This window comes from Halichoeres trimaculatus, unplaced genomic scaffold (genome assembly GCF_033239565.1).
Source record: "Halichoeres trimaculatus isolate MK-OKI-2021-1 unplaced genomic scaffold, fHalTri1.1 fHalTri1_scaffold_24, whole genome shotgun sequence".
In the NCBI taxonomy this organism is placed as follows: Eukaryota; Metazoa; Chordata; class Actinopteri; order Labriformes; family Labridae; genus Halichoeres; species Halichoeres trimaculatus.
In genome coordinates this window covers 6241278-6512186 of record NW_027437202.1, presented here as the reverse complement: position 1 = coordinate 6512186, position 270909 = coordinate 6241278, and the positions used below count along the sequence as shown (strand labels likewise).

The 270909-nt window shown below is 44.6% G+C and overlaps 12 protein-coding genes and 1 long non-coding RNA gene across 28 annotated transcripts; 9 read left to right on the top strand and 4 right to left on the bottom strand.

Annotated features, from left to right (window-relative positions):
• Window positions 1-41199: 41199 nt before the first annotated feature.
• On the top strand, window positions 41200-52187 carry rp1l1a (rp1 like 1a). The gene is made up of 8 exons (XM_074664154.1): window positions 41200-41278; window positions 42973-43225; window positions 43309-43701; window positions 43776-44040; window positions 44123-48333; window positions 48419-49315; window positions 49390-50268; window positions 50767-52187. Exons 2-8 carry the CDS (start codon window positions 43013-43015, stop codon window positions 51172-51174), a joined length of 7266 nt encoding a protein of 2421 aa, XP_074520255.1. The 5' UTR covers window positions 41200-41278; window positions 42973-43012; the 3' UTR covers window positions 51175-52187.
• A 366-nt stretch (window positions 52188-52553) lies between these two features.
• gckr (glucokinase (hexokinase 4) regulator) lies at window positions 52554-77181 on the bottom strand. Its single transcript, XM_074664523.1, has 20 exons — window positions 77032-77181; window positions 58110-58166; window positions 57895-58041; window positions 57758-57826; window positions 57615-57683; window positions 57446-57519; window positions 57296-57362; window positions 57170-57223; window positions 57008-57102; window positions 56833-56938; window positions 56640-56758; window positions 55470-55568; window positions 55027-55124; window positions 54882-54958; window positions 54469-54565; window positions 54295-54404; window positions 54146-54226; window positions 53889-54032; window positions 53026-53160; window positions 52554-52924 (listed from the first exon to the last, which is right to left on the bottom strand). Exons 1-20 carry the CDS (start codon window positions 77179-77181, stop codon window positions 52808-52810), a joined length of 1965 nt encoding a protein of 654 aa, XP_074520624.1. The 3' UTR covers window positions 52554-52807.
• On the top strand, window positions 60402-72836 carry LOC141786019 (XK-related protein 6-like). Of its 2 annotated transcripts, XR_012597602.1 has the most exons (5): window positions 60402-61871; window positions 64605-64801; window positions 65245-65662; window positions 66449-70389; window positions 70443-72836. XR_012597602.1 is itself a non-coding variant. In XM_074664711.1 (4 exons), the coding sequence occupies exons 1-4, from the start codon at window positions 61285-61287 to the stop codon at window positions 66951-66953; spliced, it is 1707 nt and encodes a 568-aa protein (XP_074520812.1). In that variant the 5' UTR covers window positions 60402-61284; the 3' UTR covers window positions 66954-72836. The 2 variants fall into 2 exon arrangements, 1 of the variants encoding a protein (XP_074520812.1); XM_074664711.1 differs by having other exon boundaries at window positions 66449-72836.
• On the bottom strand, window positions 72998-76532 carry enpp4 (ectonucleotide pyrophosphatase/phosphodiesterase 4). 3 transcript variants are annotated; one of them, XM_074664517.1, is made up of 8 exons: window positions 75954-76532; window positions 75414-75627; window positions 75031-75324; window positions 74847-74951; window positions 74566-74764; window positions 74298-74471; window positions 73947-74216; window positions 72998-73860 (listed from the first exon to the last, which is right to left on the bottom strand). In XM_074664517.1, the coding sequence occupies exons 2-8, from the start codon at window positions 75624-75626 to the stop codon at window positions 73742-73744; spliced, it is 1374 nt and encodes a 457-aa protein (XP_074520618.1). In that variant the 5' UTR covers window position 75627; window positions 75954-76532; the 3' UTR covers window positions 72998-73741. The 3 variants fall into 3 exon arrangements, with proteins under 3 accessions (XP_074520618.1, XP_074520620.1, XP_074520619.1); XM_074664519.1 differs by having other exon boundaries at window positions 75414-75583; window positions 75954-76479; XM_074664518.1 differs by lacking the exon at window positions 75954-76532 and adding an exon at window positions 75840-75857.
• A 36-nt stretch (window positions 77182-77217) lies between the features above and the next one.
• LOC141785910 (chloride intracellular channel protein 5-like) lies at window positions 77218-81962 on the top strand. 2 transcript variants are annotated; one of them, XM_074664520.1, is made up of 7 exons: window positions 77218-77268; window positions 77672-78321; window positions 80363-80472; window positions 80795-80920; window positions 80996-81102; window positions 81188-81369; window positions 81450-81962. In XM_074664520.1, exons 2-7 carry the CDS (start codon window positions 77830-77832, stop codon window positions 81612-81614), a joined length of 1182 nt encoding a protein of 393 aa, XP_074520621.1. In that variant the 5' UTR covers window positions 77218-77268; window positions 77672-77829; the 3' UTR covers window positions 81615-81962. The 2 variants fall into 2 exon arrangements, with proteins under 2 accessions (XP_074520621.1, XP_074520622.1); XM_074664521.1 differs by lacking the exons at window positions 77218-77268; window positions 77672-78321 and adding an exon at window positions 79235-79602.
• Window positions 81963-82870: 908 nt separating this feature from the next.
• mgat5 (alpha-1,6-mannosylglycoprotein 6-beta-N-acetylglucosaminyltransferase) lies at window positions 82871-117677 on the top strand. The gene is made up of 17 exons (XM_074664515.1): window positions 82871-83037; window positions 89985-90445; window positions 92744-92908; window positions 99528-99604; window positions 100160-100249; window positions 101086-101157; window positions 101619-101780; window positions 102514-102683; window positions 103421-103555; window positions 105517-105650; window positions 108247-108380; window positions 113686-113835; window positions 115630-115776; window positions 115860-115976; window positions 116414-116488; window positions 116574-116731; window positions 116964-117677. Exons 2-17 carry the CDS (start codon window positions 90205-90207, stop codon window positions 117160-117162), a joined length of 2226 nt encoding a protein of 741 aa, XP_074520616.1. The 5' UTR covers window positions 82871-83037; window positions 89985-90204; the 3' UTR covers window positions 117163-117677.
• Window positions 117678-119144: 1467 nt separating this feature from the next.
• On the bottom strand, window positions 119145-129130 carry LOC141785912 (transmembrane protein 163a). Its single transcript, XM_074664522.1, has 8 exons — window positions 128781-129130; window positions 127735-127854; window positions 123503-123546; window positions 123332-123423; window positions 122067-122163; window positions 120780-120891; window positions 120558-120699; window positions 119145-120437 (listed from the first exon to the last, which is right to left on the bottom strand). The coding sequence occupies exons 1-8, from the start codon at window positions 128971-128973 to the stop codon at window positions 120377-120379; spliced, it is 861 nt and encodes a 286-aa protein (XP_074520623.1). The 5' UTR covers window positions 128974-129130; the 3' UTR covers window positions 119145-120376.
• A 1372-nt stretch (window positions 129131-130502) lies between these two features.
• On the top strand, window positions 130503-136211 carry ccnt2b (cyclin T2b). Its single transcript, XM_074664516.1, has 9 exons — window positions 130503-130744; window positions 131269-131350; window positions 131441-131569; window positions 131970-132030; window positions 132261-132323; window positions 132412-132457; window positions 133743-133906; window positions 134035-134105; window positions 134190-136211. Exons 1-9 carry the CDS (start codon window positions 130587-130589, stop codon window positions 135249-135251), a joined length of 1836 nt encoding a protein of 611 aa, XP_074520617.1. The 5' UTR covers window positions 130503-130586; the 3' UTR covers window positions 135252-136211.
• Window positions 136212-150014: 13803 nt separating this feature from the next.
• On the bottom strand, window positions 150015-196809 carry zranb3 (zinc finger, RAN-binding domain containing 3). Of its 2 annotated transcripts, none has more exons than XM_074664604.1 (21): window positions 196524-196734; window positions 195822-196026; window positions 191104-191122; window positions 190657-190835; window positions 188800-189031; window positions 186311-186396; window positions 185059-185230; window positions 180748-180882; window positions 178190-178309; window positions 175765-175884; window positions 175214-175393; window positions 174703-174858; window positions 173435-173864; window positions 167414-167701; window positions 163116-163270; window positions 160193-160297; window positions 158202-158344; window positions 154143-154265; window positions 152631-152786; window positions 151545-151737; window positions 150015-150284 (listed from the first exon to the last, which is right to left on the bottom strand). In XM_074664604.1, exons 1-21 carry the CDS (start codon window positions 196555-196557, stop codon window positions 150126-150128), a joined length of 3390 nt encoding a protein of 1129 aa, XP_074520705.1. In that variant the 5' UTR covers window positions 196558-196734; the 3' UTR covers window positions 150015-150125. The 2 variants fall into 2 exon arrangements, with proteins under 2 accessions (XP_074520705.1, XP_074520706.1); XM_074664605.1 differs by lacking the exon at window positions 196524-196734 and adding an exon at window positions 196751-196809 and having other exon boundaries at window positions 150016-150284.
• LOC141785952 (uncharacterized) lies at window positions 180361-190816 on the top strand. The gene is made up of 3 exons (XR_012597597.1): window positions 180361-180578; window positions 180701-180911; window positions 190683-190816. It is a non-coding gene; the product is annotated as an uncharacterized LOC141785952 (long non-coding RNA).
• Window positions 196810-197043: 234 nt separating the features above from the next.
• Window positions 197044-231297, top strand: LOC141785950 (R3H domain-containing protein 1-like). Of its 10 annotated transcripts, none has more exons than XM_074664597.1 (27): window positions 197044-197179; window positions 204043-204202; window positions 207242-207440; window positions 211095-211112; window positions 211502-211591; window positions 214053-214176; window positions 215374-215452; window positions 215555-215614; window positions 216145-216285; window positions 216493-216601; window positions 216737-216832; window positions 217097-217122; window positions 217309-217362; window positions 218136-218368; window positions 219330-219599; window positions 220065-220219; window positions 220465-220593; window positions 221392-221745; window positions 221928-222069; window positions 224394-224551; window positions 224639-224772; window positions 226356-226459; window positions 227741-227919; window positions 228570-228729; window positions 229000-229097; window positions 229246-229330; window positions 230151-231297. In XM_074664597.1, the coding sequence occupies exons 3-27, from the start codon at window positions 207282-207284 to the stop codon at window positions 230450-230452; spliced, it is 3459 nt and encodes a 1152-aa protein (XP_074520698.1). In that variant the 5' UTR covers window positions 197044-197179; window positions 204043-204202; window positions 207242-207281; the 3' UTR covers window positions 230453-231297. The 10 variants fall into 10 exon arrangements, 7 of the variants coding, with proteins under 7 accessions (XP_074520698.1, XP_074520699.1, XP_074520697.1 ...); XM_074664598.1 differs by lacking the exon at window positions 197044-197179 and adding an exon at window positions 200266-200422 and having other exon boundaries at window positions 224642-224772; XM_074664596.1 differs by lacking the exon at window positions 197044-197179 and adding an exon at window positions 200266-200422.
• Window positions 231298-231630: 333 nt separating this feature from the next.
• On the top strand, window positions 231631-234733 carry LOC141786057 (uncharacterized). Of its 2 annotated transcripts, none has more exons than XM_074664758.1 (3): window positions 231631-231987; window positions 233225-233319; window positions 233404-234733. In XM_074664758.1, exons 1-3 carry the CDS (start codon window positions 231789-231791, stop codon window positions 234526-234528), a joined length of 1419 nt encoding a protein of 472 aa, XP_074520859.1. In that variant the 5' UTR covers window positions 231631-231788; the 3' UTR covers window positions 234529-234733. The 2 variants fall into 2 exon arrangements, with proteins under 2 accessions (XP_074520859.1, XP_074520860.1); XM_074664759.1 differs by lacking the exon at window positions 231631-231987 and adding an exon at window positions 232946-233053 and having other exon boundaries at window positions 233404-234732.
• A 12552-nt stretch (window positions 234734-247285) lies between these two features.
• Window positions 247286-255065, top strand: rnd3a (Rho family GTPase 3a). The gene is made up of 5 exons (XM_074664796.1): window positions 247286-247587; window positions 247757-247844; window positions 252369-252478; window positions 253265-253399; window positions 253596-255065. The coding sequence occupies exons 1-5, from the start codon at window positions 247438-247440 to the stop codon at window positions 253842-253844; spliced, it is 732 nt and encodes a 243-aa protein (XP_074520897.1). The 5' UTR covers window positions 247286-247437; the 3' UTR covers window positions 253845-255065.
• Window positions 255066-270909: the final 15844 nt, after the last annotated feature.

Below are 270909 nucleotides of genomic sequence, written 5' to 3'. Positions count from 1 at the left end.
CCGCATGTGGCAGGTTTGTCGTCGTTTCACATCCAAAAGGATATTTTTGTCGCTCCGCTGACGCAGCCCCCGGAGAGCTTGAGCAGCACGCAGAAGCATTTACCCTCTCCCCAAAAACCCTGAGAAACTTCTCTAAAGTAAGAAAAGATGCCTTCGCTATCTGCTTTCATGAGACGCCCGACCTCTCAGCCTCCACATCTGCAGCCAGTCCCTCAGGTCTGATCAGAAAAGACAGGATATGACCTCATCGGTGACCCTCTGTCCTGAGGAAGTGCTTCAAAAAGATTGGGGAGTTCATCTTTTGCACGAAAGATGAGGTTACACTCTAACCTTTTATGGAGAGGATGCTCTGGTTGTTTTTTTGCTTTTATGACCAACACATGTCAAGTCGGTGCGTAAAGTGCTTTCTATCTTTATTCTGTGCAGCTGTTTGACCAAAAACCAAACATCCATTCCTCGGCTCATCTTCTGTTCTGAAGCATCCTCTTTAAAATTCCTTTAATCCATCCTTTCCTCTCCCTCCCTGAGACTATTCAAGCCTTGCTATTTATTAAACTTTGAATCCTTTAATCCTAAATGCACGGCCTTATCCCTGGGAGCAGTGAGGAAATAAATCAGCATGTTTTCTTTTTTTTTCTGCCTTTTCTCCGTCAGCGAGGGGCTCACGTATGGAGCAGCAGCGCCTGTTTACTCGTAGCAGCATGTGGCTAACAAAGGCTCCAAGTGACAACCAAGGTTAATCCTATATGTCGCCATTATGCGGGGTCAAGCTCCCTTGCCATATATTTAGTGTGTCATTAATTTCCAACCTGCTACTGCGGCGGGAGGACTAAGCTCAGGTCCCTCTCTGCACACACACACACACACACGCACACACTCAGAGTCGCACAATGACTTGCTACATTAGCTAAATGGTCTCCTCTCCTCTCCTGTCTCTAATGAGTCGGGTCTCTGGATCATGTAGTCTATTCATCATTCTGCTTGTTCCAATCTATCTCTCCTTTTATCAGGGTTTCATTCGAGGGCCAAAGTCGTCAGAGGCGACATAAATCACCTGTCAGGACTGGTCCCTGGTCGCTCATAACGCTCTGTTAACGCTTGTAGCGCTGTTATTGAGAAAACAGTGGCAAACCATCCAGTTGTTCGTTAATTTGGTTTTAAAAATCAGGATATAAGCTATAGATAAGCTTTGGTGCAAGATTTCATCCGCAAAATTATCTAATTAAAGACTTTAAAGTTTGTCACTTAACTGTTTGGTAGAGCATTTTTTAAAATCTGATAATGTTGTCCCTACAGCTTGAAATATTTTTTTTTTATTTTTTATTTTGCATTGTTTCAGATCTTAAAGCTACACCAATAAAAAAAAATAAATAAATACATTTATTTTTTTCTTTTAAATTTTTTTTTAGTTATTTTTTTTATTTTATTTTATTTTATTTATTTATTTTTTGCATGAACGTGACAAATTAATTACACTTTATATCCCTTGCATTTAAAAAGTAAAAAGTTAGAGGGATTTTTTTAAATCTTATTGTTTCATTGTATCTTTTTAATTTTAATCTGCTTTTAAATTGAATTTCAGCTGTTTTCTTTTAATTTTTTCTGTCTGTAAAGCACTTTGCTGAAATGTGCTATATAAATAAACCTGCCTTGCCTAAAAATTTATCCTCTGTAACAATATGAGATATTCTACACTGCAAAAACCTGAAATCTTATCAAGTGATTTTCTCTTATTTGAAGTAAAAATTGTCTTGTAACACTTGATATGAAGAAAAATGTCTTATTTCAAGTTGTTTGATGACTAAAATAAGGTCTGAATTGTTTGAATTGCTTGTAACAAGTAAAAAAAAAAATCTACCAATGGAACAAGAAAAATTGCAAAAAAAAATTAAATAACTTGGAATTAGACATTTTTCTGGACTGAGCAGATAATTGTGGCTCATATTAAGTCTAAAAAGGCATTTTATACTGAAAATAAAACAAAAACACTTGATAAGATTCCAGTTTTTGCAGTGTAACCAGAAGTTGGATCCATAAAACCGTGCACAAACCTCCCTGAGCTCCTGCTTTTACAGCCCTGATGGATTCCCCATTTAGCTTGACCCTATATTCATTAAAAGAGGATTTAAGCCCGTTAGAAAGCCAGAGCAGAGGGGCCCCTTGGGGTCTGTGTTTGCTGTGCTAGGACCCCTGCCTGAGACACACACTTTCTCTTTCACACACACACACACACTGTCCGCCCCCCGTGGCCTATAACTCTCCTCAGACAGGGCTTGTTAGGTGTGGAGGGCTGCGGAGGAGGGTCCAGGTTTTATTAGAGGCAGCAGCTGCACTCCTCTCCGGCTCTATAAAAGGTAATTACTGCTGGTGGTAACAAGCTAATTGATTGCTAATTAGCTGAATCAGTTCTCTAAATGCTGCCCCGTTTATTGACAGATGGCAGCAGAGTGTGAGCAGAAGAACCAAGCTGGAGGATTGTTTTTAGATTATTTGTTGATTTGAAGAAAAGAAGACTGTCAGGGTTCAGGCTCAGATAGAGGAACGTCATTGGTCGGTTGTGGTCAAATGTTATTGGCCGGCGCCAAAAAGCAAAACCATGATTGATTTGGCGAGGGCTCGCCGTCGGGGAGGAAGTGAACGCTGAATGAGGGCGGCGCACGGTCTGTCGGCGCACTCTGGGGACAACCGGGCCCCCGTATACACTTTCATATGGAAATGAGGGGCCACGCTGACACAGAGGGAGAGAAGGAGAGGGTGCATGTGAAGGGGAGAATGAAACGGGAGAAAGAGCCAGAGAGGAAGAGGGTCAGCTCATCAGCAGGCATGACAGCAGGAAAACAGAGAGGAGGAGGAGGAGGAGGAGGAGGAGGAGGGAGCTGCTGAGTGGAAGGTAAACGAGGAGGAGAAATATTCTGGTGAGGAGGACACCTGAAGAAAGGAGCAGGGGGTGATGTTTGGGTTTCTCTCACCTCAGACTTCATAAAAAAAAACACTTAACCTTTAATAATCCTAACCCTAAATTACCGTAATGCCTGTAGTAGCTTTTCCCGAAAAGTCTTTTTTTATACAACTGAAAACAGCAAAGGATTATGGGTAGAAAATACAATAATGAAAATCAATTAGGCTGCATACATCCAACTTTCTATTTTGCTTTTATTTATTGTGTCTTTTTACCAGTCTGCTGCTTTAAATTATTTTTATTAACTATTTGTTTTTATTGATTGTGTTTTTATTGACTTGACTTGATCTGAATGTCCAAAAACTAAATCTTATCACGTTATTGATGTATTTTTTTTTCCAGTAGAAATGTCTTCTTAGACTTAACATGAGCCACATTCACCTGACAAGTCCAGAAAATGTTTTATTATAATTATTTAAAACCAAAAATGAGGTCTGAATTAATTGTAACAAATAAAGAAAATAAGATAAGATTTTTTAAATATTTTTTTACTTGTTACAAGCAACTCAGAGCTCATTTTTCTCTCCAAATAACATGAAATAAATCGTTTTTCAGGACTGATCAGGTGAATGTGGCTCATATTGCGTCTAAAAAGACAACTTTACTAAAAAATGAGACAAAAACACTTGATACGATTTCAGATATTTGCAGTGAAAAATCTGTTTCCACCTCTAGATTTTATTTTGAAGGCCTTATTTTTTACTTCTGAAGATATTTTCCATTTATCTCAAATCAACTTGATGAAATGTGATGAAATGAGGAATGATGTGAGAACAGACTTTAAGTATTATATATATATATTATGATAAATATTTTGCTCCACCTCTGTTCGTCGACCGTCCTGGCCCCTCTGCTCCCCCCTGAGAAGAGGAAACGCAGCCGGCGGGCCTCTAGAGTTTCCTCTCTGATGGCATTTGACATGCCCGCTTTACGCCAGCTGCTGGTGGGTCACAGTGGGTGGCAGGGCCAACCACACCAGTTGTTTGGTGATTTACTGCCCTCAGGGTGAAAGGTTTATTGAAGCGGACTGGTTGGTACAGGGCTAAAATAAGGATTGGGGAAGGCTGGGGGGTCTGTACTGTACATCCGTACGTGTGAGTCGTCTTCTGCGCCTGATATCCCTCGTTTTATTCATCAGTCTAATATTTCTGACCTCCTCCTCCACATCCTCTCTTTTCACCCTCCGTCTTCTCCTTTTCTTCGCCGTCTAGACGTGATGGTGAAAGGAGAGGAGCCGTGAGCGCCCGCTCGATGCTCATTGTCCGCCGACCCCCAGCTCCTCCTGTCTGCCCTCCACTGTGGGAGAACAATAGGGTGTCACTGCCTCTTCCTAAACATGTTGGGGTATTAAAATCACCCTCAGTACGAGCCGCGGGGGGAGCGCTGTGGTGCCAACACACACACACACACATTCACACATTATGACCTATGGTGGGGGCTGTCCAGAAACCATTTGTGTCAATCAGGAGGAGTTCAAAAGCCAGGAAGTATTCCCTCACACCCACCCACACACACACACACACAGAGGATACCTAAACTTGGCTGCACACACATCGTGAAAGACGTGTCAGTCAAAACACATGGCAACCAGGGGCCTTTTAGGGTGTGTGTTTTTGTGTGTGTGTCTGAGGGTCAAGTTCCTGTGAAAACACTGATTCTGCTCAGGGACCCCCAACATGCCCAGCGCCCGCCCCCGCCCGCCTGACAACTGCGACTCATCCGCACACGGAGCTCGGCTTCTCTTTCTTTTCCTTCACTGAGTCTGTGCGTCAGAAAATTTGCCAAATCTCCTCTGCCGATGCCGAACATCAACTCTGGTCTTTGTGGCTCCTGATGTTTCTGCACAAAAATGCCTACACACTCACTCTAACACTTCCCTGCTTATCATTCTCCAAAGACACACACACACACACACACACATGCACACTCTGCAGAAATAATTTATTCATTCGCTCTGGAAGCCTCCTCTGCAGTGACCCAAGCAGACAATAAAGCATCTGCACAATGGAAATGTTAATTTCCTCATTATCAGCCCTCTTAATTATTTGTTGTGACAGATAATTGCATGCAGAGTGTTTGATATCAGCAATAACCTTCTGCCTGCTTTGTCAAGGGGGCCTTGTCGCCTCTCACGCCCCCGAGCGTCTCTTTTCACCCAGACAAAGAACGAGGAGCAAGCACACATAACCTTTTCTGAGCTCTGTGCCTCCTCTCCCCTCGCCATAATAGGAATAAATATTATAGATTAATTAATCCGAGCTGATTATAATTTAATCACTTTGCCTCCTGGGGTCACTGTATTATTATCCCACTTAGTGCGTGGCTTGTACACACACACACACTTAGACACACATATAGAGAAAAGGATGGCGTTATTCCAAACGCTGGGTGATGTGTCGATGTGTTTGGTGCCGTTTTACTGACTTATTAATTAACCAGGAGCGCTGTACTACAAGGCTGAGGGCATTTTTACTGAACGCTCACATTCACAGACACACACCTACACAAAACAGAAAATTATCTGTGTTTTTAATGTTTTAAATCTTATTAAAAAGTATTTTCCAGGCTGTGTTGATAGCTATGTGCATGGATTATTGGATGTATAAGGATTGTTCTGGTGATAAATTGAGTAACGCTTCAAACTTATGAAATCTATTTTTCTGCTTCACATTTCCTTGTTGCTTTTATGACCATTTGTGTTCTCTTTTGTGTATGTATTTACTTTGGAATGGCCAATCTGGTTAATGTTTCACTTCTTATCCAAATGTAATGTACAGCTGTAAAAAGAAAAAGAAGAAAAAAGAAGAAAAAAAACAAATGTTTATATATATATATATATATATATATATATATATATATATATATATATATATATATATATATATATATATATATATATATATATATATATATATATAGCTGTTGATGAGAAAAATGAATAAAAACTAAGTAAAAAAGAAAAGAAAATGCCTTTTACGACTTAATACGAGCCTGACCAGTTCAGAAAAATGTCTGATTGTGTTGTCCCTACAGCTTGAAATTATTTTTCTAATTTTATTTTAATTTTTTTCTGATCTTAAAGCTACACAAATGAAAAAAGAAATAATAGAACTTTACTCATTAATACAACAAAATTAATAAAAATACAAATAAATAAATAAAAATATAAATATAAATAAATTTAAATAAATATAAATATATAAATATCAATTATAATAAATACAAACTTTACAAATTTATAACTTTTTTTTAATAGATGGAATGTTAAAAAAATAGACTTCATATCCCTTGCATTTAAAAAGTGAAATTTAAAGGGACAAGCCTTTTTTTGTTGTTCTTTCAGATTAAAAAAATAGAACTTATCCTCTGTAACAACATGATATTCTACACTGCAAAAAAATGGAATCTTATCAAGTGATTTTCTCTTGTTTCAATTAAAAATTGTCTTGTTACTCTTGATATGAGCCACTGGTTGGTCTAGAAAAATTTCTTTTTTGAAAGTTATTCCAAGACAAAATGAGGTCTGAATTGCTTGTTACAAGTTAAAAAAAACTGCTTAAAATAAGACAAAAACACTTGATGAGATTTCAGTTTTTTGCAGTGAATCGATCAAGAAATGCAAAGTTAATTGTATAATTTCATAAATATGTTTCCACCATACTCAACAATGTCATGTAATCTGTATTAACCTTGGAAATTAGCAAACCTGCTCTCAAATTACTTGGGAGAAACTGAAAAACATATCATTAAAAGTAAAGTTAACTATGCCCCCTCTTTAATTTGTCAGGCTGTTCTTTTCTGTATCAGCTGCATATCTCTTTAAGACTTCCAGCTCTCGTTCAAAAAGTCATCATTATCATTTTAATTCCTCTCATTTACAAACACACAAGAGCCAAAGCCCTCTCCTTAGTCGTCCAATTTCGGCGCTGCAGATTTGGCAAACGCCACGTGGCACTCGATCCAAGTCCTTTCTGGATGTCGAGGAAAAAAGGAGCAAAAAAAAACTGCTTGACTGGATAAACAAATCTACAGGAGCTGTTACAAAGCAGCTTCGCCGTCACAGGAAGACGCCTCTGGCCGACGTGATGAATCTCCCAGTCAAAACAACAATTTCATGTCTTGTCGAGTCTAATTCTGTGTGTACAAACTGTGGGGAATTTAAGACGCGCTTGGAAATAGAAAACTTCTGTTTTCATCCAGATTTGGCTCGTCTTTCACAGGCTCCACCCACATGCTCAGCTCGATCGCTGTTATTCCTATAACCTGCACTTCGTCTGTTAATTACTGAAGAACAAAGTGTGTGTAGCCAAACACATGAGGGTAAACTGAGCCCTGCATACAGGTGCACCGTGTAAGGTGTAAACACACACACACACAGGCTACCACACACTGATTTGACACGGTCCAAAGTGATTTCAAACCCCCTTACATTCTACAGATGCCTTCCTTCCTTTTTTTTCCTTTCCCACTAAAGTGTTCACACACACTCACACACTAACACACACACTCACACACAGATGCAGGCTGACAGCTTATCCTACCTCCCACATGTATGACAGGTGTCAGGCCCAGTGGGAGCATTTACAGCCCCTAAACCCTTGACATTTGACCCATGACCTTCCTGACTCGTTTAACCCTGAGACACCTGCAGTGGCCGACGTGGAACCTGTCGTCCGTGAAGGAAAATACTCGCAGGGATGAAATTATTAAAGTGCTATAAGACTCAGAAATTTTATTTCTTTATTTTTTACATGTGTTCTAACTTAGGTTTAATTTCCCTCCAGCTGACTTTTAGATATTAGATTTAAAAACAATAAAAAAGAGTGAAAGTTTGCTCATACCGGTGATAAGATCCCTCCTCCTCCTGCTGGGATGCTGTCAGCGCCTTCATCCAATCACACAAGGGGTTGCAGGTACCACTTCCTTATCAGGTGCTAGCGTAAACAAAGCAGAAGTAGAGCTAATTAGAGTTAAGCAGTCATTTGTGAACAGCTACAAAATCGTAAATCCCTGAATCAGTTTGGAAATGGCACAAAGTGGAACGTTCTAAAAGTAGCACGAGATCTTAACGAGATTTTAACGAGAGTTAGTGAAACCATGAGGTCATCGCATGAGGATCGAGCCTTCCGTGGCCTCAAACAGTGTGAGGCTTTTATGCTTTTTAACACCTCGCATGGCATCCGTTGGTGTCCCTTCCCAAACTGTAGGGGGCAGTGTATCACAAATGTACGTCTACCAGAGTACTAAACAAGAGTCGAACTGATTCCTGCAGAGAGTGGCTGCAATTTCACACCATGAATTAATTACCACTTAGTTATCTCAGTAGTGATCTCTGTGCGAAAAGTCATACAGATGCCTGTAATTCTGCACTCCAACCACTAGGAGGTCTTAACGAGATCTTAACAAGATTTCAACGGGACTTAGTGAAACGATGAGGTCATCACATAAAGATCAAGTCATCCCGTGGTTCTGCTCCTTATTCTGCTCTTAATAAGCCTACAGATTGGCTAACCAATCAGAGGGAAGACGGTTTATGGAGCAGGGAGTCTTAAAGAGACAGTAGCCCATAAGACAAGAGCTGAAATAAAGGGTTTCCAAAACATTTGACTTTACATAGACATTTAAATCCTGCAAAGCTGCTACGGTGGCACCAGAAGGACAAAAATATCCCCACTTCCACCTCTACGGTTTTCATCTTTAAATCAGACGTTTTAATGAAAATATCTAAATCGAGCAGCTGTTTGCAGGATGTAAAGAAGCAAAACTACTGTATGTGTTTCCTGTTTGATTGCAATACGGGTGAAGCTTAATTAAAATTCAGTGATTAGCATATCCTTTGTATCTGTGTGTGTTTGTGTGTTGGTGTGTGTGTGTGCGTGTGTGTATGGGGTATCAGACACAGAGTGACCCCCCCTCCTGCTCTGCGCTCCCCACTGTGTTGGCAGTGAAGTGAGTTTAAAGAGGATAAACACCCCCTTTAACTCTCCCCTCATTTCCTCCTTTACCTCCTTAAATTAAGCTCCACACACACACACACACACACACACACACACACAGGCGTATACGCACATGGCTGCCTGGAAGTCGACCCTTGACCCGGACAGATTTCACGGATTATCTCTTTTTTTGTCCCTCTGCTGCTTTCCTGATCCACTACTTTGCCTTTATGTTAAAAAGCTCCTCAGTCTTCAGCTGAATTCATTTGAGACAAACGCCGCTGACTTTTAAGACGGATGCAAAGAGAAAATGATGGAAATGGGTGTAAATTAGGCTAATTTAACCAAACGCAGCAGAAAAATTGAAGAAATTCTTGTCTGATTGATCATTTCTTTGCTTCAGAGAGCTCCTCACAGGAGGGCGGCGGAGTTAAACGCCGCACCCCCTCCTTTCCCTTTCACCTTTGAAGTGAACAGATTGCTTCCAGGGCAAAAGGCGAAAGCCCTTTAGCCTCCATATTATTCATGTCCCCTGGTTTAACAGTGGACTTAAGCACAAGAAAAGAGATTAGCTGCACTCTCAGCATCTTATTACATCCTAAAGGAAGCCATTCAGAGAAGGCTTTAACATCTGTTTGGCACAATTTCTCTTTCAACGCATAAAAGACGCTCTCTCAAATCCTCATCATGAATAATAAATTAAAAAAAAACTCCAAATGATATTTTTGGGACAATTTAGCGCATGATACGACAACAAAGTGACAAGAAAATATAACAGCAGCAGTGTGAGTGACAGAGAAGCTAATAGGAGCTTGTTACCTGTCAATCAAAGAAAAAACATACAACCCGTCCCTCTTTGACCCTCCCCTTACGCTTTGAGTGACACTTTGATTGGACATGGCACCTACAATGTTGCGTCTAATAGGGACTTGTATCTTGTTCGTCACAGGAACAGAGGCTGTCTGTCCGGCTTTACTGCCTCCTCCTCATGCGGCGACGCCGTGTTCGAGGAGAGGAGAGGAGAAATGACCCACGAAGGGTTGGAGTTGAAATCCTGGCTCGTAGAGTGGAGACTAAGTGGGTCAAAGAAAAAGCTACAGATGTTAAAAAAGAGAAGGGGATAGAAAACAGTGCATTTAAAGAAAATGCAAAACAGACCGGAACACATCATCAAACTACTGCCGGGCTCTTAAATGATAAACGTGTTCTTTGTTGCTTAATCTAAAGTGAACTCAAAGCTGCAGCCCGTGCACAGCTGCAAAGTCCCCTCTGCTTTGACAAGAGGTTAGCAGCACTAAAATAAACCTCAAGCAAACAGTTTGTCTGATTTTCCCATCAAAATAATGAAACGTGATCAGGTTTCGCTGCGCTCTGCCAGGGAGCGTCCAGGGTCCACAACTGTCAAAGAGGACTTCAAAGACCCGGGTCCCTCGTGCACTTCGCCTGCCCTGGCCCTGCTGGCTGCCTGACATTCCTGGGTTGTATTTGCTGTGTTCTTTCTAGCGTACTGCGATAGCCGGCTTGTTGCTCTCATTGCTAAGTTACAACAGATCTGCAGACAACAAAAACCAGTCTTACAATCTCATGGCTCAAAATTTGGCAAATTTCACCACACAGACTCTCATGGATGCAAAGCTCTCTGGTGTCAGAGGACGGACAGACTCGCTAGGACGTACCGCCGGGTATTTATTTGCAGCGCTGGGTGGCCTGCGGCCTGTGGGATCTCCACTGTCCCTCTCATTTGAAGTGCCTGGAATGGTGTGGGTGGTTGCGAGTGCATCTCTTTATATCTTTATGAACTCGTGTGTGCGTGTGAGTGTGTGTGTGGTGAACGGCGCAGAAAGCAAAATAAAAAGAAGTCACAGTAATAGGAATTGACACACGCAGACTTCTCTGAGGAGATAGAGGACAAAGATACGGGCCTGGACCTGATTGTCAGCTTCTTGTAATCACTTTAAGAGAAGACAAAGAGACGAGGAGAGCTCGCAGCGGGATGACTGACGCACATACAAATCGCAAAAGGCAGGATGTGTAGCCGAGGCAAGTGAAGTCTCTTTTCCAAATCTGGTAGTGATATGAAGATGCATATCGCTTTACATTCTTTGGGTCATCAAACGCAGCAGCCTGCAATCACCGGCTGGAAGGAGAGACGGCTGGATGGCTGCATGGTTAACACAACCGTCATCCAACCAGAGAGTGTGGTTTTCAGCTCAATTTATCGACCGTGGGTGAAAACCCTGCTGAGATCTCCTGCAGCAACACAAAGAAACACAAATATAACAACAGACGCTTCAAGAAGTGACTGGACGTCCACATGACTCAGTCCTCCCACCTCGAACCATCTCTCCACGCCATCACAAAACCAACATTTTTATTCCACAAAGACAAATCTGTTTGTTCATACACCCTAAGATGACTCATCCACCAAATGAATCTCAGAGGCTTCCTGTTTTCACACTGCTCCATCAGTAATGCCTCGTGTTGTTGTCTTCAGTGACACAGCTGATCACAATAGAAGTGAATAACAGTGATCCTCAAGTCTTCCCGTGGTTTCTTCTTTTAAACGCTGGATTAAAATTATCGTTTTGACGCTGAAGTATGATTTTGTCGCCACTTAAATCCCAAATGTTTCGAACAAGGCCAGAATTCAACGATAAATTCGAGCCTGTTGCTGATCTTCTCTCTTATTCTCTCCAACTTTTCAACACTTTCAATCACTGCCTCTCGAAGCCACAGGTCATGAACAGGCCGTCTTATTCCAGCCTGACACTTTTTTTAAAGATTGGTTGAAAGAAGCAGAAGAAGAACTTTCTTTTCGTTTGTGAATTGGCGTCACGAATAGGAATGGGTTTCACATTTTAAACAATATGGTACCAATGCCCGGTACCTGGCAACTGGTACCGGTACTCAATGGTACCGATTTCTGGTACTTTTGTGTGTGTTTATTTGATAAATGTTAATTAGTTTAATAATAAAATCTCAACATTTGTCAATTTAACATAATTATTTCTAAATATATTAACTTGCAATGTTGTGTTCATGTCCAGCACGGAAAATCGTCTACCCTTCCTGTTTTACTTCTTCGATGGACACTGTATCACGCTGCAAAATTGCTAAATTGCAAGTCTTTGATATACCCAGATATTTTTTGCGACTTTAAGTTCTCTTTTTTTCCACCAGACCATGTCAAGGTTAAACGATGATGTCTACAGGCTGTATCATATTTCCCTAAAAATGCACATCACATGTGAGTTAGTTTTCAGGATTTGTTTAGGGGATCTGAAATCTCAACTTTTTTCCTTCCCAGCTTATAAAGACCAAAATAAAGGATTAAAATTTGAAAAAAGAAAAACAAACAAAAGAAAAACTATCATTAAAATCGTCTCCCACGCCTAGTAACTGATGCCGCTATTGGCGTCGGCTTACACTCCACCTACCAAGAAGGACATGGTCGGCTTTACTAATCCGACCTGTACCAAACTGTACTGATCCAAACCGAACCACTGGGCTGAATTAAAAACTGTGATGAAATAATCTGGTTGAGATATCTCATCACGTGCCTTGGTAAGATCTTCTCTAATCTGTAAAGAGACTTTATGGACACACTCTCTTCTGTATCCTCATTTGAACCTCCGAGTCCTTCTGTGGTTTGAGCTCCTCTGTTGTTTTTCAGAGCGCAGCTACGCCTGGCAGCCACTGATGCAATGTTGTTAAGACCATGTCAGAGATAAAGATGGATTCATTAGAGTTCAGATTTCTCTTTTAAACAATGTAAGGAGCGTGCATCTTCAGTCTGCGATTCAGAAATAACGACTCCTATAATCAACGTGTACATCAACGCAGTGAGTGTCTCACTGTGGATGGACTGTACAAGAGATGAAGGAGATAAAAACGATGGAAGCAGGAGGAAGAGGAGGAGGGGGGGTGTTGGTGACAGTTGAAACCTCAGTCGTGTCACAACTGCCAATTTGCGGCCTGTTTGAGATGTTGACATCTGCATTCTTTCACGTTTGCTATAACTCTCCGCGCTGAGCACAGAGCCCAGCTTTGGATTGCTTTATTTATCCCGACGCTCCTGTGGTCAAACGCATGCTCCGTGCTCGACGGGGCGAAGAATCTGAGGTACGATCGCTTTGTTAGCGCTCAGTAGCGCTGATGCTCTTCTGGATCTATTTCTAGCTCCACTCGGAGGCGGTTTACCACTAACTGCAATCAAGCTGTTTTATTTTATCATCCGACATGTCTGAGTGTCACCGTGCAGAGTGGCTGGCGACATCTGACGGTTTACAGCACACCTTCACTGCCAAGAGTGATGTAAACAACACGGTTTATCATCCTGCGAACCAGAGTATCTTCTTTAACGAGGTGGATCGGTAACTCGATCCATCCTTCAGGATATTTACTACGTTTAAAAAATCATCTTAAAGCCTTTAAGACAAGAATCATCCAGCAGGTATATAGACATAATTTATAGTCTCGTCTGCAAACAGGAACACGCTCACAAACGTGAGGCGCGAACTCTAAACAGTTGACTGATGACTAAATTAGTTTCACAAGTGGGAGAGACGGGAACGAGGATTCTAAAATACGAGCCGGCATTAATTCTATCAATATGCTCAGAGGGGTCTGACTCGAAACACACACACACACACACACACACAGCTTTAACCAGGGAGACATGGGAAGCAGAGTGAGTGAGATGATGGCTGTAATGTCAGAGACAGTCTGTCCCACATGGTTCCCATAACACAGTGTGTGTCTGTGTGTGTGTTGGCGTCACAGTATCTACCACACTGGCACCCCCTGTTGCTCCTTCGACCCCCAAACTTTATCCATTGATGGTGATTTAAAGTCAAATCCTGCTTTTGCAACAGAAACACACACACACACTCACACACAGCAGGCGACTACATCTTGATCTCACTGTCAGCGATCAGCGCCAGCACCCTCCTCTCTTTATCCAAGTCTATATTTCACTCACACACACATGTATTTATATATAAACATTCACACACACAGCTCATTTCTGCATAGGCCACATGTTAAAGTGATCACAGCGAGCACACACGTCATTAATAAGGAGATAAACAGGAATGAAAGCAAACATGGTGGCGCTGGATGTAGACGAGTATTCGAATAAATGAAGTGTGGGAGCGATAGATCTTCATCGATAGCATCCTTTACCAAAAACATGAGTGGAAAGTTGTTCAACAAGTTGAGAGCTGCAGAAAACACACACACAGTTTGAAAGGTGGGCACACACATCCAGCGTCCTGTACCCGTAAACACACTCATCAGCGCGGAGGCTGTCCCCTGAGAAGGAGAGCATGTTTGACATCATTAATTGGCTTTTTCAGCGGAAGGAGTCAGGGAGATGAAAAGCTTTATCAAGCTGAAATAATTAATTTCGCCCTCGCCACCCCAAATTCGCTGACACTTCTCTTCTCACAGAAAATGAAGAAGGGGGAGAAAAAATGACTGCTTCTTTTTTTTTTTCCATTCCTCTCCCATTACTCGGTTCAATCCCTCTATTAGCTTTTTATTTTTTTTGCCGAAGCTTGAGGAGACATATAAATGGAGCTAATATACGTTTTGAATTAAATACAATTAAAAAGGATATTTAATTAACTTGGACCTGTGTGAAGAGGGGAAGAGGTTAGCTTTATCTCTTCCACTTACAAAAGCCATAGATTAGTGGGCAAAACTATGTGCCCTGCGCGGCGTACATATTATTTTCAATTAATTCTGAATTACTGAGAAAATCAGGAGGTGGGTGGTGATAATACACGAAGGGCGAGAGCTTTAATCACTCTGCCTATCTGACACAGCTCTGGTCAGATAATTAGTTTAATTAAGCTCTTTGAAAAGCAGTGAGTGAAAGTTTCAGCTTCACCTGAGCTTAGCCTCGAAGTTAAGAGAAGTGAACAGAAGTTTGAAGCAGATCAGCGACGATCAGGTTGATTATAGTTGTTTTTATCTGCCGTGCTGCCTCCATCTACTGCACTTTCTAATAACAACAACAATAATCATAAAAAGTGGCTCGCAGTCCGCAGAGACCCTCCAGTAGTTTCCGTCTAGAAGCAATTTGAGGAATATGAAGAAGCTGAATAATAGAGTCAAATCTTGGCTCACACACACACATACACACACACGGAGGGTATTCTCCTCTGGTGGGAGAACAGCGAGGGTTCTGCTTCACTTCCCATGTGGAGAAGCTACATATTAAACCAAATGTGCCCCTCTCCTTTTCAGCACAATTCTGGGCTTTGCCTCAGCAGTTCTCAGACAGACACAATATTTTTCCCCGGCTTCATTTGTCACATGCCTGTGCTGTTATTGTGTTTGGTGCTCTGCGGCCTTAGTCCCCCACACTGTAAGAAATATATATTCCTCTGAGATGAAAAATAAATTATTGACGTTCTTTGCCTCAGCGGCTCCTGTTCGGCTCAGGGAAAAATAAAAAATACACACATATGCCAATATTTAGAGCTCAGACTGTCAGGATTTCAATATTGGGTGGGCCTTAGATTACAAAACGCAGTAAATAACAATCACTATACGGGTTTAGACATAGATATGGTTCTGTTCTATGTTTATTTTAAAGGACCAATGGGCTGCACCACCTCAACTCTCCATATATTATAGGCCGTAAATCGCTCTCTTGGCTAATTTTATCAAGACAGGGTATCTAAAAATAACAAAAAGAGCATTAAGTGACAAAATTTTAAAATACTCCTCTTTAAACTGACTTTTTAAAAAACAAATTAAGAAAAATATCTTTTTTAAAGAAAAGTTTGAGGTGGGCCTGGGGATGCTGTGCCCACCCTTGACGCCGCCCCTGTCACGAACAACAACTGTCAATTTGCAGACAAATTGTGCAGAAGTCAGAAAATATGCTCAAACCTTTATAAAAATGTCAAATAAAATTGCAGCTTTTAGGTGGTAGTTAGAAATTTTGTATCATCCACCAAATTTCAGAGGACCCAACATCCATCCCTGTGGGACACCGCTCTTAACTCTCAGTCATCAGCAGCAGTTTTCGAGTCATTCTCTATAATTTTTTTTTTCCTTTCTGAGGAAATAATCCAGCTTTCAAGAAGAAGCATTGTCACAACAAATAAATAATCCACCAAACACAAGTTTATTAAGATGGTGTGCTGGTGAGTTCCCGATAGAAAATGTAAAGCTACAGCTTAATGAAACGACTGCAAATTATTTATTTATGCTCAGGATGTGTGCTGTGGTTTATTACTTTGAAACCACACGACGGCATGCAGAGACTTTAATTAAGACTAATTGTTTTTTATAGACACGCTAGGGGAAGCTAATTAAATACAATGCTGGCGACATTCCCCATAAGAGCACAGAACAGTGTTTTATCCACAGTGGGATGGTATCTCTGAGTTATGGTTCGTCATGCATTAAAGTTTATTAGAAGTTGGGCTCCAACACCTGAAGAAATACAACAAACAAATGTTTTATTCATTTCAGGCTGGACATTTTTTGTTTCATCGTCTCATTGCTAACGAATTCGTCCATAGGGGAAATGAAGGAAGCTAACTGTTGCAAAGAAATTAAGCCACAAAAATATATATGCTCTTCAAAGAAGTTAGGAAACTTCTGCAGTTATCCATGTGGTTCAGATTCCCATTGTAGTCCATGTTGTAGAGTGTTTAGACTTTGTATTCAGATTCAAACCATGTGTTTTTTTCTTACTGCAGCTGGACACAGATGTCTGACTGAAGCTCAACCTCTCGACACTCCTTGAAGTTCTGTGTCCTTATCTTTAATGATGAAGAAATGGAAACTGAAAACATAAAAAAGATGTACTCCAGTTACATAATCTCTTAAAACAACTTGTTTTCATTTCGTGTCAGGGGCGGCCATTGTTCTGTGCCGTGTTTGCAATTCACTTTGTTCGCTGACAACAAAGTTTCTTTTCAATTTAATCCAACTGAGCCAGAAACAAATGAATAAATGTGGCTGTAACAAAGGAAATGTCATCCAGATGTCGCTGGGACGGCATGTTCATAAGAAATTTCTGCAAATTAGAATACATTAATACTTATTTCCTTTACACACAAAAGGGTAGAGAAGAGGTTCCCAAACTTTTCACTGCGCAACTGGGTGTCAGTTTGTGCTCGTGTCTGTTGTTGCTCAAACTGTGCAGAATAATAAACTGTTGTCAAGGGGATTGGACCAATCAGATTGAGTGATTAGAAGAAAAAGATGTGAAATAACCTTGGTAAGACGTCAAGACACTGACATGAGGACACATCTGCACCAAGACATATGGACGCCATGACAAATCAACCCCTCACAGGAAACTGGTCAAGGCGGACACACCTTGGTGGACACATGGAGGACAAAACACACAAACATAACACATCAACACCAAGAGATACTGACCATCAGACACCAAGACAACTCTAAGGAAGATGCGTCAATTTGGACACACCTAGGTGGACATACGAAGCAGAAAAGACACGCCAACAAGACACATCAACACTAAGACATATCAACCATTAGAGACCAGGACAAATCAACCCTTGCTGGGACGCGTCAATTTGGACACACCTAGATTGACATGCCAAGAGGACAAAACACGTAGACATGAACAATCAACACCAAGACATGTTGATCATAAGACACCAAGACAAATCAACCCCTAAGAGGACAGGTCAAGGTGGACGACACCTAGGTGGACATACCAAGGTTGAGATACCAAGAGGACAAAACACATAGACATGAACTATCAATACCAAGACATGTTGACTGTAAGACACCACGAGAACTCTAAGAAAGACTTGTCAAGGTGGAAACATCTAGGTGGACACACTAAGTGGAGAAGACACACCAACACGACACATCAACACCAAGACATATTGACCATAACACACTAAGACAGCTCATTGGAGGACATGTCAGGGTGGACACATCTAGATTGACACATTAAGAGGACAATGCAGACCTGAAACTTTAACATCAAGATATGTTGACCATAAGACTCCAAGACAAATCAACCCTCAAGAAGATAGGTCAAGGTGGACACACCTAGGTAGACATACCAAGCAGATAGGACATGCCAAAACGACACATCGACACCAAGCCACCAAGACGTATCAGCAGACGTCAAGACAAAACAACCCCTAGGACCTATCCAGGTGGACACCTCTAGGTGGACACACCAAGGGGACAGCCAGACCAAGACATATCAAGCCCTCAAGGTAGACCTCTTAAGGTGGACAACTTTGATTGGCTTCAAAACTCAAAGGCTGCACATGCTCAAAAGCTTTTGCAATTTTTTAACTGATGAAATGTGGATTTAAGATTTAATTTTAAAAAGTATGAATGTTTTTTTTTAGTACACTAAAAACAAACAAAAGGATTTCAGGGTAGATTTTATTAGCTCATAATTTGCTCTTAAAGAGGATAATGGGACAAATTTAGGTTTCCAGCTTTGCAGGAAATAAGCACATCCTCTGTGGGCCCTGTGTCCACGCCGGGTGACGGCTGCTAATTGAAAACGAAAAATAATTACTGTCTTAAGAGTGATGGAGGACACACGGGGGACTTTAGTATTTACGGGACTCCTCTGGGACGGAGGAGACTCAGTGGGAGTCAGCGGGCCTCCTGGGAATTCCTCTTTGTCATCAAGTCAGCACCCAGTGGAATCACACAGGTTAATTTCACATTGGGTGATTCTGATAAAGATTAGGTGAGTGTTTTATTTCGTTAGTCTTTCCTGTATATCCTGACACAGACACGCTGCGGTCCTGGGGGAGCAGGAGCTTAATCCCAGCAGGTTGGGATGTGTGTATGAGCGGCGATAACAAATGGTGGATTCATGGCGCTGTCGGGGGAACAGTTGGTGCTTTGACTGTACTCAGTTAGCATATTTGCTTGTTTAATGCCCTTTTTTTTAAGTAAAGTTAAAACATTTCAGAAATTCATGGATGTTGAATTCCTCTTTTTTTATTTACAGACTGCAACAAAGTAGATCAACCGCCTTTCCCTTTCAGCGCTCAGACAGAAGGAGCGCAGAGTGTGTGTACGGCATGGGAATGTGTGTGTTAAACAGAAGTATCAACCATGACTGGCTGAGTAATGTATAATCTGCAGAAGAGCACGTTCTAGTGGCGTGTTCAGAGCACAGCAGTATCGGCTCAGTGGGAGCAGACTGCCTCCCAGTCTGTTGTCTGTCGCCGCTTCACCCGAGCAGCCGGCCTTTTTCTCACACTCCAACACACACAAACACACACAAACATCGAAAGGGAGCAGGGTGTTTTTTTCACAGCAACAACAAACACTCTCTGCGCGACATGCCGCTACATTGGAGAGGACAGAAATAGCTGCTTGCTTTTGAAGAAAACATGTTTGGATCACGGGACATTTTTAAGACGCGGTTTCCTGGATGTAAACATGGCAGGGCGCTCTTATTTAACCTCTCTAAAGAGGCGTTTAGTACCCATTACACCGTCATCAAACCTCATTGACCTCAGCCAGAAGGGCAGGGTCAATCATCACAAAGGCCGCTCTAACAATAGGACCAAATGGCCTGTCTGTTCGAGTCCAAAACAACAGACCACCAGCATCCACCACCCATCATAGTCAGGGCTCTGTTTGTGACAGCGTGCTATTTTTACAGCTGTATACGTTAGCGCTAATTATGTGCATGGAAGAGTAGCTGCTTTGTTTTGTCCGTGTATGTAAATTTGTAAGACTTCTTTGATTTCTATTTTCTTTGTCCTTTTTAATTAATTCACATAATATTTAAACAAAAATAGCGGTAACACAATAGGTAAATGCACATTTTATATTGTTTAATTGATTAAAACACTTCTCACACATGCCTCCTGCTCTGATCAGACACACTGCAACACACAAAGCCCCTTCCTTCATATCCTCCCGGTGCAGCAGTCGAGGCCTCAGCCAATCTGTAGGACCGCCGGACCCGAGGGACCCAGCAGCCACCAGCTGACCGACCAAGCGGCTTGCTCAAAGGCGCAATTAGAGGGCCTTTGTCTCACCCAGTGTCCCTTTGTGCCGTGATGTTGCACGGCCCTGAAGGGGAACGTCATCAGTCACCGAGTGAATGGCCCCGACCGTGCGCGCACACATGAACAGGTTCTACCGAAGCGAGGGATCTGACGGCACCCTGTGGTGCTCCAATAAGCAGCTCTTCACACCTCCTGTATGAGTGGGCGCTGGTGTCATGTGGATGATGGTTCATCAATCTTCTACTCTTGGAAGAAGCTAAAATCATGCTAGCGACACCTCGTTGATCCGATTGTATGTTGCCTTCGAAAGTACGCGATCACCACCTTCCAAAAACCTGAGAGCAAGACATCAGACGTGGGCTGTAACAGGGAAACAGAGATAACAACATTGTCTTCAAGGCTCGAGGGTGTAATTGAATCTCTGCGGGTTGTGTTTGCATTTCATGTGATGAGGAAATGAGGAAATGAGGGTGAGCCTCAGCCGAGACGATCTGAGCTTCACTTCAAGCTGACGTGAGTCATAATTTGGTTTTATGTCCCAGTTAACTCTCTGGGAGGAGGTCAGAGTTAATGGCCAGGCTGTCAGATTTCAGTGATCTCTCCAGTCATGTACATCAGACGTTACAGATCAGAGAAGTCATGATAAGTCTGAGCCTCGCCCTCCTATAGGCCGGGATTATGACATGGTTGATTTGACTCGTCCTCCTCCCAGGAGTTCTGAAAGTGCTCCATTAGAGTTATTGCAGCTGGGGCGGGATGCCAGTCCGAGCAGCCTGTCCCTGTTACTCCTAGACTCACCTGCTGAGTCTAATCTGTCCTGTTAAGATTACGCCAGGTTTAAGCCCACTCTGGAGTCTTTGCACCTCCAGTGTTTCTGAAACTCTACGTGGAAATGTCGAAGTCAGCCCATCTCCACCACCTGTTAACCAGCGAACAAACAACACGACAATCTTCCCCACATCTTCCCAGACCATGTTGTTTTCCTCAAGATGGAGGCGCAGAAACCACACAGAGGATGAGAGCGATGGCTGTGTGTGCGGAGGAGTCGGAGGGTTGATTGGGGTGGGGGTTGAGGGCAGGCGCGCAAGCAGGACAGTGACATTCACGCGTTACGACGTGGCGACACTGACAAGGTGTCTTCCCCGCCGCTCGGCCAAGCTGTTATCACAGTCGGCCCCCGTTTCCAGGTCGCAACCCTCAGCGGCACCGGCATTATTGGGTCGCGGCTTGGTGCCACAACACAACCCCGGTGTGGGCCGAGAGAGCCATTGTCCGACGGTGAAGCGTGGCTGTGAGATACTGAACACACACTCTCACACACGAGGGCGCACACACATGATCCGCCCTGGCAACCTCCAGTCCCTAGCAACCATCTGTCCTGCTTTGCCATGCTCGGGTTGGGCACAGCTAGCAATGGGCATGCCTTGACACGTCTGAGTTAATGGGACAAAGCAGAAGCAGAGGAGGACAAAGGATTCAGGGATAAAAGAGGGGAGCCGTGAGGAGAGGAAGAGGGAGGAAGACTTTTTTAAACTCCACATTTTGACTTTATTTTTTATCCCAAATGTTCTGCCCTATAATATAATCCCTCTTGTTTCCCAGGATTGTCTTTCAAGCTGTTGAAATCACAATCTGAACAGGCAACGTGACTGTGACCTGCTGAAAGTCAAAGTTCAAATCCAACAACCACGATTTTGCAGTTGAGCTAACTTCTGTTGAGTTTTATCTTAAAGAACACATCGATTGTGATTTCGTTTCCAACGTTGACGCCCCTGGAGGTCACCATCTGATTGGTAAATTGGGAGCTTGACAGATTGCGTCCTAATGCCACAAATGCGAGGTAGGAGAAAGGCGGGGCGGAGGCGGGGCAGCGTTGGGTGTGACGCTACATCACAAGCAGATACATCTTCTTCTGTCGAATGTATGGCTTGTGTTGCCTTATCAGGGCTTCGCCAAAAGGGCGTCGGAATCTTCCTCTTTGGACGAAAGTCTTCTTTTACATGCAAAAACGCCGCCTTTGTGCTGCTGTACACACTGATCAGTTCCCCGCCCCCCTTCAGCGCCCAGAACCCCAAAGCCTATCCAAGGAGCAGAGGGGAGCCTCCGACAACTCATGATGGAGCTTCTTTTGATTGCAACTGACTTTCCAAGCAGTGGTTGTGTTCACGTGTGCTGACGACGAAACATGCTCCAACATTTTAAAAAATCTCTACAAATAAAGACTTTAAAATATCAGTTTCAAACACAAAAATAGATCAGATATTTACTCTGCAAGGCTTCAACTTTAGGCCTTTTTTGACGACTTCTGAGACCTCAAACTCCCAAAAAAGTTCAACTCAAGAGGAGCCGACTGACCCGAGGATATGATGAATGTAGCAGATGAAAATGAGGGAAATTTTGTGCCATGCCAACTCTCCAAACCCCCCCAACCCCCTTCCTTCTCTTTTTCTTTCACCATCTTGTGTTTTCAAAGGGCCGAGAGGCCGCAGCGAAAGTGAATGAACCATGACCACGGGCAGATGCTTCCCACATCCCTCTGTGGTGGTGCCCTCCAAATCCCAAACTTAACGCTCCTGTTTCAACTTGGCACATGGCGGACACTTATTTTAAAAACTTTCGACGTGATTAGCCGCCAATTTAATTAGCAGACTTTTTATTTTACTTTGACAAACTTCAGCTGAAACATTTTCTGTCTTACGGTGTGTTTTTTTTAATTCTCTTTGTCGAAATGCCATTTGTTAATTTCCCCTAATTCCCTCTGGGCACCTGAAAGCCAAATGAGCACAGATGGGACATTTTCAGTCTTTGGAACAGTTCATTTGACTGATTTGGATTCAATACTATTATTTCACACTCTACATATCACAGTTAGCCAACACTGAATTCAGCGTTTGAAGCACGTCTATGAAAGCACAACTTTTTAAAACGTATTTTTCCTTTTTTAATCGACACCACACCAAAAATCACCTTTTATCAATTTTTTAAATTATTTCTTATGAGTTTTAAATTAACTATTAATATTAGGGGATAAAAGATTATTTAGGTAATTTTTTTTAATTAATCCAAATTATAGGATATTTTTTTGTATTGTAAAATTTGATAGAAAACTCCTTCCTGCTCCAGAATTCAAATAACACAAATATATTTTTCTCTTGGAGCAACAACAGCTGTACTGTTTTTGACTGGCTTAAGAAAATCTTTTGAAATATTGTTTTTGAGGCTTTTTTCTCCGTTTTGGGGGAAATTACATTATCTCTTTGTTACATAAAGTAAAATAGTAAAATAATTCCAAGGACTTTAATTCAGAGTATTTCTCTGTGCCGATCACACCAGCACATCTAAAAGCAGGACCCCGTCCAATCATTGGCAAGCAGCGGCTCAGTGAAGCCGCCCAAAATCCTCGTTCCTGACTCTCAATAGGTTTTCAGCAAAGGGCCAAAAACTCTGCCTCATCAGCTGCGCGCTGCCAAAAACAATGTTTGAGTGTTTGTCTGAAGACTTTCCATTCCAAGATGCTGTTTGGAATGAGGAGCGCTGCCCGAGCTGATAAAAATATTAGAGGTTTGACAAGGAGGGGCTCAGATTAGACTTTAGATGTTTTTTATCCCTTATTTAATATTCTATTATTTGGCGTTGATTGCAGTAACAACTTGTGTTTGTCTGGGGTGAAAACTCCATTTCCCATGAGCACCATCACCCACTATCACAAAGACATGACTGTTGTGGAAGCGTGCATTTGTTTTGGAAAGCGTGTCTTCATTTTAATACTCCTTCTCTTTGTCTTAGTCCAATTTTCCCAGGATAGTAGTAGATAGAAGTATAATATGATATATAAGTGCCTTTAGATGTAAAAATACAGCATTAACGACTCAACTTCTCTATTTTTTTTGTGAGTATTAACCGTGATATGTTTGGCGTGTTATTTCTCGAGACAACTTCTCCGTTTGGAGACAGGCAGGATGTCCCCTCCTCACTTTCTCCCTCGATAAAAGCCTGGAGAGCAGACATGAAGTGATACGGTGGCACAGAGAAATTTCATTTCCTGCCTTGTACAGAGAAAAGAGTATCAGCTGGGAAAACCTGGGCCTGAGATGAGAGATTTTCCCTCAGAACATTGATAACCATTTGTTCATTTCCTGACAACACCAGGAAAGAAAAATTCATGAGTTTTCCTTTTCCTCTTTTTTGTTTTGTTCTGCAAAAGGACGGGAGCCTATTTCATTGCAAACATGCAGCAGAGCTCCTAATCACAGGATCAGTTATTATTATGGGGGGGGATTTTGCTGCTGCATCAGCTGCATAGCTGAGCAACGAAGAAGAAGGGGTCCGCGGTCAAATTCTCCCACTTTTGTGTCGCTTAGCTTCTCTCCGCCAGGTCGGATTTGCATTTTAATGGAAGGCTTTTATAGACTTCTCGGTGGCGTTCGTGGCACCACAAGTGGCATCATTAAGTGAACTAAGCCGGATTAAAGGAGATGCTGAGGTCAGATACCCGTACGCCATAACAGAACCGAAGCTTTCTCCTCCAGGATTAGACAGACACCGGGGGAGGACGGGTGAGGGAAGGAGTGAGGGGAGAAAAAAAAAAAGAGACGTAAGAGGAAAGAGGAGAGACAGGCCTCAGCAAGGTGATGAATTGCTTGTAAAGTGGCTCCACTTCAGCTCGAGGGCCTGTCGGCTCCTTGTTTTGGCTTCGCACCAAGCGATAAAAAGAAAAAAAAAAAGCACCAAGATTTTTTTTCTCCCACAAAAATTTGCATTAACTCTCAGCGTTTTGGTGGAAAACACCAAAAATGACAAATCTCTGCAGCACATGTGGTCCAGGGTTTGATTTTAAAGTTGCAAAAAGTCAAATCTGAGACGTTGTGATTGATTGAAAGGGCGCACAGGTCGACGTCAACTCTCAAACACATTTAACCAACAAACTTTTAGCTTAGCATGACTGCAACTCGCCGCTACGCCCTCTCCTCTCCAATTAACCTTTGCATGGTCCAACCTTTGCATGGAAAGACATGGATCAATGCCCGCGGTGATAATCATCAGCAAAGCACCTATAAAGTGGTTTTGTAAACGCTGTGTTTGCAAAGCCACTTAGGCGTGTTTGCTGTCAGTTCACAGGTGATGCGTGGCGCCGGCTGATAGGGACAGGAAGTTAGCGAAGCAGCTGAAAAGTAGCGTGAAAGTCGAGGAGGGGTAAGGTGGATACTGTATGACGTCTGCAGACACTGCAGGCAGTCTGTGTGTACACTTACACCTCAATGAGAGGTCACTTCAGGTCAGTTTCACCAGAAAATGAAATAACTAGATGTTCAATCTATGCATGTGCTTGTGCTCCTAACACGGCGTGCTCTGCAGAGATGAGCGGCCCGTCACTCAGCAGGCATCAGGCCGTGGAGGTCACACCCCGACAGTTGCAGGAAGAAGAGATTACGCCTGTGTGTGTGTGTGTGTTAAAAAGCAGAGATTATGCATTGTGATATCAAACCGGGTTAACATCGCAGACTTTGTTTGCATACAGGGGTGCCTCGGCCTCGCGGGTATCAGCTTTAATCCTCACACATACTGAATCCTCACCGGCTGATTTGGCGCTTTTTCAGAGTATTAGGCCACCAGGCGAGGAAGCTTTGTTTACCTGACAGACGAGTCATCATGTTTCATAAAATCCTGACTCCTTTTTTTCCTCCTGAAATGAAAATACTCAGTTGCACAGTTTAAACTTAGCCGAATCTTCTCTGCTGATGCCAAACATGAAACCCTCTCAGCCCCAGCTGTAAATAAACTCTAAAAGTTGTGAGGAAATTAACTAAAGGCTTTAAATAATGGATCAAAATCGATACAGCAAACATCACTTGATTAATGCTCCTTCCTGGAGTGATAAATTAAAGATGAGAACTTTCTGAACACCTTATTAACCCCCCGTTTTCTAACTCATTGAGAAAGCTGCGGGCTTATTTCCCATTATGTTCCTAATACGGGTACGGTTTTCCAAAACTCTGTGCTAATTGTGTGTTGGTTCAAAAAAAAAAGCCATTTTCTCTTAGAGTGCACAAATCCATTACGGCCTCCTTCTTAGCTCAGATAATGGGGATTGAATTAATGCAGGGCTAAAAGATTGTGGCCCAGGACTCCTTAAGATATGATTGATCATCTTATTGCTGGGTATTCAACCGGGGTTGGCGGTGTTAATCGATGCCTCCTTGGGATTTAACAACAGTTTGTTAAAAACACAAAGATAGAAATGTGGGAAACTGTATTCTTTGAGTTTGTGCTCTAAGAGAGCTCAGTTTTACGTGTTAATGCGAATCATCACATGCATTTTGTGCAAAAAAAGCCGAATCTTCTCCTCCAATGCCGAACAGCTGTGCAGGAGTTTTCCAAAGTGAGGTGCAGAGAAAAAACGCACGTGTTGCAGAATTTCAGCTCTGCAGGATTACGCTGAGGAACGCTGATAAGGAAGCTGCAGAGAGGTGTGTGTAAGCGCTATCTACGAGCCTGCAGCATTTGTGTATTCCTCCTATGCGCGTGGATCGAAACCCTCAAACGGCGTCTGCATGTGCACCTCCTATCATTGCTTCATAATGGACGAGCGTCTGGGGAGTTTTATCTCCGAGCCGGGCTGTTCGGGGGACTTCGGAGGCCCGAGGGCCGACTCAAAGGGCTGCGTGGTTCTGAAAAGGTGGCTGAATTGAAAAGAGGGTTGGGAGATTCAACTTGTCTTTATATAAATATATATAAGTGTGTGTGTGTGTGTGTGTGTGTGTGTGTGAGACGGAGGGGCTCAAGGGCAGGACACAGGAGAGAAGAAGAAGAGAATTGTCTTCCCAGCATGCCACAGGGCTTCCCTTATTCCCTGCAAAGGTGTGTAGCAACATAATTAGAGAGATAAAAAGCAGTAGTGAATGTGTACGCCAGGATAAGGTCTGATGAGAAGGAGACAGGACACAGAGGAGGGAAAGGAAAGGAAGAAGGAGAGATTCACAGCAGATTAGGATTATTAGAAGGACAGGAGACATCTGAGGAGGAGAGGAAAGATTTTTTCCTCTTAAATGTCTTTATTCTGATTTAAAATGTTGAATTTCTAATGTTAGAAACTCGTCTTTAAATTAAAAAAATCTCCAGGATGTGAAGTTTGAAAAACCAAAGGTTTCAGGGCGACACATCCCGGGGCAGAAGTCAACCTTGTCGGGGTCAAAACGCTGCAAATGGCCCTCCCTTATCTCACCTCCTCATCCTTGCACACACACATAAATCCACACACACACACACACACCACGGTGCGTACAATATGTGATTTTAATGAACCTAATCTCCAGGATCACCAGGTCTCTGAGCCGGGAAATTAACGAGAGCAGGTTAAACACACGCGGCAGGTTCAGTGAAACCTCTTTCAAATGATACATGTGTGTGTGCCTGTGTGTGTGTGTGTGTGTGTGTGTAGGGGTGAAATTGGTTTTCCTCAGGATTAAAGGATTAAAAAGGCTGTTAGTTCCTCAAAGTACTCCAAATGCCCCCCTCAGTATTCATTACAGCAGATACAAAAGGCAGAGAGTAGCTCATAATGGCTGCGACCTTCTAATCATTTCAAGCAGGGACGCTCTTGATCTCACACACACACACACACACACACACACACACACACACACACACACACACACACACACACACACACATACATGTGTACAAAAATCTCTTTTATTATCATTATCCACACTATTAGCATGAGATAAGCACTGTCTGGCTGCTTTTTGGTTATTGAGGAAATTGTGATTTTCTTTTAATATTTGTTAAATAAAAAAATCTCCCGCTGCTCCCAGAGCCCGATCCTCTCCTAATGACTCCCTGATGCTAACAGGTCTGCACCTCCTCACAGAGGATAATAAATCAATATCTGTGTGCCATTACAGTCAGAGAGCCCCCTTCAAACACACCCCGTGGAAAAACTGTCCCTTCAAGAGAGCAGGAGCAGGAGCAGGAGGAGGAGGAGGAGGTCGGGGGTTTAATGGAAAGTGATTGAGAGCGTTTCTCACCGTGCCCTTTTTTCACCCAGCGGGTGGCCACTTGTTCGCTGACAGCAATAGAAGGATTGGTTTACATTGTCTGCTGTGTGTGTTGCAGTAAAAAGCCAGGAGGCCTAACTGGATGGAGCTGATGCTGTTTCAGGGTGTGGTGACATTCAGCGTCAGGAATTACAGCACAGGATGTGGAAAAAGGTCAAAGACAAAGAGAGAAAAAGGGTCAAAACGAGATTTTTTTTTTTTAAATATGAAGAATCTTTGTAAGAATTTGCATCCTTACATCCATCCTTGCATCTCGAAAAATAAAAAGTTAGGTAATATAATCAAAATATGTTATCAAATTGAAGTATTCTCAAATTAATTTTGCAAATTTTAGAAATTTCAGTAAAGAAATTTTTTGCGATATTTTTCAATGTAGAATTTTTTGGAATTTTTGCATTTTTAAATTATTTTTTTGGAAATTTATTGAATGTCAAAATATTTCAAATTTGCACATTTTTTAAACCTCAATAAATTGGGGTTTTATTGGCAAATTTATAACATGTCTAAACTTTTTAAAATTATTGCAAATTTTTTAAATTCCAAAGTTTATAATAATTTTGCAAATTCTTTTAATTGTTTTTTTTTTTTTTTGCAAATTTATGTAATGTCAAAATATTTCAAATTTGCAGATTAAGTTTTTTGGGGAAAATTTTCAACATATTGGAGCTTTATAAATTTATTGCAAAATGTTTCAATTGCATAATTTTAAATAAGTTGTAATTTTTTATTACTTTAGACACAAGTATAAAATGTTTTAATTTTTTTTTTTTGCAAATTTACTAAATTATTTTAAATTTGCAGATTTTTAAACTTCCAAAAGTTTATTTTTCTTTGGCAAATGATTTGAAATGATTGCAATTTTTTTTAATTTAAAAAAAAAATAAAAATTTTTGCAAATTTATTAAAAACAAAAAATAAAGACATTACATGTACAATTTGTATTTTATTTTATTATTTTTTTTATTCTTGTTTCTATAATTATTTGCTAAACTTTAACAATTATAGAATATTCTCCACTTAATAGTTTTTATTGTGAAGATAAAGTAGAGTTTGCGGCTCAGAAATGACTTCAATCCAGGTGAGCTGATGCAAAATTGCTCCCATGAAAGTAAAGGTTGCAGAGCCCTGATCTAATGTGGGGATAAATCCTGAGGAGTATCCATGCTTTCAGCCTGAGCTTGTGCACTCTCCACGATGAGCAGTCCCGTCAGCTGCGAACATATGGGAATGCCATCAAACTGTGATTTGCTGTGTCGACATCCTCATAACCTCTGGGATGCTTCAGCCATGGAGGTCTGGGATCCTGTGCCTCCCCTGACCCTCCAAATCCACAGACAGACCAGTGGAGATAATGCAAAACATGGACACGGAGGAGGCTGAGGAGATGGAGCAATAACTGGAATCTAGAAGATTCTTCATAGTCTGCTTGGACTAATCTAGAGCATCCCCAGAGAAAGTCCACCTGGGTATCTACGGGCCGAACAGGAAATCAATAGAGATCAGAGCGGCGCACAAACGCGTTGAGAGGCTGGGTGAATAAAACAAACACTAATCACACCTTATTAGCAGAGCTCCAGCCAAGGGTTTAGGAATCGATCCCTGGATCCGTTAATGGGAGTCATTAGTGTTTTAATGAAGCCAAGTTCGGCAGAAAATGGAGCAAAGTGACGAACGCTGCAGAGAGAAGAAAGATGGGTTGAATAATTGGAAAGAGGGGTGAGGATGGAGGATCTTTAGAGCGGAAACTGAAGTGTTTTGTGGCGTAAATGTATATTTCACACACTTCTAGGTGTAAACTCAGCGCCGGTATCACGGCTCTGTCTCCTTTAATTGCTTCAGAAGCTGCTGAGAGAAGAGTTTCCTCTCCCTACTTTCTTTGTTTGATGTTATCTCTGCTCCTCTTTACAGACGGGGCCTCCAAGGACTCCCCTCTGAAGGCTGCGGATGAGATTGTTCTCCGCGGTTTGCATCTGCCGGTTTGATAATCCAGGGATTTTACCGTCAGAGGGGATTCCAGGGGCGCAAACACGCAACAGCACACAAACTCCTGGACTGTGACGGCAGCCATTGTTCCTCCCAAACAATGTCTTCACTTTGATGTCTGTGATGCTTGGCCGGTCGAGGGAAGTTTTGTCAATCTGTGCTTTAGTACCCAATCCCTCCTTTCTCACACCTTTTGGAAAGTGGTGAACAAAAAGAGTGAAACAAGTCGAATTCCCTGAATGTTCTTTTTTATAAACTTTAAAATCAAATCAAACAGAGGTAACGGCTTTCTCTACTTAGTTAAAGTCTGAGGATTTAATGAGGGCGGCCAAAAGCAGAGTTTAAAACTTGAAACAGTCACAAAATGAATCAAACTCATAAAGATCTACAAAACATCTTTTGAGGGATGCGTCTGAACCCTCGTTCGACACGTCATGATGTGTTTTGCTCCTCCAAAGGCGGAGTGTCACTTTCTGTCGCTCTAAAACGCTCCTGAAAGGCCCTTCAAAGGCTCCAGCCCGAGGAGGAGGGGGCTGTTTGTCATTGTCTTGCTGCAGGGGCAACATGCTGGTTTGAGTCTTGACTGACAGGTTCAGTCCTCCAATGTGCTTTGGCACAAAGGGTGACACGCAGAAAGGAAATTGGCTTTTGTCCCTGCCTCTGAGCTACTTAACCTGCTCCTGATTTCTCATTTATTAAATTTGTTTTCTGCCACGAAAACACACGAGAGAAGAGACACAGGAAGACGGCTGCTTGGGTTAAGAATATTATTATTAGTATCATTATTTTTCTTATTATTATTATTTTTAAATCACACTGTAAAAACCCAAACATGAAGCTTCTGCTCGCACAAAAGTCAAACCCACTCAGCCGCCCAGAGATGAGGCCTTGACGCTCGTCTCCGTCCGGCCTTGGGAGACTCTAAGTCAGGATCTTTGTGCCCCCTTCTGGTAGATTTGGCCTGAAAGGAGTCTGACCAAATGTGACGGACAGAAAGAGAAATGACTCCCATGAAAGACGTGATTTTGTGTTAAGCTGAAACGCCGTCCTAAGAGCTTACACATGGTGTCTTTTAAGTGTCTTTAAATTTTAAAAAAGTATTACAAATGTGAATTGAGCAACAAATATGTGGAAACTGTTACAAAAGGCTGACAAATAAAGTTTGGTGTGATGTCCAAATCAAAAACAGGCTTTAAATTTGTTAAATAAACATGTTAGGAGTATTTTATATGACATTTCTGCCATTTTTAACCAATTAAAAAATCAGTCCCAAGCACAAAAACATTACCAGTATAACTTGAATATTTTATTTCTGTTGATGTCTTTTCTTTATTTTTGGGTCAGTTGGTTTAAAACCATTTTAAACTTCATATTTTACAGTGTAGTAAACTGAAAAATCAAAATCAGAGAAAGTTTGCTTAAGCTCAGTTTTGCTAAGTCTGTGATTTTGTTTCCATAAACCGTGACACACATTGTGCCTTTTCTTGAGGAGCAGATTTTTTAGGGGTTTGGTTTATTTTATTTCACTTTTAAATTGTAAAAAAAAAAAAAAACTTAATGGACAACCTGTAAGAGAAAGTTAAAAAAAATAATAAAGAGCAGGAAAAGAGCTAAAAGTTGCATCTCAACCAGCTCTATTCTTCCTTTTCTACATCCTCCTTCCTTCTTTCCTTTCTGTCACTCCTTATTCCCTCCCCCCTGCTCCCCTCGACCTCCATTCCTCGTCACACTCCCCATTAATTTCCACAGGAAGATGCTGACTTTGCAGCCTGAGTGGGATGAGTTTATAAGCGCGGATTGTACACGTACACGCAGGAAGACGACGGCGGTGTTGGAATTGTGTCTTTTAACACGGTTTTAACTGGTGTCAGCAGGCGAGGAGACTGGAGGGCTCAACTTTTATTGTAATTGATGGTTTTCTATTAAAGGGGGCAGTGTTTATGAGCTGGGAGGAAGGACTGGTGCAGAAATACTGGCACCTTGCTCCTTACAGAAACCTTTTCACAGCGTAAAATAAGCTCAGCACCAAATTCAGACTGACCTCTGTGTTTGTTTCTCTCTGTTCGTCCTCTTACATTTCCCCGCCGTCACAATGACTGATAGCGTCCAGCAGGACGGGGAGTCCAGCACTGTACCGCCAACAAATGGCTGCGGCCTGCTCGGCCAGGCCTTGGCCTGACAGAAATCAATATTTCAACAATTTAAAATCTATCAGAAGAGTTTTTTTTGAGAGTGTTTCTGCTGCCTAACATCCCCTTCCACCCCCCTTTCCAACACACCGCGCCGCAAACACTGAATCAGACACTCTGTAGTTACAACCAGCAATCAATAAGCCGGCACCTTCACAGATCTTAACCGTGGGTGCCTCGGATCAGTGATGGATGGCGAGGAAGGCCGCGATTCGTTTTGTCAGGCCATTACGCCCCGGCAAATTCTGTCCACTTCATCCTGCAGACGATCATTTTTCACACTTCATGAGGAGCAGAAATGGGTTGGAAGGAGGGAGGAGTGGTAGACGGGAAGGGACGGCAGATTGAGAAAAAGGGTTAACCAAATGGGAAGAAATTAAGGATGTAGGAAAGAGGACGCAGGGAGGGAGGAGGTGGAAAAAAAGAAGACAAAAATGTGACATCGAGCCCATTTTTTTGACTTAAAAGATTACGTTTACCCTCACGGGCTGTGACAACAAGCCTTTAATCCATCAAACTCTACACAATTAGCCACAGGAACAACAAAAACAGCCATGTTTGTTAGCTTAAAACAGACAACACACAGCTTCAGTGTGTGTATGCAGTGTGTATCCAAATCACTCAGGGGGGAAATTGATTTTTTTCTCTCCCCTCGCTGAAAGCATTTTTATCGCTATAAAGCACACAAGGGCAAAGTAACCATGAACAAGTCCCACTAGTCAAACATACGATGTTTACAAAACAGCAAAGTGGTGAATTAGTCGAGCTAAAACTTCCACGCAGGAAAATACTGTGCCATTACAAACCCTCCGTGTTCAGCTGGTGAGGAAGGAAGGAAGGAAGGAAGAGACGACCCTCCTTCTCTGCCTTCACCTTCTGTCGTTGTTACATCTCCCCCTCCTCTCCTACCTTTCCCTTCCCCCCTCTTTTGGCGTGGCTCCCCGAGACCCAAGGTGTTCTTGTTGGAACGGTCCTGCCTCGCAAAAACAAGCGACAGCTGCTGTGTGTGTTCGTGGTGCCGTTCTTCGTGGTCTCGCCCCATATGCTGGCCCTCACCTGCTGGCGGCGGAGGATTATGAGCTACAAGGGCTTATTAAAACTGGATTTGTTTACCCTCCTGCTTTATAACAGGCGACAACAAAAACAATGTGGCCCGTCCAGGCACAGGCCATCAATTCACCAGAAGAAACATCTCAGGAGGCCGAGAGCAGAGATAAAGGTAAAGGATGAGACTGAGCATGAGCAAGAGTCTCCTTGTAGCTTTGAAAAAAAATATTGAAATAAAGATTTTTTTTTTTCTTACAAAGGGTATTGATGATTCAAAACACTATAAATGAAATCATACATTAACATTTTGTTGAACTAAATCTTCATCCCATCTGTCAATAAAGCCTGCCACCGCTCTACTTCACCTCCTACAACATCAACAGCCCACCAACTTTCCATGCACCTGTGGCTAACCTCAAGTTTTACAGCCCTGGGAAGATAACTACATCTACAAAAAGACTAATATGGAAGACAATACAGATTGTAATTCTGTGTGGATGGATTCATTTCACTGCAAGCGTGCCGGCTTGGTGTACATGCATTAACATGTGGCTAAGTATTAGCAAACAACAAAAACAAAATAGTTGATGATTTTTATCAATATGTTATTAAATTCAAGTTTTCTTTCAAAACTGCAGAAAGTTTTGCATTTAAATAAATAAAACTTTTGCAATTCTTTTCAATGCATATTGCTTTTTTTCTTACATTTTTCTAAAAAAAATAAAAATTCAAAATGTTTTGGAGCTTTTGCTTTTTTTCTTTTTTTGCAAATTTGTGAAGTGTCAAAGTTTTTGGAATTTGTTTATATTACTAAATTGAATTTTTGCAACTTTTTTCAATGTAGAAAATTATTTAAAATTTTTGCTAATGTATTACTTCTCAAAATATTTAATAAGTTGCAGATTTTTACAATTTAAACTTTTTTTTTTTCGTTAATGTATAAAATGTCAGGGTTTTTTTGGGGGATATTTTGCCAATGTATTTAATATCTATTTTTTTCTGTTTAAAAAGTTTTTGCATTTTTTAAATTCACAATATTTGCTTTTTTTAATCTTAAATTTTTTGCAATTTTTTTATTTGATATCAAAATTTTTAATTTTTTTTTACAAATTCATTCAAATTAAAAATTCTAGACATTTTAACTTTGTATAGAATTTTATACACTTTAAAGTCTTTATTATGAAGATAATGTAAATTTTTTGGCTCCTAAATGACTTCAATCCAGGTGAGCTGAAGCAAAATGGCTCCTTTGATAGTAAAGGTTGTAGAGCCCTAAGTATGAATCATCTGGATTATATCCGTTTATATTCAGCGAAACCCTGGATTATGGGTAATTATGTGTTATGAATAAAGAAAATCATCTTTTTCTCCTGAAGCAGGTGAAAAACAACCAAGTACAGAAGAAATCCTGAGAAAAACTGAAATTGGGGATGAGAGCAGGTGGTGACCACCACCCACGTGTCCTCCACATGTAACGCTCACACACACACATAGGCGCACTTGCAGCACAGAGGAAGCTCAGTCCTGGTGGGAGGTCTGAGGTCTCCACATTCCACAGACAAGTGTCTAGCACCTGCTAGGCCTCAGTCAGCCTTTACTGGACAACAGATTAGGAGCGGTGGACACACTCCAAATCCGTTTACTTTACAGTCTGTGTATTTGCATGTGTGTGTGTGTGTGTGTGTGTCTGAGAGAGAGGGAGAGAAAGAATTTGAATCCACTTCCTGAGGGAATTTATTGTGCCACAAACTGGAATATTTAGTCACAGTGTCAGTGAAAAAAAGAAACTATCCTGAAGGTTTGAAAGAGGCTGAAAACTCCTCTCAGGGAGCGTGGACTCACCTCGCCTGGGTGTAGCAAGCGCTCAGTGCACACACTAAACAGTTCGTACAAAGAAATGCAAACATACCTTCAGCAGCCCATGTCTGACAGGTGCACATGTCAGTAGTTAGTTCAACCTGGATCAGAGCATTTGGTCTCGCTCTGTAGCAGCCAGGCCCCTAGGGTGTGTGTGTGTGTGTGTGTGTGTGTGAGTGTGTGTGTGTAACTAAAGGACCCGATGCTCAGTACCCAGACACTACCCATATTGTTTTCTTCAGTGGAGCTAAAAAAAGGGGAGCTGATTTACAGAGCTGTCTGGCACTGGAGCATACGGATGCATGACTGACTCAGCCTAATGGAGTTTTCAGCTTTGGATTTACACTTCTCTCCGCCGCTCTGCGTGGAGCGAAGCTGGCGGATAAGTCCGAGCTGAGTGCTGCACGTCTCTGAGGGAGAAGGGGCTTGTGTTCGCTTCTCTGCAAACACCTCAACCCTATCTCTGAGGGCGGCACGGGTCGAGTATTAAAAGACAGGAAGCAGAGGGAAGACGGCGAAGACGGTAAAAGGAGCGGATAAATGAAAAATGTAAAATAAGCAATACACACACACACTCATTAAAGAGGCTAGAAAGCTCGCAGCTGCTCTTGAATTTTTGGAGCATCCAAAAAATGCTGAAAATGTTGCAGATACATCTTTTTAAAATGAATTAACAGACGTGAGAATAAACACGAGTGAAATTAATAAAAAGTTTCAAAGGTCACTTTCCTCTCGTGTCCTCGGCGGCGCCCTCTCCCTTTCTTTGCCTTGGAGCCCAGAGAACCAGAATTGATTACGCTGGGAATCCAACATTAGCGTGTTAACTGGACCTAAATCAGTTTTGTGTGTGTCGGATTGCTGGACTGCCATCAGGGCAGCGCTGTGTAACTGCGTGCAGCTGCCCACAAACGCTGGCTTCAACAAATTACCCATTTCACAGCTCACAAAGCATTTAGCCGCCAAACTATGTGAATGAATCCATTCCTGGGCTTTTTGGAAGGACACTCGTGTGAATGCTCCACAACCACCAGTGGATCTAAAAACTGAGTCTTTAAAATTTAAAATCTCAAATATTATAAGTTAGTACGCAGACGGACAGATAGGTGAAATCTACAGTTTGACAAAAATCTGACTGATGCAGAAAAATTTCTCAGTATGCAACAGACCAGTCTACCTAGGATACTGCTTCCCATAATGCACGGCTCTAACCCTGTTTTTCAATGCGGGTAGAAGGTTTTGGTGAATTACCACCATCTACTGGAATGAGTCGGCATTACAACTACAATACAACAACACTAACGCTAGATAGGATGTACTACATGTTAAACAAACTCTGGATAGATCTTGACATTTAAGTTATTTTGTTAATCACACCACAGCAGAAACATCATTTTTAAATTTTTAATCTTACACTAAAAGTTATATCATTTATTTTAAAAAACCCCCGAAAGGGATTGACTTTTTATTCTTACAGCTGATGGAAAAACTACTTCCTTATAATCCACGTATGGTTTACAAAAAGTGAATTAGTGGTTTGTATGGGCTCTAATGAATTTGTAGAAGGAAACACCTCTTCTAAAGCTAACGTTAGTGTTGTCGTATTGTAGTTGTAATGCCAACTCATTCCAGTAGATGGTGGTAATTCACCAAAACCTGCCACCTGCATAGACAAATAAGTAAATTTTGTCATTTCCAGGTATGAAAGAGGGGTTCACTTCTAAACTACTAATTCACTTTTTTAAACGATAAAAATAGGTAGACCAATTCAAAACTTTGTGACAATGACCTACGAACCCTGCAGTGTGAGCAACCTTGTGGGCCTTTATGCACATTTACATCAAACTTAACTCCTCTATCAGGGTTTCCTGACCTGCTCTGGAAACCACTGGACTAAAAAGACCATGAGCAACCATTTGGATCCAGTTATCCTTTACAATTCCTTCGTTTTACAGCGATCGTCAGGCGACATTGGAAGCTCAACTCAAATGAAAGCTATACGACCCTGAAAACTGATTTCTTTAATCCACTTACTTTTCTTCAGAGGTGTGGCAGAAGAGGAGCAACTTTAGCACAAATCTCCTGAAACTAGCCCTCATACGTGACAGAAAAACTACAGTAAACATGATTTCTTCATCACCTGTAGCAAGAAGCTTCAGAGCATCCCAGTGGTTATTTGGATGGAGGGTAAAAGCAGAAGGAAAAAAGACAGAGGCATGAAGGTCTCTCCCTATAATTACAGAGATAGCTCAGCCGCTCTGTCCCCAGTGGAAGCTCCGAGGCGTCACTCCCATCCCTTCATATTGTATAAAGACTGTTCTATCAGCCCGCGAATGGCATCATTGCTTGTAAATTAATTTGGGGTTCCTGTCAGTCGGGGCCTTTTCCTCTCTTATCTGGCGGTGTAATATAGGAAGCTGAGAGGCTCGGGAGATACTGTTGAGAGGGGAGGAGGAGAGGAGGAGGAGAGGGGCTGCAGGGGGATGGAGGTGAGTATTAAAGAGGAGAAAGATAGATAAAAGAGAAGAGAGATGCAAGGACAAAACAAGAGAGAAGCCAATGGGATCCGGCTGGATGTCAAGAGCGCGTTCGAGGAAGGGGCCTGACTCAGTGATAAGTGAATATGGCTCGTCGTCCTATTTTCCACGCAGGCACACACAAGCTATTTGTCATCCAGAGTGGACTCGGCGCCAAGAGGCCTTCACCTATCAGCACTATTTGTCCCCGTGTCACAGCCAGCGGATAAATCTTCTCCTTTAAATCCACCCTCTATTACCAGAGGTCCAGCCCTTTCATGGCCATATGTGCTCGACACACGCAGACATATACACACCTCTGACCCCATCAGTTGTTTCTAATTAACCCCTCACCCGCTGGATGTACCCGCAATTCCCTAATGGCGATAAATAGGCCTGACTAAAATCCCATTAGTGGCTGGAGTCATGATGGAGAATTAGTGGAGCATTGACTAAATGATGGGACGGGCTGAGACGGGGTGTTATAGGTTATTTAAGTTAGCCTAAAGCTACATGAAAAAGAAAAACAAAGGGTTTGAAAGCTTATAATTAACTCCCTGTGATCCTTTTTAAAGTGTTTGAAACAACAGCATCTCTCCTTGTGTTACCACGAGATGATGACGAGCTAGTACAGGCTAATTGCATCCATGTTTGTGTGTGTAAACAGTAATTATTTATACTCTTCATTTCCACATTGAAGTGAAAAAAGCTTCTTTTTCATGTGGCGTACCAAGACTGTCACAGCAGGGGGAAAAAAATCCTTTTATGTTCCAAACAATAAAGCAAAACAAGCCTGGAATCTGCGTGTACATATATTTGGCAGACCTCCAATATGGCAGACACAGCAGAGGCTATTTCAGCAAACAAACAATGAGACATGCATCATCCAGTGTGGCCCATTCTGCAAGAACGACTGGTTCACATCCAAGAAGCTCCAAACATGGAGGTTAAGTCTGTTTACTCCCTTCAAATGATTCAAAAAGCTGTGAAATATGTGGGCGCATTTAAAGGGGGGTATGAGATGTTTTTAAAGAGGGGTACGAGTTTGAAAAATGTCACAAACAGCAGAAAAAAATCTGATATAAAAAATAAAACAACTGATGATTCTTCTTTTGTCACCAGCCTCAGTTTATTTCTTCTATTCCTTTTGATCTGCTGCCACCTGGTGGCTCTGACACAGAAGTGCAGATGAGCAAAATGTGCACAAATTGATAAAGTAAGGAGGATTTTGAGTGGAGGATGTTCACAACAAGAAGTAGGTGGAAACTTGATATTTTGCAGGATGCATGTAGAGGTTTTCACAAAATGTTTGCAACTTTGTGCTCATCATTTTATGGCATGTTTGCAAACCTGCAAGGGCCACAAGTCCAGCTTAAGACATAATGATACAAAAAGACATAAATACCTTATCTTTCGTGGTGGATCTTGTTTTGGCACGGCACTTTTTGTGACTGATGGAGTTGCAGAAACACTCATGAGTCTTCATTTTTGCACAGGTCTCCAGCTTTCCTGAGAATTCAAATAAAAATAAAAAGAAAGAATTGTAATTTTGATGCAATATTCTCCTCATTAGCTGCCAAGTTATTGCCAAAAAAACTTATCATAATAACACAAAGCTGACTGCAATTATTAAAGAAAACATTTAAAGTCACAAGATACATAAAATAATATAAATAAACCTCACACTTAATGTAAACAAGCATGCAGACATAATTATTGCTGCAAAAATGATCAAAATTCATGAACAAAATCATAAATAGCTTTAACTAATGTTTTGGCTTGATTTTATGTGCTTTAATAAATGTATTATATTTGTTTATCACGGTAGGCAATAGGAAAGTGTCTCACTTGCTGCCTCTTCCACTGCACAGCTACATCATTAGCAGAAATGCAACGTCCCCGTTACGTCATGAAGTTGGTGGCTGTGAACACAGGCACGTACTTCACACAGAAAGGTGTCAGGATGTATCGTTTCTTTGCGTCGTTTCGCTCTTTCCAGAAACTTATATCGGATTATTTTTGCTGTGTAGTGTTTTGAAAACACCACGTGTTTCGCTGCCATGCGTAGGAACCTGTGACATCACGTCTCTTGGCGCGTGCAGGGAGGGGTCTGTCTGCAGCGCTGTCAACGCGATGGCGTCACAGGGGCACGCTGCTTATGGATGATGAAGAGTCTGAAAGCAAAACAAATAAAGAGGCCTTATTACAAATTAAAGCTCATTTAAATATTTAGAAAAAGTGAGTTCATCCTAAAAACAGAGTGTGAAAAGTTTCTGTGCCAATTTTATTTTTGTTTTCAGTTTATCAGAAAGACTCTGAGTTAATTTGTGTTGTCTGTGGGACTTTAACTGATCACATCATGTAGACTTAATGAGGCTTATCTGTCCGGAGCAACATATGGAGGAGCTTTAATCCTCTTTTACATGAATCCCACTCTTTATTCCAGCTTTCCTTCTGTTTTCTTTGGTGCTCTGCTATCCTTGTACAAACCTTTAATATTTTATTACGTTAATTAAAATAAAATGACACTCGAGTGACTTCATGTTACCTTAATAAAATAAATAAAATAATTTATTTTTGGAAAAAAAAAAAAAAAAGATCTGATTATTTTTATTTTTTGGGCCATCCATCTTTGTTTTTATTTTGTTTTGTTTATTTTCTATCTTACTATATAAACTTTTTGAAGTCTGGGCTCCTCTAGTGGACACTAAAAGTACTGATTTAGCCCATTAACCAAATTTATAAGTGTAAATAAAGAGATTTCGTACACAACTGTAGCGCCATTTCATGAGCTAATGGCAAGTAAATAAAAAATAAAGATATAATTTTTCATCCAAGTGAAAACAAGACCATAGCTTCAGTTTTTAGACATTTTTTTCTTTCCTTTTTGATTTTTCCTCATTGCTCTTGCATTACTTTGGAAGGCTAAATCACTGCGCTTCCGGTTCCAAAGCCGTCGCCTTTACGCACGTATACGCACGTCTCATTCCCTCGAGGGAGATACCAATCCGCGCAGTGCTCGTGCTGATGTTACGCTGCACCTCTGCAGGTAACTGAACCCCAACATCTCACCACCTGACGTCTCTTAGTTTCTCACTTTATGGATCTATAACCCGCCGGATTGATCCATCCCACCTGACATGCGTCCATCTCGGTAAGATGATCCTCCTTTGAGTCAAACTCCTGTTGCTTTAACACCTCTGTGCGTCTTTTAACTCTAACCCTCCCTGCTGATGTGAGCTCTTTGGTATCAGTGTTATCTGAAAGGATTCTTGGATTTTTCATGGATCATGTAAACTGTGCTGAGGGAAAACGTGAAGAGGGGATTTAGCAGGGACAGAGGGAGTTAGTGGACCACTGGATTCAGGTGACACATGATATAATCTCCTTATTGCTGTCCTTTGTTAAGGTCCTGATGGCTAAACCAGAATATGAGCTATAAATAAAAAGAAAAGCATCATTTATCAACTGTTATTAACTATTTGAGCAGTGGTGCATACATTTTTTTCTCAGAAGATGGTGATGTTTTGTTGAAGTAAGAAATAATCTTTTGCCTTCATTCTTCCTAAAGCATGAAAGGAGAGTGTCCCTGAACAGGATGAGGAGGAGCTGAATCAAAAAGTGACTTCAAATCCTGTAAAATGTTGATTTCAGGTGGAGGAGAGGAAAACAGAGGTAAAAGGGGTCTGCATACTGGAACTGTCTTCACCAGGAAGCTTGAGATGCTGCAGGTGTAGGTAGGAAACAGTTTCACTACATCCTCTTGTAAATCTTTGTTAAGGAAGCATGTTCAGGACTCTTTGCTGCTTCCAAGTGGACGAAAAGTTAATGCTTGGACTTCCCTCAGCCATCATTTATTCAAACACTGTATGGTTAACTCCACAAGGCCTGACCCTGTGAAACACCAATAATAAAAAACAATAACATCATAACCTCTGATCTTAAATTAGTCTAAATTCAAATGTCTCTTTTCCTGCACACACTTCTTTTTCTTTCCTTCATGCAACTCAAACTTCAAGACATCAAAACTAAAAATCAGCGAACCCTTCCTCTCCAGCTCAGGTGTACCGTGCATAAGAACACTTGTCCTACCGCCATCTTGGCCTCACCATAGCAACCCCACACTCACACAGGTTCTTAAGCAGGCTTTTGCTTCTATCCTTAGCCTCCCCGCTCCCCGCCCTCTCCTCTCTCCTCATTTCTCCTCTCTCAGTCCATCCCCTCCCTCCTTCCCTCCCTCCTGCGTCTGATTACTGACTGCCATTTTACCTTGAGAGCTGTGGGACTCGGCTGGACATCCTGGTGTTTGACTCCAGATTTAAACGCACAGAGAAAGAAATATTTAGACACAAAGTCTGACTTGAGTGGTCAGACTTTACACGGATTAGTCCACGGCGGTGTTTTCCAAGTCTCTTTGGACCATGTTTCCTGAACATGTGAGTACAGAGAAGTAAAATAAAGGTATTGGTGTGATTTGTGCTCAGGTTAGATGAAGAAGTTCCCATGCAAGGGTTTAAAAAGTTGGAAATTGTCTTAAAGAGATTTCTGTTATGGGTAAAAAAAGAGCAATGCTGTGTTTTTTTTATGATTTGATGTGTCCAGAGTTCATGCTGTGTCATGCTGCTTGTGAAATCCTAGTTTTGCAGCTTGAATCACTCTTTTGAAAATGCTCCATGACCTCTTTCACCATCTCCTTATGCAAACCACGTAACTTAGCTCAGTTTATTTTAAGCCAGTCAGAAAGAGCGCCACACTCCATTTTTTCCCTCAACCTTGGACACCAATAGTAAGAGCCACTTGTTGGAATAATAAGTGCGCTAACTTTTGTTGCCTTTAAATGGAAGGTAAAATACTGGAGACAGACAGAGATAAAGGGATTAGGAGGCAGAGCGTCATGTTGGGGGTGTCTGCAGCTAACAGCAGCGACTTGGCCTCTGCTGTGCACTCATATGGGACTTAAAAGTCTGCTAAGCCTGCTGAGCATTCACCTTTTTCTAACTCATGTATCGTCTGCATAACAAGCATTCATGATGCTGAAAATATCTGGAGTCAGTGCTGCACATTTGTTCAGAGATGCATTTTTAGGTCTTTGGTCTGAAATCAGGACAAAAGCTTTTGAAGAACATGCAGCTTTAGGAGAAATGTGTCGAGTTTGTTCTGGTTGTGATTGTGCAGAATGCTTCCCCTGCAGAGTGACATTTGCAACACGCTTACGTGTGAAGTATAAGTCCTGTTAGTGAATGTCCTGTCCTGAATCCTCGGTCAAACACCCTGATTAGGAGTTGTGACCTTGAGAGTGTGATTAGAGTGCCTGAATAGAAAAGGAAAAGGAATTTAACCCGTTAGACGACAGGACAGCGTTTCCAGTTCATCAAACTGGGAGGAAGGTGCAAGATCTCTGCTGTGACCGCTTCCTTTGTCTGTGCCTCAGGTTTGTGTGAGACCGCAGCAAACTTTCAGTCCATGCAGGGATGTGGGATCCCCAGCTCCAGTCTAAACATGCCTCACCCCTCACCCCACAACCGCCCTCCAACCTACACCGCCCCCATGTGATCACCGACACCCCGGCCAAGCGGATCACCTTCTACAAAAGCGGGGACAGCCAGTTTGGGGGCGTCAGGATGGCAGTCCACAAGCGGAGCTTCAAATGCTTCGACGCCCTGCTGGATGACCTTTCCCAAAAGGTCGGTCTGACTGCGCAAAGCCAGATGAAGTCCCCTTTCATTCCTTCTCTTTCCTGATTTTTGATGTTTGTGTTCACACTCAGGTGCCTCTTCCATTCGGGGTGCGGACCGTGACCACGCCACAGGGCACTCACACCATCAAACACCTCGAGCAGCTCCAGGATGGCGGCTGCTACCTCTGCTCCGACCGGCGTCAGGCTAAGCCAATCAACATGGACCTGGCCAGGAAACACCCCGGCGTCTGGTACAGCGATAACCGAAGGCCACATCGCCCAGAAACCTCCTCCTCGACTCAAACTGGACACACGCCTTACAGGCAGCGCCGGATCTTACTTGTGAAAAATAGCGAGCCAGGGATCAGGAGGAGCATCGTGCTGAACAGGAGGTCAACGAGGAGCCTGAGGTCCTTTCTGGAGGAGGTGTCAGAGGTCATGCAGTTTCATGTCCGCAAGCTCTACACTGCAGAGGGACGCCGGGTAAGACATCATGATTTATAAGCCTGTGTCTCTTTTGGTGTTGGGAAATCCTAACACGACTCATCTGCTCCCAGATCGAGAGCGTGCAGAGCCTGATGACGTGTTCAGGGGTGTTGGTGTGTGTCGGTCGTGAAGCCTTCAGCCCCATGCTGGTCAACTTCATCAGGAAGAGCTCGGAAGAGAGACTGCCAGGTTTGAACAGCAGGTCTCCCGGACTTGGCCCGAGGACCCCCGGTAATGGAGCCCGGTCTCCTGGTACTCAGGGAGTCAGATCCCCGCCTCATGGAGCTCAATCCAGAGCAAGCGAGTACAGCGAAGTGTATGAGAGCAGGAAAAATGGTGAGTCACACTGAAATGGATGAAAGTTGAAATTAAAAGAAGGATAACCTCACAGCGTTTGGTTTTCTTTCCCCCTCTTTAGTGAACTTCGGACTGGAGACTAAGAAGAGCATCATCCATCCTCGTTCGGATTCCTCAAACCGCTCTGCACGTTTCTCCCTCTCCTCAGAGAAGTCATACGGCAATGGCGTCAGCGCCTACTCCCAGGCCAAACCGGCGATCATGAACGAAGACATCGAAAAGCGCGTCCTGGTCAACAAAGACGGGAGCCTCTCGGTGGAAATGAGAGTGCGGTTTCGCCTGCGCCAGGATGAAACCCTGCAGTGGTCCACACAAATTAAGAAGTCTCCTTCTCTGACCAATGAATGTTGCCCGCTGAGCCGGGCGCCACCTCATTACCTGCAGCAGGGCCAATCAGAGAGCTGCTCTGACCCTGACTCCACATCCTACGAGCAAGAGGGCGTTCACTGTTCGAGCCAAACTCTGCAGCACGCACCTGAGGCGAACAGCTGCCCCTGCTGCCGTCAGAGAGCCGAACAGCAGTACGACTTCTGGGAAAACCCGGCGCACAGCTGCAAACCGCCGCCCGTCCCTCCCCCACACGCACACACCCACACCATGATGAGGCACACACACTCTTCGAGCTCCTCCTCATCGTGCAACTCCAGGAGGGTGGTGCGCTGTCGTGCCCGGCTCTCCAACTGCTCGGGCACGGAGCAGAAAGAACTTGTCCAGGAGGAAATGTGCGTGACGGAGCAGGTGGAGCGTCGAGTGGAGGTGGAGCAGGATAGAGAAACACACGTGGAGGTGTGTAGAGTGAGTCGATGCTCCAGCAGGAGCGAAGTGGTCGCCATGGAAGGGCACAGAAAGTCAGTGGAGGATGATGCCATGATGGAGGTGGGAGGGGAGCGGCCGATCTCTGCTGTGAGCAGCTCCTCACGGGTCCTGCAGCTGCTCAAAGAGGACCAGGATGAAGATCACCAAGCTGGGCATGAGGAAGGGGTGGAAAATGAAAGCCGTGGGGTGTCTGCAGCTTCATTTTGTCACTGCCGTGGAGCTGCGGTCGATTCAAAACACGAGGAAGAAGAGATGGACCAGTGTCCCAGCTCAAAGCCCAGCAGAGCGTCCTGCAGGTCCAACAAAAGCAGGACCCAAAACTCTGAGGATAACGCAGACGGTGACGATGAGGATGATGAGATCAAGAGAGTTGTGAGCAGCTTGTCTGCTCGCACAGGACTGTCAGCGGGCTCTCTACACTCGAGAGCCTCAAGCGTTTGTCCTCACTGCGGCGGATCCAAACGAGGGAGTGACTCTGTCTCCCCAAAGCCTGCCACGCCATTCTCCAGCCAAGAGATCGCCAACAACGACAGCGAGAACGATGGCTCGGATGTTTCAGTCGTTTCAACACAATCCAACAAAACCAACCTCACCAACCACGGGCGTATCTCTGCGACATCAAACAACCAAGAGGACGGAGCCGTGTCCAAAATGTCCAATCCTGAGACAGCAGGGAAAGAGGATGAGAGGGCGGGGTCAACTGCAAGCCACAGGTCAAACAAATCCAACAAGTCCAGCCTTGGAAGGGATAAGAGCCCCAGTGTCATGTCTGCAAGGTCAGGCAAGTCTCAGAAATCCAACTGCAGCTGCAAAGCTGAATCACCGGACACGAGGACCAGAGAGGGCGCAGAGGGAGAGGGCGCTGAAGACAGAGCGCAGAGCGCACTGTCGGCTAAATCTGGTGCCTCATCGAAGGCCAGCGTGAAGTTAAGTGTGAAAGCGGCTTCCCCAACCCAAGACGATAACTCTAACAGCAGAGCTCCCAGTGCCCTTTCTGTGAAGTCCAACACCTCCGCCCATCCTGATGATGGAAACAGGAGCGACAGCACTTTGTCGACGAAATCAAACCTGTCAGCAAAGTCTGGCAAGTCCAAATGCAGCCATTGCGCAAAAGCTGTCTCTTCAGGCAATAATCCTGATATCCAAGTGACCGGTCAGGAGGAAAAGGTGGAGGATGAGGAGAGAGCAGGCAGCACCATATCAGCCAAGTCCAATCTGTCTGCCAAGTCTAAGAATTCCCACAAATCCAAAGCCTCCAAAAGGTCACTCTCCCCGAGATCTCAGGCAGAAGGAGATGAAGAAGAAAGGTCTGCCAGTCAAATGTCTGGTGGATCAGTCAAATCTAACAAGTCTGCAAAGTCCTGCAGGAATGACTGCGATGATAATGATGATGCTGATAAGACTGTGGCAGAGAATGAGCAGGAGGAAACAGAGCAGAGGGCTCAAAGCGCAAGCTCTGCAAAACTGGACGTCGAGAGGTCAGCCAGTGCAATGTCCACTCAAGAAAAAGGAGATAACGAAGGAGATGCTGAAAAGGATGAAGATCGAGCAGCAAGCGCTTTATCGACTAAATCAGTGTCAGGGAAATCACACACCTCTGCAAAGTCCTCCAAGTCCCAGAAATCAAATGCTCCTAGTCCGGATAAAGTTGACGATCAGCACTCAGAACTCCAAAGTGAAACTCAAGAGCGAGGGGGAAGTGCATTGTCGGTAAAGTCAAAAACATCAGTGAGGAGCGGGGCTTCTCACAAGTCAAGATCCAGCAAGGTTTCAAAAGCAGAGTCTCCAAGTCCCAATGTTGTCACCATTCAAACGCCGGACGCTGCGGATGAGGAAGGGAATGAGAGAGCACCGAGCGCTGCGTCCAACAAATCTGGAAAATCAAATGTTTCATCAGCGTCCGCGCAGAAGTCAAACGGAACGGCTGATATCGCTGTTATTGAAACTGCAGATGAAGAAAAAGTCGCCACCCCCTCGCCTGAGCCTCCAGCATCACCCAAGAGTCATCAGTCCTCTGTGAAGCAGCTGCTGCCTGGACCCAGTAACGGAGAGATCAGAGGGCCGAGTGCCTTGTCGGTTCATTCCAAAACTTCCACCAAATCTGGCCGATCCAAATGCCAATGTGGAGCGTCGTCGGCACGGAAGAGCAATGAGGAGGTGAAAAGTGAGGGTGGGAGCTTTCTGTCCTCCTCAACCAAGAGACAGGGAGGGAAGTCAGACGGCACTGAGCAACCCCTGAGCCAACATTCAGGATCAGTCTCTCTCGGGCTGCCAGAGGATCAAGACACAGCTGACTCCGACAGCGGAAAGTCCACGATCTCTTTTCACGTCAACAGTGAGAGGAGGAGCAGAGTGAAGACGGCGACCCCGGAGGTGACGGAAAATGTGGCGGAAACAGGGTCCATGAGGTCTAGAAAGTCCACTAAAAGCAGCGTGTCTCACCAGAATCCAGCAGGGGACATCCCTACCATCGAAGCACCAGAAGGGGCTGAGGATCAGGGGAGTGTGAAGTCTGCTTCGACAACCAAAGCTAGTAATGCTGATGCTCTAAGCCATCGGACCTCAACTGCAAAGTCATCAGCAAGCGCTAAAGTTCAGAGCAAATCCCCTTCAAGTGCCAAAAGTGCAAAAAGAAGAGCTGAAGTAGAAAATCTGGAGGAGAGTAGACCAGCTAGCAAGGCTGAGGACTCCAGGAGTCCCTGCTGCCTCAGGCCTGAGTCTGCAGCTCGCTCAACGTCCAAAAAGGAGAGCAAAGGAGAGGATCCTGTTGCATCAGACTCTGGGGATGTGGTTAAAAGTCCCAAAGCTAAATCCAGTGGGAGGAAGTCTGGCCCCTGTCCCATCCACAGTCCCAGACCGTGCAGCAAAGAGGAGGCATACAGTGAGAGCACGCTGTCCCACTCACTGTCCGCCGCCGACCTCCTAAAGGAAACCATAGCTGCTGCACGTCCACACAGCCGTCAGTCAAAGGCCAGCAAGACCAGTAACAAGACCCGGAGTGAGAAGAGCCAGAATCAAGAGGACACCCCTGAACTGACCCCGGCCTGCCTCCCTAACGCCTCGCCAAATGAGGTCGTGAGCGAGTGGCTGCGGAGCATTCCCACTGACAACAACATGCTCACACTCGGGGACGAGCTGAACGGGGAAGGGGATCTCCTGGAGAAGGGGGCGGAGGAGGAGGAGCCGGGAGAGGAGGCATCAAAGGTGCAAGAGAGTCCTGAAGATGAGAAAGGGGATGTGGAGGAGAACGGGGAGACTAAAGAGGAAGAGGAGGAGAAAGAGGAGGAAGAGACAGCAGAGGAGAAGGAGCAACCTGGAGATGACGCGGTGGTGACTTCTCAACCCGACCATGAGAAGTTGGGTGGCGAGTCTGTTCCCAGGACGTGGAATTCTTCAGCGGCAGTGATGAAAGTCCTCCTGAGCTCCTCTCTTGGTCGGTGTCGCAGCATGCCCGAGGTACGCCGGCGACTTTCTGTTTTTGTAGTTACACTCACATGTACAACCACATGTGTTTAATTTTGCCCTCTGCTTTCTTCTCCAGGTGTCTCCAGTTTATGGTCGACGCCTCAGCGCATCAGCCAGAGGCCTCCTGGACTGTCTGGTCCAGCTCCAGCTCATCGAGCCTGCAGCCAACCCTGAACGGAGGAAACACCACAACCAGCAGTACGAGGACATCATTGCCATCCTTCAGTCTCTCTGGCTCACCGAACCAGACAACATCCAAGGCAAGGACCCGAACGAGGAGCAGATCACCCCGCCGAGGTCCTCATCAGGGGTTGATATGAGCAGTGGCTCTGGTGGATCAGGGAAGGAGAACGGAAACCAGTGTGAGGAGGAGACCAAAGCTGAAGAGGAGGCTGTGGATGCAGGAAACGAGGAAGCGGCGGCAGAGCCTGAGGTCACACCCACAGAGGAGTTGAAGATAGACGTAGATCCAGCAGAAGAACCGGAAAGTGAGGCAGTTCCTCCGAGTCAGGACGACGCAAAAGCTGTGGAGAACCTCTCATCGTCAGACAAAGGCTCTGCTAACAGCAGCTCAAAGTCCCGAACCGACAACGACCACGAGACACAGGAGGACTCCAGCACGAGCACGCCTCCAACCGTCATCCGTGCACCTTTGTCAAAAAGACTCTCCCAAGACCCAGATCCAGTGTGGATCCTGCACCTCCTGAAGAAGCTGGAGAAACAGTTCATGAACCACTACATCACCGCCATGACCGAGTTCAAAGTGCGCTGGGACCTGGACGACAGCCTCATCCTGGACACCATGATCTCTGAGCTCAGGGAGGAGGTGAGTCGACGCATCCAGAGCAGCATCGAGCGGGAAATGAGCAAGATCCAGAGCCGCGCTGGGAGAGGTGGGAGGACACCTCGGCCACCTTTGGCGAACCTCTCCAGGGAGTCCACTATGACGGAGAAACGGCGCCGGATGTTGAAGGTAACCACACAACAGATCTTAACCATCTCATAGCTGATTGAAAGCAGAAGCATAATGTTTGTGTCACGTTCCAGGTCATGAAGAATCAGTCGCTGAAGACCGCAGACTCACTCAGCGATGGTGAAAACACAGCTGACTTCAGCGACCAGCGAAGCGATGATGAATACTGCCCCTGTGACGCGTGTGTCCGCAAGAAAATGGCGGCCCGACCGCTCAAAATGAACCCAAACGCAGTCGAAGCTCCTGTCATGATGGAGTTTGACCTCCTCAAGATCCTGCAGCTCAAAAAGAGCCCGGCACCGGCGTCTGTGCCGAAAACTGAGGTGGTGGAAGAGGTAGAGGAGGAGGAGGAGAAGGAGGAGAATAACCTCGAGGTGGTGGAGGAGGTAGAAGAGGAAGAGGAAGAAGAGGAGGAGGGTGAGACTAAAGAAGATATCAAAGCTGATGTTGTTTTGGAGGAGACGATACCAGAGGAGGATGAGGAGGAAGAGGAGGAAGAAGAGAGGCTTGAGGTTATAGAAGAGGAGGCTGAAAAGGAGGATGGAGATGTGGAAGGAGAGGAGGAGGAGGAGGAGGAGGAGGGAGAATGCCAATGCCAGTGTGGAGTCGACAAAGAGGAAGAGGAGGATGCTGAGGAGACTTGTGACAACACGGGCGAGGATGAAAATGAAGAAGAGGAGGAGAGTGACAAGGAGACGGTGAAGGGGGAAGGAGAGGAGGAGGAGGAGGAAGAAGGAGAAACAAGTGGAGAGGGACCATCTGAGAGTGATGCAAAGGAGGCGTCAAATGAAGAATCCAAGCAAGAGGAGGAAGAGGAGGAGACTGGTGATGCATCAGCAGAGGCAGGGGATGAAGATGATGGAGACGAAGGAGATGAAGGAGAGGGGGATCAAGGAGGGGAGAGTGGAGAGCAGGAGGTGGAGGCCTCAGAGGAGGAGAGGACGTCACCACAGGTTGGAAGAATCACAGAATTTACACTTTTCTGCTTTTCTGATCTGTCCTTTCAAAATAAAAGCCCCGCTGACCTCGCGAGCCCACTTTAAATCACACAACAGCCTGTTCTTGTTTTCTAGATATGAATACGCTAAGCTCCGACTATTTTCAAACACTGCTGATCATAACTGCAGAGTTGAGTCTCCTGTGCCTTGAAGAGGAGTCTGACCTACTGTAGCCGCACCGCTAATTCTGAGCTTAGCAGATAATCCCACTATCCAATTAGAGCGACTGAACAAATGCTCCGTTTTGTTAAGCAGCAGTGATTCAACATGCAGAGAAAACCTTCATTTAACCTTTTTTAACGATAAACTCAGCTTTTTGTTGCTGTTAAAGTGGTAAAGGTTTAAAAAGCAGGCTAGCTTTTGCTTGTTAGCGATCACTTCCTGTTTCTGCTGATTCTTCCAGCAGAAGCTAATTTAGCTTAGAGATAATTTACTTTGTCGTTTAACCCTCAGGGCCAAGGGGTGACGGAGGGAGAGGAGGCCGATGCCGAGGACTCCGACACTGACGCAAAGCGACCGAGTGACACCAGCGCTGACGAATCAGGGCGCGAGGAGGCGGGAGCTACAGGAGAGGAGGAGGAGGTGGAGGAGTCTACACCTGAGGAGGAGGTGAACGTGAACAAAAAGGAGGATGGTGCTCTTCTTCAGCAGTTCACCAAGACCTCTGTGGAATCACAACCAGGCTCTTTGGAGGACATGGACGCGGACTCCCCGAGAAACCCTGTGCAGTCTATAGAAGTCCCTAAAGTGGTCGCTGAGGAATCTTCCGGTGGTGGTTCGGGAAACAGGAGGAGCCGGTCTCCAGCCAGAGTGAAACGCCGTAAACCGAAGATGAGTGATGTTGAGCTGGACGACTTTTGACTCTCAAACTTTACTGTGTACTAAAAACAAATGAACACTTGAAGCACTTTATTATCCCAAATCCTGAGTAGAGAGGGTCTTTTATATATCCACACACAGACCCCTGAAACTTGAAACCACTTTCTTCTATTTTATATATCTCTATCTGAAAAGGTCATATTCATTTTGATGTGAACTCAGTTTTCAGGCGCCCACAGGTTGGAGTATTTACTGTAGGAGTACTTAACCAAACTACTCAGTTAGAGTATTATAACATCTATTTATCTCTGTCTTTGAGTCTGTGCTGTATCTCAGGGGTTTGGACAGCCAGTTTCTTCCTCACTGCTAATCTCCTAGGTGTTACTTAACCACCTGCTTAAAGCTACAGTCAGTAAAAATGACCCTGGTTAAATCTCTTCAAGCCCGATGAGGTAACCTGCTCACCTCACAGGGGAAAAAGACATTTTAGGAGACATCCTCGTCTCTATTTTATCACATTGTTCTTAGAGTTGATGTTGACACATGTAGGTTTGGTATTTAACTCTGCTGTTATTCATGAAGTGAGAGCACTACCCCTCTTTAACCCGTCTCTAAATTCAGAGGCTGTTCCCAGACGTGCGCTTCATGCTGTGGATTCAGGAGGGGTTTGCGTAACCAGTCGTACGGAGCAACAGTGTGAAGTTTGTTACTGATGCCTTACTGTATCCATGGTAACCTGAGGGGAGACTGACAGAGGAGGGAGGGGGAGATGTTGGAATAAATCAAAGCTGCTATTTGAAACATTTTGAGAAGAATCACTAAAATATCGTCGCTGAATCAAATCGAGCTGAGCGAGCTGGGCTCCAGGCTAACCCCCCCAAGTTTCCTCAACCATGTGACTGACACAACCTGTATTTCTTATCGGAGTTATGTATGCTTCTGCTGCTGCTATTGGTCCGTTTGGCTGTCCACAAACTGTGACATCACAAAGTGAAGGTCATGAACCCGGGGCTGATCTGTATCTGAATGTATTCACGTTGATTGAAATAAAATAAATGCACAGGATGGCGCTCACTCCCTGACTCCACCTTCCCTCCTTCCTGTGTCCCTCCGCTGTGTTCGGCTCGGCTCCAGAGGTATCCTAAAGCTGCTCAAGCTCCCTCAAGATACACACACATACGTCACACTAATCCGGTACCTGTGTGTGGATGTGTGTGTGTGTACATATGTGTGAGTACATGTGTGGGTTGAGTCACAGGATTGAGGTTGACTTACATCACTCAGCACAATGTGAGCAAAAAACTGTGACACATCAAACTCTTTATTTTGAAAAAAAAAATCTAATTTTACTTTGAAAGCTGTGTGTACAACTAAAGTATTTAATTTCTGATACATCTCTTTTAAACTGTCCAATGGCTCCCTCGTGTGGACAAAAACAGGTACCGCCTCATAATTTATTTATTTAGGTCAAATTAGATCAGACAGGATGTTAATTTCTGATAAATTGTTGTTTTGATTTTTTAATTTAGAGATTCCTTATTTGCTGATTAAAATAAAAAAGAGAAGGATTAAATCTGATTTAGGACCTCTTTAAAAGAAAAAAAATCCCTCTTTTAACTCGTGGCCCTCTGTGTAAAAGTGTAGATGCTCTTTCCACTGACGTGTTTTCTCACATTTATTCTAACAGATGCGCCGCCACAGCCTCCCTCACGACTGGCTCTCGCTCCAACCGAGCCTCCGCCTCCTGCAGCGAGCATCCGGTCAGCAAACAAACCAAAGCACGAGGCACCACCTTCACAAAGACGAGACAACACACAGAACAATGCCTCTGATCACAGAGCAATAAATAAAATTAAATCCTCAGTGCTTCAGTTTGCTTCGCCACCTCCTTACTTTGTTTCTGTTTCTGGCTGTTTGTGTGTGTTTGCTGATGTCAGAGGAAGTGATGTCCGCTGTTAGTTTGTCTGTTTGGTAGAGTGACTTCAGAAGAGCTTCTTCACACTGGGATTCAGGGCGACCAGTCAGTTTCTGAAGGGGACAAAAACACAACACCCCCTCTTTAAAGTAGAATACCCATATTTATAATAATAATAATAATAATAATAATAATAATAATAATAATAATAATAACACAACTTTTTCTATACTTTTCAAAAACAAGCACTTAACACAATTTTAAAAAAAAAACATCCCCTCTTTAAATTAGAATCCCCATCTTTAAAGCAGTAGACCGCTCTTTGATGATGATAATGATAATATTAATAACAAAGTTTTCTCTATAGCACTTTTAAAAAACAATGTTACAAAGGGCTTAACACAATTTAAAAAACATAACACCCCCTCTTTAAAGTAGAATCCCCATCTTTCAAGCAGTATACCCCTCTTTCATAATAATAATAATAATAATAATAATAATCATAATAATAATAATGATAATAATAAACTTTTTTCAATAGCACTTTTCAAAACAATGTTACAAAGTGCTTTAAACAATAAAACAAATCACAACACCCCCCTCTTTAAAGCAGAGTACCCATCTTCAAAGCAGTATACCCCCTTTAATAATGATAACCATAATCATAATAGTAAACTTGATTTATGCAGCATTTTTCAAAAAACAATGTCACAAAATGCATTACATAATAATAATAAAAAAATCAGATTACCCCCTCTTTAAAGCAGAAACCCCCCCTCTTTAACCTCAAACTTCAACCACAGAGTAAATGGAGCTTGGTAAAGGCAGCAGTCTTGAATACCTGGAGTAACCTGGTGGCTCTGCGATACAGTTTGCTGTTGGTGACCTGCACATCAATCATGTAGTTCTGGTAAATCTTCCCCTTTAAGACGTGTCCTCCGGTGCTCACGGCGTTCAGCAGGAGCTTCGTGGACAGCTCCCACTGCTGAGAGAGAGAAGCAGGACTGATTTTTTTGTAAAGACGAACACAAACAGAGACAAAACTGTTTTTCCTCGTGCTCCTCTGTGTCTCTGATTCAATGTTTGTGTGGACTGTACCATGTGGAGCGAGCTCCCTGGAGAAGCTGAAGACGGCCAAGTGAATTTCAGCGAGGAGGAACACAACTCATTGATGTCATCCTGCAAAAAACAAAAACACAATGAGTAAACATGAAACAGGCTGTGAGACAGAAACAAAGCTGAGTTACTTGTTGTGCAGCAGCTGCAGCGTCTCCCTCAGTCTGATGATAAACAGCGTGAACGTTTGAGCTCTTCTCCTTCACTCTGCGCGCCAGCTTCGCCACATCGCTGACATCGTCTGCAGGGAGGAGCAGTCGAGTCAGATTTGAGTCTGACAGGACTGAGACAAAGTGCTGCCTCACCAGAGTGTGTGTAGATAAGCAGAATCATGTCCCGGTCATCGAGAGAGGGCAGGACTCGGCGCACAAAGTCCTCATGGGAGATGCAGAAGTCACAGCCCTAGAAAAAAGAAGCACAGGAAGTAGTAACCCTGACAGTTTGATGAAAGCGCTAAAGCAGATTAATTTCAGGTAAAGTGGGATGTAATTCACGCTAATCCTGTTCTGGGTCATACAAGTGTGATTCAACAGAGGCAGACGTGTCATTTCACGGGGCAGCACAGGAGCAGGATTTCATTTTAATTGGATTAACTGGGTTTCAGGCGTTTTTCACACTTTGTGAAGCTTTGTCAGGATTTTTCAGACTCAGTTGGGAGCCGTAGAGATCAGCATGTTCAGACCGAGCAGGAAGTAGGAGAGCAGCTTCCTTCACACACCAGTGAAGACAGGGTGCCCTCGTTGTTGTCCAGCTCCTCGTATCCTCCTCTGATGAAGCCTCGGACGTCTTCAAAGTCTAAAAACACAGATGGGAAACATTAAATGATGGATTTGGTGTGATTGAGGTTGTGTCGCTCCTCTTACCTGCTCCAAACGTGGGGATACACTCGCTGGCGTCAATGAGGCCCAGAATCGCCACAGAGCCCCAGCCTAAGTAGCACACACGCCTGCCATGTCGCAAACTGAAACACACATCCAACAAAATGTGAATCAAGACAATCAGATCATCCTGCATTTCTACTTTTGGTGTCTGGAGTGGGGTTTGTTTCAGGAGAGGCTCATGCTGCGTCTGTGTGGGCTGCCAGGATTGTAGATTAGAGTGTTTCCACTGCTGGGGGCTTTAGCAGCTGCTAATCCGGCGTGACAAATGCTATTATTGTGGGTTTCAGGGGGGAGTTACAGTTTCCAGCTTGCAACAACAAAACAAAACAAAAAACTACTATTTCTCAAAAACTAATAGACAAAACTACAATTTGATTAAAGACCAGCAGCTGAGGAGCAAAGATTCTTCAAAGTTATGCTTCTACCTCCGTCCAGCTGCCTCCACCAGAGCCGTTATCCCGTCAATCTGTGAGTAAGTGACGTCCAGAGTTTGCTTGTAGGTGTCCATGTGCTCTCTGATGCCCCTGTTTGAAAAGAGAGAAATCAATTCTCTGGGAAGTCCTCTAGAGGTCAGCAGCACACAATGGGAACGCTGCAGAGGAAGCAAAAGGAAGCTCTCTCAAAGAAAGTGGAATGCTGCACATGTGCTGACATCTCTAAGTGCAGCGATCAGCCGTAATGTGAAAAGCATGTCCAGCAAACTTAAAGGTGTCTGCAGGAAGTATCAGCTGCAGGCCTGAGGCTGTCGACACAAAGATGCACTCAGGAAACTCAGCATGTGGATCCTATAAGGGGACCTCAGGTCATGTTGGATGAAATAAAGTCTGGGGTACAGTGGCCCAGAGAGCTCGCAGCGCTGCAACTTAAGAAAACACATGCACTGCAAAACAATGGAAGTGTTTCCAGAGGACATGTAAAAGTGATGCACATCTCCAGACACTCATTGTTGCAGAATGATGCACAGGCCTAGGGCCCCCACATGTGCAGGGGCCCTAGGCTCCCAGAGCTTGATTTGTATCCTGTGTGATCCCCACCTGATTTTTTTTCTCAGCTTTTCAAAACAACAAGAAAAAAATTTTCATTATTTATTCAATTTATTTTTTTACCTATTTCTTTTTTATCAATTATTTTTAATAAAAAAAAATCATTTAAATTTTTTATATTGATTGTTCATTGTCAATTTGTTGTTATGTAAGCATAATAGGCATGTATTTTCTTTTGTTTAAAGTTTAAAAAATAAGTTATTCAATGTTTTCATGTTGACTGTGTTTACTGCCTTTTTATTGCAAACAAAAATATCTTATATATATTAAAAATATATAATTTGCACAATGTGGCAAGGGCTTCTTGTTGTTTTGGGCTTGTTTCCTTGGAGCTGGTCACTGGGATAGCATGAACTGTAAGAGGAGGGCCCACAAAAAGAATAGCCTAGGGGCCCGTGACTGCCTTAATCCTATTACACATATTTTAATACAATGTTCAATAAATCAAAAACACAAACTTTTCAACTCATTTTCCGTGTCTTGACATGTGCATCACTTTTAAGTGTGCAGCACTGTGAGCCCTCAGGGCCACCGTACTGCAGTCCCACTTACTGTAACGTGACGGGCGTGTTTGCAAACGCAGCGGCATGAGACGCAGAAAGAAGCACCTCCAGGAGAATCTTCGTGGCGCTGCCTCCTTTCATCCTGGAGGAGCCGCTGATGGCTTCTGGCTAAACACAGACGTTTGGAGAAAGTCAGCAAAGAAGAAAAACTGCTCTTTAGGTTTGATGAGGTTTATTTTTACCCCAACAGCCGGGTTGATGAGGAATGCCTTGTGAGTTTTGGAGAGCTCCTCCATCCTCCGGACCACACTGCGGAAGGTCAAGGTGCAGCCTTCCATGGAGTCATCCCTAAAACAACATTATTAAACTCAAACTCATGTTTTAATCCAGATTACACTCGTTTGAACAGTGGCTCACCTCGCCTGATGTGAGGGGTTGAAGCCCACCAACACTGGGGTGAACACCTCAGGGTGCTGCATGCAGAAGTCCAGCTGACCGGCCACAAACGGAGCCTGCACAAGCAGATACTTAATGTTTGTTTCCAGGGTGGTTAAAGCGCTGAACATGAGGCAGACTTACAGATAATCCACAGGAGATGCCGATGAATAAAACTCGCTTTTTCCCCTCAGAGACCTGCAGGAAAACAAAAACATAAAGTGGTTAAAGGCTCACAGAGGACTTGTCATATTCTGATGTGGGGCACACCTTCTTCAGACTGAGCATGCCCAGTTTGGGGTCATCTTCAGGAGCTTCTTGGGAGGACAGGAGAGCTCTGTTGAACACATAAAAACAGAGGAATATACTCAGTTTCTATTAAAGTATAAAGAGGATTAAATTCAGAAAGGACACACCGACCTGTCTCCTCCTGCTATGATGTACCGATACACCGGGCTCTGCTTCAGCTCCTTCAGGGCTTTGTTGAAACCTGACTGAGGACACACACAAGAAGAAACTTCTCCATAAAGAGGAGTCAGATTGGATGAAGTTATCCCAGCATGCCCCAGCTCTCGTGGACATCTTTTACCGTGATGAGGAAAGCCAGTCGACCAGAAGTCCCACAACCGCTCAGAACAACAAGGCCGTCCTGAGGATCCTGGTGAAGGAAAAAACAGGCTGCAGCTTCAACCAAACGTGAAACATGAACTCACTGAAACACGGGGAGGTTACCTTGAGGATTTGTTCCACCTTTTCAGCAACGTTCAGTAAAGTTTCCACCACTCTGTCGCTGCGGAGCCTCTGAAAACATGAAGAATGATCAGTTTAATCATTTCATTTAATCATGAGTGTGTTTTGAACAGCTGTACCTCGTATGTAGCTCCTGTATCTTCAAACATCTGGGCGTCGCAGGCTTGTAACATCCTCACGATGTGATAAGCTGAAGCCTGGTCAATGTCCCGGGTCAGTGGATTGGATTTCTCTGACACAGGGAGCAGCTGTTCATAATCTGGGGACTTGAGAGCAGTAAATGTGATTTAAACTGTAAATAAAGTCAGATTAGATCAGACTTTTGAACACTCACCTCCCAGGCATGCACAGCAGCATGACTTCCTGCCATCCTGCACACGTCTGTCCTTTTCTGCAAAACACAAGTTAAAGTTTGAGTCACAGGATTTCTCCTTTTGTGCAGTTTCCTCTTCCTCTATCTGTAAAGGCAAAGTTCACTCAAAAAGACCTTTGAGACCAGAACAAAACACACCACTCTACTGTACGCACAGGCCGCAGCCAAGCCTCATCAGTGTAACCGTAATTACACCCAGCAGATTGTGGCGTCTGAGACGCTTTTGCCACTTTCATCCAAACTGTTTGCTACAGATTGCCTCACTCCTCCGAACTCCCACCGCCGTCTCCCATAACTGCTGTCTAATTGCTGTCAGTGACACAGCAACAAGGACATTTTGCACATAAATTTGCATAAACAAAGAGGACACACAAATATTTTCTCTTGTGTGTAAAAGTTGAGGCTGAGTGATTCATTTGTAGGACTCATTTCTGGCTCACGCTGGTTGATGATGAGCTCAGATGTCTGAAGAAGAGTTTGGTGAGTCACTTTTTGGGCTGCGTGACTGGTCGAAATCAGGAGCCTGTATAGTTTGTTGACTCAATACTTTAAAAGCAAAGATGAGTCCAGTTTGGTAAAGTTTGAGAGGACTCTAAATGAGCTACTGAAAGATTCATCTCTTCTTATTTTTTACACTTACAAGTTGATTCCTGATTCTTCTCCACTGTAGCTTTATTTTTCTGTTTCTTGAGGGCTTTATTCAGGAGTTAGAGGAAGCTAGTGTCCCTGCCAAGTCCCCTTCCCTACTGGGCTCACTTCATCTTCATCTGCGTCATCTTCACTCAGAGTGAAACGAAGTTCAAGCTAACCTTTCCTTCCCCCTAAACAGTCATCCTGAAGAAGAACTTTCTCCACACATGCCGCAGCCGCTCACACCGAGGCGTGCTTATCTCATCTGGTCCTCCAACTCTTTGTGTGGCTTCCTGGTTCCTGTCAGCTCAGCGTGAGGTAATTGTTTTGATCTATTCAGGTTTAGATCCAGAAGCCGCTGCTCACTTTTGTCTCCAACAGGACGAGGAAACTGTCGGCACACAAGGAGCATTTGATCTGGAGTCCTCGGGCGTTTTTTGCTAATTCATTTGGATAAATACTGCATGGAGGGAGGAAGTGCAGCTGGAGCCAATGATTCATTCATGGGCTTTGGTTTCAGTATTTGCACAGTTTGTCCTTTTTTAATCTAATGTTTAAGAATTAAAAGAGCCCCACATTTTCTTAGAATCACGTTTCTGTTTGCTACAGCGCAGCCTCGACTTTTACAGAAGATTTCTGTGATTCATAAAAAACTGATGCTCCTGCTGCTGCTGCTGACACGTGCCGCTCTGCAGGTACTCAGGTCACATTTCTCTGCATCTCTGAAAGATTTAAACCCAGGTGTCGAGGGGATTAAAAACAGAGAGAGGCTGTGTCTGAGTAACTCTAATGTTTCTGTCACCAACTCTCATTGTTTCTCACACACACACTGAAACCAGCGCAGCTACACAAGCATCCACTCCCTCTCCCTGTCCTTCAGCTGCTGTTGTCATGACAACAGAGAGGCTAATCTCCAGTGGACAGAAAGAGGGAGAGGGAAAGTGCAAGTGCTTGCACAGAAACGTGCTCCTGAGAATGAGGAGCAAAGTGTGTGTGTGTGTGATGAAGAGATGCAATGCACGCTTGCATATTTCTGAGTGTGAATGTGTGTGTGTGCTTTGTCGACATAAATCAAAGGTGCACATGTGTCGTGTGTGTGAGCTGCTTGTGAGAGAAGTGCAAAAAGGTTGCTGTAAAAGTATTCACAGTGTCATTACTGCATTTTTCCTCCCACAATCCTTTGCTGCTCACACTTAAAACAGCTAAAAAAAACACATCACAAAATAATTTGACACAGTCACTTCTCCATTTTTCTCCTCCTCATGACCTTCACCTTATCTCCTACCCTTCCTTCTAACATCATCTCCTCCTTGCTGCAGATTCCTTTCCTCTCTCCTTCTCCCTTTCCTTCCCTGCTTCTTAAATCACCCTTTCCTCACAATCTTTTTATCCTCCAGCCAAAATCACTTCCAATTTCTCTCTTTTTCTCACATTCCTTTCATCCCTCCTCTAATTCCTTCACCATCCCTCTTTTTCTATAGGCCTTCAAGCTTTCCAGCTCCCCTAGCGCCAACCCCTCCTCTCCCTCTCTCCGCACACACACACACAAACTCACTGTCCATCCCATTTTCTCACATTCCTAAATCCTAAATGCTTGCCTAGCGTGGAGCACACGCGCGTACTTTGTTATGGCTGATTAGGCTGGCAGATCCACAGGGCAGGCAGCCCACGGGATGGAGGGATGGACAGCGTTGCAGAAAAGAAGGAGTGGCAGAGAGGATGGTTCAGTTAGAGAGTTATGAATGATGAATATAGGGGTGTATCATTGAGAAAGAGCTGCTTTAATTAATAAAAAAATAAAACAGCTTCCGCACGAGGCTGGTGCTTTGGTGCGTATTTACGCGCACGCGTGCAGATGTGAATTTGGGGTTGAAGTTGTCATCCGGTAGAGGGCGGAGTGATAGAAAAAGTGAGGAGAGGGAAGCTGGAGCTGCAGAGGGCTGGAGCTGCGGAAAGGAGCTGAGCGGACATGGCCAGGAGCGGATGCCGGGTACCTGCAGCCTGAGCGCGGGGGGGATGAGCGGCAGGTGTTGGGGGTCTTCCGGTTGACTGAGGAGGAGTGTTTGTGCACAGGTGCTTGTTGTTAGGGGACAGACTTTCTGATCAGAGCACGCGCATAATCAGGCAAACATCCACTCATTCACACGTCTTGAGAACAGCAGGAGATGCATTACGTCATAGCCTCCCATCGCCCTAGATGACCGTGCGCAGGACGGGATGATGCAGGGCTGCTGGACTACAACCGATTCCTCCGCCGCTGCTCCTCGTAAGCGCCCGGTGGCGGTGTCTAGAGCGCACGAGAAAGAAGGGGAGCCGCCGTCGCGCGGCCGCCGGCTCTGATGGCTCCGTGCGCCCCGGGCGGGAAAGAGACACAGCAGTCGCCGCGGTGCGAGAGGGAAGGGGGCAGCAGGTATCTGGGAAGTGACGTGGTATCCGCGCCCCGCCAGCCAGCAAAACGGTGCGGTTGTCGTGCGTTTCGCAGGAGGGCAGGAGCGGGAAGGGGAACATGGCCGCGCAGTCGGACGGCGGAAAAGCCGGGGTCGGGTACAGCGGCAGCGGGTTCGCCCAGCTGTACGATGTTGACGCTGAGGAGCCGCTGGACTCTGCCGCGATCCACATCTGCCAGTGCTGCCGCTCCTCAGCCTGCTACTGGGGCTGCCGCTCTGCCTGCCTCGGCTCTCTGCTCGGAGGGGGCCAGCCCACTGGAGGGGTCGGCATCCGGGAGACCCACTGCCCACCCCGGGAGCAGCTGTGGTTGGACTGCCTCTGGATCATCCTCGCCCTCCTTGTCTTCTTCTGGGACGTTGGCACAGACCTGTGCCTGGCCATGGACTACTACCAGAGGCAGGACTACCTTTGGTTTGGCCTCACTCTCTTCTTCGTGCTGGTGCCGTCAGTGCTGGTCCAGATTCTGAGTTTCCGCTGGTTCGTTCAGGACTACACCGGAGGGGGGCTCGGGGAGGTGGAGGGGCTCACTAAGAGGGGCACTGTGGCTCTGGGGTGCCTGTATCCCGGCAGAGACCGCCTGCAGCTGGCTACTATCTGGCTGTGGCAAGCCACCATTCACATCCTCCAGCTGGGACAAGTGTGGAGGTAAAGTGGGTGGGGACACAAACAACACACACCTGCCCCTCCTCCCTTTCAGTGTCCTTTCACACACACTTAATGTCGCTAATGGGTGGAGTGGGATGTCTTCTTGATGCAGCTCTGAGAAAGGAAAGCTTGCTTCACACTGACAGGCAGGAGAGGAGGACAGGAAAAGGCTCTCTGTGACCTCCTCGGCTCCTCTCTGAGAGGAGCAGGCAGAGATATTTGGAGAGACAGTGATCCTTCCTCTGCTCTCCTTACTCTGATGCAGTGTGACTGTTTTCCTCTTTACTCTTTGAGGGTTAACTCATAAAAAGTTCAACAAAATCTGCCTGAACCTGCAGCATTGAAACAGGAGCTGATATTGGGGACACTTGGGGTAACAGGGGCGCTGTCCATGGTGCTGAAACACTTTCAGGACCATGGAGAGCGACCTGTCACTGAAAACACAAAACTCAGGGCTGCATTTGTGTGTCTTCTTGTGTGTCTTCTTGTGTGTGTTTTTGTCCAAGCGTGGTCATGCGTGACCGCGTGTGTGACCAGTGGAAAAACGGTGTCATGGCTCTTCCCATGAGTGTCAGCATGCATGGAGAGTACAAAGAGGGGGAAGCATCTGCGCTTCTGGCAGCACCTCTCAGATGCTCGTATAGACACAGTTGGAGGTTTGTAGGTGCAAATTGTAGTGTGAAAAGCTCCAGTGAGGGAAAAAAATCAGAAACACACACCTCTGACTGTTCAGATTCAAGTTTTCTTTCTCCTTTTTCTCACTTTTGAATCCAAACTTAGTGTGTTTATGTTTGCAGTAGTAGCAGTAATAGTGTGAAAAGACCTCTCCTTGTAAGTTTCAGCAGATATTACATCAAAATACTGTTAAGATGACAAAAACAGTCACAGTGTAGTATCATCTTGCGCCAGCACTCGCCCCCTCCTCTCGAAGAAGATGCCTTAATGTGCTCCACTTGCCTCAGGGCGGGCAGCTGAGTGAGTAGAGTGTGTGTCCATACCCTCATTCACCCCACCCAATAATCACCCCCCTCCTTCAGCATAAAGAATGGACTCTCCCACCTGGAGGAAGTGGAAGACGAAGGAGTACGAGGAGGGAGTAATGCAGGAAATGGTTCGCCCTGATTGAGACAGATTGCCTCAGAGATGGAGAGGCTGTAGTGAGGAGGGGTGAGGTCGAGGAGGGAGGGAGGAAAGGTTGCACATTCGCAACGGGAGCGAAAAAAAAAAAACAAGGGGGGAGGGGAGGAGAAAGAGCAAGGAGTGAGAGTGGTGGGGGTTGGGTGGAGGCGTGGAAGATGCACTGTATTCGGCACATATCCCTCTGTGTAAAGGCATTAATTGGCTTCCAGGGCCTCCTGTCGAGCTTCATTCCTGAACATGAATGAAAACACAGGAAGTCCTGTTTACAGATGTTCTGAAGAGATGACGTCTGCTGACTTATCCTTCACTGTTACTGAGTCAAGGACAAATGTTTTCACCATTTCTGTATCCTACTTTAAGCTTTCTGAGCCAATGATTCAGCTTTTATCCATGCAGTAGCAATTCACTGAACATTTAAGGTGCAGATTCAGGAGTCAGAAGCTCAAACAAGGGTCAACAGCTGAGACAATTTGGCAAATTTTTCATCAATCACTAACTTTTCCTGCAGCTTTCCAGGAAGAAGAGCCTTTCTATGTCACCACAACACGCTATCTGTTTCATGCCAACATTGGAGCCTCCCAGGCGTCTCCCTGTGCCGTTAATTAGCCTGGAGTGCATCCGTGATTGGCACCCTAAGAGCCTTTGCATGCCCAGCCTCTGTATCAAGCCAGACCTGAGGTGTGTACATGAACAGCGTGCGTGCACCGGATCCCCGTGCATTATTTATGTTTCATGAATTACGCGTGTATGTTCAGACCCAGATGGCTGTAATATCCATATGTGCATGCAGAGCTATACATAATGGAGGAGCGCTTGCTCACATGCACCCAGTGACACCCATGCAGAGTACAGTTTGCACACACAGGGAGGCGGGATCGATAGGATACATTTGCCCACATGTGCATGTACACAAACCTACATCACACAAATACACACACACACACTCGTGAGTGCCTGAGGCATTTTAATTGAGATCTCTGCCCACAACCCGCCCACATGTCCTGGAGTTTCCAGATGTAGAAAACCTCTCACTTTATCAAATCTTATCAGCGCTGTTAGCTCATGAAGTGACTCTGAGGTTATCAACAGGGATGGTAACGCAATTATTTAACGTTGAAAAGAAGAAGCCACATATACACAGACACACACACACACACAGGGCCCAGTTGAGAAGTATTTCATCAGAGGAGTCTGTCACGTCTGGAGTGTGTGGGTGAGTGTAAAAAGCGGTGTAATGCTTGTGATGGATGTAACAAACCAAACAAAGGAGAAGGCTGAGGCGGATTCAGCAGGCCCAGTCCTAATCTCCACACTCACTGACTCACTTTGAAGTGCATCCCTGCAGAGTGTACCAGAGCTGTCCCACTGTCACACTATCGAGTGTGTGAGGGCTCTTCTTCCACACGGCTGACTTTTTAACGTCACATTAGGCGCTGTCGACTTTTGTGCAGAGTTTACCCTGAGACTCTGGAAAGTTGGAGATGTGAAGGATGTGATTTTCTGCTACTCTTGACTCAACAAGCTACTGTACTCCACTAACTCTGCCCAACTCTGATCTGATTTGATGAACTGACTCTTTCTGATCCTCTTCAGGTACATCAGGACGCTGTACCTCGGCGTCATGTCGCGCCGACAGAAGGAGCATCAGCGGCGCTGGTACTGGGCCATGATGTTCGAGTACGCAGACGTCAACATGCTGCGGCTGCTGGAGACCTTCCTGGAGTCGGCACCGCAGCTGGTCCTGCAGCTCTGCATCATGATCCAGGAGAACCGAGCCGAGACGCTGCAGTGTACGTGGAGCTCACACAGAAATCAGTAAAGAGCAGAAGGAGCTGGGCTTCTTTTTGTTAGGGTAGTCCCTAAAGTAAGCACAATCAGGTGTTCAGGGGGACGTGCTAGCCAAAAACCATCAGCCTCCTGTTCCTTATTCATCCAGGAAATGTATCATCTTGGCGGCCGCCCACTGGTATTATTCATCCCTATCACTCAGGAGTTTTAAGACACCTTTTACTTGAATGCAAATATGTGACTACAGTAGAGGGGGGTGGATGCACACGGCACCTGGAGGATAGAAAATAACTTTAACTCTCAGACTTTCACGCACTGCTTCTTATTTAAGAGTATGCTAATGTTACTACGCACAGCACCTCCATGAGTCATCAAAATGTGTCACCGTCCTCTTTCATCACGCAGCGTCAAACCTTGATGACAGTGATGTTTCCTCCCTCCTCAGGTATCTCCTCCCTTGGCTCCCTCCTGTCCCTCGCCTGGGTTTTGGCCTCCTACCACAAACTCCTCCGAGACTCTCGCGACGACCAGCGCAGTATGAGCTACCGCGGCGCGCTGCTGCACCTCTTCTGGCGCCTGTTCACCATCTCGTCGCGCGTCCTCTCGCTGGCCCTGTTCGCCTCCCTCTTCCACATCTACTTCGGCATCTTCGTGGTGGTGCACTGGTGCGCGATGGCTTTCTGGGTGGTGCATGGAGGCACCGATTTCTGCATGTCCAAGTGGGAGGAGGTGCTGTTCAATATGGTGGTCGGCATCGTCTACATCTTCTGCTGGTTTAACGTGAAGGAGGGGCGGACGCGCTTCAGGATGGTGACGTATTACACCGTGGTGCTAGCGGAGAACACCATCCTCACCGGGCTGTGGTGAGTCAACACAAATTTACGCCAAAATAATGAAAAATAAAGTGTGAACAGTCTCCTAGCTGGAGGGGCGGGGCTTAATTAACAAGAGCTGGCCAATCAGAGGGAAGGGGGTTTGAGGAGTGAGGCCTTAAAGAGACAGAAGCTAAAACTGTTTTGGCTGCAATACCCCTCTTTAACCCCATACCGTTAAATCCACGGTAAATAAATCTGCTCCTTCCTTCACACAGCTGAGGCAGTCAGATTAAAGTTAAATATTTTAAGTGTGGGCTTGAAAATCTCAAGGGGGACAGCTTCCCTGAGGTATCTGGGATTTAGTTCCAAAAAAAGCTGCTGTGGTGTGAAAAAATCTGTTTTCCTGAGGATGTTGGTTTAGGTGTGGAAGAGCTCTATTAATAAAAATGCCAGCGATGCAGGGAAACCTCTGAAGCTGTGCAGAACTATTTCCTCAGACATGTTAAAACTGGCTTCCACTTTATTTTCCTTCTTGTGGACAAACAAGTATTACTTGTGTATCCAAAGCCTGATATTTCCTCTTGCACTGTGCCGCAGAGCTAAAGCGTTGTTCGACAAATATTACAAAACACACCAGTGAGCAACATTATTGCACCGGGTGATATTTCATTACCTTGAACACACGCACTGCAGTTTGTTTGACTTAATCCCACATAAACCCTCCGGCTGCCCCAAGTGCTTACAAAAGCTGCGAATGTGGAGAGATACGCTGCTGAAAATAGCAAAAAATGAATTCAGAGAAATATTCAACGTTTTGTCGCTGCCGCTTTGCAGGTACGCCTACAGGGACCCGGTGCTGACAGACTCCTATGCCATCCCAGCGCTGTGCAGCGTCTACCTGACGTTCGCCTGTGGCGTCCTGGTCATGCTCCTGTACTACGGCTTCTTGCACCCGGCCACCGCCCACCTCCAGCCAAGCCCCGCCTCTTCCTGCTGCGCCCAGCTGCTCTGGGGTCTTCCCCTTCCACCATCTGCCCCCGCCACAGCGCCGCCGACCCCGGCTCATATGGCCAAATCACAGACGGAAGAGGATGTGGCTGAGACGTGCCTCCCCGTCTTCCAGGTGAGATCAGCGCCTCCCACCTCCAAACCAGAGGGCCCCTTGATAAAGATCGACATGCCCAGGAAGCGTTACCCAGCATGGGACGCCCACTACGTAGACAGGCGCCTGCGGAGGACTATAAACATCCTGCAGTACATAACGCCCGCCGCTGTGGGCATCCGTTACAGAGACGGGCCCCTGCTGTATGAACTGTTGCAGTACGAGTCCTCACTCTGACACACAAACCCGTCACAAACACTGAAGCACATATGCACCACAAGGAGACGTGTGTGTACACACGGATGGAGAAGATTTAGAAACACATTCTCACATGCACAACTTGGCACTTGATGTAAGCACACAGACACAAAGCAATCTGTCACAACCACACACACACTAACACACACACAAACACACACACATACACAGACACAGTCCTCGCGGGTACCTTCGACCCGTGAGTCCCATGGCCATGACTCAACAAGCTGCTTCAGCGCGAGTCCATCTCTGTCTCTCTTCATCCGTCTGTCTGTCTCCCTCTTTCCAATCCCTCTGATCTCTCTTCATCTGTTCTCATTAGTATCATTTAACACGTGCGCGCTCCGCTGCGCTCCAGGAAAATTGAAACACTTAAAAAATGAGACGCCGAAGTCTATGAACACCGCATGCCGTTTACATCGTGTCGCTCACACACTCACGGGGCTCAGTCGGATTAAAAGATGTGAAACTGAGAAAGAAGCGGCGTCAAATTGATCAAAAGGAGCTCGTGAACTTGTTAGTGTAGTCAGGAGGTGGTGTAGATATTTTTTATGTACAGGGGGAATGTTTTTTTATGTAACGTTACAGTGTCAACTCGCAAGGACGCTAAGTTGTTGAGATTGGGTATCAGACAGAAAGCAGTTCTCAAAATGTCAAAGTATTTCTCCACAAATGCTAACGCTTACGCATCAATGTTAAAAGGATGAAGCCTGGGGTAAGACGGAGAGGTTTTTATGTTACAGTTAGCTCGTGCCAAGACAAAAGGTCACTAAACCGTCTAGTTATTCCGTCAAGTGAAGGTCGCGTTGATTATCTGGCTTCAGGATAAAAAAACAGAAATGATTAATCATCTCCAGTTTTGTCAGAATAAAGACATAATTTCTGATCCATGTCTAGCAGCACCCACCAGCGTGTGATGTCTTAATTATGTTGTTCCCACGCTAACAGGGTGCTGCCACTGAAGCTGCTATAAAACAGTTTTGGACTTCAATCGTCAAAACCCTCTCCATGACTTGTCCTCCCCCCCTGATAAGCGTCCAACATCAACTCCTCCAAAAGCCACCCACGGCTGAGCTGTGATGTATGGCTCATTATTTATTTCTTTTTGGTTTGTTTATCCCTGTGATCCAAGCTGTTACGCTGGCAGGCGACAATAAGCGAGCAGAGTTATCAGTCACTGCTCCTGGATTCACACGCCGTCAGGGGGCTGCCTCGACACCGCATGGTGGCCGGTCGAGAGGTGGTTCGAGTGTTTTCTCGGGCCAATTTGTCAGGAGGAGAGCAGGTGAGGAGTTTGAGATGGAAAATACGGACATAAACTCATGCATGCTTCTTAATAGAGCAGTTAAAAGAGATACGTCAACATTTTTAGGGAGGGTTAACGGTGTGGGTTTTAAAAAATGATCCCTTGCGTGTAAAACAAACGGTTTAAAAGCCATCCTTTGTTCTTTCAGTTGGATATTTAATGACGCTAATCCAGCTACAAGTCGCCGGCCTTTGCCACAGGGCCAGACGCTGACGCATGTGACATTTAGAGTCTAACGCAACATGACGTGAGCTTATATTTAATTTCCGTGGTGCTAGCCAATCAAATCAAAAAACAAAGTTGGGTAATTTGCTGCCGAGAGGCGAGTCGATCCAGTCGGTGTGAATGTGCGACCGCGGCAGCAACATTGGGCGTTCATATGGTGCAACATGCTCAAGCTAACGAGTCAATTGGCTGCTAACCCCACTTCATATGGTGCAAATATGAAACACACATGTACTTATGGTGCAATAAGGGCAGATTGTCTCTTTGAATTCTATGGTGCAACTTGAGTACTGCCTTCAGTTATCGGCCAAGGCTGTGCCAAAGGCTCCGTCCAAACGGACAATTGCTCTTCCTGTCCTGCTGAAGCTATGCAAGTCTCCAACGCGAGGAGATGTGCTTAGTGTACATGCTCACAACACACAAACACACACATGCATGCACACAGGGTCCTACACCACAGCAGGGAATACAATTAGAACACACACATACACACATGATGGAAAGTAGTGTTACAACATGGGGTGTATCCCTACCTCACTGCTTTAACACACAATCTCACACACTATTCTCCAATAATCCCCTACCCCTTTATAATTTGGGAACAATATTCATATGGTGCTATTGAGTCAAGCTGGATGGTTTTTGTATAGTCGTGTTAACAGTGGTATGAAGAATCTAGCCAAATATTATGAAGTGTTTCACATTCAGATTGATTGAATATTGTAATTCGATCAGTCCGGGTTTCCTCATGTAGAGTGTACGAAAAAAAAGAGGCACACCTTCTGTCTGAAACTTGGTGACGCATTACAAGCTACATGCCTTATCAGCTAGAAGAAGAGAGGCTGAAGGTGTACGCTCAGCAGAAAAGTCAGGAAACTTGTGTTTGGTAGATTATTTCTTTGATGTAACAATTCTTGACAAATTTAACAAAACTATGTATTGGTGTTGTTTGGTGGCTCCAATAATTGAAGTGTAGAGAATTAGCAGATGAATATTCTTAACAATATGGATCCATTAACAGACTCCCAAAATCTGTGGCCGAAATTCAAAAGCGGCTTATGCTATGCCACTGATCTTACAGTGACACTCACACCTACTTATCAATTAGCGACACCTTCCAATCCATCAGTGACACCTGGGAATCCATCAATGACACCCACCAATTGCTTGATGACACCTTCCAGTTGCACAGTGGCACCTGCCAATCACTCACTGACACCTGCCAACCGATCAGTGACACGACAGATATCACTCTGTCATTAACAGTTGACAGATGTCAATGTGCATTGGTAGGCATCAGTAGCCACGTTTACATGGACCCAAATATTCCGCTTGCATTCGGTTTATTTGCTCAAACGGAAAGAATTTAACCTTTGCATACACCTCATTCTGAAAGAAAAGAGCCAATCTGAATGGACATTTAATCGGTTTTACAGGGGGGGAATATTCCTTTCCCCAAACAGATTGAGGTATCATGTATCCACTCCAACGGAAAGTTGTCAGGGTACGTTCTTTCAGCACATGCTCAGATATGACGTAAGACGCAACTAGAGACGTTCCTCAACTTTAAAAATGGCGGCGAGCCTTCAGCACTGGACTGCTGCGGGAAGTTTGTTTTTGATCTAAACTTTGAAAGAAATGAACATAATTTCAAGACTGGACATTATTCTGCGCATGCCCCATTGACTATTCTGTTTGATTATAGCGGCGCATGTAGACCAGAGATTGGAATATTCCTTTCCATGTATACTATTGTTTTCGGAAAAGTCATTCAGAAAGACGAAAAACTCCTCATGTAACCGTGGCTACTGACATTTGGCAGGTTTCAGTGAGCGATTGGCAGGTGTCACCGAGTGGTACATAGGTGTCACTGAAAATTGTCAGGTGTCATTGGGCGGGTGGCAGGTGGCACTGTTGGATTGGTGCTGGAGTGGCAGGTGTCACTAAGCAATTGGCAGGTGGCAGGTAGCATACCATAAGCCACTTTTGGATCTCTGTGTCACTTGCAGGTTTTCCGACTGAATAAGAATTTTACAACACAGAGATGATCCACCAAACACAGACCGCCTGACTTCTAGTAGTCTGCTTTAAAAAAAGAAAAAACAACCCAAGGACAGTGGTGTTACTGTTTGGTACACTCTGAACTGAACTGTGTTAGCACGTTGTTCGAAAAAAAGAAACAAAACAAACATGTGACATTTAGAAAACACACTTAGAAACCTGTTTGTTCCACAAATCGTGCTCGTGACTTTCTTGCATGAATGTTCTAGATTCGAGGGCGTTGTGCTCCGAGGAAAAATACGTACAAAGGTTAAAAGAGTCTCAGCCTGTGTGTGCTTCTGGGTGGTTGAAGGCAGGTTTTTATGTTAGCTGTCCAGCTCGCTTTTTCTCATGTACTGCTCTTTGACCTTTAACCATTAGTCCCTCTGCGCCCAGAGCTCCAGCCAATCAGAGATCAGGTTCTAGCACAGCCAAAATCAGGTCGTTCACAACCAAAAATTACAGAAGTATTCATTTGTAGCTTCCAGACTCAGATTCAAACATCGTTCTCAAAGTGCAGGTATCATTTTAACACTTCGTATCATCACAGTCGAGTCTGTGAGCTACAAATGAAAGCAACCAGAGCCTTAGCCCGGCCCGCTCAGTCAGACAGTGTTATTGTATGGCAACAAATCAAAGCTATGCAAGGTTAACAGAGAAAGTTCTGGGCTTGGATAACTTTTACAAACACACCATATCACTGTTCTCATAAAATGCTTTTTTTGCCTTTTTCTTTTGTTGCACAACCAGGAGGTGTTGTGCTATTTGTTTACATTTTTTATCTTGAAGCATTTTTGTTAGCGTGTTCTTTTGTTGACATTGGTCGGGAGAGTCAGTAGACTGTACATTTGGAAAAAAACAGGATTTGAGTGACTTCCCGACAGAGGAATGTGAAAATATTTTTTTCTCACACACATAAACGTCCCACTATCAGGGTCTGCCAAGCATATGAGGCCTGCTGTTTGAGTGTGTGTGTGAGTGTGTGAGAGTGAGTGTGTGTGTCAGTAATGCTTCATATGCTTTTTTTAGCCAAAGTTTTACATCCTTTACGTCCAGAGCTGTGAAACTGTCACCACTCAGCTTAACTGTTTCTGATCTCAGACCAGTTTCTGCCAGATCTGAGTCCAGAAACGTCACATTCTGATTCTTTTGTCACAAAAACTCAATCATGGAGGACGCGTAGTGAGCAGAGAGAGGTTTGACTCAGGTGTGGGTACTAAAAGCACAGTGCAGGGTCATAATAAACCTTAATGTGGATGTATTTTTATTTCTGTTGGGGTCATGCTTTTCTAATGTGTTCTTCAGCTTGGATAAAGTAGCTCTAGAGACTTCAATGTGCAAAGTAAGTTTTGGTTTTTCGTGGTTGGCATTTTGATTGTAAATACCTTTTTCTGGTAATTCTCATTTAGATCTATGTTCGATGACTTTGCTTAGACGGCTCTTTTAAATGTGCTGATAGTAAATGTTCTTTATAAATATCCAGAATGTACGACGAGAGGAGAAAAATAAGGCTTAACTGGAAACTGTGTTTTTGTAGGAGTCTGTGCCATCGTGTCGTCTTGAGTGTAAGCACACTGATACTAGATCTGTAGGCAGGGTGAAGTCATGGAGATGCTCAACCAGACAGGAAATCAATCTGTTATCACTCCTTTATCTGAGGCTGAATGTGAAACAGGACCCAACTGGAGGTTTGAAGAAAGGAATTTATGTTTTTAAGTTTTTGTACTCAAAGCTGCGCCTGTCTGGCGAACGCTCCCTGGCTTCACCGTAGAATCGATGGCGGCTCTTCTCCAAGGTGTTCAAACCACTCCTGCATCGGCTCATAAAAACACCCCTCAGGAATCTTCCAGTCTTTGGGGGATTCCTAAACACACATCGAATGTCTCTGACCATCCACAAACCAATCAGGAGAGAAACGAGAAAGCACATTGGTGTAACTCTTGTTTGTCTGTGTACTCCGTGTCTATGATAGTTCGATATTCTGGCAAAGAGTTGAATGATATTTTAAATGGCTCCAGGTGGCCAACATTAGAAAATGTGTTATTTTTGTTACAATACCTCCTGAAAATAAAGTCTATTTATCTGTGAAGAGACAAAGATTTACAATAAAACAGACATAGAAATTATGACAGATTTTAAATGATGTAGAGCAGTTATAAATGAAAACATGTACAGTTCATTTGGTTTTCAACACGATTAAGAAATGTATATGCGTCTGTATTGAGTTTGATTTTATATATTTAACATTTTATTACATTGTATTGTTGTGACTGCGATGGAGAAAAAAAAATATAAAGGAATATAAATTATTTTTTTTCCAAATGTGTGTCGCAGTTTCTTTCCACTTTTATTTTGGATACACAGGAGTCAAGTTTCAATCAACAGGATAAAAATTCTTTATTGAATTTGAGACAAAAACACTCACTAGACTTGTAGAAGTAATGCTTTATTCTTCATTTTTAAGATGCACAGCGGTACTTATGCATCCTGTGATCTTCACAGTGTAAATATCTGTAGTCAAACCCAGCTCAAACAGCATGGGACACCAAAAGCATACAGCTTATAAAGTTAAAAAAAATATTCAACATGTGCTACATTAAAAGAAAACACAATACAACTTGTGCCTAAGTTTCAGTACCTCAACAGCAGCATCACAGGGTACATGGGACGGATCATAAATAAACTACAATGCCCATGTTAGCTCAACAGAGCTACAGACAGGACTCATCTCTCTGATTAATTGATTTTTGGTTTGATTACTACAAAGTCCAGCTAAATTATGAGAAATAAAATGGAAGAAATTCATTGGATAAGAGTAAAATAGAAAACTGGCACCCCCTGCTGGCTCAAAAGTGACATTACATATACAAAAAAACATTAAAATAACCTCATCCTATTTTCATATTCTGTACAAATATTATTAAATACAATAACTCATAAATAATCCCACAATAAGCAATTTCAGCATCATTATTTATAAACCAAAATACTTCCTCGAGACTTATATAATTTAAAAATGCAGCTGCCCTCATCAGTAACGTCCATTTAATTTTATATCTATATCTTTAGACTCTCGTAACCCTTTAATTCACCAGACCTTTTTTTCTCTCGCCTTGGCGTAAACCGTGCGGCACTTCTTGGCTTTCCAAACCTCTATGTTCTCGATTCCCCAAGAGAGCTCGGAAAGCTGACATAGTCAAAGCGTGCCGTGCTCCAACTCCAAACCGCCCCCCTGGATCAGAGCTTCCGTCTCCATACATGTGGGTAAGATCGAGCCATCTGGTCTGCCTCTGCGGCACGTCAACCTGAACACAACTGAAGAAAGGAAAGTGTTGCTGCAAAGACTACGCCGAGCGTAAACATAGTCCTTTCAGACAGACAGATCACATTCACAGACTTACCAGCTACTGTTATGAGGAGCAGCAGGAGTCCAGTTATCAGGAGTATCGACAGACCGACATTCCAGTTGGATTCTGCAGCCAGCAGGTGCCGAGCCTGGGTCAGGGTGCCATTATTGGGCAGCGGGAGGATTGACAGGAGGTGGCACATGAGCGGGTAAACGTCGACGCTGTTCAAACTGCTGATCTGATAACCCTGACGGAAGCTGGGCCCAGTCGCTGCCAGGAAGGGGTGCATGCTGGGGAGGGCGTTGTCGTAGCCATGGTTACCCACTAAAAGAGGTACATAATTAAATTGTGGTTTAGAAATGTGAGTAAAAAGAAATTACTGACATAAGCAACCAACATACGTACAATATCCTGACTTGTTTCCATTCTTCACGATGGTCCAGCCTTCATCAGCAACAGCAATAATCGGCTGGATGCGTACGTTGTTCCTGTAGTGCAGCCTCTCAGGGATGTCTTCTTTTAAAAACGCTTTTAAATGAGGATGACACTTGTTTAGCTGTTCAACGATAGACCCTGGATCTGAAACACACATGCATAGAAAGAGGAATTTGTGTCAGAAACACCTTATAAGAAAACAGACAATCCAATTTGAAGCTGGTGCACATGTCGTTACCTTCAAGTGGGATAATGGCGGTCACAGGCGCGAGGTACACGGCTTTGTAGCTGTCAGGGCTGAGGCATTCGTCCAGCCTGATGAGACGCTCATCCGAGCACTGAGTCATCCCGTGGTCGCTGACGATCAGGATGTTGACGTGACCCCAGAGGCCTGTCTGCTTCAGCTCTGAAACCAGGAGGCCGATGTTGTCGTCAACCTGAAGTCACACGAGGAGACAGATGCAAAGTGAGGACAGGATGGTATAAAGTGCGTAACTTTCAAAAAACATCCATATTCACCTCCTTTAAAACTGGAGCCATAGCAGTGGTGTTGTCAGGGCCGTACAAGTGACCAGACTTGTCTGGTTCCTCCCAGTAGAGAGCTGCGAATTTTACTCCCCCCTCCTGTGGGGATAAAGATACAGAACATAAGTCTATTTGTTTCAGCATTGACTGTTAAACCGCAGTCAGATATGCTCTCCACCTTTCCATCTCCCAGAATCCATTTGGTCACATTCCCCACTCGTTGCTTGAATGTCACTTTATGGTCGTAGGGTAAGAAATGTGTCGGTGTACGGTCTCTTATGGCTACATCCGAGCCGGGCCACATCATCGCAGCTGTTTTGTAGCCGGAGTCTAGCGCCGTTACCCAGATGGGCTCTGCCTCGTTCCACCACCACGGATCATTTTTCCCACCGGCGCTGAAATGCTGCTGGCTGGCCGGGTCGAGCATGACATTAGCTACGATACCATGGGACTCAGGGTAAAGTCCTGTCACCTGGAGAGGAAATCAGTGACATCAGGTTGAGTTATTCATGTTAAGAGTGAAACTAAATTGGTAAAAGTAAGCTCAAGCTGCATGGTTACCAGGGTGTAGTGGTTCGGGAACGTCTTGGTGACGAAGACATTAATGAGCTCCTCCACCAGGACCCCCTCTTTGTACAGGAGCTTCAGGTTGGGCATGGGAAACCTCTTCAGGTATTCTGCCCTGAATCCATCAAATGAGACCAGCAGCACTGGAGGAGGATCTTGCTGAGCTGTGACAACACACAGGAAGCTCAGCACTATTTCCAGTAACATCCTGAGAAGGGATGAATAAAAACTGAAATCAAACTGTAATGCTACCATGGTGCATTTATATAGACAACAATTAAACCAGGCAGAAAGTAGATAAGCACAATGCGGAAGAGTTCCATTACATAAGACACAAAGCGCACACTGGCAGGACTACATTTCATCACAGGCTGTTACGCAAATGAGTCTGATCTGTCACCGCACTACAAAACAACTTACGACACTCTACAGAAACTTTTAACACAGGGTGAAGTTGGAGACGCGCAGAAGAAGCAGTGCGTAAAACGACAGGTGCCTGTCTGTGAACTCGGCGTAATAAAGTTTAATACTTACACCTGTTGCTGAGATGACAAACAGAATCCTCCGCACTTTACACTCGCCTTAATTCCCCTCTCTTTGGCTTCATCCTTCTTTTACTTCCTCTAAATGAAATGTTGTCCAGCTTGAAATGTAAATACTCGCTTCTTTCCGGTGCGTCTTTTCAGAATAAAGCACGTTGGGAAACGCACAGCACTGTCCTCTCCGGCAGCTTCAATTCTTCCTCTTCTAAAGTTCCGTTTCAGTAAAAATCAGAAAGAGCTTGCAGGTTCAGCTGCAGCACAATATAAAAACGCATTTATGCTCAACTTGTGAGAAGCTGAAACATCCGTCTCTTATTTTGGTATGCACCCTTTCTCTGAACACACGCACCTTGACGCAACAAGCCAAACCTGCTCCTGTAGTTACAGCAGCGACTTCAAGTGTGATAAGTTTTCTTGGCGTGAGGTGTGGTTCAATATAAGACCGAGTATTTGACAAAGCCTAAGGACGTGGATGTTGAGATCATCCCACGTTCAGCCCCTGTTTAGTCTAATAGAGGAAAAGTATGTCATTGTAAAGAAGTCTGGATTAAAAGTGCATGACCGTTAACAACACATCACTACTCAGACATTACAATGCAGTGTTGTGCTGCAAATTGCCAGGCAGGCAAAATGTTTATCTCCTCATGCAAGAAGAAGAAGAATTCTATGATAACACAATTACACAATCGTAGTAACCTAATTTATTGAATATAAAATGCAAAAAGGTCTAAAACTTAAATGAATCGCTGCATGATCACTGAAATAAGTAATTGTTTAAATTATGTGTATATAAGCATTTTCTGTCGAGCAGAAACCAAAATAAATCAAGTAACGCGTCACTAAACTTCATTTGAACAGTGCATGCAATGCGCATGCGCGGACCTTGTGTTTTGGCGACCAGCCTTCTAGCTAACTTTTAGCTAGTTTTACGCTACTCCTTTACGCTGCACTTTGAGGATTAGCTTGCCTTCAACTGTATCGTTTAATGTTTTTAGGGTTTTAATAACAATTTGCAATTCATTCATTTAAGAAACACACAAGGCCTACCAGGTAAACACAGCTCTAATTACCTCACCGCCTACCCCAGGTGGTTTAGCAGGTTGTGCCCACAACAAGGCTTTCACCGACAAGTTTAACCTCTCCATAGTGGTCTCATCTGGGACAGAAGAGATCAGTTTGGTGTAGAATGGCTTCACTTTACAAGATTTAGTGGTAGCCATGTTCTGTGTGTTCACCTGCAAACCTGTTCGTCACTGATTGATGTCCCCCAGATCATAGACAGTACGACTTTAGTTCCACATGTACAGGTGAGGCATTTTTTCTTCTTCTTCTTTTTACGGCAGTTTCGACGCTACTAGGTGTATTACTGCCATCCACTGGGCGGACTAGGTGTCACATTCTGGTCTCATACTCTCACACACAATCCTGTGTTACGCAGGAACTTTAAAATTGCTGCTATAATCTGGTTGTAAGACATTTGCTTTGGATTTCCAACATGATCACTGTCAGACAACTCATGGATTCAAACAAAATTGAGAGGCAAAATTGAGAAATCTAATACCCATCCCTAAACATAAAGCATCACCCTTCACCAAGAACACTGTGCATGGCAAATAATGTGTTTTGTGAACATCCAGAGTTTGAAAAAACACACACAAGAGGACACAGTTTGAGAAGAGTTTGCTGATGTTTGGTGTCACGTCTGTTCAGGTTGTATTCTCCTTTAAGGATCATCCCTTGGCATTGATGGCCTTCTTCCCCGTCCAAAGTCCACCACTCTTTTTGATAAGGAAGGCGCTGTTGGTATTACACCCACTCTCACCGAGCACCTGGAGAGCTCCACCGTCTGAAGACCCCCCCTCTGCAGGATGGATCGCTCTGAGAACGTGTACGAGGACCCGGAGGTGTACCAGAACCAGTCCTCAGGTTTATACGACCTCACCTACGAGACGCCAGACGAGGCCTCTGGCATGACGCCTCAGTATGAAAACACCGCACGAGGTTCAGGACACTCACCTCCACCTCCTCCTTCTCTGCCTCCTCCTCGACCACCAACTGAGGAGAGGCGAGGAAGCTCTTCTTCATCTTCATCCTCATCTTCATCTTCATCCTCACATGCTGGAGATGAAAAGGAAGAGAACAGGGAAGAAGAAAATGAGGAAGTGGAGGAGGAGAGGATAGACGTGCAGGAGCGGATCGATGAGCTGAATTGGGGGACGGGGTCTGTGGAGCCTGACCTGGAAAGAAGGGACTCATCCCGCAGGTCCTCATCTTCTTCATCATCTTCATCATCTTCATCTGCTTCTGAAAAAGATGAACCTGATAACAAAGAAAAGCCTGAAGTCACACTTTACACCAAGGTAGGAAGGAAGTGGATTTGATTTATCAGGTTGGATGACTCAGACATTTTATGACATGTGTCAGCCATAAAAACGGTGCTGTTTACATTATCAGACGAACAGTTCAGGCCTCTTAAATCACTCATCATGAATTTTATTATCACCACATGAGAGGTCAGAAAGTTTCTTGCTTCTGTCTTTAAATTCAAGTCTGGTGTTGGACTCTTCCTATTGTTTGTGACACCTCTCGTCGCCTCTGCTCACACTTCTATTCATAGACCCTTATGTCATTTCATGTCTGGTGTGTGTGTGAGTGAGCGTGTGGGTGTACGTGTGTGTGCCGGCTCTAAATATAACCTGAGATGAACTGACAGGAATGTTCTGACTCAGTGTTGGGATACTTTGGGAATGGTTCCTGTCACATGGCCATGTGAATTTCAGAGTGTGTGTGAGTTCTTCCTGGAAAAGTCTCCTTTGTCTTAACTCGTATCTTAATTTATAGCCGTTAATCTATGGGTACGACATCTATACGTTTCACCTTCACATCTCACACACTCACTGCATTTATGGCATCATTAGATTTCATACTAAAGTCCAGTTACTCTGGAGTGTATAGGGCTCATAAATCGGGCCCTTTGATACTATAGCTGCCATATAACGCTAAAGTCTCAAGTTGGCGCTAACTCAACTGAGAATCAATTGAGCGGCACATGTTTGAGCTTAACTGGTCAAATGATGTAAATCTTTCAGGAATGGTCACACATTTAAAGGAGGCTGTTTGATGCTAGCTCCATCAAACTACACTTCCCATGCTCCTTAGTTCCTCAGTTGGGCCAGTTGACTTCAAACATATTCCAAGAATGACTCCTGATGATTCAAAGTCAGCTGTGTGAGCTGTGTGTGATGGGTGGAGCAGGGCACCCTGGGGTGACTCTACGTGCCCTTTCCCTCCTGACTACGTGAACACCTCCCTTCCCCACCCGAGGGGGTTATTTTTGCCCAGCACTGTCACGCCCCTTTGCTGAGGCCTGGGGTACAAATTCTACCTCTCTCTCCCCCACACACACACATACACACACACTCTCACGTTGGCTTTCGTCCTCAGCTGACACTCTGACACAGCTGCTATGGGACCAAGCGGACTTCAGCTCATGGAGCAGGAGGAGGATCTGCTGTGAGCTGCTCACACAAGGACAGACACACCTGCACGTTTGGGGACAGTTGTTGTTGTTTTTTTAATTAACCATGACGGATTCTGCAGCCGAGGACGACAAGGACCCTGATATTGAACTTTTCGTCAAGGTGGGGAGTGTTACATGTGTGTTTCTCCATCCTAACAACACTTCTCATCATTTTTCTTCTTATTCCTAAATGACTCTACAAACCTCATGAAGCTGAAAAGTTAAAACTGAAGCTGGAGTGTGAAGGCATGTTAGTTCTGGCTGCTTTAAGCGCGTGCATGCTGTGTTGTTGTTGTTGTGTGCTGATTTTCCATGTGTTAACCTGACACCCACGTGCATGGACAATCTCTCTCTTTCTCTCTCCTCATGAATTATTACTGAGCTCCTTTCAAGTCTAGAGAGGAGCTGCTTTAAATTTAAATTAATACTTTTCTGGATCGATAAGCAGTTTTAGAGTGAGAGCTGGAACATTTCTTCCTTTGAACTCATGTAATAAATATGACCAGGGCGCGTTCTGTTTTTCTTGAGATTGGGAGTTTGATGACCTGAAAAATCCAGCATCAGAAGCGTCAGCATCTTTTGATGAGGAGTGTGTGTGAGTGTGTGTGTTGTGAATAAGTTTTCCATAGCTGCTGCTCTGCTGCAGTATTTTAGGAACAAGAAGTTCATACAAGCAGTGATGCGGCTAATGGAAGCAGCGTGGATTATTCATGTCGGACCAGGCATCTCATTACAGTGTCCTGTTGCAGCTTTATACACACACCCACACACACACATTGCATACTCGTTCATTTACTGTATCTCATTATGAAGAAGCTGTAAATGTGTGTGTATGAGGAGTATACTGCTTATTATGTGTGTGTTTGTGTGTGTGTGCGCAGGCTGGAATTGATGGGGAGAGCATTGGAAACTGTCCTTTCTCTCAGCGCCTTTTTATGATCCTCTGGTTGAAAGGTGTCGTCTTCAATGTCACCACTGTTGACCTCAAGAGGTAATTATGGCATTTCATAATGTACATTATCTTATCTTATTGTTTCACATGTGCTCATAGTGTTTAAAGTAACTAATCAATAACATATCTGAACAGAAAGATAAAAAGCTGTTTTCTGCAGCCTGTTTGATGAGCCGCTCATAGATTTTTGGGAATGGTAGTATTTCTTTTGGCAGAGATCTAGACAAAAAGGAAACAGCAACAATAGGTGCCACATATTACATAAAAGCTCCTGGCTTCCTAAAGTAATTTTTAGCAGGAACTTTGGGAATAATAAAGAATCTAAGATCGTTTTCCATTACGCGTTACTGATTGTGTGCAGGAAACCTGCTGACCTTCACAACCTGGCTCCTGGGACCCATCCGCCCTTCCTCACCTTCCAGGGGGAGGTTCTCACTGACGTCAACAAAATAGAGGAGTATCTGGAGGAGAGGCTGGCTCCACCAAAGTAAGACCTACAAAGACACACAGAGAGAAAAGTGAAAAGATGAGGATGTTAATGATGCTGTTTCCTGTTTCACAGATATCCTAAACTTGCAGCGAAGAACCGTGAATCCAACACAGCAGGAATTGACATATTTGCCAAGTTCTCTGCGTTTGTCAAAAACACAAGACCAGATCAGAACAGAGGTGACATTAATGTTTTGCAGCAGAATCTGCACTTTCTGGCACAACTGTTCAACTTCTAATCTTGTTTTTGTTTAATGTGTTACAGCACTAGAGAAGAGTCTAGACAAGGCCCTGGCGAAGCTGGATGATTACCTGAATAGTCCACTTCCTGATGAGGTTGATGCCAGGCACCGCGGCGGTGATGGAGTATCCAACCGCAAATATCTGGATGGAGATGAACTGACGCTGGCAGACTGCAATCTTCTGCCCAAGCTTCATGTTGTCAAGGTAACCTGCCTGTTGGATCGAATGAGAGACATAACTTCTCTGTGATAACTTTGAATTGATTTGAAAAATCTTTCTTTCAGGTGGTCGCAAAGAAGTACAGAAACTATGACATCCCATCTGAATTCAGCGGGGTGTGGCGTTACCTTGGCAACGCCTACAGCCGAGATGAGTTCACCAACACGTGTGCGGCTGATGTGGAAATCGAGCAAGCTTACAAGGACGTAGCGAAGAGGTTGGGGAAATGAAATCGTTGAGACAAAAATTTGCCTTACATCGAATCACGAACAGTCTTTCTTAAAGAGACAGTGCAGGGGTTCTTCATCTGATTTTCTTGTGTAATGCAGGTACTTTTTTTGTAAATTAACCTTTTTTTTTAAGAATCAAATGCTTTACATCTGCTCACTTACGTAACAACAGTCAGTCTTTGTCTGCATAACCACCGTCACGTCATCTTTGCATTTAAACAAAACCATCAACCCCCTCTCCTGTGTAACAGAAATGCTTTTTGATCATGTGTGCCTTAGAAAGTGTAAAAGTTAAGAACAATATAAATTCATGTTCTGTGTGATTATTAAAAATGTGAACCCACTGTGTATATGTCACTTTGAATAATAAATCTATTTTTCTCAGAGACTGGGTTGTTTTGTTGGGTTTTGTACAAACAAAAAAGTTTTGTGTTGCTATTTGTTTATGGAAATTCAGGCTAAAGAATCCAAAGTGTCAGGTTGACATCTACTTTCTGTCTCCAACCCTTTTCCTGGAACTATTATGTAACACCCCTGCATGAGTTTCTCTTATCTCTTTTATGAATATCATTACCCTCCCTTTGGATCTTATTTCCACAGTAATTATCATCTGACTCAGAGAAAGGAACGGCATGAATACTAAGAGGACTGGCAACAGAGCAGTTTATAAGACACAAATGACTGTGTCCTTGAATTATTAAGCAATACTTCACCTTCTAGCACTTTGAAGGAAAAAAAAGCTAATTTGTTTTGTAAATGATTCAGCAGCACTGCATGAAAAATACCAAGGGGCTACTAAGAAGTATAGCTGTAAGATAGCCAGCAGATGGCAGTATAGACTTAGTTGTTATTGTACTGTGAGCGGAAGGAAGAGTTAGGGATCATCCTGAATTATGTTTGCTGTTGATGTCGCAAAGGTTATTTAATATTCCTGATATCTGCGAAAGAGTCTGATTCAATTAAGTTTAAAATTTGTCTTACTATGGATAAGTTATACAAAGTGTGCAATGTGCTGTAAAGTAACAGCATACATATGTTGATGCTTTACTGGTCTTTAACTTGATGAATATTTTTTTTAATGTAAATAAATCAGTTAAAGAGCTCACATATGCAAAAGATAACCTCTAACACTTTATTACTACTACTACTGCGTTATTACTATTTATTACCTGATGCTTTAACGTTGCTCGCTAATGCATTTTTCGTTTTTCTGCTGAGGGCTAATACACAGACAGTCCCTAAGCTGTCACTCTCGTTCGGTTAGTGGGCAGAGCAAACACAGCCGCTCGTGCTCCGTGGCTGGAATGTCTTCTTTCCAGTCTCCACAGCACATCGACGTCTCCACTCGCTCATACCGTGGATTTTAACCCTCACCCACACCTCGGATCACATCCGTGAGCGATCGGTGGATAACATTTGTAAGGTAAGCGCGATCGGAGCTGGTTTGGGGCTCCATTGTTCAGCAAACAGAGCTAGAAGAAGAGGCGCAGTGTTTAGCAGTGTGTGTGTATGTGTGATCGCGGGTGGAAGACTTGTCATTGCGGCGCTGCGTGTGTTGTTGTAGGATTCTGGGGGTGATCGAGCCCTTTACGCCTCAAATCTGAGCTAAAATGTCCACGATCGCTGTGTCCTGCGTGTATGTGCTAGCTATGAGCCCGGTGGTGATCGGGCTCCGCGGCTAACGTCAGCGCTAGCTGATGTTTTATGGCCAGTTAGGGAATCGAACGTTAATCTCCGCATCGAGCAGAGGAGGGGGGTCCTATTGTTATTAAACAGCATGTATGGGTAGCGTTAACGGACAGACGCCTCTTCAATGTCACATGAACGTACAGAGGTCCCGTTAGTTTCCTCTAGTCGTGCAGGGTCATTAAGGGAACATGTTTGGAACAGGTTGTTTGAAAATAACGCCAAACTCAGTGTCCTTGAACGCGTCTTCTGTTTATTATTCTGCTATAAACACACGCTGTGTTATGATGCGCACAGATTTAGCTCTGTCTAACGGGATTTCACCTGAAATCCATGAGAAAGTGATGCTTAATAGGCTTCCAGATGATGCGTCCAGGTGACAGACAATAAGCAGTGAGAGTTCATGTTAATTCATGCCACTGAAGCCCTGAGTGTCTCACTCACAAATACAAATGCACTTATTTACTTAGCTAGACTGCCTTAAAATGAAAGTCAGGGGATTGTGATGTTTTTATAAAGTCAGGTGATCATGCAACCTGTGAGACCTGCATCTGAATATTTTATATTTTGATCCAAACTTGATTCCCATTTTCTCCTAACCAGTTCCTAACAACTATAAAGGGCCAGTGCCAAGTGTTTTCTGCTCTCTTACACATTAGGTCACCATCCTCTTTGCAGAAACTCTCATCTCACCAGTAATTTTCAGTCCACACCATGAGCAGCCTCATGTAATCAGGTTATGACATGCTAATTTAATTATACCAGATCCATCCCATGTCATTACAATGCAGCCTGCACTTGCAGTAATGTATTCCTTTAACTGGGAGCTAGTCAAATCATCTTTATGCTGTTTAAAGATGATTCCACACACAGGTCAGGGGTGTAAATATATATTATCTTACTCAATGTGACCCAGATGAACACAGCTAACGCTGAGCGAGCATACTGACCATCCTGGGGTGAGCCGCCAACTGCCCCTGGCTTTATAAAGAGCTCTTTCAGCCACCTTTTTGCTGGAGCCCTCGGGATTATAAATCCTGAGGAAAAGGAGCTTTGCTTCGGTGGCATGCTCCACTGGCAAGAAATCGTTGGAGGGTGTGTGTATGTATGTGAGGAGGGTGCATGGGGGGCTGAGGGGAAGGGGATTGAGTATGAAGGCATTGAGAACTGGGCTGTTGTGATGGATGCCATGCAGGGAAGTGGAACACTCGGCCTTTCTGTGATTAAAGGCCTCCTGTTCTCGCAGCACAAACACTCTCACACACACACATTTCTTCTCTTACTTGAGGTCAAGCTCAGGTTTGGAATCGGCTTTTTCGACGCTGACTGTACCGTGTGCATTGCACTTAAGCTTGAAACCCCACTCCACCTCGTCACTTCAGTCTTAAGAGGCCCCTCCATCACACAGCACACGCGCTTCATTACAGTCGGTCTGCTGTTTGGATCTGTGTGGACGATCAGAGGATACACAAAACTTACAGAAGATCTTCTTGAAAAGCAGGTTTCATATCCAGAGCGTGACTCAAAAAGGTGTGAAACAGGTGTGGACCAAAAGATACAGCGCTGTTTTATGCTGCCTATTCAGTCATCACAACTATTTTTAGCCCATTAATGAGGCTCAGGCATAGAAATTATTATTTGAGGACTTGTTCATTCAGATTAGTTTGTTCTTATTAAGTTAATTCAAAGTCTGATTTAGACCTAGAATTTGTTGCTGCCTCAAGATGAAAAATGAAGTGTCAAAGCAGGAGTTTGTGCCATCACAGGATAAAAAAGTGGACATTTTGCCACTCCTGACTTCTTTAAGGGGTTTTAAAGGATTTGGGTTGCATTAGGAGTGGAAAACAGAATTAGGATTAGTTTTACGTTAGGGGAAGTGTTATAAGTTAGGCTGGCAGAAAGGGTTTGGGGTTTAATGTTATCACTGAAAGCTCTCACAGAGATGGTTGTATTTGTGAGTGTATATATGGATTTATGCCACACCGGTTTGTTGCTGTCCTGGTATTAAAGTGATGTCACTCCAGACGACTTAATGTTTGTTTTATTGCTTGTTCATCGTCATCCTGTACATCCTGTCACCACAGAGACGAGCGTCAGTGTCGTGGTGACAGGAAAAAGGAAGCACCCCATCGACAATTCTTCACCACACTTGTCACCAGGCTTGTTTTTCGACATGCAGGTCATGTTCGGGGTGTTCTCGTCTGCTCCCTCTCATTCACGACATGTTGTGGCAGGTTAAAGCTGTCAGCGCTCGTTGGAGGAGAGGGGTTATTTGACTTTATGGAGTGTGCAAGCATTTGGATTACGTTTAATAAGCTTGATTCAGTGTTGCACTTCCTGAGAATTTACTGCACGGTGTTTGGGATTATTGCCTCGCAGAAATGTCAGGTTGTGTTCAGTTAATTGAGAAAAATCTGGTATTAAGCAGGACAGCTGTTTTGTTTTGTGAGTACAGTCAAAGGTTCACAGATTGTCGCCAGGGTTGGAGTAACGCCAGCTTTACAGTCACTGCGGTGCTTAGGCCTCAGGGAATCTCCTCGATCAGATCAACTTGTTCCTAAATGGTCTCAAGCGGTCACACTTGATTGGATTTGGACTTCAGGTGAGAAGCTGGACTTCCTTCCTCCTGTAGAGGTCAAGGTTGTCAGGTAGTAGGTTTTACAGTCAGGTGTTCCCTGTAAAATGTCTTGGTTGAAAAGTGTGAAAGCCTGTTCACACCTGCTCCTCACTCCTGCACAAGGTTGAATCTTTACATTGACTGTATAATATGCTAATTTCATGCTCGTTTAGTGGACCTTGGAGTCCTTAACTTTGTTATGCAATCACTTAATTGGCTTCATCCTGTCTCATAAGCACGAAATTGTTGAAGAACATCGAACACAAACTGTTCCAAAACTGGATGCCTTGGGGACAGGCCGGTGTTAGAGGAAGATGTGTTTCCTTTTTGTTGCTGTTAGATCAAGGCTGAAGTGCATTTTTAAAAACAATATTTGGCTGTAGAACATTTATATTAAATTTGTTGTTGAGCTGTGTTTTACAAAGCAGCAAAAAATATTGACTTAACTGCTTTAAAGCCAGGCAGGAGATTTACTTGTTCAATACAAACACCAATAAATAAATCAAGCAGCTCATGTATGACGCGTAACACGTTTTTGACTTCTCAAGGTCTCTGGGTGTGGACAAGCTGTCCTCAGATAAAGTAATCACTGTGCAGCTAATCAAAATTTATTGACTTAGACTTTAAACAGATTCTGAAGGAGTTGTTAGACCAGAATTGAAATCTTTGTTTCTCTCTTGAGCTTGTTTTTAATTCAGGATTAAAAACTCACTCTTGTTGTTTAACGGATCTCAGCAGGAGCAAAGGGAACTCCAGCTGAAGCACACAGCAGGTCACTGATTAAACTGTTTTTGGAGACATCTTGGTTCTGAACGTACAAAGGTTGTGTCTTGATAAATCCTCCACAATCTCTGAATTTTTCTGTGTTAGGACCTTGACATGTGGCCCTGAAAAAAAAAGAACAGAGCCCATCAGAGACTCAATAAAAAACACATTAACATTGATTTTGGTGCCACTCGCATTTTGAATCAACTCCCCGCTCTTTGATATCTGGTTACAGGCCGGAGTCACACCAGTAAAGCTTTTTGAAGCTGCAGCAGCAAAGGTCTTTTTCTGTGCAAAGGGCCCAATGAATAATTGAGAGGCGGAGCCTATGTGAAGAAGTCCATTAAGATGCAGAGTCACACTGGTCTCCATGGCAGCCAGGCTATGTTATTATCACATCAACTTGGCCGGGCATGGGGGCACCAGCACAGTCTACGTCAAGGAAGAGGATTGAGTGGAATGGGAAATTTCACTGAGCTGGATGAGATTTTGTTCCTTAAATTAAAGAGGGGGTACTGTACTTTTTTTCAGTCTTTACTTTACCCTTCTGGGACCCTTAGAGTAGCATAGCATGATTCACATCACCAAAATAAATCTCTATTTTTGTGTTTTGGTGTTGTAGAAAACAAGATTTGTTTCAGCTGCTGTCTCTTTAAGGCTCCCTGCCCCACAAACCCCCTTCCTTTTGATTGGCCGGCGATTCCGAGGACAACGTTGGTGTTTGAGGTCCACACCTCAAACATGTCATAAGATCTTCTCTATCACTGTTGCTTGTCTAAACATGATAGCTCAGCATACCCCCTCTTTAAACAGAACACCACAGAAAGTAAAATAATAAATAGTTGCAGCATGTTTACGCCAAGAACAGATCTGTGTGAGCTGGAGTGAACCCTGCTGTCTGTTTAAACAGTTTCTATTTCAGCTGCTTAGTGACTCAGCGGCTGTACGAGAGGTGTGACTTCATTGTTTGTTTGGGGAGGAGAGGCCTGAAGTATGTGACCGGTTGACTGTGTGACTGCAATTGCAGCATGAAATCAGTGGAAAATTACTGCTGTCTAAATTCACCGTCAGTGAAAATCATAGTTTGTTGAAACTCTTTGGGAAGTTTGTCCGCGCGCTGTCATCACAAGAAGAGATACCTGAGTGAGATCTCCAGCTCCATGAAAAGCCTTTTTATATTCAGGAGTTAAATGGATACTTTCTTAGTGTTGATTCATAATTGATGCTCAAAGCTACATCTGGAGCATATTTCTCTGCTTTATTGGGTTATGCAACCAGCTCTTAGTGTATGTTATTTCAGTTCCGTAGAATGCTCCCTCTTTTAGACCTGAAGTAATGCACTGGAATTAATCCAGACCTCTGGAATACCCACTCTGCTGCACTTTGACAGGGGGTTATTTTCAGCGGCAAAGGAAATGGACAGAGTCGTTACCATCTGGCCTGGTCTTAACAATGCAATGCATGACAGATCGAGGGCAAAGGTTGTGTGATTAGATCTCCTGGACAGATATTAAAGCTGTAGATGATATAATTTCACTGTTTACTCTAAATCCTTTAGACTTTAAACCACTTACAGGGAGCAGGGGGAATAAAACCAAGTGCCTCTGGTAGATTTAACAAAGCTCACTGTTGCTGTCACTTTAAAACTCCCTTCTCTTCAAACCCCCTTCCTTCTGATTGGCTGAAACCCTTCGTGTAAGTCCTCTTCCTTTTGGCCTTGTTCCAGCTCCGCTCCCAGACTGAAATATCAGCTGTGTGGCCCTCACAGGACAAAGTCCTTTGTTGCACATTTGTTAGGACAGTAATGTCTCCCAGGCTTCAGAGCGTTAAGTATTTCCATCCTCAGGACTTCAGAAAACCATTCAGCAAGTTGTTACGTTATCATCTCAGGTTGCATAGGATCATATATTTTGCAGCCGGCATGTCAACACAAAGAGTTTCTGCGGGTTGTTGCTGCTGAGAGCCAGAGGGCTCCCTGCCAGACAAATTAAGATCCTGAATTAGAAACCAGAAGGTAACAGGGAGACGATATGCTGCAGGGTGAGCGCCCCTTTCTGTCCAAATAATAGGACACATGCTCTGATTGGACGGTGTCCGAACAAAGGGAGGATGATGAGTTTCAGTCTTATAAAAAGACGGATGGATGCAGAAAATCAGGCCAGAAGACAGAGCCAGCTCTGGCGGAGAATGTGTGTATTCAGAAGCGGTTGAGTCAATTTTCTGTGTAGGTTTTGGCCCGAGCTTCTTATAGTGATGTACCACAGGGCACACGTTCCTCTTTGATAAACAGCCCTGAAGCCTCCCATGTCGGCGCCCAACCGGCGAAGGCTGCCAGCCTTTTCCTGCTCCACTCTGAGCAAGTGAATCTCAAGCAATGAGAGACATCGGATGTTATCAGGCCTGCAGATTGCACTGTGCTACTGCCAGGGGCTTGAGTTTCACCTCCACCAAGACGCGCTTGCTTTGCACACATCAGATCAGAGTAAAACAGAATTAGCATTTCCCTCATCTTCTTCGCAGATGAATCACTATTTACCCCTGCTTTGTCAAGATATCTCTGCTTCGAACACAATCACGAGGCTTTTGTCTTTAACGACTGAACAATTATGGTGTGTGATAACCGGCAGTGAGATTCTGCTCGCAGCTGTCTCTGACCCATTTCTGCAGCCGATGGATGGAAGGTGAAGAGAGCCTTTGTGCGGCTGCCTTTTGTGTTTCTCAGATGGTGCAGATGATGTTCTGCAGATAGTTTACCGCTGAGATAGCCGTCTTCGTTCTGAGTATCGACCACCAAGATCAGGAGACGCAGACTTCAGCGTGTTTCTGAGGGTTTGGGGTTTGGTCCTGACCTGGATGTGCTTTGAAAGACGGCTGCAGAATTCCCCTCCCCGTGTTTTTCTTCATTTACAGTAACAGCAGTTAAATGAAATGACATCCAACATGTTCCTGCTTCAAAGATACGTTTCAAGTTGTTGCTTGAGATTTATCAGCACAAAGTTATCACAGAGACTTGTTGATCTTCATAAAAGCTGCAGAGTTGCACGTTCAGCCTCACTCCCTTCACTGAATGTCTCTTTTCAGGCTCTCCCGTCAAGTGTAATGAGCACAGTTTGGTGTGTCACCATCCTGCGTGCAGCTTCCAAACACAGTGATCTGCAGTTCACATACAGTACGTCTCTGTTCCTCGTGGTCAGCTGTGGTTATAGACTAGCTTCGATGACGGATCTCTGGACTCAGTTTGTGTCTGATGCTTTCTTTTTCTTGTAAATGTGTCTCCATGATGTTTTCTTTGTCTGTTGCAGGATGCAGAAAGTTGGACTTGCCCCTCTGACATGTTCCTGAGCGATGAAGATGAGTCAGAGAAGGAAATCCCGCTGGTGAGGCTCACTCGCTGTACGCCAACCCTTCACACCCTGCAGCAGCTCCACTGACTGATCCAGCCATGCCCTCCTGATTCCCCTGGCTCCTGACCTCTGCACCCTGACTCTCAGCACCCAGGCGACTCCTTGACGTGACGTCAGCATGGCTACGCCCTTCCTGTGGAAGCTGTCGTCCCAGAAGCTGGGCTTCTTCCTGGTCAGCTTCGGGTTCATCTGGGGGATGATGCTGCTGCATTTCACCATCCAGCAGCGAGCCAGCCACGAGAACAGCGCGGTGCTGCGGCAGCAGATCCTGGACCTCAGTAAGCGCTACATCAAGGCTCTGGCTGAGGAGAACCAGAGCGTCATGGACGGGCCGTACGTGGGGACGATGACGGCGTATGGTGAGTGGGAACTGTTTTTGTGTCTGCTAAAGTTTGCTCAACTCCACACACACCATGGAGCAGCTGCAGCGAGGCATTAATACAGTAATTGCAAAGGTCCAGAAGTCCCATCGATAAGTTATTCATGCCATTAATAGACCTGTGAGGCTCGATAGGCGGCTTCATTAGAAACCTGAGATTGGAATTGATTGTTCTGTAATACCCAGAGAAACAACAGGATACACCAAAGCTCCTGAAGATTAAAGCTCCCAGAGAATGTAAAGAAGAGGCAGGACTGCAGGGAAGAAACGAGTGCGTACGTTCTCAGGATTAAAGCTGAACTTATGAGCTCTGTTGTAAAAGCACAAAACCTGTTGTGTCGTTATTAATCAATAAAAGTGAATCAGTTTCTGTGCAGCATGATCTGAAGTGTACAGGAAACAGGATCCAGGTAGCTCTGTTCCCTCTTTATGATGGATTGATTCTCATACTGCCGTCAGAGCTGCAGCGCCGGCCCCTGACCTCCGCCCAGCGTCCCATCAGAATCCATCTCATGTCCTTGATTAGATCTGGAGGCAGCAGGGCACTTGATGCTCCCTGCGTTCACTCACTTGTGCGATGATTTGGTCTGATTTCATTTGTAATGAGTTTAAAGGAAGAGGGTTTCCTCCTCTGGTGCCCATGAATGACCCATAAAATCTGGATGGATATTAATTTGATCTCAGTCTTACAGCCAGGATTGTCGTGAATACAGCAGATTATTTTGAATAAAACAATCTCTGCCAATGCTGAAGAGCTTACCAGCTGACTTCTCTCTGTTTTGTTGGCTAATATTTGGACTACACACGCCCCTTTCCTGAGCCAGTCTCCAGGTTATGACATATCTTCTTCCTTGACGCAGACGAGGATCTGATCTTTCCCATCCCGCCCCTCCTGAAACTGAGCACCGCAGCCAGCCACCTGACACCGTGTCCCTTTCTGCACCTATTGTGTGTTTCTTTGTGGCCACGCTTGTTCTCTGTGCTGGAGTCAGTCTGCTGCACAGGGCTAATATCAGAAATCAGGGTAACACAGCCGCCCTTGGGGAGATCTGGGTGTGGTGTAAGCTTATATCGCCGGGCTAATCCTATCCGTCCTCCTGAGGGTGAAGGGTCACTGGGTGCTCTTTCTGCTTCTGCCTCATCTTCTCATCAGCTTTATATCACAGAGACTTCTGCTGCGGAGGAAGTAAACAAAAGGGATCACAGACGGATGCCTCGGGTTTATGTTCCCCTTTAATTACTTCCCTTTAATCATAGGCATAATAAAAAATCCCAAGCTAATGTGCGATATTCAGATTACCATCTTATGTGACACTCTTATTAATAGCAACGTTAAATTTAGCGCAGTAGCTGCTCAAGGGTTTGTTTTGGACTTGCAACGAAATCCAGAGACAGGCAGAAATGTGTCCCTAGGTGTGCTGTTACTCATCAGGTTACCTGGCAGCCGTGTTAGTGAGCAGAGGGACAAGTTGGAGCGTTATTCACCGTGCTGTGGATGCTTTTGTAACACACTATCGAGTGAAGGCCTCTGACTCACAGCCCATGTTCAGGTAATGATGAAAACTCTGAGTATTTCTCAGCTTCCAGCTTCGGGTGAATGTGGGAAAATGAAGTTTTATATCATGTGAAGCTGGTATGGGTGCCCCAGAGGGACAGTTAGAAGACAAACATTCGCTGGGAACACACGGTACATGTGTGGAACCAGACTTCTGGGATTAAAAACTGATGAATCTCCAGAGTCAGTGGTCACAAAGTGGAGTTGAATCAGGCGTGATCGTTTCTATGAGCTTCCTGTTTTGTTTCCTCCAAACGCCCTGGCGAAGCAGCCTGGTGCGCCTCTGCCAGGTCTCGTTGCGTCCTTGCCAATCTCCGTTGACGTGATCGAAAGTGGCGTGTCAAATGCATTGCGGTTGAGGGGGAAAATGTGGCGCCTGCGTGTGATAGACAAGCTGCAATTATGATCGCTGGAGGAGAGGAGTGTGGATCGCTTCAGTGGAGCTCTTTGTTGAACGTTTCTGATTGTAAAATATTTGTTATGAAGCGGTTTTTGTTTGAGTTTACGTTAAAACGAGCCTGCAGCGGGACATGTGTTGATGTTTGAAAAGCTCTGATTCAGTAGTCGATGGCTCTGTCAGGCTTTTTGACAGCCTTATCGATTCTTCTTTCTCTGAATTTCAAGCAGAATTTAGGTCACATTTGAAAAAGCTGGATTATTTTTGTACATCGAGCAATCTGTTGATTCTTTTTCTCATCCCCTGATTTAACTTTCCGCTCACAGACTTGAAGAAGACTCTCGCGGTGCTGCTGGACAACATCATGCTGAGGCTGGGCAAGCTGGAGTCCAAGGTGGAGAACATCTACAACGGCACAGGAGGCAACCTCACCAACGGCACCAGCACGGCCACGCCGAGCGCAACCAACCCTGAGAAAGTGAACGTAGCAGGTATGTGTTTGGATCAAGAGAATTAAAAAACCTTCCTGAGGCAAACAAGCTGCACTGCACGCTGCACTCCAGGCGCTTTAATGCTTCCCGACCGCATCCTTGGACATAATTCAAATCAGGCCTTGTTCACGCTGCATGACCCTTTTATTAGTTTTCATTGATTTCCCTGCCAGCTTTCAGATGATGAATTCAGGCCAGTTGAGAGCGAGGTGTTGTTTTTCCTGGTTCTTGCTCTCTGCAGCATTAAACAGGAGGAATGTGGAGCCTGATGAGTTCAGCAGAATTGGATTAGACTGATTGAGTTATACCGAGTAACATTTGAACGCATCTAATCCTTACGAGAGGTGCTGCTTTGCCACGTATTCGTCCAAACTGCTCAGGCTTTGGGAACTCTTATACGGCACTAAGTTATTGATTGACGAACGCAACATGTGAGTGTGACTGTTCATTAACAAAACCTCAGCGTGGACACTTCCTTGTTTCTATTCTTATCCTGTTTCTGCAGTAAACCACAAACTCCACTTCCTCTGGCAGAATCTTCTACACCTGCTGTTTCAGATTTCGTCATTTTTGGATTCTGTGTAGTTGTTTTAAAGACACTAAAGCATTCTGCTGGAACAAACTAACGACTGGAAACAAGTTGGGTCTGTCAGTACAGCTCAGACACTAAGTCGATTAAGTACAAGTGTGTTGGCAAGCATTCCCCTAATCCTTTAATCACTGGAGCCATTATTTAACAAAAATGCTGCAGGTTTGAAATGATCTGTGTGGAAAAATTAGCCGAATCTTCTCTGTCGATGCCAAACAGACGCTTCCTGACTCGACGTAGTCTGACTGTTTATCTGTCACGGTGTGAACACCACCTCTTAGCACTCCTGGCCCCAGCTCCTGTGTTCTGCAGCGATAATACATGAACCCCTGACACGTCAATAAACCTCCACTGCCCCCCCTGGTAGGAGCATCCACCAGTACCCTGGAAATCCAACATTTGGATCCTGAGTGCAGGTCAAGCTGACAAAGCGGCACCCACATCTCTCTTGGCAGCGAGCTAAAGCGCCCAACACTCCAGAGTCTCCATTGGAGCATGTCTCCTGTCTTTGAGTGGGTGGCAGGCCGGCAGTGGCGTTGCCAGCTCCGCTAGTGCTCCTCCCTGACTGGAAGGCAATTACAGAGATAAGGATCTGGACAGTGAGGGGAACACGCCTGGCTTTCAGAGGGGCTGCTATCAAGATGGAGCAGAGCAGCAGCCCGGGGACTGCACTGTTTCCAACGTCAGCCAAGGACTTGGGCATGTTGGAACCAAAACTGATGGTTTTCTTCCTATAGCCTGAAAAATTTAGCCTCATGTACATCACACTTCTCTAAAAGAAACAGTGGCGTCTTATTTCAACCGGATCTCCACAACAAAGCCTCCATTCTCCTGACATGTGATATTTACAACATCCCAGCTTCCATAATCCCAACTCTTCCCCTGCTATTTACAGCTGCCGATGTGAACCAACAGCTGCGCTCACACTGTTAAACGCAGCTTCCTTCTTCTCATTGGTCATCTCACAAAAATGTGTCCCACTGTAAAATCTAACAAGCCGCGTTCCCTCCGCTCCCCCTCAGGGCTCGCTGTGTCTATACACGGCGAATGTTTCCAGCCGCGTGTGCTGCTGCATTAAGCAAAGAACAACGGGCACAGAAGCTCTTTATCGGATCAAAACAAGTCGATCTGGCCTCGGTTGACGCTTAGCAGGAGGCAGATTGGCCTGGGTCCAGACAGCGGTGTGTGACGCCGTGCTTTGCTGCGTCTTGCTGATGTGGCTAATCAACCTCTGCAGCAGTGTTTCATCTGTGGGCTGGCCCGTGGCACGGGGAATGTAATCTCTACACGCCCACACACATGCACACACACTAACAGGCGTGGTGACAGATGCCGGGGATGGTTAGGTGGTGATTTGCAGCAGAAAACTCGCACCTTCCACTTCAGCTGCCATGCCAAGGACGTTCAGCTGAGTATTCACGCCCCGTCTTTCTGACAAAGATACATTTTTGGTAAACAGAGACATCGTCTTTCACAGCTCACGGCTTCTTCAGTGCTTTGTCTCTTCAGGCTATTGATCCACTCGCGTCTCTGTTTGCCACTCACAGTGAAAGATGAGATTCAAGGTCTTATTGTCAACAAAGACAAGGACATGGATCCTATAGGGGTTCACTGCTGACCTCATGCTTTTATTGGTCGCTGCCCATCACATTCCAGCCTCAGCGTCAGTCACAGCTTTCATCTCCTTTATATCCTGGAAAGTCTGTTTACATCCTCATTGTACAGATCAATACTAATAAAGTCCAAACACACACACACACAAACCCACTCAGCGCTAATCAGCTGCTGAAAGATGCTGTCTGCTCCCACACGCTCTCAAACAGCCGCGTGAATCCTGACATTCATCAGCCTGCAGGAGAATCATTCTTTCAGTTTGTGAAAATAATGTGAGTCACGTTGGAGTTGATTCGTATCAATCATTTACGTCAAACTTGGTTGAATGTTAACGCTTCATGTGCTCACCTGCCTCCTTAAAGCGTCTCCTGGACTTCCCCTGCACAAACACGCACCAACACGCTCAGAATGTGTGCATATGTTAACCATCACAGAATGCTAACTCTGCAGAAACAAAGTGAGGATTTTGTGCCAGTTTCTGCTGTTGTGCTGCAGGGATGCTTCACATATGGAAAGCATTATTCTTATAGCAGTGTTGTACTGTGTTGTTTTGTCTCCTTCCTCTCTGCAGCCACAACTTAATACCACTCAATGTATACGCAAACACTCCCATGTGCTCTTAATATCTACATCTAAAGCAGTGCAGATCAGTTTCCTCCTGGCAGAGCCGTGCTGGATCTGGATCTGCAGATACAGCCTTATCGCACACATTTGTGCACAGATGTGTTATAAGCTCAAAGTTGTAAATTCACATTTTGGAAGCAGCCAGAGTTTTTTCTGCAGCTCTATGATAACAGAATATTTTCAGCTTCACTGCAGCGCCTGGAAGTCAAACTGCAGCAGGCGCAGCATTTACATATTTAACTTTGCATATGTCAGGCAGGTGCCGAGAAGCACTCCTTAATTTTGACCTTCCAGAGAGAGCAGGACGCTTCCATATGGAGCTGTTTTTTGGTTTGAGTCATGTTTGTGATTCTCAGATTAGCCTGGATCATCACGACATGTTCCCTGGCTCGCCGAGCACATCTCGCAGCCTCAACCTGCAGCTTTCCAACATGTGCCCAGATAAGCAGCGACGGCGCGTTCGTCATAACTCTGTGCTGATTATCCAAGGCTGTCTGGCCTTTCCGTGTCCTTTTGTCGCTCTTGGTGCAAAATTCAAATGATATTTTCAGAGAACAGTGCGCCGGTCTGATTCTGGAGCACAAAGGACGGATTGATTAGAGCCAGGCGTTTTGCTTTTTTTTTTGCAGCAGAGGAAAGAACGAAAAGAGGAAACTCTGGGGTGCAGGAGTACATAGGGGGATGAGGATTCTGCCTGCAGGAGTTTACTGTGGAATACTTGAGTGGACCAGAGGCGATGTAAGACATGTGCTGTGAGCAGCCCCAAACACGTGCCCCTCATGCTGGGAAGCCCCTTCTCTTCTCTGAAACAGACGAGTTTCCAGTGGGTTTTTGCTTATGTAAGAGATGTATACAAGAAGTTTCACCACACTTGCACTGAATCGAGAACAAAAAGAGTCCGGCTCAAGTTTCAGTCCTGAATAGAAAACCACACAAGTTCCTCATATATGAGATGATTATTTCCTCTCATCGTCACCTGAGAGAAACAGAAAGTCTGCGATAGCATCAAACACCAACTTCATTTCCCCACGTTAAGGTCTGTGCATGCATGAAGATATCAGAGGAAGTGGGCTTTGAGATGCTGAAACCGCGTGACGAACAAACCAACACGAAAATACGACAGTTGAATGAAACTAGGTGTAGAAAAACAAACCTAAAATGACAAATCTGCTTCAAACAGGATTAAAATAATAATAATAATAAAAAAACCTCAGGGAAATTTACGAAAAGATTTGAAATGTGCACAAAACCAGAGGCATCAAAGCGATGAGCTCATTTAGCGTTGCATAAGCTCTCACTGTGAGCCAGTTCTCATCTGATAGCCTTTAAATAGCTCGAACAATAAGCGATATTACACTTTATTATTTTCCTTTCCAACTCCATGAAGTCATCTGACATCGGACTTCTCGAAGACATCTGCTTTGTGTTACTCCTCCCTCCTTCTCCTCCTTCCCTCCATCTCTGTTGTGCTCATGATTTAATTCTCAGACACGCTCAACTAAAAACCTTCCCTCAAATATGTCGAATCTGTCAAGGCGAAGCTGTTATGTCTCAGTTTGGTCAGTGGAAACCAAATAGGTGTGAAGTGATGGATTTACAGGGTGATAATAAGACGTTCACAGACACATTGATGGTAGATATGTCTGATTTGAGGTTTGTGTTAGTGGATGGGATGAAGGAAGCACGTGTGCAGAAATGAATCTGCTCATCCTGGAACAGCACCACCTCGCCTGTCTTTGATTATAGAGCGAGCTATATTTAGCAGCTCCTTGGCAGCAGCTTCTTCTGCTTGATTAAAGCTGGGAGAAGATTTGCCTGGTGGCTCTGGCGCACGCCGGCTCGCTGGCTGAACGACAGCGTGAATGACAGGCCGCGCGGATGCTTGTTTGGTTGGTTGGTTCGCTGAGCGACGGGATGACTGGCCGTCTGAAGGATGGGCAGGACATAGGACGGCCACTTTCGCAAACAACAAATCAAGAGTCAGGTTCCTGAGGGGGGAACTTTCAATAAACACTACGGAGTGACTCACTGAACAAACAAGATGGAAAAACAGACACAGAGAAGGGAGTGTGATATGACCCATCTCTGAATGTTACCTTGTTTTGTTCTCGGATCTGACAGCTCAAGAGTTTTTGTCAAACAAAACCAAGTGCATGAACCATCAAACTATTCCGTCTGCAATGTGAACAGACCAGTTTAGACTCTGATACTCAGCCAAATGTTTCCTCTCAGTGAGGACACCCTGCTCGGATCAACCAAGTTTATCAGCTGTAGGATCAACCAGAGACATCTCCAGAAGAAAGACTTTAATCCTCTGGTGTGTTGCTTAAAGAACAAGGCGGTATTGTGTACATCTTGTGACAAGCTTACTCCGGCAGGAATGCGACCTCTTGAGCACAAGTCCGAAAGGGTTACTCAGCAACAGCACTCTGAAGAAACAGTGTCCTGGAAGTGTCCTGGAAGTAAACTTCTTGAAAACTGTGCGTGTGGCCAGATAGCACTGGTTTCTTGTCTGATGAGGAAGTGCGCGTTGTCCCACAGTTTAAAATATCAAAACAATTCATCTGAGATAAGAAACCAGCTTTGGTGCAAAGTGTACTAGCTTGCGATGTGTTTGCCAGATAACACTTTTACAGAAGACGACAGAAGGTGAAATCTAAAAACGAGAACAGACAAAAGATGGACACTCGCGCCAGAAGCCTTCTTGAAATGTGTTTAGTTACAGTGCTCCATAACTTGTCACCACCTCCTTTTTATCTCATTCTTCCTGCTGAAGAAATGAGCCGGGGAGCGTCACTGAAATATGTTTTCACACTAATCTCAGAGATGGAGCAGAACAGAAAGAGACACACAGAGAAGAAGACCTGGTTCTGGAGCTGATTTGACACAAACATACCACCCCCAAACTCATTACCCGAGTCTGCTTCTGTGCTTTTATCTAGTTGCTGCACAGCCCGTCATGATGCATTATTTATATCCTGGCTGTAAAGGTCAGCGGCGATTCACGTCTGAGGAAAATTCACTTTCTGAGTCCAGTTCTGCCGCCATAATCTGAGAAAGCCTCATGCCACTCGGGTTAACCAGGGTTTCCTTTCTGTCTTCTTGCATGATATTTCACAAGATGTCACGAGGAAGTGTGCGACACAAATCAAAGCCAGGACAAAAAAACATATTCAGCAAACCGTGCCACCTTCCTCTTATGCACGCAGAGCACAGCTGCTCTTTTTGCATGTCAGTTTGTCTCTGTTAAAAGTTTAACAACGGTCAACTTTGGCTTCAGGGCACGGTTTCAGAGCAGTGGTGTTGAAATAATCTGAGAGAGCCAACGAGAAAATGAAAAGATAAGCAGATTATTGTTGTTATTGTTATGAAGCTAATCCGTTTAGGGTTTTAAAAAACAATGGAAAGATTTGGAATCAATTCTGATTGACTGGATGAAAAGTTAGAGTTTGCCAGGATGGAGAATTAGAGGGGTTAAGGTTTGTGTGTGGGTGACATCTGGACTAGCACTGATTCAGCACGGAGCCGAGGGAACATGTGTAATGAGAATAGAACGCAGAGGAAACGTTAGAAACAGGAACAGAGAGATCCAGAAACATGGTCAGGGCTTGAAGGATCAATGTGGGACACAGCTGTATTGGCGGAGCTTCAGCTCAGGACATTTTTCATCCATTGTGCGTGATTCATGCTAACAATGGAGCTCTATCTGTAGCGCCTCAGAGACTTTTCACTACAGACGCCTAAAGAGTTCTGGAGCCTGTATTGATTCTTCTCCTCTTTCTTTCCCTGTAGACCTCCTAAACGGAGCCCAGGAGAAGTGCGAGCTCCCGCCCATGGATGGTTTCCCCCACTGCGAGGGCAAAGTCAAGGTGAATCCCTCAAATTAAAAAAAACAAAGCACAAACACTGATGTATGTTAGGTTTTATGTTCCTGTTTTCATCGCTGTGTGGGTCTCCCTGGAGCTGATAGGGCCCTATCATTCACACCATCTGCTCGGCCAGGTCCCAATCCTCCGCTGATACTGTCAGCACTTCCAACTGGGCGCCACGCGCTGCCAAAGCTCTCAGCGTACACGATACACACACACACACACATGCACCTGCAGTACATGGAGCCGGCTGATTTCAGGAACATTATCCTCATCGAGAAGCTTCAGATTTGTTTATTTCCACATGTTCTCATGATTGCAACCCAGAACGCCCTCACTCTGGATGATCTGCACATGTGTTCGATTAAAGAGAACTCGTCTCTTTAATTCTGAAACCCCAGATTTTCCGTTTGATTCCAGCCAAAGACTTACAAATCACGGCACAGCTCCTCCAACGTCTGATCAGCCAAACATTCCCGTCAAAGCTCATATTGAAGCTCATTTTTCATCATATTAAACCGTCATAAACCCTAATAAAAGTCTCCTGTCTCTCAGTGGATGAAGGAGATGTGGCGCTCAGACTCCTGCTACTCCAACTACGGCGTGGATGGATCGACCTGCTCTTTCTTCATCTACCTCAGCGAGGTGAGTTCTCATGTAAAATTGAGAGGATGCTCCTGACAGCATCCCTGTAACCTGACAAAGATCACAGGCGAACGAAACGCTAAAAATACAACCAAAGCAGAAAGGTAGAGAGGATACATTTTTAATGAGAGCAAATTAAAGTGTTGCTGAGGAGGAGGAAGTAGAGAAGGTGCTGCGAGGGGCTCCAAGGAAAGACTTTTAATGACTTTGTTACCCCGCCTCTTTGTTTCTCTCTTTACAAAACTCCAGAAATGGCACAAAAATAACAGCTCTGAAATGGTCAGTGGCTCGTTATGAATATTGTATACAAGCTGAAAGCATCTCGCCGCGCGAACACAGAAAGCTTTGCTCCCTCTTTATAGAAACAGAAGTGAGACAGACAACAGCAGATCCATTAAGAGGAGACAAACCTGAAAACAAACACCATCACCAAAATTCAACCAACAGCTCCTCCTCCTCCTTCTGTGGTCATGTGAAGCAGTTGCCATGACAATAAGCATGCCTCTCATCTGTCCAGCGTTCACTCAAACACACACACACACACACACACACACACACACTCCTGCCATGTTTAATTCATACTTGTCAGCCATCGCATTAACCTCGCTAAGAGGCCAAACCACAGAGGTCAACGTATCATGATGGATGTCGGCCGCAGAAGGTCGACTGAACACACTCCACGGTTGAAAAACACCACGCACTTCTCCGTCAGCCTCTGTAGCCAAAACATGAATCATGTTTTTAAAAGAGGAAGTAGAAACAAAGGAAGGAGGAAGTCAGATAGGTGAAAAGAGGAATTCCCTGAAAGATTTAAATTTGTGGTTTTGATCCCACAGGTGGAGAACTGGTGTCCTCGCCTGCCCTGGAGGACAAAAACCATGACGCATGAAATCGACCGAAGGGGCCAGGTGAGACGACGTTAAGTTTAACATGTACACACACACACACACAGCTGGAGTGACGGGACGAATCTGGAGTGATGATCTCCCCTCTCGAAAAACACAAACCCCCTTTCCCTCTGCTGCTGCGGGTGAATCAATATTAAGCACTCTTCATCCTCGCTCTGGATGCATCAGCAGCGCTGAGCCCTCCGTGGTGGGGAGATGCCATTTGACAGGCTTTGGAGATTTTAATTCAGGCGCAGATTTTAATAGGTTCAGTCGGCGGGAGTGATTTCCTGTCGTGGTGAGGGATGCTAATGCCCTGCAACAGGCTTGTTTCAGCCACCTTAGCAGCTGGTGATGGCGCTGTGGTTTCTCTGCGCTCGCTCTGTCGTCCTCTGGCCAAGTCAGAGCTCCAAAGCTTCCCACATTTCCAGATCAGGAGTAAATATTTCACAGGAGATTAAAGATGTTTCCTTTCTGTGCAGGCGGAGATCAGGACCAGCTTCGACGAGCTCTACCGCGTGATGTCACAGCGCGAGGAGTTCCGCTGGATGATGCTGCGAATCAAACGGATGGCCGAGCCGTGGGTCAGCGCCATCCGTTCGCTGGCCGCTAAGCAGGACCTGGCCAGGCGCCGCAGGAAGAAGGTGGAGAAAACCTCTCAGGCTTGAATTTTAATGTTACTGTCATAAACTTCTCCAAAACACCTCTCCTTACCCTGCAGAATGTAACGCCTCAGGTCCACACACAAACGCACACACTCCTCACACTTGTAGAGCGCCCTATTTTAGCTCCGGGGAGAGCTGCTGCTGCTGCTGCTGCTGCTGGGAACGCACCGACATGGATATTCAATTGTGTCCCAACCTGGCAGCAGCTCCCAGCTCTGAATAATGTACTCCACACTTTCCGCTGCCCCCGTGAATAATTCACATCACATTCCCATGATACCTTGGTGCTGATGCAAAGCAGCAACCCCTGTAGCAACACGGAGGATGCGAGAAACCAGAACCCTGATCTATCCATCTGTTTATCTATCTCTGCTCCCGCTTTTCTGTTTCTCGCTTTAATTAAACAAAGAGTTTTTCCTCCTTTCTTCGTCCAGTTACAGCCAAAGCCGTGTCTTTATTTCAGCCGGTAATCTCTTTTGGATATTAATCCGCGCATATTAATCCTCCACTGGTGTGCTGTGGGACTGAGGCTGGCTGTCAGCGATGAAAAATGTGTCGGTCACTTCAAACAAAGCCTGCGATTACTTCCTGCAGAACAGCGTGTTCTCCTTCACAGCTGGGAATCCTCTGTTTTGTGTGTGTGTTGTTCATTTTTGGGCAAACAATAAAAGAAATGGAGATTTTAACAGCACAATCTTTCCTTTTCCTTCAGGTTCTCGTGCATTTGGGACTTCTGACCAAGGAGTCGGGCTTCAAAATCGCAGAAAACGCCTTCAGCGGCGGCCCGTTGGGAGAGCTGGTCCAGTGGAGCGACCTCATAACCACGCTGTACCTGCTGGGGCATGATGTCCGCATCTCAGCGTCTCTGGCGGAGCTTAAAGAGTCAGTTCCTCTCATGTCACTTTAACATGATGTAGAAACAGGAATTCTTCCTTCTTGAGAACACAAAGGTGGCTCAGGAAGTGGAGTCAAAGTTGCTCAGAAAACAGGAAATACATCAAATACAAACCTTGCTCACACATGCAGTCAAAGGAGACTGCTTTGCATCATTTTTAAAGTTTCCAAACCGTCTTTACTTTCTCTTCATGTTGTGCAACGTTCAAACAGCTAAGTCCACCTCAAGGCCAAACAGTTAAAAACCAATGTTCATGCATCCAGATGTGCTTCTGTACAACAGATGTTTAAAGCCAGAAATAGAAAACGTCGTCAGTGGAGGAACGTGCTACCTCTCTGAAATGTTTTGCACGATATTTGCTGCGAGAGCCTGAAATTTGCATGTTTGCTGGCGCATGACTTAAAACGTCGCGTGTTAGTCTTAGTATTTGTTTGTGGGGCTTAGATTGACATCATGCCACTCCAGGTGGAAACTATTCCCTTCACTCTTTGCTGTATCTCTCCCTCTTAAAGCTTTATGTATTTGCTGTTCTTTATTCGCAAACATTAAGCAGAGACAGAATGTTCCCCTATCATCCAAAAGCTCCTGAAGGTTTAATTTAAACACGGTTGATAAATGCTCTATCCTGTTCCGTGAGAGTATTTGCTCGCATTAATTGCTGGTTAACAGCAGAAGCAAACAGGAACTCTTATTTGATTATAACTGAAAACTCCTCCACCTGCAGGATCATGAGGAAGGTCATGGGGAACAAGTCGAGTTGCCCCACCCAGGGAGACAAAATCGTGGAGCTCATCTACATCGACATCGTGGGACTCACACAGTTTAAGAAGACACTGGGGCCTGCTTGGGTCCACTACCAGTAAGTACAAAGACGTGATGTCCCAAATGTTGTTTTTAGTCTTAACCTCCCAAATTTAAACCGATGCCTCTTTGTGACCAGCACAAGCAAATGACACAATTCATGACCTCTATTGTCTGGTTTGACGTCTGCTTCTGCTGCTGGAAAGGTGTCAGACAAGAGGATTAACAGCGTGCTGCAGAGTCCTCCTTTGTTTACATTCTGTATGGAAGGGATTACAGCGAGTGTGCATTTGGAAGTGTTTGCAGAAAGCAGGAGATGTTACATCAGAAAACGCTGCCGACACGTGTACAGAACAAGACAGATGAAAAATCCCTTACTGGTGCTTTAACCGCTTTGGAAAACAGTCACAGAAAGGCTTGAAATCGAGGTTTCTGAGGAGTTCGTGTGTCTTTTGGCTGCATGAGGAAGTGTAAACACTCCTGTTGGGCTAAAATGAAAGTACAGGAAGTTATCTGGAAAGGGAAATAGCTCTATTGTTTCTGACGTCTGGTGAACTCATCAAGGTCTGCACCAGTTAAAGGTTAACATATGAAGTGTTTAAACCACAGCAGGCACAGAAGTGATGTCTAAAAATAGAATTAGTCGCTAATTTCTTCATCCTGCCTCTGCTCTGGTGTGCTACAGGTTGAAACTTGCCCGGCGCTCACTCTGAGTCTATTCTCTCCTCATACATCACCTCCAAGTCCCAAAAGGCAGCAGTAATGTGCTCCGCTCGTGATATTTTCAGCTGCCAAGTCTATTCTGCCTCTGATTGCTCCGCCGAGGCCTGTGGATGAGATGAGAGCCTCCCGGTTTTGTTTTCGATAATACTCTCATCATCGCCCCCCCGTCGACTGGCAGGAAAGAGAAGGAACAATACGTCTGCAGGCGCTTGTGGCCCTGCGGGTTCCTCGTGTTTGTCACCAGGTTTTGTTCGTCTGAGACGTAGCTCCTGGTTCAGCATCCTGAGGAAGCTGATTTAATGTAAAGTCCAAGCTACCCAGTCCTCCTCTGGTGTGTTTTCTGTGTTTAGTTACAAAGCAAACTCCGTCGGCTCTGTTTGTGAGTAATGCGTTCTGTTATTTCCCCAGTCTTCTGGCGAACCGTCTTTCAGCACTATATCACTCCGTTTCATGCGCTCAGGAGGAGAGGGAATACTCCCAGCTATTGTTTTCCGAGTATAAACTTGAGCCAATGATTCCCTGTTGTTCTATTTCATTTAATCCCTTCATCCAATAACCTAATCTCAGCTGTGCAATGTCATCAGCGTCAGCGAGGAAGCCGAGAGTCTGCCGTTGTTTAACCGCTTCTGCTTTTTTGACAGAGAATGCAGAAATGAAACAGGACGAGCTGCGTCTTTTTGTCTTTTTGTGCTCTCTCTGAAACAGCTGAAAGTCATCAGGCTTTACGAGCTGCACGACAATCGCTGTAAACCAATCAAAAACACACCAGGATGACGGCGGATGGGAGCTGGTTTTTATTTGTTTGAATCAAACAAAGATGTTGGAAAGTGATTGGGAGTAATGGCTTTATAAGATAGCTCGTTAAGTCAGGATGAGTTTATGATCAAGCTGTTGTGTTGCTGCTTCAGGGACATGAACGTCTCCCATGTGGTTTCACAGATTCTGTATTTATTGCTCATTTTAATTTACTTTAGAGGTCTGCAAATTTCATCGCACCAAGGTAACTAACACGTGGCTGTTGTTGTTGTTGTCGTTGTGGGTGTGTTTCACTAGCTTCACTTCAGGAAGTCGTCACATAAAACAGACTAGACATCAGCAAAGCGAAGGAAACAGCTTCATTTTCCATCCCCTTGTGGAGAGATGATCTAATTAATTTCAGCGCTGACCTATGAGTCATTCATCGTCTTCGTTTACAGTCTCGCACCTTAACGAGACATGTCTGAGTCTGAGTGTGGAGGAATTATGTTTTGGTCTCAGTATAAATTCAGCAGCTCTTTCTTCCACTCTGCGTCACAGGTGCATGCTGCGGGTGTTGGATTCGTTCGGGACGGAGCCGGAGTTCAACCACGCTCACTACGCTCAGTCCAAGGGTCACAAGACGCCGTGGGGGAAGTGGAACCTCAACCCACAACAGTTCAACACCATGTTCCGTAAGTCAGAAACAAAGACTGTGTCACACGTCTGTTCCTGAAGCAGCGGAGGCCGCCATATTGGATATGATGCAGCTTAGCTTTTGATTTAAGGATGAAAGAAGAGCTCTCATTGGTTGAGCTGTGATGTACTGATCTGTGGGGATTACAAACAGTCCCTCTTCCCCTCAACACTCAGATTTCATCAGAGCCTGTTGTGTAAACATTGCGCCTGTTTCTTTGCCGTTGTTACGCCACAGTTTTGTCTCACTTCCTTTGGAAAAAGAGACGTTAAAGACAGAAAATCCAGCACGTTGCTGTACAAATGGAGAAGCAAGGTGACTTCGCTGTGATTAGGGGGGTTACAGCTCCACGTGTGTGTGAGCATCACTCCCATCCCACTGTGAGGTCACTCTGCAACTGGAGTCAACCGCATCCGCCCGGTTGGATGAGTAGAGAGGGGAGCCAGCCCCCCCTGGGGTGCTGACCTTTTCCCCGTGGCTAAGAGAAAGTGAAATGTTACCCCGTTGGTGAGGTGAGGCCTGGAGTTCTCCAGAAAGCGGCGCTCCTGAAAGGGCCCTTTGTGCTCTGATAGGGTATGTCTTTCTCATAGCACTCTGGGGCTTTACGAGAGGAACAGTCAGGAGCTGCTGGGTTAGATGATATCGCTGGAGAAACAAGTCCACATCCTCGTCATGGCAACACTTCAAGGCCTCCCTACACGCTGTTAATCCAAATAATTTACACGTAGAGTGAGCAGCGTGTATTCCTGTTATACAGATGTAACGTGGTAAAAATCAGGTGCTGCTCGGTAATTCATCCTGGATTTGGATTGGCCCATTTGTTACTATTAGTCAGCGCTCCATAAATCATTGGTTGAGGGAATTGGGAGCGTGTGGCCTCCAGCCAATAAGACAAGACAAGGCCAAATTGACCTCATTAATCTATTTCAGACTCAGAACAGAAGTGTTTTCTGGTGTACTCTATGTGTTTCAATGAGCTGTGAGTGTTATTCCAGTTGGCTCTGCTTCCCAGTACAAGTCATTTATAATCAGAAGAGCCGTAAACTGGAGGATAAAACAGAATTAACCTTTTCTTTAAGTTGGAATGTCATGTAAGGGTTCAAGTCTTACTTACTGTACACTTCATCACTTTAAATCAGCTTTGAAGGAGTTTTTAGAGTCAGAGATGAAGCATGATAACCCATCAGCAGCATCAGAATCACACGCTAGCAGATGTCTCTAAATCTTCTTATACTCACTCTCTGTTAGCGCCCTCGCCGCTGAATGCTTAATCCAGAAATTATGAGTAATACCGTCCAGTGTTTATCTCTGAAGCGCAGCCAGCCACGTACCTGACCCTGGATCAGCCCAGCTGGCACATCCTGATTGATAACGCTGGCACACCCTCTCTGTAAAGGTTGTCTCTGCTTCCCATCCGGGTGAGATCAATAGATGTGTGTACTCGAACATACAGTACACAAACACACCTTTAGATATCTGATGATATCACACGGTTAACCCCGTCTGAGTGTTGGAGCTGCTCCTCTGCTCAACAAAACAGCTGCTTCTGCTGCTTCTGCCTCATTTCTGTCTTCCCGGGCTGTTTGTAAGCTAATAGCGGTGAAGTCGAGGCGAGATGAGTGACTCTTTGAGTGGCAGCTCTACAGGGAGAGGAGGCATCTGTTGCCAAAAGCATCAAGAGGGCTGAACTCTAATTAACAGGCTGTCCTGTTAACACGGTGAGTTTGGTTCAGGAGTGCCTCCCCCCAGCGCTTAGGACCTTCTTCTTCTTCTGCCATGTGGTTGCATTTCACCACCCAGCTTTTGGAAAGACAGTGCAGATAATTTAGGAGCAGTTGTTGCATTCAGCTCCAGCCCACGCTCAAGCCTCCACTGATCTTCATAACAACTCCCACGTCCCACTGCGCCCACTCGAGCGCTCAGTGCAGGAGCTGTGCACCAACAACCACAACCACCATCAAAACTGTGAAGCCGAATCTTCTCTGCTAATGCCAAACAGCGACATCTGAAAAATCGCAGCTGCAAATGCACAATTCAGTCCACCCATGACAGGCTGACCTTAATTTACCTCTGTGCTATTAGTGTAAAAGAAAAAAGAAAAAAAGAAAGAGCTCCGACCGCCGGAGTGTCCCTGAGGCTCCTCAACAAACCACAACAGCTCACCACAACACCTCCCTCGCATCCTGCTTCATCTCTGCAGAGCTCCACGTCTCACTCTCTGTTTCTTCTCCTCTAACGAGTAAATTTAATCGTCCGAATAATTCCTGATCACACTCCAAACCCTCGTCTTCACGTTTCATGGCAGATGGTAGCGAGGTAGAGTACTGCCAACTCCGGCGCCACACATGACCTCCTCATCACTGGTTCCCATAGCGACGAGTCATCACCAAGCGATGAGGAGGGGGAAGTGGAAGTTACTCTTTATTTGTTTTCCTGAAAGCAGTTCGCAGAAAAGTGGAAGTGATACCCCGCCTCTGAGAGGATGTTACTCACTCGCCTTAATCCCTCTGAGGGAGGCACTGATGCTGACCTGACTCATGTGTTTCCACGTCCGTAAATTAAATGTTTTATGTTTATGTCTTATTCTGCTGCAGCTCACACTCCTGACAACAGTTTCCTGGGCTTCGTGGTGGAGCAGCACCTCAACGCCAGCGATATCAGGCACATTGATGACATCAAGAGGCAGAATCAGTCGCTGGTCTACGGGAAGGTCGACAACTTCTGGAAGGTACTAAACCATGTGAAATAAATATCCTTGCTGTGGAGCTTCTGCTGTGTTCATATGTAGCTCAAAACAGCTGAAACGTGCGCCCCTGGGTGCATATTGAGCTAAAAACAGCTTCACTCTGAAGTACTCGTGCTCCCAGCATCCCACTGGGTTTCTCTGTCAGAGCAGATGGGAGTGAAGTGTTTGAATGGAGAGTACTCGAACATGATGTTTCAAGAGTTCGATCATATCCTGCTCTCCATGCTACACCTGGCACGATCCTACTCGACATGTAGGCTCTTCACCTTCCAGCTACGCGAGAAAACTCAGAGGGAGCCGCGTCGAACGCAGTCCAATCTGAAAAGTATTCATTTCTTTTTGAGGCTGGTGTTTTTGGATCCAGAGGCCGTGCTGCTGTGCTTTGTGGTTTCTGAGTCAGAACTATTCAGTGTAGCTATAAAAGGGCAGCCCATCAGCTCACAGTGAGGGGCATTAGCTACTAATCAGACTCCCAAGCGTGTTCATTACCTCCTGCTTTTAATTAAAGGGCCATTTTGGAGCTGGCTGATAACAAGCTGGCTGGCTCACTCCATTCACCTCCTTCTCCTGCTTGAATCAGCTGTCCTGTCGCTGGTTTATTATTTAAAAACAGGAAGCACCACTTCCTGTAAGCCATACTTTAAAGTTTGAATTTCTCCAGGAGAGGATGTGTCGACTGTCTGACACTTATTTGACACAACTCAGAGCCGCGCCGGTCTGCTTCATCAAAAATTGATGCTGGATAAGGTCAGCGTCGCTCAAGTGATGCAGTTTTAACCGACCATGAGCTAATTATCAGAATCACTCAGAGACTTTCCCTCCTGCTCCCTGCTCCAGATTAATCCCCTCGACTTTACTCAGCAAACTAAACCCGGATTCTTGGCTCGGCTCTTGTGGATCCGTATTATTTATTCATTGATATGCTTTCGCTGGAGCCGTATATTCAAAGTATGGTCGGCAGCGTGTAGGCTCCTGATTGCACAAGCTACTTTTTTTTTTCACAGCACATTGTTGATGGTGAGATCTAAAGTAAAACAGCCAGACCATCTCTCAGGGAGGCGTTTCTATAGCAACCCAGTTGGAGGAAGGCAGAGCCAGGGAGCTGAGAGTGACTCGCTGTCTTTTCTGTCTCATCTGTTGGTTCGCGCTCTGTTAAGATAAACTTCATCCGTGGTATCGTTGGCTGTATCGCGTGTTTTAATCGGCGTCATCTCGCCGTATTAAAGCGCCGCAGCGCCGCTTTTGATGATGAAGATGGGAGCGTGCAGAAAGGTCAGACTGGGGATGTGCAGGGAGGCGAAGCTGCAGCCTGTGGCAGCAGATCAAAGCAGACGGAGAAGAAAGGCAAATCATGCTAAGCTGACAGCAACACACACACACACACACACATCCAGCACTGGCATATGCAAATGAGAAAGTGCAACCATCCCACACACTCAACCCCGCAACAGAGACAATGTGTTTTACTCCTCAAAGCAGTGATGGAGGTATGATGTCTGATGAAGATGATGACTGTGGAAGGTGTGTCTGATAACAACGGCTGAGCAGTGTGAGCAGCACAGTTGGAGAAATGTAACAGGGAGATGAGCGGCTGTTGACTACAGAGTGGTCGTGCGTGGGAGGAGCGGATGAGAAGTGAACAATAGAGCTGCAGTGCAGAGTGGAGTGAACTTTAACGTGAACTCCATTAAAATCTCAGCTGATATAAAAAGGATAAACACAAGGCGAGTCGTCTTTGAGGAATAATCGAAAGAGGGAGCATCCTGCGTGGTTACCCGTGGATGATTGTGCACATAAACACACCAGGGGCTCTGTTTAACGGCGATCAAAGCGCAGCGTCTGTGGTGTGTGATGTTCAGAAATATGACCAGCTAAAGAAACTCTAAAAGGTAACACGCTGTTCTGGGTAATGGAGCGTGGCGCTGGAGTAAATAACACCTTTTTACTGCACTCCAGGCACTCCTGGGTACAGTTTACCACCCGTGCTCCATCAAAGCGGAGTGGAAGTGGGTCCTAAAGCTTGTTTTTCCATCCACATTAGCGTGGGTATCTTTTTATCTGTGGTGGTGCAGCAGCTTTAAATCCATTGGTGCAACTTTTGCTGCTGCAAAACAGATGAAAGAGTCGCTTTAAGTACTTTTTTCATTGCATGTCTTCCTCTGAAGAGTGTTTCTATATTAAGGGGCACATTTTAAGTCCATGGGTAGACTTATCAGTTTAACACTGGGTCATTTGGGTGATATTTCTTTTATTTAATACAGAAGGTTAACAGGTTCCATCATTTATTTATCTAATTTATTATTTATTTATTTTAATTTTATTGTTTATTTAATTTTTTATTTATTCATTTTCATTTTATTTATTTGTTTAAATTTTATTTATTTTTTTGTTTAAATTGTATTTATTTGTTTTAATTTTATTTATTTGTTTTAATTTTATTTATTTGTTTTAATTTTATTTATTTGTTTTAATTTTAATTTTTCATTTTATTTATTTATTTATTTTTGTGTGTGTTTTTTTGCGGCAGTGGACCCTTCATACCCTCTTTAACTGCATGGATAATAGTTTGTGAACTGCTCACAACCATCCTCTAAATGAAGAATTTAAAAAAATAAAAAAAGGGAAAAAAAAGGGAAAAAAAAGCATTGGAGCTTAAGCTTGCTAATACATTGCAAACAAATAGAATCTGAAGCTAAAAAAGCACAGATTTTTTCACTTTTTGTGTACCTGAAATGTTCCCCTGATTATAGAATTACTGTTACGATGAGAATAAGTATGTCAGAGTCGAGTGGGAGCTCATCCCGTGAGTGAATTTCTGTCTTGACTGACGTGCTCCCAGATCAGAGGGGGAGGAGGGGGGCGTCTGGAGACTGGCAGCTGGAAACGCTATCAGATGGGGAGATGATCACAGGTGCGTTTGATGTTTAATGTGGTAGGCAGTTTGACGGTTGAGTAAGCCGAACCTGGGCGCACCTGTCTGAATCCTGATGAGGCAGAAGCTTCGCCTCGCTTCCTGACGTTACTGCAGTGGAGTTTTCATCCAAGCACTGAGCACGCTCACAGACGAAACATGAACCATGAGTAAAACACGTTATGTGTCCATCTGTGCATCTGTTTTTGAAGCTGAGGAAGTTGCTGATTTGTCATCTCAGTCGGCTAAAAGTAGAAAACACCCATTTCCTTTTAAATGATGCAAATTGTTGCCTAACTAGTTTAACTCCCTGAGTGATGTAACACCAGGGATCATCGTTAGCAACCTGGCTGTGTCTCCTCCCTCCTTGGACGCTCATCCCTCAACCCTCCCTGCTGCTGACAGGGAGCAGCCGCCTCCTCTCCCGTTTCCTCCCCGAGCCAGGCTTTACAAATTCCCTCTGATTTACAAGGTCATAAAACTCTCCTCCTCCTCCTCCTTCTCTCCTGCTTCAATCAGGCTCTCCAGCTGAAGCAGTTATTTTATAACTCCCCCAGCACATGCTCCTGTACAAGGCTGCTGCAATTGATCTGCTTCCTGGTTTCAGATGGAGAGCTGCGCCCACGTACGGTGCATACGAATGCAGCTTCTGCAGGAGCCCTGTGCAGACGTGTTGGTAGTTATTGCATCCTTCAACCTTCAAGTGAGTCTTTTTCGAAGTGGAGGGGAGGATTCAGCCACGCTCCATGGAGCATTTGGCGAGCGATGTCTTCTGACCGTGAAGCTTTGTGTGACGTCGTCTCAAAGGGTCACAGCAATGTCTCTCTGCTGCTGCTGCTGCTGCTGCTGCTGCATCCATGTGCTCTCATCTTTAATGTACGACCATTTATGATTCTCTCTATAAGCCTGACCCACAGTGATCACAGTCCTCCTTTCTACGCCTGCGTAAAACAGAAGTTTCAGAAATGTGTTTTTGTGTTCATCTCCAGGTGCCCACACTAAATAAATCCCCTCATATACACTCACACAATAAATCCCAGCCCTCCTGAGTGAAAAGATTACAGGATAGAGATTCCACCCTCTAATTAGGACTTCATCTGTCTCTTTCTCACACACACTCACACACACACACACACAAACACAGCAGGCTGCTTTAGTTACAGCAGGCTGGCTGGAGGCATCTGATAGCCGCGCCTCCAGGGACTCTGACGAGCGGCTACCTGAAATATAAACCCGAGAAGGAAGCTCTGAGGTGGACACACACACACTCACACACACACACACACACACACACACACACACACACATTCAAAGCGAGGGCAGCAAAATGTCCTGGAGGCAGAGCCGGAGCTCAAAGGCCGGCTTGTTTATACGAGTGAAGTGTAAATTGGAAACAGGCAGCTGTAACAATAATGAGCTGTTCCTGCCTCATGAGTGCTGAAAGTTGGTGTAATCAATAATATTATGGTGTGTATCAGCATGTGTGTGTGTGTGTGTGTGGACGTGGAGGGGAAAATGACCAGTTTCATCCAGAAGGGTTCAGGAAAAATTGCGGCCTTGTCCTCATTTTTGGGAATCAAAGAGCAGCTTCAGAAGAGTTTTATTTTTTTGCGTCTCGGTCCAAAGCGATTAACACTTTTAAAGAAATTAACTTAACGTCTTCTTTGACTTCACAGCGACTGCCAAGAAACTCTGAAGACTCCCAAACCAACTCACGGCTCAGTCCAAAAAAAACCTCCTGACCTAATTCTGCGACTTTTACTCCTGTGAGATTTTAACTTTGACGCTCTCCTTAAACAAAGTTTACCCTCCTGTTCTGAAACATCTGAACACACTGTGTAATCTGCTCCGAGGTGCAATCACCACAGTGAATTCAGAGAACCTTAACAGCGCCCTTGAAGATGAAAGCTCACTTGAAGGCGGCGAAAAAGGAATATTAAAACCATCTTTTATTGGGAGCTGCATATAAATGTGTTCCAAGGGGGTAAAACAGATGTATGACACCTTTAAGGCTGAAACAAACAGGAAGTAAACAGAGGAGAAAGTTCGTGACGTGACTTTTGCTCTTTGTCGTTGTGTTTTCAAAGCTTCATTGTGTCAGAACAAGGACATCAAGGCTCAGGTAGACTCAGGAACAAAAGCTGGGTTTTGTGTGCGCTGATGCTCTTCATGCTGGGTTATTTTTAGCTCTGCTTGCTATTGTAGCCAGATGGTCAGCCAGGTAGCTCGAACAAAAGTTCAGCGGGCCACAGAACAGAGTAATGATCCTGATCCTTTCAGAAAAATGTAATTCAGGATGAGGAAGGAGCTTAACCTCAATAATCCAAACACAACGTTAAATTTTAACAACCGACTGTGTCTTTGTGTTTGTTCCAGGACAAAAAGAAATACCTGGACATCATCCACAGCTACATGGAGGTCCATGGCACTGTACACGGCACCAGCACCGTGCACCTTCCAAGCTACGTCAAGAACCACGGCATCCTCAGCGGACGAGACCTGCAGTTCCTCCTCCGAGAAACCAAGGTGAGCCAGACAACATTCAGCTTCCAACAAAATCCTGCCGACAATGCCAAGTGAAGGTGAAACCCATCGTTAGCGCGGAGATCCAAAGATCTGTTCGATTTCTTCACCTCTGAAATCTGATGCTGAGGCAGACGGAGAGGAAAGAGCGAGACATCAGACGACAGAGGCGCGCGTCGAGTTCAGACGGCTATAGAAGCAGATGGATCGCTGCAGCCAAGAGAAAATCTTTGTGCTGCGAGCCTTAAGAGAGCTTATTGTGTTGTCGGAGGAAGATGAAGGCGCCTGAAAATTGGCGCTGGAGAGCCTGGGATGGTGGAAACTTCTGGCGGTGTGATAAAACTTTAATATCAGAGTGAAAAACTCCACATTTTGGTTCTGATGTTGTCAGAAAAAGCAGAGCAGCAGGAGTAGATTCCTCCATCCTACCCTATCATTACTCAGCGTGAGCTAATTGGCCTCTGGGGATTATTTTTCACAGAGTATGAAGTCAGATTACACACTGTGTGACTTATTTTCTCCTCCTCACCCACAGGTTTAAGCACATCCTTTGTCTTCTGCACTGTATTGTTTTATATTCTGCGTGGTAGAGAAGAAAAACATCCCATGGCAGGTGCTGGAAATAGAAAATCAGACAGCCTAATTAGCCCTGCGGCTCATTAAACTCAGCGTGCTTTTTGTTTTAGGTGATGTGGCGCAGCCTTCGTGAGCACAGTAACGCAGGAGCTTCCTGATTTGCATGACGCCTCTCTGTCCGTTCGGGTCATTCACTTGGATTTGCGTAAAAGTAGAGATAGCAGATGTAGTTTTCATCTCCTCACGAACGATTAAAGACCTGGGCGCCGGAGGAGTCTGCAGGAATGAAGATGATAGGATCAAACTTGCAAACACAGCTCGTGGCGTTGTCGCTGCAGCATCTGGAATCAGGATTGAAATGCAGATGCAGAAATCAATAGAGCATCAGCTTCGATGTGTTACATTGCAGACTTCATGCAGGATGTCCTTGACGTGCCGTGCTAAGCCGTGCATGAAAACGAACGCATCAAACCGCCGAAAGGCATCCTCACAGAGCCTTTGGCGAAACGCCACGACTCCTCCTGACTCCTCATTTCCAATCCTTCACAGTCACGTAAAAGACGCAGGCGTCATTCATGTGTTTCTACCTCTGAGCCTCTCTGTCACTACACATTTGCTGCTTCTCCTCTCAACCATAGCAGCTCCCCCTCCCTTCCTCCTCCTCCTCCTCCTCCCTATAAATAGTGGGTGACTGTTTCCCAGCGTTGGAGAGCTTTTGCATGCATGCACAACACTCACAGGAGGAAAGGGTGTGATGTGCTGCCTCCTGTTGGCAGAAGTCTGCGCTGACAGACTGAGACTCCTCTTGGTGTGATTCTTTAAGAATACACAAACACTTCATTGTACAGTGAGTCATGTATCAAACTATCTGTTCTCATACCAAGCAGACAATACATCCACACACACACTGAGTGAAGCAGCTCTGCAGTAAATGAGCTCGTCTCTCGGTGTCTCCATAACTGTCACATGCTCACACTGAAACACACTCCTCCAGGAGCAACAAGCAGGCCGCTGCCTCCGTCGGCCTCTGCTTGTTTTCCTCCCTCAAAAAAGTGCTGCCTCAGCTGTAATTTGTGCTGATAACACAGGAGGCTAACTGCTGCTATCAGCAGTCAACAGGGACTCCTCAAACAGGCGGTGAACTCCTTACCTCTCCTAACCCTGTCTCTCCTCAGCTGTTTTATGGTTATTGTTTTACGCCTCTGTTTCTCCTCCACTCAGTTATTCGTCGGCCTGTCCTTCCCCTATGAGGGTCCAGCCCCCTTAGAGGCCATCGCCAACGGCTGCGCCTTCCTCAACCCGAAATTCACTCCACCCAAAAGCAGCAAGAACACCGACTTCTTCAAAGGGAAGCCCACGCTGAGAGAGGTAAGGAGGAGTAGGGTGACTGAAGGCCTCACTGTGACCTCTGGGTGCTCTTTGTGTCTGTCTAACCTCTGCTCTCCCTGCAGCTCACCTCTCAGCACCCGTACGCCGAGGTTTATATCGGACAACCGCACGTCTGGACGGTGGATATCGAGAACCCGGCGGAGGTGGAGAGAGCAATCCGCTCCATCCTGAGCCAGAAGGTGAGACAGCAGAAAGACTCGTCCCTCCAAACATCCAGGAGCTCGGGAACCCGCTCTGCTGCACCGCTCAGAACAATAGCTTTGTTCACGCCAGTGGAGCCTCATATGCTTTGTGATCCGTGGCCGAGCTGCAGCCTACCAGGCTCCAGCTTGGCTTGCTCTCCCTCCCTCTCCTCTTTCTCATCTTCCTCCCCACACACACACACACACACTCTCTCACACAAAGACACGGAGAGCACAGCGAGCGACTTCGTGCTCCAACAAAGGCTTCAGTTGTTGGTGCTCACCGCTTGAATTTTCCTGCGTTAATGAGAGGGCGACGGGACTCCAGAGGGAGCACAAATACAGGACGGCAGGCTGTTGAGGGAATCCAGGGCACAGCTGTGGGTTTGGTCAGAAAGCTGTTGACTGACGTATGTTTCTGTTTGTGTGATCAGATCGAGCCCTACCTGCCCTATGAGTTCACCTGTGAGGGGATGCTGCAGAGAGTCAACGCCTTCATCGAGAACCAGGTACTGTCTGCAGATTGTTTGGCTGCAAACGCTGCAAACTTTGGATTTCATCCCTGTTAACACAAATCCAATCATGTGTCATCAGGACTTCTGCCACGGTCAGGTGATGTGGCCTCCGCTCAGCGCTCTGCAGGTGAAGCTGGCTGAGCCGGGGCGGACCTGTAAGCAGGTGTGTCAGGAGGAGCAGCTCATCTGTGAGCCGTCTTTCTTCCAGCACCTCAACAAGGACAAGGACCTGGCCAGGTGAGACACAGCATGATTCTGAGCTCCAGTTGTTGTTGTTAGAGTGTCCTTAAGGTGGCAGCACACCTCAGGTTTGATTCATATGCTGTCATAAAATGCAGTGGCTTTGAAACAGCTGCAGTATCATGTTATTACCACTAGATGTCCTCATGTGTTCACTGTCAGAAATGGGTCAAGGCTGATGCAGAGAAACTTCAACTCTCCCTCCTCCTCCTGGTTTTCTCTCCTCCAGGTTTGGTGTGGACTGTCAGACGGTGGAGTCCAGCTCAGACACGGTGGTCCCGGCCTACAGCCCGACCCGCCACCACTGCATCTTCCAGTCTGACCTCCTCCTCTTCAGCTGCGCCGGCGCCCACTCATCGCTGCAGCGCATCTGCCCCTGCCGCGACTACATGAAGGGCCAGGTGGCGCTGTGCAAAGACTGCCTATAGCAGCAGCACACGGGCTGACAGGAGAGGAGTGGGCGGGGTTTGGGCCGGCGTGGATGATGGAGGACGCACACTCCAGGGCATCATGTCAATCAAACACTCACCAGACTTTATTTTTGAAGATGTCCAGAAGAAAACATTCGTCATATTTATTTTCAGCCCTGCAGCCAAACTCGAGCATCCGTCACCCCTCTGACTCACCAGCAGGGGGCGCTGCAGGAACATTACTTGAATTAACAAAGGGAGTCGCCTTAGACGATAAACTGCAGCTAATCCGCTCTCTGCTGCCCCTGTGTGGACACACATCAGTACAGCTCACAGGGGCGGCAGGAGAGGTGTATGAACCACACTTCCTGTCAGCCTCCAAGCCCCGCCCCCTCCTTTTTCCTTCTTTTCATGCACCTGTTCATTCTTAAGGTAGGTTTACACTGGACTGGCACAAATCCTTACAACCATATCGACACACACACACACACACACACACACACACACACACACACACACAAATACAAGAAGAACCCAGTTTTACACTGTAAGAACTGCGGAGCGATGAACGTGTAGATGTTTTTACTCCAGAAGTCTGATCACTTCTCGACACACACCCTGACGTGAAGGAGTGGTCTCATCCCCCTCTTTAAAGACGGACAGACACGGTCAGTCCTTGACTTCAACACTTGATGTTCGTTTGAAGCGATGAAGAAGTTTGTGTTTTTCTTAAAGAGGCCAGTGACGACCCTATAAATATCCCCTTTGTCTGATTCAACGTTTGGTACGACACACCGGGGTTGTCGGGGTCGTTCTCCGTAGCTGAAGTCACCTGGGTGAAGTAAGTTGTGATGTTTTGTCGTAGATCATTTCCAGAGGCCTGCGGGGAACGCTTTGAGGAAACACTCATTCACCCTCCAGCTGTCATTTTTTACATCTCAAGCTAACTGTAAACATGCCAACAAAGTTTCATTTCTTTAATCCTTAATTTCCCAGAGATGAAAGATTATAATATTCGTAGTCCTTGTGGTGAATGGGGGAAAAATGCACTACTTTAATCGACTTGCAGAGGTTTAACATGATATTAGTAACACTGTATATTGTTCATATGGGTTTAAAGTTTTTTTTAATTTATTTTGTATACAAATCTTTATCTCTGTGTTTGCTGGAATTTTTTTATTTATAGGAAAGGTGAATTTCTTTTTTTTCCTTTTATAGATTTTTATTTATGGGTAGTAATTTAAAAAGAATAAAAACAATAATAAAAAGGCTCATGTGAAAAGTGTTTGAGACAAACAGAGGGTTTGTTTGCTGGTGTTTGGCAGAGAAAATGTGGAGATATCAGCAAACAGACCTCGTGTTTTCGTACACTTTGTGCTTTGATTACGTCACCGTTTAGCGACAGCATCTCTCACTGTGTCAGTTTTCTCGTCTCTTTTTTTTAAATTGCTTTTTGTTAACAGGTCAGTGATCTGTCGCCAACTTCTTGTTTTTAACGACATGATGTGCCTTTTTCATGCTTGAGTTCAGTTCCACTTCTGCTTCACACCTGACAGTGTCGTTGTTGATCGGAGCTAAAGTTAAAACCACATCAGACGCCTGAGAATCTAAAGATGAACTTGTATCAACGCAGACTCTGCTTTTTATCCCTGTCACTTCTCTGTTTTTATCGCCTTAAACTGATCAATTGCAGCATTTCATCTTTATTTATGCTCCTCCTGCAGAGATGCAGGGAGATGAGAGTTTCTTTAAGGGATCCTGAGAGCCGTCCAACGTTTAATTCTTATTTCTGTTGCCTTATGTTTTCTGTTCTGGTCGGAGCATGCTGTCCTCATCATCAACTCTTCTTCTTCCGTCACCATATCTGTCTTTGTTTAACCTCAGCATCGAATGTCTGCACTGTAAAAAAACTGAACACACCAACATGTATCAATCTTTGTTTTTCAATCTCTGAATGAATCGGTCCGAGCGGCGAATGATGAATAACACAATGACAGCTGTTTCTTCTTTTTGTTTCACAGTCTTTGACGAGTAAGAGGGATATAACTTTATTTTTAAATAAACCTTTTTTCTGTGACAAAGGCTCCGACTCTGGTTTCATGTGTTTTTTTACATCACAGCGATACAGATTGTGTATTTACACCAGCACAGAAAGTCCCGCAGCGCTTTGAGCAAAGAGTTATGGAGTTTGAGATGATTTCTCTTCACAGTAACACATTTCTGCACCGTGTACATTCTGCTGAGGAAACTACTGACGTCTACATTCACAGTCACCAAATACTGAAGAGACGGTTTAAGGCCTTGGAGTGAGGATGGAGTATTTGAGGGATGGCGAGGAGGTCGGACGGCCAGAAAATGCTGGAAAGTCGAATCCTTCACAGTATCACATAAAAATATTTCACAGATTTCCACGTTCACAGCTTGTAGACGGATGTGTGGCCTGTGTAACCCGAGCTGTAGCGATACCTCATCTGGTCAGCAGATGGCGCAAAGTGTTCACAAAGCATAAACGATGCAAGTTTTTTTTTCATTCCACTGAAAACAAACAGTTTTAGCTGCTTCCTGTTTGGATCCTGACCGTCTCATGTGACTGAAAACCAAAGATAATATTTTTACTATCCCTCCTCCCAACGTTAGAGACCAGGTGAAATATTTCCCATGTTACCAAGCCTCCAAACGGGACGTGTATTGATACATCCTCTCTAGCTATAATAATAAAAAAGGTATAACGGCGACTACACTCCACTGCTACATCAGCTACATCAATCATAAGAGCTGACACACTGCAACGTTTTATAGCACAGCTGAGCAAAGGCCTCAAGGAACCATGGGAAAATAAACGGCTGTGTTTTGACAGGGCAGTGAGGGATAACTGAGGTATTGTACATCAGATAGCTGTACAGAAAACAGAGTTATGGACGCTCAGAGTGCCAATCCCTTTTGTCTGAATATGAAGGCATGAGCCTCACTCAAAGTCCAAAGACAGATAAAGATATTTATGTACATCAAACTGTAAAACACTTAAAAGGTACCGAGTTTCCTCCGTGCCAGGTCAGATCTAAAAACTGGAGGTTGTGTAAACACAAAGGCGTCTGCCAGACGACTTATTGTGATTGTCCGTAAAGAGAGTGTCGGGTCTGTCCTCCCGTCCCTCCGTCAGTAAGTCAGTCAGCCCGTGTCCGTCCCTCCGAAAGTCCCATCTACTCCCTTTTTGCTCCCATTCTGCGTCCCGTCACTCAAAGCGCTCGTAGTTCCTGGTTTGTCGGACACGCGGGATCATGTCCACTAGCAGTCTGTGGTGACAGAAAAGAGAGCAAGGTCACACCAACAGGAAGTCAACAGGTGGTCTGAGGTGAGGGGTGTCAGGGGGAAGCAAAAGCCTGCTCTAAAGTCCACAGTCAGTCCACACTTACTTGACTCCATAGGCGAGGATGACGAGGCCGATGAGGATGCCTATTGTCCCATCCAGGTACCACACGTTGGGCTCGTGCTTGAACACCTCAGCGCTGATCAGGATGGAGAATCCCATGATGCCTCCGACCAAGGAGTTAAACGCTGCAAAGAAAGAAGGAACAGTGAGTTTCTCCTGTTTTCTTACGAGCTCCATGAGCAGGAACTCTCTCTGCTGCGCTTACCGTCAGTGATGAGGGCTCGGCTCGTCAGGACTTTGCCCAACATGAACTTGATCACGGCGAGGATGAGGCAGACCAGGCCGCTGATGATGGACACGCTGAAGAGGAAACCATCCTGAAGGAGACAGACACACACACGAGGAGTCAAGTTTATCACCTGTTGTTTCTGACGCAGGTTAAGCCTTGAATGCAAAGTCAGTCCAGCTGCATGACGTGGAGGAACGGAGAGACGAAGGAGCTGCAGAGCACTCAGCGCCTCTGCAGCAACATTAATATTGCACCACGGCCTTGGAGCCATGAAAAGCTGCTTTGGTGAGTTCACAGACATCAAAGAGGAGATGGGAAGAATCTCAGCATGCTGGGAAAAACCTGAGTCAGTCAGTGTGACTCAGCTGTGGAAATTAAAACTAAACTGCACATTATCTGAATCTTTCAAACAGACTCTGACTTCAGCGTCAGCTCATCTCTGCCAAGACGAATGCAACTAAAAACCCACTAGGTCCAGTAAATCAACGGAGGATTTAGGATTTTATTGAATTTTAAGCCCTGGTGAGTTACAGACGCTGCTGAAACTCTGAATCAGAGGAAGAGTTTTTTGTTATGCAGCGTCTTTTAGGACGCCGCCAATCAAACGGCGCCCACACAGCCTGGGTGACGCATGATGTTTTTCACATATAACTAAAAACCTCATTGTTTGGACGCCGTCAATCAAGCAGCTCCCACACAGTCTTCATACATGGTGATGTTTTTTGTATATAACTAATTCTATTGTTCGGTCTCTGTCAATGCAACAAAAAGAGTTTTGATGAAGACTGATGTTTTTTGTTTGCGATGACGAATTTGATTGAGCGGGTTTGGAGACAATTTAAGCAAATAAAAAATAATCTTCTTGTTGTTTTGTTCAAACCCTCCTTTAATAACTTGACCACAGCGCAGCCTGACCCACTGACCCTCCGATAACCAGCACCCTGAGAAGGCCGTCGCTGAAAATGCCCTGAGATAAACAGAGCTGCTGTGAAATCCTCGTCTTTGGCAGATTGGTGCTATTACAGTTATAAAAGCAGATAATTCCCCGGCTGGATGAGGCGCTCTCGCTATGTGGTAAAGCTTTCAAAACAACCACCAAATCCACCGAAAAATCAAACATACACCCGTGTTTTGGCTTAAATCTGCACCCTGAGAGCATAACCTGATGTGGCCCCGCTTGAGAAACATCTGTCCCAGAATGCTAAGTGCTAAATGGATAATCTGACCCATATGGTGGCTGCTTTAAACGCAGATTTCACTCACCACTTCAGGTAGCAGCTTTGTAGCCAGATCATGGATGGCCTTACCCATGATGCACAGGGAGGAGAGGATGAAAACGACGCCCAGGATGACACAGGCTCTGCAGAGAGACACAGAGGAAACATATGAATGTAAAGCTTTTTTAAAATCTGAGTGAGTAACCCTGAGCAGAGTCTATCTGCGCCGTGGGGCTCAGCGTTTTTGGAGGCAGCAGATGTCCTGAAACCACCTCCTCCCAATTAACAAAGTCCAGAGAGGGAGAGAAACAACAGGAGCATATGCCCCGGTCATGCACGGCTACCAGTCTGCGCTAAATTCTGAAGGCTGCTCCCGAACCACGCTCGGTGTCATGGGTTTTGACTGGATGAGGTAACCAAGGCAACCCCCAGCATCACGCTAAGAAGTCTGCAGGAGGGGACACACACATTCGCAGACACACACACACTGGAGGAGCTCTCAATCCACTCTAACCAGCCTCCTGTTGTTTTGTGCACACAGCGGGTGAAAACATGACACCGAGGAAACAGATGCTCACATCTTACACGTTAGCATCTCTTTTCTTTGTGTGTTTTTGTTTCTCAATAAGAGACTGCACAATAATTTATCTTCTCCTGACATAACTTGTGCTTGTTACCTTGGTAACAAGCATCACTATTCAGCCACATCTCTGTTAGACACAGCGATGTGGTCATACATGGTGATAACTCGTGCTCACATCTGTGTTGAAGCCAATTACAGCTTCCTGAACTTTGTCCAGATTTCCCAATTAGCTGCTGCTGTTAAAAACCGACTTCATGTGGAAAAAGATTTAACACCCTCATAGCTGTTAATGACTCGCCCTGCGGACAGGAGGAAAATTAACTGGATGAAGTGAGCTCTTTAGGCTTTAACAGTGAGTTTGAGACTTCCTCCCCGGCTCGCTTTCAGGCGCCTGCTGCTCGCTGCCAACACTCGCGCCATTCAGCGCGGCTCTGAAAAGCCCACCTGACCTCGACAAACACACGCGCATGCTCCGCATTCTCAGCCAGGTGAAGATAAGACGTGAGGCACTTGTCTGTGATCGGTCCCAGCGGGCCGAGGCTGACAGAGCTGAAGAGACCCTCTGTGTGACACACTCAGAGCAGACCACACAGAACACACACACACACAGCGCTGGTGTGTGGGTAACACACTTGATTTGAGCTTTAAAGCTTTGTCACTTTATATCCACGTTCAAATAACAGAAAGCACAATCCTGCTCTTTAAGGAGACCAAAAACTGGTTCTTACATGTACTCCCGGTGCGCCGAATGGACGGCTGCGGCGTTGCTGTACCTCCACACGACAATGACAGAAGACAAGACGTCCAGCGTGGCATCAAACTGTTAGAAAAGACACTTTAGATCATTCTTCAGCAGCAAAAAAAGTGGTTTATCTGTGAGAACTTGAAGGGTAACTTACTGCAAATCCAAAAGCTGAAGCACTGTGACGCATGATGGAAACAGCTGCAAGGAAAACAGACACAAGATGTCAGTGCAAGAGAAACTCCTTCATCTTATTTACATTTAAAGTTTGGAGCTTTAATACAGCAGGGCTCATTCTCCTCCTCCTCCTTGTGTTTGCTCACAGGAGATTTGGTGTGCTAGAACAATGAAATGAAGAAGATTTCTGTGCACAAACGAATGAAGATGCCAGTCAGAGGTAGGGTGCCACTTTCAGCGTTGTGATAGATGTGTTAATAAACATAGATTGCACAACAACCCCCGGTGTGTTTCCTCTGCACACACCTGCAATGGGAGGGTGTCAGGAGAGACACAAAGGAGCCAGAGATGCAGAAAGATAGAGGGGAGGAATCCTCCCAACTCCTCCCTGGTTTATTTTTAGCGTGAATCACTGGGGGCCAGCTCCTCGCCTCAGCCCCTGCATGCAGAAACACAGCAGCTCGCTCCGTGCTCACCAGTCAAGCCCCTCGTATTATTCTTCCTGCTGCAAACCCTCCTCATTTCATCATCTACTCTCAGTCTCTCTGCAGGCTGAAGGTTTAATCTCATTCTTCTCCAGACAAAAATGAAAACAGAGAAATGATGCAGCCTTCCCAAGCTTTGGAGGGCAAACTCTGAATACCAATGAGGAGGAGGGAACTTTGATCACGTCCTGCAGGGTGCAGCTAAACCCGGTGTTTCACATCCTATTTTCCTCCTCTTGTATTTGTTTTCTTCACTTTACTGCATCGTCTCAGACTTTAGAGAGGTGTGTGTTGTTTCTATGTGTTGCAGTTGCATGTAGCTGCTTGGTGGAGGTAGCTGGAGTTGTATGCATGGTGTTACATTCAACACCTGTGTGGAAAGAGCAGGTCTTAAGTCTTTACAATGAGTTTTCTTTCACCTCCTCTGGCTCCTAAACCCGTCACACTTCGACACTCTTATACTAGAAAAACTGGCTCCAGCAGCAGCTGTGCCCCTGCTTTATTTTTATTTAATGTATACGTTAATGTACCTGACATGACACGCTTCATGTCCTCTTTTATCACACAGGGTGGAGCTTTCTGTTTGAGTAAATAAATAAGTCGAACCCTATGTCCTAGTTGTGAGTGCGGTAACACACGGCAAACAGATCTGACAGCAGAGCAGGTGAAAGTAAACAGAAGAGGGAGGAACCGTGTCCACACTGGAGTCTCACGCTTCGCCTGGAGTTGACAGAGCTCAGAGAAGAAAGAGAAGCAGCTCATGAGGTGAGTCAGGAACATATATGTCTATAAGCATGAACTGGTGCCCTACATCTCCTCCTTCCTTCCCTTCCCTCCTCCCTCCCTCATTAGGAGCACAAAGAAGAAGCTGCGTGTAAATGAATCTGCTGCGGCTCTGCGGTTGTCAAAGCCGAGCCCGGCAACTGCTAATTGGCTCCCAAGAAAGCTGGTAGGATGTCAGCGGGGATGGGGGGGGGGGGGGGTCCAGCATCACACTCTCCACAGTCTCCCCCATCCTCCATCGAGAGACGCAGGAAAGAAAAAGGATGTTTGCAGATTGTTTCTGCAGATCAGAGGACGACTTTGTTGTGAAGGTTGTTGTTACAGCTTCTCTGCTCAATGCACGGGCTGTGTTTTAAAGAAACAGCAAGAAGCTCCGTTAAATATTCACTCACACACATCCACACGACAGATCATCAGATCGGCGAGTTAAAGGTTATAAACTCAAAGCTGCACCTGTAACTGTAACAGAAGTTCCCACCTCACTCTGTGGAGTCATACATGACGGAGTAATGTTTTACAGGGGATGTTGCCCAGCAGCTATCACTCTGTCAACATATAGAGCTGACAGGGAACAGCAGCAGGTGGTCCAGACTGGACTGGCACCCTGCAGGCCATGAAGTGCATCAAAAATAACTCCCAGTCTAGATCCTCTCCTCGTGTCAGTGAGGAGTTATGAGATCAACTATTTGCTTAATGCTTAAAAAGTTACATAATAAGATAATTAACGATTATATCAATAATACTTGAGGCTTTGGTAAGCAGCCTGTTACATGCTGGAGGTTTTAACACCAAGTCAGGGGTCGAATCTGACTGATTCATTTTCTGTGGCTGAGTTTATGACGAAGGAGCTCATCATAAAAACTGACACGTCATCAGACTGTTACAGCACACAGCCAACACAACCGTGCAGACTAGTTTCAAAGCCTACGGTGGCCCTGAGAGCTCACAGTGCTGCAAGCTAAGAAAACACATGCAAAATGACAAAACACAAGCAAATTGAGAAAATATCTTCGACAATTTGACAACATGTGCGCAGCATTTAGAAAACACGCTGCAATTCAGGGTCTGCAGCCTACGAAGACTAAATTTGAAGATGAATCCAGCCGCCTTTCTGGATGTCATGAAGGATGGATTCAGTGAATCCTTCGTAGCCACACATATCCCAAGATGCATTGCGCATAAACGCTGAAGATAATGCACCTGACAGAAATCCAGAAGGAGTCCTGTTTTTATCCAGATGTGAAGGATTTCTAAAACATTAAAGATTTTGTTTTGCTGTAGAAAAATGTGTTGTTTGGGCTCTTTTTGAGTAATATACTGAGGAAAACAGTTCTTCATAAATCTTCTCATTACTAAAAAAAAATTGTTGATAAATGTTAATTCTCTGGGTTAGGAGCCTAACCCTAATATCTGAATTGTGCGGTCAAGATGTTAAATAAATCAAAAACACTTACTCTTATCTCATTTTCCAACATAACTAATGGAAAGAAAACCATAACAGAGCTGCGACTGAAAATCTGCAGCAACAACAAGCCTCTCGGGACATGTGCATCACTTTTAAGTGTCCTCTGGAAACACTTCTGTTGTGTTGTCTTTGCAGCGCGTTTTCTCAATGCGGCACATGTGTAAGGCTGTTTTCTTAATTTCTTAATCTTAATTGTGAGCTCTCAAGGCCACCGTATTAACCCGTCTCAGGGTGGAATGTAAAGCTTGAGTAACGTTACGAACACACCACAGAAGAGGAAGCTGTGAGACAGGCTGGTCCTCTGTTAAGTTTCCTTATCAAACCAGGAAGTGGGCAAGATGTTTAAAAACACAGTCTGAGCTCAGGAAGAGGCTCTGATTTCCAGAACAAAATGTTTCCCTCTTCTTGCAGGGTCCTTTAAGAGGGTCGAGGATCTGATCCTCTGTTTCTCACATAAACAAGGCTCTAATTAAATATCGAACCATTCCTTTAATTTCCAGGAGAAGAAAGCGTCTAAGTCTGATGACGCCGTGAAGAAAGGCAGGTCGGTGATTAGTGACGGCCTCATTCATCTACAGCGTCAGATTTGCATGCAGGGCCATGTTTCATTTATGAGTGGAAGTAGGCGAGATGTGACAGGCGAGGCGTGCCTACAGAGATGTGATCAAACTGACTAATGAAGATATTTGCATGGAAAGATGCTCAGAGAGGAGAAATGTGGTGAAAATGCAGTTTTTCCTCAAAATGATCTCAAAACAAGAGTGGAGAATCAGAAAAACAGGCTTCACTGACAGGAAACCACAGCTACACTGCAGCAAAGCTTGTTCTCCTCACTTACGCATCTGTCACACACTAATCTGCTGTTTCTGCAGAGGAGGAAGTTTTACAGCACGTAGCGATGACAGATCTTTAAAAATCTCCACCTTTTGAGCACCGTGTTGATTTTTACTTCCTGCTTTGAAGGATTCTGACATATCGTTGTCTCTAAAGTCCAAATAGTCCAATATTTTTGAGGATTTTCTTCTCTTTTTTCTGAAATTAGATTAAAAGAGATAAACCTTTGCCCTGCTGTGAGAGAAAATGAAAAAGACTTGATTTGAAAATCTTACAGAAACTAATCTTTCAGCCTTTTTCCTCATCTCACACCGCCGAGTGACTCATCTCATCCACTCAGGGGTCTCATCCTTGAGCACCAGGCGAGCTCAAACTTCTGCTGCCTCGTAAAGAAAGAGTACTTCAGCCACTGATGAAAGCCTCAAGGTTTAATTCTTCAAACTGCCATCAAAGCTAACATCAACCGTCGTCCTTCATGATGTGGAGTGTGTGGTGTAATCAGGCTGCTGGATGCTGCTGTAATTAACAAACCTGACTCCAAGGCCGACCAGCAAGCATCAGTATGGTTTTTTTTTCATTCAAACCACAAAGACAGAACCAAAGCATCACTTTCTGTGTGTCAGGAGGGAGAGGAGGGAGACTCACTGAACGCTACGATGGCCAGGATGATCGTGATGGCGATGGAAAACCAGGACACCCACAGGGTTTTCTTGCGGTAGCTTTGAGCTTCGTGGGGCTTCAGACGCATGCTGCTCTCCAGAAGACCTGCAGACAGCACAAGTATCAGCAGGGTGTAAAAGTGTCTGAAAATTAAAAATCCTGAATTTTTCATGCTTCTGATTACACTTTGTGAAAAAAGCAAATCCCCATGGATTAGTTTTCATTTAGGAGTTCTTTCAGGTCTTCACTCTCACCGTCAGTTGGGCTTTACTGCACACAGAGAGTCTGAGATGTTAAGTAAATATCAGTGTAAGGGAAGCTCAAAGAAACTGGTGGGACTGCCAACAAGTTGACATCTGACATGTGAGAGGGGCACCTCTTAATCCGTAACCAGGATGTAGGGTTGCTCCTTCAATCTTTGACGTCATGTGAAGCCGTGTAAAGCCCCCTCAGAGCTCACTACTGCTGTTTATCAGCCCAGGAAGTCACAGAAGGTTGATGCTCGAGTTAGAGGAACATTATGTCCACTTGGTCGGTCTCAGGTTTGTTTGGATAAATGTTAAACTTAGCTACTCCTATCTTACATTTTTACAGTCTTAGGTTGAATAAAACATGTTTTTACTGTGAAAATAAAAGAATACAAGGAAATCAAGACAGAAATGCCAAAAATGCAAGCACAGGAGCAAAGAGATAAGAAGTGCCAACTTCATTTTGAGTCCCTGCTCTTGCTGTGCCACAGGCTGCCTGTGTGTACCTGTCCCCAAGGCAAGCTGCTAATTTATTCACAAAGCCTGTAATCACAGCTGAGCTTTGAGCCAAATGCTGACATGAATCTCATACAGCAGCGTTAAGGTGTCTACACTCAGGTATCGATGCAGTGAGATTAGAATATTAGCTTTCAGGCTCCCTGAATGAGGCTAAACGGAGGCAGAGCAGAATAACAATATGAGGATACTCTCCATGGAATTACGCGCAATGCGCGCCTTGGCGACGGGGCGCCCTCAACTTTCATAATATTCCACCTCGCTTACCTCCGTCCTCCAGGCTGTCTGTTATCTTCATCTCCTGGTCCATCTTCAGAGCCTCTCCCTGACTTTCTGTTTCGGGCTGCTGCTGCTGGTCCCGGGGTTCCGCCTGCTCGCACTGCCCGTTCGCCACCTTGGGGTCCACGACTGTAACCGGGTCCGGGACGGCGGTGGGGTCTGGCGGTGTGGAGTCAGTCATTTTCTCGGCAGGTTGCGGTTCCAGTGAGGAACTCCAAAAATGTCACACCTGGGCGAGAAGTGCGGTCTTTCGACTGGGGAGAGACCCAGAGAAGAGAGGGAGGGAGGGGGGACTCCTCTCTGTGCAGGGCTGCAGGTCCAGATGCGCTTGACGCACACTGTAAGGTAAACCAGCACCGGAAATTAGGAGATGTGCACTTCAAAACAAACGCACTGAAACGAGCTGCAAAGCCTATTGGATAATAATGAAAAAATAATTACACACCCTTTTCAGAAACGGCTGTTATTTTTCAACACAAAATGTACTAACCCAACAAACTCAAATTAGGATTATTTACTTCACAGACACAGTTTGAGATATTTTTCCTCAAATAGTTTATTTTGCTGGATTATTATGTAAGGGTACATAACAAAAACATTATAAGGAACCTTAAAATATAAATAAACATCCTGTCCTTGGTGATATAACGTCGCCTTTTATATTATCTCAAGCTAATTTCAAAGAATAACATTAGCTAGTTTAACCAAGTAAACGCCATGTGTGTTCTTATTGCGTGCCCATGTCAATAACTAAATATAAACTCGTAAACTTTACAGGTATGAATCATGAACTACTTATTTATTTTGAAGGGAGTCACCGGTTTTAGTTGCTAAGTTCAGGAGACGTGCCAACAAACATGATACTCCGACTTTACAAGTCGAAGAGAAAACACCGAAGCAGGTTCCAGTTCGCGATAACGCGCAACATCCACACCTGGACGCTAATTAAGCACCTGCATCACTGCGCGTGCTTGGAACTGCAGCTGTCTCATGGGAAATGTTACTGCACACGTTACTAACATATAACTTTCTAAGAAAACCGAGTTTATGAAATAGTAAACTGGCTGCTGGTGTTTTTGATTCCTCTCCATGTTACCTAAATAGGGTTGCTAAGATACAAGGATACCTGACAGGCACCTGTTATGCTGTTTTTCTTGCTCAGTAAACAGCTGTATGTGTTTTTGGGTTAGTTTTATTCAACAGGTTTAACAAAAGATACACGTCACATGAATCTTTTTGGACGATGCATCAGGTTTTAAGGACTTCTTGCGCATGGTCCACTTTTAGACTCTTAGTCTCTGCTTCCATCTTGTGGTAGAAAAGAAGAATTGCAGGCTGAAAATGTTTTGTGATGAAGCCTTTTAAATAAATGAGCTTAATTGGAAATAACGATGTAACGTTTTTATTTGTTTATAATTATTACTATTATTTTTCATTATTATTTATTTGACGTTTAATTTTGTATTGTTTTTCTGATAGTCGGGGGTTACAAACAATAGCTGAAAAAAATAGTAGTTTCCTCTTATATGCTAATTACGGTATATATCTTTTAAATCTTTTATAAAGTCACAGTTGTGGTACATTAAAGTGTTTTTTTCACCTACTTTTTAAAGAGTAATAAATGCAGCACAGTGACGGGAATGACTATTCGCACCACCGACCACTAGAGGCGCTGTTCAGAAACTACCTGACCGGTTCTGCCCCAGCTTTTGTTGCTGGTCTCGTCCTCCCGGTGCCCCCATAGCCCCGCTCCCTCCCGATGCTAGCACCGTCGGGCTTGGCTGTGGGAGCGTAATGGCGGTGCACCGGGGACCCTCTACGAAATGGCTCTTCTCCCGGGAGCAGCTGGAAAACACGCCGTCTCGACGCTGCGGAATCGAGGCTGACAGGGAGCTTTCGTACCGGCAGCAGGCGGCCAACTTAATCCAGGATATAGGCCAGAGACTCAACGTGTATCCTTACGAAACACCGAGGCACCCGGCCCACTGACGGGTTAGCTCGGGCTAGTGTTAGCCTGCAGAAGCCGGAATGAAATAACTTGTAATCGCTTTTACCATACGCTTCTAAATCCACCTGAAAACGTTTATCTTATTCTCCTTTATCTTTATTTTGTCCTAATCTGAATACTACCCTCATTATATTTACATTTAACTGGCAGGGAGTGTTGAGGCCTGTATGTTAGCATAGCCATTGTTTTGTCTATTGTTAGCTTTTGTCTTAAGATATCAGAGATAAACATCAGTCCTAACAGTCTGGCGTGTTTGTTTACACAAATCTTGTGATTTTGATGTTTTTATTTTGTAATCAGAAGCTGATTTCTGTGAATTCATTTAGCTTTGATGAGATCTTACTGAGGGCACGTTTTCTAGCTGTCCACTTAACGCTAGCTCGATGCTAATTTGATGTACACACTGCTTAAGTCTTATAGCAATACCTTTCGTTTAAATCACATATTGTACCTTAACTTTTTCCCCAGCTCTCAACTTATTATTAACACTGCTATAGTATATATGCATAGGTTTTATATGATCCACTCCTTCTCAAAATTCCATAGAAATGTAAGTACAGCTCTCCAGTGTTTACACATATTACAATTATGTGTGTTTTAAACCCTGAGAACTGAAATGTCTTTTGTTTTCCCACCACAGATTATTTCCCAGACTACGTTGTTCCTGGCAGCTAAAGTTGAGGAGCAGCCAAGGAAGCTGGAACATGTCATTAAAATAGCCCATGCCTGCGTTAACCCACAAGAGCCTGCCCTAGACACGAAGAGCAATGTAAGTTAACTCTGACTAAAAGAAGAGGTTCAGATCTTTTGAGCTGCTCATCTACGGCTGACCTCAAACACACTTCTGGATAACAGATGTTCTGTAACTGCCTAATATGGCTCTTTGTGACTTTGGTGAGAAAAGACAAAGCCAGGTAGAGACTGAGTCAGAGAGAAATCGTACAATTAGTCAGTCTTTAAATCTGAGTCAGTCTTATTTTTATAACAGAGTCCCCACAAGTTGTGAAACCTGAGTTACTGAGAAACTACTCAAATTTGTTTCCATGTGTTAGTCATCACAAATCAACTTGCCCTGCTTATTTCTTCTTTTATTCCTTCTTCTCCTCCTGTATTGTTATTTTTTATAATTTGGCTGCAGGTCTAAAACTGTATTGATTTGTCGTTTTCAGGCATTCCAGCAGCAGGCACAAGAGCTTGTAGCACTGGAAACAATAGTGCTGCAGACACTGGGTGAGTCCTGTTAAACTCTGATCCTTCTGTGTTGTCTTTCCTGCAGCATGTGATTACAGGACGGGAAAGTTGACTGATTTTGAACTCTCTTTTCAAAAATGCTGCAGAGCTTTTCTTCCTTTACCTTTTTTATTTTAATTATACACCCCAGTGTCATCCTGCAGGGCTGTTTCATTGTTTCTACGCCTGCACTTTCAGCTGATGATCTCTATTCTTCCTCTTGATTGCAGGTTTTGAAATTACAGTTGATCATCCACACACAGATGTTGTGAGATGTTCCCAGCTAGTGCGAGGTAAAACCTTCTCTCACGCTTTTCCCCTCTCTGTTTCACACTCAAAGACTCAACTCAAGTCTAAAACCTACTTTCTCTTTCTTTACAGCAAGCAAGGATTTGGCACAGACTTCCTATTTCATGGCTACCAACAGGTTATTATCCTGTTCCCATTATTGCACTGTAATGGCACACTATAGCTTCCTGTCCTGCAGGGCCCCCCTTCCTGTGTCCAACGCCCTGTTTGCGCCCGGGTCCTGGGAACCCCCAGATTGGGGAAGTACCAGTCGGGCTGCTTTGTGCGGTGTATTGTACACGGGCTCTGTGTTGGCACAAAGGGGTTGAATGCACTATGTGGAGTGTAGTGATGCTGTTTACCTCTCAAGGTTGTTTGGTACGGAGTGCACATGTCTCAGAAAAACAAACTCAAACGGTAGCCTGAATATAGATTGCCACTAAAGATTCTTAAACTTATAGAGTGCTTTGGTAAGTATAGTTTACAGTTCTTTTTTAACTGTTATTATTTTGCACAATTCTTTTTTTTTTTTACCCCAGAAGAGCTAACAATCAAACACAAACTCTGCTGCAAACTGAATTCCATTCTCTGTGTGGTAAACGTAGAAATCCCAACATCATAAATCAGTCATAAAGTAGAAATTTTCTGACAAAGTAAATGCAATGCACTGAAAAGTATTGAGATGTTCCTTTATCCTGTACTTTTGGTACCATTGTGGTTTTCTAACATGTGTTAATGCATAACAAATAAACATAGTCGTGGAAATATAATACCATCAATGATGAAATTAGAGACACAAACATTGAAAGAGTCATCAACTTATTTCTTACTGCTGTACTGCTAAAATATAGAGTCTTTGCATGGCTTTTAATTTCCCCCTTCAGCTTATTTTTAGACAGGTTTCTTTTTCTGTGTTGCTTTTCCTTTTGTTCTAGCTTCAGCTCACTGGATCCAGTTTGCAGTGCAGTTTGGGATTTACAGTGCCTAGACCATTAACCCTTGAAAACGCGACACCTGATTGTCAGTGTTTCTCAGTCTGAAAATCCCTTTTTTAACAACATAACAGGATCTTTTATGTGTAACTAAATGATTGAAGATATTCCAAAAGATGCTTTCCCCCCTTTAGGAGATTGAGAAACACTGGTTTCACTGCTTAAGAAATCCCCTCTTTTCTTGAAATCAGCTCACAACATGACCCTGAGATTATGATTATGCACCAAACTGTTATAGGAACACATTCTAACAATTTAGGTTGTCGTAAATGTTCCAGTTCCTCGAGGTAAGGCTGTGCGTATGTGATGTGGTTTTTAATATCGTAAATATCGACTGAACTTTCACGAGTTCCTTATAAATGTGTACCAGCACAGAAGCCCGTCTGCTAACGGTTCCTTCTGTCTCCTGTGCTTCTTGTTTTCCCCATGCAGTTTGCACCTCACCACCTTCTGCCTCCAGTACCGGCCCACAGTGGTCGCATGTGTCTGCATCCATCTGGCCTGCAAGTGGTCCAACTGGGAGATCCCCGTGTCCACAGATGGCAAACACTGGTGGGAGTACGTGGACCGTACTGTCACGTTACAGCTGCTGGATGGTGAGACTGGTTTATTGTCCCTTCGCCTTGTTTTTCTACATGTGTGAAGTTGGTAAACCGATAAATCCTTTTCTTGATGCAACAGTTCCTCTACTTGTTGTCAAAGTTGTATTTTGTGTACTTTCCAGAATTAACACACGAGTTCCTTCAGATCCTGGAGAAGACGCCCAGCAGGCTAAAAAGGATAAGAAACTGGAGGGTACGTCAGTTATTCGTTCCTGCTTCCATTTGAGGTTGATTCATGGTGACGTGTGGTTTCTGATTGGATGTTTTGTCTCCATAGGCCATTCAAGCTGCTAAGAAGCCAAAGACAGAGGGCTCATCCGTGGACAGTGCCTTCCAGGGGACGTCCCTCGACGGCCTTCCCGGTGTCACCAACTCCTTCTTCCCCTCCACCTCCGGATCCGACTCTTCAGACATGCCCTCCCTGAACTCCATCACAGCCTCCTACGCCTCCTACCAGCCGCTCAGCGACCACTCCAAGTCCTGTGGCTACGACCAGTTCCCTGAACCCCACCCTTCAGACTTCACTCTGGTGAAACACGAACACAAAGCCGCAGGCGCTTCGAGCAGTAAACACCAGCAGCTTGCGACAAACGCCGCGGCCTTTTCACGGCCACAGAAAGTCTTGACTCTTGAAAAGTACAGAGAGAAACACGCAGCGGCAGACTTGGCTTTGCAGAACGGTATAAAGGACGAGCCGGGTGCTGACATGTATGTACCGCCGCCTCCTCTCACCTCGCATCACCACAAGAAACGCTCGCAACAGCTGGCGAGCCAGTCAGGAGAGGGCAGGAGGGAAAAGTCCAGCTCGAAAAAGAGTCGGATGGCTCCTGCTTTTACAGAAAACGGCTCGGCTACGAGCGAGGAGCTCAAAATGCGAATCAAAGTTTCATCAGATCGTCATGGAGGCTCAGAGCAAGGCAGCACGGGGAAAGACAAACACAAAGAGCACAGCAGCCACCGCCACTCAAAACACGGCCACTCACACGCTTATTCAATTAGCGGGAACGGCCGAGGGACAATAGACAACGCTTCCCTGTCTTTACGAGCTCCCAGCAGCCACTGCAACGACGTGGGCTCGTCTGGCTCTTCACGAAAGAGGCAACACTCTGACGCTGGAAACCACAACCACAACCACCACCACTCGTCCAAGAGCGGCAGGAGCTCCAAAGGAGGCCTCGGCTCGTCCCACTACGCATCGGAGAGCAGCTCGAGGATGGCGGAGCACCACGGCCACGACGGAACCAACGGCATGCTGACCACTAACGGCCAACACACTGACTACAAAGATACTTTCGACATGCTGGAGTCTTTACTAAGTGCCCAAGGAATGAACTTGTAACCCTCTGAGAGTCCCGCGGTGTCTAGATTAAGGTATTACCATGTTTAATAGAATTTTAAAAATGATTTTATTCGTCTTAAGTTATGAGTTCTGCATCGCCCTCAGTCGTGTCCTCACACTGATCAATGATGAATCATGAGCTGTCAAAATGTAAAATTATATGCATAGAGCTGTGTACAACTAGCTTGCAACAAAAGAAAAAGAAACCATGAGACGTTTTAAAGAATGTGGCTGAAAAACTGAGATTTAAACATTATTTTAACAAGCGCATGTTTTCAGTCACGAAAGGGAAGGCAGAGCTAGTGATCGCAGCCGTTGTGACAGTTTACGGACAGTTCTTTTCTCTTTTTTTATGTTAGGACGTTTTGTTCCACTAAAAATCTCAGGTCTTGAACTTTTTTGATATAAGAACGACTCTTCCTCTGTTTGGGTTTGCTACCTGTATTCGTGGAGATGTGTCACCTCGTCCGAGGGCGGGACTGTGTCATAGGAAAACTCGGTCTGCTCGTTTTTCTTTCAAAGAATGCATCAACAGTTCCAAAAACGAAACAAATGTGAGGCTCGCTCCATTTGCTGTCTATTAGCTGTTTATCGGGACTTCCAAGGCCGAACCTGAACTCAACGTGCAGACTCATTCTAGAGCTACAAATGAAGTTTACGTTACATCTGCTGTGAAAGTGCATTCAGATTTATATATCAGCTAAAAATTGCAAAACGGCCTTGTGATTGTTCCTTGTCAATCGCTATCAGTATGATTAATGTTAATACTACAGATCTCTAAAATAAGATTGTGTATATAGGACTGTAGATCAGATTTACAACTGTTTACGGTTTATTGCATCAGTCCAGACCTTCCTCCATTCAATGTATCATGAGATCTACAGCAGACTGTATTGATGAACATATCCTCGATTTGTGTATTGGGAGCCCAAATAAAGGTGTCAAAGTGACTTTTTTTCCTGGAGTTGTCTTGAAGCAGGAAAATGGTTTGGAAGCTTTTCATGTGGAGCAATGTTTCTACGATGCTGTATAATTTATCTGAAACTTTTGAAGATGTTTAAGCTGTACGGCACCAACTGACAACAATGAGGCTCATTTATCCTCCCTTACGTACATTTTTTTTCCAATGCATTATTAGTAAAATATTAGCAGCGGTTGTTGGAAACAAAAACTTAAACGGTGTTAGCAGAAGAATAATTAAGCTATGTGCATAAAACATTTACAAAAACTAAAGTAATAGTAGTTAATAGACAGGGAGACAAATAATAAATATTTTAAATTTGGAATATAGGGTCAAACTTTTTCAAAACGTCAAAGTCACTGCTCACGTACCTTCTAGCGTACTTTACGTTTGCATTGCTGTTAACCAATACATCCACTAGATGGCGCCGCTCGTTAATAACAAGTCCAAAAACAAACATGGCGACTGTGGAGGAGGTATTGCTAATGTACCGCTTGCATTAAAGACAAGTCGGATGCAGTGTCGTAGGCAGCGGTGGTCAATGAGGCCATAGACTGTAAATGTAATTTAAAAATAAAATAAAAAATACAGTTTATTCCCTAAATACAGTCTGTAGGTGAGTCCATTAAGCACACCGCTGTTGTCTTTTCTTCCTCGTTCCCCTCTAGAGCCACATATCGAGTAGTTATAGCAATACTGCCCCCATGGTTATCGGTGGTACTGCACCGTTTGACCGTTTAACTTCATAGAAACGTTCAGAAATATGGACGAATGCAGAGCACATAATAAGTATCTGGATCTGTTTTTAATATTTAACGTTGAGCATAAATGGGACGTTAAGCTGTAAAAAGAGGAGGAAAGGAGTCTGCAGCTTAAATAAGCCTGGGTTCAAACTTGGGGCAACTGCTCAAGATCTAGGAAGAATATTCCAACTGGTGTGTCCTGATTTATAAAAATCAAACACCAAACTGTCAAGAAATAAAATGCTGGTTTATAAAAAAAATGCAGTTCTTAGTGAAAAAATGAAGCTCCCTTTTTTGGCTTGGAACCCACATAGCATGTGAAAATGAAAAACAGCCAAATCATGCAGATGGTTAATCCCAGCTTCATAACACTGGATTTATTCCTCTTTGAATCTCAGCCTGTGCTGCATTTGAAGATAAAAATGAGTCAAAAGCTGCACAGCCTCTCTCTGCAGACCATATGGTGAGTTAATTTATTGATTGTGCCACCATGAGAGAACTTGTAATCACTGCACATTAAAATGACCACTCAGATTTTGGTGAAGCAGCTTTAATTCAGGAGGACGAGTCTTTTTGTTGCTGCTGCAGTTTGTATTTAAAGCAATGATGCAGGATTGAATTCCACTGCACGAGCAGCAAAGCTTCACTTTTAGATTTTTGCACACAAGCAGGATTTTGTGTCTTAATAATTGTGGAAACTGTGCAAGGAAATTGTCGTCTTCTTTCAAATTAGCTTAAGGGCATTTCTTCTTTCGTCTTCCCACAGGAAAGACTGTTTGACAGCGAAACCTGTCATTTGCTCCCATCAGCAACCCTCCAGGGGGTTTCAAGCTTCAGGATTTTTTTTTCTTACACTCTCACACATACAGAGCTGATGGTTCATTTGTGGGTGGAACATAAATCCAGTTCCTGATAATTAACTAGCACCCTCAGAGCAGACGCAGCGTTTTTCACCAAGTATTACCTTCTAATTTTAGCGAGGAAGACAATGGGGAAATTCAGCGGGAGGACGTCAGTGAAAATTCAACCATCTGGACTTTTCTCGCGTACTGGTGGGAGGGTGATGATTTATTTTCAGCAACCTCTCGAGCTGAATAAGAGACGCCTACTGCTCGAAAATCCGCAGAGAGGAAGAGATGAGAGCGGCTTTTGTGAGCAACAAATCCCAGAATTAAGAGCCATCTGAAAGGAAAACATGGTCCAAGCTCTAATTACAACTCAAAGGAAAGGGACAGATATAGATGTGTGCAGGCAGAGATCCAAGATTAACAAATTAGTCTGAGTGTGATTGTTTGAGACGCACAGGTAGGTTTTTAAAAAGTTGCATTTTAGGACTTCCATCTTTGTTTTCTTCAGGACAGTGATGGTAAAAGCACCTGCAGTGATTTCCAGGAGATGACGTTCAGCAGAAGTCTCATAATGTCCCTCTGATCCTCGCCTGAAATACCGCAACATCACCTCTAGATGGCAGTGTTACCTTTGGCCTTTAGTCCTGGTCTCAACACAAACATCCAGCATCATTTTCTGCCTTCAGAGGAATGTTTTAACAGCAAACAAGACGCAGTGTTGAATAACCTTGAAAAGGGTGCAGCTTCTCCCGCCACGAACCCAAGGTGCCTCCCTGCACACCTCGTGATCCTCACACACACACACACACACGTGTCGCCACAAACTTTGGACCTGATCCATCTAATTAACAGATTCAGATAACTGTCGGACGGCGGAGGCTCACAGGCATTCCAGGAAATGTCACGGCACCTTGTAATTTTCGGCGGTTTGAGCTGATCAAAAGGCCTTCGCCGCGCGGCATACGGCGCACTCACGCCTGTATCAGCCGTAATGCAAATGATGCCCAGGAAAGTGGCATAATTATAAGCCATTGAAAGTCCATTGTCATTCCTGTCTGAGAGGTCTCTCTTGAAAAATCAGGAGCTGATGGGAACCCCTCTAAGTACCTGAGATAGAGCCTGAGGGGGAAAATGGCTCGGCCTGGGCTGCCATTATGCCACGGTGGCGCAATTATACCCAGTGATTGGCAGGAGCATAAATTAGCCTCCGTCTTCATGATGTCGTTTACTTTTCTTCCCAGCTCACTTACGAAGGTATCCCTTCTTTCACATGCTTGCCTGAGACAGCTGTTCCCCCAGAAAAGACGACACCATTCCACAATATTCTGTGTAATTACTCCTTTTACTACCCCGGTTTATTCCTCCGTGCATCCTCTGGCGGCCTGAACACCAGAGATTCATGTTTGGGGTGGGATTCACAGAGCACCAGCTGTCCTTTAAAAAGAAACAGCTCGAAAAAACACAGTTGATGTGAAATGTCTTCCTCCCTGCTCGTCCCCAATCATCAATAATTCACCAGCTTCGACATTTGAACTAATTATGGTGCACCAATGGCCTATTTGAGCTGGGTCCTGTCACATGAAAGCTGCCAGGTCTTTCCTGTCAGTGGTGACGGCTGCAGAGCGAAGGGACAGCGGCGGAGGTGTAGCCATTAAAACGAATGGAGGCACCTCTAACAATGGCTCCCTGACATAAACACACAAACAGGAAGTGGAGCCAGGCATAGGTTACACACACATGAGGGGGGAATGAAAAAAACGTGCTGTCTCATACACACCCACACGGATACATACATAAACATGATGCGCTACAGAAGCAAACACACACAAACACACACTCTGTGACGCGCCCGCCACCTGTGTGGGTTGTTTGGCCTCCTCATCCAGACCTCTCTGGTTTTAATTAGCCGGCTGCTGAAGTGTTTTCCTTTTTATACTCTCTGAAGGGCGATGATAACGGCTACAGTCGAGATGGAGGCTCTCCGCTGGTTTGTTTCATTAGGGAGAGCATAATGACCCTGCAATCACAACACCAAGAAAATACCTTCCCTAATAATTATTTCCCTCCTAATGGTTCGCTTTATACTCTCCTATGGCTTTTGTGAATGAACAACTGAAGGGACTTATAATTGTAAAGGGAGATCATTAACACTTTGAAGGAAGCTAAAGCTAAAGCTTGAAGCTACCGTTGGAAAATCGCCAACCAACCCCCATTTCAAAAATGTCAAATCCTTAAAAACTCAAGACGACAAACTCACTGCGCCATCAACAGTCGATGACAGGATTGTCATCTTGTTGTACTCCATTTCCATCTTAAGGCTGACATCGCTGCCAGTCTGAACAATTCCTGCGGGGGACGCGGATTGTTCTTCCTAACAATTGCTTCATAGTCGGAAAAAAAGAGTCAAACATTTGATGAATAGAACAAAGGAATCAAAAAGTCAGGTGGTAATAAGACGACTTTACATGTCGTGGCTAACTTGTACTCCAGGAGCTTTTTGGTTCATCAGGTTTCCGTGGGAGATACAGCTGGGTGTCATCAGCATAGCGGCGAAACAAAACGTTATGGATTATGCGCCCGAGTGGGAGTATGAGGAGGAGGATGAGTTGGTTATTGAGGAAGCTGAATTGGAAAGGTAGGAGTTGAGGCTTTCCAGAGCTGGATTTGGGTTGACAGAGCATAGAAATCTGGTTTTCTGTGTTCACAGCAGCGGCGGGGTGAAGCAACAAGGGGGGAGCTGCCAAGGGTTTATTGATATTTTAAGGTGAAGCAGCGTGGATGAAAATAGCGATTCTCGTTTCAGTTTGAGGTTTCTTGCTTTTGTAACTCCTGCAGCGCGATGAGATATTACACAATAAAGCAGACGAGCAGAGAAGCAGTTTTCATAAAAAGGTCTGTGTCCACATTCAACCGTGCAGGTATTACAACACCGACATGGAGATAATGTTGTGGAGAGATTGCTGCTGTAATCTTCTATTAATATGTCTTCAAAAGCAAAGGTGCCTGTGTGTGAGGCAGCGATTCATGCTTTTGTGTGGGCGTAACAAAGCTAATCCTCTGTGTGTGAAGATGCACCTGCTGCTGGGTAATTCCTCTGGTGTGCGTTCCTGCCCTCCTCCTCCTCCTTCGTCGTCCTTTCCTTTCTTTGAATTAGCTTCTCATTAATTTGACAAACACTCAATCACAAGCCGCACATTGCAGCAGCACGCTGAACGGTTGAAGAGGAGTGTTCAGGAGCTTTCCACTCCTGGCAGTGTTAGCTGAGTTTATCTGATATGAATCTGGGACAAAATGTGTCCAGAAAAAAAAAAAAGTTGAGGTATCCGTTTCTGCAGACTTGTTTAAACACTGGCACCGTGTTGACTCCACTTTCCACACTCTCGGGGTGAACACTGATGCTTCTCTCACTTCTCCAGGTATTTCTGAACACACCGCTCCTTTCATCACGGCTGGCACAACCTGCACGCTCGCACATAATTAAACACGATTTAAATCATCACATAGAATAATTCTGTGTGGGCTGATGGCGACTGTTGCTAAGGCCAACTTTCCCCCCTTATTTTTTTTTTTTGCACCAGCCCACTCACACAGTAATTGAGATACTGGCATAAATGAATACACAAAAAAGAAAAAAAAAGAAGAAGTGGTGTGGGTGTGAAGATGTCCGCGGTTGAGTGTCCAAAAGCAACCCACTCAAACAGCCGAGAGTGCTTATCGATAAATTTGAACGGACGTTTCTGACACAGGTATCATCGCCTCAGAGTGGAGTCAGATTTACATTTATGATGAAAGATTGATGACACATGTGATGCTTTTCAATCACTGTTGCATTTTTGGCACTGGGGCCTCACAGTTTTAAAACTGAACACTTTAACCACACTTAGGTTCAGTGGCGTGCATAGACTTTTTGGAGGGCAGGGGCGAAACGAAACAAAGGGCACCAAGGGCACTTGATTTAACCACCCAAGACAGCAGGGAACTATGGCACGCAAAAAACACTGTATCTGACTTTATAATAAGAAAAATCCAGGTTTAAGACGCCAGGGGGCTTTTAATTTGAACTTCTACAAACAGGAAGTGGCAGCTAATGATGGTAAATGAAGCTTTCTGAAGCTCTCCAGCGAAACAGTTCACAAAAAGGTTCATTTCGAGAGTCTTCATGAGCTCACAAGCCCCCCTGCTGGTTTAACCACTTCCTAAGCATACACCCACTGCATAAAACATAGACGTAGTCTCCCCAACATCACTCGTCTGTTTCTGAAACGGAAAACGAAGCATATTGGCCATCGCGGCCATATTGGTGGTGGCAAGGGCTCCGGGTACAGCTATAGGGTGCCTGTCGGTCACCAGGCTGTAAATAGTTTAATTTCTGTTTTGTATACTGCTTTTTTGGCTTGGTGTGTATGTGACTTCCTGTACTTCCGGAGCCAGCCTCAAGGGGACACTCAAAAAATAGCAGATTTTAGCACTTCCTCAATGTCACATATTCTTTGACTGGAGGTTGCCGCTTGTGTCCACGCAAGTTTTTTTAGACTAGAAAACAGGGCAAAAGTGAAAAATGACATGCAGGAAAGAGGCCACAGGCTGGATTTGAACTTGGGCCACCCACTAGAGGGCAAATCTTACAGGGCACGACCTCGACTGGTAGGCCATCTGCACCCTGTACTCCAGATTTCTATAAATCACTTGGTAACTTGTGAGTTTTTCCCTCTAGGACCAAGGGTCATGTGACACCACAAAAAGCCTCAGTGTTGCTTGTTGCTCTTTGGGTTTGCAGTTGCGCTGTACAACGATCGTCTCCCACCATCTTGGAATGAACTCTCCTCGTTGTCAGCTGAGAAAAGTCTCGGTAGATTCAGGTGAAAACTGTCGCTGTTTGTGCTCACACACGCTGCCCACCCTGTGAATCCTCAGACACATTTAGGACTTCATAGCATGTGTTAATACAGCTTCCCATGAACAAAAGGCCTCCTTGAAACTTACCTTAAAAAGCCTCTCCTGAAGTGTTAATTCAACTGCAAATATAACACAGCTGAATGTGAATAAATGTGTTTGCAGCTCAGAAAAGGTGTTTCCACCCTCCCTGGTTTGATTGGACTAATTAGGTAACAATAGCAGGCTTGAAAACTCCTCCGCCAACGCTGAATAACTCTCCGACTTACACCCAAAGAAATTACTCCTAACACTTCAGACTGGAGCTAAACTTGTTACTGGCCTTTGTAAACTTATTCCAAACTTTTGGAAGCAAGTCTGTTGTTGGTGGGTACGTTTCTGTTGTTGTGAGTTTTATAATATCGGCTACATGGTGATAATCATCTCATGGCAGACGTCCCAGATCCCTGGATTGCCAACACAGGAGAATCAATTGTTGCGGAGTCCAAAGCCAATCTGTCCACGGATATCCACTGAAGGTTCTTCATAGGAGATGATGAAAATGTGACCTTTAAATGAGGATTTGGTGGCTAATTTTGCAGTTGAGATGAGGTGAGATATATTATTAGAGCAGCAAACTTGTAGCTCCTTTGTAGCTGCCTAATGACTTGCAAGGAGGTCAGCTGGAGTGCAAGTACACTGGGCTGAGGTTCGCGTCTGGCATTTAAAAAGCATTGCACTCACCTTTATTTTAAAATGCTACGAGATCAGACGCAGTAAGAGGAAGTTTGAAGAGTTTGACATGCCAGGAATTCACAAAATGTTTGACTGGGAACTTCAAAAGACTGCTTTAGTAGATGGAGTCCAAGCATGTTTTGCCAGTTGGATACAAGCAGCACAGGGTGCTAAAATTTCCAGCAATGGCTGAAAAGTGCTGGATTATTTCCACACAGTTCCTCCAGACTCAGTCACATGATCTGATTCAATGTGTAGCAGTGAGGTGGGAACGTAAAGGATCTGAGTCACACTGTTTCCAGCTCTGAGCTGACACTGATGTGCGACAAGTCATCCAGCGCTGTTCGGTCGCTCATGCCGCAGTGTTCAAGGCATTATGGGATGTTGTTCTGACAGAGCAGAGGGCTGATGGAAGACGGTCGCAATCGCCCTCTTCTCATTAGACTCAGGGCTGTGTGTGCTCATTAGGCCGGCAGCAGCGCAGTGGGGATCTATTCTCCTGAGGTGACCAAAGGTGCTTACACAGACCTTCCAAGTCCCAGTAATGATGCCCTAGACCTGTCACTCTTGTCACACGACTGACATGACCTTTTTCTGGCTTATGCGCTGAAAGGATAAAAAAAAATACCCTAGATGAGGCAAGAGGGGATCTATTTCGCCCCCTGAATTCGAGAATCAGCCCAGTTTTGCATCAGAAACTTTCCAAGCGTGTTGATCCACTTTTCTGAAGCCAACAGTCTCGTTTGGACGGAGCAATTTAAGTGATTGTGCCGCAGGTTTTTTAATGTAAGCACAAAAGCGAGACCTTGCCATTAAGACCTATGAAACGCAGTCATGCTGTGCGGCTGAATAGATGTCTGGAAGCAATCTGTGAAAGATGGCTGATCAATGGCTGGAGAATGAAATGGGAGATGAAAAGATGTCTCATGAAAAGGGGGACTTGTCGGAGGGCGGTTTGTTCGTATTTTTTTTTTCTTCCTGTTTTTAACCTCAATCATCTGAGCTCAGTGTACATGAAAGGAGAAAACGGTTAATGCTGTAACCTGCTGCGGCTTTCTTCCTCTGATGTCAAGTGTCGCCAGGACTGAACATTTCAGGGACTGTATGTTAGGTTAATGCTGCAAACATCTTCGTCCTCAGCACGGTTCACTGGGCTTTGATTGTCTATGCTGCTGTAAAGGAAGCTAATGCTAATAAAAAGAACATTTGCGCTTGGTAGATTATTGCAGTCCATCAAGTACATGATGCATGTTCTTTCTGTGGTACGGTACGGATCAGTACAGTTTGGTACGGTACAGCCTGATCCTGTTTGTGTTTCCAAAGTCGGATGCTGATAGCAGCGTCAGCTATGTGATAGCGTGACACAGTAACGAAGAAGGAAAATGTGACAGTTTTCGTTTCAACAGGTGAGTGAATTTCCAGACAAAAGTAAATTATCTAATGTGTTGTTCTTTATCACCTCTGTTGCACGGGGAGTGATAATTCTTTTGGCCAATCAATGGACTGCAGGGTTTCTAGCTCCACCTTCTGGGGTCGGATCTGTATGCCTGAAACCCCAACAGAAGGGTACAAAAAAGTGGTATGGTACAGGTCAAAAAGTGGGACGTTACAGGTCAAAAAGTGGGACGGTACAGGTCAAAAAGTGGGACGGTCAAAAAGTGGGACGGTACAGGTCAAAAAGTGGGACGGCACAGGTCAAAAAGTGGGACGGCACAGGTTGGTAATTTAGGGACCACAAAATGTGTGCCGTACCGAGACGAACCAAACTGAACAACTTGGAGGAAATAGGGAATAAGAAACTGTATGACTTATTTCCAAGAAGCGCTTTTACAACAAACACATGATCCACCAATTGTTCATTCCCTTACTTCCTGTGCTAAGTTAAACTGCATCAGATGTGGTCACATCCAGTCCTCGCAGGCCCTCTCTAAACAAAGCCTGATTGTAATGGGCCACATGAAGCGCCAATTTAGCCCCACATGAGCTCCACCATACAAATGACAGCGAGCTACAGTGAAGACGTACATAAATCCCGGCCAGATTGGGGACTGTATGAATTATGCTAAGAACCTTATCTGTTATTTCCCCTGATCTCCTGCTGGGTGAATTGATTGCGTTTTTGGTCTTAATCCGCAGCATGCCATGCATCTTGGGAGACAACCAGGGAGCCATCTTGAATAAATAGAATTTGGACTTGACAAAAGCCACCTCCAGCTGAGCAATGAGAAAGCATCCTTTTACCGCTGCACATCCCCTACCACGCAGAATGACATTAGGAAATCGCCAAGCCTTGCTTTGTATGGAATTGTTGCATTGATTTTCTGTTACTCCCTCCACTTCCTCTTGGAATATGATTTGCGTGTATGACACTCATCAGGATGGATCAGCTCATTTTGGAAAGCTGCATCTGCAATGGCGGTCCCACAGAAACACCTCACTGCAACCAGAGACGGAGTTTTAATGAGATTAATGTGATCGCTTATGAGTGATGGTCCTCCACCAATTACCTGGGCAGTAATGCCGTTTTCTTCCACCCAGGGCGTCAGGCTCAGTCGAGCGATGCCAGCGTTCTGCAAGCACGGGGCTGCAGCAGGAAATGATTAATCATCTCATCACCATCCAGAGAGATAATATGACAATAAAGACAAAAGCCTCCCATCAGCTGCGAGGCTTTAAAGCCAAGAAATGCTGCCTAAACGCCGACTCCAGAGTTCAATTAGACAATGGGTGCAGCCTTTTAGGAAACAAGCTTTCTGGATGTTGTTACACAAAACCACAGAGGTCCGACTGGAGGTCCATTCTTTTTCTATAATGAGTTCACATTCCAGCAGAATATCAGAGGGGCTTCAGCGTGACAGAGACTGCCGCTCCTGTTTTTCACTCCTGAAGGAGAGCAGCGGGGTTTCGGCCTCCCTCGTGTCTATTTCCTTTCCCTCGCTGAAGGGCAGGGAGGGTCACAAACACAGAGGGATCACAGCGGAGAGTGTGGCAGCTAGGAATCAAACCGCAGCAGGGCTCAGCCACGGATTGGAGAGCCGGCGGCTGCACGCGGCGCACTGTGCAGGCTTTTATTGGCCCTTTTCCATCACACCTGTCACACAAGATTGGGTTTGTAGAAGCGCTTCCTTCAGCTGAAAAGGCCAAAGTAGATTATGGGGGCAGGAGAGGTTGAAATGGAATAACCGGTGGAATGGCGCCAAATATAACGCCTTGCTGTCTGAATGCAAATCATCATTGAATTATGAATGATTTGTGTAGTTTAGTGTCAAGATCCTCCTGCTTCGAAGTCCCCCCCTCCTCTAGAAGAAGACACATTTTATCACAGATCCTACAGGGAGAAAGGGGAAATGACACCGCCTGTAATGATCATCACTCTCGTACAAAACGCCTGTAATTAGAGAAATTCCTATGGAATTGAGTTGCAGTGATATTAATCTCTTTCTCAATTTGCTTTGGACCCCCATGAGCTCTGCGAAGGGCCCCTGGAGGGACCTGACCCACATTGAGAAACAGTATCGCAACAGAGGTGATGTTTTGCTCTCAGCAGTGTCCTCTCTCTTCGCGTTCTCCTTTCTGCTTCTCGATGTTTGTGGCGACCGTTGAAGCCAGAAATCGCATCACAGATCAGGGACTACTTTCAGTTGCGGAGTGATACACTTTGGATAACTTCTGCTTTTACTTCCAGCACATCTTCACCCAGCTAATTCCGTCCATGTGACGTTCAGAGGGCGCCGTGTTGCTATGTAACCTGTTGAAGCCTCTGCAGAAGCGGCACGGCGGCAGATGTTGGTTCGTACATCAGTGTTCGAGTACGTCTTTATTACTGGAGGTGGTGTTTCTCTTTTGAGCTGAAAGGTTGTCCAGTGCAAACAGTGTCACGTGCACGCTGCTCTTTACCCAGCAGCCTCTCTGGGAAGCACATGAGACGTCTTCATCTCATTATGGCTCCATCTGACAAACACACACCCCTCCACTTTGCTTTTATTTGCACAGAAACACACTCAGGTACAGTTTTAGTTACCTCTCCCGCACACACACTTGCACCTTTTGGGTGTAATAAAACAGCAGATCAGAGTCATTGGCTGCTGACAGGGACTGACACTGAAACCTGCTGTTGTTGGAAGGCTGCCTGGGAGATGTTCATTACTCACAAAGCTTGTCGGTTTGGACAGGAGAGGAACAACGGTCTTATTAAGTGGAGACCTGGAGCAGCCGTAGGGGAAATACACACACACCCACGCTCGCACCCACATGGGCTCGGAGAAAGTTTCAAACCGTGGCTCCGACGAAGCGCCGTGATAGGCTGGGAGTAGTTGGGGGCTGCCAGGAAAATTTAAAAACTTTGCAAGCGACGGCGAAAATGTGCTGAGCTCGGAGTTTGACACGGCTGACAGACAAATCGTGACATGACGACATCTCAGCGAGAGAGGGGAGGTAAAAGTCTGCAGCGGAGGAATGTGACGGCCTGGTTTTCACTGCCTGCTGGTATTGATTGGAGTTTCTGATGTCTGTCTGGCTCATTGTATAACTCTCACAAGAACAGATTCAATATTCCCGACATTGCTGAACCTGAAGCCTTGTTTCCATAGTAACTCTGCTCTCCGGCTCTCTAAACATAGCCCTCCTGACTGACTTTAGCCCTGTTCAGATCATCAAGCACAGCTGAAGAGGAGGTATGAGCGTGGATGTGGACAATAATGTTCCTGACTCCAGGCGATGAAACGATTTGCTGGCTTGTCAGAACAGCCAACGTCTTGGTGTATTTACAGTCCAAGCTGAGCTGGAAGCCGCGGAGGGAAAGGAGACAACATGAAACAAAGCAAAAATAGTTTTTATTTCATACCAGTGTTCATCCATCTTCAGAGGAGGAAGATTTACAATTCACAACTTGATAACCTCGTTGAGAACACTTTTAATCACAAAGCCCTTAATTCATCTTCCACCTGCTGTTTCTCCAAGTTTGCAAAATCTTAAAATAGGCGCGACTCTCTAAACAACCTGCTCCAGTTCAGCCTCCAGGAAAAAAAACGGGGGGGTCATAAATCAAATCTATCACACTTGCGACATTTCGGGGACGAGGCTGAATTTGCATTTGGCGCATCCGTTGGTAAAGTGAATCGCTAAGGATGTGGGTGATGTCAAGGAGAGAAGGAGGACGCGAGGATCCCGATCATGATTTTGTGTCTAGGAAATCAAAACTTTGGATTCAAGAACCTACTTCCTGACGAAGAACCTGCTGATGTCTGACGCAACCTTGGACGCCGCAGCGCTCTTCCTCGCCTGGCTCCGCTCCCTGGCTTGCTGGACTGTCCTCTGGGGAGAAAACATGATGCAAAGAGTTAAATCTGCAGCAGGACGAAAAAAAAGTCAGATCAATATATCGAGCATCTGTGGATTGAAGTGTCGGAGCGGTGGCATAGACAGCGTAAGGTTCCTCTTATCAGGTAGCACAGTTCCTCACATCATGTCAGCGATGAAGGGTGTCCATCCACAGTGACACCGGCGTGAAAGCTGTGCACATTTCAGCTCTAAAATCAGGCGTGAGCTTTGTTTTGATGATGAAATATGAACTGAAGTGAAGATTTACAAACCCTATATATCAATATGTCAACAGCACACACACCGTGATGTTATTACAGCCAATATAAGGCTCTGTGAGAGATGGTGTGACTTATGATCAATGTGTTTGACCATGTATCACATTACTGCCACACCATGTGATCCTCAACATGACTGATGAGCTCTGCTCTTTATGTGGGAATAAAGGAGAGCTCTGTGCACCGTGTCTTTAAATGTTGAGCCAAGGGTCTTCAACCAGTGGCCCTTTGACTCCTTTGCAGTGGCTGCTTGTAGCTTCAAATTTTTTTTACTGAACTAAAGAACTTTTATTTGTCTTACAGAGGGTGTTGGTGATCAAAGATACTGACAGTAAATAAAATCCTGCGTTAACATTTAGTTGAACTAAATCTTCATCCCATCTGTCAATAGAGCCTGCCACCGCTCTACTTCACCTCCTACAACATCAACAGCCCACCAACTTTCCATGCACCTGTGGCTAACCTCAAGTTTACAGCCCTGGGAAGATAACTACATCTACAAAAAGACTAATCTGGAAGAAAATACAAATTTTAATTCTGCGTGGATGGATTCATTTGAATTTTTGCAAAATTTGTATTTTTTTTGGCAATATGTATATTTATATATATACATATACATATATATATATTTAGATTTCAAAACATTTTAAATTTTTGTTAATTTATTTTTTAATAATATTTTTGAATTTTCTTTGCAAATTTTAAAATGTAAATATTTTGTAATTGTTTCGATTTTTCAATAAAAAAAAAAATTTTTTTGAAATTTCACAAATTTAGAAAATATCATTTAAGTAAATTTTCTATTTAAAAAAAAAACATTTTTTTTTTTAAATTTCAGAGAATGTTGAAATGTTTGCATTTTTTATTTTGAAAGTAAACAATAAAAAATTAGACATCCCAGGTACGATTTCAAAATCCTTAAAAAAAAATTCTGGTTTAGATAATTATTTCTCACTTTTTAATTATGTTTATAATTTCATACACCTTATTGTCTGTATTGTGAAGGTATAGTAGATTTTGTGGCTCCAGAATGACTTAAATCCAGGGGATCTGAGGCAAATGGCTCCTATGACAGTAAATGCTGTAGACCCCTGTGTTGGACAAATTGCTTCAACCTCTTACACACCCCAGGAACACGAACATACCTCCTTGTGGCAGACGGTGCAGAGCGTCTGCAGGTTGTCCAGCGAGCACTGTCCTCCTCCTTGGTACACCGGGCGGATGTGGTCCACTTGCCAGAAATCGCCTTCGACCGGAGCGCGGATCATCTCGTTGAGCTGGAAACACACAGAATGAGAAAGCTGCTAACCACCAACAGGTTCAATTTTCTCATTAACCGTGCCCACCTTTGAATAAATCAGGATGTAGGGAATGATTCACTGACTCCTAAGCTTTGAGCTCAACTGAAATAACTTTATAAACTAATCAGTTGGTGGTTGGACCCTCCATCGAGGTGCTGGAGCAGAAAAGAAAACACTAAAACCCAAATGGTCTGGAAAGAAAAGCAGTGTGCTGTTTGTTGGAGTGAATGTTAAGTTGTCCTGAGGAGGAGTTGAAAGAAAGTGAATAGAGGAAGAAGAAAGAAAGACAGCGAGTTAAAGAGGAGGAGATAATTGAATGAATCAGAACCAGAGAAAGAGGATTCTGAGTTTGAGAGCTCCTCTGTAGACGCTCAGGCAGCTAGCGCCGATTGATCCCAGCAGATTTAAAGAACAGGCCTGCTCACAGGGGCAGAGTTCACCGCCTCTTACACACACACACTCACACACACACACACACTCTCCAGTCAATTTAACCTGCTTTTGTGCCAAAACTGTGCACCTTGCCCCGCCAGAGCCACACTGACGCACACCGAAACTCTCCTCACAGGCACAGAAGAATACCAACACACATGCCAAAAATTCTGTAACACACACACACACTCTCACAAAGACCCCAAGGTAGAAATACAGACTCATGTACACACACACACACACACACACACACATACACAAGAACCCCCAGTATGAACCGAAGAATGAGCCTATAATCTCGAGGCTCCTCCACCGCTGCGGCGTCTTATCATGTGGCTGAGTTTGTTTCCTCTAAAGCTCGGTGCATCGATCGGCGCTGATGCTGCTGCCGGCGGCGCTGGTAAAGGGGGTGATATGTGTGTGTGTGTGTGTGTGTGTGTGAATGTGAGGAGGGGCTGGCTTTGCAGGATAACAGCCAACCAAATCAAACAGGCTTACTGGTCGAGGCCTGGCACTGGGAGGAAAAATCAATGGGCCCAGCAATCCATTTACTGGGAGCTGGCCCCCTGGAGTGCAGATCAACCTGTGTGTGTGTGTGTGTGTCTGAGTGTGTGTGTGTGTGTGTAGGTGGGTGGGAAGGAAGCAAACAGAGTGCACTTACACAAAAACACAGAGAGAAAAGAGCTTTCCTCGTCAGTGATTTCTCTCACATCAGGAGACTCGTGTCGAGAAGTATTTTTAGCTTCTTTTTTTTTTTTTAATCGCTTCGTTCTTAAAACCTGACGACGGCTTTTCGTTTCCCACCTGTTTAATCGTCAGCTGAGCCAGGCAGGTGTTCTCCAGCATCTCCTTACGCTGAGAAAGCTGGGCGTCCCGCACTTTCAGGAAGAGCTCGTGGGCTTGTAGGCCGCAGCTCTGACAGACGCCCTTCTCCACCTCGAACACCCTGGTTCGCATGTAGGGCTGGCTGGTTCGCATCTGGAACTCCTCCTGACACCTTCGGGTGGAGAAACTGGAGCATTAATGTGTACAAAACAGGAGGAGGAGTGCAAGAATCTGGTGAAAGAAGCTCAGATGTTTATCAGAGATCACATTGTGCTGAATTTGAATCCAAAGACGAAACCTCCAGACACGGGGAGGGATGTTACCTTGACTGAATGACCTGAATTTGGCACTTGAAAAGCCACTTAAAGGGATTGAATTCCTGCTTTGAGTGGGAGGGAATTCTTAAAGCAACTCGCAGATATGACACATTTATTTCTCAGCTGAAAGAATTAATCGGCGATCTCTTTCAGAGTGACCGTGTGGGTGAGAAGAAAAGGAAGCAGCATCTCATTCAGGGACAGGAAGACTGCTGCGTTTTATTTTCCTTTAGAAACATCCTCATTGGTGTTACCTTCACTTGAATGTTGAAAAATGTGAAGAAGAAGAAGAAGAAGAGCTGTTATAACTTTGGGAGTTTAACTCCTCTCTGAGGACGCTTATTTATTTTGCTCATAACACTTCTCTCCCTTCAATCCCCAGCCAGTCAAGCAACAAGGTGAAGTCACTATTTATACTGTCGCCTTTTTCGAGTTTGTTTTGCACAAAAACTCTCAAATCTCCGAGTATGATTGAAATTTTAAGGTGCCAGATGGGTGGGCTTTGGCGGGGGAAAACAATCAGAGCTGAAAGTTGAAGAAATCCACAAGCACGACGTATTTGAAGTTCATTTAATATGCTTTTCTTTGAATGCCGTCTTATCAAAGGCTGCCTGGATTGTCCAATCGCAGACGCCCATCTGGCGCTCGAAGCTTTCAACGCTCATGACCTGAAGATGGGTTTATAAATCCTCGCCATGGCGATGAATATGCATCTCAAGCTGCAGCAGAGAGGAGTGTGTGTGGTTACCTGTGGCTGCAGAAGCGGGTGTCCCAGGCCTCGCCGGTGGTGGAGCAGGGCTTCTGGCAGGACAGGCACAGGGGGACGCCATCGCTGTCAACAGCCTGGAGGTAGCCGGGCTCTAATGATGGCGGATCCTCCACTTCGCCTGAGTCCTCGTCCTGGCTGCACACACAAACACGCACACAAACATTGAGATATTTACTCTTATTATTTATGTTTAAGCTTCATGTGTTTACGATTTTAAACAGCTTTAATAGTTTGCTAAGTTGTTAGCGTCTATTTCTAGGTTAATTTCGTCCCCAATTTCACCACACTCTCTTCAGGCGTACCAATAAAAAGTCTATTTCTGTTTCTTTCATCCGCTCCATGTTGCTGGCACAGCCTTTGTCCCTTTGTCCCAACACTTCCAATTTTGGTATCTTCTCAACTTTGAAGCGGCGAGCCTTTTTTCTCTTCTCCATTTCAATGATTAAATCTCTCTCTGTAGTCTTCTATCTCTTTGGCTCTTTGTTCCTCTCTCTGTCGGGCTGAATTGTAAACCACAGGGAAAGAAAATTTAGTCCATCTGTCCTCTCCACCGTGGCTCGAGCACCCTGCTGGGACAACATGGCAGAGGCCCAAAGCTGGCGCTCGTCTGCCAAAAGGATGGGCCCTGCACGTACACATACTGGAAACGATCTGTGGATGTACACAGAATGTACACATTTCACACACACACCAGCCATATGTCCGTCCTCTCTGCTTCTCTCTCTGCAGCGCACAAAGAGGCGACAGATCTGCTGAAATCACTGACTCCTACACTGAATGCGAAGCTTTCAGACTCGTGTCTTCACTTTGGTCAAGGTAACTTCTCTTTGAGGCTTCACGCACAAAAGACACAGGTTGAAATCAATTTATTTTGAGGTCTTAGCTGAGTTCTACAAGAACGATTCACATTCAAATACATCGAGGCCTTGGATGGAGATGCTTACATCCGTCGCCTAAAATCACCAAAATATTTTTCTTCATTGGAAAATAATTACTGACTCCATGTTTGTGTGTTTACAGCCTTTTGGCACCACAGTAGCACAAATTCTGAAATGCACCTTTAAGACACTTTATCGACCAACACCAGTTGCTTTGTACGTGTGAGAAAGAGTCTGAATTCGCCTCCCGTTTCCATAGCGATATCCCCTCCTGGGGTGAGCCGGCCGTTGCATCTTACCCAGAAGATTGTATTATGGGCTATATTTACTGTACTAACACACTCAGCGGGCCTTTGTGCCTCTCCCACAAGGCAAATACTGATCTCCATGGAGACTGCAAAAGGGATGAGGAATGAAAATTCACGGCGAGAGGAAGCCACGTGACGATACAAACGATCTTTGTGTGCAGAGAGGATGAAGCATCATGTGTGAAAACACGTCTGGACATGTTTCAGACACCGTATCGTCTCCTAATCTTCAGGTTTCAGCCTGGAATACATCATCAAAGACTCCTCAAGTCTTGAGGACAGGTGTGTGTGTCCCCTTAACTCACCTCTTTGAAGCACCTGACGTCCTCTTTGCAAAGAAGTTCTTCTTGGCGACCCGTCGCACGCTGCCCCCCTCCTCCTGAGCCTTGTTCAAGGAGGCCTGGGCCACCTCGTCCTTACCGAGGTACCTGAAAATGAAAATGGGATGAAAGTGGCTGTGAAAGGAGCGGAGGACTCGGGGAAAACATTATATAACCAGAGAGCTCCATGAGGAGATCACTTCACATGTAGAGCACGGGGGAGTAGGTGCAAAAAAAGGAGAGACTCTCTGGACATTAGCAGGAGGTAACATGGGAAATTTGATGTTGCTGGAGCAGAACTGTAATCTTAGTCATCCTGAGAGGAATGCCAAATGGGTGTTCTTATATTTCACTGGAAGCACACTGCGCTTAAATGCACAAATTATGACTTCTGAAGCCTGTTTTTACTATTCTACATGTGTACTCTGTTTGTCCTCCTCCTGCTCTGATGAATCTCACTTCTATCGCTGCAGCAGCAATCTAATTTCCCCACAGGGATCGTCAATCACGTAATCTAATCCATCTGCCCTGCCATCACTTTTATGGCCACTGTCGTACAGATGCTAGGTGTGCTAGTCAGGGGGAATTGCATGAAACAGAACATGTCAATCTGGTTGGGATTAAAATGACCTCGGGATGTACAGGAGAGGAGAGGATGCGGGTGTTAGCTGTGGTCTTGGGAGAAAAGGTGGCCTTAGGTTCCCAAAGTGCACTCTACTTCACCTCCAGCCCACCAACTTTCCATGCACCTGTGGCTAATCTCAAGTTTTACAGCCCTGGGAAGAAAACTAAAACTACAAAAAGACAAATCTGGAAGAAAACACAGATTTAAATTCTGTGTGGATGGATTCATGTAACTGCCAATGTGCCAGATTAATTTACATGTTTGATGTGTGGAAAGACATTAGCAAAAAAAGAAAAAAAAGGGGAGAGAAAATTTTATAAATTCATGTACTCAAATCAAGTATTCGTCAAATTTTTTGAATTTTTTTGCTAATTTATTTTATGTTTTTAATATGAAATAAGTTTGCAACTTTTTTGGAATTTCCAAAATTTTTTAATTTTTGTAAATTTAAAAAATTTGAAAATTTTGAGTTTACTGGATTTTTTTTGCTAATTTTAAAATAAAAACAAATACAAAAATGTCTAACCATTAAAAATAAATTGAATTAAATGAATAAAACGTATAATACAATTTGTAACAATAATACAATAATAATAATAATAATAATTTTAGTAGTATATTATTTTTTTGGCCTTTTTTGGGATTTTTAAAAATTCTATATCATTAATATATTATTATTCATTTTTTTAAAATTGAAAAAAAAATAACAAAATGTAAAAAAATTTGTTATAATTTTAAAAACTAAGACAACACAGGTACAGTCTAATAATTTAATAAAAAAACCCCTCTGGTTTAGATAATTCTTCCTCTGCTTTGAACTATGTATAGAGTTTCATACAGCTTATCGCCTATATTGTGAAGATAAATTTGATTTTGTGGCTCCAGAGTGACTTTAATCTAGGTGATCTGAGGCACAATGGCTCCTATGAAAGTAAAGGTTGCAGACCCCAGACACAGAGGGATGCTCTAATAGCCCCCATGGAGCAATTATTTCTTTTTCTCATCCTCTGTTGGAGGTCAGAGGTCAAACACCAGAGCTGCTTCTGGAAGGGGCTGTGTTGTGTTGTGTTTTGTGACCTTTCTGCTCATTACAACGCCTTTAAATGTGCAGCAACTATCAGAGATGATCTCCAAATTAGTTCCTCGAAACACAACGAAAAAAACGAGAGGGTGATATTAATCAGTGTCCTGAGAAAACACGGACAAAGCCTCACTCCTCTAAGAGCAGAGGGTTTCAGTGTGATGGAAAGATGGATGGAGAGACAGGAGGCAGCCATGAGGGGGCATAACCGTTTCACAGACAATCAACCCGGCTGATGAAGCCGTTCACAGATTGTTATGTAGATCGATAATTAACGCTGCATTTTGCAAAACATTCCCTCCGACAGCTCTGTCAATTCTTGAAGTTAGTTTGATGAAACTTTATTGCTGGCGGACTAACAGTGGCGCTGGCGGCATTGAAAGGAAATCAATAGCTGGAATGGCTCCTGGACTTATGAGACATGCAAGGAAATACATTTAATTCTGTTTAACTACAGAGAAAGCGACAGAGAGGGAGGCTGTGTTGATGCTTTTTGTGTCACAATGCACAAATTAGATACAGCAGCCAAATATGTGCACCTATACTTTCTGTGAATGAGCAATCCAGAGCTTATAGGAGTCTATCAGGAGGAATTTAAATATGAATCAGTTTAATTCTGCTTCTTTTATTAATAGTAGCCTCCAAGAGACACCCTGCTATTTAAACAGGAAGCTGTAGCCTCTGTTAAACTGTGCATTTACCTCACCCCGCAGGCTACGCAGGGACATTTTTATTCATTCCCACCACCTCCATCTGGACAGAATACTTTCTTTTGGGGAGCGAGATGGAAGGAAAGGTAGAAAAGATGGATGACAGGAGGCAGAACGTCGAGGAGGAGGAGGAGGAGGAAGGCACATCAAAGAGCAGAAGTTTCTGTGGAGGCTGAGGGGGAGATGAGGAAGAAGGTAAGTCTCCATCAAACACACACCAGCTTCCTTTTGGCTTCAAACGGTCCCAGCGCTGAGGCAGGATGAAACACGGTTCCTTACACTAAACTGGAGTCCAACTGCGCTTCTGGGAGAGTAAGCGTCTGTGTTTGCATGTTGTTATGTGGCAGGATGCTCAGACGGCAAAGTCGAGCTCCTGACATCACCCTTTGCTTCCTGATTGAACAATCCAGAGGTGGATTTAAGGGGCCTCATGTGACAGCTGATTGCTTCACAGGTTGAATGTTGCAGCATCAGGAACAAGTCGCTGACAGCGTACCAGCCAGTCTGTGCCCAGACCGGCCTGCGGTTCAGCTCCAGGGCCAGACCCTGCTCAGCTGTGGGATCCAGTTAACGAGCTTCTGCTGAAGCTGACTTGATTGATTGCTGCTATTCTCGACCTTCCTCTGAGAAGCAGTCGATGCTGGGCGGTCAGAGTTCTCATGATTTCTGCAAGAGCGCTGGCACCGCGATGAGAAGACGTCAAGTAACAACGCCGGACGTGTTTTCAGTCATTCACGCAATGAAGCACACTTCTGCAGGATGCAAACCAGATTAAAACCCTCTTAACTCCTCTGAAATCACCACGAGTGGCTTCTGACAGACACACCAACGGAGCTGGAATCCCTACAAAGTACATTAAGTTTGAAGCAGTTGAAAACCGAGCGCCTTGGAGCCGGGAAGGTGAGCCGTGATCGCCCCGCTGAGCCGACGCTGGAGCTTGATTGGTTCTGATTAGTGAATAAATCAAACAGGTATCAAATCAAGCCGGGCCAATTGCCTCCTACTCACACCTTGATTAGGTTCATGCACCCAAACACGTTCCCCGGATGAGAAACACTCTCCTTCTCTCACACACGCACGCACACGAGTCTACCCTGTAATTGGCAAACTCTCCCTGCCTCCGTACACGCCAGCTGTAATTAGTGTGCCAGCAACAATGCTTGTTTGTCAAAAAAACACACATGTACACACACACAGCACACATTCCATCCTCTTTTATGCCTCAGCTGACACGCTTTGATACACCCACACACACATGCACTCACACAAATACTATTCAGCCTTCCACGGAGCCTGGGGCAGTTAGTGTTTACAAATCTGCTTGTTTCTCTGTGAAATCTCCCACGTTGCTTCTCAGTTTCTGACATAATGTTGGGAACTTATTCATCTCTGTATTTCCAGCTTAAAAATATACACTAACTGGCACAACAGGGGCGCTGGGTCAGATTATTCCTGCAGCTCACAGGGAAAGTCATCTCTGCTCTTTTGTGCTGCAAAATGTTCTGTACTTTCTGATTTCAGGCTCAGAAACCGAGGTGTTTCTTTCTCCGTGAATGGACAGCCAGAATCACTAATCACAGCTTTGCTTTTGGAAGTCTTTAAGAACATTTCTCCAGCCAGTCTCTGACCTCTTGGTGCTGGAGTGTGGGCGCTTGGTGTCGGCCAGCTGCTGCAGAGCACGAGCTGGGCTTTTGAAGCAGAGGCCGCTGCGTCGGAGCATCTTCTGCTTCATGGCGGTTAAAGCGCTCCACTCCCGGACGAAACTCTGGACCTGCGGGGAAAAGAAACGTCACTTTGCTTTCGTATTCAAGCTGTCCGAGCTGTCCTCTCTTTTGCTAAATTGATAGTTTGGGCGTCGAAAGCCTCTTTTTAAGAGCAGAAACATTTTTTAAGCTTTTCAATTTGGAGGTAAAAACAAACAATTCAAACCTACAGAGCAAACACACACACACACACACACACACACACACTGCTTCCCTGATGGCTGAAAAAAACCCATCAAACCCAGAGAGAGCTTTCGATGCTTTCAGCCAAGTCAAGGATTCAAAGAGAATCTTCTGGCGAAATAACAGATAGCACAGCGAGCATCAAGGCCTAATGGGCAATTTACCTGCGTATATTACACCGGAGGAGTGTTTTTCTTCCTATGGATGATAACTGCTCTCACAGAAAGATTGTTTTTTTGTAGATAAAACCCAACATGGAGCGTTCTCACACACAGGCTTCAAATTCTGAATCACTAACTCAGTTTTTGGTTTATTATTTGGGTAACCAGAGGCTGCTTTGCCTATAAAAATGAGCAGAGGTTTGTTTTTCAGCCCAGAGAGAGGTCGAAGGTCAAGAATCTGCAGAGAGGATGTACATAACACCACGATACAGAGAGGAAACCCTGCATTTTATATTTCCTCAACAAGCTTCAGAAATGTCTGGAGGTTACTGTGCCACAAAAGTTAGTCAAGAGTCAAATCAGATGTCAAAACTCAGGACAGCTCGCTGTGAGAGTGGGAGGGCGACTCGGGCGTCTCTACAGGTCAGACGGGTTGATGCAGAAGTGTGTAGGTGGACACTGGAGGGGTTAAGCTGGACAACATGGATGAAACATCTTAGCTAATCTGATGTTTCATAAACAGGGTAAAATTTGATCCCCCTCCTGATAAATACGCGAGCAGCTAGTCTCAGGTTGTACCGACCGCCTCAGGTTCCCCGGCGCAAAGCAGCCCACATTAAAGCGCTTGTTTAGTATCGATTTTGATGGACAATTGCTGTGTAACAGGGCGTGAATGATGGGTCAGAGGACGGATGCAGCTCACGCCTTCGCTTTACACAGCAACATAAACAAGGTGACAGGTGGGGTGTCTGTCAGCGGCTGGGTCGCTGCCGCGCGGCAGATTGCAGGATTTAATATTAGCTGCTTGGCGTGCGGGGTCGTTTGAGGCGATGATCCGTCTGCTTTAATGACCCTCATAAAATGACACTTTCTCTTTCCTGGTCTCCTCTCGCTGCCCAAACCCCCAGAACCACCTCCTCTCTTATTTCTTCTCTCAATCACCCCCCTCCCTCTTCCCTCGTCCTCTCCCTCCTCTCGCCTTCAGGCTCTGTCTACATCCAGACTATCCTTCATGCCGCGCTGCTTCTCCACAATCAGCAGTGTCATTACTTTCACATGGCATTCGCACATGCCTCTTTAATAACCCCACACAGCCTCATCATACCGGGTCAGTGGAATTGAGGAGATAGCCCTTCTGACTGTCCTATCACACTAAACGATCTGAGCTGAAAATTAAAGCAGCCGATGGGCTAACTAAGTGAAAACTTTCAATTAAACTCTTGAGTTTAAGTTTGACTCGTCTTGGAAATTATGCAAAACCACATGGTGGAGTTTTTCTTGTCTTTCTAATCAATCAGAGGAAGGAGATATTGGTAGCAGCTAGGAGTAAACTCCAGTGGAATTCCCCTCCAAGGCGTTCTCGCTGTAATGACTCATTAAGTAGGGACGTCTCCCTGGTGTAAACACTCAAATCCACATGCACACCCACACATATTCACAAATATCAATTGTAGGAGGCACACAGGGGCACACACACACACACACACACACAGCCTAGCGGGAAGGGCAGACCTGTTTTCGATTTTCCTGGCATCGGCTGAAGGCCTCGGGCAGGTCGTCCCAGTTGGTTAGCTTGATGTCCTGAGGGATGAAGCTGAAGTTGAGCGGAGTGGAGTCCTAACAGAGGAGGAGACAGAGAGGAGGTGGTTACATTGAGATTTTATGTTAGTTTGTGCAAACCTGTGTTGATTAAGAGTCATTTTTGGATTTAGTGGCAGGTTTTTTCAGACACAGCTCAGTGGCAGCACCACTCTACTCTCTGTCCCTTACATGGCTCTTCCTCGCTCCTCGCTGGCTCCTTGTGTTTTTCTGCCCAAACAGTTGGTGAGACGTGGGATTTTGCTGCTGAGTCACCGGTGTAACCGGAGCAAACAAATACAAACCCCGCTCGTTTACTTGCTCAGTTTACTTCGACGCAGCGGAGTGATTGTTTCACTTGCCTGACGAGAATAAATGTCAGGGTAATATTGTAGTTATATAACTTAGATAGGAGGAGGGGATGGCAAACAAGCCTCACTGATGCCATCAAATGGATGTTACCTTTATGTGTCAGAGGAGGGGGCGGCGTTCTGTTTTCTTATTTGTTGCTACAGAAAAATTTGCTTGGAGGCTTCTGTTGCTTTCTCAGATATCAAAGATGATGCTGTGATTGTGCGAGCTAACGAGATGAAGCCAAACAGGTGACGGTGCGGATATTAGATCTCTGAACACGGGACAAAAAGAAACATCTTAAAGTCGTTGAGACATTACCCACTTCCTCCTCTGGCAGATCTTCTGGAAACCAAAGGAGCTTGTTAATGCTCTCCATTGTTTCTCCCCTTTATTGTAATCTACGTACTCCACTTGAAGCTAATGCTTCTCCTGTGACAGTACACGTGCGCTAGCAGCAAAATAATGAGGGATACAGAAGAGTTAAAAGAAAAGCGCTGCATATACCCAGAAGAATGCACCTCACTGTGATTATGGGTAATCATACTGCCACAGCTTGGAGGTAACGGCATAATCACTGTAAAAAATATGCACAATAAAAAGCATTTTCCCAGTTATTACTGCTTCATTAGCGCTAACTACTGCCAATTTGAAGCCTGGGAAGCCACTTATGCTTGCAGCTGATGGTGAAGACGGTGATTGTGCAGGAAGGCTTCACCAAAAATGAGTGACCGGTGAGTGCTGCAATGCCAAGTTCAGGGATCAGGTTGGAAGATGAACCCTTTAATAAAACAACACCTTGAAGTGCAGTAAATAGACATAAAATTCCTAATACTCTCGACAAATCTTCCTCCTGATTGTGCACCAAGCAGCCCCTGGTGCGAATTCAACGCCTGGCCCCAGGATTATCCCGATGTGACAGCATTGAAGCCAAATTCCTACAGTTTATCATTTAAACGACAGCGGGGGACATTTATCTCCACGGCTTATCGTCCTCAGCAGTGCGTACATGACACTTGTCTATTGCCATCAGGGTAATATTCCATTGGTGATTCAGTTCAGCGCTTTGGACCTCTCTATGTGAAACCCTCGCGTCTCTTATCTGGCGGAGAAGGAACCTGATCCCTCATGAATGAAACAAAAGGCCGTTAAGTGTCACAATCCGATCGATACGGAGGTCTGTTGGCAAGTGGCCCTCAAGAGGAGAGGAATCAGAGTCAGAGCGGGGTTCAGCTACACTTTATCTCAGTCGGAGGAAAGTTCGATGACAAAAGCAGCGGGTGTTTGTTTCCAACTCTTGGTCAGCTGTTGCTCATCACTGTTCTAAACAGAGTCGCAAGATGTGGATTGTTTCCTGTTTACAACAACTTTTTATTTCAGATTCTTCCACCACAGAGAGCAAGCACGCTGCGCTCAACCTCCTGCATCAGTTGATCACAGCTGCTCCACATCACACATGTAACTGAGCTAATTCCAGCGTCTTCAATCATCATCATCTCAGAAAATGTTTCATCCCTCATCTTTGACTTTCTTAATTCTGTCTGTAACCGTTTCCTCACATCTCCCCCGTTTGCTAATTAACGAGACGTGAAAGAACTGCAGGTCTCTTACTTTTCTCACGCTACGCGTTGTTGTTTGCGGCTTTATCTTGATAAAGACATCTTGATCTCAATTAGACTTCACACTCAGGGAAAAAAAAGGAATAAATTATGTTTTTTCACTCTCCAGGTGAATGTGACAGGAACAAAACATCAAGTGGTTATAAAAACTCTACATGCCCTTTCAGTCTCAGTTATTCCATTAAAATGAGATCAGGAATTAAATATATTATAGCAGACACTTTAGACTTTCATTAAGACAGTTTCTGTTTTTCTGACAGTTTTCTTGCGGCTGTGTCTTTGAAAACCAGAGGATTACATGTTTGAAATACAGGAGGCAAATATTCAGCAGGAAATCGACCATTGTGAGATGTTTTATTCACAAAAGGCACCAAAACATTGGTGAGGGAAGTTTTTAAATTCAGCACTTTTGAAGCTGCAAGGTCAAATTTGGCCAAACTTTTCGGTTAAAACATGAAAAAAATGTGTTTTTGAATAAAAGAGCTCCATGAAGTTTGCTCAACTTTTGGGATCAGCCTCAAGTGGCCACTCGAGGTACTGCAGTGTTGTTGTTTTTTTACCTCATTTTTCAACAAAGAGGCTCCCAGCTGCCCTGTTGATAAGGGGAACATGTAAGTGGGTTAGAGACGTGAGCAGGTGAGGCAGACCGCACAATACGAAGACTTTGAAATGAAAGCAGGAAATGGAATGATTAGCTTCTTGTTTACACCTGTGCTTCATCGGCGGCGATACGTCAAAATGTCGGACTTTGTGACAGAAATATCTTTCAAACTATCGTCTGTAAACAACGCTCAGAGTAACAGGTTCAAGACTATCTGGCCCCAAAAGGTCTGCCACACACACACACACACACGTGTCCAATCAAGCACTCACACAGCCTGCATTACCTTCGAGTACAGATATATTCGGTCTGTGTACTGGCTGGCACAGAACTGCAGGCTCGGGTAGATGGGATGGGCGGCACCAGCGTCTTCTCCATCATTGCCCTCATCATCATCATTTGCATCAGCAGCGGTCGACACACACGCCGCAGCTCCCCAGTCTGCAGGGAGAGAAGGAGAGGCTGGCTAATATCTCACTGAGTATTTTATTATTGACTTGTTATTGGCTTTCGCAGCTTTATTGGTACCTCTGCCTGCTCCTCTGGTGATGCAACGACCAGCAGAGGCATTAAGCAGCGGCAGCTTTTGAGCCTTATTATACACACGCACAATAGTGAGGAGATGTATTTGTGGCTAATATTCAAATGGGGAAGTCGTAAACAGAACACCTCTGAATAAATTACCTTATACTTCAAATTATTGCCTTTAAAGACTGTTTCAGGGGCTGGGATGAAAATAATTATCCCTGACATTTTCATGTAAATAAGAATAAGGTGATTCTGCCGGTGTAACAAGCAGAAATAACAAGCAGCCTACATCGTCCTAATACTCTGGCTGCTCTCCTGTTTCTATAGAGAACAAGAGAGGGTTGTTCAGAGGGAAAGACTTCCAACACCTGGTTTTAAAGTGGTGACAATGAGGAGATTTTACAGTCAGTTGTACAAATGGAGGGATAATTTGGAATCAAGTCCAGAGAATATTTAAGTCCAAATACCGAAGATTTTAGCGCCCAGATGTTTTGGCATCCCTTTTGTACACTGGATAGAGGTTGGAGCACACCATCCAGCTTTACATATGGGTAATTTAGCCAAAGAGTTTACACCATTTCAAACCTGGGGTCCGTTTCCACCAAGCAGTCCGGTTGGGATCAGTACAGTTTGGTACGGGTCGGATCACTAAAGCCTGATTCTGCCAACTGTGCCATCTTTAGTAGGAGGAGTCTAAGCTAGATGCTAATAGTTGCGTCAGATATGTGATAGCCTGAAGGCATAGCAGCGATAGGGGACCAAAAAGGGGGACTGTACAGGTTGGTGGAAAGGGCCCTTTAACCCTTGATTGAACGCAAAATGCTCTGGCTCCCATGCTAATTAGCCCCAAAGCTAACTGGGCCAAAACTTAGAAACATATTCAAGAGAGAAACTCTTATGTAACTTGTCAACAACTTATCTGTAGAGTCTCTGACAGGAATCAGAGCAACTGGATTGCGCTTCACGGCTAATAAGCTATGATAGCTTTCCCTGTTTTGTTCTCTCATTCATGACAGCTTGCTATTCTTCATCCAAGTTCACCAAAGTTCAATCCATCAGCTGCTCTGATTCTGCTGAGATGAACTGGTTTCATTCAGAACGCTGTTGTTTTAGATGCTAATGTGACGAGGCTATTAAACGTGTCAGGATTGGCTCGTAACGCTGTGTTTTGATTATTATTTCCGGCGACAGGGACAAACACGCTGTAATCAGGCTTTAATAAGATTCTGAGCCGGGCTGTACTCACAGAAACGCAAACACAGGATTGATTTCAATCTCATCCAATGCTTCTCATAAGGTTATTCTTTACATGTCGCGCAGCAGGTCCCTGGCTTCAGAGAGCAATTTATTTTTCGCAATTTAAGTCAAGAATTCACCAGATGGAAAGAAGTGAAGGAGAATGAAAGAGAGGAAGAGATAAAATAACAGTCGCCGAAGGAAAAGAGAGGAAAAGAAGAGATGGAGCGGGTCATTAATGTCGGCGATGTAGCTCGCTCATCCTGCCAGCATCCAGCAAGAAAAGGTCAGCCGGTGGAAATGAGACCGCCGCTGCTCGACCACGCTTCATTTAGACAATGACCTATAACACTCTGATAATACTCGCCTTAAATCACTCCGCGTGGCCAGTTGTCTGCCGTGTTTTTGTGTGTTTGCAGGAGTGTGTGTGTGTGTCACTCTGGCTTGTTAATGGGAGGAAATACTGACACAGGCTGATGTCTGTGACAAGAAGTGTTTCCGTCTAACAAGTGTGGCCGTGACCTTGCGGCAGGTCTCGGCTGGTTGCGGGTCAGAAGCGGCTTCTGTGCTCGTACGCTGAGAAGATTGAGTGACGGATGAACAAAGCGGAACAAAGGCGTCTTTCCCATCGTGCTTGGGGAGGTGAGGTCGCGATCAATCCTGGGGTTGTCAAAGAGGGCAGGAAACGGAAAGCGAGGATAGAGATTTTCATAAACAAAGTTATGAAATCGTAGATGAATTTCTTGGTGAGAGTCTCCATCCTCCACTTTGTTTCTGCAAATACAAAAGCTGCAAACTCTGCACCAAAAACACTCTTAGGACACCAGCATTTCACAGCGATGTGCACCCTGTATTTGTTGTAAGCAGTTTTTCCCCCTTCCCCTGTTTGCAGTGGCGGAACGCGCCAGCTGCATTAAGTGGGCCATTTATACGATGGGGGCAATTCATCTTACAAAGCCGTCTTATTAGACTGTCACTTACACAGTATGAACAGTGCCTTCAAAACACCCCGAGGGATTTATCTGTTATTTTACTGCGAGAGAAAGAAAACAACGCCTAATTGGACTGAGTCATCTCATCTTCTGCTGGATCGAAACAAAAAAGATATAGATGGAGAAAATATTTCTGTGCTGTGAGTGTGAGATTTGGTGCAGCTGATCCCAAAGAATGTGTTTCAAGGCTTAAATGTTTGTGGTCATGCAGATAGATAAAAGAGCAGACAGTACAGAGAAGGAGGGAGAGGGGAGAAGTGATTGCCTGTCCGTGCGGTGAGGAAAGTAATCTCAGAGCAATCAAGAGGTGTGGGCGTCCGGCAGCTCTGCGGTTTGCCTTCTAAAACCACGGGCAGGTAGAGGAAAATCATTAGGCATCGCTCCTGACCCCATAGGTCACTTTTATTGGACAACCGCGGTGTTTCATACTAAACCCACGCTGACAGAGACAGACAGCAAAGGCATGTAACTAACAAACTGACTAACAGCCGAGGGGATGGATGAGAGTGGAGACAAAGATGACGACACAGCTGCACCGATGGAAGAACAGATAATGTGATAAATACAAAGACGGAGGAAAACTAGTTGCAATGTGAGCCGGATATTTATAAGTTGTCTTCAGGGAGAAGCACATGTCCAAAGAGAAGGTGGGGGGCCAAGCTAGCATCCAGCAGTGTCTCCTCAGTGCTGCCATTTCTGATCGACATCAAAGCTTTTATCTCTCCCCTTGAGTCTGCCTCGTCGGGGTTTTTTCAAGAAAGCAAAGAGCCATTTCTTCACCCGGGGACGCAGAGTGCAGAAGGGCCTGCTGGGGGGGCAGCGGGAGTGGGATTGAATTGCCGACTGTTCGGGAGGGGGCACAGGTACGGGAGACGGAAAATTAACCACTTGAAAATCCGCGGCCACTAATAGATGTCAGAGCAGGAGAGTACGGGGGTGGCTCTGACAGGAGCGGAGTCGTCCGAGTTGTTGCGCCGCTGATCTTGAGATGTTAAAGGGTAATAGGGGTTGATAGCTCGCCTGTTAAAACCTAAACGGCTTGTGTTCCCTTCTATGTTAAGTACTCCACAAAAAAAAGCTGCCAGCTCTGTTTGGTTCTTCAATAAATCTGCTGCTCGGGTTTAGAGGCAACGCTCAGGTCATGGACTTTTTTTTAACTCTGCTAGTCTGGCAGTTTTTATAGAGCTCTTCATATTGCACACAGTGTAATTAGTTCTTTGTAATTAGCGCAATTTATTGCTTTGCATATCCCTTTGAGACACGAGTGCTTTAACACAGAGGTCTTAATTTGCAATATTACACAGTGTGTAATTGGGAAGTTGTTTTTTTCACGTCCCTCAGAGACTCGCAGACATGTGCACGTATAACCAGAGAGGACAGGGGGAGCAGGTTGTGTTTCAAGGATGAGTCGGTGTCTGGAGAAGAAGGGGGGGCTTGTGCCTTTTTATGTAATTAGACCTCAGACCACTTTATTAAAAACGAAGAATCCAATCAGACGCTCATCATTTTCCTTCTGGACAGTAACCCAAGCGTAGATTTGGGTGTTTTAGAGCCCCCAAAAAAGAAGTCTCCTGTTTCAACAAGCTGCACTCTGGAGATTAGTTCAGTTTGACTCAATATCTGTCGGCTCTGAGCGCAGGAGGAGGCAATATCCCCAACTAGATGCTAATAATAGTAAGAATAATAATGCCCAGCCACATATGGAATGAGATATAGTCCCTTATTGGTTTGAAGTGATGATATTAAACAGCATTATATGTGCAGGTGACAATGTGGCACCAGACAATTTCCCTAGATATGAAAAGAAGAAGATTGCAGGTGGGATTACCCCGTGTGTGGTCAGGGGGGAGGCAGCCGCCAGCATCGGCGCCATTGTCGCCTCGCCCTCCCGCTGATTGTTTGCCTTTGAGCTGCCGCCGCTCCTCCTCCTCCTCCTCCTCTGCTTCTCCTAGTCTCTGTTTGCCTTTCCAAGGCTCATCCTCCTCCTCCTGTTTGTCTTCGCGCGGCTTCGGAGGCTGGGCTTTTCCCCGGCTGAGCTCTGGCTCGGAGAGGACGACGCATGCCTGGTCCGGCTTGTTTGAGGGGGGCTGCTGAGGCCTGCGTGGCTCTGGGCCAGCTGAGAGAGGAGGATAGAGAGAAAGAGGGAGATTAGTTTATTGGCCGAGCTGCAGAGTGTAATCAGACTTTGAAGAGTTTCAGTCCCTGGCGAGATATCCATCATCTGAAGAGTGTGACAAAATGACTCCTGACATGAAAGTAAAACTCAATATGGCTCATTAGTGCTGTTATTAGCTATCATAAGTCCTTTACTGACATTTTGAGGAGATGTGATGGTGGAAAAGAGGGAGACGTAAGCAGAGATGTGGTGAAATTCATCAAAATTTACACTGATACCCAACCCCATGAGGCTCATCCTGCAGATCACTTCACCTTCCAAACTTTCTTGTCGACTAACTGTCCTGTCCTCTCTAGATAAAAGCAGAAAAAAAGTTAAAAAAAAAAGGGAAGATATCTCAAAGTGCAACCAATGCAGTTCCTCAAATGTCCACTAGAGGCAAAAACGAAGGAAACCCCTTCGTGCTTTCATCCTCAGAGTTGCAGATGTAACACCTGCTGCAACCCCCTTCTTCTCTGATATTAAATATAATTTGCTGGAAGAATAAATAATGCTAACCTCACAGTGATTTGTTAATTGCTCGCTGCGTCGTGTGCAATCAAACTTAAACAAAATAATTATCGGCAATTGCTGCATCTGCCGGGCTCCAGCCGGGTGCAGCGAGTGATATTTGGTGAGTCAGCTTTTCCTGCGAGTCTTAAACCATTCCTGTGATTCTTCCTCGTATCAAAATGTTGTAATTTTGTGAAGGTCAAGAAGGAATCTAAGCCCCCCCAAAATGTTAATGGATGCAAGGATTAGGCGCCCGGCTTTCCACATGATTCAAAGTTGGAGATCTGAGGCGTCGCTGCTCATAAACAGAGGGTTTGATGGCGCTGATGTTAAGCTAACAGACGGATTACACCAGTCTGAGGAGAAGTGTGATGCAGTTTCTTCTTTCGCGAGGTTTAAATCACATTCCTTTACGTTATTTGTTGAACTCGAGGTGTGAAATCTAACAAGACACTAAGTTGTGAGACTCAGGGACGCAGAGGGCTAATTAGTGATCCTGCCTCTCTGTGGCTTGTTTCTCCAAAAGGCCAGCCTCTATACCGCTTCCTTAAATGTCATCGGAGTCTCCGAGCTCCTGGCCCCTACCGCCGCCCCCCCTCATTCTCTAACAAGCCGAGCGAGACCACGGAGAGACGGCTCAATTTGTGTTAAGCTGTCCCCGCCGAGGAAGATGTTAACTGGGGAATCCTACAGGGCCGTGCCTAGCCTCTTGTTTCCCCCCTGCCTCAATCAGCGCCCCATTATGTCTGCGGTGGCTTGATTGGGATCCAAAATTGAATCTGACATGGGAAGATATTCAAAACTCTCTTTTGAGGATTCATGAAAAGCAACAGACTCCAGTCGTTGAGCGAAAGAGGAAAGCTTTTATTACAGTCCACAGGGAGCAAAACAGCTGCAGCCTGTGACACAGAAAGTGAAATAAAAGGAAAGCCTCTGATACCGCCGGATTCCTACATGAGACTTAACTAGACGTGGTTGTTACTGCCGAATATGTGGGAATAAAAATGCAGAAAAACCAAGAATAGAGGTGTGGAGAGCCAGGAGATAAACAAATTGCCCTCTCCCTGTATACATCTTCCACAGTAGGTGCTGAGAGACAAATTGCTGGTCTACCAGTGAAAAAGCAGAAGAAGTGAACCGTGCCCACGCTCCCGGCCTTCAAAAAAAGCTGCCAACGCGGGAACTCGACACCACAGCTTCCAGAAGCTGTGTGGTTGTTTACTGGTGCTAAATCAACTCCAGGAAACTGCTCAGACTAATCCACGCGAGATGCCAGACCCTGTCTTCTGGAGGTTATACTCCATGACAGTTTGATTAAAAAACAGCCACGCAGCCTCTTGAAACAGCTGTGATTTAATTTTTGTCAAATTAATGAAAGCTGCTGTTGTTGGGATAATATCACAACGAGGGAACGGCCACTTCTGCACACTTCAGGACGATTAAAACCACAAACTGCAACGTGCGATTCAAACGGCTTCACATCATAGCAACAGTCGCTAGGTCAGGGAGGTTTTAAAGGTGGCAGCTTGACATTTGGTCGCTTTTAATCTGTCATTTTTCTCCTTCACCTCAATTCCATCAAGCTTTCCTCTAAAGGGAAGAAAAATCTTTCTTAACACTTTGTTCATTTCATTCCTGAGCATTCTGGTACCTCATGGTACAACAGACTAATATCCTTCTGTGTGATGACTGTTCTTCCTCTACAGCTGCTGTCTTGCTGTATTTTGCCACGCAGCTCAGATCCACAGACAGCGAGCCAAATGCTTACGAAACTTCTGCTTTGCTTCTACTTTTTCTTTGAAGTCCTCGTGTCCGTGCTTCATCTGCTGAGATTCCTCTGACAAAACTTGCGATACCGCGTCACATCTTCATGTTTCGCTCTTGAGGGGATAGCATCTCTCGTGTCACACTCAGATTTTCTCTAAGCTGAGGACTGCAGCGCCAAGTTGAGAGATATCGGCATAAATATGGTTGTTATTTCCCCAGCACAGTCTGTCATTTACAAATTTAGCAGGTTGTTAAATTCCCCCCATCTCGCGAGCTGACACAGCCTGCTGCTGTGAATGCAGAGTGGCGCTTGTGACAAAGAAGAGAGTGTGATTGCTGAATAGTTATCAAGCATCTGCTGCGGCATGAAATGGGGGGTGAATTTTTTGTTGAAGAAAAAAAAAAAAAACGTGTGTGTGTGGGTGAGTGTGTGGGTGTGTTTTTTGTGCTGCTCCAAAAGCTGAGGTACTGTGTGTGTGTGTTTTAAGTGCACCCTCAACGCTTCCAATGGACTGAGCTGCAAACAGACCTGCAGCACTGCCAGAACGCTCTCTGTTCTTACACTAAATATAAACCCCGCGCCGAGGACAATCGACTGATACATGCAGACTTGGGAGGACTGGTTTTGGATACAGAGCACTGTTTATAACTTTGCTTTGGAAGGTGTGCGTTCTTCACCATCTGAAATAATGCGTAGGTTCTCAAAACTGAGCAGAGTGTGAGGTTGAGAAGAAAATTAAAGCTGGTTCATCCTGTTTGAACCATATTCTTCATCCATAAAGCTTGGATACAAAGAGTTTGAGGCTCTGTTTGTCATTGTAGGCCAGGGGTCAGCGACCTGCCGCTCTCCCTGTGGACGTTGACGATGTTAGCTGTGTTTCCATGACACTTTTTCGCAAAATAAAAGCAATATTTCTGCAATTGCTGGTGTTTCCATTACGACTAGAATAGCACACAACTTGAGCAAAATCTCGTCCAGTTAAATTCAATTTGTGGAAGAAGGAAGGAGGACTGTAACCAACGGTAACCATGGATACCCCAAATATTTAAGAGCTGAACTGAAAAGGCAGAGGGCGTTGAAATATTGTGACATTCGTCCAGACACTGCAATAGTGGCGATGGTGATCCGGCCGTGACAACGCCAGCTCAAAGCAAGTAGGAACAAAACAATAGGGATGGGCAAGTACTGGTATCGGGTCTATACCGGCCTTTTTTCAAGGTATCAGCAGCTGTTACTCAAGGCAGAAAATCTTACATCTAGCAAGTCCTCCTTGCCACTAGTTGGTGCTACTTGCTGCGGTTTGACATTATGAATGAAACAGGGAGAGTTAACACTTAAACTGTTTTATTTTGCACTTTAATGTATTTTAAAAATACTCTGACAGTTGTTAGACTGTGTTGTCTCTGTTAATTGAAATTTTATGGATCAAAAGTACTAGTATCGGTATACAGTATCGGGAGTACTAATACTGTTATTAGTCTGAAAAAAAGTGGCACTCAACATCCCTACCAAACACTGAATACAAATCATCTCCAGCTCAACTGCTCTCTCACACACACACACCTTCATCCCTCCCTCCTGCTGGACTCTGACCTGCTCACAGCCTTCTTGATGCCTTCACTGACGCTCAGAAACACCAACTTCATCACTGCGTGGCCCAAGAGGTGAGTTGTTATTCACGCCTGGTACTTTTGTAATGAACTAATATCCAAACTTCTGAAAACCACCTCATGACTGGAGATGAAAACCTTTTTAAGAGTCTTTTTATAGGTTTTGCGCAATTCTAGGTGTAATGGAAACGCAACTACCGACACTAAATGAAATCAGGATTTAAAAACTTTGTTGAGCTAAAAATGCTTCACATCCTGCAATAAAGCCTGCCACCGCTCCACTTCACCTCCTACAACATCAACAGCCCACCAACTTTCCATGCACCTGTGGCTAACCTCAAGTTTTACAGCCCTGGGAAGATAACTAAATCTATACTGTCTTGTCTTTATTGTGAAGGTAAAGTCAAATTTTAGGCCCTGGAATGACGTTAAAGGATTAAGACGCCACAAACACAACTTCACTAATCCTTACCAGAATAAGGAAGTGTTCGATTCTTTTCTCGTCACACTTTGTCTTTAAAAACTTTGATTTGCAGAAGCCGGCAATTAGTCAGACAAGAAGAAAATCGGTCCTCAGTGTTTCCTTCAAGCTCGCCAAGCTGCCAGCGTGAGAGCCAGAGGTCATTTGACATGAGTCATCTCAGCATCTCTGCATTATGATGCCTTCAGTACACTTTTAGTGCGGCTGTTAATTACACTAGATTTCTTTTAGCTGAAAGGTCTGTGTATCTTTCACAGCCACAGCAGCAGAGACCCGGTTCACCTGAGGATCCCTTTGGAGCGTAATCTTGAGACGTAGCTGTTCTGACAGGATGGGATTGTTATTTAATGAGCCTCTCCCAAAAGTCGTGACCTTGTATGTTCTTTTTGGGAAGCAGCTCTGTTGTTAAGCAGTCATGATGTGATTTTATTCAAGGGTGAATTTACAGTAAATTAAGAGGAAGTCTGTATTTATAGGGCAAACAAACATTTCATTGTTCCATTACACAGACTCCAAGTCTGTCGTTGCTTTGTGCTCACTGAGTCATCTTCGCCACCTGTTTGGTGTCTTTTCTGAGGCTGTGCTGAAACAAGGATGATGCTGCAACTTTGACTGAAGTGTGTGTATAAATGTGTGTCTTCATGAAATCCTGCAGCAGAGGAAAAAAACGAGAAAGCTTGTATGACTGCTGCTGTTACAGGATCAAATTTGTGGATATTTTTGCGAAGTCGTTTCGGAGCCAATCTGCTGCATCTCAGACATTTAGAGCGCGTGGACCTGCAGCCTGCCAGGTCATAACGACTTCCCCTCTACTCTCTTTCGCCGAGATACAATCATAGGCTGTCAGAGATATCAGCCAGAGCCTGCTCAACTTTTTCCACAACTTTGTGTGAGACGTTTGCAGCAACAGTAGGCGCCTGTTCACTCTTTCCCTCTTTCTCTCTCAGCTTGACAGGTGAGAATTATACTGTGTCCTTGTCATCTGGAAAGAGAGGGAGACAGACAATATTCTCCGAGCTATTTCCGACACCGGCAAGCCTGCCTCCATCTTTCGCTATCACGCATCTCCATCTGGTGAAATCTGTAATGCTGTTCAAAAGTATTATGTCAACAGACTGCTCCGATTGATATTGACGGGAAGGAAAATAAAGCAATGAATGGATTTCAGCTTCAGGTGCTTCATTTCCAGCAACAGATGATGGATTTATTGTCTTTTTCTGAAAGGAATCGAGTTTGTTTTCAGTGGAATAAAAGTTTGAAGAGCAGTGTAACGTCCACAGTGAGGCGGTGATGATTTGTTACAGCTTGTGTCGTAATCCTACCTGACGTAGAAGAAGAAGAAGAAGAAGGAGAGGAGCGTGGGAACTCGCACATCTCGCAGTAAGGCAGCAGGCCGCTGTTGGAGAAGGTGCAGGCCTCGCAGCTCCACGTCTCAGCGGAAAGGTCGGGCTCACACAGCTTCCTCGGGGTCAGGAGAGAGACGGCGCCGAGGCTCCTGGGTGTCATCGACTTCCTGGATCTAGGGGTCAGACTCGGCTGTGGTGTCCGCAGTTTCTTCACCTGAGGGGAAAAGTCCACGTCTTGTGTCTCAAAAACCAAATTCTCTTTACGCTTCTCTGAGTCTTTTCCGCTGCTGGTTGTCTCGGAGGAAATGGAAGGAGACGCGTCTTCATCTTCTGTTCTTTTTCTCTTGTTTTTGCCGCCGCTCGGGGAGAAGAAGGCGCGGATGTCGTGCTGCTTCTTCTTTTCAGACTAGAGAGGAAAAAAAAAGTGAAGTTAGTTCTTGCTGCTGGAACACATGGTTTACATCTGATACATGCATAATAGATCCAACACGTCTGCAAAGGTGCAAAACAACGACACAGTTCCACAAATCAAACGCTGATCCAATAACCCTTTAAATAAAAGGGATCAGGCAATCTAAGCTTTTATATTAAAAGCTCATGTGAGGAACTTTAGGTTTGAGTTGATTCTGGCGCCCCCTGTGGTCAAAGCGAGTGAAACACACCAAAAAAATCAGAATAAAATGATATAATGCATGCAGCTCAGCAGAAACTTTCAGATAAACTTGTTTCAGCTGCTTTAACTTAATATTAGTGGAAGAAAAAAGGACTTCAACGCTTTTTTATCTCACAAACATCAGACGCACTTCTCATTTCTTCAACTTAACGAGCTCTTGTGTTCTTTCTTGTTTACCGGATTCAGCTTCATTCATTAAAACAAAGCTAATACAGAGACTCTAAACATGAATAAAGTTTAAAAATGAAATATTTATCAGTACGTTTGGTCTTTCACCATCTGTCCTCTTTCACTTTGAGGGACTCCATTAAGCTCCACTTAAGAGCGAGGAGAAGCTTTGTTTTATTCTGAGTGACGCCGTTCGCTTCTCTGTACAACAACCCCTCCTTTCTTTGAGTTAAACTTCTGTAGATACTGAACACAAACACTCGAGGATGTCATGAATATAAAGTGAGGATTACAGAGATTATATTTATTTATCTTGAAGTCTAACTTTTCATACTTCTTGTTAGTGTGTTTAAATGCTGGATTTGTCAGAGTGGTGCGTTCAGGGACATCCTGTCTGACTCACGGGAGAAAAGAACATGTCCTCATCGATGTTCTCAGAGTTCCCCTCCCGCGGTGTCCACGCCTCTGCGAAGTTAAGGAACTCCCACTTGTCCCGTTCGTCCTCGTCTGCGTTCAGATACTGCTTCTGCCCGTTCAACGTGCTGCACGTCACTGTTTCCTAAAAGACACAACACGTACATGTTTGATTTTCCAAGCAGATCATGTTTTCTTCAGCCTCACAGACGAGCAGAGAAACACATCCAAATACTTCAGTTTTAATTACATATCTTGACATCTGTGAATATTAATGTAAATCCCCAAAGCCTGTTCTCGATGCTAATCTCCTTCACTAAGAGTCTGAGTTTATTCATGCATCCAAACAGCAACAAAGCCAAGTGGTTTGATGATACGTTTTGAGCTGATCTCCTCAGTCTAGCTGCTCCACATGACAGAATCGCACCATCATTTATTGTTACATCAGTAAAAAAACGACTAAATGAATCTCCACTTTAGCTTCTTTAACCCCCTCGTACTTTTCTGTCCAGCATGGACCACATGAACGTGTCAAAGGTGCCTTTGGCGATGAGGTAATGCACGTTGACCGAGGACGTCTGTCCGATCCGGTGGGCTCGATCCTCAGCCTGCTTCATGTGTCCCGGGTTCCAGCAGAGCTCGGCAAATACGACGTGGCTGGCAGCGGTGAAGGTCAGACCCTGCAGAGGACACACACACACACACACACACACATACATAGAAGCACATATGAAAGCCTACTTCAGTCCACATGTAATGAAATTTCCATCAGTGAACCTCATTTAATAACTGGATATTAGCTGCTAATTGCAACATGAGAGCTTCAAGCACCCACTTAGTTTAATTGGAACGAATAACAACTCTCTCACTCGGCATCGTCTGTGTCAACAAGTTCATTAACTTTTTTCACCGAGAGGAAAACACATTTTAATGTTTGTTTTAAAAAACCTCAATCATGACTTACAACTTTGCTTGTTTATCGTCATGTTGAAGCAGTTTCTGGATGCTTATGTTAATAAAGTTTTCTGTGTCTGCGTTGGTGTGTATTTACCTGACCAGCCGCCAGGATGCTGAGGATGGCCACCCGCGTCTCTGGGTCACTCTGGAACTTGTTGACCAGCTGGATTCGCTCTGAGGATTTGACGCTGCCATCGATCCGGATATAACCAACCTAAAAGAATTCAGACAGAGCAGAAAAAATATGAGCTGAGACAGAAAAATACTTTGTTACCTGTCAGCCTTATTTACAAAAGAATAACAAAGCAACACAACCTTACTGAGAGGACATAGCCTTTAAGACCAGACCAGGGGTCTGCAACCTGTACATTCATAAGAGCAATTAAGCCTTAGCTCATCTTAATTTAAGTCATTCTGGAGCCACAAGATGGATTATATCTTTACAATAAAGACATAAAAGTGTGTGAAATTAAATTTGCAGTTAAAATCTAGTAAAAAAGTATCTAAATGAGAAGTTTTAATGTGTTGGTAAAATTGTACATGTGATGTCTTTGTTTTATATTTTAACTTATTTTGGAAAAAAAAAAACATTAAGCGAATTCTATAACTTTTAAAAATTCACAAAATTTCGATAAATTGTTATTTTTTTAATTATTTAAATCTTAAATATTTCCTTTTTTAAAAAAAAATATGAAATAAAAAAAATGCAAAACTTTGCAAAAAATCCAACAATTTTTAAATTTTAAAAAATTGCCAAAATTTCAAACATTTGCAAAAAAATAAATAATATGAGTTCGATTTATTTTTAGTTTTCAAAAAATTATAAAAATTTCAGAAATGGTTAATCTCGCTCCCTACAAAAAATATGAATTCAAAACTTGAAGAAATGTTTTAAAAAATGGAAATTTGCTGAATTTTGTGAAATCTCTAATTTTTTTTCCTTTTATTAAAAGAAGTGCTGGAAAACTGAATATCAGAAAATTTGCAAATTTAAAAAAAATGCAAAAATCTTAAAAGAAAAACAAAACCTTCATTGCAAGATGTGATGCATATTTGGTTTATCAAATAATAAGGCATATTTTTATCCAGTGTCAATGTTTTGAATCATCAATACCCTGTGTAAGAAAAACAAAAATTCTTTGTTTTAATAATAGTTGTTTTTAAAGCTACGAGGAGATACTGCAAAGGAGTCAAAGAGCTGCAGGTAGCAGACCCTTGATCCAGACTAACCAAGTCTTTTATGCCTCACAGACGTGTTAAGTTATTCATCACAAGTGTATAAGCTCAGGCGCCTGGTGCTGCTTTCATCCACCTGCAGATAACTGGAGGACATAATGTAGGTGTTTTAAATTTCACTGAATCTGTGAATAAGTGCAAAGACGCAACATTGTCCAACGTCTAAAAAGGCATCAGAGACAGGGAGCATTTCATTAACCTGGATTCTACGCCGTGGATGTTTCAATGACACGTGTGTGAATGAGCACACGGTAGAGAGTGGTGATAAAACAGTATGTGGATCGTTTTAGAACGGCAAACAAAGGCATCAGCGGCAGCAGCAGCTTCATTAAACCTGAACTTGAACCTGACATTCACGGAGCTGCTAATGCACTGTAGCGACTGAACTCTTTTGATTTGAGTCTGTTGGTCCTGTGGAGCTGCTCCGTGGCCAACAGTAGGAGAGTGTGTGCATACTGCGAAGCTCCCACATGTGAATGTAACTGTAACTACATGAATATGAAGCAGAGGCTTGCTGAGAAAGACCGCGGAGGTCTGTTTGACTTTTTCCCGAAGGAAAAGGTCAGAAAATGTGCTCACCGGGATTTAATTTCATCTCTGAATAAAAGTTGCATTCAGTGTTCTGTTAAGTTAAACATTCAAAACTTCCTTTGCTGTAAACTGCAGGTGAGAAATGGAGACGCATCAAGCATGAAAAGCAGTGATTACATTACGTCATGTGATTGGATCGTAGCCTCTTGTCTCCGCCGAGCTCTTAATCACACCACGCTGCTTGTCTTTCTTTATTTTTAGCCACATCTCTGTTAATTGGTGGGTGCGAACGCAGCAGAGAGCGCCTTACCGAGGAATGTGTTATCACACGTCTTACCGCTGCATTACATTCAGCCGACACCTCCGCGACCCCGGCGACACACACAAACACACACTTGAACTCTTTCACAGGTTGCCAGCGAGCTATGAGATATCGGTTGCTGGTGATGACTTGTGAAATGCGCCTTGAGACATTTGTTGAAAAGTTTACTTTGTGTGAGAAAAAAAGAAGACTTTCTTTATGAGCGCGGAGAAAACTCACTTATAGACACAGATATACACAATGACCAACATCGTTTGAGTACAATGTGACTCTTTGAGAAGGAATAAAACTAAACTTTGGGCTCAGGAAAACGCTGTGAAATATGAATACTTTCTGCACGCTAAATTTTGTTAAAAAAACTCAAAAAACAAACAAAGTTTGACACTCAGAGGACACCGTATTTGCTGATTTTTGTTATAAATGAAGTTACCTTTGCCTCGATGACAGCCTCAGTGCACGCCGCCATCATGGAGAGGTGGTGAGCAAAGACCAAGAACTTCAGCTGCTCTGTCTCCAACATCATATTAATGTATTTCTTCACTGCTCCTGCCTGGACACGCACACACACACACACACACACACAGGGTTACAGAAATAGACACAGATGAAAGGGAGCTACTGAATCCATCACTTCAGCGCTCGACCACACACAGAGGAATCGGCTAGATCAGTGAAGAAGTCAATTAATCACCGCGGCATCCTTTCTGTGTGATCGATTCTCTATTGAATGCCGGGAATCCAGACTTTAAAGGGGGAGAGCGCACCGAGCGACTGGGGCGCATTTGTCAGGCCGCAGATAGTGAGAGCTAATCAATACCTCACAACTCTGAGATATGATTGGTGTGTAATGTTTGGGTTGTGTTGACACAGGATGTAACGAAATCCACAGACAGAAAAATCAAACCGTGCTTTAAAAACATCAGACTGGAAATTCTTCTGGCTTCTCTCTGCTGAGGAATTTGGCCCTGATTGTCGGTGTGAAGCTAACAATCCGGAGAAAAAGCAGCAAGAGAGTGAGTGAGTTAACTGCCCCCTGCAGGTATCCATATCTATCATTTCGCTGCTGCCCGGTGATCACACTGTGGAGGCTGCGGCCGTTTCCCGCTACCTTTCAGCCGACGCCGGAGTGGATGTGCTGTACGAGCGTGTCATTGAACATTCGGGCTCGGCTCATTTCGGAGCCAGGGGCCAAAACGCAGCCGGGAATAGCTGCAGAAATAGTGAGGTTTGATTTGAGTCAAACAGAGCCCTTACTGGGCGCTTTGGGAGACGGGCCTTCCCGTGTGAATCCCAACCTTATAATCTCGACACCTCCTGCAACATGACAACCTCTGCAGCCGTCACACCTGCTCTGGCGGGAGAACCTCTGCTTTGCCTCGCTGATAATTAGCCGATGCGCCTGATAATGAATCTCTCCGCCAGGCCTGCCGACCCTGTTCTGATCTGGGGGGTCCTCATTACTGACGGCTTGGCTTCGCCGGCTTCCTTCCGCTGAGTTTAATTAGTGCACAAACTTCTCGGCTGTCTGAAGCGGCCCGTTAGCTCGCTTTAAAGTCCAGCATCAGAGCTGTCCTCTCTGGGTAATTGGGAGCAGATGCTTGGCGGGTAAAGCAATAAAAATACCCCAAAGGCGTTTGGCAGCTCAGTCGCCTGGCCGACTGGCAGGCAGGCAGCCAGGCAGGCAGGGGCTGCGATGCTCGTCAGAGTGACATAGATGTGTGAATCTATCACACCATTTCACCCCTCCCTATGATCCAAAAAAGAGAAGACAGAGCTGTTTTTGTGAGTGGAGAAAGTGCGACTGACTTGGGAAACCAATAGGAGAGGAAATGAGACCGGGGCGTCAGTATCGGCTTCAAGGTGGGGGAGTGGGTGTGGGGGGGATGAAAGGAGGTCCGGTGTTAGGCTAAACTGAGCACAAATCCAATCAGCAAACAACACCAAGCGCTAAAAAGATCGCAGCTCAGAGGCAGACTGAATGAGCAGCGTGTCGATGATTGCATTTGGTGGTTATCTCCGGTCTTCGTTAACCTCGGGGCTGCGCTCCTCATGGCTGAGGGCGTCGGGCTAATTGAGAAGAATTCAGCCCTCGAACATGCCACATGATGGAAGGAGGGAGAGACGGAGGGAGGGAGCTGCAGTGTGAAATCTTCACAACGTGAAGATTTAAAACAAATGTTTCCTCTGAAGAGGAGGAAATGCAAAATCTCTGGATCCCCGCCGACACTTGTTCTGACCCCAGCCCTCCTCGTGCTACCTTCCCATATCGCTTATTTCTCCCTCATTAAAAAAGGAACGTCACTTCAAACTGAGAGCCCCACTGAGTCTCCATAGCAACAACATCACAGAGATGCTATTTTAGTGCGGTGTGTAACTTTGAGATAAGGTGTAATCATGCCAGGCTGGACGCAACTAAATAATACCTCCGTTATAACTCCCTACTTTGTCTAAGTGCTTTCACTGGCCACCATTAGGCGGTGTTACCATGGCAATGCTTTCCCATGAGATCTCACTGAGTGGTCGGCCAAGCGCTCTGAAAATGATGCTGTATCGTCAGCTCAGCCTGTCCTGAAACACAGGGATGATCAAACTTGAAGCCAATTCATATCTAGGAGGATATTTCAGCTAAATGATCTTCCTGTCAGCGGTTTAGCATCACTGACAGCTCCAGATTACTCAAAGAGACACCCCAATAAGTGTATTTTGCTTTAATATTTACAGGATGTTACGTAATGTCAGCTTTTTGGCCAAATTCAGCCGCTTTGGAGGAATTTGGGTGTTTTTCTGGGACTACTTTCTGCTGCACATTTGGTGTTCTTGTGAGTATTTACAGCAGCAGGATGGTGTTTGTGGTATTGAGACAAAACAAATGACAGTTTGTGTGTTCATGCTAACAAAGGAGCGTGCGAGTGCAACAGTGTGGCTCATTGATGTGTTTTAGGACAACAACGGAGAGAAAACTCCAGCGCCACCTGGTCTCACGTTTACCTTAGCGATCGCAGTTTGCTGGTACATCTGTGTGATCTGGGTCATGATCGCCGGGTACGGGTTCTCCATGTCCACAGAGCCCGATCCGAGCCCCTTCATGAGTTTCTCCCACTGGGCGAAGCTGGCTGAGGCCTCCTGCAAAGCAAAGGAGAGCACAAAGACATGTGAGTGCGTCCTCTTACTTCTCCATCCTCCCTCTTGTTCTCTGCTGTTTTTGAGATATAAAGGGCAAAACAATTAATGGTGCTGCTGGGTGTCCTACTTTCCCTGGAAGAGAAAGAAAGTAAGGAGAGAAAGATGGAGAATTCCCAAGGAAGCCTCCCCCTCCGACTGGGCTGCTGCGTTAGGTGGGTCATGAGCATCTCCCAATTATAGCCGCCTGGTGACAAGCCGGGGTCGAAGATGGAGAAGCAGCCGGGCTGGTACAATAAATCAAAGGCGCCGCGCGTGCTCTCAAGGTGATTGGCGAGGAGTATTTAAGGCGGGAGAGGAGAGGAGCGCAGTGGGAGCGGCTGCCGGTGAGGCGCAGCATATGCTCATAAACAAGACACGCAGAGAGGTGCTTCCAACCTGCTCGTCATACAAACACGCTTTACTTCCAGACTTATCCAGACTTAGCAGTGTGTTGTTGTTGTTTAGCTTGTGTTTAATTTAATTCATGACTTTTTTAAAAAACAGTCATAATTAGAGGTTATTTTAAGCGCTGCGAACAACTCTGCAGCAACACAAACATGTCAAAAAAATCCAACAAGGAGTGAACACTTCTCCTCCTTTAAGCGCCGCATATCAAATGATGCAAAACTGTGAACCATATGGCGAGCTGGATGCAGGAAGAGGTGCCCGGCGTGCGATTAGGCGTGTACATACACATCATGATGAGCGAGCAGGAGCCTTATTAATGCAGACGCACAAACATTTGCAGGTTTCTGCAGCTGTGCGTTCTGGGATTGTACAATGAAAAGGCTTTTTTGGGTGGTACATGAAAGGTTTGCACCGTTTAGCGAAATCATTAGCATTTCAGTGGATTCAAACATCGTCAAAGTCAAGGACGGTTGAATGAATAAATAGTTTCACATTTCAGGGGAGCTGAGCTGAGTTTCCTTTATGTTTCCTCTCTCAGATGATGCATAAACACTGTTTTGACTGTCGCGCAATGTTTACTTCTAATTAGACATTTTACATTCAGGTTTTTTTTTTCCCGGAAAGTGGCGACACACTCCACCCTAACGCCGACAAAAAGGCCACGGCTAAAGGGCAGCAGGGGCATAAAAAGTGTCTGGCTGTGGAAGATAAAAGCCATCATTAGGGAGAAAATGAGATAGGAGGGATGAGGGTGAACTGGTGAGTGGTCCTGCTCTCCAGTACGTAATGCAAAACTCCGCTTCAGATGAGTGTTTAGAGGAAATAACAGCCACACAGTCTTTAATGCTTTATATTGTTTATTTTTTGAAAAGCACAATGGCCTTCACTTTGGTTGACTGGTCGCTTCACATCTCCTTTTTTTAAGCTCTTAAAACCAGTCCATTTAGCTGGGAGCTGTCTATTCTACTCAGCGAACAAAAACCAGTAAAATAAAAAAAGCACTCGACATTCATCTTATGAACAAATAAATAAACAGACAAAAAAAAAACTGTGCAGCTGAACGAGCTACAGCTAGCTGTGCTTTTTTTTTTTAACACCCACCAAAGACAAATGACCCTCGAGCTCGATTCGAGCATCAAAGCTGCTGCTTCAGCGAAGCTCAGATAAGAGAATGGATGCAAGACATGACATGAACTTTTCCAACACTTCCAAGCGTATTTACGTTAGCTTAATTGGCACCGCCATGACCATATTTAGCCCCTAATTACAGCGTCCCTTAACATTTAGCGAGATTGGAGTAAAACTCCTGCATCATCACTTTTCTGGGCAACTTCCTTATTGTTGTGTCATTCCTCGCTGCATAATTAGCTTCCTCCGTGCTTCCTTATTCCTGCTGATATGATACAAAATGTAACAAAGGTGCTAAAGTGGATGTTTCTAAGAGTGTATTGTTGTTTCCATGCTGGGAAACTAACCCCTGACAGAAGCAGGAGGAGAGTACAACACACTGACAAGCAAGCAGGCCGGGTCGAAGCAGCATTGGCATGCACGCTCACACACATGCAGCGAGGCGTGGGAGGCAGAAAACACAACCATAACTTGGGGGATGCTAAAAGAGATGCAAACACCTACACACAAAACCTGACATTTACTCTGTGAATACGCTGGTGTCCTCTTTATGATGGTGGAGAGGGAACACACACAGATCTCAGTGTGTCTAAACTGAGCTCAAGATGCTGTCAGGGTCATGCTTTGTGGTGTCCTCTGGCCTCTAAAACTCATCATGTTGCTTATATGTTGATTGTTAACTCACTAAAACGTCCATCAGAATCTCCCTCAGCCCAACGAGACGACTGAAAACTGAGAGGTTTGTTCGTCCAACTTCTAAACTCTTTAAACTGCGCAAAGCTGTCTATATGAAACCATCTGTTCCGCTCTGCTTGAAGGCAAGTTTCACTCATTTAAAAAAAGAAAAAGAGTTCCCCGAGAGGCAAAAGAAGAGCTGGACTTCACCGCAGAGCTTGAAGTGTGCTGTCAGAAGTCGGCAGACAAAAACACAACACATTAAGCCGTGTCGGAAGCCCAAACAATTAAAAAGTATTAACTCATCAGCGAGCGACGTGGCACCAGAGCAGCGTTCTGTCACAGAAACGAGGAGGGAATTCTCTGATGTGAGGAAAGAAAATCAAACGTGAAGCAGTCTGCAGCACAGACAGGAAGAAATCATGGGAGATGAAACCAGTGAAACAGGTTTAAAGATCATTATGAAATATATTATGCTGTTAGCTGTAAGAACAGATCCATTATTTCCCTCAAACGTCCCTGAGGAAGCTGTTAGACTGAGAGAGTTTTAAAGCAAGAGAGCTGGAGAAAATTGCTGTGCCAAAATATAAAATCATGAAATGTGCCAAACTTTCAAACCTCTCTGGATAGTAATCTGTGAGTGCACAAAACTTCATGGAAGAAGTGAGAATTTAAAGATTTCAGTTACAAAGTTATACCGCCAACTACTGGTCTGGCATGCACAGCACAGCCCTGTTTTTTGATGAGAGTTTCTAAGACATTTAAAGACAATCAAGTGTTAAAGAAGGGCAGAGTACGGTGGCCTGTAGGTGTCAACTGATTTGCAAAAGCAACAACAAGACGAAAGTGCAGCCACAACAACAACAGTAATGTTGTGAGAGTAAGAAAAATTATTGTTTTCTTTTTTACCTTCAGCTATGATAAATATAGCTTTTAAGCTAACATTATTAACTCATAATGCTAAATATCAGATGACGTGTTTTTCTGGTAAATAAAGAAATATAAGTACAATGAAATATATTCAAAGGCGAGACCACTATGAAGCTTTATTTATCTTACATGTAGTTAAAAAAACAATAGTCATTTCCCTACTTTTGCAACTTTGCTAAGTCCATTAACCCCTATCAACTTTCGTTGAAGCTGTACTTCCGTTTTGTTGTAGCTTTAGCATTTGTGTTGTAGCCTTTGCATTTGTGTTTGAGCTTTTGCATTTATGTTGTAGCTTTTGCATTGGTGTTTTTGCGCCTGCATTTGTGTTACTGCTTTTGTATTTGTGCTGTAGCTTTTTCATTTGTGATTTTCCTCTCACATTTCTGTTTTAGCTTTTGCATTCATATTTTTACTCTTGGATTTGTGCTGTAGCTTTTGAATTTCTGCTGTTGCTTTTGCATTTGTGTTGTAATTTTTGCATTCATGTCTGAGCCTTTGCATGGTGTTGAAGCTTTTGCATTTGTGTGCAGCTTTTGCAATCATGTTGTAGCTTTTGCAAATCGTCTGTCACCAACCAGCCACCGTAGCCAGGATAATAACTGCTCTCCCCATGGATCCTGAGTGGCTGACAATGACTCATCAAGTCTTAAAAATAGTTAAAGACTGAAAGTTAAAGCGAGGTAAAATCTTAAATGATGATGAGAAGGAGATGGTCCATATTTCAATTATTCACTCCCTGAGAGGTGAGAAATACTCTCACCTGGAGATAGCAAAATTTAATTCCACGAAGCAGCACGAGCCCGTCCAATCACCATTAATTCAGGAGGGAAACTTGGCGTAATGCTTTTGGAATGTGCTGCGCAATCATTAAGCAGCTAGCAACAGAAATTTGAAATATAATGATTATTCTTCAAGTCGCTTTTCAAACATCACTGGGTTTTGCTTGTTCCTGTTACACTGTTTTTACTTCTCCCTCATGGAGGGTCAAACGTGTACCTTTTCAGACTCTTTTGGCAAGTTGAAGGGAATGCGTTGGCGGATTTTTGGGGGCAGCTGACTCAGCACTTCAGCTTTAAGGCGACGGATCATGATCCCACTCAGGCGCTGGTGCAGCTCCTCCAGGTTGGACGCTCCTCGAAAATACCACTGTCGTTTTGCACCAAAGTATCTGTGAGTGATAGAAGAAGAGGTGTGTTACACACTGCTGATGCATTTTTAAACACATCCTCTAACACGCCGTCCTAACCGAGAGAATACGTAGTTATTTACAGCAGAACCCTGAAGGAGTAGTTAAACACATTTAAACATCCCCTCCTGGGAGCTGCCCGATACTACAACAGCATCCCATCGTTCACCGCTGAGCAGCTCTGCTGGAGCAGTCGGGGGGATCCTGTTTTTGCTTAAGGGCGCTTCGCAGAGCAGGAAACTATTTTGTCTAATGGCCACAGCAGCAGCTTTATCCCAAAACTCACCGGCAACTTTCACAATTCATCAGCCAAATGGATTTTCAGAATAGAACTGGCCCTCCACACAAAGCCTGGTTATCTGCCATATTGGCTGCAAGTGTGGACAAACTTAATAAGCTGCTGCCAGATTTTGCTGTTTCACACTTCAGCGTTGAAGCTTGGTGCTGCTTAAGGGAGGAACACTGGTTCTCACTTTCTAAAATAATGTTTCCTTCTGGTGCGGGGATTTGAACCAGCGACTTTCCTGCTGCGAGGAAGCTTTAATTGTCTCCTGAGCTGCTGTCGCCTCCTTAAAAAACTCACGTGGATGAAGGGGGAACAATAGGAACGTGACAATGCTTCGTGTCCCTGTGTGTGTGATCTTTCATCTCGATGTGTGTGTGTAAAGGCAATCCCCAGCCACACTAAGTGCTATTATACACAAAGTGTTATCAGTAATGGCACCAGGCCCATCACTGACCGAGCGGCTGACTTTGATGGACATCCAAAACAATGCATTTGATGTGTTTGTTCACACATGTAACTGATCGTCGCTAGCTTCTGGCAGCCAGTTGGCATTTAACGCTTGGCTTCAGTTGTGGTCTGGCTCTGACAACAAACTCAGCTGAGAGTCACCAACACTTCACATTCAGGTACAGCACGACGTTTTCCAACACACTCTTGAAAAATGTTAAAATTAAATCCTTGGCGAGGGCTGATTAAACTCTGAGAATTAAGAGTATATCAATAAAACAGCACCAAAGAGAGGTATGATTTAGCATTTCTGTGTTTTAAAGACCAACCTGTAATGGGCGCCGCAGTATTTCTTGGTGTAGTCGCTCCAGGTCCCAAACATCTTGGGGTAGAGAGCTTCAATCTGCATGAAAAGCTGTGAAATACAACGATAGGAAAGGACTGACAGTCTTAGCAGCTTTAATGAGATTTCACACTTTTTAGGTTAGCACAACTTCTTCCCCTTCAGTTTCCGAAAGCTGTTTGCAATAACTCAAAGGAGCAGGAGCTTTTTTTGGCATTAAACGCAGACACTACCTGTGCTCACGATTAGTCTACTGTCATGCAGTGCATCTTGTGAGCAATTTAGTCAAGGTCTTGTTGTCCTTCGCCTAGTTTACCACTCCTGTGTTGTGCATCTGCGTGGAAATTTGTGTCAGCACCAATTAAGCAGGTCAAACCGCTGTGCAGCGAGACTAGGCGAGTAAAATGAAGCTGATTTGAAAATTAAATGGGATGCGAATAAAGACAATCGACCTACAGCTGCTCCAGACGTGGAAATTACGAGTCAGGGGTAAAATTTGCATCACTGTACTTTGACGATTCATCGCAAGCTCTGCGTGGATGTTTTCAAGAGAGGGCTTTCCAGACAGTGAGTAGGTAAAGAGTGTATGCATCGCAGGTTGCAACAAAGCTCAGAGAATATGTGTGTGTGTGCAAATGTCAACGCGCCTGTGTCTCCACACCACATCCCTGTCAATTTTCAGAATCTGCAGCAATTTCTGAAGTAATGACAGGTAATCACCAGCAAGGCGATCTGAATAAGCAGCCACAGTAAGAGCGCTATTCCAAATTCAGCGCTTGTTCAACAGGAGCTTTGCATTTCCCCCCTCACGCTGTTGATATAATAGGTGGGTGGAATGAGGGCACATCATGAACGGTGCAGCATGCCCTGAGCTGTGTGCTAACTCGATGTCAGAGCCACAGTGAGTAATGATGGCAGTGAGGAGACTGGCACACAGGCGGGGACAGGGCTTATCAGGTTTATGCTGCAGATGATAAAATGTTATATTCAGTTTCAGATTCGAGCAGCAGTGAGAGGAAGAGAGATGATATCTAACCTCAGCACTGCAGGCAGGAAGACAACGCACTCACATGAGCACGCGCTCTCTCGATGACACACCTTCTTGAGATTTCTACCAACTTCGCTCTATTTTGGAATTAATTAGCTGCCTGTGCTTCATCAGTTAATTATCATGATCGGGTCTAGGCAATAATTAAGTTTTCCTCACAGCAAAGCGGCGATGAGGCGACAGTGGTATCAGAATCCTGCCTCACATTGATACCTAAACTTAGTAACAGGATACTCATGATGTCATTAAAGGAAAAGTACACTTTCTTTTACAGTTTTCTCCACTGGTTTGGCTCATTTCTTGAAACAGACAAGACGTTCTCAAATCCAATCAAACCATCTGCAGAGAGAAGATTGCGTTTTCATCCTTTTCTTCCTTTGTTTTTCTTCTTTCCTCTTTAACGGCTTCATGCACTATTCTTATATTTGTAAAAAGCCCCCTAACACAGTTAAGAAATGCTCCGTATATTATTAATGTTGTCTTATTTTTAATATGCAAAGCTACACTGCAGGATATGAATAATTACAGGACCTTGTGTGTGTTGGAAAGCTTTGCGACTCACAAACAGGATGTCTTTTTTTTTTCTTGCAAAGTCTGTGCAAATCTATAATTAAAGTTCCAAAATATTTACTTTGCAAACATCAGAAGAGACGATCAATTTAGCCGTAAACGTGATGATGTGGGCATCATATGGCGAGCAATGAGCGGGTGACTGGAGGGCAATTAGAGAGGGTGTAAATGCTGGAGTATGGTTACCATTCACTGCTTCTTATTGATACCCTGTTGTGTCGTCTCATTTACACGCTGAAAAAGATTTTCCTTACTGGCCCTCTTCATCATCCGTGGCTGCAGTGATGGAATATGGCTGCGATCTACGCCTTCAATATATCGTATATAAAAATGATATAATAAATCATTATGGAGAGGGGAATGACTCCGCCGCTCTCCAAACACTGTTGTCCTGTGAACAGCCCTTCTTATTGTCTCTAAATTCAATAGTCACCCCACATGTGCTGCTTTTTATTACTTGTCTCATTTATTGCGCTGCTCTGTCGGTTCATATCGGGCTTTGTAAATGAAGTTTTTTTCGCAACAAAGGTTATTGAAATAAGCCGACAGTATCCTCGAGGATAAGTGATGCCGCGGGGAGTTAATTGGCTTTTTGAATGTTGGATCTGTGTGTGACCTGCTCTGGAGCAAGTTACCATGGCGATCTACCTTCGCTCAAGATTGAAACACCTTTGTGAGACACAAGTGTTGGCTCCGTGGTCGACTAATCTTTCTTTATGAGTGTGAGCTTAGAAATCCTTCTGAAGAACAGTCCTGTTTTTCTTTTTTAACTTCCTGAGTGTGTTTTCTTATATTTTCCTTATGTTTATTTGTCGTTTGAGGAGGATGCTGAGGAAGATACTGTGATGTCTCATTACCTCTTCAGGTCGACCCAGTGCAGGGGTACCAGTGAGCAGCACAGCCCTCTTGGCGCTCTTGATAAGCGGCACCAGAATTTGGGTCCGTTCCGCGTTACGGGATTTGAGGTAATGCGACTCGTCGACCACGACGACTCCAAACCGCTGCCTGGTGAGAGCCTCCACCAGGGTGCGTGAGTCTTTGGTGAGCAGGCCGTAACCCAGGATCGTGACCTTGGATTTGCTGATCCCCCTGAAGAAGAAGAAAGACAGAGACGTGGGAAATTGGAGACGGCTACACATCTGCATAAAAAGTGCACATTGCTGAATTCAATGGAAGTCTTCATGGAAAAAAGGCAGAGATACTGGAAATTTAGGACAGCTACACATCTGCATAAAAAGTGCACATTGCTGAAGTCTTCATGCAGATAAACAGATTTTAAAGTTAAAAGGAAAAAAAAACCCAGATGGATAATGAGAGAAACATAGAATGTCTTTCCTTAAAGCTGCAGCTGTAGCACCTACCTTTAAACTGACAAATGTGTGTCAGCAGCTCAAACGAAACACAAACCAAACATCTGCTTAAATGTGCCAGTGTTTATTGACTCTGCTTCCGAGCCCTCGGGGTAAAGTAAACCAGACTATTTAAAAAGGGTGTGTGGATTGATAAATGTTAAAGCACACAAAGGAAGACTCACACACACACACACACACACACACAGACACGGACACTGCCAGGCACAAAATAGAGCCGCAGGTTTCCTTTCTTTTTTTCTACATCTCTTCTCTTGCTTTTGAGAAATCCAATTTTGGTCGGGATTGCAATTTTTTGTATTTTCCGAGTTGTGCACCGTCCTAACACGAGCACACAGATAAACAAACAAACTCAGCTGCGACATTCAGCCACATGAAACCCAATAAGGATCCCAGAGAAAATCAAAAACATTTCCAGCATCTGGCAGTCTCTAATTCTTCACCTCCACCCCACACACACGCACACACTCCGAGCTGAAATAAACCTAAGGTGTCGTTCATGTTCTACAAAAGAATGTGAGTGGAGATGCTGAGAGGAGGTGCTGCATAATTTTTGTCTTGCCTCCCTGTTCAGTCATTAACACATCCAGTTCAAGGACACGTTTTCCCCCTCAAGGCGTTCACAACCTCTTTGCGCCTCATCTGAGATGTGAGGTGTCGAGGTTTCATTCCCCTCCAAGTCACAGATACGAAAAGTTTGTTTCATTCAAGAAAAAACTAAGAGAAGTAGAGGAAAGTTGAGGTGATTATGAAAGTTGCTGCTTTATAGGAGTATATGCAACATTGGACCACATTGCACAAACCTGAATCAATAAAAACAGCTGTGAGAATGAGCTGCATTTGTCTGCGACAGCGTTTTTCCACTCCCCGCGCTGAGAAAATTTCAGCTCTTGTTCAATATTGCAGACGGTGCTTTGACATGATTTGTCTGTCAGCGCTGTCAAACACAGGCCCATGCCGGCTCCTGACACAGAGGGACAGTTTGAGATGAAATTGTCAGCAGCCACCTCTCTGTCTATCACGCCGCCTCACATTCACACTCCTGAGGAAAGTGGGTTCACATTTTTATTCCATCTCTCGAGGTATATTATTATCAAATGATGGGAGAGATGGAGCAATAACAAGGGACATTAAACTCTGCCTCACAGCTTGTTATGGGGGCAGCTCCCCTTTTAGGCTCTTACTTACAGAATCCTGCGTATGATCTACATAATCCACAGGATTGAGTTCTGTTTGCTGAAATCCTGATTGTAATTCAACTCTTGTGATACATCTGACTCTGTATTCAGTTTCCTGGCTCACACAGATGAAGGATGGAGGAAGGAGTGTGGTGCAGTGACCTACATGGTGTCACCTTTGGTCTCCACCAGGTTGATGTCTCCAGGCTGCAGCTCGGGGATCCACCTCTCCAGCTCCTCGATCCAGGGATACTTCAGGGACGAGGGCACCACCACCAGGAGGGGCCACTCCTTCCTGTAGGCGTACGCCACCGAGATGGCCTGCACCGTCTTCCCAAGACCCATCTGGAGCAGCCAAATCAACACAGGGGCGAAAGGGGGGAGAAAAACAAGTCAATCGCACACGGAGTCAGCGGTAAATTGCATATGACGGCCGAGCTGATGTGAGGCCCAAGAGTAATAAGGTCTCAGAATGATTCTTGTGTCAAAACTGATTAGACACGTGGGAGTGCTGCACAAGGCTGACAAATTAATTTGGAAGGCATGCTGCAAACTCCCAGGTTCATTTTTTGGGGGGGAATAGATTTCCTGAGCCAGCGTTGTGTGTGCTTACCTCATCAGCAATCATACATCTGTAAAACAAAAGAAGAGAGAGAAAACTTTATCAGATGAGTTTCGAGACTGGGAAATTGTTTTGTAGAGAGCACCAGCAGGCAATAAAACTCAGCTGCTATAAAAAGACAGAATTTATCGTTTGCATATGAAGCAAACAGCCCCTGCAGCATACGGTTTTCTCAAGGGCAGCACAGCAGGGTTCATTAAAGAGGCATTTATTCTGTTTTCTTTGTCCAGACATTCCCAGGGTTCATCCGAGAAAACCTCCTGTCACAACCTGACTTCTCAAACCTTCCACAGAGGATGGATGCATAAAGTCACGTCAGGCTCAGCTGCTATTGGACGTATCACAAATGTGTCAGCTGCAATTTACGTCCACACCGGAAACCTAAGTTTGAGAGGTGTCACTCTTCAATATTCATGACGGCGGACTGGTGTGTTTGGGTTTCTTCTTCTGGAGAGAACAAATTTCAGTCAAATATTCAAGGCCTGCTAAGAGTGAAGCATCTGAGTCAGAGATCCGTTTGATGTCGCAGCGGTTGAATGAAATTTTATGTTAAGTGTCGCTTTGAGAAAGAGTCAAGCACCTCAGTCAGGAAGCACTTAAGTTTGCCATTGAACATCAAGTATCACTTACTCTGAAGTAGGCTGAAAGGTTTTTAAAATTTACCTTCTACAATTAACCTTAGGTGTTACAACTTGGAATAACATTTAACTGACCACCATAAGAATTCACAGATTCACGGAATAACATCAGGGACTAGCCGCTGCTTATTTATCTCATCAGTTGTGCAAACAATGATATTAATTCTGATGTGTTTGCAGAATGTCTCAAGCTCTAATCCTGTTCCTCTATTAGCACTTTAAAGATTAGCCTGGGAGGGGCATTTACACTAGGATAAAAGTAACCGCTCCCATCTCTGAGCTGTCCTTAATGCGATGCTATTTCAGTGACCAGCTAGTTCCACCTTTACGCCGTACATTATGGAGGAACAATGGAAGTGCGACGCACGCCGCAGCTGGAGTCGTCCCCGTGGAGAAAGTACAGAAAGATCAGCTCCTGCGTCTCTGCCCACTGGGTTTGGGCCTATTGTCGTGACCTTGCTTATTCATAAAAGCTTCCAACATCATGTCAGAGCAAACAGTGCAGCGGAGCAGCTCTGAATACCTCAGACACACTCTCTCATTATTCTTTCTCCTCCTTCCTCTCCTCCTCCTCCCCCCATCTCCGCCCCATTTCTCTCTTTCAGCTGAGGAACATGATTAATGTGCACCTTGCCACTGGTGGTTTTTCTAATTGCCAGCACACCGGCCCAGTCAGCGCATTGTGCACACACATAAAACACACACACACACACACATATAGATATATGTGTGTGTGTGCCTGTGTGAAAAAAATGAACACAAAAGAAAAGATATGCAAAAAAAAAAAAAAGGAAGAAGCAGGATATATGAGAAGCACACACAAAAACATGTTATTCGCACCCACACACTCCTCACACACAGGGGAGGGAGTGCGGCTGGGGCAGGTGCTTGCCATTTCTCAACACATTAATCATCCTCCTTTAAATAACCTGAGTGTCGTCTTGACGGTTTGAGACTGCGAGGATGCTGCAGTGCTGTTGCCTGACAACGGCACGGTCGCCGTCGCAGCGTCGTTCTAATGTTATCTCTGAAACCCACGAGCCCCAAAGTGTCAGGAAATGGGCTGCGCTACCTCCCAGGCTGGCTGCGATGATTTGATGGCTTTGACCTCTGCGCAGTGATGTGCTGGATGGCCCAGCGCCTAACCCCAATCTTCCAGCACGGGTTCTCTGCTGAGGTGTGAGCGCTGGTCAGTGTAAAATCTGCTCCGAGGATGGACGCTGAACTAAAGGGCGACTCGAGGGGGCTACAGCCGGATCTCAAATAGAGTTATGGGCTCAAAGTGCATATTTGCTTTTACTAAGAGCAACCTTACGTATAAACAAAGCAGCTTTTAGCGGAGGAGTTTTCTTCCTGCTTGTTAAAGGTAAAGTTCAGCTCAGGCTGTATGGGGCAATTAAAACCCCATTAGTTTGCAGCTTCTGCAGTTTTTACGTCCAAATTACGTCGAGCAATCTTAACAGTGTCTTGGTTTGCCAATCAAATGAGAGCAATGAATCCTAATTTATGATGTTGACTTTTAGATTTATTATCCAAACAAAAGCTGCACTGAAAGAGAGATTACATCAACAGTGTGGTTCTCCTCCAGACAATTAATATACAACGGACTTCAATCTGAAACTCTTCCGATGCTAAAACCCAGTCCCAGAACCTGCATATGAAGATTTATCTCCCGTGAATGGACTTTTAAGGCTCTCTGGCGCTGTTACTCAAAATGTGCTGCTGACTCGCACAAATGATTCCAAGGAGCCGCTCCGTGCACAGTCTGGATGTATATTATGAAGAATACTTACACACCAGTTCAAATGTGGGGCAGATACATCAGCTTGTACCTCTCCAGTCTGACCTCTCTCAATAATTTCGCAGAGAGAGAAAAGGAGAGACAACACAGCCTGCTTATTGATCTCCTCTCGCATCAGCAGAGCAGCTCTTATTCAATAAAAGCACAGGCAGTCACTTGCAATAATATTTCGGACAAATCAGTGCATGGCAGACATACAGTGCATCACATGGACAACTTCAGGCAGAGTCGTCTTAATGGATGCACTTTTACTCCGTGTGTGCTTGCAATGCTGGGTTCATACCTGTTTAAAAAAAAGCTAAATATATACAGATATAAGCGCTCAAATGGCCCAACTTTCAAAACAACACAATCAACCACATCTCATGGATTTTTATTGTCGTACTGTACCACAACGTTCCCACATTACCCCCTCATCCAACTCCATAAATTCACCCACCCTCCCACACAGAGCTGATGCAGCCGGATGCATAAGCATTTGAATTGCGACAACATTTGATGTTTTGGTTCGGTGCTCTTGATGCTCTGGATGTGCAAAGACACAATGACTCTGAGATTTAAAGGGAAAATCCGCCCCCGGATCCTCCCACACTGTTAGATATCCGGCATCAATCTGTTATGTTCAGAGCATTTCAGCAGTTATTTTATAACGAGGGGCTGCCGTTTATTCGTCGCTGTCTCGTCTGGTTCCACTTCAGGTGGTGATATCCTACATTTCCAGGAATTATACAAACAAATGTGCAGCTGTGTTGCATTGTGGTCTAGCCAGGCTTTTGTAGATCGAAATAATTCTGCTTCTTCAACAATGAGTCTCTGCAGAGTATCGAGGGGGAAAAAACAGAGCGCTGTTTAAGAGCGAGGCTCTTCAAGGATATTGACCGAACAAATAAAGAACAGCAGGGAGTCTCAAAACATAGAAAGATCAGGATTACTGTCAATAAAACTAGCATTTTTAGCTTGTAATCATCCCTGCTGTCTGTGTCTGAGAGAGGGTGTGGTAGGGTTTAAAAAGCTGCCAAATTATCGTGTTAGCTCCTATTTTTGCAGAATGTAGCATCAAGTATGCAGAGAAGAGTCTCCTAAAATAGCCTCCAGTGTTAAGGCTGGGGTACACAATCATTTTGGAAGCATGTAATAGGCTAATAAGCTAAAACTTTGACAATCTCTACCCTAGATTTGAGCTGAAGGATGTGACAGGATGTGCACTTGCATGGAGGATGTATCTATTTAAAACTGTGAATGTGCTGAGATGTGGAAGTAACTCCACATTTTAACTATCCTAAACGTCAAACATCATGTCAGTACTGATTCTATTTTCAGGAGCCTTCCACCTAAAATGTCTTCCTCTAATGCCTGTACTGCTCGTCTCCAGAGAAAAGCACAGCCCGCGCTGCTCTTACTGTCACACGGATGCCAATTGACTGAGGTAACTGTCCACACGGTGCAGCGAGAGCCAATTGACTCCTGACCCGTCCGTGTAACAAAGCAGTGCCTCCCAGTGTTCTGAATCAATATGGCCGCTCCGCATCACAACAGCCGCACTCAGATTGGCTCCCCCTGCGCTGACCTTCCCGAGAACGGGAGCATACATCGACTGGTCTGGGCGGAGGAAATGGCCGAGAAGTGGCCAGTTCTTGCAGCTAATGCTCAACTCAGACAAACAGGACTGAACCTGAGGGCAACACAGAAATTACCCATGGAATTCTAATCATTCTTAAACACAAAACCTGATCTATATCTGACCTTTTTACAATTTGGGACAGATCTACACTTTTTACTGGCTTATTAAGCTATCATGAAATATTTAGCTTAGTTAGATACCAAAACTTTTGGGACTACATACTTTAACCAGCTACTGGGCAAGTGCATTATGTAACCATACCCTTCTTGAACTCAGCATCGTCCTGCACTTGATGGTGAACGGTGTGCATGTGAAGAACCTACTTCTGTTGTTCCATGAACAGCCAGCACAATTGATTTGTGTTGAAAGCAGCTTCATAGCAATAAATCAATATTTACTCACTGCAGAAGTGGATTGGAGATTAAGGCTGGGAACACAGGAAGAAGTACTGCAATAATGGTGGGTTCACATTCATTTTGTAAGTATCTTTTCTCCTTGTTATAGTCATAAAAGCTACACACACAAGTCGATGTGCAGGTATCTTTACTTGCAGCTGTTTTATGAGTTGAACTGTGTTGTTAAAACTTTAGAAAAACTATGAACTGGACTCGTCGACCTAAAAAGTAAAAGCTGCAGCAGCTCGGCTTACCGTCCATTCTTAGATAAAGCGAACTCCACTCCCTCCCGTTGGAAAGGCATCAGGCGCTGCAGGAGCTTGTGAGGAAGGCCTGACAGTTGCTGTGACCATCTTGTCTCACAGCAAGAGGTCTGTAGGCCATTATCATCTATTTCCATTAGAGTCCTTATCAGTTGCTTTTTGCTCAGTCTGCCGGCTCCACTTTTCCAATTTTTACCTGAAAAAATGAACAAATAGAGATGTAAAGCACATCTAAACACTGCAGTCTGAAAAAGCATGTGTTTGCCAAAATATCTCTTAACACTGAGAGATTTCATTATTTTTCCAATAAAGTTAGAAGACTTTATTTTGCTTCCTTTCAGCATTGCTGGGGATACCATTAGCAGAACTGCATGGTGCAGTATGGTAAATATAGTCAGAATTTTAGATGAGATAGCAAAAGTTGGCCTTGTTGCATGTAGTTACAGCTTTATTTGGTTGAATAAACCCCGAAAAGATAGCACATATTTGGCAAACCAATGCAGCTGTGTATGTTATTATATAATTTGTCAAGCACAACTCCGTTTGAATGAACGGAAGTGGGTATAACTAGCAATAATACTGATATTAGTACGTTATTTACAGCTTTTAAGCTAGTGCTAGTTTCATTTACTGAAAGTTAACATGTGTATAAGGCATAAAAAACATAACACTAGTGTCTATAAACGTACTCACATAGTTTTAACGTCGCGTTTATGTTATTAAACATCTACGTAGCACCTAAATACCCGAGTTCCTTACAACTATTACAACTAGCAAACAGCTATTTTACGTTTATGGACTGTGAGTTAACAAGTTGCATTACTTTAGCAAGATTCGAGATGATACGCACTTAAACAGTTTGTTAGAACAGCTAAATAGGACAGAAAACAGCTATGTTTATCTCTTTGTGGTTTCCATACCAGAAGAAGACAGCACAAGTAGCAGACTGCTCTGAATCACTGAAATGCTTCGCGGCAAACTCGAGGTTCACTCGATTTGTGTCACCGGACATCCACAGTTGGGACTTCAAACTGAGTACTCAGAGCTTCTGTGTCATATTGAGCTATTTCAGTCACATTTACCTTATAATGTAAAGACCTTACGTCAGTACCGAGGAATATTATGTGAGACAAACGTCAAGAAAGTCTGAAAACTGCGTGCGGGGATGCTGCCATAACGTAAAACATCAAGAAGAGACAAGACGTGACATATTTCCAACACCCTACGTGTCTAACGTGAGGAGCTGACGCACTCTCCTAGCCTGCTGGACTGCGCCGCTGCTTCTCCTTCACTCTGCCACAAACACTAGCTACGAGACTACGGCTGTTCACCGATTGTAAACCAGAGCGGTAAGGACTTATTAGATATCTGCAGTATCATGTCCAACAGATACCGGGTTGAGAGAGTTATGACAACCGGGGTAGTTGTGCACATGTAACACGAGCTTGTTAGCACCGGTGTTTGGCTGTTTTTCAGCCGCTAGCGAGCCACACAGCCAGGTAATAATCGTTAGCTTAGCCCCGGCCAAATGTTGCTCACTAAGGCTTTTCTTTTCAGATAAGGTACACACCTTGTTAGCAAGCACGGAGCGAAAATTGAAAACAGAAATACTTAAATTGAACGTTTGTGCGAAAAACAAACCAGGATCAGGTTAAAAATACATTATTATTCAATAACTTTCAGGCCTGGTTCGACTGTTTTGCTCCCGTAATATGCGGCAATGACCAGTGTTAGTGAGGTTAACTGTTAGCCGATTTAGCCCGATTTGAATACTTATGTTAGTTTATGTTTTTTAACAGCCGAATGAAAGTGACATGTTTGTTAAATCAGCCTAACATGTCAAATGTGAGCTAGGATTTGTTTTTATTAAGGAAATATTGAAATTAACATTTTTCACAAGGGAGTTTGGTTACAAAGACTCGCCTTGCTCCACTAAACGATCCCCTCAGACTAGCATTTACCCTTCATATCCTTTGATAATTTGCAAAAGCTGGCGCATTTGCTTCCGTTTGTGTCAGAATAGTTTTAAGTTGGAGTATGATTGCCAATGAGACATTTTCTCAGTCGATGGGAGCCCCGAAAAGTCACACACCAATTAATCAAGCTCAAATATTAATAGATGACATTTAACGCTGCGCAGTTACCTGAGCACAGAACCATGCTAGTGCAAGGCAATGAACATATTGGGGTTAATGTTCTTTCAAGTGACTAATATATGTAGAAACACCACTTAATGTTGGTGAAATTAGTGCTTTAATGCCATACGAATGACTTGTAAATAGTGAGGTTTGTACGGAAGCCCAAAGTGGACATGCAAAAAGCAGTTTATTTTTAAAGGAATGTCAATTTATTTCTTGCATTATCTTGAACCACTAATTTTTAATTCACTTGATGGACTATACTTGCATCCACAGTCGGAAAAACACAGATTAACCATATTAGTGGACTTTCCTGTGGCGTGTTATGGTTGTGACAGTAACCAGCCTGTTGTTTTATTTTCTAGATCAGAGGTTCACAAATTTTCCAGACCAGGACCCCCCAAAATAGTAGCGCCGGTGAGATGTTTCACAAAAATCATTATAAATAAGCAATGTGATAACAATCCCTTCTCTAATCAATAACTTATACCCACTCACATTCCAATGCACCAACTCAGGCATCACCACCGCACAGACTTGGACAGAAATAGCTCTGAAACCACACAGGTTGCTACCACTGAAGCTGAGCGTCATGACAGTATCGTTTTCATTAAAGTAGCAGCAGAGCATTGTGGGTGGAGCGCTGATGCTGGATCAGTTGGAGAAAGTGAGGATGATAGTTTCATCTTGTTGCAGTGCTTGGAAACTGATGTGTTTACTTTCTTATCTACAGCTGTTTTCTGCTTGGTTGAGGAATAGTAGTGACCGTGTCATCGCTGAATTCCTGAATGCTCTCTTGCGACTCTCTCCATCCCTCCACAGGCTTAAAATAAATGCCAGTAATTGTTTGCTTAAACTGTTTCACCTGCAGCTCCACAGGCCACTGTCCCCGCTGCTCTGTTGACCATTAATTACACAGGTTATGGTGTGTTTGGAGCTGATGACATTATCCGATATTGCGGTTGAGGATGCTGTGTAATAGCCTCCACTGAAGATGTGGCCCAACGACTAAATAATTCATCGCCTTCCAGTGGTGGTAGGAGGGGGTGCGATGTCTCTTTCCTATAATATTTGGTCTGCGCCATTAAATAATTCATCCGCCTATCCATAAATTGTTTGTTCAATTGGTGACCTTTTCGTGGGATTAAGGAAGCACAATAATAAATTCTTCAGAGACCTGGCATAACGAATGGTACAATTATGAGGCAGGATGGGATGGGATCGGTTGTCGCAGCCTGGTGTTGGTTGCTAAGTGACAGCAGGAACTTTTCCGCCCACTGTGTTTGCTGTTGAGTGACTGAGAGGACAAAAACAATCACATTATGGCAGTCTAGACTCGGGCTGCATGTCGGACCTGTTTGTGACTCCTCGTGTCTTTGACAGGCTGTCACTCACTTCAGGATGAAAGTGGAGGAGATTACTCACTCAATTATCACTCCTTCCTGTGAATTCTCCATCTTTAATGACATAAACAAGCTAAGTGGATGCTAATGGATGCTGTGATCCCTTTTTCATATTTAATCCGCTAAAGATGAAACCTCAGAGGTGAGGGGTGCGGTTTGATCACACAGTGCTTTGTTTTCTTCTTGATCCACCACTAAGCTTATCTCGGCTTCGCCTTGAGCGGAATGTTTTATTGCAGGATTCACTTTCCTCCTGCAGTAATGGGTGGTATTTTACGTCTCTGAGGCAGTGGGATTAGCTGTAGCCTTGTCTTCTTGTGTGAGAAAAAGCAGGGTGCCAGCTTTAATGGGATGGTAGCCCAGTGAACAGCTCGGCCTCGCAGCGGCCAGCGCCTCCCCATCGACTCTCCACCTGCTCTTTGAGCACCTAGCTGGCCGCAGACATGTCGATCCTGTCCCATCCTCTCCCCTCTTTCTTTCTGCCTCTCCTTTTTTCTCTTCACGCTCTCCTTTCCATCCATCCCATGTCCCTGGCTGCCCTTTCCTCCTCTTCCTCCTCCTCCTCCTCCTCTCCCTCCGCCTCTATGCTAAAGCAGAGTAGCTAATGAAGAGCCCCATTTAGCTGGTGACTTTGGTTCAGTCGGTGCTCTCTCTGTAGCGCCGGCCGGCCTCGGCTGCCGTGACTGGCTGTTGAGGCTCTGACATCACACGGGGGCCAGCTGTTGATTTGGCGCTGTCTCCAAGGCTGGCTGGCTTGATGGGTTGTGGCAGGTAGACTTGTGCTCGCACAGCGCTCCCCCCTCCCTTCCCTCCCTTCCTCTCCACCCTCCCTCGCGCTTTCTCTCTTTGTGACACCCACTCTCCCTCACCCTATCTCTTTACACTCCCCTCTCCCCCGTCTTACACTCTCACTCAGTCGAGCGGGCGAACAGGAGGCAGCAGGCAGCTGCCGAGGAGGCGACTCCAGCCTCCTCTCCAGCAGATTGTGCCTCCTGTGCAATGGAAACTAAACGCTCGAGTAGCAGGGATGGAGGGCAGAGCTGCCGGGCAGGTAGGTCCTGCAGCTTCAGGACACTTTCAAACTTGCTTGCTTTTAAAATCTTCCTTCGATTACACTGATTTCTGCTCTCTGAGGCATGTTGCTGCTAAAATACAACCAGTCTTCTGTCTGCGCCGTCTCTTCCCTCGCCTTGTTAAACCCAGCGCTGTGTACTCTGAGCTTTTTTGCAATCTCCTCCAGTTTGTCTGCTTTTCATTACGGTGATAATTAAGCGAGATCAGCCAATAAGAGGCTTCGCTCTGCATTGTTCTCCAGCCAAGCTTCTGTTCCCCTCTTGTTTCTTCTGCAGGTGTTGTCTGCAAATGGACTTTTAATGACTCTGGCGGACTTTCTGAGTTCTTCTCCCCTCATAAGGCGCGATAGATTAAAACTGCTACTCTTGCATGTTAGTTGACTCTGCTTATTGTTCTTCCTCTAATTACCCAGATTGATATTCCCTGGTAGCTCTCCTGTGGGATAGGTAATGGATTACCTACATGCTCTGCTGTGGATTTCATTTATTAATGCTGGCTTGCTGCGCCGCGCCACGCAACCTGAAGGCAGCACAATTAGAGGCTGTTTATGTTTTTGCTGTTAATTCGCACTCTTCCTTAAACTGACGCCGCCTCAGTCGCTCCTGAAGTCGGGGCGCATATCATTTCATAAGCTTTACACTAATCGCTTTCTGCTCCAATTATATCGCTCCCCTGTCTGTGCTTTCGTTGCTTTTGCAATTAGCAGAAATGGCTAGAAAATGGGAGATTAGTTACTCAGTTTAGCAAAACGCTGAAATCAATTTTATTGCAGCAGCGTGAGCGCGAGGCAGCATTAGCAACCTAATTAGCTGTTTATTTGATGTCTGATTTTATTAGCCGGGGTGCATGTCCTGCATCTGCCGGAGCTTATTCATTCTAAATCCGTCTTTTTGTGGGGTTTAATTGCACAGCGGAGCGATGTTTGGCTGCTTTCGCTGTGCAATTTTCAAAATAAGCCTGGTAATTTTTGACTGGGAGAGCGCGAGCAGGTGACAAAAGCTGTCGGCATTACCTTTCTGTTTGTGCGCTGCTTTTGTTCCACAAATGCTCTGTTTAGTATTCCACATCTCTGCAGACAATATCCCAGCTGTTTGGCAGCGCTCCTGCCGCTGTCCCTTTTTATGTGACACTCATCAGGAGCAATAAAGCATGAATAATTTTTCAGCGCTTAATCTGTGACTGCAGGGACATGCTGCTGTTTTTTTTCCTCTTGTGCACTCAGGGCGATTATAAATCACTGGTGGATTTTCTTTGTGAAGCTCGCAAAAGAGATGTCTTGTTCTTCTCCGCCCCGCGTTTGACTCATCTCCTTGTTCTCCGCTAGGAATAGAGCCGGGGATGGAGGAGCAGATAGAGGGAGGGATTGAGGGTCCTTCACCTGCAGTTGAGCTGGTTATAGCTGAGACGAGAGCCCAAAGCGGAGCAGAGGTGTGGGAGGGAGAGGTCAGCTTTTTTTTCCTTTTTTTTTTTTAACCACAGAGAGGCAGGTGGAGTGTGTTTTCTCTGCAATCACCAGTACGCTCTTATGCGCCTTCACAGTGATTGAAAATTTCTCATTAGCTTGCCATCCAACATAATTGTCCGTGAGAGCGCTCCGTCAAGAGCACGCTGTGTGATTAACTCAGCTCAGCTGGCGGCAAACCTCATGACCCCACTGTGGGCTTTTCAGGAATTAAGAATATATCTCAGCAGATGCTAAATTTTGGACTTTATTGCTCTTATTTCATCATTTTTGCAGCGATTGTGTGTGTGAATGAGCAGGGAGGTTACAAATTTGCAGATAACGGGTGCTGTGACACTGAACGCTGCCTGAGGGAGCCTCTTTAAAGGTGGCTGCGCTCTGCGGCGGCTGTAATACCAATGAACCACTCCCTGTCAGCTCCGGCACAGCACTGAGGGAGGCGCAGGAAGTTCACAGTGGGGTGTCACTGTGAGTGCGTGTGTGTGTGTGTTTGGATGTAAAGGTATGTTATCGATGGAGATGTTTCCTCACGTCTTTGTCTGTCTTTGCTTTTTTACTTCCTGTTTTGCGGTGCAAGGATTCGTATCACACACACACACACACAAAGCTCCTGAAGCATCCAGACCCAGCTGCGCCGCTGTCAGAGCAACTTTTGCACCCTGCGTGTGTGCATGTGTAAAAAACGCGGGGAGCAGCAGAATAACAGGGCAGGACACACACTTTTACCCGGCGCCATTTTCTACCTGGACAGGCGAAAATCTCGAGCTGCAGCACATCCTTCACCGTGGAATAACTACACAGGAGCGCAGTGCAGGGTGCATTCAGGACAAGATAAGACAGAAGAAGAAGAGCAGGGAGGTCAAGGTAGGAACACTCTCAACAGGCAGACAGAGATACAAGCCAGGAGAGGTACAGTGATAGATTACCTGGCTGCAAGTCGCACCAGGTTGTGCACTCTTTAAAGAACATCAGCCGTGATGAATGGATGCTGCCTTTGTTTGCTAAAGGCGAGCAGCAGGAGACTTTTTTTCGTGTCGAGTTTGCTTAAATTTACTCGGCTACCTCACCTTAAAGCTCGTTAGAACAGCATATCACCATCTCCTCCTCCATCTGCCGCCGTGGCTCCAGCCTGAGGTGTCATGAGAAGGGAGATTATAAAGCGTGCAGGGATTCTACTTGACCTTTTTGGCTGGCGCGGGAGGTCCATGTTGGGAGCAGCAGCCAGGCTTCGGCGCCGTTGGGCGTCTGCCAAAGTCAGCGTGGAACCCTGAGACAGAGATTAGGGGAGGAGGAGGCTGAGGTACGAAGATGGAGGGAGAAGTTGATTAAGAGACTGAGTGGCAGTTTTTATCAGTATTTTCTGTTAAAATGCAGAATTCTTTTCTAATTAGCAGCATTTTGCAACATTTTAACAACCTATTGACAAAATAAACCATCAGATTAATCTGTGCTTGAATTAATCATTTATTTCCGCCATTTTTCACCCTCATTTTGGCATCTTCAACCAACTGCAACCAATAAAGTGAGCAATAATATCACATTTTTATAACATAGAGGCGACAGGCAGCTAATTAAGCTAGCAATTCAACCGAGCAGCCAAGTGAAGCTTCATGGGAAATATCTGATTTAGTGCGACAGCTGGAAATCCCATTTACCTTTTTTTTGCAAACACTGTCAACATTTTGCAGCCCCTGTTGTCGCTGGCAATTTCAGATCTCTGCCCTGCCCGAGCAGTGTCACCTTGTAGTTCAGCAAGAAAAGGAACTCGCCGGGAAATAGAGATTGTATGCTTGACGATGTGAAATTTATTTGCCGAGGATTTTCAGCAGAGAAATGCTATCTTCCCCCGCTGCTCTGTGAATTCCTAATGCTCGGTTTTTACGAGGTTGGCAGGGGTGCCTTCTACTGTTGCCTCCACCGCACTCCCATCTCTGTGCTCATGCATTATTTATGGCGCATCGGCACGCACAGGCCCAGGAATACACACAACACTTTTGACTTTTTTGCTCCGACACACAAATACTTCAGAGTTGCTGACATCCTGACTGCTGTCAGTCCGCGTGACCCCGGTGTCAGCGACCTCCCTCGCCCCCGCTCCACCACAGCGCTAACCCCGTGCCTCTCTCGGTTTGCAGGTCAGCAGGGGTCATGAGGGTGACGGAGGCCCCGGTTGCCGTTCAGAGCAGCTGAAGCAGACATGGCCAAAGAAGTTTCGAATGGCAGCGGTAGGCTTGGCCTCATCGACTTCACCAGCCACATCCTCCTTCGCCACAACCACCACTGGCTACGCAACAAGTATGTGTCCTCCTCTTGTTATGTTTGAAATATTATTCAGCAAGTTTGCAAAATATCTGAGTCTAAATGTGTCAAAAATGGGCCAAAGTTCTGAATTATATGAGTAATGTTTGTTCTTTCTATTAGCTTGGGTAAGTATTGGGCGGAAATGGGCGGAGCTACATCTCACAGCAGGTGTCATTGAACCAATGAAATTGACAGCGAGCATGATGTCATCAAAAGCTTCAATCAAGTTAGGGAAACACATTTATTTCATGTGGAAATGTGAGAAAACTTTTTCAGCATTTGCAAAATATTGAGTTTCTTTTTTTAATATTTTACTTTTCTTACAACCAAACAAAAATCTTTCATTAAACTGCCGAATGAAAACATTGTGATACTGCATCATACTCCACAATCAGAACACATTGCTAACGCTAAAATCTCGCCATCTGTGACTTATCACTTCAACTCATACATATTATAACTTTTGATTCATTTAAATGCAAGCCTTGCAACTCCAGTCATGATTAATTTAGAAGCAAGAAAACAAAGCCACAATCTGAATACAAACTTTGTGTCAGGAGATGACAAATGATAATAGCCTTGGTTACAAATGAGTCACTCCACAAAAACATAGCAGCAACACTGCGGGTATTTATCACTCGGCTCAGACGCTCAGTGAAATAGATTGTACTTTTTCAGTTTTTGGAGGAATTCTGAAGAAAGTAAAATGTTTACACACATTAAAAAACATGAAGCTCTGCCACGCTGATGTATGAAGCACACAATGCGTCTGTATGAAAAATTAAAGCTCCTGTGAGGAGTTTTTAAGTGGTTGTGAAACAGACTGAAATTAATACTGATGCCTTTAAGTGACCTACAAAGCCAAACAAGAGCATTTAAAGGAAGTTTGTGTGTTTCTAGGTATTAATTTTTGATGAGGAGAACCACAGCCAGGGGGTAGGTGTCACACAAGGCAATAACAGCACATTAATGATACAGGCTTTTGTAAACATTTGCTCTAAAATGACCAAAAACTTCAAAACACATACTCTAACACGACTCCACTCTCTTGTCCCCGTTGAACCCTTTTCCAAATCCTCCAGTAATTAAATGCTCATGCCTGTCTTTGGTCCAATTTTAACTTCCTACGATGTAATTTTAGTATTAATTATTAATCCATGACCCAGCAATATATCTGTGACGCAGCAAGAAACTCATTCTGCTGCAAGAAATTGATTTTACATCAAGCACAGCCGTTATCTGCCGGGGCAGGCACGTGACTGGTTGTGGCGGGAGTAAGAAGTCGTCCTGCTGACGCAGTATTTCAGGATCGACTGATGAGAGCAAATAGCTGCCATCACTCAGAGTGAGTATCCATAATATGACTCCACAGTATTAAAGAGGCTATACGCTTCTATATATACAAGAAAAACATGCTGATGCCTCACTCATGAGAGACCAATTTGCTGCTCCCTAACTTCCCCGACATTTCCTTAATGTAACTCTGAGGATCTAATGATGAGCCACATTACTTATGCAGTCAAAACATCAGGGATTCTAAACAGGCACACTGTGCAATTACCTCCGCCATGAGAGACGGCTCAGTGAAATCTGAATGCATCAAAGTCTGCAGCCAAATTTAGTCCAACACTCCAGTGCCACGATAAAATGTGTTTGAGAGAATGAATGATTCGGTGAGGGACAAAATAGCTATCTATCACAAGCCCGGCTCTTGAAAATATCTGTCCAATATTGCAAATCTTCAACAGAGTGACTCCAGAGACTTCACTCATCAAAATGTCAGCAACAGACACTAAATATTCAGAGGCGTGCTCGGCACTCTGGAGTATTAAGCTGTTTTCCTTCAGAATGTAAAAATAATGTAAAGCAGCAGCTGCAGCTGCTTTTGTCAAAGCTCTGACAGGTCATTGAAATTCAACATCTGACTCTCCAGCGCCCTGCTAAATTCAAGCTAACCTCTTAGCCTCGCGCTGCATTGGGTTAGCGCTACATTTGCCAGGCAGAAGAGCAGACGGACCTCGCTAGAAGTCAATTACGGTGACATAGAGGGATTGGATGCCACCTTTTCTTTCTTTAAGGAGGGCTGCGCCAGCTCGCCGTCCCAGCTCTCCTGGGACGGAGATAAACAATCACGTCTCAGCCGGGCGGCGATCAGATAGGAAAATGGCTCTGATCACTGGCGGGCAAATAGGTTGAAGCCCCCGCTGATTGGCGCACACACGCAGCCAGGCACGTACACACTGGAGAACAGAGTAAGTGCTGTCATGTGTGGATCCAGTTCTGATGTGCAAAGTGAATTTGATGTGCCCGTTTCTAATTAACCTATTAATCATAGCTCTCATGTACCAGATGTCTGCCCTCCCCTCTCCTGTGGATCTGTGTGTGTGTGTTACACTGCATGGGGGCTGGCTGCATAATTAGGGCTCATCAGCAGGATGAACTCACACTTCAACATGAGGGGGGGTCATGGCATAACACAGCGACACTTCATAGGTGCAAAACAGATCTTAAAATCAACATTAAGGGTTGTTTCCTCTTGTTTTGTTGCTCATCTTATTGGTGCTGACATCAACACAAATAGACAACATTTCCGCGCAAAAAGTTGAAAATGTCCCCATTAAGTCTGGAACAACAACATACACACTTATGAGCTTCAATAAGTGCAGACTTTTCATCCACATTTCTTTTTTTTCTGCGAGACAAAAACGTTGAACGAACTAGCGAAGGATGTTGGGACGCGCAAAGAACCAAGTGAAAGGGTCAGACACAGTAAACCGAAGCTGTTTAGTCCCAAAGGAGCAAACTGTTCTCCTGCTGTGTCTTGTCCAGTCATGCCCATTGTCTCTGGAGCAGCTGCAAGGCAGTGAGACAGCCCGAGGAGAAAGACATGACTGATGACCACAGTTTCCCCCTCTCCTCCACCTGCTGCTCCACAAACCTTCCTTACAGTGCACGTTGAACGCACCAAAAAGAAACGAATGCAAACCATCTGTTGTTTTCCCGCAATTTCACGGTGACGTTCGTCTCTTTCAGGTTTCCTGTTACTGCCAGAATCTCCCAGTAAGACTTTGCAATGAGAATGTCCGATACGGTCGACACTGAAACGATGAAGGTGTCCGAGGCTGCTGACCCGGTGTCCCCACCAAAAGACAACGCAACCAAGTCTGAGATCGCTGACCAGAGCCAAGGCGGCAAAGAGGAACACGGCAGCAACAATAAGAAGGACGTACAGGTAAGGGGCTCTGACATCTGCCTGCTTCTCCTCAGCTCTTCTCATAGAGGTCTAATCAGGTTAGTTATTGGTGTCAGCAGCCGGCTCGAAGTATAGGACACTTGACAGCTCACCAAGCTGTCACTTTCCCTCCAAACTCATCTCCATGAGAATTCAGTAACAGTCAACGTCAAACACAAACTGCCCCGGGGATCTCCTGTCACCTGCGGCATTCAGGATGATTTTAACCCGCCTGCTTCGCCAGGGCCAAATTATTCCTGAGCTGTATAATCTGCACACACTGAAATAATAATGTGAGATTTGAATCTGCCTCGCCTGGGCTCTGAGCACAGTCTGACTCCTCACTCCTGTGGTTGTTGTGGAAAATCGTGAATCTCCGGTATCCTCCATGGGAGACATTAAGCGCTGAATCCACCAGGGACTCAGGGCAGATGAAATCACTTTCAAATAAACTGCTAATTAATTAGGTCTCTGTGTCACTTCAACAAATGCGCTTTGGGACTGCAGGAAATTTGCACTTGGTAATTTGGCTTGAAGCTAAACCTAGTGCTGACTTGTTTGTGCCCACAAAGGAATGGACACTAGAAAGTGAAGAAATGGCCAAATGGTGTGAAATCACATCTAGTGTGGTCACGAAAAACAAAATCCAGGGAAGGAAAAGGATTGTCTCTTTGGCTGCAGCCTGAAAATAGGATTCCAGCCAATCTGGCCTTGTGGGTTGGAGGCAGGCAGAGCGAGGGAGTCAGGCAGGCAGATAATCTGGAGCTCAAATCCTGGCTTATCTACCAACTTCCTGTGTCTCTGTTACCCCGAGGAACAGAATGACACCGGTATGGGGGAGAGAGGAGGAGGAAGGGACGGGTTAAGAGGTTGTTAGAATGAGGGATCAAGGAGAGGAGGAAGGTAAAAGAACATGAGGGACGTGGTGTGGAGGATAAATGTGGGAGGAAAACAGGAAGGGATGCTTAAAGATAGATCAGTAGCTGTTCCAAAAGCTGGCGTTTCGAAGGAATCAAGAGAATTGAAGGAAACGTCATGTTATACTGTAATGCCACCAGTGACCACAGGTGGCACTGTTTCTCTTTTAAAGGCCATATTTTCTCCAAGACAGTCCAGCTGCAGCTGACTCTTTTGGAGGCTCCACTCCTCCATCGTCAGGAGGAAGTGATGTCAGGATAGGAAGTAAAAATTTCAAAACAAAAGTTGCCTTCAAAGTTACGTTGGGTAGACATATCCTTGGTCAACCTGAATTCCTCGATTGTGTTATATCAAGAAAAGAAAATGTATAGAAATGCAAGTCTTCAATCTTAGCTATCTTAGCTTAGCAGATGATAACAGTTTCCCCAAGAAAACTTTGATTCAGGATTTTCTGATATAGTTTTCTAAAGAGCTGAACACACAAAGAAATTTACGTTAGCCTCTCACATGAGATTACTTTTCAATACTTTCAACATGTTACACATCTTCTAATATATTAAAAGGAATATGGAAAAAAAAACGCGCTATCTTGATGCTAACGTATATGGAAAATTGCATTTATATGCTAGCGGTTAGCATAGGATTGATGTAACCGGAATTTCAACCTTCATCAAATAAAAATATCATAGTTAGTCTCTGTAAACAATACTCAAAACTCTACTAATGGACAAATGTTTTCAAACAGGAAATAAAATTAAACTTGCCATAGCCGAAATTATTGTTATTCCCACTTCAAGACACTAGATGGCCTACTTCAGACAAAATTATATAACAAAACCATAATTCAACGTCAGATGACGTGCAATTTTTTTCTTATTTTTATTTATTATATACAGAGATATCCAGACTCGATGATCAATTTCAAATTTATTTAATTGTAAACTCTTTGTTTGCTCAATAAAATGCCCTTTTTCTGTTTTTTGTTCATCTTCACATCCTTACTTCTCTTCCCTCTGACAGTGGAGGGGGTTTCAGAGTGGAGCCTCTAAGAGAGTTGTGTGGAGGTCTGCAGCTGGACCCCTTTCAAGTTTCTAACTTTTCTGACTTTTTAAGAGAGGACAGGCTATGTAGAAACTCCAAACTACAACCAACCTGAGCACAGCTATCCCTCTCTGTTCACATGTCACCTTTAACTGACTTTGCATCCATCCCTGCCTCCTCTAACGTAACTGTGACCTCTACAAATGTAGGCCACATCCAGTTATACTTCCCTATCAACTTAAACGCACCCTAGCGTAATTATCCTGTGGTCAAAGGATTGGCTGCGAGCGCTGAAACACCTGACCTTTCTTGCTTGTAATTCTCAGCAGCAGAAGATGTGAAGCTTGTTCTGTTTGAGGGCAAACGCCTGAAATGTTCTTTGTGGGAGAAACGAGGGAGGTAGGAAATGAGGGTAAGAAACACGGGAGGAGGTGTAGCGCGGGCACAGAAAGGCATTCCAACAGAGGGGAAAGAGGGGGGTTGGATGGAGGGGGACTGGGTGACTTTGCCACCATCTGCCTCCAGCGTTCCAGCTCGTCCTCTGCGGCAGGACAGGTGGCTGGTGGCCGCCCTACTTCTGCTGACTTCAGCCCTTTCCCTCTCCCCCTTTTTCCCATTCCTTTATCTCCTGCCGGCATTGTTCAGTCCCCACCGGCCCCACGCCGCTCAATTAGCTGGTGTAGCGGTGCGCTCACAGTCCCAGCCCTCCACCCCCACTTTACTCCATCCTGTCCTGCTTTCACATCCACATTACCTGATGTAGCAAGAGGGCAGGTCAGCAGCGCTGGAGATGCCTGAACAGCGGTCCATTTCAATTTTTTATAGGTGTTATTTGGCCTGGAGCTCAATGAGGGAGAGGAGGGGTTGTCCTTTGATTTTTAGAGGACAGGTGGGAAGGACAGAGCTGTGTGTGTGTGAGGATGCATGTTGGGATTAGGAAGCAGAGGTCTGGGCTCTGTTACAATTCCAACTGAAATGGCTCCTGCCAGGTCTCCCCCCTCCTCCCCCCTCCTCTATGCATGCTACTGAGAGACCGTCTGTTTATACGTACACAAACACACACACACACACACACACACAGCCACTAGTGCGTGAAGCGCAGAGGCACCGAGCTGTCTCACACACTGTTGGGCATCCGGTCTCTCTCTGCGTTCTGCATCTCACCTCCAGCGCCGGGGTCTGATTCACATGACAGCTAAATGGAGCCGCGAGCGATGCAGAAAAACTGACCCGAATCGCTCGCAGCCAAACGTCTGCCTTTTGTTTTCTGCAGAGTTGTGTGTTTTGGCGTTTGAAAATGGGCTCAACATGCGACCACTTTGGGAGCATATGCTCTGCAAATATTAATGCATGCTCCCAGGAAATGGTACTTCTTTGACTTGCTGCGCGGGGGTTTTATTCCTTTCATTTCGCAGATAAATGCCACAAAATCTCCCTCTGTGCTGCTCAATTCTTCAGTCTAACGACAGACCTAATAACACCAGGATTACAGGAGGTTATTTGTCTTTTTCTGCTGTCTCAGTATGAATTGTTTTGCTCTTTTTGCAGAGCTACTTGCGCACGCATGCACAAAATGTAGGCCAGTCATATTTAATTCAAACTTCTCCACTCTTCCTCTTTTCCCCTGCAAACTTTCTGGTTTGTTTGATTTTTTTTTCCTGTACACTTTTCCTTCCCTCCCTTACCTTTGGACAGCCTGTGAAGTACTCAAAGGTACGGTACGCTCAACATGCATGCCGTGCAAGGATGCTCGAACCTGTGATATGTGCACTGGGATTGTTTGCTTGGATTAAGTTGGAAGTTGTACCTGTGTTTGCCGTCAAGAGATGTTGACATGCAGTTAAATGATGACAGAGTTGATGCTGTAGTAGTGCCTGCTGTCTTGCTGTTGGTTGTACCCTTGATGAACCCTGAATTTATCTAAAAGTCTATTTTAAATCGAGGGTCTTGTGGCAAAAAGCAGCCAAAATGTTTCCTCCAATTTGCTTGCAAGATCCCATCATGCTCGTTGGATGTACTGAAGCTCCTCACTGTCATGATACTGATGTGCAAATGTGTGCATGGTTTTAACTGTGCCCACCTACCTGCACCCCCTTCCGTAGTCCAACACCAGGCTAAAGCTGGTGCGGAGCCTGGCGGTGTGTGAAGAGTCCTTCCCTTGCCCAATCCCTGAGCCTTCAGCAGCACCTCAGGTAACATTCCCTCTGAAACGCCGGAGTTAGCCGGTGCTGAGTTGTCATGTTAGCATGCGAGGTGACTGATAAAGAAGACAGAACGGTCACTTTACTTTCTCTTGAGGAGTTAGCTTGAGAACAAGAGGCTGAACCACATTCAGTGCAACAGTAAGCTTGGCAGTAGAAGAGTCCAGGTGTTAAACTGGCTCTCCTGTAATCTCAAAACATCAAGCAAGACCATAACTAAGAAGTCATGTCATTTTTTCAGCAGTAATTCCACCCTGGAGAATTTTTCTTCCCAAAATATTTGATGATAGCAATTTTAGCACAAAAAAACTCACTCAGCTCATATAAACCCGACCTCATCGCAGTCATCCCATCAAGCCCAGTGTGACGTGGTTTTCTGACTCTGCTGTGTAATTTGTCCAGCTCTAAGCCCACATGCGAAGCGCTGAAGTGCTGACCGGGGATCTGATTTCCATTTCAGCTCATTACAATCGAGCAGGTAGACCTCTGATGCTCGATTAGCAGCCTTCGCCTGACAGCTATGATTAAATACCCGGCCTCGGCTGCCTGATGAAAACATCACATCATCAAAACAGAGCGCGCAGAGCTCCAACAGCGCACCGGACGGCTGTTCGCTAAATCAACTCTTCAGTTTTTTTTATATCTCCAGGCAAAGCCCCCCTCCGATGAAACTTTCTCCATTACATGCTGCTGTGCACCGCTCCTGGCGTGCTTTCACTCACTCACAAACAAACACGCGTATATAAACGCACAGGTGTGTTTTTTCCTTTTTTTCAAGGTGTTTCAGCCAGTCAGCACCGAGCCCTGTAACCAGAGGGCGGTGTTATTCCCACAGCAGTCTCGCATCGTCTGCACTCACACGACGTCCTGTATTACCGCCATCAATCATGTCGGGGAAATTACAATTTCCACACGTCAGCTACAGAGAGCTGCGGAGCGCTCTAATTGAATACTCCTGATATTTCCCTCGCTACTGTTATTGGGGCCCCGGAGTCGAGACTCCTTCCGCGGCGAACTAACCTGGAAGGGAGCGGTAAAGCAATAACGAGTGGGGGGAGAAAAAACAGATGTGTGAAATCCACACATCTCCCATGATGCTTTATTGTTGCCTTCAATGTAAGAGAATAAACAAAGGGATCCATCGGACGTCCGAGGCTTCGCCAAATCCATCCACCCTCACATTGTTCGCCTGGCTGTCAATTCCAATCAATGGCCGATAGTCAGGAGCGCCTGAATACACGCTGTACTTTTATTGTTTCAGACTGACAGCACGCTCATTACATATTCAGGCGACCATCATTTTCACGCTGTTTTCCCTTAATCTCGAAGTAAATGGATGTCAGGAAACAAATGAGGCAGCTCGCAACAGCTGCACATCAACCAGGCGGCTTCCACGTGACGCCGAGGGTGGCATTAAGCAGCAAACATCACCGCTTCTTGCCAGGGAGGAAGAAAAACATGTTTCGCTTTGACACACACACACACTGAAGTCGCTGTCACTTCCACAACACACAAGCCTCGACTCTTTCTCTCCCTCGCAGTCTCGCTCCAGCAATTAGTCAGTCACGTTTCTCATTAGCATATTACATTTCCACATATATCCAGAGCGCGTTGAAACGGCGGAGAGCGCCGAGGCTCATTATCTGGCTCCGCAGCTGTTACAGGGGGATCAAACTCGTGACCTTTTTTGGTCATGAGCTTCTCTTGCCACTCCGAGGTCACCTCTTCTGTCTCTCACTGCTTCATTCATTCATTTCTCACACACACACACATGCACACACACGCTCACAGACAGCCTGATGTTCCAGAGTTGTGTTTAATCCACTTAGGGTGAACTGGCAACCTCCCTCCTCTCTTCAGCTTCCTTTTCAGGCTTTTGTAGGAATGCCTGAAAAGCAAATAAGATCCTGTCTGAGTCGAGTGTGTCTCAGAGTGTGTGTGTGTTTAAGAAGCATTAAGACAGGTCATACTTAGAGGAAGGTAAACACTGCGTCCTGATGTTTTTTGTTGTATTTAAAGCAACAAAATCTGCTGTGGTGTTAAATTTGAGACTTAAATCCATCTTTAAGTTTTAGCCAGTGCTGCAGATAAACCAGGAGAGTTTGTTAAGTGTCGTTCAGCGGCCTCTTTTACCCGTGCTATTCTCTAATTAACCCACAACCTCCGGCAAGATCACAGGAATTAAAACGCTTCGTATTTAATGCCTCTGCTCGAAATTAATGTCTGTTCATCGATCAGAACGTGCCAAGGTCACGTTTAGGACTCGAAGCTTGAGTAAATGCTGAGATTATTCTTCCTCTGGAGGCAGACCTTGGTGTTTGAGGCCCACCTCCTCCAGTTTTGATGAAGCCTTTTTCTCTATGTCCAGGTTTCAAAATAGCTAAGTTAGCAAGACTAGCCTCATATGCTAACCTGTGTCTCAGTTTCCCTCTTTGTTCTGTCCCTTTAACAGGATGGATTTCTCCATAAGCCCTTTGAAAAAGAAGACCGAGCGGCACAGGAGCAGTCGGAGAAAGAGGAAAGCTGCAATAAGGTGGACAAGCCGGAGAAAACGCTGAGAAAAATGCTGTCGAGAGGTGAGAAAATGACACTGTGAAGTGCTCTGTTTAGGACGACTGTGTTGATTTTTAATTATTATTCCACCCGGCGTGCTTTTGAATATATTTTCAGGTATTCTTTTTGCATTTGGTGAGGAGCCTGACTCAAACAGGAGCTGAGATTTCCATTAACACCTCAGCTTCTTTACATCATGAACACCTGCGGCCTCATTTATAAACATTGCTTATCCAAAGAAAAAATAAAAAGGCACAGAAGATGCTCGGCTTTTCCTTTCTAAAAAATTGGAGCTTATATTTAGAAAGTCAGCAGCATCATACATTCACATCTAAAACAGCTGCAGCAGATATAATGGATACCTATGGATAGGGTTTTGGCCGCGCTGAAGGAGAAGCTCTGGATTCCAGCCAAACGCTTTAATGATACTTATCACACAATCCATGTCACTCAGCTAAATTACAGCCCTCTAATAATTATATCCTTTACCATGTCAGCAGATCATCCAGTCCTAAACATTTTTTCTGCCCCGCAGTTTGTCCAAAAGCACTCCTCCATTTTAAACCATATCTCATTATGCGCCGATAATTGGCGTGATTCAGTTAATTGCGACAAGCTCAAGGTGTTAAGCAATTATACCGATTCCCACGGGCGCGTAAAGGTGTCTGCTTCCCTCTGTGGAGCAACACCACTGATGAGGCAGCCTCCAATTATAGAAACCAGACACCCACCAAGAGGGAGGGGGCGGGCTGCAGCGTCCCCTGACTCTCTGATGGGTCCCATCCTTTTGTTAGTGCTCAGGAACATGTTTTTCCAGCATCAACTTTGTCACCCAAGCACTTCTTCATTTCTTAAGTGGCTCAGCTGGCAGCGCTCACTGCTGCTGATGCGAGCTGCCAGATTTTGTTTCTCATATCGGTCACACCAATAACAAGCGCTGAAAAGAGCGATTCCAAAAGGACGTCGCCCTCCAAGAAGTTTCTTTTTCAGATTTTTGGAGTCTGACTTCTCCAATCTGGCTTCACAAAGCAGATGAATGACAGGCTGATTAATCTGAAATATTCATAACTGTGGAAGCACATTAGCATATTAGTGACAGGTTAATGGAAAAGAGAGGCCTGGCTTCACTGAAAAGAAAGATCTCACATGTAAGGGCGTAATAATGAGATGAAAAAAGAGGAAATATTATTCATTGATCACAAAAACTGTGTGTTGTTCAGATTCCAGTCAAGATTACACTGATTCAACTGGAATAGACCTCCATGAGTTCCTCATCAACACACTGAAGGGCAACCCCAGGTACGCAGAAAACACACGTGTTTTTTTTTGAGGCTTTAAGTAATTAAGACTCTACTTTGTCTTTGTTTACACACTTACATTTTTCTGAAATTGTTTCTTCAGGGATCGAATCATGCTGCTGAAGCTGGAACAGGACATCTTGGAATTCATCAGCAATAATGAGTAAGAAATAATCACACAGACCTCATTTTTATCGTTTCATTCGGGTGTTTATCCAAACCAAACACCGTCCCACCTGTTTCAGCATATGTCCCGCTCAAACTTAAGAGAAGGAGAGCGTAATGAGCCAACCCACCTGAAACTTCAGTAAAGTTAAAATATCCCCCAAACTCCAGAGTTCTCTGTGCACAGAAGGGTCTGAGCATCTTTCAGTCGCTCTGTGATTGATGTCGTACCATTAAGATGCTCAGCGCCCCAGCTGTTAGAACCGCCGAACAGTAGGCGGCCATGTTTTTGGAGCGTTGCATCAGTTTTAATTGTGATGATCTGAATGTTGTCACTGGTCACTAACTTTAATCTTTTGGATGCTTTCGCTTTGAATCACTGTACCCATATGGTCATGTTTGTCCTAATTACCGAGGGGTGAATGTTATGCTCAGTTGATCTCCCTCAAAACAGAACAAAGAGCAGATTTAACCTCACTTAGTTCAACAACAACAGATCGTTAACCACATTTCTGCTGATCCTTCCAGAAGCCAAGAGAGAAAGTTCCCACCCATGACCTCCTACCACAGGATGCTGATACACCGAGTGGCGGCCTACTTTGGCATGGACCACAATGTGGACCCCAGTGGAAAATCAGTGGTGATCAACAAAACCACCAACACTAGAATGTGAGTTTTCAGGATCTTCTTCCAAATTTCAACACGCGGCGTTTCGGTTGTTAATTTTTGGCGAATTTGCTGCATTCATAAGCTGTTGCAATCAGTCGACAGATAAGTCTCTTTCCCGCCCTGCTCGTTGGTTAACATATGTTTCTGTCAGCATCTGCGCGAAATTAAGCTGCCACTAAAACTCCTGTGAATTCCCCCCACCGACAGACCCGATCAGAAATTCTCCGAGCACATCAAGGATGACAGGGCGGACGATTTTCAGAAACGCTACATTCTCAAACGTGACAACTCCAGCTTTGATCGCGACGACAGCACGGTAGGTGTTTTTTCTCCTCTCTTCTGCACCAAGCTGTCACTTTCATTCCTGACATGTTGGTAAGAGTGGGACAATCTGGCGTCCCTGACATCGCTGCTAAAGAAGCACATGTGTGTGTGTGCGTGTCCTTGCCAGATCCGAATGCGTTTGAAGGCTGACAAGAGGAGCAAATCGATGGAGGAGCGGGAGGAGGAGTACCAACGAGCCAGAGAAAGGATATTTGCACATGATGTGAGAGCTGTTTGTGTGGGCGGGTGGGGGTGGGGGCCGTGTTGCACAAATCTTTGTGTGGTTTCTATTCATGTGCAAATTCAGTGGATTTCTTGCTACCAATTACCACTGCTGGATTTATGAATTTTTACACAGGGATGCTCCGATTTGGAGCCAAATTCTAAATCTAACCTGTCGATATGAAGCTTTTATTGACATTAAAATCATAAAAAAAAACTCTAACAGTCAAATAAGGTTTAAACAAACTTTTATTTCCCCCCACAGGGAGATCACTTCATCCTAGACAGAAGGTGAGAAATCAAATTAGACTTATCACATGAATCGTGACTTTGCTGCTCCTCTCAGTTTCCTTCAGATAGCCTCCACTTTAAATAATGTTTAATTACTTTAATAGTTTTTCCTGTCAGAGTAATTAGCGTCTGTCACGTTTTAAAATGGTGGATATCTCATTTTGTCCTTTCCTCCTTTCCCTCCAGTGCCCAGGATGAAAACGCATGCATGAGCACCCAACAGAGGCGGCAAATGTTCAGGTAGGTCCAACACACACACACACACACACACTCCCCCCTCTTCCCTCCTTTCCTCCCGTTACACATCATTCAGCTCTTTCAGCGGCCGAAAAACCGCAGGCAGAGAAAACCCTTTGAATCGCCGTCTGCCTTAATCGGCTCGCTCAGGAGCGGGAGTGCTGATCTGAGGATTTGTTTCTGCTGCTCGGGGAAGCTTCTGTTTAATAGGATTTTCTGCCCAGGCTTCCTCGTGTGGGACGGCCTATTCGGACCTCATCTTGCCAATTAAAGCATGAAACCTTATTTTTTTTGTTTCAAATGTCGTCTTTTATTGATCGAGTGCGGAAGAATGCACGAACAGAATGTTTGGCCTTAGAGGATGACTGCAGGCCAGGTTTAAGATGTTGAAATTTGAGTAATCTAAAGTGCATGAAATATGTAAATACGGCGGTATCTCTTTAAAAATACAGTATGTAGGCATCTGCTTTTGTTGGGTGTTTTTCTGGATGAAACCAGCTTTTCCCATTTAATTATACAAACTAATAAGGGTAGGAGTAGGAGAAAACTTTTCTAACTTGGCTTTATCAGGCCGTCAGAGGGCCGGCCAATCAGAGGAAAGGGGGTTTCTGAAGCAGGTAGCCTTAAAGAGACAGCAGCTAAAAAAGACTGTGCAAAGACCAAGTTTAGTTTTTATACTTATTAGGTCTTACTTATCCCAAATAATACAGAGAAATAAAAAATAAAAAGAAAACCCTGACATTTTTCGAATTTCCGTCTTCCGTCTTTCTGGCCAGGTTACGCACCAGCCGGTCAGGCGCTAGCCGTCAAAGCAGCTCCGAAACCGAAACGCTGCCAAGGCACGGCGAGCCTCGGCCCTGGAGCAGCACCGACAGCTCGGACAGCTCCAACCGGCTCGCGCCGCGGCCTGCAATCACCAAGGCCAGCAGCTTCAGCGGCATCTCCCCGGGCCTGGTGCGGGGGGACAGCACGGCTAGCAGCAAGAGCACGGGGCGGCTGTCCAAAACAGGTAAGACCAACCTGAATGTTTTAACATTTCACTTTTAATCACAAAAAAACTTTGAGGTCAGTTTTCTGCAAGATTTAATGAATTGTTTTCCTCTAAGTTTCATCATCTCTTCCTGTGATTGATAGCTCCTACGCTGAACAGGACTAACATTTCACAGGTGAACAGAGGAATTTCTTTCACTTGGAACTGAGCAGACAATTTATTCAGCCAGACACAGGAGAAGAAACTCTGTCACAGCATGTGGAGGAAAGATTCACTAATTAGATGGAGCGCAGGGTAAAACAGGAACAAAAATAGACATTTCTCCGGCTGAGATTCAAGCGAAATCCTCTGGCGGTTACGACACCTGAGGTCTTATCAGAACAGTTGTTTTATGTCACGCTGCGGTCAAAAAGTCTTCGGGCCACCCTGCAGCCGGAAAGCTGTCACAGCTAATCACGGTACAGCAACAAAGCGGAGCAGCAGTCCTCTGAAAACCGGGTGTTGATGATTCTCATGTAACGGAGGTGGGAACTCCCCACTGCAGGTGCTTACACCACTTTATGATACATTTGTAACTTGACTGGCTGAGATTAGATAAAGTGTGTTCTCCAGCGCGGGGTCTTGATCTCCGTGAATGCAGGGGTAGCGCTCCTCAGTTAGCCTCTGCTCTCCATCTGGCGTTTTTCTATTTTTGCCAATCTCCTGCTCATTTCTTTTCTCCCACAGAAAGGCAGCAGGAGCACGAGCAGGCTTCTTGCCTGAGCAGTTTTTTAAGTTGTTTACAAGGCGGGCGGCTGCCCTCACTTTGGGGTTTTGGGGAGTTTAAGTTGAGGAGACAACTCGCCTGTGCTAGTCCCGAGCTAAGCCCTCAAATAACCTTTTCTTCTAAGAGGCTGAACGCCATTTCTACCTCAACAGCAGCTCAAGAAAGTGTTAGTGTTGGAGGAGGAGGTGTCTGATGAGCTGTTTGTTTCCTCAGGTTCAGAATCGTGCAGTAGCGTCGGCTCCTCGTCCAGCTCGCTGTCCCGTCCCCACCTCCCCCTACCACCTTCAGGCTCGTCCTGGTCCAACATCCACAACCCGCCCGTAATCCACCCGCCAACTGACACCAGAGGCCCCGGACACCCTGAGCTCATTAAGAGTGTCCCCTCACAGCCGCCGTCAGCCACAGAAGCAACAAACTACTATGTGTTGCCGCTGGAAGCCTCAGGGATCCCACCTGGCAGCGTTCTGGTTAACCCACACACAGGTAAGACGCCAGAGAGCCTGCTCCCTTCTTCCAAGACCTAATCTTGTTGCATCAAAGTTCATTTCCTCTTAAAAGAAACCCTCCTGTCTTGTAATTTTCTGTTCCCCTTGATGCATATTCATGCTTTGGGTGCAGAAATTACAGACTGGATTGAGGCTACACTCAGTTTGTCCATCAAATTAGTAGTCAGACCAAAGCGTGCTGATCAAAATGCATGGAACAGATGGGAAGAATCTGTAAATATTCATCATCGGCCGAACTCACAGTTGTGCACTTTTGGGCTGCAAACTGAACTTCAAATGCTGCCAAGGTTGTTAATTTCCTGTTGACTCTCCTCTCTCATGGACCATGTTTGGCTGTGTCGCAGACTTCCCTTTTGTGTGATGTTGAATTATTCGTCTCTGTGAAGCCTCATCGCTCTGTTTTTCGTTTTTTTCTCCCTCTTCTGTGAATTTAATTTGACAGGAAAGCCTTTCATCCACCCCGATGGCAGCGCTGTTGTTTATAACCCGGCTGCCCTCGCCCCTGCTGCTGGCAGGAACCCGCAGCAGGGGAAAACCCCTCAGCAGCCCCTCCATGCCCCCACCCAGCAGCCGCAAACCAATCACCTCCACTCGCAGGTCAGTAGGCGGGACTTATCTGTCAGATTCATCCTACATCTCTTCAAATAAACTGTTTCCTAACTTTCTCTTGCATCACTAACTTGTGTTGAACTCTGAATGGTTCGAGCCGTTTAATCGACCGTTTGATAAACTCCTTAAAAAGTTAATGAGTATTAATTTTCTGGTTTAGCAAACGGTCGACTCAGGCTTCTCTAGCCTCCTCCTTTCAGTCTCATCTCCTCTCCTTCTGTCCATCTCCCCAGCCGATCTGTCCTCCTCTCCAGCTGTCCTCTGAGCCTGTCCACAACCCAACGGTCCCGTATCCTCTTCCTCCTCCTCCTCTTCCTCCTTCTCAGTTCCTGCCCGTCTGTGCTAACCAACAGTACACTGTGGTACAGAACGACTTTCTTGCATTTTAATATCCTTCCCTCTGCTTCGTCTCCTGTCACATTGGCTCGTTAGGAGTTTATTAACGAGTTCTAACCTGAGCAGCTGAGTTTAGAAATGGATGTGGAAAAATTCTGCTCTGGTGATGCGTTCAGGGACATTTTACTACATGTTCAGCCTTGTAAGTAAGAATACGGATTAAATTACTTGAAAGATGTTAGAACACACCCTTTAATGCCCCCAAATTAAATCAAATTTGATTTTTTCTGACTGAGAGGTGTTTCCAAACCCAGCCAGAGCTTCTCCCCTCATATATAGATCATGCATCCACTTAACCTCCTTTCTGACCTGGTTCTAGTGAAACACATGCCTCCGCGGCTAATTATGCCTGTGGAAAGTTCTATTAATATTTAATTCATCACCAGATGTTTGCGCTGAATAATCCATGACTAAAAACGCTACTTTTTTCCAACAACATGTCAGGAATGACCCGAACTGGCGCAGAGAAGTAGTTCACAGAGTGGTCAGCCGCTCTCCGCAGGCACAGGTCCGATTTAAACCCCCTGCGTTTGTTTCAAACCTTCAAGTGAAAGTCAATGAAGTGAAAGTCTTTGATTTTGCTCTAAGCTTAGAAATCAGCTCCCTGGTGGATGAAGTGTATTGAGCAGCTTTATTGATTCAAATGCAGCATGACCTGAGCTCTGACTGTCATCACCTTGTGTTTGTGTATCATTTCAGCGCTCTCTTAAAATGTCTAAAGTCATTGTTTTCAGAAAACTTAAAAAACTCTTTTCCCCTCCCAGCCCGACGCCCTAAACGCCCAGTTCAGTCACATGACTCTGGCGCAGCAGCCGCCCAGCGACTCAGGTGCTCCAGCTCCTGACGCCCGCCACTTCCCCACCGCCTACCACCCTTCCTCCATGATGCTGCAGGGCGCCCCACCTCCTCCTCAGCAGCAGCAGGTTGCTAGCTACATGATGGCAGGGCCATCAGGAGGACACCCAGGGGTGCTCCAGGGTCAGCATGTCCCTCTCCAGCCTCCTGGTGCTGGCCACTCATACCCCAGCTCCACGCCGGGTCCTGCTGCCTTCCCTGGCTCCTCGCTGAACCAGCAGCTGCTGCAGCAGCACGCGTACATCCAGCAGCCTGTGCAGCAGGTAAAACACTCAGAGATTGAAAACAGGGTGATCTGTCCGTCGGTTTCAGACATGACTCACTCCCGCAGTGGAAAGCAGCTGTATGACTAATCCTTTATTCCTCCAGTTGCCGGGAAGTGCATTCAAATGAGACCTGCAATGTGTCACGCAGTCCTTGAATTCATGTCGGGCTTCTCTTACAGATGTCCACGTGTTACTGCTCTTCAACACATCACCCCCACTGCTCTGGCCAGCAGCAGCAGCAGCAGCAGCAGCACTACAGGCCGCCTGTGAACCCGCTGTCCTATAACTGCCCTCAGAGCCAAAACCTGCCCCAGCAACAAGGTATGGCTGAATCATTTTCTCTTTTCTAAGGATAAAAAGTCTGTAAATATCATTTAAATAGAGAATAAACATCTGAGGTCCCAGTACTGATCACTCTGCTGAAGTAACTCCAGTAACATCTCAGTGAGATGGACAGACTTGTCACACACACGTTCGAGCCGCATGACGCCCCTTTTAAGAAAAAAACTCTTTCCCAATTAAGTTTCTCATCTGGAAACCCGAACCAGCAGGTCTCCGTCCATTCCTCCACATTTCTGTGACTCACCAAAGCGACTTATTCAAACAGCGCTTTGTAAAAACTACCGAGACAAATCAAAGGATGCCTTTTTTAAATGAGGTCTGGGGGACCCTGATGTGCCGCGACTCATTTTCTTCCTTGAAAATTTCACCTCGCACTATCAAGAGAAAAAAGCTCAGCCTTGATGCTTTACCAAAAGACTCTGCTAACTTCCCACTTTCTGCCCTCGGAAAGGGTTTTTATTGCCGTTGTTTGTCTGTTTCCACACAAGGGAGCTGCGCCAGGCGCGGTCCGACGGCTCCACTGAAGGACAAACATTTCTCCCTTTTTCTTTCTGTTTATTTGTTTTGGTGAGTTCAGATGTCTCCCCGGGAGTCATCCACTTGATTATTCTGTTTCTGTGTGTGTGTGTTTTTTTACTTCCCGATCACCACAGGAGCTGAGATTGTTAGCTCCTGCACAGTCTTCCTCACACACACACACATACACACACGTACACACATATGTCGGTAAGTGGCTGCGGCACTATTCTGTCATCTGTGGGCTGCAAATGTGGCTCCCCTGCTGGGGATCCAGGGACTAGACAGCGGACAAATGAAGCTGACCTACAAAGGCAAAGGACAGCAATTATTTCTCAAGGAAAAGGGAAAAAAATACGACTCATTTCCCCGCTGTTTTCGCTTTAATTAAAAAAAAAAGAACAGGAAGAAGACGGAGTAAAGGTGAAGATGCTGTAGCAGCTATGATAAATAAGTTATCAGTGTGTATTCTGTGATGGCTCAGTCGTCGTCCACAGAGGAACCTGTGAGTGTTTCACCTCACTTGCATCAGACAGTCCCCTCCACCACAGAGCTTTGGCTTCAGTCATGGTCACTCTGTGGAGGCAGCTTGTACCGAGCAGAATGAAAAGGAGGATTTGTCTTTCTTCCTCTTGCTGCGACAGGATGCTTCAGTTTACCAAAGGTTTTTCAGGGTTGTACTTGAAACTAAATCTATTCAAGCAGAAAAATAAGGAATCTGTCGCTTTCCTCTCAATATGTTTCCGGTATGAGTCGACAAACTTCTTCGTCTTCCCTGAGTCTGAGAGGCGGGATGCGGGGCCGGGACGCTGTCTGAGAGGCCTCTATGAATCTCACAGTGAACCGGTCTCTTTTTCAGCCCCTCACTCCTCACCTGCTGGACGTCGAGGCTCCAACCCTGGCTCCATGAAAGCGTGCTGACACAGAAATAGTCATTATCCTCAGAAGTAATTTCCTAAGTTGAAAAAAAAGTCCCTGCCCTGATTCCTCGGCTTGTGCTGGAATAAAACGGTTGCATTTGATATTATGGTCATTTCATGCTTGGTTTGTAAGTGAAGGTGGGAGGCGAGGGTGGATAAAAATAGTCCCTCCCGCTCTCTGTTCCTCTCGGAGCACTTTCATTGTCTGGGTCGTACTCGCCCTCCTCCCAGGGCGGCCGGCTGTAAAGACACCTTCACAAAAGGACGTCCTCTCCTTTGTCGCAGGGATTACTGCATGCGTGTGTCACAGGGGACAGTATTTCCAAATGTCTCTTTTTGTCACCTTGACATTTAAGGGCCTGATTCTTTCACCCCCTCCGGCTTGGGCTAAGTGCCGCCATTTTACCCCTCTCTGAACGGACAAATCCACGTGACTTAACTTCATAACTTCATCTCTGGATGCAGGTGTTAAAAAGGACCATGATCCTTTTTTTCACCCGTTTGTGTTTTTCCTCTTGCAGGTGGAGGATTGGCTCGCCCACTCCAGCCACTACAGGCGAAATCAAATTTATTGACTTTCTCATTTATTCCAAGTGCCTCAAACCTGCTTAGCTGTAACAGCTCAACTCACAGAGCCCTGACTCTCCAAATCTCCCAATCTGCCGCCCGCTCCATTGTTCCCTTTCTAATGACAGACACATTTTCCTTTCAAATCATTAAAATCTTCAACTCCCTCCTTGATAACGCAGCTTTTAATTCTGACTCAGAGAGCATGAATATTAATGAGGGTGTTTTAATATCATCAGCGTGTTCCTATCAGGAGAGGCTTTTCACTCGGTCACAGCGTTCTGCCTTTTCTCATCTCAGTGCACCAAGCCGTGATGCCAAACCCAGCGTCCAACTACCAAACCATAGTGGGCGTGCAGCCAACAGCCAACCTCGCCCTCACTGGCAACCAGCAAAGCAATATGGGCAACCAGATGCAAGGCATGATGGTCCAGTACCCTCCGATGCAGTCTTATCAGGTATTCTGACATTTTTGATGCATGATTTTGCAAACAGTTTTCTTTCTTCTACTGTCTCACTCATCTTCCAACTTCTCCCGCCTGCAGCAGGTTTCCGTGCCACAGCAGACGTACCAGCAGCCAGTGTTTGTGTCCTGTCAGCCAGGGCAGGGGGCAGTGGCGGTTGCTGGCATGCAGCCGTGCTACAGCCTGCTCCCCCCAAACCAGCACACCACCATGAGGTACGCTCAGAGAGAAAAATGCCTTCTGTGTAACAGTTTTTGTGTGTAGAGGAATCTAATTATGCTCCAAAGATGAGTTATGCCGCCTGATTCCTAAATATTTGTAACAATTGAATCGATACTTTGATGTATGGGAGTAATTAGGTAATACAGCACATTTTTGTTTGGTTCAAACATGATTAATTTCATAAGGAGGCTCACATCGATCTGCAAATCAGTGTGTTGACGATCATGTTTCTTTTTCTTGAAATTAATTTGAGTCGTGCTTACTTTTTCCCAGCGGGTGGAAAATAAAGCGAGGACGATACTCTTTTCCCACAGTTAGATTCTTGTGCGATAATTTGGGGAGCCAATTTGATTAAAATTCTTCAATATTTTTGCGATTTTTAATTTGCTTTTTTAACACCTGAGCATGTGAAAAAGTTAGATCATGATGATGATGTCAACAGACTGTAACAGGAGACATATTTTCCCAAACATCACACATCACATGTGAGTCAGTTTCCAAGATTTATTCAGGGGCTCTGACATCTCAACTTGTTCCAACCCAGCTTTTTAAACAAAAGCTAAAATCAAGGATTTAAGTATGAAAAAAAAATCTGTAACTGAGAAATTGAGGCTGCAGTTCCTCAAGCCTCCACTTGAGGCTGAATAACCTGCAGCTAGCTAATGGCACATCTCCTTCCTAGCTTAAGCTCCCTCTTATTTATAGAGCCAACAGGCTGACGAGTGAATCCCCAGATCAGCTGGGAGCAGAGGTCATCTTTGCTCACTCTGAGGGGGAGAAAATGAAGTTATTACCACACAGCTCCTGCTGAACCAGGTCCAGGGATCTCTGATGAATGTCCACTCTCGACACCTTCTCCTACAGCTTTAGTCATTTCCCTCCATTACTCGTCTGCTGTGGTGAAGTGTGCAGCCCCGTGTTCGCTCATTATAATCTGATTGATAGAACTAGTTCACAGAAAGCAAAACATGTAATTAGTTTCTACCTCCATGGACCCAATCAATCTGGAGACCGGTGAGAGGAGCACTGCTGGGACTGCTGCGTGCGCTCCGATACACAACAACCCCCCAGACATGAGCACCGCCGTGTTCGCAGTCATCACCTGCAGAAGACACACACGCACACACACGCTTCATGAGGAGAGGTCACACTCTCATTGTCCCAGCTGTAAAATGAGGCTGCTTTAGTAGGCCAGTCAGTGAGGACGTGATTTATGCGGCAAGCGTTGGAGCAGCTCAGTCTTCTCCCACGAGGGCCGACTGTCCACCTGCAGCCTGCTTTTCCACCAGCTGTACGCCGAGTCCCTGCAGGCAGGCAGGTAGCTTACTGAGCCGAGTGCAGCGACTCCACAGATGGATTTGGAGTTTAAATTTCAGATCTAATACCCCAACTGCAGCGGGGAGATCTCAGAGCTCCTGGAGATTTACGTCTGTGCGGGTTTAGGAGTGATTATTGAGACCTACTTAGGTGTGAGCATCATAACGTGCGAGTTTTTCTGGGTACAAGTCGGAAAAGATTTGTTTGAAGGATCTTATTAAAAAGTGTGAGAAAAACTTACTCTTCTTTTCCATTTCAGCTCCACGGTGAGTTTCCTGCCCGCCCCCATGATGGAGCAGCTCCAGTTCCCTCAAACCTCGACCCCCTGCGTCACCCAGCAGCACCCAGGCCAGCAGTACACAGGTACGCCCCCCTCTGAGGACAAGGAGCTCTGCAGCAGCAATTCCACAGTTTTCATTTTGCAGCCTCTGACATTAGCCGCCCAGGAGATTCCCCTTCCCTTCTTCTTTATTTCCCCCTCATCTCTCAGTGTCAATAACCGCAGAAAGTATTCCTACACAGCTCCAACCCGGCCGTCTTAATGAAATAATCTTCCCTGAGTTTACTCCGCCATTGTATGCGCGTGATTAGATTCACACTGCGGGTTTTCAAAATGAAAAAGAGTGAGGCGCGGTGATGACGGCTCCCTGGAGTTGGGATAAGTGAAAGTGATTTGCACATCCACGTTTTCCTGCAGAGATTTAACGTCCACGGCTGCAAAACACAGACGACAACACCTCAGTCCAGCTAACTCATGTAGTACGACGAAGAGATACCTGTGATTAAATATCAGTGGTAGATCCAGAGGTGAAATGCCAAAGTGGCTCCAGAAAAAATAATTCAAGTCATTTTTTCTCAGCTTTGAAAGAATAAAATCTCCATAATTACTCATCTTTTCATGTATCCTTTTTTTTGGCCTTTCGAGGACTCTTAGAAACTCCATCCAGGAGCCCAGGTGGGGCGGTCTCCTCACTAATGACCTTTATTATTCATGTCTGATTATTACGGGAGCACAACGGAGGGAGCCATCATTTCCAGCACATCAGTAATGAGGTCAGATGAAGGTCTCGCCGCGGCCTTACCTACAGCGTCACTAGCAAACATTTTTAATTGGCTGAGGCCGGGAATAATCTGCAGATTACGCTCTGAATATGTAGCGTCCTTGCTACTGTTGTTTGGTAATAAATCATAAATCAACAGGATGCAGAAAATCTCGATATGATTACCAATTAAAGTGAGTTCAGTGTAAACAGGAATTAATTAGAGGTGTGTTTTTTTTAAAGGTCACCCGCCGGTCAGCGTGTGATTGTTTGTTTTCTTTTCGTAAAGTCGCATCAGTCACGTTCATGCGTCACAAACTAATGAGATAATTGGATCTCCGGGATCATTGCAGAGGATTTAGCCACAAATGGGGATGGACTGTTATTGCCACTACGGATGTGCCCTTATAATTAAGGCACTTAGGACCTAATTGCTTGGCGGCTAACGGTATGAGAGCGGCGGCGTCGTGATGAGGTGGAAAAGAGCTTTTGGGTGAAATCACATTTAGACCGGTGCGTGAATAATAAGTCAATGAAGGATTAAATGAGGATGAATGTGAAATGTTTCATCCTGGTTTGTTTTTTGTTTTTGTTTTCTGTGCAGGGTTGTTGCCCCCGGCCCCAGGCGGTGGCATGGTGATGCTGCAAATGACAGGGCCCCCCTGCCAGCAGCCCCGGGCCCCCTCCCCCTGCCAGCGAAAACAGCCCAGCCACAAACACCAGGGCCCCGAGCACCCGCGCAGCCGCAGGCCCGCTGAGCTTCCACCTCCAGACAACACCCAGGTACAAACACTGCACCGACCAATCAAAACAAGACTTCTCAAAGAGTTCCTCCAACAGCAACAAAGTTGTGTGAGGAGATGGTAACCTTTGGAAAACCTCATTACAGCCGACTTATGGTGTAGGAGAATATTTAATAAGCTCAATGGCCCAGAGGTTTGTCTTGACACAACACTTCCCAAACTTCATATTTAATTATACATCAGCAGGTAATGTTTGCTGTATCAGAGAACACAGCACATGTCAGAAAGTTAGCACAGTCACAAGAAAGCAATTTGAGAGCCAATTATGTTTGCTTGTCTGAGTCTGACAGTGACGTGAGAATTGTCCCCCCGAGCCAAACCCGGCCTCACCGGCGCTCCAGGCAGGTGGAAATGTCGTAGCAAATAGGCTCGGCAAATGAAGTCGGCGGTGGCGTGAAGTGAAAATGAGGAGGGAAATAGTCCTCAGCATTAGGGTGTAATGGTACATTAGGGGGGCTAATGTGGATGAAATGGTACATTAAAGCCACAACTTGAGCAGCAGGATGACTTCACCAAAAAAAAGGAGCCACAGTTGCGTTTTTTTGAATGAAGTGCTTGTGTCCACCCACCCCCATCCTCCTCCTCCCTCCCCGAAACCCCCCCGCCGCACCTTCGGCGTGTTGTGTGTAGAGCAGCTTGCCCTCGTCTCCGGCTCTCACTCCCTCGCCAGGCCAGCCGCCCAGCGTCAAGGGCCTCCCGTCAGGCATCTCGTCCATCCCTGTCATGGCCCACCACCCGCACCAGCACCACCACCCGCAGCTCCCTACAGCTTTCTGCCACAGTGGACAAGGTCAGAGACGCTCATGGTTAACCGTAACTTTCTGTCACAATTACCTCCACAATTGGATCAGGAAATTTCTAATCAGCTGTTTCTCTGCTTGATCTGATTGCTACGCAGATTATCTGTTACTAGGCAAGTAGGAGGTTGTAGGAGTAGTTTTGTAAGCACACAGGAGTCATTCATAGCCAGCTAGCAGATTTAGCTCAATTGACTTTAAAGTTTAGCATTCATGTTACATTTTTAGCTTCGCTGATCTGTATCTCTGAATTTGTCATTCAGGTGAAGCGCACTACTCCCTCTTGGGCCAACCTCTGCAGTACAAACCCTCCATCAGACCTCCGCTGATCCACGCTGCACACATGGTGGCGAAACATCAGGTCAGACACTGCAGAAATGAATCAACGATGAGAGAAAATGTTTTAAAGCATAAATATTAGAGCGTCTTTTCCTTTATTATTAATTCAAACACTCAGGTCTGCTCCTCCGTCCAGAAATAACCTGACTCCTCTCCTCTGTGTCCTCCAGGGTCCTCTGGGGGTTTGGCGTAGCGGTCATGGGAGGAAGGCCGGCAGAAAACCTCTGTCTTCAGATCTCAGTGTAGGTCAAGCAGGTAATAGGAAGTCCGGAGGGAGGCTTGAGTTAAGTGAACCTTGAGTCACCAGCAGTCAGGTTTAGTTCGGACACAGCCCTGACCAAAGTGTGACCCTCTGTAAATTTTACAAAATGAGATTCTGATGTAAAAATCCAGGCCGGCAGTTTCTCACATCAAGCTTTCGATGTCAATCAGACACTCTGATTCTTCCTGATAAACTCAGCTGCTGTGTAGCCTATTTAGCAGATTAACAGTTTTTTTACATTGTGTCAAAATGTGCTTCCGTAGCTGAGCAGAAAAGCGCCTGTTTGTGATTGTAAGCAGAATAAATCACAGACAGGGCAGAATTCACACCTGGCAGTGCAACCTGCAGCCCCGGCGGTATTGTGCCGAAAGAAATGTGCTGATTATTTCCAGTGTGGTATTTCTTTTTTTTTTTTTTTTTTTTTGCACTTGCCGAGGTGTGTTTTTTTTTCTGCATTATTCAGGCACTCGTGTCAACAATCCCTCCAGCACAATCAACAAGGACGGGTGTGCTGCCGGGTCTGTTGTGCATGAAGTGTCAGGGAAAAGTTCAAGAATACATCCCTGCTTCTAAAAATGTCATACTTTCAGGGAGGAAGAAAAGCACCTTTCTGGACTGACAATTTAGCTGCTTTTTAAAAAGAAACTGAAGGAAATTCTCTAATTTTGCTGGAATGGTTCGACCGCCCCTCCGACTAAAGCGTTAAAGCTGACAGCAGCGGTTTATTGAAGCCTCCCGATGGCGCAGGTCTGATTTTCTCACTGTTGTTTTATTTACCCGCTTGCTCACAGAGCTGTCTGTGTGTGTCTGCAGTAAGCAGCCAAAGCCTGGAAGTGACACATCCTCCGCAGGGGATTGGCTGTACAGACTCCCACCCCTTCCTGGCAGAGCTGTGCAAAGGGGGCGAATTGATCCAGCGGCTGTCGGACCATCAGCCCGGGCTGTGCGGCACAACCAGAGACGCTCCCAGCGGACACCTGGCCCCATCATACTCCATCTTTGCCATTCTCCCCCCTAGATACAACAACAACAACAACCTGCAGGCTAACGTTAAACTCCGAACTAGTACCAGACACAAAGAGGAGCTGTGTGACTCCACCAAGGCCGGCTCATAGCTGCTAAGACCTCGGCGCACCTTTCGGATGGGGCGCCACACGAACGCACATTCAACCACCTGCCTCTGCTGCCTCAGTCTCGGTTCAAGTCCCAGACTCTGTTCTAAATCAAAAACAATGTATCCAATATTTGAAGAACGAATGTTTACTTTTATTTAGTTTTAGTTAATTTTATCATTTTCCTGGCTAACAGGTCTGTGCAGGGTGAAAAATGAGTCCAGGTTTGGTTTTGTTCGTGAAACGCGTCCACGGCTGCAACTCTAGGCCTGTTTGTTTTCTAAGTTTGCTATTTAAAATGAATTAGGGATTCATTTGCCAGCTTTAAGTGACTCACTGTGGCTCTTTTTTAATAGCAGGTGTATGAATGTGACATCAATTTAAACATCCACATGTTTCTGGTGCCCAATTTAAAAAATCTGAGGCTCATTCATATCAAAGCAGCTGCTCTGTTTTATTCATCTCCCATCCATTTTTCCATCAAGTGTGTCCTAACGTGATCTCAGTCAGCGACTCGTGAAAATGATTAGCATTTATTTCCTGTTAGGTACACACGAGTGAGTTTCTCATTCATCTTGGTCCCAGCAATCACTCCCATCTGCACTTGTACAATGTGAGCCCATACAATAATAAACACTGAATAATAGATATACTACCTGAATTATTTAAAGTCACTTTTCTACACAGTGAATGTTGGATTTGCACTGAAGTGATGAAGGAGGTGGAGGTGTGATTGGAATCATACAGGGCCTGGATTTTCTTTTATTTACCCCGTCGTACCTGTTTGTTGCACTCTGCCAGGCCACTTTCTTTTATATTTAATTAAAATGTTTATATGCACAAGATAATGCAAATGCTTGGTTTCTTTTTTAAAATCTGTTTGGGTTTCTTGTTTCAAGGTTTGAGTTCAATAAACGTTTGCACCACACGTGTTGACATAACTATATTGAAGCACAAAGAACACAACATGTCTATTTTTGTTATATTTGTACAATAACTGATGGAATGTGAATTTATAAATAGTTTTGGATTTTTGAAGTCTATTTGCGACCCCTTATCAGAATTTAACGACCTCTAAAGGGGCCCAGAGCCCCACTTTGGAAACACTGCATTATCATCCTCGGTTAGTGAAATGTGGGGAAACAGCGACGCCCAGTGGACAAAAGGTGTTACTACACTACATCACTTTTTCACCCATGTTTCGTCTCCATGCGGATGGAAAGTGAAACTGTCAACAAAGCTTAGCTCTGCCTTGTGGCGATGGCAGTTGCATGCTGCATGAGTGGAAAAACACGCGTGTAAATAGAGATTTTACCACCCTGCGTGACTTTTGACCGCTATGCTAACCGACACTGTAGATGAAAGTAGGACGGTGGTGGTGTCCGGTGTCCCCGGCGTGTTAACCGATAACAGGATGCTCGATAAGCTGATCATTCATTTCCAGAGGAGCAGAAGGAGCCATGGAGGAGACGTGGAGGTGGTTCGATACCCTACAGACATGGACGGGGTCGCTTTTGTGACTTTCGACAGTCGTGAAGGTAAGAGAAGTAGCTGATCACCTTAAACTCTACGAGGCTAACGTCTTTTCTTTAGGCCCACTTTTTTATTTTTTACCTCTCTAAACCTTCCATTTATGCACAAAAAGTCCTAAAAGATTCTGTAAAAAGTTATTTAATAAAATATTCACAACCTTTTTGCTTTGAACAATCAGTTTGTAAAAGAAAGCGCACTTCCTGGTTCAAAGCATAAACAATATGAAGAAGTTTGAAAATTAGGCCCACCTCGAGCTATGATTGGCTGCATCAGATGCTACCCCAAAAATCCCAAGCTGTGATTGGCTGTTGGTTTTTAAGAGGCGGGACTAGTGTCAAAAATAGTATTAGCCAAAAATAGTTATATATCGCTAAAAATATCGTTAAAACAACATCCGAAATTTGTAAAAACAATGAAAAAAATGATGATAATAATAATAATAATAATGATAATAATAATAATAATAATAAAATAATAATAATAATAATAAAAAATAAGAATTAGTAAATTAACAATCTAAATTTTGCTAATCTCGTGTTACTTTCTAGTGTAACTGAATACACAGTAATATTACATTTTTTATACTTTATTATCGGTTTTCTATAATGTAGCTATGATTATTGTGAAAAAAATGGTAAATAAAGTACAAGTAAGTGCCCTTGGACTTAGCATAGCACACCCATAGTGTAACACAACACTAAATATTATTCTGCAAGAACTGCACAAATCCATAACTAAAGTTATAAATTGAGAAAAGATCTTCAATTTTGCAACAGATGGAGTATTTCCCACCCAGATGGTCTGAAGAGTCCTGCTGGAAATCCATGAAAAAGACTTAAATGTTGTTAAAGGAGCCTCCTGGGTTTTTTAAATATAGCAGTGAATCTGTTCTTGGAGCACCGAGCGCTTATTCACTCTTGACTTAAATGTAATGGAAATATGAGATGCACAAACCCTATCAGACATAAAAACACATTAAGTGTGCGCCATCCAGCAGCCGTTATTTAACACACTCCTTTGTGCTGTAATTGGTTCCTGTGGGAGTCGATTCAAAGAGGATAATGTAAAGTGGTGAGATATAAATCAAACATTTATTCACTGGATGTTAGTGCCGAGCTGATGAATGAATTAATTTGTCAGCTGAGGTGGTTCTGTGTGCGCTCTCTGCGACAGGAAAATAACAACCATCATTATGATGTTGACATGTGAGGGAATACTGAACCATGCGGTACTCTTTGGCAGATGCAGAGAGGGTGCTGCAAAAGGAGGAGCAGATCATGAGCGACGAGGAGTTTTCTGCAGACTACCTGCTCACCGTGTTTCCCTTCAGCATGGACGTAAGTTTGAATACCAAGATGAGGTTTTTGGTTTTGACTTGAGGCTTTTAACGTATTAAGTATTTTTGTTTTTCTGTGCTGCAGGTGTTTTTGTACGTCTCTTCAGCTTTAGTTGATCTGTCCGTCTTCGGCAGCGATCAAACCTCCCTCATTCGGAGTCTACAATCAGCTCACAGATCATTGCGTTTCCGGCCTTTACCCCAGCAGAGAAAAGCCACAATCCAGGGCCCTTTTGCTGCAGTCCAAACCCTGAGACACGACCTCATCCGCAGAGCTGCTCAGCTTAAACCCACCGACTCAGCCCAAACTTCTCAAGAAAGTCCTCTTAATCCGAGGGTAATATCTCATCCCGAGTTTGTCGACTCTGTAAGCTGCAGCCGTTCTAAAGCTAAGCCTGCGCCGGTGAACGGCTTATCAACAGGGCTGCAGACCACAGGTGAGGCAACCAGAGTCCAAAGCCGGCTCTTAAATGCTAAAACTGTGAATGCTTCCCGGAGGCTGAGAGTTCAGGAGAGGGGGTTTGCAGAGGGTGGATTTAGCGACACAGGCAGAGATGAAGAAGAAGAAGAGAGTTCTCAAAGCAGGGCGGGAATGCAGACAGAGTTGAGAGATCCTGGACAGTTCAAGGAAGGGAAGCATACAGGGAGGTGCCTGCAGGATGCTGCAGAAATATCAGCAAATGGAAATCAAAGCAGCTCAGCAGCTTCCTCCAGGCTTCACCAAACCACACGTAAGGATGTTTCAAACTCAGCTGACGTGGAAAACCCTCCTGAAGAAACATGCACCTGGGTGGATTTGAACACATATCGCTACATCCGAAAATTTGCGAAGAAAGAGTTGAGTGACTGCCTCAGAGGTCTTCATGCATCCTTTAAGAGAGTTCAAGAATCTGACCTTGTCAGGGTGGTCTTGACCGAGACCTCTGAGGCGACCTCAGGGATCCAGCAGGCTTTGGAGGGCCTCCAGTGTTTGATGGAGTCTTGGATGACGACTTTGAGAGTTCATGAGATTGAATTTGATGAGAAGGAGGGCGTTGGGAAGGAGGAGGTGACGCAGATCTGCAGGGATGTGAATTTACTGTTTGATGACGTCATGTGTGTGTTTGAGGGGTCGTGTGTGAAAGTCATCGGCCCTTCGGTGTCCAGTCACCTTTTTCACAAAATTGCAGAAGGAAGAATTTCTAAACTCAAAAATGAAGATGTGATGTAATAGCATGTGTTGGCCACAGGGTGGTACTGTTGCTGTTGTTCTTGTTTCAAATGCAAGTGTTTTTAAAAATTATTTGTTTCTGTCATTTCCTACATGATTTTTTAAAATAATTTTTTTATTATTATTATTCAAGAAGCTCTGTTTACTGTCCTTATTGATAAACAATCATTTTTTCAACCCTAACCTAACCAGCAATCATTTTCTTGTGCTCACAGTTCAGTTGTGATAACAGTGTTCAACACTAGGGGGCAGTATTGCACTTCCTCCTTCATGGTTGACTGTGTAAAAATAGTGCTGCTGCTCAGGATGCTATTATGGAGGCCGGGTTTGGCAGGCGGGGTGTAGATTGGCAGGCAAATGATGTCAGTTGGATGTCCCATTATACACACACTCACACACACACACACACACACACACACACACTCGAAGTGGAAAACACTGATCTTTGCATGTGATGTGTGAAAACGTTCAGTGAAATCAGTTCTTTTTTTTTTCCTCCTTTTGTTTTTTCGTCTGCTATTATTCAAATGAGCTTGCCGCACAGCCGCGATAATTGATTCATTATGTAAAAATAAGCCACACTTCCATAATGAACACACAAACATAGACAGTCACTCATCTCCCAGACACACACACACTCACACACACACTCTGGGTTGTTACCATAGGAACATAGTGGAAGAGGTTGCTGAGCTGCAGAGCCGGGCGTCGTTAGAGGAAGCTGTGGAGTACAATGAAAACATGCAGGAGGAGAGAGGAGTTTTTAGAAGAGACCCCCTTCATTAGAGACCAGCAGGGCCTCTGTCGTGATGGGGTTGCTGTAGTGGAACAGAAAGAGAGGTCAACAAGCTGAAACTGTCCTGATACTGGTCTTCATTTCATCCCCTTTCATTTCCTCTCCTCATTATGCAGACGGTTTAATTAGGTTATTGTGCTTTTGAATATATTAAGCATGCATGACTTTCAGGATGGAGGTCAAACATCCTTACATGATCTTACCCAAGTGTTTGGATTGTTGCACGCCATCTGTTTTGTGTGTTTTTGCGGTCATGTCCAGGCACATGCAGCAGTCAGAGGTCGGCCGGAGGATGCAGCAGTTTTCTTCTGTGAAGGATGGGGTAGCTGGTGATGAATTGTTTTCCTGGGGCTGTGTGTGTGTGTGTGAGTCGCAGTCACAAATTGCGTCTTAATGATTCTCTTTACAGATCATCACCCTGCCTGGGAGGGGGAATGTAGGAAGGGATGTGAGCTGCAGCCTCCTGCTGCTCTGTCTGGATGTTGTTGGGCTGTTACGGAAGAGCTTTGAGGAAGAAATTGGGGGCAGCAGAGCAGGGAAGTGTTTGTGTTAGCTTTGGAAGAGCATGTGTAATTAGTCTGTCGATGTTTAAGTCGTCATGAAGGGTTCGTCCATTTTATCAAGGTGTACCTGCCTGGTCACTCCAGTTAAGTTCCTCTAACTTCCGTCTTTCGCTTTGGATGCCACCATCTCCATGGCGATAACTCTTGCAGGAAGTGTCAGTGCAATTATCAGCCTCTCCTCTGATCATTTTCAAAAAAAGCTCACAGTCAGCGGGGTGCAAAGATGAAAATGTGATTGCCTGTTAAACCTCGACACCACGGCGCTGAACACACGGCTGCCACATGTGGGCCCCCCTCTGTGACTCCAGAACTTCTGCTCTTAAAGTCAAAGTAGAGGTTGGAATAAATATGAAATCCAGCTCCAGCGCTTGTCGTCTGCAGCTTGTCCTAAAAAAAAGCTATGATTGGTCGCTCTGCCTTGTGGGAGAGTGTCTCGATTTCAGCCCCATTCTCTCAGCTCCATTAGCCGACAAAAGAGCAGAGACACACATTTCTCAGGTGACACCACATGTCAGTGTATGATTTGTGGCCTTCTGGATTGTTCTGAATGTGTATGGATGTGTCCATTACAGCGGCTGCACTGACCATGACAGTGAAACGCTGAATGCTGAGTTCAAAGGCGGCGATGATATCACCACCTTTGTCGTTTTAGCACCTATCGCAGCTAACTCCAGTAATCCTGTTCCCTCAACAATGGAAAGATTTACATAATTACACCAGGAGCAGATTACACAAATGAATCCCCGTGTAATTCATTCCACAGGCTCGCTCCGTCTCCACCCTGGACAAAACGGTAAAAAGGAGAAAGGACAGATGGAGCAGAGCGAGGCGACAGCGTGTGAGAAAAGGTTGTGAATACATCAGTGGCCTACTGAGCCAACAGGATGAGGCGGCACGGGTGTGTTTGCACATGCAGGTGTGTGAGTGATGAATGCATTTGTATGCCGTCTGCATCTCAAATCAGTCGCCTGGTGAGGATGGATGGCTCTGTCGTGATGCCAAATGTTAATGCTCAGACAAAGGATGCAGATTTATCCAAAATCAGCCGAGGACGTAGACTTGTCGTGAGCCAGCATGGCGGTTAATTGGAGGCTATCAAACCAGGTCAGTGGGTCAGGGCTGGTTTGTTTTTGTTCTTGAAGGACGTTGAATCTATCTGCAGAATCTTTTCTTTCATACAAAAAGCTCTTAGACGCACTGTCTCCTCATCTCCTAACCATAAAACTCCTAAGAAGCTTGCAGCGTGCATGCTACCTAACCTCGAAGGAAGCGAAAGCACACTGATTTGATTACCCGACTCGAGTCTTTAAAGTCTCCTGGAAATGTCAGCAGAATCATCAAAGCGTCCGTCCCCTTCATAAAGCCCTGATCAAAGGCATTCTCGGCATACTGCGCCCTCTAGATTGTTAGCTCACGGGTGAAACGTCTGCATCTGCACAACATTATTGGTTTTATGGGGAGTTATATAAGTGGAGACAGACCCAAAACAGGGAGAGACAAGCTTCACTTCCCCCTGTTTGGTCGCCACCCTCAGCCCACCAGCTCTGAGTGTCGGAGAAATGATCGAATCTGGATCTCTGCACCACACAAACAAAACTTGGCTAATTTAAAATTCCCCTAAAGCATGCTGGGATTTGATTAAATCGTCCCTTATAGACTGAACACTGCTGGCAGAATGTGTTTTCATTAAAGCTGGCAGGCAATCAGGTGCTCTGCATTAAAAAATCAAACCGCACATATCACATACATCTCCTCACTCATGCATGGGTTTTATTTTATCTCACAGCATCATTTTTCTTGCACTTTTCCGTCAAACACCGTTCACTCTCAGTGTGCAAGATTTATGGCCCTAACAGCCCCTCATATAAATCTCCCCTGACGTATAATCTTATTAAAACAATTACAATTCACTACAAGGCTGCGCCCCAGTGTGTTCATGTGCAACCTTGATTTTATGACTTGAATCGTACACACCTCCAACAACACCTAGCCTCCACGCTGCACAGCAGGGGGGCCCAGACCTCAGGCCACTTCAGTAGATCAAAGAAGCCTTGGTATGAGGAACTCCACCACAGTAGCTCCAAGTAACCCCAAAACACACCGCTAGCTGAAAGCACTCTCCTCCTGAGACTGAGCTATAAGAGGGTTAGCATGGGGTTTAATTTAGTCTAGAATCTTCTGGCAGGTTGAAAAATATCCACACACTCCCGTATGTGTGTGCAGGATTCCCCCACCCACCCACCCATCCATTCGTCCACCCCTCCTCCATCCACTTGGACAGTGTGATGCTTTGGCTTAGCTCTCCTGCGTCCTTCGCCATGTCTGGTGCTGATTTCCAGGCCACAGCGCTGAGGCGTGCCAGTAGTCGAGAGGGGGTGCAGGCTGGGCGGTTGAAGAGCTCCAAAGACAGCATGAGCATCCATGGAGTCTCTGGTGGAGTTCGCTTTGAATCGTTTATTTTTGCAAAATATGCTTTTATTTTGAAGGTACACCACCTTTAACCAACAACAGCAGGGGTCTGTAACCTTTACTTTTTTTAATAAGAGCCATTTTGCCTCAGCTCACCTGGATTAAAGTCAATCTGGAGTCACAAAATCTACTTTATCTTCACAATAAAGAAAAAAACATATAAATTTCAAAACTTAGTAAAAATCAATTGAATAATTATCAAAAACATTATCAAGAATTTTTTGTTTTGTTCATAAAATTGTACATGTGATATCTTAGTTTTTTATTTTTTTTAAATAAATTTGCAAATATTTTTCTTTTTTTTTAAATGGAATGTCATAAATTTGTAAAATTATGAAATTTTAATAAATTGGAACAATTTTCAAATTTTTTTACATTTCAAAAAAATGCATCTTTGACAATTTTTTTTTTTTGATGTTTCAAAAATTTGCAAAATCTTTTTTAATTTGCAAAAAAAATTGCTAGATTTAAAAAATACAAAAATTTCAAGAACTTGCAAATAAATAAAAAAAATTCAATTATTTACAAAATTTGCAGAAATAAAAAAAAATGAAACAAAAAAATTTAAAAAGATAAATGAATAAAAAATACTAAAAAAAGCTAAATTTTCTAAATTTGAAAAAATATATACAATTTGAAAACCAATAAATTGTGCCAAAATCTCTCTCTCAAAAAAATGGAAAGATTTATTGCAAGAGGTGATGCATCCATTTTTTTTCCAAGCTCCAAGGAGCCACTGCAAAAGCCGCAGGTTGCAGACCCTTGAACTATAGCCAGTGTCCACAATGCAAACCTGTCACTAGAACAGCTAAATGGAATGCAGCCGCCATTAAATCCACCGTTCACACCTGTTATCCCCCTCTTCTGACATGTTGGAATGGCATAGCGTGGAGCTTGAGTCAACATTGACATATTTAAAGTGAAGCAACAAGACGATGTGTACTTTAACACATAGCAGGCCTGCAGAGGCGCTCCAATCTCCCAGCAGCCACGTCTGGCACTTCCATATAGGTCTGTGTGAGAGTTAGCACAGATATGGGCCACAGGGATGGCCTGGATGTTCGCTATTTTTGTTCAGAGACATTTCTGAGAGGAGAGGCAGATTTTTATTAGCATGACACTTAGAAGTAGCAACAGAAGCAGGATTTGGCAAATTTCTGCAGCTCACCTAAACCCTTCATCCATCACTGGTTATTAATGTGTCCCAGCTCCTGATCAGACTGACCATCCCTCTCCAGCCTTTTTCGTGTGTTCAGGATCTGAGGGGCAAATCAAGCCCGCCTCATCACGGCACATACGGAGCTTCTCATTTCTCATCAGTGCCACAAAGAGCCGGATGTCACCGGAGGCCGTTCCCTGGCTGTCACCCTCATCTCTACCTCACACATCAATCTCAACGGCGTCAGATGTGGAGCGCTGTGTGATGTGATTTGACTCATCAGTGCTGTGTGTGTGTGTGACTGTGGTGGGTCTGCACACGGTCGTTGTAAAAAGCAGAAACCACATCCTTGTGTTTGCAGCCGCACATTTCCGAGGGATCAGGGGGAATTACTGCCAGCACTGGTGTAGATCTCGGTTAACCGGTTTGTGTTGATTCTAACCAAGAGGAGCAGTTAGAAACTCAAATCAAAGAGTAAATTATGACAAAACTTGCAACGTTTTTGCCTGCTGTTGAATTTTTAATTGAGTTCCTAAAGATTTCTTCACCCTTATTTAACGATCAGCCTCTCAGATATCCGGTTCCTCCTCCATCCAACCGTCAGATATGATTATTGTCCCATCGTGCGCTCTGTCTTAGCCAGATGCTAATGAAGACATCATTTCACGCGCCATTAACCTCCAAACATGCACATAGGAACGCCGGCGCACACACAAACACACGCTCAAACTTCCCTGAAGCGCCGGGTCAAGCTCAGAATGATTCATCCCTCAATCCATGAAACACACATTCACTGTGCCTCATTACATCAGTGTGTGTATCCATGCCTGAACGCAGCTAATGACTGACAGACTTACTGTACTCCGTCTCCTGTGTCTGGGCACGTCCCTGTGTGTGTATGTGTGTGTGTGTGTGAGGATATTAAGCTAATGGTTTATCAGAGGAAAATGTCATGTGTTAGTGTGCCAAAGGGGGAGGACGAGGAGCTGAAGCTTATTAGGATTCATTAAGGGGTTCCAGTCGGTTACCGCTCCGTCATGAGCCAGAAACCTCTGGATCTTTGGATGACTCTTTGTGTCACTCTGTAGATTTCTCACCAACACTTCCAGCCTCTCCTTTAGGCTCATAACCTCTGAAACTAGGAGGCTCTGGTGCTTTGTTTCAGCTGTTGTTGTGCCAAGTGATAGCAGGTGACTCATGCGGTGTTTGGTAAAACTGTGTCCTCCCAGGAGGAGTTTGGAAACACGGACCAATTACCGACAATGTGGATTAAAGGCTTCTGACATCACTGGCAACAAAGAAAAACAAAGATGCTAATTTCACCTCTTTGGTGCATCGCTGATGAAGGTTTCTGGAAACAGGGAGAGGGTTATTACTCAACACGAAATACTCAGAGGAGTTTTGGAAGTCTTCCCAGGTGGATTCAGAGTTGTTATCTATGTCCCAATCCACATTCCATTACATTTATATAACCACGTCTACATCTAATGGATACAAAACACAACAGAGATATCACCACCTATTCTGGGATTTACACAAGGGTTAAAGTACGATATATAAAGACATCTCCAGGTTCTCAAAATCTATTCATCATATCGTCTCTATGTGGTAATTTCTATCGTTCGCAATACTAAATGTACTTTATTAATCCTGGAAGGGAAATTCAGAGTCACAGCAGCATTACAAGAAAGTGTGTAGAGCAAAATTTCAAAAACGTATAAATAGAATAATAAATAAGTGTCAACTAAAAAAAAGTAGTCCAGTTGTTGACAAACGAGTGCCTAAATGCTCTTTTGGGGCCAAAATGTGCTAAACTGTCCTCATAGAAGACAAAAAAACAGATGGTTAAGTGACTTTTGGGAGCCAAAACATGCGCTTTAACGTCTTCTTGAAAGCCAGAACATCTACCAAACACCTGAATGCTTCTTGGGAGCCAAAACCTGCTCTAAAGTACTTTATGGGAGCCAAAACTCATTCTAACCCATTCAAGACATGCAGTGCAATGTCCTCCTGGGATCCAAAACACACTTTAAAGCCCTCTCGGAAACCAAAAATGTCTGCTTAAGTGCTTTAATGGGAGCCAAAACCTGCACTAAGTGCACTTCTGGTAGCCAAAACACACTTAACCGCAGTCTGGGGGCCAAATTGGTGCGGAACTACTCTCTTGGGAGCTTAAACCTACCAAACTACCCTCTTGGGAACCAAAATGTATATCATGTATCCTCTTGGGAGCCAAACAGGTGCCAAACTGCTCTCTTGGGAGCCAAAACCCACTCCAACATGTTGTCTTGGGAGCCAAAATGTTTGGTGAAATGTCCTCCTGGGATCCAAATCACATTTGATCAGCCCTCTTTGAAACCAATATGTGTGCTAAAGTGCCCCAATGGGAGCCAAAACCTATTCTAACCCATTCAAAACATGCACTGAAATGTCCTCCTGGGATCCAAAACACACTGTACAGCCCTCTTGGGAACCAAAAATGTGTGCTAAAGTGCCCTACTGGGAGCCAAAACACACTCTACCGCAGTCTGGGAGCCAAAATGGGTGCTAAACTGCTCCCTTTGGAAGCTTAAACCCACCTAACTGGCCTCTTGGGAACCAAAATGTGTGCCAAAGTGCCCCATTAGGAGCCAAAACAGGTGTCTAACTGTCGTCTTGGGAGCCAAAATGTATGCTTGACAACTCCTGGTAGCCAAAACACACTTTACTGCGCTCTGGGAGCCAAAATTTGTGCTAAACTACTCTCTTAGGAGCTTAAACCCCCCAAACTTCTTTTCTTTGGGCCAAAACGCACGCTAAAGTGACCTCCTGGGAGTCAAAATGCGCACTAAAGGGCCCTCTTTGTGGGCAAAAATATGCCTTAGTGTGCACTTGAAAACATGTGGAGCTTAGCGTCCTCTTCAGTGGCGAGACAGTGCTCTTAAAAAAGTCTGAACACGCCACTGCTGGAAAGCCTCTATTACACCCAAACATGTTACAAACCTGTTGAAAATGGTTAAACTGTTTTATTTCATCAATAATTTACAGTTTTTATTCAACATTGTAGCATCCCAGCCTTTTCCCATGGTGCTTGCAGTCGTTAATAACAGACAAAAGAGACGTACCCTCGCTTTTTCTCCCTGAACTGCTCTGAAGCTGCCCTTAATTTCCCAGTCACGGTGACTAACCGTCGAGGAAATCCCTCTCAAACTGCAGCCAGCGAATGTGTGCCGCGTTTGCCCGAACAGTAAATGTCAGCGCTCCGCTGATTGAATGCACGTCGACAGAGATAACTCTGGGGTAGCATGCTGTCAGTGCAGGGGAAGAGCGACCCAGTGACCTAGACTCGTCACACACCTCCAGCACTGCGAGCCTGCTGGCTAAAACCAAAGCGCTAACGTTAGTAATAAAGAAATCCTCCTGTTACTCATTCTCTTTTATTTTCTGACCTGTTTGGAAAATGAGAAACAGATTTTTTTAATCATAAATTCTCAATTACTGCAACATTCAGGAAATCACTGGTTCCTCCTTCCTCCATGTGCACTGGTGCGTTAACTGGAGTGTGCTGGCTGTGTCAGATAGCGAGGGATGCTTGCCTAACAAAACATGCACAGATGGGAGTACATGACTGGAAACTACAGTGTTGCTCCTCTGAGGTATTTCCAGTGTGATTAATTCAGATTATTTATAGTTTGGAGGATGTTTTTGATTCAAGTCAGGAGCTTTTTTGTTTTTTTTCCAAAAGTGAGCGTGCCAACACGTCCTAAAACACTGAACTGCTTCAAAAATCCTGCAAGGTGCATGTGTGCTGACCTAGTTGTGTAATAAAGCATTATGGGAAAGTCAAGCAGTACTTTTTTTTTCCTGTTTTAGTGGAATGGGAAGTCTGATTGAGAGGTTGCATTTGCTGTTTTAAGCATGCTTTCACCTAGCTGCTACAAATACCTCTCTTAGCAAGGACATCTCTGTGTTTTTGCCTCATTGGATGTGACAGGCAGTGAGATACATACGTGGTGAAGCGGTTCCCAAAGGAGAGATCCACCATTGGAGCTTATTGACGTTTTAGTCAAGGATACCTCAAGATCATCTGGGAAACACAGCTGATGCTCATATGGGACGCAATTGTAAAGTAGCACACGCTACAAATAGCATATCTCTACATTTAGCGCTAAAACATCACTTTTAAAGCAGATTTAGAGAAATATGTGTGAAATGTATTTATCAAATATATATAAATTTTAAATGTTATTGATAAAAGTCCTGATTCTAAATATTTAGCTACATTTCTAAACATTTAGTTTTCATTCTAAATTTTTATTTTTAAGATTATAGATGGGTATCCTTCACATTTGAAAAGATACAGTACCAATTCCTGGTACCTAGCAATCGGTATGGGTACTTAACGGTACCAATTTTTGGTACTTTTTGTGTATTTATGTGGTAAAAAATATCATTTTTTTTTCAATAATAAAAAATATATTTCTTTGAATTTAACATATTTATTTTTCAATATATAACCTTGTAATGCTGTGTTCATGTCCAGCATGGAAAATCACCTACTCTTTAAGTCCCTTACAGCCACAATGATGCGTTTAGGTACCTAAACATGGTACCTTTTGGTTTTGAGTGAATACTTTTGAGTGAATACCGATACTTTTCTCTAAATATCTCTAAATATTTAGCCAAGACTCATTTTTTATCTAAATTTCTAAATATGAAGTCAAATTTCTAAATCTTGAGGTACGATTTCTAAATATTTAGCAAATTGAATTCACACTACCGCCCGCCAGAAGCACTAAAATCCCGCTTGGTTGCGTCGCTTCCTCAAACTTTTATTTTGTTGCTTCCTGTGGTGCATATTAGTAAATATTATATTATATTATATATAATAATAATATATAAATATTAGTAAATATTATATTATATTATATATAATAATAATATATAAATATTAGTAAATATTAGTAAATATTTAGAAATCTTTGCTCAAGATTTAGACAAATATCTTACATTAATATGTAGACTTAGCGAAATATTTAAAATGAAACTAAATGTTTAGAATCAGGACATTTATTTGTAACACTAATATATAAAGTTTAGCATTTAGATAAAATATTTAACATTTATATTTAATATTTGACAAATATATTTTACAAATAATTCTTTAAATCTGCAATCGCGCTCCATATGTTTGGCTAGTCTCTGCTCATTTGCACCAAAATGAAGGAAATAAATGTTGAAAATTAGCAAAGATGAGGAGTAGTTAGTGCTCCCTGCCCTGATGGAAATTTACAACATGTACAGGATGCTGACAGTGCCATGTGACCAGAAACAGGTGGTACCCTAATTTCTATTCTGGGAACCGTGTACAGTATTTAGGCACACACTTGTCTTCCATTTCTGTTAACACACAGACCCAGTTTCTTGTCAGCTTCACCATATCCTCATCAGAGCTCCTCAAAATGCACCACAGATGGATTCTGACTTTAATATAAATCTGGCTTTCTTCTGCTTTAAGCTGTTTCCGCATGACGTCAAGCTGCACGCTCTCACTTTGGCCCAAATGTGGCTGCACAGAAGTGAGACTGGCAACGCTGCAGGCTATAGCACAGCACAGCACAGAGCAGCACACAAAGGCAGTCAGCCTGAATGAAAACAGGAGAAGGGCATAAGGGCAACGTGTGTAAACACCTCAGTTAATGTGGTTTTGCTCTGTGTCTCTTGTGCTGTTGCCCTTGTGATCTCTGCAGGCTGGATTTGTGTAGACGTAAAGGAAGAGCAGATAAGAGTGAGAGTAGCATGAAATCAGGAGTTGGAGATGATGATAAAATGAGTGTTTCTGCAGCCCGTGCAGGTGAATCTCCATAATCTTCAGACAGAATTTGAATGAGGTCAATTGGTACAGAGAAGGCAGCAGCCACATAGCAGAGCTACAGGAAAGTGTGCAAAAAAATCCCCCCGTCCCTCTTCTTCTGGCAGTGTTGTGTCCTGGAGGCAGAGCTCCCACACAACAGACGGGACTCCCATCACACAGCCTGCAGGGTGGAGCTGTCTCACTGTAAAAACCGCCGCCAGCAACACCGAGAGTCCAATAACTCAGAGAGCCGGTGCAGAACACTGCTGTTTTCCCATTTTTTGCTCAAAATTAGCGGTGACGCCGTGTTGGGAGAGTCGCCTGAAGGCTGGGAGATGAGGCCTTGAAAACAGAAGGGTGCCTCACACTCTGAGCGAGATAGGAAATGTGTCTGTGGTGCATTCTCGGGGCCCACGGGGAAATTTGGTTTTCATTTTATCCATTTCAATGTGTCTGCTCATATGGATCTGGATGAAAGCTAATGTGTTTTTCCTGGCAGTGTGTGTCACAGTAAGTATGTGTATTATTCACAGATAATGAGGGAATCCTCAGTAGAAAGATGCTCTCTGGGTTTAAGCAGCAGCAGCAGCATCTGATACTGAGTTCAGCGGGTTTATTAGTTTTCCATCCTGCAGACAGAAAACAACCGACTCAATCAATACCTGCTCACAGTTCTCCGCTGAACGAGCCCGGGGGCTCATTCTCTGCACAACTGATTGAAATGTGTGCAAAACACAAGAAGTGATGATACAAAAAAGGCTTCGCTGTAGATCAAATTTCACCTTGTGTCAGTTACAGGAGCCTTGATCGTGCTCTATAGAAGTTTTACAAGCAAAACTGCAAAAATCAGCGTTTATGTTATACTGTGGGAGGAATGAATTAGTTTAAAAGGGGTGAGATTTCATTTCCTCCCTGAATGTTGGTAGCACAGTGACATTTAATGACATTTGCTGGGCTTAATCTTGTTTGTACGGAAGCCCAACCCTGCCAGGTTAATAAAAAAAGAAGCAGACTTCATTGATGGCTCTAGTGAAATAAACAAATAAAAATAGGAAACAAATGTTAACTCATCATAATGATAATTTATATATATATAAACCAGATTATGAGAAAGTTAGCCAAAAACATGAGATTTGAGGTTAAAAAAAGAGACAAAATTATGAAATTATGTGATATTGGTTCAACATTCTAATTTTGTTTTTATTTTTTAATTTTAGCAATGACTTACAGTCTCATGATCTTGACCTTTTGCTCATATTTATTTACTTTTTGACTTGTACTTATATATTACCATCTCATTTTTTTCTGTTTTTTTTTTCTCATTATTTTTTTCATTTTTATTTATAGCTTTTTTTTCACATCTTATGTTTTTGACTCACAATTTCTACTTTTTATTCCCTGGATTATTTTTAATTTCAAAAGTATGACTTAATATTTGTGTTATTTATTTATTTATTTATTTATTTATTTATTTTTTGATGAAGACGGTGTCTGTTTATTTATTTATTTTTAAATAAGGCTTTTAATTTTCTAGTTGAGAAAATTGACTTTTTACTCTTGGAATTTTTTTAGGTGTTGGTTTGATTTTGGGTAGCTAATGTGAGTTTTAAAAGGAAAAAATAAAAATAAAAAATAAATAATAATTAAATTAAATTGATTGAAAAAAATAAAATAAATGAAAATAAAATGATGATAAATAATGTAATAATAAAGGATACAAATATAAAAATATGAAAAAAAAAATCACCATATGATGTACTGAAGGGAAAATTTAAACTTAAACTGTAGATTAAACAGGGTAATTTAAAGGTTGCTGTCCCTTTTGTCCTAATGGGGGTGCTATCATAGAGCCTTGTGGAGGATCGTGGGAGGGACAAGCCTCACGCAGCCTGCTCCCATTGGCTCCTGCCACATTATAAATGGAGGGGAATGGCACAGACCGGCTCAGAGCAGGCGGAGACACCAGGAGCAGCACGTCAGGCAGGCTGCAGGGACACACACTTCTACCGCATCTGTCTATTTAACCAACGGATCCCACCCTGACAGGATCGGACTGTATTTTCCCCACTCTTTATCCCGACGGAAATCAATGAAGGAGAGACGCTCGTGTCAGAAATTATCTCTGAAATCCAGCATGGATCCCAGTCAGAGTGTGAAGTGTAAGATAGTGGTGGTGGGAGACAGCCAGTGTGGGAAGACTGCTCTGCTTCACGTGTTTGCAAAGGACTGCTTCCCTGAGGTGAGACCCTGCAGACCTGCAGCACTAACCTGCTTTCATTAGATCATTTTCTGGAGGTGTATGTGACAGATGCATGACTTGTTATCCATAAATGATTCATGTATCATCATCCAAAGACTAAACTTTAAAACACTTCCTATGTAACGTGTCATCCCCATGTCTCCTGCAGAGCTACGTCCCCACTGTGTTTGAGAACTACACCGCCAGCTTTGAAATCGACACACAGAGGATCGAGCTCAGTTTGTGGGACACCTCAGGTAAATACTCCTCTTTTCGTTTGGTTTGCAAACATCCTCTGGTGAAATGTCTGTACATGTTTGCACACGCAGGTCAGCTGCTCAGATGACCCCTGTGGACATCCTTTCCACGGTGATAAGACATGGTGGTCAAATTTCACCTCGTGTTTCAGTCATGATTCACTCAGGAGGCCTTGGCTTGCCATTTTGATGATTAAAACTAATCTCTGACCTATTTTAATCAATAGAGTGTTAATCCTGGCTCGTGTGTTTCCAGGAAATTGCTCACCTTGTAGGGATGCGTGTGTTAAGTGTCGTAGCTCTGGGTTAATAAATTCTTTCCAGCTTAGAAAAGCAAAAAAAAAAAAAGGAAGAAAACAAGTTTGACCGCTCCACATCTGGCGAACACACTTGGATTCTTCCCTTTTGGGTTTTTGAAGGGGAAGTTTTGTTGTGCAACTAACGTTCCAGTTCTTCAAAGTCCAAAACCAGCTGCTGTGTCCCCTATGTGTGTGTGTGTGTGTGTGTGTGTGTGTGTGTGTGTGTGTGTGGTAAACAAACCCAACTTTCCCATCCATCAATGCCCGAACTGTGAATAGCACAGCAGTCAGGCGTGAGTGAGGCGTATGGTGAGTGTGTGTGAGCATGTGGTGTGTGTGTGTGTGTGTGTGTGTGTGTGGGATGGGCGGAACAAACCGACAGCCAGCTGTTGCGGGGGTCCCCTCGCCCTGGAATTCCAGAGAAATGTTTGGGAAACTTGGAAAAACCGTCCTTGAAAGAAAGAAAGAAAGAAAGAAAAGCATCCTTTAATCCTGATTCTGTTTTTTACGAGAATTTGAACGTGTAGCAAACATTTAACGGATAATCCTCATTCCCGGGCAGAGCAACACTCCAAGCGAGCAAAAACAGGCAGCTCGGATTTCAAATTCTTCCACCCCTACAGTGTGTGTGTGTGTGTGTGTGTGTGTGTGTGTGTTTTGAAGCAATGGAAAGGCGAAGAAATGAAAGCCAGCCAGAGTGAGAATTTTGTTTTATTGCGCTGTTCTGGCCGCCCGCCTGGAGCCATATTTCTTTTTGTCTCTGCTTCATAAAACTGAAGGAGGGTGGAGGGGGGGACGCGGTTCCTATTAGATCAGTGGGTCTGAGGTGCAGCCAGACCCCCCTCCCTTTAAATCCTCACCCCCCTCTTGCTTAGCACAACACACACAGGCGTGCACACCCCCGCTGACTGATTGATACAGCTTTCAGCTTGACTGGTCTCTTTGTAGAGACACCCACCGGCCATAGCCGATCCAATCGATCCTTATCTCCTAAGGTGTGTGTGTGTGTGTGTGTGAGTGTGTGTGACCCCGGCATGCACTCTGACAAAGCCTAGGAGCTAGAGACAAACACACCTCCACACACCGTGGTGGTCTTTGTTCTGGAGTGATGATTGGCTTAATGAGCAGCCTGAAATGAGTGTGTGTGTGTAAAAAGGAGGGTGTAATTCAGGTCATTAAGGTAAATGCCTGCCTCCTCCATTGCTTTCCATTTGTCCCCACCCCGCCCCTGCTCGTCTGCTGGCTCTGCTTCCTGGGACTCAGGGTGGGGCCTGTCGGGGCCGCAGCGCAGCCTTTGATGCATCCTTCTTTTCTCCGGCAGAGGAAGTGGTTTACGTCCCGTCTGTCTGCCTGTCTGTCTCTCTGAAGAGGCTGCAAAGGTGTTTGTAAGGAAGACAGGAGGGGGCACCTGTGTGCCTGAAGGCGCGACTCATTTCCTGCGTTAAAAGCAGCAAAAGTGAGCTTTAGTGAGCTCATTTTCCAAATGAGAGCAACACAAGTTTTATTCTCTCCAGAACTCCCAAATACCCTGTTACCACACCCCAGAGACCTCATCTGATGATTTGTATCCCTGGGAACTTTAAGGAAAGGTTTTGTTTTCTATTCTGTTTACCGCCTCGCTAAAAAGTTTGACCCACTTTAAAAACAGAAGCTGGATGAAGTAGTTTGGAGCTGAAAGCGTTCCCATGTAACCCAAGCGTGGGGCTTTTTCACGCTCTCCTCACCGTGCCCCCTTCTCTCAGCCATTGTTGCGTCGGATCACATTTCTGGGCTCAGCGAATTGGAGCTGCATGTCTGGCATTCCTCAGACTAAAGGTTTCTACTTCCTCCTCTCTTACAAAGACCCTCATTGTGCCCAGCAGGGCCCCCAGATCCTTGACGGAGTGAAAGAGAAGCGGTGCGGTTCACGAAAAAGCCTTACCTCGTTTCCAGGAGAGGGGAGGTGGAGAAATTGAATCAGGCTGGAATTTCGCCTGACATGTGAGGCGGCCTGGAGTGGACGTTGTTGATACAGCGTGTAAACTGGAGGACAGTGGAATCCTGTGAGAGATTAATGGACTTCCTCTCCGGCTAAAGTCATGGGAGGACTCACTGTGGGATGTTGCACCTGACATTCACTGTGTCTCAAACTTAGCGGTGGAGTCACAAAACAAATGTAAAGCATCATCGTGTCATTTCGTTTTAGCTTTACACCAGTTTGACCTGGCAGCTTGGGAGTGTTTGCAGCAGCAGACACCTCGGTAACCACAGCAACAGCCGTGGATGATGTTTAAGGTGACTTCAGAGTAAATTGCTCTTTGTTGTCTCTGCCTGCAGAGAGGTTATATATCCAGGCTGGATGGTGTGGGATGGCTGGACGTGCCTGTCGCTGTTTGTTGTTTCCACAGGTGTCCCTGAGGGCTTAACACCTCCCCCTCACACACACACACACACACACACACACACTCCCCTCAGCTATGTTAGCAATGCAGTAAATCAGCCGGCTTGCAGACCTGTTGCTGTACCTCCAGACTGATGGGCGCAGCTGGCTAACCTCAGGACTCTGAGTCCGTCTGTGTGTGAGGGAGGGTGAAGTAAATTTTCATGTCAGTGCCATATCTTGAAAACATCATGGAATACTTACTTTGGAATGCCAGATGAGGCTAACCAGGAAATTTCCTCTGTTTTTCCGAGCAGTAATGGAACATCTGGACGCTTGAGAAACGAGTCACGTCACATGAGCCGAGCCGTGTGTGTGTTCATGTTTATTTATAGCGTTAGAACGCAAACCAGGAAGGAAGAGCGTTTCTTTTTAAATCTGCGAAGAGTTTTGTTTCAGATCTCATCGTAGGAGAGGAGAATTCATTCTCCCAGAGCACGACACGAGGGAGGATGTGTTTAAGAGAAGGCCGGAGATTGTGTGTGTCAGTGTGTGTTTAAAGGACAAAGAGGGTGGACAGGGTGTGTGTCTTCCTTCCCGATTTAGAGATCCTGTGGGGGGGACAATGACAGGAGCTAATTAGATGACAGTCACCAGGTCTTTTTATGTGTGTGTTTGTGTGTTCACCGTGGGGTTTCCTCTTATCTCTCAACGACCTCGAAGCAGCTCCGACCATAACGCCAGACGAAAGACTCAAACCGTTTACCCACACATGCACATTTTCATCCTCTGCACAAACATCCAGCTCATCATTTTTGTGCAGCACAGCTTGAAATGCTCTGCAGAGGGTGTGCGGCTAAAAATACTCTAATCTCCAGGTGAATTCACGAGGATGCGAGCTGGCACTCGAGAGACACTTTGAAAACAAGACCTCACAGGAAACCAACTGAACACATGTCCTTCACGTCGAGTTGGTGAAAGCAATCAATTCTTTGTGGAATGCCAACCGACTCTACAGAGCATGCTCAGATGTAGTCTTACACATCAGTTGTAGTTCCTGCTCCATATAAAAGCCCCAAACCAAGATCCAGACAAAGACCGGTCACAACTTTCTCTGAATCCTGGCTTTAACGCTGGGAAAATTTGCACAACGGACACAGATATGGTTCAGGTTTCAACATTTATTGTGCACACATCAGCTGGTGTCACGCTTTGTTGTGCAAGCAAAGCGCTCGGGGCTCAGAGAGGATGGTTTAAAGAGTGTCGTCTCCAATGCAGACTGTTTAGATTAGGTAAACCAGACCCTTTAGTGTGTGTGAGTGTGTGTGTGTGACATTTGAATTCCTGGCTTTTCTCCACAGCCGTGTGTGTGTTTGGAGAAGGACCTCCCAGGGGAACCTTCAGTTACCAAAAACAAAATTCTCCACATATTTGGCCGAGCCGGTTGTGTGTGGTCAGCGCTTGTAATGTGATCTTGACTCACCTTGACATGACGCCACCCCCCTCCTCCCACTTCCTCCCCCCTCTCTCCGGAGATGTTTCAGTCTGGCGGACAGAGATGGGCGTCACCCTAACTCACACATGCTTTCAATTTAGCAGAGGGAGTAATTTCCCTCTACCGCTCTGAAGTTTCTCAAACATGCAAACTCGTTTCTAGTCAGCACATTTTTTCTACTGATTCTGCATTATTTGTTTTTTCCTCGCCTGGTTGCCATGGGTTACGGCTGTGCTGCAATCAGGCCGCATGAGAGTAACTGTCAGAAGTGCTGTAGAGTTTTAAGCGGTGATTTGGCTCAAACGTCCAGGACATGCTTGTGGTTGTCTTGCAGACTCTGGGTGTTTCAGCTCCTCTTCCTGTCTTTTCAGGCTCCCCGTACTACGACAACGTGAGGCCTCTTTCCTACCCAGACTCTGACGCCGTCCTCATCTGTTTCGACATCAGCCGCCCAGAAACGCTTGACAGCGTACTCAAAAAGGTACGTACTTTATCACAACCCTTTGATGAGCTTAGTTCATTCCTCCAAATCCAAAGTCTTTCTTTTGTTTAATCGCCGTGTAAAGGCCTGGGAGTGGATCAAAAGTCTCCAGTCGATACCTCTTTGTGGTCTCGGCCACACCAGATCTTGTGATGTGTATTATAGAGCTGCAGTGTGACTGAAGGGTCGCTGGGTTAAAACCCTCAGAGCGGTTGGAGGAAGGAAGTGAGCCTCTCCAGACCTTTAAACCTCATGTAGCCACCGGTTCCTCTGTGGTTTGAGTGGGATGACTGTGGCTGAAGTGGCTGACTTCCACATGCTGGAGTGTGGACTGAGTCGGTCATCTGACTGGGAGACAGATTGACGTATATTAACACCATCATTAATTGGCTTAACGGGCTCAACATGATTGGTCAAATCGTGTGCCACCAAACAATGAACGTCTTGATTGGAATTAGCTCCAGTCTGGGCGATAGACGCACTGTACAGAACAACTTCCTCCGGATTTCGATGAACTTGATCCCCCCTGACCAGCCAGCCTTGAGGCACATTGGCATGGGATTAAATCCCCAGGAGAAAAGCCATTGATCACACAGCTCTTATTGTGTCAGAGCGGAAACATGGGGATTATTTGTAGTTCCTTTCCAGGGTTCAAAGCGTAAAGGGGCAGCAGGAAGTGGCAGCTGTAACCTTTGCACTCAAAGGGCAGACGATGACGAAGGCACCCAGGGGATCTTCCCCCAGGTTGATGATGCATATTTTTACATAGATTTTCTTTCCCCGCAGTGGAAAGGAGAGATCCAAGAGTTCTGCCCCAACACCAAGATGCTGCTGGTTGGATGTAAGTCGGATCTACGCACTGACCTGAGCACGCTAGTGGAGCTTTCCAACCACAGACAAACGCCAGTCTCCTACGATCAGGTACGTTCGCTAAGCGCCAATAAAGCTCAAAGGAAAAGTAGACTTAGAGACTAATCGTGAATAATTCCTCGTTGTACTCACCTTTAAGCATGCTTTTCCAACGCTTAGCATCGGAAATCCTCCTCTTTATTAAGTGCTAAAGAATTGCCTTAATCTGCTTCATCCGGCGCTGACCATATCTGGCCTTCCTCTGCAGGGTTCCAGCATGGCCAAGCAGATTTCGGCGCCCTACATCGAGTGCTCAGCACAGCAGTCGGAGAACAGCGTCAGAGACATTTTCCACGTGGCGACGCTGGCGTGCATCAACAAGAACAACAAGAACGTGAAGCGCGGCAAGACCACCCGCGGGAACAAACGGATTTCACACATGCCCGGCCGGCCCGACTTGGCGGCGGTGGCGTCGGATCTCCGGAAGGACAAAGCGAAAAGTTGCTCAGTCATGTGACTGATCAGACTGAGGGGGATCAAAGCGAGGAAGAGGACAGAGCAGGAAGCGGTGGAGCCAGGCTCACTCCTGCATGCTAAAGACCCCCGACTCGCTCGGAAAGGGGGTTCATAAGCTTCAACTCATAAATGTACATGTTACTGGAATACGCCACACCAATGAAAACTCATCGTAGCATCCCAACACACGCCGCCCAGACGAGGAAGCTATCTGTCAGCAGGCTGAGGAAGAGGAAGTGATGTGCTTCCTCTGGGACAAAGCGGATGCGGCGGAGGTTTTCTTACAGGAAATGAGCTCATGGATGCTCTGTTGAACGGGAGCCAAAGGTGGTGACGGGCGTTCGCTGCCTGGAGTTTTTTCGTGTGTGCTGGAACTTGACGCTCAGAGGGCTGAAACAAAAACTCCTCACTGTTGTTGAAGTGATTCTCTCTGCTCCTCTAACTCTTAATCCGTGTGCAGAGATTAGGAACCGTTTAATCCTGCACCTGATTCTTCGTCCTTGTCATATGTTGTCGGTATAATGTGAAGTCACTGCTGTGTATCTGCATTTTTATGATTTCCAACGCAGCAGAGTTGTGTTTCTAACTGCACGTTTCCATCCTGCGCCCGTATATTTCGTCTCAACACTTATGGATTCATAATGACTCTCGAAAGGCGCGTTATCCTAACAGCTCTCCACGCTGACAGCTTTATAGGCTCCTCTATTTTATCCACCGAGAGGAGAGTCGGCCTTGGGACTCTCGACAGCAGCTTCTTGCAATAAACAAATGCAATTAAGCTTTCCATTTCCAATTTGTGACACTGTTTTGAGGAGAATAATTTGTTTTTTAAAGGCGCGGAGGAAGCCGTACTAAGAGCATAACATTGGTAATAATGGTGTAAAATGAGAATCCTAACAGGCTGAGACAGTTGGAGCCCTGACGCATCTTTTCACTGCACTTTAGGGAGAGTGGAAGGAAAATGAGATAGAAGATTTGTCCTCATCCGCCTTTTCGAGAGCATCCACAATCTGATGTTAAGTATTAATGCACTTTTAATATTTGTTTCAAAACGCCCGGTCAGCTTCTTCAAATGTCAGCGCAGCTTTCTGTTCGTTCTCATTTCTTCATCATGTTTTTCTTGAATGTTGATGTCACACCTTCAAAAATTTGTCGATGTTGTTGCCGCAATATTTATTGAATTATATATTTTCCCTTTAGAATAAATGCAAATGGAAGTGAAGATGTGTTTTTTTTTCTGTTTGGTTCATGAGACGAAAACAACAGGAGCCACTGTTCCCAAACTTCTGGATGATGCTGCTTGGAATTACTGTCATTTGATGCTTAAATGAGTGTCTCATGATGCTTGTTCTTGTTGCTAAAGTAAACCAAAGTTTTTGGGTAAACACAGGAATCAGATGTAGGTCAGGGTTTAATCTGGTTCAGATGTGGACTTCAGCACCTGTGGGGTAAACACGTTAAATCCAGGCACATGTGTGTTAAAGTCAAAGAAATGTTGCTCCAACTTCCTGTCTTTGCATGTGACCCATCGACAAAGCCCTCACCTGTGATCTATTGTCCTGATCGTGCAGGTGGAGTCTTTATAAACCCCATCAGTAGTTTTGTTTGCTTTGTTTCACAAAAGCTTTCACGTCACATGTCTGGAAGGGAAAAACCACAGGCACAGTCATCATTTCACAGAGGATCTGAGTGGATTATGAGAGATCTGCTTCTTTAAGTGACCTACTTAGACAGAGAAGGACAGGACGGTGTATCGATGACAGGATTGGGAAACTTTGGGTGAGCACAAGCGTGTAAATAAAAGCTTCAGGTGGACTTTGAAAACACAGATACTTTACTTGCTGCACTGACATCCATAAATCAGCAAACCTTGGACCAAACAGTGTTTCCTTTCAGGAAAAACAACCCGCTGGAGTCCTTGACTGCCCTGACATCTCCAAGAAGTAGTTACTGTAGCAGCTGAAGGGAACAAAAAGCTCTCTGTGCGTCACATTGTCCTGCCTGCATGCGAAATGCTTTCCCGCACGCACCCGGCGCATACATCATATGATGACCTCATCACATGCAGGCAGCCTGAGATGTATGTTTTCATCAGGAAGCAGGAAAAGTGAAAAAAATACACATCAGAGATGAGATGACCAAACTTTGAGCTTCGAGTGTGATCAACTTTTATCAGATTGTTTCCTGTATCAGTTTCGGAGTCACCACACACACATGGGAGTAGTCTCTTGTGTAAGATGTAGATCATCTTACACTTTCCCCACCCAGATCACGGCCTCATAGAGCTGAGCGCAATGTCTGACATGTCTGTGTTGAGTTTTTGTGGTGAGAACCCAACGTTAATTTTCCCCTTCCTATTGTTGCTTGCCGCATTGTTCCCATTTTCTCATTTATTTGAGCTGTAGCTGCACAGGCAAGCTCCCGCAGCATGTTGAAATGGATTTTGGGAAACATAGATAAGTCGGAAAGTCAGGCGAGGCAAGGAGGAGCGGAGAAAACCACAGGAATACATTACAACACTTAACTACAGCACGCAGCTGTTCTCTCGTGTGTACACACCTTGAAACATTTCGCTGCTGATTCACGAGGTTAGCCGTTACAGACCCACATCTCTGAAGCCATTTAACCCTCATTTAGAGGCTGTAATGGTATTAGCTTGACCCAGATTCTGTAATAAGTCAGGAATCCGCGCCAAAGCACAACCCTGAGCTCAGCTCAGCCAGAAACGCTCCCTATAGGTGGGCTGAGCTATCCGAAAATCAGCCGGGTCAATCTAAAGTCCACCCTGCCTTGTTCTGTACATGTCCCACAACGCCTCTTTGTACCCCGCCGTGTTGTGTAAGTACAGGAGGTGAGTGACCTAATCTGCTGATTGCAGATGTACTGTGGGTGATTTCCGCTGTTCTCCCGAGGTAGGGTTCATGTGACTCGCAGCTGGAGAGGCAGACGGAGATTTACAAGACTCCAGAAACCATTTTATACTGTTAAACTTCTGTCATAGCTCACAGTCATGGACAACGTTTCGCCTGAGAATTCAAAAAAACAGAAACGTCAGGGACTGGAGAGGCTGTAGTTTGCTTTCCAGGCCTGTAGTTGGCGATATAACTTCATTGTTAGTCTTTTTGTCCAGTTTGCGCCATAGACTGTAAAGATAATAGATGTCATTTTGCTCGGCTTGATGTGAGGTTGCCACAAAAACTGCTCCCCCTTGTGGCTGGCTGCAGTATAGGTCAAAAACTCCATCTCCCCAGTTGTTCCAAATGAAAACACCTGGTAGAAATGTTTCTAACATCCATATGCTGTGGTGATATGAAGACATAATTGGGCTGTGTTGTGCTCATGTCCTCTTTTTTCTGAGAAGTTTTGTTTTCATTAGTTATTAGACGTTAAAAAGGGGTTTTACTTCGTTCAACGGTGTTGTGTAGTTTTTCGGGGAATAGTAAGATGCCTTGATTCTCGAAAGTCAGGTAAAAAAAAAACTCAGATTCTCTGAGTCCCTTATAGTTCCTACTGTGCAGACTCTGGCTACACAATGGCGCCCCCTGTGGCTGGGTATTTTGGCTTCAAAACTGTAAAATGTAAAAAACGAAGCCATGCTGTCCACTCTTAAAAACTTAATAGTTAAACATTTTTAGCATATTCGTGGTTCCCAGAGGTTGAACCGTTTTCTGTCCAACATATCCTGTGAAATATCTGTGCGTCTATTTTCGTGATCCCAAGTCGATGCTTGAGTCTGATTTTCTGGTTCCACAGAGCAGAGAGAGCGCTGTGTGTCACACCCACTGACTGGCACAGACATGACTCACACACACACACACTTTCTGTATCTGCTGTGGCATTTAGGAGACAAATCTGACAGGAAGCTCCTCCCACCTGGCTCATGTGAAAAGGTTGAGCTCCATTGTAGCCTCTGGCGGCTAACTCCCCTAAGACAAACTGAGCGAAGCAGAGAGAAAAAAGCATCTTGTTGTCATATTCTTTTGTTTCCCTCTGGTCCGTTAATGTGACGGGTGAAAAACTGTGAGCTCTGACGGCTTTTCTCAAGACATTTCTCTTAATTTCACCACTTTTGAATCTCTGTGATCTTTATTTCCTGCATCTTGATAAATATTTTTAATATAAAGCCAATGATCATTTTCCAGCTCTCTTGAGTGAAACAGAATAAATATTTTAGATGATCTGGGATAGAGAAGGAGAAAGGCGGTGTTTATGGCAGTTTTTGTGTCCTAATTAAGAAGAAACGGCTTCGACGAACTGAGCAGAAACTCAATAGAGAAAGAATCCTCATCTATCACGCACATATTGCTTTTTGTGAACAATCCAGTGTCTCCTTCTACCCCCACTTGTTTTTTCCTCCCAGCTGGGACGGACACAGACTGGGAGCGCGCGGATCAATAGGTCTAAACTGGTGGTGCATTGTCCCCCCAGTCCTCCTGCCTGAGACAATCAGTCATGCACAGCTGTAAAATAGACGCGCTGCGAGCCAAACAATGGCCGCTTTTTTTTTCTCATACAGAAAAAGCTTGTGATGAAGGTCTTGAGAAAAGAGGATGAAGAGGCAAACGTGTTCCCCACGCTAACAGCTTGGGCTTAACGTCACTGTGAATGAAGTGGTGCAACATGGGAAGAACGCGGCTTAATCCCAAACGCTGGCTCATGAGTTGCTCAACTTTCTCCTGTTGGCTCGCTGCTGCCCTCCTTTGGGGGATCGTCTTTGGAGAAACCACAGGAATATCTTCTCAGGCTCTCGTTGGGAAATTTCTGTGATAAATCGCACGCAGGCTTCCAAGGAACAGGGGAAGTTCATGATTCAGGTTTTTACGGTTTGCCAGGAAGCGAGTTCACGCCAGACTTTTAGCGGAATCTGGCATAAATTACCGAGCGCCTGACGCTAAGCTGTGTTGAAATCCTTGACTCTCTGTGCTCCATATTTTTTATATTCCTGTGAACCAGATTCATCTTTCTGCTTTGCCATATGTCTGATCCTCGCTGTGGGCTTCATCCAGACCACTGACCTCCTGCATCTCTCCTCTCCTTGCCATCTGCTCCCCGGTTTGGCCTTTTTGGTCTGGGGCCAAATGTTGGCTGACTCAACACATGTCTGAACATGTTGTGGGGAGGGTCCTCCTCGTCTGGTTAAACTCTGGAGTTATGTTGATCTAATTCGCTATTAAGGATCCATTTACTTCCCGAGTCTCCTTTTTATGTCTTAAAAACAAACCGAACAGTATCTTCATCTGCAGACCCTGAAAAAAAAAGAGAAACCACTTCATGTGTGTGTGTGTGTGTGTGTGTGTGTGTGTGTGTGTGTGTGACTGAGAGGGTGACTCCCCCTCCTGCTGAGTCTGTTTACTCCACCAATAACAAAGAAGCACCCATGACTCCCACCTGCCCTGATTAGCATGAATCATCCGGATGGGTCCCTGGCATGCCTGCCACCCACAAACACCCACACACACACAAACACACACCCTCTACTGTCCTACTTATTCAACACACTGCCAAAGACGCTTATCAGTTGTCAGTGGCTCCCGGGGTGCCGCTGAAACCCCGCCGTGCGTTTATTTTGCTGAGCTGTAACTCAATTTATTTGAGAATCTCGCTCTCGGACTTTGTTTTCTCCCGATGAGCTGTGAAGGCCTTCACATCCTTGGAAGCCATGACAAGTTTCTCTTCTTTTCCCAAACGCTCCATTCAAACCGTCGAACAGCCCCGAAATAAATCGCTGCAGAACAATCAGGTGTATAAATAACGACGAACAAAGCTCGAGGTAAAGCTTAACGTCAGCTCCTCTTTCTATTTCTGCAGAGACGCTTCACACTAAATGATCCTCTTATTCAAACTTGTCTCATCCAGTCGGTGCTTCTTCAGTCTCAGGCTATTAAATCACAATTACATCCCTGCTGCGGCTGTTTGTTAATGGACCATAATGCACTCAGATGCATTAGCTCAGCAGAGAGCCTCTTTAATTGTTTTTGTTTGAGGGAGAGGAGACAGGAGGAGCACATCCTACACTGTAAAAACACTTTCGGTTGAGAAGGAAAGGAAGGACGGGCAGGTGAGGGCGCTCAGAGGGGCGGGGGATCCTCCTGGGGTCCGTCATGTGCTGATGGAGCAGCGGGAGGAGCTGCAGCGGCATTAGCATAGCTGTTTGCAAAGCTAATCAACCTCCTGGCAAGGTCATGTGTGGACCAATCAGGTGTCAGTCTCTGACTGGCTTTAATTTTTTTGTGCACTCAGCATTTCGCTTACTAGCAATTTCCTTTTCATGCATTTTTTAGTAGACATGATTTTGGAAACTGGAGAAATTTGAACCGAAAATGCAAATATTTCTGTTGGATAGACTGTACTTGCAGATGCTTTTTTGGGATTCCCCTCATCTCTCCTCAATCCTCTACCCAAAAAACATTTAGAGATTTAGCATCCTCCTGCACAATCTGCTGCATACTTCTCCAAACTTAAATAACAGAAGATGAAAATGATATTCTGCAGAATAGCAGCATGCTAGCACATAGCTTCATCCTCTGCAGACATTCAGTCATTATTTCCTGCTGGTAATCATCTTGTAACTGCCGTGATTTCTGCTCTCGCTGAGGTTCAGCCTCCTGGGTGCACTAAAAGCTCCATTAGCATCATTTCTCCTCACCCTGATATGATTTTAAACGCACATATTAAAGCCAAAGAGCACAATTTATTGCTATCTCGACGAGACGGTAAGGCGGTAAACTCTGTCATCATATGGCTTAAGTCAACACCACCGAAGGTTTCCTCTGAAACAGCATGACAGGTCAGAGTGCACACACACTCGCTCTGTCTGTACTCCACTTTAAGCCACTGCGATAAGATCAGTTCAGCCTGGAAGAAAAAAACACACACACACAAAATTGTCAAGGTTAGGAGGTCTGAAAGTGACACACGCAAACACACACTTGTGCACAACTCTGGATCCAAACTGTGGGAGATTAGAGGTGAGTCCATCGGGCTGCACAGACTGAGCTTATCAGCTGTGTGCAGGCTACTGACTCTCCACCTATCAGTCATCTCTGTGCAAAGCCAAAGATTGAGGATGGATCACAGATGGAAGAAGGAACTCTATTATTAGAAACCTTATTAGAAACATTGGCATGCACGCCGGTGGAGTTCAGCAGGCGGCTCGGCGAGGAGGAGGGAGGGGAACCGCAGAGCATCTTCGCTTTCCTCTCTTCAATACGCCGTAAAAAAAAGTTTGTTTTCAGATTTAAAGCAAGGTGAAATCTGCAAAGTGCAGCTCTCTTTTGTGTTTTTGCAGAAAAAAAAATCAAGGCTCTTCTTTTGAGCGCAGCGGCTTTTATTACTTCAAGCAGAAAATCATCAGTGAAGAATTTTAAAGGTAGACTTCATAAACGCAGCGATGCTAAGAGATACATTAAGTGTGTTTGGTTTTTTCTGGTCCTGAAGGTGACAGCACAAACACTTATTTTGGTTTGTGCAGTTGACCCTCAGGGCCACCGTAGCAAACATCTTGTGACTCTTGAAACCCACTTCTCTCTGCTTTAATAGTCTTATAACTAAATGAGTTTACTGGTAACAAAATGCCCCAAAATGATATTTATGCTTATTGTTAAATCTGAAATGATAAAAGTTGTCACACCAGAAACAGTTAACTTATAGCTGAATGCAAAGATAACAGAATTTTGAGACGTTTTATCACAAATTTCCCTTTAACTGAAACCGACAAACATGATATCTTCTCTCTAATCTCACAGAATTCTGACTTTAATTTTAGAATTCTGACTTTAATTTTAGAAAAAAAATTGGACATATATGTTTTTTTTTCTACATCTACTTATTTTAACAAGTAACAATTTTTTGGGGGTGGGGGTGCTGGGCTGAGGGCTGCATGTGGGTCCACTGTGGGTCCCGAGAGATCTGGGTCAAACTCAAGACTCAACTCAATACAATGTTATATAATGTATTCTAAAGTAATATAATATAACAAAATATAATATAATATAATATAATATAATATAATATAATATAATATAATATAATACAATGTAAAATAATATAATATAATAAAATATAATATAATATAATATAATATAATATAATATAAAATAACTAAATAAAATGTAACCTAATCTAATATTAAATAATAAAATAAAACAAAATATAATATAATAAAATATAGTATAATAAAATGTAATATAACATAATATAATATAATATAATATAGTATAATATAATATAATATAATATAATATAATATAATATAATATAATATAATATAATATAATATAATATAATGTAATATAATATAATATAAAAATTCTGTAATTCATGTTATTGTAAGGCATATTGTTACTAACTTGTCTCCTTTTTTAAAAAAAAAAAAAATCATTCATTAATTAGTTTATGGTTAAATAGTCTTTTTTATTATGTTAACATTACTTTGACAATTATCACTGCCATCACCACTTCATAACCCTTTGTCTACTTGTCACTGTCCATGTCATTGTCTTGTACTGTTTGTTTGTAGCAAGGTTAATGTGACTGTACTTGTAGCTCTCAAACATGTTGTGATCTGTGTATCCACGGTGTAAAAGAGCCTTTTAGTCCCACTGAAGAGTGTCTGAGTACCTCCTAACGAAGGAATCCTGTACAGCTGCCAGTTTTCTCCCAAAGGTGCTCCACAGCCAAAAGCAATTAAACCTCGGTGAGGATATGGATGACTCAAAGTCCCCACGAGGTGGGGGCCCCAAAAAGAGTGAACCTCAATTTAACAAGGGGAACACTGTACGGCGCTGTCATTCTGCACATTTGGAAGGAAACTCTCGGGGATTTTCCCAGCCATCTGGAAAATTAAGAAACAAGCCCAAGGCCGGTTTAAGACTTCCTACATTTTCCAATCAGGTATCGTATAAAAACACCTGACAGATCATGTGCTGGGAGTGTGTTGATTGATATCGAAGTTGAATTCGTGGTAAAACAGTCCCCTCCAGCTGCGAAATCATCCACCGCTCCCTCAGGCCACAAACAAGAAATTTGGCTGTTGAACACGAGACTGCTGACTTAATACGACATGATTTCAGGGTAATGAAGCTGGAGATATTCAAATGCTTTCTCCTGGCGGTGTAAGATTGTCCAAACAGCAGTGAGAGTGTTGGAAAATGGCTTTGATGAATGTTGAATGAAGCCTGCAGGAGGTGAAACGTTTCCGCGCCGAGGAAGCTGGACCCTTTTTTTGTCACGTGTGCGTCGGTTCAGTCGTGGTTAATACGAACAAACCGAGGCACATTGTTGGAATCCTGGTGAACGAACTCATTATATTTGCTGCACTTATCTCTCGCTGCCATTTGCTGCTGCCGGTGTGTGAGATTGCTGTGTGCTGCTTTAATGTTGGACATTCAAAGAGTTGCCTCGAGGGATGCATTGTGTGAGTGCGTGTGTGTGTGTGTGTGTGTGTGGAATGTATGACAAACATAAATCTCAACTATTAAAACAAATTAGCCTTTGTGTGATTGGATGAAAAAAAAGTTTGTTTCTTCAGCCTCTGGTGTTGGTATGACAACAACACAGATAAAGCACTTCTACGCCTGCAACTTTATTAAACAAATAAATACGACGACATGTTTTCCAGGAATCTGCCAGAACATTGTTTCTAGAAGCATCATGATGTGTGCAAACCTCTCAGGACTTTCTCTGAGAACACACCCAAAGCGGCACCTCGGCGATATTAATAATTGATCAAAGGGGAGCGAGTAACCCAGCAGTCATCCATGTTGGCTTTGCATCGATCCATGTAAAGCGTTTGGTACAGGCGAAGGCGCTGAAACATGACCTTGTGAGTCGGATGAAAAAGAGAAAAAATGAGCTCTGCATTGATCTGTGTGTCCAGCCTGAAATTGGCCTGAGTGTCATGAATGACAGGAATGACATGTTCTTCAAAGCGCTGAGTTAATCGTGTATGAAGTTGAAAAGATGAGATTAGTTTTGATCTGGGGTTTTATATAGTATGAGATGAAGCCGAGGGACAGCTCAGGCCAAGAGGCCGACTATTTAAGATACACAAACATCTTATGGTCACTTACAGGCTCATGAGTCCAAAATTAGCACGAGACCTTCACCCAGTGGTGTGCATGTGCACAAGGGATGAATTGCATTTTGGGAGTCAAAACCCAAATTTTACCCTCTTGGGTGCAAAAATGCGAGCTAAAGTGCTCTTTTGAAGGCCAAAACACACTCCTTGTCCTCTTGGGAGTCAAAATGAGTGGCAAAAGGCCTTTTTCAGAGCTAAAATGTATGCTAAAGTGCTCTTTTGAGGGCCAAAACGCACACTTTACCCTCTTGTGAGCCAAAATGCATGCTAAGCTGCTCTCCTTACAGCTAAAATGTGCGCTAAAGTACATTATGGACAGCCAAAACACACATAGTGCTCTCTTTGGAGCCAAAATACGGGCGAAAGTGCCCTGTTCAGAGCTGAAACCTGCGCTAGAGTGCCTTTTATAGTGCCCAAAAAAAATTCACCCCCTTGAGAGTCCAAACATATGCTAAGGTGCCCTTAAGAAAGCCAAAATGCACGCTAGAGTGCTCTTTTGGCAGCTAAAATGCACACTTTGCCCTCTTGTAAGCCAAAATGCATGCTAAGCTGCTCTCCTCAAAGCTAAAATGTGCGCTAAAGTGCTCTTTGGACAGCCAAAACACACAAAGTGCTCTCTTTGGATCCAAAATGCAGGTGAAAGTGCCCTTAATAGAGCCAAAACAATCTTTTAAGTGCTCTTTTGAAAGCCAAAAAGCGCACACAGCATTCTGGGGAGCCAAAATGTATGCTAAAGTGCCCTGTTCAAATCGGAAACCTGCGAAAGAATGCATTTTTGACAGCCAAAACACACATTTTGCTCTTTTGGGAGCTAAAATGCACACTAAAGTGCACTTTTGGCAGCCAAATTGCACACTTAGCCCTTTTGGGAGCCAAAATGTGTGCCAAAGTGTCCTGTTCAGAGCCTAAACCTGCACTAAAATGCCTTTTTTCAGAGCTAAATCACACACTTTGCACTCTTGTTAGCTAAAATATATGGTTAAATATGCTCCTGGGAGCAAAAATGCACGCTATAGTGCCCTGTTGGCAGCAAAACAAGCCAAATCAAACTGAGCTCAGAGGCCTGCTTTTGAGCAAAACATATGCTCCGTATCTTTTCGCCCCCATTAGTGGCAACAATGCACTGCATTAGCTTTTTTCCTCTCTACCCCTGCCCTTTAAAAAGTCTGCACACACCATCGTCTTCAAGAGATTTTCAGGGGCAGAGGCTTGGCCAATCAGAGAGAAGAGGGATTGTATGAGAAGCCTTAAAGAGACAGCAGCTTGTAAAAAGACCACCAAACACTACAGTTTACTATTCAGGCTCTATTTTCTAGGACAGTTTTAAATAACCACTCAGGCTTGTGTTGTAGGATGCTACTAAAGACACCCTGGTGTCTCACACACACACACACACTCAGGGAGGAATCGATACAGCTCCTTCTTCCTGCCAAGCTCCTGTTTCAGATGACAGCACTCTGACCACATCCTGCCCTGACTCGTTTCATCTTCTGCCGGAGCGGATCATCAATATTTGTTCACCGGAGAAGGAAAACATGCGATTCATCTCATGTGAGGGATAATTGCTCCTCTGCATCATGATCAGCTGTTAGCATTGATGCTAGTTCAGTCAGTGTGACCTTGCTTTTAGTGTCCGTCCGTTTTCTCATTACCTTTCTGCCTCATGGGATAAACTCACGCACGCAGGATGTACATCTTTAAGACCTTGTGTGTCACAAGGAGGAATGTGTGTCTGACACTCTGACCTTCGCTGTAATGGGACTTGGAAGTGGTGCACGAGTGTCTGCTGGATACAGGAGCTCTTCTCCTCTTCGTTCCTTAAATGCTTGGAGGTTTTTCGCAGGAAGTCCCCCTCCTCCTCCTCCTCCTCCTCCTCCCTGCCTTCTTCTACTCTTCTCTTTTCTCCCCCTTCCTCTTTGCTTCCTCACAGCTGGGACTGAAACCAGCTGAGTTGAAAGGAGAAGCAGAGGAAGAGGGGAGGGCTGGTCTCTCTAAACATCCTGATAGCTTACTTCCCTCTTTTAATACATTTAAAGAATTTTTAATTTAAGCTGAAAAGTGTCACTACATTGTTGAAAACTTACCTTTAAAGATGATGAAATTTGAAGAAAATGATGTTTCAAAGATAAAGAAGTTTAGGAGTGCAACTTTTCTCTAGTTTTCAAGGGTAAGCTTCAAACAGACGATGTGACGTGTGCCAAGAGAAGAGAGAAAAGATCTGGCGTGCTGTCATCTATCACTTTATTGTCCTCACATTTTCAGTTTGAACCCACGTGGGAGTGAGGCGCCAGCATCAAGAGACTCTCGCATCTCTCTGCAGATTAGTCTCTTTAATAGCGCCTCAGAAAAATGACTAATTAAAAAATGCTGCAGGTGCGCCCGGCTCTTCTTTTGCTTGTGATGAAAACACAATTAGTCGACGGTTGGAGAGAACAAAACGAGAAGCATTTAGTTGCCGTGAGGAAGCACTTTGTTTGACCACACTCGATTCATTCTCATCTTTTTTTATTGACTGGCTGTCGGGTTCAATCTGAGGCCGAAGCGGCGCTTCATTCAGAACTTTAACAGATGTTTTGCACGTTAATACGACAATCAACACATTGCGTAACATGTGAATCCTCCTCAGGTTACCTTTGTGTGCCAGGTCTTGTCAGCCGCTTGCTTTGATCTCGCTCCAGGTTTGACTCCTCAGTTATTATCTCGTGTCTGTTTTCAACAGGCTTCCTACACGTTTGCGGTGCAGCAGCGGCGGTGGGTGTCTATCCAGAGGCTTAGCAAGCAAAGTCGCAGTCACACGCTGCTTTCAAGTGAGCCTCAATAGAGTGGCGACGGGGAAACTTGCTGACATGCTGGAAAAGTGTGCATAAGCAAAACGGCGAGTGTTTCAAACTCAGAAGATGAAGCAAGAATTCATTTTTTGATTAACTATTCGGAGATCGTTTTCTAGCAGGACTTGGATTCTGCCGACAACGCCAAGTACGCTGGATTCATCAGGCTCTGTCAAGAGGAAGATGATCACAGCAAACTGAATTTTCCTGAAATAGAAATAGTCCTCGTGCAGCAGGAGCAGCTTGACTTATTCAAACCTGAACACAACCGACTCACCAACATCGCCACGTAGCAGAAATCTGACAGCGAGTTGTGTGACTTCACTTGTTCGAGTCGGAGACGATTTTTCCACGCTGGTGGAGACCCAGAAATGTCATATCCGTGATGTGTTTTATGGAAGACTTATCTTTTTAAATTCTGGAGCTGCAGACTTTTACTCCAGTGGCTGAGCTCTCTGTCTCTGTTTTTTTCCTTTCCCTCCCTTCGCCGTAGATTTGCTTGTCAGATTGAGTAAACATAACGTCCTTCTCCTCTCTGACACAGTTGCATGCACATGTGGGTACACAGAGCACACTTTGCCCTGAGGTTATTGTTGACAATGTCACCGGAAGGACCTGAAATGTCACTGTTTGTGATTTCACGTTCTGTATGTGAGAAGATGAAGTTATTTCTGACCCTGTTTGCTTATTACTCTTATTCCTTAACCTGGCCTTGATTGTCTGTTTTAACCTAAAAATGATAAAAGAAAAAGCCTCTGAAGGACATTTTTAGCCTGCAGCAGCTCGATGTATCTTTGCCTATTGGTTAAAAAGCATTCATGCCATTGTGGTCGCTGCAGCCATTAAACACTCAAGTGAACAGAAGTCCGGCGCTGACATCAATGGGAGGCTGAAGCAGAATTGATGGGATTATTTTGCTCACGTGGTTTCACTGAAAGGACAGACAGGCAAGTGCACAGCTAATATTTAAGTCACTGTGACGAAAGGGTGAAACGAAGATGTGGACGCTTGTTCCTCTTTAAATGTCAGAAAAATGATTTTGCAAGTCAAATCCTCACTCTGTGTTTTCGTGATGCAGCCCAGGCCTCGAGCTTTTCGTGCTTTCTTCTTTTTATACTTTCTGTGTGGTTGTTTCAGGCACTAATTCTGACTTTTTCTGTTCCAGGCAGAGGAGGTGGTGGTTTATCACAAAGCAAACCTCATCTCTCGATCGGTTTCTCTCAAGTTTTCCACAGTGGTGCGTTTTCTGGACGACTCACAAATCAGGATTAGAGTGGGCTCGCTTTGCTCACACTGTGCTAAACATGTGTGAGCGTGCATCAGGCGTGTGTACCTTTAGGAGAAGATGTCAGTGTCGGTGTAACCGAGCCAGCAGATTGGCTGAGTCACAGACAGGAGCAGGTGCTGTGTGGGAGTGAAGCATCTTACAGATTTACATGTTTTAGGGCTTTTCACCTCCTGTCTGTTTGCATCTGGAGTTCCTCGTGATGACTTTATATGAGGAGGAATGAAACGTAAAGCCCCCCTGGAAGGAATCATAACGCTGAAACCAGTTTCCACCCACTCAGCACAGACTTTTAGAGTCCTCCTAAAATGTTATGATACCCGAGCTTTGCTTGAAACATCAAATCTCTGCTGCTGGAGCAGAAAAATCAGCCTTTGAGAGAGGCGACTTATGCACAATGTTGAACTTAAAGAGGGGGTATATTGCTTTTTTCAGGCTTTATTTTGTCTCTTTTGTGCCACTGTAGTAGCTTTACATGATTCATAGCTCTTAAAATCCCCTGTTTGAAAACTTTATCTCCGCACATATGATCATCCATACCCCCTCTTTAAACTCAGTTTCGAAACCTAACTTTAAAGGTAGTTTGAATGTACTCCCAAGATGCTTCCAAATACATCAAACTCATCCGAAGCTTCGAACATAATTCGCTGCGGATGAAACTTCAGGAAGGAAATTTAATCTCCCCCCACCTTCAAACTTTATTGCCGCACATCTGCCGCCGCGGTTCCAGTTAATCTCCTCTCATCACCGGTGGGAGGTTAAAGCATTGTGAGGCAAATTAGATTTGGAAATGGGATTTTGTGAATTTATTTTTCCAAAACGAGTAACGTGTGAAATTGCAGAATGCTAAAATGCAGAGGGGGAAAGGAAGGGGGAAGGAGGGGGGGGTCCCTTGCTGCTCGCTTTTTCTTGCGGTGGCGATATTTACTCAGGGAGCAGACGGAAGCTGGAGTGGAGCGAAGATTGGCAGGAGAGACACGCTTTGGATTCATGCCTTTGGTTTTGCAGTAATCACAACAAAGAGGACAATCTACAAACATTTGTAACCACAGTTTCTTCTTCTCTCCTCTAAAATGTGCAGAATTTTCCTTCGAATCCAAATATTAAGGTCGTAAATTAAACACACTTTGCCGCCTTTCCTTCAACATTGTTTTGATGTGTTTGCAAATTATATTAAAAAGCAGAATGAAAAAGCTTTCAAGCTGTTTAGATTTTATTAAACCCACTTTGTCTTTTGACGTCCTGTCTGCAAACTTCCTGCTCCAACTTTCTCAGAAAGTTGAGTGTGTCTGCTCGGAGGTTTTCGTCGCAGCATCACAAGCAAACTAATCTCCTCCTGTGTGCTCCGATGAATACGTAAATCCCTCCTGTAAACACTTGCAGCATTTTTTTTGTTTGTTATTAACTTCCAAGACCCGGTGGGAGATATTGTTTCCTCAATCTAAATTCAGGACACGCTGCTCAGGTAGTTTATTGGATGCTTTAGCGTGGAGAGATAAAGGAAGTGAAGTAAAAATGAAGCTTCCTGGTGTCTAAATGAGAGGTTTTCATCTTATTTTTCACTCTAAACATAAATTTAACGCTTCTTATCTCCCTCATCTGAGGCTGTGTGTGTCAGCAGTTAGATCACTTTGCTTTCGTTTTAATTTAATCTTCTGAGTAATGTCGACCCCCGCTGTGACGATTATAAAGATAAGTGCTGAAATTTAATCACCATCACGCACCGCGCTCGCGACACATAAACAAGAGGCTTATCAGGACATACAACAGCTTCAGCGAGAGGAAGGAGGGTTTATCTTTGCAGATGTTTGCGTTTCTGGGTACAAAAGTGAGATGGCATCAGAGAAATGACCAGCCATCGTCTTGTGACCCATAAAAACAAAGACGGAGGCACCAGATGTGGGCAGGTGTTGCTTCATTCCCCCCCTGAGCAGGTGGTTAAAGGCTGAGCGCTGACAGGCCGCCGCGGGGAGCGCTGCTGCTGATGCGAGTGGACAGAGTGTCACCGTGGAGCACGGCGGCCTGCGCAGCCTGCTGTCACATCCTGTGACACTCAGCGGACGCTGGCGAGGAGAGATGTCTTTGAAACATAACCAATGTATCATGAATGTAATCTCTCTGCTACATTTTGCTGTATTTTTGCACCTTTTTGGCACTTTAGGGCCACCGTAGCTGCCGCTTTCCATCAAAAACAAAGAAGCAAGAATGTAATGATCAACATCGACTCATTATTGATGAAAAATTGTACTTTCTGGATGCAGTTTGTATGCGAAACCACACCAGCCATCGCTCCAGCAGAATAACAATCAGCCTTCAAATTACAACATCTCTTATCCTTCACTTTCAGTCAGCGGATAAGAAAATAGCAAATTCGTGTTCTGCATTGATTGCTTTCTGGTTCCCCACTGACTTAATGAAATCGGAGTTGTGTTTTCCTTTCTCTCCGCCGCCTTTGTTTCCCGCCTCTTTGAGGGAAACAGTCGCAGGGAGCCAGAGATTAAATGAACGGTGCCACGTTCTCCCCTCCTTCCCTCCAGGAAGCTTGAAATGATATCTCACTCTCGCCAACGTTCTGCAGCCTCTGTTAAGTGTTGATAAAGCTGTTTTATTGCGTTTAAATGAGTCTGTTTCATCGCTTCAGAGTGAATTCGTTGCATGTCGCGCTTTCATGCACTACAGATATGCTTCATAAGTCTGTTTGTGAGGAATTAAAGCAGATTTTTTTCTGTTTCCTGGATGACTTCATCATCTTGCAGGAGGTGTCACTGAGGCCCGAGGGTGACGATGACACAGAAGCAGCTGACAGATGAAATATGGAGTCGATCCGTCGCACTTCATTAAGAAGGAGAGATCGCATCATGATCATACAGTCAAA

Excerpts from the sequence above, each read along its gene's own strand:
- enpp4 (XM_074664517.1), bottom strand. The coding sequence starts at position 75,626 with ATGTTACTGGAAATAGTGCTGAGCTTCCTGTGTGTTGTCACAGCTCAG. Across the intron at positions 74,472-74,565 it reads CGCCATTATCCCACTTGAAG|ATCCAGGGTCTATCGTTGAA; the intron begins GTAACGACATGT and ends TGTGTGTTTCAG. Across the intron at positions 74,217-74,297 it reads TGGAAACAAGTCAGGATATT|TGGGTAACCATGGCTACGAC; the intron begins GTACGTATGTTG and ends TACCTCTTTTAG.
- LOC141786057 (XM_074664758.1), top strand. The coding sequence starts at position 231,789 with ATGCTAACCGACACTGTAGATGAAAGTAGGACGGTGGTGGTGTCCGGT. Across the intron at positions 231,988-233,224 it reads GACTTTCGACAGTCGTGAAG|ATGCAGAGAGGGTGCTGCAA; the intron begins GTAAGAGAAGTA and ends ACTCTTTGGCAG. Across the intron at positions 233,320-233,403 it reads TGTTTCCCTTCAGCATGGAC|GTGTTTTTGTACGTCTCTTC; the intron begins GTAAGTTTGAAT and ends TCTGTGCTGCAG.
- mgat5 (XM_074664515.1), top strand. The coding sequence starts at position 90,205 with ATGGCTACGCCCTTCCTGTGGAAGCTGTCGTCCCAGAAGCTGGGCTTC. Across the intron at positions 100,250-101,085 it reads TCTTCATCTACCTCAGCGAG|GTGGAGAACTGGTGTCCTCG; the intron begins GTGAGTTCTCAT and ends TTGATCCCACAG. Across the intron at positions 108,381-113,685 it reads AGGTCGACAACTTCTGGAAG|GACAAAAAGAAATACCTGGA; the intron begins GTACTAAACCAT and ends TGTTTGTTCCAG.
- LOC141785950 (XM_074664597.1), top strand. The coding sequence starts at position 207,282 with ATGAGAATGTCCGATACGGTCGACACTGAAACGATGAAGGTGTCCGAG. Across the intron at positions 221,746-221,927 it reads TCCAGCAGCCTGTGCAGCAG|ATGTCCACGTGTTACTGCTC; the intron begins GTAAAACACTCA and ends CTTCTCTTACAG. Across the intron at positions 226,460-227,740 it reads CCCAGGCCAGCAGTACACAG|GGTTGTTGCCCCCGGCCCCA; the intron begins GTACGCCCCCCT and ends TTTTCTGTGCAG.
- zranb3 (XM_074664604.1), bottom strand. The coding sequence starts at position 196,557 with ATGTTTAATAACATAAACGCGACGTTAAAACTAT. Across the intron at positions 180,883-185,058 it reads TGCCAAAAGAGTCTGAAAAG|GAGGCCTCAGCCAGCTTCGC; the intron begins GTACACGTTTGA and ends TTTGCTTTGCAG. Across the intron at positions 154,266-158,201 it reads CCACACTCCAGCACCAAGAG|GTACCTCGGTAAGGACGAGG; the intron begins GTCAGAGACTGG and ends TTTCATTTTCAG.
- LOC141785910 (XM_074664520.1), top strand. The coding sequence starts at position 77,830 with ATGGATCGCTCTGAGAACGTGTACGAGGACCCGGAGGTGTACCAGAAC. Across the intron at positions 81,103-81,187 it reads AAGACCAGATCAGAACAGAG|CACTAGAGAAGAGTCTAGAC; the intron begins GTGACATTAATG and ends AATGTGTTACAG. Across the intron at positions 81,370-81,449 it reads CCAAGCTTCATGTTGTCAAG|GTGGTCGCAAAGAAGTACAG; the intron begins GTAACCTGCCTG and ends TCTTTCTTTCAG.
- LOC141786019 (XM_074664711.1), top strand. The coding sequence starts at position 61,285 with ATGGCCGCGCAGTCGGACGGCGGAAAAGCCGGGGTCGGGTACAGCGGC. Across the intron at positions 64,802-65,244 it reads CCGAGCCGAGACGCTGCAGT|GTATCTCCTCCCTTGGCTCC; the intron begins GTACGTGGAGCT and ends CTCCCTCCTCAG. Across the intron at positions 65,663-66,448 it reads ACCATCCTCACCGGGCTGTG|GTACGCCTACAGGGACCCGG; the intron begins GTGAGTCAACAC and ends GCCGCTTTGCAG.
- LOC141785912 (XM_074664522.1), bottom strand. The coding sequence starts at position 128,973 with ATGACTGACTCCACACCGCCAGACCCCACCGCCGTCCCGGACCCGGTT. Across the intron at positions 127,855-128,780 it reads AGACAGCCTGGAGGACGGAG|GTCTTCTGGAGAGCAGCATG; the intron begins GTAAGCGAGGTG and ends TGCTGTCTGCAG. Across the intron at positions 120,438-120,557 it reads ATCCTCGCCTATGGAGTCAA|ACTGCTAGTGGACATGATCC; the intron begins GTAAGTGTGGAC and ends CTGTCACCACAG.
- ccnt2b (XM_074664516.1), top strand. The coding sequence starts at position 130,587 with ATGGCGGTGCACCGGGGACCCTCTACGAAATGGCTCTTCTCCCGGGAG. Across the intron at positions 133,907-134,034 it reads CACGTTACAGCTGCTGGATG|AATTAACACACGAGTTCCTT; the intron begins GTGAGACTGGTT and ends TGTACTTTCCAG. Across the intron at positions 134,106-134,189 it reads AAAGGATAAGAAACTGGAGG|GCCATTCAAGCTGCTAAGAA; the intron begins GTACGTCAGTTA and ends TTGTCTCCATAG.
- rp1l1a (XM_074664154.1), top strand. The coding sequence starts at position 43,013 with ATGTGGGATCCCCAGCTCCAGTCTAAACATGCCTCACCCCTCACCCCA. Across the intron at positions 43,702-43,775 it reads ACACTGCAGAGGGACGCCGG|ATCGAGAGCGTGCAGAGCCT; the intron begins GTAAGACATCAT and ends ATCTGCTCCCAG. Across the intron at positions 44,041-44,122 it reads GTATGAGAGCAGGAAAAATG|TGAACTTCGGACTGGAGACT; the intron begins GTGAGTCACACT and ends CCCCCTCTTTAG.
- rnd3a (XM_074664796.1), top strand. The coding sequence starts at position 247,438 with ATGAAGGAGAGACGCTCGTGTCAGAAATTATCTCTGAAATCCAGCATG. Across the intron at positions 247,588-247,756 it reads CAAAGGACTGCTTCCCTGAG|AGCTACGTCCCCACTGTGTT; the intron begins GTGAGACCCTGC and ends TGTCTCCTGCAG. Across the intron at positions 253,400-253,595 it reads CGCCAGTCTCCTACGATCAG|GGTTCCAGCATGGCCAAGCA; the intron begins GTACGTTCGCTA and ends CTTCCTCTGCAG.
- gckr (XM_074664523.1), bottom strand. The coding sequence starts at position 77,181 with ATGGCTACCACTAAATCTTGTAAAGTGAAGCCATTCTACACCAAACTG. Across the intron at positions 58,042-58,109 it reads CTGCTGTGCATGCCTGGGAG|TCCCCAGATTATGAACAGCT; the intron begins GTGAGTGTTCAA and ends ACTGCTCTCAAG. Across the intron at positions 54,566-54,881 it reads AGGGCACCCTGTCTTCACTG|GGCTGTGACTTCTGCATCTC; the intron begins GTGTGTGAAGGA and ends TCTTTTTTCTAG.